The sequence below is a fragment of the Lampris incognitus genome, chromosome 4 (genome assembly GCF_029633865.1).
Source record: "Lampris incognitus isolate fLamInc1 chromosome 4, fLamInc1.hap2, whole genome shotgun sequence".
In the NCBI taxonomy this organism is placed as follows: domain Eukaryota; kingdom Metazoa; phylum Chordata; class Actinopteri; order Lampriformes; family Lampridae; genus Lampris; species Lampris incognitus.
This window is the reverse complement of record NC_079214.1, coordinates 74,793,476-75,081,833: the sequence shown is the minus strand read 5'-3', so window position 1 is coordinate 75,081,833 and position 288,358 is coordinate 74,793,476. Positions and strand designations below refer to the sequence as shown.

The following is a 288,358-nucleotide window of genomic DNA, read 5'->3' as shown; positions in this document are numbered from 1 at the left end:
TAGATTGCTGGAATCTGTCCCTCAGGAATGTCTTTTGCCAGTTTCAAAACTGGTGCATGATTTCGTATCTGAGCTGCCCTGAGCAGAGTTCTCCATGAGTCGACACTTTGTAGTGAAACCAGCTTATCTGTATCATCAGAACAGTGGATAATGCACTCCACCCGTGGGCGCTTTGGTATTGGGTAAAAACTTGCTTGTTCACCAGTGGCCATATTCAGTCAGTTTTCACCTGCCACATACAAACAAATACATGTAACTTAGGTGTATGAACACTACTAAAACAAAGTTTACTTTGCTTCACCAGCGTCATATTACCATTATTTATCTTACATAACCACAAATAGATACATTACCTAGTTGCTATGCAACAGCTGTATTTTGCCCACATGAGGCCGCTAAAATCAACACAAGATGAAAGTTCCTCGTAGCCACTTTAACTAATCATATTAACATATACATTAAAAGAACATGCTAACATTATGGGAAATTAGCTTACAATCTTCTCCAGAGTGAGACAAGAAGATAGATACCAGTTTCCTCTATATGTGTTTAGTAAAAAGCTATCTGGCTGCACGTTAGCCTAGCTTAGCACAATGAATGGAAGTACACAGTACTGGTTATCCTTGGTTGTTGGCCAACTAAGAACTGTTCCAGAGTTTAAGCTAGGCTAATCAGTACCAGGGGTGTTGAAATGCTATATTTGTAAAAATCTGGGCAAATACACAAATTAGAGGCACAGAAACAGGTTTCCTGAAAGAAAAATGAAATAGCTGCTCATTTGGAAAGGTTATCATGCATTATTTTACTAATGTTAGTGTACCAAATAAAATGGCACCAGTGAAGTTGTGTCACCTTGGGTGATATCGATATCTGGTCTGACCCATGGACTAACTGGCTTTGGTCTAGTTAGTTTCTTAGTAATAATGCCCTTCTAATTTAAGGTTCACAATCACCTCACACAATGAAATAGTATGGGTATATTATACATTTCCTGAATCTTTACAGTCCTGTGAGTATTCCAGTTTTTGTGTTTTGTGTCCCTGATATTCCTAGATGCCACAGGGCTAAAAGAAAGTATATAGTTTAGGCGAACATTGCAGAAAGATGTGTGTTATTGACGGGTTGAAGAGCTCAAGTGACCTCTATATTTGTGAGAAATATCCACAACAGGGCTTGAATGAAAGCTAAGAAGGTCCCCTTTAAAATGATACCAAAGACAATATTATAGAACATTGAAAAATGTCCTGACCATGAGGCTAAACCAGGATATGCACCAGCGTCTAAAATGCAATTTACTTTAGGGGGTGGTTAACTTCATGAGCTGATAACTGTGATACAGCTGCCACTCAGGAATGGTTATCATACCAAAATATCATCTACAGACATGGATCCTTTCAAAAATTATAAGTAAGTTTTGCCACCTTGAGTGTACCGAAATAGGAAATTTTGGGCTCTGGCCCATGGACTATATGGGATAAGAAGACTCCTAGGATACGAAAACAGCTCTTGCAGAGACCCAAGTCAGACGGAGGTATGGCGCTACCAGATTTTAGATTTTATTATTGGGCAGCTAATCTTAGGGTCATTCAGTTCTGGTTGCGAGGTGGAGAGATGTCCCCGTCCCCAATTTGGTTAAAGATGGAAGCTGCTTCGTCTGTACCGGCATCATTTTCTTCCCTCGCTCACTCCTCCATTACAGGCCCTTATTCCTCTTTCACCCAGAATGTGTGTGTCAAAACAACATTGAGGATCTGGAATCAATTTAGACGCCATTTTGGGTTTCAGACAACCTCTCTTTCTGCTCCGGTGGCCTCGAACCCTGCTTTTGCCCCATCTATGGTTGATAGTGCTTTCTCAATATGGTCTAGTCTTGGTATAAAAAGGTTTAAAGATCTCTACATTGACAATACATTTAGTACGTTTGAGCAACTAGCGGTTAAATTTGGTCTTCCCAGGCATCATTTTTTTAGATTTTTACAGATCCGGAGTTACGTCCGCAATTTGGATCCTCATTTCCCCACCCTTCCTGGTGAAACACAGTTTGACACCTTTCTTACCCCGCTTCCCACTCTGAAAGGTACCTTGTCAATAATTTATAGACAAATTTGTTCTTTAAGAATTGCCTCACTTAATGACATTAAACCCTCATGGGAGGAGGAACTGGGGGAGGGAATATCTGATGGGCTGTGGGAGAGGGCACTCGGAAGGGTACATACCTCTTCAGTCTGCGCTCGACATGGTCTCATTCAATGCAAAATCATTCATAGGGCTCATTGGACCAAAGCGAGACTAGCGAAAATTTACAAAGACATAAATCCTAACTGTGTGAGGTGTAACCAGTCTCCTGCTAATCATGTGCACATGTTTTGGTGTTGCTCATCTCTTGATGGTTTTTGGAAAGATATTTTTAGAACACTTTCAGAAGTATGTGACACACAGATCAAGCCAGACCCTTTTATTGCGCTATTTGGGGTGCCCTCGCCCACATTGCAACTGACCAATATTAATAAGGATTTTATTGCCTTTGTTACCCTGTTGGCGAGACGATTGGTTTTGCTTAGTTGGAAATCCTCTGTACCCCCTTCTCATGCTCTTTGGATTAAGTCTGTTTTAAATTGTATAAAGCTGGAAAAAAAGTAGGCACACACTCAAAGGGCTCTAAACAAATTCTGGGCAATGTGGACCCCCTTCTTTTCTTATGTTAAGCGACTTCATTTCCCTGTTATTCCAGAGTGATGTGTGTGTATATATATATATACATATTTTTTTCCTTTTTATTGATGTCCTTGTTGGATGGAGGTGGGGGCGTGGCAAGCTCCGGTGATGAAGGAGGCAGGGTGTATGTGTACATGATGTCTGTGAGGGACAGTGCTGGGTTGGCTGGCCTGCGGACAAGTGCATTGGAATATGTGTACTTGTATTTATTTATTTATTTATTTATTTTAATTATTTTAGTTAATTTGTTTTGATTTGATTTGATTTTTTTTTTAATTTTTTTTCTCCTTTGAGGGTGTGTTTTTATTCCTCATTGTATTCTGGTGTGTTAGTGTATTGTTGGATGTGTTTTGTGTTCATGCTGTACAACTTATGAGGACAACTATTTTGTAAATGTTGATTGTGCAGAAAATTCAATAAACAAAGTTATTAAAAAAAAACATTCTCAAAGCAAACATCGTATCTGTGGCGCTCTTTCGTGGCATGAAACCATACTGCTGCTCGCTAATAATCACCTCTCCTCTTAACCTAGCTTCTATTACTCTTTCCCAAATCTTCATGCTGTGGCTGATCAACTTTAGACCTCTGTAGTTACTACAGTTCTGCACATCGCACTTGTTCTTAAAAATCGGTACCAGTATGCTTCCTCTCCACTCCTCAGGCATCCTCTCACTTTCCAAGATTGTGTTAAACAATCTAGTTAAAAACCCCACTGCCATCTCTCCTACACATCTCCATGCCTCCACTGGTATGTCATCATGACCAACTGCCTTTTCACTCTTCATCCTCTTCATAGCTGCCCTCATTTCCTCCTTGCTAATCCACTGAACTTCCTGATTCACCATCTCTACATCATCCAACCTTCTCTCTCTCTCATTTTCTTCATTCATCAGCCCTTCAAAGTACTCCTTCCATCTTCTTAGCACACTCTCCTCGCTTGTTGGCACATTACCGTCTCTGTCCTTGATCGCCCTAACTTGCAGCACATCCTTCGCAGCTCGGTCCCTCTGTCTAGCCAATCAGTACAAGTCCTTTCGCCTTCCTTAGTGTCTAACCTGTCATACAACTCACCATACACCGTTTCCTTTGCCACCTCTCTCTTCACTTTACACTGCATCTCCTTGTACACCTGTCTAATTTCTTCATCTCTCTGACTAGCCCACTTCTTCTTTGCCAACCGCTTTCTCTGTATACTTTGCTGTACTTCCTCATTCCACCACCAAATCTCCATTTCTTCCTTCCTCTGTACTGATGACACACTGAGTACCTTCCTAGCTGTCTCCCTCACTATTTCTGCAGTGGTTGCCCAGCCATCTAGCAACTCTTCACTACCACCCAGTGCCTGTCTTAACTCCTGCCTGAACTCCACACAACAGTCTTCCTTCTTCAACTTCCACCATTTGATCTTCGGCTGTGTCTTCACTCGCTTCCTCTTCTTGGTCTCCAAAGTTATCCTACAGAGCACCATCCGATGCTGCCTAGCTACGTTCTCCCCTGTCACCACCTTGCAGTCTCCAATCCCTTTTAGATCACGCATTCTATATAAGACATAGTCCATCTGTGTGCACTTTCCTCCACTCTTGTATGTCACCCTGTATCCCTCCCTCTTCTTGAAATATGTATTCACCAAAGCCATTTCCATCGTTTTCGCAAAATTGACCACCATCTGTCCTTCCACATTTCTCTCCTTGACCCCATACCTTCCCATCACCTCCTCATCACCCCTGTTGCCTTCACCAACATGTCTATTGAAGTCCACTCCAATCACCACTCTCTCCTTCTTGGGTACCCTCTCCCTCTCACGTCGTCCAACTCACCCCAGAATTCTTCTTTCTCGTCCATCTCACACCCAACTTGCGGGGCATATGTGCTGATAACATTCAGCAATACACCTTCAATTTCCAGCTTCATACTCATCAATCTGTCTGGCACTCTCTTCACCTCCAGCACGCTCTTGACATACTCAAAAATCCGGTCAGTCATCAAAATACAGATGACTGACCAGATCTAAAAAGAGCAGTCCTTGCTTGTCTCAGTCTTTGCTTGACGAAGTCTTGGCTTGAAAAAGTCGTGCTTGCCTTTGTTCAGCATAGACCTGTTTGCCCTCGGCTTGTTTGCCTGATGCTTGGAAGCTGGTGCTTCCAAGTAACAGCAGTGACTTAAAGAACATTGATTGCTAAGTGTCTGCCAGGAGTGCAGGTCACACCCTGGCCACTTAACACCCAGTTAGCCAAAGAGCTAAAATGAAAGTAAGCCTATTGCCCAGAAATTGGTCACATATATAATACTCTTATCAAACCTCACACAAAACTTTTAAAACTGCAAACAACAAGTTACCAAGGAATATATTTATAAGCTAAAATTCAATTCAATTCAGTTTATTGTCATTAAAACAATGTGCAGGCACATGTTAAAAATTAAATGAGGGCTGTGGCTTCACCAAACAGTGCAAGACAGACGAGGACAAACACAGTATAAGATACACACACATGAAGACCAAAAGCTAAAAATAAGTTAAAAAAAAAGAGCAAAAGTACAAAATATTTAAAAATATCTGCAGACATTCAGTGGGTGGCCAGGTTCAGGTGGGCAACAGCTTGTGGAAAGAAGCTGTTTTTGAGCCTGGTAGTGCGGGCTCTGAGGCTCCTGTAGTGCCTCCCAGAACGCAGGAGGGAGAACAGTCCATGGTTGGGGTGAGTGGGATCTCTGCTGATGCTCAGACCCCTTCGAAGGCAGCGTTTGTGATAAATGTCTTTTATGGCTGGGAGCTGGGTACCGGTAATATGCTGGGCCGCCTTGACGACCCGCTGCAGAGGTTTCTGGTCTACTGAGGTGCAGTTGCCATACCACACTGAGATGCAGCTGGTCTGTATGCTCTCTATGGTGCAGGGGTAGAAGTTGGTGAGAATTTTGGGGGATAGATGGGCACTCCTCAGCATCCTCAGGAAATGAGGGCATTGTTTGGCCTTTTTCACAAGGGCCTGGGTGTTTAATGTCCACGAAAGGTCCTCGCTGATGTGGACTCCAAGGGATTTAAAGCTGGAAACATGCTCCACTTCCACCCCATTGATGTGTATGGGGGAGTGACTGCAGCTTCTAGACCTCCTGAAGTCCACAATCAGCTCCTTCGTCTTCTGCACATTGAGGACAAGATTGTTGGTAGAACACCATGATGTGAGGTGCTGAATCTTGTCCCTGTAGGCCGTCCCGTCATTCAGTACGTTTACATGACACTTGAAAAATCGAATTATTGCATTAGTCCAACTAAAACCGGACTTTTAAAATGCATGTAAACATGTTAGCTCGACTGAAATCGAAGTTGTAATAGTCGGACTAACACACCCAGATAATGCGACTGGAAGTCGATTTACTTCTGCATGTATACACCTTAGTCAGACTGGAGCTGGTCGAGGCGACTTGCGCACGCGCTAACTTTCCGCACGCCAAGTCTGAACCGGAAGTCGAACAACGTAAACAGAAGAAGAGGGGGACACAAGAAGAGGAAGCCAGTAACTGCAAACATGGCGAAAACATCAAGAGCTCATATTTGGACGGATGAAGAGACGGAGTATATGCTTACTCAGTTACTCTGCGTGTGTGACATAATAGGTCAACTGGTAATGGCCCAATACAAACAAGCTGAAAGAGTGCATATCGCCACCTATCGTAGCGGAGCCCACATGACTCCCTTAGTAAATCGATTTCCCTCCCGCGCATGTATACTGGGACCAAAGTCAGTAGTAGGACCAATGAACTAATCGAGCTATAACCATAGCTCAACTAAACTGTGCATGTAAACGTACTGATTGTTAGTAATACGGCCAATGACTGTGATGTCATCTGCAAACTCAACTATAACATTTGAAGGGTGAGTTGGCAAGCAGTCGTGGGTAAAGAGGGAGAAAAGGAGGGGGCTCAGAACACAGCCTTGAGGGGCACCTGTGCTGAGGGTCAGGGTGGAGGAGGTGTGGTCACCTAACCTAATAGACTGAGGTCTGTTGGTCAGGAAGTCCAGGGTCCAGTTACAGAGGGAGGGGTTGAGGCCAAGGGAGAGGAGTTTTGTGGTTAGTTTGGCAGGGATGATAGTGTTGAAGTCGGAGCTATAATCTATAAACAGCATCCGGATGTATGTGTTGTTAAGTTCAAGTTGGGTCAGAGCAAAGTGCAGGGCAGTGGCAATGGTATCCTCAGTAGACCTTTTGGGATGGTAGGCGAACTGATGTGGGACGAATGTGGGGGGGATAATGTTTTTGATGTGAGCCAGAACCAGTATCTCAAAGCACTTCATGGCAATGGGGGTGAGTGCTATGGGTCGGTAGTCATTCAGACATGTGGATGTTGGTTTCTTGGAGACAGGAATGATAGAGGTGGTCTTAAAGCATGTCGGGACTATGGATTGGGACAGTGAGAGGTTAAATATAGTTGTGAAGACCTCAGCCAGCTGGTCAGCACATTCCCGGAGGACCCAACCCGGTATGCCGTCCGGTCCGGCAGCCTTCCGTGTGCTCACTCTGTGCGGTGATTCTCTGACCTCTGCAATCGATAGCGTGAGCACCTGGTTTTCTGGGTGGCTGGGGATTTTTGTGGCTGGGTCAGTATTGTCCTTGTCGAAGCTGGCATAGAAATTATTTAGCTTGTCTGGCAGGGAGGCATCATGGACAGTGGGAACACTATTGGAGATTTTGTAGTCTGTGATAGACTGAATGCCTTGCCACATTCGCCGGGGATCGGAGTTATTGTGAAAGTGGTCCTCTATTCGTGGGGAATATTTATGTTTGGCTGTTTTGATGCCCATTTGCGCTGTAGGCCTCACAGTTACCTGCCTTGAACACTGCATCCCGAACTTTCAGCAGCTGCCGGACCTCACTGGTCATCCTGGGTTTCTGGTTTGGAAAGGTGCAGGTTGATTTTTTTGTTGCGACACTCTCAGTGCAAAAGTTAATGTAGACTAGTATGGCAGATGTCTGTTCATTAATGTCTATATGGGAGCCATGGGTAGCTGAATGTGCAAAAATACTCCAGTCTGTGTTGTCCAAACAGTCTTGGAGTTCAGAGACTGCTCCTTCTGGCTAGACAGTGATTGTCTTTACTGCTGGCTTGATCCGTTTTATTAGGGGTTTGTAGGTTGGGACCAGGAACAGGCTGAGGTGGTCAGAATGCCCCAGGTGGGGACAGGGAGTAGCTTTGTATGAGTCCTGAATGTTTGTATAGAGATGGTCCAGGGTGCTTTGTCCCCTAGTGGGGCAGGAGACATGCTGATGGAATTTGGGCAATACAGCCCTGAGGTTAGCCTGATTAAAATCACCACCTATGATTAAAGCATTGTCCGGGTGTTTGGTCTGTTGTCTGCTGATGGCACATCGTAGCCGCTTAAGTGCTATCTTAGCATTAGCATGTGAGGGGATGTATACAGCGGCGATGGTAGTGGCCGTTAGCTCCCTTGGCAGGTAAAAAGGCCTGCACTTAATCATAAGGAGCTCGAGATCAGCAGAGCAATGCCTTTCAACGATCTTTATATTGTTGCACCAAGAGTTATTGACATAAATAATCACACCTCCTCCGCGGATCTTGCCGGAGTCCGCTGACCTGTCGGCACGGAAGGCTGTGCGGCCCGCTAGCTCGACTGCCGAGTCAGCTATGTTGCTGTTCAGCCAAGTCGTTTCCCCCTCTTTTGCTTACGTTGCCAACGGGGGCAGCGTTTCCACTGCGAGACCGGTGAGCGGATAATATCGATGGGGAAATTGTCCGTGATGGTGGAGGGAAGTGAGCAATCCGTTCTGAGGTTTAAGAGTTCCTGACGGCTGTAGAAGAGCGTATGACCTACACTTATAAATAAACTTAAAGCTAACATATAAATAAGAAAGAAAACACAACACTGCAAAGAAAACACAACAGCCGCAATAGCCGCTGCGTCCAGCGTGCCGCCGTCTAGGAGAAAATGACAACTAAGTCAAAACAGCTAGGCAACAAAAAATATTTAAGGACACACTAGGTGAAAAACAGCTACAGCTAAAATAAGACAGCTACGCTAGAATAGGATCCCACTTGTTCCCACTAGGAATCAGCAGCAGATCTATAGAGAAAAGGACTAATACTCATGGAACTGGAATAAGACTAATAGCAACTTGTTAAGCAAGAAAGATACTTACTCTATTCTAGATGAACCAGCAATTCAGAATCACTCCAGATGTTAAAATGCTCGTTGTCTCGTCTCGTCTTCGCACTAGCTAGTAGGAGGGGCAAGTAAGTGAACGAGTTAATGAGACGAATTGTCACTCACGACTCAGTAAAAATTAGTCGTTCGTTTTGAACAATCCGTTCACGACTCACACATCACTAGCATTTATGTACCAAAATCTATTAGAAAGCCTTATCAGAAGAGTGGAGGTTGTTATAGCAGCGGGGGACTCCATATTCTTGTCTACGGTTTTGCAATGAGGTGTTCAACAAGCACATATGGCATACAGGTGTGATGTTTGTGTGTCCACATGCTTTTGGCCATGTAATGTAAACATACTGTAACGTGCATGGATACGACGACACGCTGGCCGCTGGCTCGCGGGTCTGACCCTTTAGTCAAGCGGTTAGCGATGTCTCCTACTGTAGTGATATAACGCCATGTATATCCACTGGAACTACACTAGGTGTTATGTACTACCCGGACTGTTATTATGGTTACACCACTACCATGTATGGTTATTACGTCTGCCTACTGAGCCACGATTAAACCTGAGTTCTATAACCCGGTGTGGTCATTGATCCTCAACCAATACTACCCCAAGTATTATTTCATGGTGGCAGCGGTAAAGTACTCTCTATGAAGAATGAAGATAGACTGATAAAATTGTCCGTGGATAATTTCTGTCATCATTCAAGCAAGAGTGCGCCGGAGCTGAGCTAGCCGCAAAGCTAACTAGCTAGCTAGTAACAGGAGACGTCATGGCATCGCATCTACCGACGATGAATTGGTCCGACCCGGACCTGGGTGAGGCAATTTCACTGTATAAACAGAAAATGACTCTGTATTTAGAAGATGAAGAAATAAATGGCGCAGCTAAACAAGTTAGAAAAATATGTCGTGGAATCGGAGATGAATGATTAAAAAGACTGAACGCCAGTGGTCTCACTGACGATGAAAAGAAAAAGCCTGCCAAACTATGGGACTTCTTTGAAAAACAGCTAAAGTTGAACGTAAATTTCAGAATCCATAGACTGCAACTGATGCAACACAGACAGAAACCAGATGAGAATATTGATGATTTTGTGACCAGAGCCAGAACACTAGCACAGAAATGTCAGTTTTCAGACGAAGAGCTTAACGAGCGTATGATTGAGCTTATTATTGCGAGCACTCCCCATGATGCCCTGAGGAATGATCTATACAGCAAACCAAAAGGATATTCCTTAGCAGATGTTCTGGCCGAGGGACGAAAATATGAAGCCCTGACAGCAGGCAATGAACAGTTAGACAAACTTAGCCTGTCACACAATGAGAGAATCCATGCTGTGGACAGGGACCGCATATGTCGTAACTGTGGGAGAAGCCACAAACCACTTCGATGTCCTGCATATGATGATGAATGCAATGCGTGTGGTGCAAAAGGTCACTGGGAGCGGTGCTGCAGGAAGGCCAAACGAGAGTGCCAGGAACACTCCAGCCAGAGCAGGAGCGGGGGAAGTAAGTCCCACACACCACAAGACAAACAGCACAAGCGCAAAATCTATATAGACAAAAAGCAACGGAGCAGGACTCGCATACATGCTGTAGAGAGTAGCAGTGAAACAGACAGTGAGAACGAAAGTACTTACCAGAAACAGTTCCACTCCATAACTATTAGTGAAAAGTGCATGCATAGCATAGACAGCAAGCCGGCCAGAGAGGAGGCGTACACAGTCCTGAAGGTGACACCACCTAACCTACCTGGTCGTGGATACACACTACGTCTGAAGATAGACACAGGTGCGTCAGGCAACACACTCCCATTGCCTACCTTCAAGCAGATGTATGGTGAAAATGCATGCACCCAGAAACGACTGAAAAAAACCAACTGGAGGCTATCTGCATACAGTGGTCACGCCATCCCCTGCCTAAGCACCATTGACATTCCATGCCAGTACAAAGAATCCAAATGGATCAATGCAAAGTTCTATGTTGTAGACGTACCAGGGCCAGCCATAGTTGGGCTGCCAACATGTGAACTGTTAAACCTAGTGACTGTCAATGTAGATGCAGTGACCGAGAAAGGACATGCAAACCAGAAAAAAGTCAACACAAGACAGACAAAACCCAAAATGACCATATCTAACAGTGCATACCTAAAGAGAGCATACCCAGACCAGTTTGACAAAATTGGCAACTTCAGTGGAAAGGCCAAGCTCTTCCTGAAAAAGGATGCTGAACCATTCATAGACCCACCACGTAAGTGCAGCATTCACATCAAAGACAAACTGAAAGATGAACTGAATAACCTAGTCGAACAAGATGTGTTAAGAAAAGTAGAACAGCACACAGACTGGTGCTCAAGTCTGGCATACAGCACAAAGAAAGACGGTTCCCTTCGCATATGCTTAGACCCTCAAAAGCTTAATGCCAGCCTTAGGAGATGCCCACATTAGATTCCTACTGTGGAGGAACTGAACCCGAAGTTTGCAAATGCAAAAATATTCAGCAAACTTGACGCAAAAGCTGGATATTGGTCAATACACCTAGAGGAAGAGTCACAACTGCTAACCACATTCCGAACTCCATTTGGTAGATACTGCTGGAAACGTTTGCCATTTGGTCTCAGTGTCTCTCAAGATCTCTTCCAGGCAAAGATGGACCAAATCCTGGAGGGGCTCGACGGTGTCGTCAGCATAGCCGATGATATCGCAGTCTACGGAGCAAGCGAAGAGGAGCATGACAGAAACCTGACCAACCTGATGGAGAGAGCAGCCAAGACAGGTATTGTGTTCAACAGTGACAAGTGCACAATCAAACAGACAAGCATCTCATTCTTTGGCAACCTGTACACAGACAAAGGTATCAAACCTGACCCAGCCAAAATCAGGGACATCCAGAAAATGCCGACACCCCAGAACAAATATGAACTGAGCAGATTCTTGGGGATGCTGACCTACCTGTCACCCTACATCCCAAAGTTCGCAGACAAAGCACACACACTGAGGGTGCTGCTGAAAAGTGACGTGCCTTGGACATGGGACACTGACCACCAAAAGAGCTTTGAGGACCTGAAATCAGTTATCAACGAACATGACTGCCTGAAGTACTATGATCCAAGCACACCTCTGACACTTGAGGTCGATGCATCACAGAAAGGACTGGGCGTGGCATTAGTGCAGAACAAAAGACCCATAGCTTTTGGCTCAAAGACACTGGACGACTGCCAATCCAGGTACAGCAACATAGAGCGAGAAATGCTGGCCATAGTCTATGGAATGCAGCGATACCATACCTACCTGTATGGGAAGTCATTCATTGTAGTTACAGACCACAAACCCCTCGTTACCATATAAACAAAGCCACTGCATGCCGCCCCGCCACGGCTTCAGCGAATGCTGATAAAAACACAATGTAGCCCGTGGAATTAGATACCACACAGGACACAATTACTTCCGGGGTTCTTGTAGCTTTAATTTTATTGTTTGAACCTTCGAATGCAGATCGTTTTACTGAGTGCATACATTCCTGTGTCTTTCGAGCAAACAGCTCATAAATGTTCACAGATGTGGCAAGTTTAACAGAAAAGATTTTAAAAAAAGGGAAATAATAAATACAAAATACGGTGCAAAATACGGCAGTGGACTATGTACGTTAAACAGGGTTTAACAAAGACATGTGGAACTTCCTGAAGATCGCGCAACTTCTCACTCTGTCAGTTACCTTTAAACAGAATTAAAATGCATATAAAACCTTTACATCCCAAATACAATGGCATGGTGTGGCTTTATTCATGCCAACATTACCTTGTCATGCCTGCAATGGCGAACAGCGGTCGACGGCTCGCGCCCAAAATCACCGAACATCAACTCCAGTAGCGTCTAAATCAAACCATCTTGTCAAATTACCGACATACAATATTGTTTGGAATAATGTTACAGGTATATTTCACAAGATATTTACCCTTACTTACTACGGAGTCAGAGCACTGTCACGCCGCAATCTTCAGGCGCTCCACACAAGAAAAAAAGAAAGAATACCCAAGATGCACTTGGATAACTTGCACGGAGTTACAATAAAAGTCCGCCACTGCCACTTACTGGTCAAAACATGCAATGACAACCAAAACTATAAAAATACACTCACAATCTGCCTCACAATTTAAATACATCAAATGACATTTTACATGGCTTGACAGTGTAACAATTACATATATTAACAGTTAAACTATACTAAATTTAAGTGGAAAATCATTTAACATATTTAACAGATTTACCACCCGGCTACATACTCCCCTGCAAATATAGTCAACGTCCTCGGTGACTACGAAACATGAACTGACTCAAATACTCCCTGCAAGGCCTTTTCAAAGAGAGCAGCACCCAGGCTTGTCAAAACCTTAGAGACCATGTCTGTGCTGACTGAGACTGCATTACAGGCTGACTTTGGCAGATGAAATGGGTTTGAATGAGATCCAGCCATTTCCCGCTTGCTTTTCCTAATGGCAGGTTTAGGTGCATAGGTTCTACGTCCTGCTCCACCAGCATCATCTGTTAGTGCGGGCCTGTCCCTGTTTTCAATAATGGGCAAGTCACTGTCGCTAACGTCTGGATGCACATCATTAACACATTCTGTTTCTGTGCCACAATTTCTCATATCTGAATAACCTTCCTCAGGTCCTTCACCGTCACTCTCATCTGTGGGTGCTGTCACAGGTAAACTAACACTTTCTGCTGCAAGAGGCAGGTTAGGTACTTGCACAAGCCGGCGAGGGATGACTTCCTCAACAATAACAAAATCAGCCTCAGGTGACTCAGGCTCATCCTCAGCTACAGGCTGTGTAGTGGTCTGTAACCTAGATCTAGTTCTTGGTTTGGGAACTGGTTTCGCACAAGGTCGCAACTCTGACCTATGAACTCTTTTAATGGGACCTCCCTCAAAAGGTTCAACAGTGTGTGTGGTACCCTGGATGTCAACTACCTTGTAGACTGTTGAGGTCCATGTGTCCTGAATCTTATGTCTACCTGGGGGTCTGTGACGTAGGAAAACCAACTGACCAATGTCCACAGGAGGACAATACACCTTCTCATTTTGCAGTGAGATCCTCTCAGCTGCCTTCTGCTCTGAGTACTCTCTGGCTCTCTCATGTGCCTGCCGGAGTCTCTCCAGATGAACAGACAACCAATCCTGTTTCCTGTCTGACACACACTCGCGCCCTAATAAAGCATCTACTGGGAGATGTGGCTGTACCCCGAAAAGCAAATAATAAGGCGAGTACCCTGTGGTGGAATGAGGAGTGACATTATAGGCATATACTACTTCAGACAGATGCTCTGGCCAACGCTTTTTTTTCTCTGGTGGGAGTGTCCTTAACAAGTCATGGAGTGTGCGATTGTATCTTTCACACTGACCGTTTCCCTGTGGCCTGTAGGGAGTTGTCCGTGTCTTTTTAACCCCATAGAGTTTGCACAGCTCTGCTATAATTTCACTCTCGAAATTTCGACCTTGGTCTGAGTGCAGTCTCTCTGGGACCCCATATTTCATGAACCACTCCCTGAACAAAACTTTAGCCGTAGTGTCAGCCCTCTGGTCTTTGGTAGCATACGCTTGTGTGAACTTTGTAAACACATCGGTCACAACAAGGACATTTTCACGGCCATCTGAAGCTGCCTCCAACACTGTAAAATCAACAGCCACCACTTCTAGAGGTCGGGAGGCCAGGAATGCCTGAACTGGAGCATGGATTTTTGGCTGAGGCATCTTGGTCAAAATGCACCGCTCGCAGTTTTTAACCCAGCTTTCCACATCCTCGCATAGCCCTACCCAAAAACACCTCCCTCTTAGCAAGTTTACAGTGCGCTCTATGCCCTGATGTCCCATGTTGTTATGTACATTTTCTAGAACTTGGTCCCTCAAACAACTAGGCATGAGTAACTGCCACACTTCTCCATGACGTGGGTCTGTGATAACCCTGTACAACAACCCTTCTCGTTGTTGTATGCATCTCCATTGTTTCAACAATCTTTTCACTTGACTAGACAGGGCTGCTCTCTCTCTGGGACATGGCCTTCTCCCCCGATCCCAAAATGCCCTAAACTCTTTTAGGGTGGGGTCACCGGCCTGAAAACCTACCAGCTCCTCTCTGGTATAACCTGGCAGTGTGGGGGTGTTGCCCTGTTTAGTACCTGTCTCACCAGACCTCGACTCCCCAGCACGGATCTGTCTCACTTTGTAACACTCCAGACCTCTAGAGACAAGACCAGGATCCAGAACTGTTCCTCGCTCAATCAGGTTACACACAGTGATACAGTCGTCAAAATCCGAGTCAGGGTCTGTTTCAGGCTCCCCTGCAAACTCCTGCCTAGAGAGAGCATCTGCGGCGGCATTACTGCAACCAGGACGGTACTTAACCTCGAAATCAAAAACAGACAGTTGCGCTACCCACCTCTGCTCTATAGCACCTAACTTGGCTGTCTTGAGGTGGCAGAGGGGATTGTTATCAGTCAGGACAACAAACTTTGAACCAAGCAAGTAACCCCTGAATTTTTCAGCAACTGCCCATTTTAAGGCAAGCAACTCCAACTTCATGCTACTATAATTTCGGTCATTCTTCTCAGCCTGGCGTAGTCTGCGGCTAGCATATGCTAGGACACGTCTGGTGTCACCTTGCTGCTGACACAATACAGCGCCTAATCCATGCTGACTAGCATCTGTCTCAACTACAAATGGTTGTGTGAAATCGGCAAAACCCAAAATGGGAGCAGAGGTAAGTTTTTCCTTTAACTGCTCAAAGGAAGAGTCACACTCTGGTGTCCACATATTACAAAACTGGTGACCTACTTTCCCTGTTTTTTTCACACCTGAACATTTGTTGACTAGGTCATGCAGTGGCCCGGCAATCTGTGAGAAGCCTCGAATGAACCTCCTGTAGTAACTACAGAAACCCAAGAACGACTGCAGCTCTTTGGCAGTGGTTGGGACCTTCCAGTTCTTAACAGCAGAGACCTTGGAGGGGTCAGTTCCTATACCTTCTGCTGACACCTGATGACCCAAAAACTTTACTGACTGTTGTAGAAAAGCACACTTCTGCAACTTCACCTTAAGGCCCGTCTCTGCCAGTCTCTTAAACACAGTCTCAAGTCTCTCCAAATGCTGCTCAAATGTCTCTGAAAAAACCAAGATGTCATCTAGGTAGACCAGGAGTATCTGAAAAATGAGATCATTCATAGTAACTTGCATAAGTCTCTGAAATGTAGCTGGACCGTTACAAACACCAAAAGGCATTCTCAAGTACTCATACAGACCAAACGGTGTAGTAAATGCAGTCTTAGTCCGATCTCTCTCATGCATAGCTACCTGGTGGTATCCGCTCGCCAGATCTATGGTCGAAAAGAACTTTGCCCCTCTCAGCGCATCAAAACTCTCATCAATTCTCGGGAGCGGGAATGCATCACGTCTTGTCTTTGAGTTGAGTTTCCTGTAATCGACACATAGCCTCAGACTACCATCTGCCTTTCTCACTAGTACTATGGGCGAAGCATAAGCACTAGAGCTTTCTTGAATGACCCCTTTTTTAAGCAGCTTGCCAATATGTTCCCTGACTTCACTGTATTGTGTGGGTGGGATTCGTCTGTAATGGCTGTGTTACAGGTATGTCATCTGTCAGATGGATCTCATGTTGTACTTTGTCAGTGTGGCCTAGATCTTCATCTTCTGTTGCAAACACAAAAGAGTACTTCTCCAGTAACAAAGTCAGCTGTGCTTGCTGTTCTGGGCTACCACAAAAATTGAGCTTGCCGAGAATTTCCTGCACATCTGTCGGTGTTTCGGGGTGTTCACTGATACTCACTTGTTCAGTGTCTGCTGAGATTCTCTGGAACTGTACCTCACAAAGCTCATCACTTTTCACACAGTCTACCTGAGTCAAAACCCCTAGCCTAGTCCGTGGCCCTAGCCAGATATCTTCATCAGACATGTTCATGACTCGGACTGGAAAAATGTGATTGCCCGATGAAACCAAAGTAGGCACAACAACCAAACCTCCAGGAACGGGGACACCCACAGACTCCAGCAACAAAAAAGAACCATCCTCACTCACGGTCCTGAGTCCCCTAGCCATAACTGTAGCAGCAGATGAAGCAGGTATATGGACTACATCCTTACCAGCTACCCTAGCGAAAGAGAGTCTGTCTGTTGCATGTACTGCATGAAGATGATTAAAAGCCTCTCTCCAGTTTGAGTCAAACCTCTCCTGCAGTGTGGTGTCAAACTCAGTGTGTACTAGCTCTCTGCATTTTTTGACAATGTTCATCCCTATTAGACCTGGAACAGAGGAAGAGTGTTCAGAATCTTTAACTATCAGAAAACCTCGCTCTGGGATAGTCAGACCCATGGCTTCTACATCAAGCTCCACATAGCCCATATAGGGTATGTCTAATCCATTAGCTGCAGTGATCTTTAACCACTCAAATGCCGGGTGAATGTCTTCACCTTTCACTGACAGGTGTTCCCTGAAAAAACTCTCAGAAAGTGTACTGACCTGGCTACCAGTGTCAAGTAAGCAGGACACTGTAACACCTCGTAGTTTCACCTCAACAGTTTTACATTCTCCGACTGCACGCTCTAAGATCCTGCTTCTGTCTGGAGTCTCTTTTGGTGAGCCAGCTTCCTCCCCTCGAGTTGTGTGGCTCATGACAACTGAGGGTGCGAGTTTTCCTGCACTACATAAGAACTAGGTGTTGCGTCCCCTTGACCCCCTCTGGCCTGTGAGCATTTTCTTGCAATGTGACCTATGCCTCTACACTTGAAACAGATAGGCTGACCATCTGGTGTGAACTTTGGCTGGGGTCTAGGTCGTGGCTTGGGCTCTAGGAATGTCTGTTGAGTGCTGCGCTTACTCAGTTCACCTACAGCAAAGGCTAGATCAGCGAGTGTTTTGCCTAACTCTGCTAGCTGTTTTTCCTGATGGGCTACTGCTCTCCGAACATCATTTAATGCAATACCTTGGTCATTGTTTGTTTTAATAATAGAGCACTGGGTTTCCGGAACCTCTGATGTAACTTGGTTGCTCTTTATGACCCCGGGACGATGAGACCTGCTGTCCTCCATCTCCCACAGGAGGGCCTCGTTCCTCACATCTATAAGACTGCTCTCTGGTTTGTCCCTAACCATTTTCCTGAGTTCACGCCTGAGTGCTGCTTCTCTTAAACCCTCAATAAACCGGTCTCTGAGCACAGTTTTCTCATTAGGTATTACATCTGAGGACTGTTTCACTACAGAGCTCAAAATCTGGGATAGTGCATGGGAGTAGTCACGGAGGTCTTCTCCATCAGTTTGGTTACGGTTGTAAAAGGTCTGCAAAAGCTGTGTGGGACTGCGCTTTTCCCCAAATGCATTGCTCAGGTAAGAGTATAAATCACTGGGCCCCACTGACTGACCCCTCATGCATAGTCGCACCTCTTCCAATGCAGGGCCACGCAATAGAGATAGTATATAGTCACATTGTTCTTCTGTTGTTTGCTCTCTGTATCTTAAAACCCTTTCAACCTCTTCAATAAACTCTTCGACAGATCTCCTGTCTGTACCACACTCCCCACTAAATGCTTGGATCTGGCGTTCTCTTGGAACGTAGATGTATGAACGTGTGGGTGCACTGTTATCACTTGCTCTCTGAGCCCTTGCTTCACCCTTTAACCTGGTGAGCTCATCTCACAGTCTGGCGAGCTCTTGCATGGTGGTCTGCATTTCTTTTGTAGCACCTTCACCTATACCTGTTATGCCAACTGAGGTGTGGCCATTATCATTACGTGAACTCCCTTCATCACCAGAATCACTAGACATAATGATATATTAATCTTTACTCAGTCCAGTATAAATGAGGATATTTCGTTCAAAACCTGGTTCAAGGATACTACAAGGACAGTCTTTAACTTGGAGCCTTGCTGGATCTTGGTCTTTGTAGCTGAAGTTAGCGCTGGAGTCCTCTACGCTGGTACGGCTGAGTCGTGTGAAACAGGAAGCACCAGAACCTCTTAGATGCCCTCACGTCGTCTCTCGCTGGTCACCACCTCCACAGCAGGATGGTTTCAGACTCAACACCAACGGACGTCACCAGCAATCTTCACCACTGCCGTATTTTTTTTTTAAGTAAAAATAAGCCACTCTGTTGCCAATTTAAAAAAAATGTTTTAGCTACACCCCACTCCTGGTACCAAAATTATGTAGCCCGTGGAATTAGATACCACACAGGACACAATTACTTCCGGGGTTCTTGTAGCTTTAATTTTATTGTTTGAACCTTCGAATGCAGATCGTTTTACTGAGTGCATACATTCCTGTGTCTTTCGAGCAAACAGCTCATAAATGTTCACAGATGTGGCAAGTTTAACAGAAAAGATTTTAAAAAAAGGGAAATAATAAATACAAAATACGGTGCAAAATACGGCAGTGGACTATGTACGTTAAACAGGGTTTAACAAAGACATGTGGAACTTCCTGAAGATCGCGCAACTTCTCACTCTGTCAGTTACCTTTAAACAGAATTAAAATGCATATAAAACCTTTACATCCCAAATACAATGGCATGGTGTGGCTTTATTCACGCCAACATTACCTTGTCATGCCTGCAATGGCGAACAGCGGTCGACGGCTCGCGCCCAAAATCACCGAACATCAACTCCAGTAGCGTCTAAATCAAACCATCTTGTCAAATTACCGACATACAATATTGTTTGGAATAATGTTACAGGTATATTTCACAAGATATTTACCCTTACTTACTACGGAGTCAGAGCACTGTCACGCCGCAATCTTCAGGGGCTCCACACAAGAAAAAAAAGAAAGAATACCCAAGATGCACTTGGATAACTTGCACGGAGTTACAATAAAAGTCCGCCACTGCCACTTACTGGTCAAAACATGCAATGACAACCAAAACTATAAAAATACACTCACAATCTGCCTCACAACTTAAATACATCAAATGACATTTTACATGGCTTGACAGTGTAACAATTACATATATCAACAGTTAAACTATACTAAATTTAAGTGGAAAATCATTTAACATATTTAACAGATTTACCACCCGGCTACAACAAGGATACAACTACGAGGTCACGTATCGACCAGGAAACCAGATGGTCCTGGCAGACACACTCAGCCGACTACCCAACCCTGAGAACAACAGCAACATCGAGCTGGACGAGCGCATTGACGGAATAGAGGCAGAAGTCGAGGATCCAGAGATGCTCACTGTTGCAATGATAAACTTCTCTCCCGAGAAACAGGACGCACTCCGCACGGAAACCACCAGCGACCCCAGACGCAATGCACTGAAAGAGCTGATCCACCAGGGATGGCCAGACAACATCAAAGCTCTACCAAGACAGCTACGTGAGTGCTGGTCATTCAGAGATGAGCTCGCAGTTGAAGCAGGAGTCATATTCAAAGGCAGACAGGTGCTCATCCCAGACTCCATGACTGATTCTATACTCGAACAGCTGCATGTAGGACACCAGGGCATCGAAAAGACACGGCGACTGGCGAGAGAAAGTGTCTACTGGCTCAGCATGAACGATGACATCGAAAGAGTCTGCAGGTCATGTAGCGTATGCGTGGAACATCAGGATGCAAATCCAAAGCAACCTCTCAACCCACACAACACACCGTCAAAACCATGGCAATCCCTAGCTTCTGATCTATTCGAGATCGATGGACATCAGTATTTACTGATTGTGGACAGATATTCTAAGTTCCCTCTAGTGGATGAAATGCCCATGCCTGTGTCCAGCCGGGCAGTTGCACAAAAAATGGAAATGTACATGTCTCTTTTTGGAAGGCCTGACTAGATACTTACAGATAATGGACCCCAGTACACAGGGCACGCGTTCCAGAAATTCACGGCTGACTGGGGAATCAGGCACGTGACAAGCTCACCCCACTATCCAAAAAGCAATGGATTCATTGAGAGGCATGTGCGACACATCAAATCCATTGTGAAGAAAACCATGAGACAAGGAGGTAACATACAAGTGGCCTTACTACAGGTCAGAGCAACACCCATCGACAATAAACTACAATCACCAGCAGAACTAATCTTCGGAAGGCCGGTCGCCACCCTGCTGCCGAGTCGAGGGGACCCAGGCAAGGAGGAAAACCGACTCCACCTGGAGCAGAGAACAGCAAACATGAAGGAACATCATGACCGCAGCAGCGGCAGAGAACTACCTCCACTCGGTCCCGGACAGCACGTATCTGTCCTAAACAAGGAAAAAGGGACTTGGTATCCAGCCACCGTCGTACAAAAGTGCGATGAGCCAAGGAGCTACATTGTGCAAACATCAAATGGGAACAAACTCAGACGTGGCAGGAGCCACCTGCGGGAAATTCACCACCCCCATGCACTGAGGAGCGCAAGAACCCGCTTCACAGAACCTCAACTGGACACTCATGCAGCTGGAACTTCTTCCAGCCAAACCTGTGAAACACACAAGACAGTACGCACAAGATATGGAAGAGCTGTTTCCAAACCAGCTCACTACAAGGACTATGAGTAGAGACAATCACACACAAAAGGAGGGCTCTGAATATGTTTATTGTTTTTTGAGATGGACAATTCTGTGTGTTGTCTAAAAAAAAAAAAAAAAGAGAAGGCAACCTCTGTGTAATGAAAAAATTGAAAACTAAACAGGGGGGATGTAGTGATATAACGCCATGTATATCCACTGGAACTACACTAGGTGTTATGTACTACCCGGACTGTTATTATGGTTACACTACTACCATGTATGGTTATTACGTCTGCCTACTGAGCCACGATTAAACCTGAGTTCTATAACCCGGTGTGGTCACTGATCCTCGACCAATACTACCCCAAGTATTACTTCACCTACGGTGCGGGCGATACGGGTTGCTTCCCGGCCGCGGCAGTTCCTGTGGTTGCGTTGTCCCCCGAATTCGCTACATTGGTGTCAGAAGTGGGATGGAGCGACCGTAAGGCCATCGGAAGCGTAAAGGAGCTGATATGCTTCCCGAAGGAGGGGAGTAGTGTAATATGCATGGATAAGAAAACTCGCGGATCTAACCCTTTAGTCGAGCGGTTAGCGATGTCTCCTGCGGTACGGGCGATACGGGTTCGCTTCCCGGCCGCGGCAGTTCCCGTGGTTGCGTTGCCCCCCGAATTCGCTACAATACACTATATGAACGTGCGATCCCTCAAAAATAAAATGGATGAACTTTTGTCATTAACACAAACCGGCAGAGACTACTGAGACTGCTCAGCCTTCTGCTTCACCGAGACATGGCTGGATCAATCGGTCCCTGATCAAGCAGTAACACCCCCCCCCCCCGTTTCATTCTCTTCAGAGCCGACAGGTCAGTCAAACTATCTCACAAGTCAAAAGGCGGAGGTATTTGTCTCATGGTCAATCAGCGCTGGTGTAACTACACAACAATTCTTCGTCGCTACTGCTCTTATGATATTGAATTCATCAGTTTGAAATGCAGACCATATTATCTTCCCAGAGAAGTCGCTTCAATTATATTAGTTGGTGTGTACATTCCACCACAAGCTAATGCTAACTCGGCCATTAGCGAACTCTCGTAACACATTTACCATGTTGAAAACTCCAACCCTGATACGTCTGTCATCGTGTTGGGTGATTTCAACCATACGAATCTTTCCCTCGAACTACTTAACTACGAGCAACAAGTCACTTGCCATAGCGGAGAAAACAAAACATTGGATCACTGCTGCATCTTAATTTCAAATGCTTACCGTGCATTCTCGAGGGCTCTACTGGGGAAGTCCGACCACGCTGTGTTACTCTAATCCCAAAATATAGACAAAAGCTTAAATCCATAAAGAAAACATGAAAATCTGTCAGGTCTTGGTCCATGGTTGCCGTTGAAACGCTTCGAGTGTGTTTTGAATGCACTAATTGGGATATATTTAGTGCAGCTTGCAACTCCATGGATGAACTCCCTGACACAGTGACGTCATATATCAAGTTCTGCGAGGAAATGTGCATCCCTACCGAAACCGTGACATTTTACGGCAATAAAAAACCTTGGTTCTCTAAAGAATTACACCTCCTACACAAAGAAAAGTCCAGATACGCAACGAAACTTGAACAACAATTCTCTTCCAGTAACTCCAGAGCAATATGGGAGAGAAAAAAAACTTAAGGAAATGACAGATTACAAAAAAAACCCTGCTCCCCTCCAGATAATGACCATAACCTCCCAACTAAATTAAATACGTTTTATGCAAGGTTTGAAAAACCTATTCCACCAGCCATCCCCCCTACTCCTTCTCCAATGCCACCATTCTGCATCCAGGAGGATGAGGTGAGAGCAACATTCAAAAAGCTGAACATTAGGAAAGCAGCAGGGCCAGACGGCATCAGTCCTGCTTTGTTGAGCCACTGTGCAGCACAATTGGCCCCAATATTTCCACCATATTTAACACCTCTTTAAGTCAATGTACAGTCCCACAGTGCTTCAAACTCTCTACCATCATTCCTGTGCCAAAGACCTCAAAGATCAACTGCCTCAATGACTTCAGACCAGTTGCCCTAACTTCTGTGGTCGTGAAAGTATTTGAGCGCATCATTTTGTCACATTTGAAATCTTGCACCTCCCCAATGATGGACGCATATCAATTTGCCTATCAAGCCAACCGGTTTGTTGAAGATGCAGTTAGCATAGCCCTGCACCATGCCCTGCAACACCTGGAATCACCAAACACCTACACACGCATCCTGTTCATAGACTTTAGTTCCGCCTTCAATTCCATCAACGCACTCAAACTCTTTACCATACTCTTGGCTATGAACATTGACCAAGCCATATGCCACTGGATTCGGAGCTTCCTGTGGAACAGGCCACAGAGGGGGAAGGTTAATAACCTAACCTCACACCCTCTTACCCTCAGTACAGGCACTCAAGGCTGTGTTCTCTCCCCCTGGCTCTTCTCACTTTACACCCACCCACCTCACATCCACAGACAATTCTGTTAAAATAATAAAATACGCAGATGACACAACCAATAATGAAACCCAGTACCGCACTGAAGTAGACCAAGCTGTCACTTGGTGCGCAAACAACAATCTTCTGCTTAATACAGCCAGAACCCAAGAACTCATTATTGACTTCCAACGCATGCCGAATCCTAAAACACCCATACAAGTGAACGGAGACCCCATCACCGCCACCGACTCTTTTAAATTCCTTGGAGCATACATCAGCAATAACCTGAAGTGGAAAACTAACACTGAACACATCATTGCAAAAGCTCAACGACTATTACTTTCTTAGGCAGCTTAAAAAATACCGGATCAATCATCAACTTCTTGTTCTGTTTTACTCAGCCATTATCGAGTCCATCATAACATCTTCTATTACAATATGGCACAGCGGCACGGGCAGTCAAACACGGAAAAAACTGCAGTGGATTGTCAACAAGGCATCCAAAATCATAGGCAACCCACTCCCTTCAGTTGAATCTCTACATACCAACCGGACTGTAAAGCGAGCAGGGAAGATCACCTCTGACCCCTCACATCCTGCTCATCACCTCTACCAGCTCCTTCCCTCAGGGAGGTGCTACAGGTCACCGTCAACTACAACTAAACGCTTCGCAAAGTTTTTTTTCCCCTAGCCATCAGGACTCCGAATGCCTCCCTGTAGTCCCATCCTCACACGACATTGGTATAAACACCACCATTCACCTGTTATGCCTGATATGTTTATTTCTGATACTGTGTAACTGTATTGTTCGTGATAATATGGGAGTGTCTGTTGTTGTCTATGTGTGTATTGTGCTGCAGAGTGTAAAGTGTACCAAAAACAAATTCCACCGGCCTTGGTCATGTGGCTAATAAAATAATCTATCTATCTATGTGTATGTAACGATAGTCTATGACCAGCAAGTCAATCACTTGTAGGTGAAAGAATTTTGTCTGACTGCAGTACTCCTTTATGCAATCAGGGGCTAGGGGTTGGTGTTTGAACCACTAGCGTGCTCTCATTGTGAAGAAAGAAAAACATAAATAACAGACAACAGAAGGGAAAATGATAAATCTACCGCACCACAATTTGGGCTCACAGGCCCAGCTGGTCAACAGGGGCACAACAATGTTTATTAAAACAAAAACGTAAAAATACCAGCTGAAACCATTTAAAAAGAATTTAAAAAGACTAAAAACAAACATGGAACGTCTCTTTAGTGAGAACACAGCGGGGCTATCCCGGCAGCTTTCAGCCCTCTCCCTGGTTTGAGGCGTGAAGCCAATTTATCTGTTCTGAGTTAATTAGCATAATTCAGGCCTGTTGGTCAAAACCCCACCCTATAAACCTATGATTTAATGCAACTGTGCCCATCACATCATCTCATGCCCACGTGTGTGGGCATGACATTGGTTTACCACCTGTCAGTCCATTCGTGAAGGATGCCTGATGGAACAGGCTTGGGTGTATACATATTTTTGTGTGCAGTATTTGGAAAAATGGTATATGTTGTTTGACAGTTCTTGTGAAAACAATGAAAATGTTCATTTTGTTTGCAAAATTATCAAAAATTCACGTTTTAATTGATTTGAGAGTACTAACTTTAGTTTGGAAAAATGTTTCAAATCAAATGAGAACATAAACAAAACAAAAGCATATCAATCATATAAAGCAGTAGGACTTAACGTGTTTCTACACAAATTTAATGACTTAATATCATGGAAGTTGTGACATGGTCTAATAGATACATTTCATCAGAAAAAAAGTGTGTGTGTGTATATACACACATATATATATATCACAAGATAACCAGCAATCTTAAAGATGGGGAACTTTATGGCAGTTAAAATCAGGAAGCAATTCTTCTGCTGAGGTTTTGCCTATTGGATCTTAAAAGTAGTCCTTTATTCTGCTTGCTGTGATGGTTCAAGATTAAGACATCATGTTAACTTGCATACACTGAACACGAGAATTAAACTGTTCTTTGAGTGCGGAGCTTCCCTAATCCAGATTTTGTGTGTATTCATGAGAAAATTTTAAACCATTAAAGTAATGAAATTAATATTGAGATTAATATCAGAGGGTTTTTTTTATCTCCAGGTAACGTTTCTTAAAGCGCCGGAAGGGGGGGGGGATACTTTTCTAACAGCAAACAGTAGACAAATACAAAATTAATGTAATTACATTTAGCAGTTTGTCTGGACAAAACACCACAATTTCCTGGCATTAATGGGTTGTTTTAAGGTGTTTTATACAAATTTAAGACGTCAGCAAACTGTATTAAGGGAAATCTACAATCAAATCAGCTTACTGACGACATTAAAAATTTACAAATTTATAATCCCTTGTATGTCTGTGGTTAGGTAAGCCAAATAAGAAAGAGAAAGGGAAATATCCCTCATGTAGAGGGTAAATCTATTTGAGTTGCTCAAACGTTCTTGCCTGGATAATTTCATCTGGTAAAACTAGCCACTTTAATCTCTAGAACCATCATGACTCACAACCCATAATGTGAAGGAAGAGCTCTAATAAGGAACATAATGTGAAGGAAGAACTCTAGTAAGGAACATAATGTGAAGGAAGAGCTCTAGTAAGGAACAGCTGGAGTTTATTGCCAGGCCTGGGCTTCAACACTCTGAAGCTCTTCTCTACTTTCCCAGATACAGAGGGTGAGGAGATAACCTAGTATGCTCTACCATGGCAAACAAATAAAACATTCAGTATCATCATGAACAAAATGTTGTGTTAACTTCCTGAATTCAAGAGACAGCGATCACTAGTGCACACTTTTAAAATCCCACCCTTATGTATGTGCTAACAGGTACATGCATTCTCAGATTTCAAAGCTTTTTCCAAGATTTTCCTCTTCCACTCCTCGTAGTCCTGTGCAATTATCTTTTCCTCCCCCTTCTCTTTCTTAGGAGACGAAGGGAAATTCTCTTCTGAAAAAAAAAATACAAAAACTATATTTCACAAGACAAACTTCGCACACACTTTAAAGGCAAAATAGTTACAGTTTCTATTAGGGCATAGCAATAATATTGTTTATCATCTTTCAACAGTATTGCATTGGGAGAAAAGTTGGAAATTGTCATATTGTGATACATATTTATCTTCTCTCAATTAGTGTTTGTGAGAATATATCAACCTAAGATTCCATATGAAATAAAGTCTGAAATATTTTAGGGATTTAAAGAATAGATTTGGTATGATATTATACATTTCACTTGAAAAGATAGGCTTGTTTAATGCCAAAGTTCACCAATATTACTGATGTAAACCAACATTTTACAGCCTCAGAAAACACACACGAGCACACACAAGCACACACACACGAGCACACACACACACAAGCACACACACACACACACACAAACATATATATATATAAAGATAGATGTAGAGGAAAAAAAAACTTTAAATGCTTTTCAGTACAAGCTTGTTTCGTGCGTCACACACTCATCATCAGCCATTGTGGTTAAACAACAAAGAAATACACACAGCCAATAAATACTACGTTGTTCCGCACCACGCCCCCAGTTACGGTGCACAGCAACCAATGGGAGGATAGAAAACATTTGAAAAATAATATCACAAACATTACAACCAATGGGGGAGGGACTGGGGCTCGTTTTGAAAAAACAAGGACTTAAAGGGCCGGGGCACTGTTGAAAAAGCATACATTTAAAATATAACAAAATAACATCCAATGGGGTACTTTACGTATATAATATAGTGCAGTGGTGCTGGAGGACAGTTGGAAGAGCAGACAGTTAAAATATAAAAATATAACATCTAATAAATGTCACATGTATATCATCTAATGGTAATAAAGACACTGGTTTACTTGTAATTGCAAAGAAGATATTTTTTCTGTGTCTACAGTTGGTGGCCAGTTCATTTCTACTGTTGAAAGTATACATATCAGGCTTGCAAAGAATAAAATATTTCTCTGCCAAGCATGGGTTACATCTTTTGCTGTTAATTGAGTATGCATTGCTCTTAGTAAGGATTTTCCATGAGATAGAGTAACTAATGTTCTTGTCTACCAATGACCAAATGTGGCGGCTTAAGGCCGCTGCATTTCTTGAATACTCATTCCTGAAGTTACTCATATGGTGTTAAACCTAACTTTAAAAGGCCCTTCTGTTAGTCCAATGTAAGTGTCCACTCTGCAGTTGTTTTCTCTTGTCACTGATGCCTGGTAGATGACTCCCTCTGGCTAACAGAGGGCCCTTTTTAAATTAGGTTTAACGCCCATATGAGTAGCTTCAGGAATGAGCATTCAAGAAATGCAACGGCCTTAAGCCGCCACATTTTTTAACCCAGTCCCTGAGGATGCACAAGCCAGTGCATTCGTACTGCCAGTCCTAAGCCCGGATAAAGTGGGGGGGGGGGTGCGTCAGGAAGGGCATTTGGCATAAAATCTTTGCCAAATCCCAAATGCGGATCATAAATAAATTTCCATACCGGATCGGTCGAGGCCCAGTTTACCGACGACCACCACCAGTACTGTTGACCTGGTGCCGGTGGAAACCATACTACTGTTGGGTGAAGGAGAGGGGGAAGGCATGTCTAGAGGCAGCGAGAAAGGAGGAGGGTAAGGAGTGTGGAAGTGAGAGTCGGAACTTTGAATGTTGGCACTATCACTAGTAAAGGGAGAGAGCTAGCTGAGATGATGGAATGAAGAAAGGTAGGTATACTGTGTGTGCAAGACACCAGGTGGAAGGGGAGTAAGGCCAGGAGCATCGAAGGTGGGTTCAAACTCTTCTACCATGGTGCAACCGGGAGGAGAAATGGGGTAGGGGGAATTCTGAAGGAAGAGTATGTCAAGAGTGTGTTGGAGGTGAAGAGAGTGCCAGACAGAGTGATGAGTATGAAGCTGGAAATCGAAGGTTTATTGATGAATGTTATCAGCGCATATACCCTGCAAGTTAGGTGTGAGATGGAAGAGAAAGAATAATTCTGGAGTGAGTTGGATGATGTGGTGGAGAGTGTGCCCAAGGAGGGGAGAGTGGTGATTGGAGCGGACTTCAATGGGCATGTTGGTGAAGGGAACAGAGGTGATGAGGAGGTGGTGGGTAGGTATGGTGTCAAGGACTGAAATGTGGAAGGACAGATGGTGGTGGATTTTGCGAAAGGATGGAAATGGCTGTGGTAAATACATATTTCAAGAAGAGGGAGGAACACAGGGTGATGTACAAGAGTGGAGGAAAGTGCACACAGGTGGACTATATCTTATGTAGGAGGTGCGATCTGAAAGGGATTGGAGACTGCAAGGTGGTGACAGGGGAGAACGTAGCTAGGCAGCATTGGATGGTAGTCTGTAGGATGACTTTGGACACCAAGAAGAGGAAGGGAGTGAGGCAGAGCCAAAGATCAAATGGTGGAAGTTGAAGAAGGGAGACTGTTGTGTGGAGTTCAGGGAGGAGTTAAGACAGGCGCTGGGTAGTAGTGAAGAGTTTCCGGATGGCTGGGCAACCACTGCAGGAATAGTGAGGGAGACAGCTAGGAAGGTACTTGGTGTGTCATCAGGACAGAGGGAGGAGGACAAGGAGACTTGGTGGTGGAATGAGGAAGTATAGTAAAGTATACGGAGGAAGAGGCTGGCAAAGAAGAAGTGGGATAGTCAGAGAGATGAAGAAAGTAGACGGGCGTACAAGGAGATGCAGTGTAAAGTGAAGAGAAAGGTGGCAAAGGCAAAGGAAAAGGCGTATGGTGAGTTGCATGAGAGGTTAGAAAATAAGGAAGGAGAAAAGGACTTGTACCGATTGGCTAAACAGAGGGACGGAGTTGGGAAAGATGTGCAGGTTAGGGCGATCAAGGATAGAGATGCAAATGTGCGAGGAGAGTGTGCTGAGAAGGTGAAAAAAGTACTTTGAGGGGCTGAGAATGAAGAAAATGAGAGCGAGGGAGAAGGTTGGATGATGTGGGGATAGTGAATCAGGAAGTGCAGTGGATTAGCAAGGAGGAAGTGAGGGCAGCTATGAAGAGAATGAAGAGTGGAAAGGCAGTTGGTTCAGATGACATACCTGTGGATGCATGGAGGTGTTTAGGAGAGATCGCAGTGGAGTTTTTAACTAGACTGTTTAACAAATCTTGGAAGGTGAGAGGATGCCTGAGGAGTGGAGAAGTATACTGGTGCCGACTTTCAAGAACAAGGGGGATGTGCAGAACTGTAGCAACCACAGATGTATAAAGTTGTTCAGCCACAGCATGAAGATATGGGAAAGAGTAATAAAAGCTTGGTTAAGAGGAGAGGTGATGATTAGCGAGCAGCAGTATGGTTTCATGCCAGGTAAGAGCACTACGAATGTGATGTTTGCTTTGAGTATGTTGATGAAGAAGTATAGAGACGGTCAGAAGGAGTTACACTGTGTCTTTGTGGATTAAGAGAAAGCATAGGACAGGGTGCCAAGAGAGGAGGTGTGGTATTGTATGAGGAAGTCGGGAGCTGCAGAGAAACATGTAGGCATAGTGCAGGATATGTATGAGAGACATCTGAAAATGGTGAGGTGTGCAGTTGGAATGACAGTTCAAGGTGGAGGTAGGATTACATCGAGGATTGGCTCTGAGCCCTTTCTTGTTTGCAATGGTGATGGACAGGTTGACGGACGAGATCAGGCAGGAGTCTCCATGGACGATGATGTTTGTGGATGACATTGTGATCTGTAGTGAGAGTAGGGTGCAGGTTGAGTAGAGCCTGGAGAGGTGGAGGTATGCACTGGAGAGAAGAGTCAGTAGGAGCAAGACGGAATACCTATGCGTGAATGAAAGGGAGGACAGTGGAATGGTGAGGATGCAAGGAGTAGAGGTGACGAAGGTATATGAGTTAAATACTTGGGGTCAACTGTCCAAAGTAAAGGGGAATGCAGAAGTGAGGTTAAGAAGAGAGTGCAGGCAGGGTGGAGTGGATGGAGAAGAGTGTCAGGGGTGAGTTGTGACAGAAGACACTGTCTCCAAATATAACATAGCTGGTCTCACAACCATTACATGATGGTTGTGAGACCAGCTATGTCATATTTGGGGACAGTGGCACTGTTGAAACGACAGGAGGTGGAACTGGAGGTGGCAGAGTTGAAGATGCTAAGATTTTCACTGGGAGTGATGAAGAAGGATCGGATTAGGAACAATTATATTAGAGGCACAGCTCAAATCGGATTGTTTGGAGACAAAGCAAGAGAGGCAAGATTGAGATGATTTGGACATGTGTGGAGGAGAGATGCTGGGTATATTGGGAGAAGGATGCTGAATATGGAGCTGCCAGGGAAAAGAGGAAGGCCAAAGAAGAGGTTTATGGATGTGGTGAGGGAGGACATGCAGGTGGCTGGTGTGACAGAGGAAGATGCAGAGGACAGGAAGAAATGGAAACGGATGATCCGCTGTGGCGAACCCTAACTGGAGCAGCTGAAAGTAGTAGCAGTACTAGTATTTACAATTGAGAATACTTTAGAAATAAGCATTTTAAATCTTTGAACATGAACAACATACTTTGTGAGTCAAAATGTATTTACAGGTACCCACAAATTCATTTGCACCCGTTTGTAATGCCAGCGGGTAATCCATGTTCTGTATCCATGTAATGATATAATAATAATGATAATAATTCATTCATTCGCCATCAGCTGCTTCTCCGGGGTTGGGTCGCGGTGGCAGCAAGCTAAGTAGGGCACTCCAGACATCCCTTTCCCCAGCAACACCCTCCAGCTCCTCCTGGGGGATCCCAAGGTGTTCCCAGGCCAGATTGGACATGTAGTCCCTCCAGCGAGTTCTGGGTCTACCCCGGGGTCTCCTCCCAGTTGGCTGTGCCTGGTAAACCTCCAAAGGAAGGCGCCCAGGAGGCATCCTAATCAGATACCCAAAGCACCTCAACTGGCTCCTTTTGATGCGAAGGAGCAGAGGCTCCACTCTAAGCTCCCTCCGGATGTATGAGCTCCTCACCCTATCTCTAAGGCTGAACCCAGACACCCTACAGATGGAGGAAACTCATTTCAGCCACTTGTATCCGCAATCTCACCCTTTCGATTATAATATTAACAATAGTAATAATAATCCATGTTAAATCCATTTATCTTACACTTCTCTTACTTGATGTGGATTCAAAAGCTACGTTTTTACAGTCAAAACCACTTAAGTCTAACTCTGGTAACTGCAGTACCCTAACAACTTGAAGTTGTTGTTTTTTAATCCCGAAAAAACTTGTGCAATTTTATACCAATCCAGTGTCAGATTTTTCAGGAACCCTCTCAACTACATCAATCCCATTGGTCAAAACTCTATTTCAATACTGTTCAACTCAAATTAGCCAAAGTTGACAATTCATCACAAGGACTGTAACTAATTCAGGGTAGACATCCGTCTGAGGAAATAAATTTATTTTAAGCCAATAAAAGTAAGAGCATATTCAAATATGTCTGGAAAATTGACCAACCTAGAAGTAAGAGAGCTTTGATAAGTCAGTGTAGAAGAACTCAATAGACAGCTGTGGGGTAGTTATGTGGGGGAAAAGGGGGAGAAAAAAAAGAGAATGCCTAAAAAATAAATAAAAACTAAGGACAGATGCCATAGTTTACACTATAAAAGGCATCTTGCACAAGTGGGAGCAAGATAGGTGGCTGTCATGTCATGTGTGCATAGATGCCATCCAAAACTCTGCCAAACAGAAGCTGAAAGTGTGAACGTGGAATGTGGTGCTGGAAAAACATTCCGACAGAGGACTAGGTCTATGTTACAGACCTGGAGAAGATCAGGCACATGGCAGGAAGGATGAAGAGAAAAAATGTTTCACTGATATTGACTGGACAATTCTTCCTGTTGCTATTTCCAATGTAAAGAGCAGAGACAGAGGAAAGACCAGTGACTGTCCCACAGTCAGGGGGTGTCAGAGCTGATGGGATGTGCAGCTCCCATCAGCCATCAGTTCAGGCTGTGTACTGATGGGATGTGCAACTCCCATCAGCCATCAGTACAGGCTGTGTACTGAGCATCACAGCAGCTCTCACCTACACACCACAGGCACTGGGAGTGGGTTATGGGATAAAAAGGCTGCGTGGGCTACTCCAAGGATTTTTCACCTTGCAGTCATCTGAAAAACTTTCTAACAGGCCCACACAGTAAAAAAAATAAAAGAAATAAAAGCAACACATTAAGAATACAAAGTAATCTACGTGAAAATACAGGCTCAACCATGACACATGGGCATGGACAGACAGTTGGTATCACACATAACATTTTCTAAAATAACAGTATATTCAATTAATAAACCATAATACAAAGATGTTTAATCTTATTTTTTAAATTCAAAGTAAAGAACACTAAAAAAAACAAACCTTTCAACAACCTCTGTTAATCCAGGTTCTGTGAGGTCAATGTTTTTCTACCCTTGTAGGAGTGACTTAAGCAGGTCTGACTGCAAGTAAAAAAAGTGTTCACTTGGTCTACAGGACAGGTGGTCTACAGGACAGGTGGTCTATGGGACAGGTGGTCTAGGGGACAGGTGGTCTATGGGACAGGTCGTCTACAGGACAGGTGTGTATTTTGCTCATCATATCATGAGTGACAGGTTAAAACTCACCTTCGTCTGCTTCTTCATCACATTCTGTTTCCTGTTTCTGTCTTTTGTGGATAGTTTTGAGCTGCGCTGCAAGTGAAGTGTTCTCTTCTGTATCAGAGAAGACAAGAAATATAATATGACTTAAGTCAAGTAGGTTTTAAACTACTAAAATGATGGAATAAGCAAGCTAGTCTTATTAAATCAGTCTCCTAAACTATCAACCATTAACTTTGGTGGTCAATAGTTATAACTGAACCATTCAAGTTGATGGAGTATTCCATGTTGCACTGATTGGAGTACTTTGATTGGCGAGGGAAGGCTTCAGTAATTATCGTCACAAAACAGGCAGGACTTCAATGAAAACCATTTATAAAGAACAATCAATAAAGAAAATCGACTAATACTAATCAACACTAATGATCTAATTAATATTGATCAGGCACAATCAATGACGAGCAGCAATGCACAAAGGGTGATGAGGCAGTGAGGCTGTGCAAATACTGTGTGTGTGTTTAGCTAAGTGTGTGTGTGTGCACTGAAAGGGGGGTGCACATGGGAGTGTGTGTGTGTGTGCGTGTGCATGCGGCAACTGCACATCAGTAGACCGGAAAGCTCTGCAGCCGGTCGTCTAGGCGGCCCAGCATATCACCGGTACCCAGCTCCCAGCCATAAAACAGATTTATCACAAACGCTGCCTTTGAAGGGGACTCAGCATCAGCAGAGATCCCACCCACCCCAGCCATGGACTGTTCTCCCCCCTGCACTCTGGGAGGCGCTACATGAGCCTCAGAGCCCACACTACCAGGCTCAAAAAACAGCTTCTTTCCCTAAGCTGTTGCCCCCCTGAACCTGGCTACCCACTGAATGTCTGTGGCTATTTTTAAATATTTTGTACTCGTGCTCTTTTTTAACTTATTTTTTAGCTTTTGGTCTTCATCTGTGTATATCTTATACTGTGTTTGTCTATGTCTGTCTTGCACTTCTTGCACTATTTGGGGAAGCTACAGCCCTGCACATTGTTTTTAATGAAAATAAATTGAATTGAATTGAATATGTGCGTGTGCTACCGCACAACGGAGAGAGATGTGTTTGTGGGTGGGGAAGTGTGTGCGCGCCAGAAGGGGGAGGTGTTGTATGAAATCGCGAAGACGATTTGGCGCAAAATGATAAGAGTGTGACAAGATTGAGGCAAACAAAGTAAGCAACAGGAGAAGAGAAAGAATCCTGCACGTGCTCAATCTACCGAAGTAGTTTTGCAAACAGGAAACAAAAATGACAGTAGTGTAACGACCACGGCCGAATAGACTCGCTAGCCCTTGGCCAACTGGTCGGACCCTTTAGTCGACTGGTTAACGTAGTTGCCCGTGGTGCAGGAGACACGGGTTTGCGTTCCAGCTGCGGCGGTTCCCGGGCTGCCCCCCCAAATTCGCTGACACCAATGTAGCGAATTCGGGGGCAAGTGGGATGGTGAGGGGGAAAGTGGGATGGTGAGACCGTGAGGCTATCAGAAGTGTGTGTGCCCAGAGGCGTGAGGGAGCTGGAGCTGATATGGGGGGGGGGGGTAGTGTAACGTGCACGGTTAAATAGACTCACTAGCCTTTGGCTAACAGGGTCGTATTTAGTCAACTGGTTAACATTGTCGCCCGTGGTGCGGGAGACCCAGGTTCGCATCCTGGCTGTGGCGGTTCCCAGCTGCCCCCTGAATTCGCTACAGTTGCAAATGAAAAGTAGACGGTCCATCTTGCTAACTATGAGGATCAGTGCGCAACTGAAGAGCCAATGATTTCAACCCATACTACTTTTCCCAAGTAACAAGCAAAGATTTTAAACAAAAAACATTTAAAAGAAAAAACTAAAACTAACTATCAGCCTTGGCAAAACTTCCTACATGAATCACAGTGTGTATCTAGAGCACGGGTAACTTCTGCGTGTCTTGCAGGAAAACTTAACCAGTTATAACAGCTAATTGGCAGATTAACAAGACTAGGTTATCTTCCAGTAAAACCATGGCCAGCGGTAATGTGAAGACACATGAACCGTTGTTCTTTGTCCTCCTTGTTCTTCTGCAGAAAGGGATTGCTTTATGCTTGTGGTGTGCATGGCCATGGCGAGAGAGGGCAAATTCCTTCCTCTTACCATTGGTTTTTATTGGTGGCTGGCATCCGAAATGGTGCGTTACCGCCACCTACTGAAATATAAGAACTTCACAGTACTAATTATTTACATTGTAGACCCAACGTGATCCCATCCAAGACATTGTCTATTTTATAACCCATACCCAGTCTATGGTGATGCAAATCCTTCCCGCAGTGTAACATCTAGATCTTCTCCAGATATGTCCACAACATTCAAGTATCTCCTGGCAGCGTCCAACACCATCTTTCTGACTTTCCCTGTACTTCAGCAGAAGAATTTATGACCATGGCAATAAACGCCAAAAATATTTTCTTGTCCGTGCAGATATTCTGGTCAGCTCTGTTCCTCTTCTGCTTCAGTTGTTTTTGCACTCCCACCATCTTGTCATGTCTCACCACTGTCTTAGTAGCTTCGGCGTATGACAATCCCATTTCTGCTCTCATCATATTCACTTTTTTTTCCTTATTTTTTTTTTGGACTCTGCTGACCCTGTATCATGATTTCTCTTGCAGTGCAGGCACTTTCACTGTTCCTTCTCAACATTACACTCCTCCCTTTGCAGTTATCCTTCCCACATCTCCACATCTTCCGACTCCCCTACAAACTGCAGCAACATGTCCATATTCTTGACAACAAAAACTTCTGAGAGAAACTCTTTCATATGGCCTCACCCTGTAACACACATACTCATGGTACGCTCTTTCCGGCAGTTTCCATTCAAAATTCAAACACACAGAATTGCTGTCCTCTTTCTTGGATTCTAGTCATTCTTCTTGCTTCACACATACACCTGCAACATCCCAAAATGACTCAGCCTCTACTCAGCGTGGCACACCACTTATCTCCCCCTTCATCCTTGCTTTTGATCTGAGTGTTACGCAAGTCACACAGCAACAATCAAATACATCAATCTTAAGGGCTCTATCTCTCTGACGCTTTGAGAGACAATAAATGATAACCACCTCACTTCTAGTTATCCTGATCGATTGTACATCTCCAAGTTTTCGCCCTACAACCTTTCCGACTGCATGTGGGTCCTTGAAAATCCTGTTTTCTCTTGCCACGGCGATATTCCCAACAAGATACGTCTCTGCTCTCAATGACTGACAGAATCACTTGAGGAATTTGATGTATTCTTCTTCCTTTTCTTTTTCTTTTCTAACCCTCTTCTGTACTCATTTTCATTTCCGATTTCATTCTCCGACCCCAATGCCATTTCCCAGAGAGGGCGAATTTGAAAATTGGTGCGGTTTCATGGGCGAAATTGCATCACTGGATACAGTATCTCTGTAACCAATAATACTACACTGTGAGGTGAGACGGTGGGTGGAGATTAACTGTGAGGTTGAGCAGGGAGTTATGGGTATTGTAGTCCACGGGCAGTGCTGGTCCCTGCAGAGGATAAGTGGACCCGAATCATGCCAGGTACCAGAATCACAGTGAGCCGAAACATCCAACCCTCCATACCATCAGCCAACCAGCTTTTCATCAACAGACTTGGAGTAAAATATCTCATGCTTAATGCAGAACTGGTACTGTTGTGTTATAGTGATTGTTTGATTGTTTTTCAGAGACGTTTATCAAAGTTCTTCCTGTTTCTCATCGCAATCTTTCTCCCAAGTTATAGTGCGTATGCATCAGTTTTATAGCCGTTATACTTGAGTTGCTAATTGCGACTAACAGATATTGTGGTTGGGCGGTTAGCTGAATGCTGTAGATATCCACTACTTGTGATTGAACTCTAATCATGTGGGTCATAGTATACTGATAAATATCCATTATCCGAAAGGCTTATCCTGCTCTCAGGGTCACGGGGATGCTGGAGCTTATCCCAGCAGTCACTGGGCAGCAGACAGGAAGACACGGGCCATCACACAGGGCGTGTGCATGCAGGCACGCGCACGCACGCGCGCACGCACACACTCATACCAAGGGGCAATTTAGTATGACCAATTCACCTGACCTACATGTCTTTGGACTGTGGGAGGAAATAGCAGCACCTGAAGGAAACCCACGCAGACATGGGGAGAACATACAAACTCCACACAGAGGACAACCAGGGATGACCCCCAAGGTTGGACTACCCTGGGGCTTGAACCTAGAACCTTCTTGCTGTGAGGTGACCGCGCTAACCACTGTGCAACCGTTGTGCCCATACAAATTGTCCCTCAGGGATCATAAAGATATTATAGCGAATTCGGGGGGCAACAGGGAACCGCCGCAGCTGAAAGGCGAACCCGGATCTCCCACACCACGGGCAATAACGTTAACCAGTTGACTATAGGGTCCGACACCTGAAGGATCAGACCCTTTAAATAAAAATCATCTGTCTCAAATTCTTGAAGTTTTGCAATTCAGTCATTTATTAATTCCTGATTTATCTGATTCATTCAGCCACCAACACGTGGACCCACCACACGCTGTGATGAGCACTGGGGTAGGGTGAAATGCAGGTCGGGCAGCAGGCAAAGGCGGGGACCAGGCGTGCCAACTTCCGGCATCGCAGATTGGTCCTCAAGACGTGGAATGTCACCTCTCTGGCAGGGAAAGAGCCTGAGCTGGTGCAGAAGGTGGAGCAGTACAAACTAGATATAGTTGGGCTTACTTCCACACATAGCATGGGCTCTGGTACCAAATTCCTGGAGAGTGGCTGGACTCAGGAATCAGAAACACTTGATTTGTCATTTCACTTCATGCACTTGCGTATGTGAAACGAAATGCCATTTCCCCAGCCCACAGCAGTACAACACAAAGACAAAAACACATCCAAAAACTACTAGAACACACATATCCACACTAACACATATATCCAAACTAAACAAAAAAAAATCAACGTCCAAGGGATATACAACACTCTTCAACTTAACCAGAGTTGGCCAAGGTGACAGGCGCCGGTTGGGCGTGGGGATACTCAAAGTCCCTGGTTGAGCACTGCTGTGTTGGAGTTCTCCCTGGGGAATGAGAGGGTTGCCTCTATACGACTGCGAGTCGCTGGGGGAAAGGCTCTGACTGTTGTGTGTGGTTATGCACCGAATAGCAGTTGGGACTATCTGGCATTCTTGGAGTCTCTGGGTGGTGTCCTGGATAGGGTTTCGCCTGGGGACTCTATAGTTCTGCTGGGGGACTTCAACGCTCAAGTCGGCAACGATGGAGAAACCTGGAGGGGTGTGATTGGGAGGAACGGCATCCCCAATCGGAACCCGAGTAGTGCCTTGCTATAGACTCCTTTATGACCTACGTCACGCATAGTAGGTACGACCGTACTTCCGCCATTTTTTGCTGCCAAAACGCACGCGCATACTAAATCACGTGATCTCTTTTTACCAACTGTAAAAGGGTCTATAAAACGAGTGGACTGGACCGAAGAAATCATTAAAAATGCATGCTTATGTGGCGCCCATTTTATATTGGGTAAGTTAATTCTGTTTTTGTTAACTTAAAATTGTGATGCTTAAACTGAACGTTAGACCCTTTTATGACCTATGTCACGCATAGTATGTGCGCGCATTTTGGCAGCAAAATCACGTGATCATCATTTACCAAACTGTAAAAGGGTCTATTGGACTTCTGTGTGAGTCATGGATTGGCCATAACAAACACCATGTTTGAACATAAGGTGGTTCATAAGTGTACTTGGTACCAGAACACCTTAGGCCGAAAATCGATGGTAGACTTTATGGTCATATCATCAGATCTGTGGCCGTATATTTTGGACACTTGAATGAAGAGAGGAGCAGAGCTGTCAACTGCTCACCACCTGGTGGTGAATTGGATCAGATGGCGGGGAAGGCTGCCGGGCAGACCTGGCAAACCCAAACATGTAGTGAGGGTGAACTGGGAACGTCTGGCGGGCGCCCCTGTCCATGAGGTCTTCAACTCCCACTTCCGGATGAAGTTCTTGTGTATCCTGAGGGAGGCTTGGGACATGGTGTCTGAGTGGGCCATGTTTAAACCCTCTATTGCAGATGCAGCAGGCAGGAGCTGTGGTCATGAGGTCATTGGTGCCTGCCAAGATGGCAACCTAAAAACCCGCTGGCGGTGAGGGAAGCTGTCAGGCTGAAGAAGGCCTTTTGGGCTTGGCTGGCCCAGGGGTCTCCTGAAGCAGCAGACAGGTACCGGGAGGCCAGAAGGGCTGCGGCTTCGGCGGTCATGAAAGCAAAAAATTCAGATGTGGGAGGAGTTCGGCGAGGCTATGGAGGACTTTCGGTTGGCCTTACGGAGGTTCTGGCAAACCATCCAGCGACTCAGGAAGGGGAAGTAGGGCTTGACTCAGGCTGTGTTCAGCCGGGGAGGGGAACTGCTGACCTGGTTTGGGATGTTGTCGGGCGGTAGAAAGAACACTTTGAGGAGCTCCTGAACCCAGATAACATGTCCTCAGTGAAGGAGGTAGAGTCTGAAGACTCTGAGGAAGCCCCACCCATATCCCTGGCAGAGGTCTCTGAGGTAGTTAAGAAGCTCCTTGGTGGCTGTCTTGGCTGACACGCCTCATCAGTGTCAAGTGGAGGTCAGGGACACTACCTGTGGAGCGGCAGACTGGGTTGGTGGTTCCCATATTTAAAAAAGGGGACCGGAGAGTGTGCTCCAATTATCAGGGCATCACACTGCTCAGCCTCCCTGGGAAAGTCTACTCTCGGATGCTGGAAAGGAGGCTCCGACCGATTGTCGAACCTCGGATCCAGGAGGAACAATGCGGACTCCGTCCTGGCCGTGGAACAATGATCCAACTCTTTACCCTTACAGAAGTGCTGAGGAGTGGGCAGGAACAGGCAGCGCTGGTCCCTGCAGAGGATAAGTGGACCCGAATCATGCCAGGTGCTGGAATCACACTGAGCCGAAACATCGATACCGCCATACCATGGGAGTTTGCCCAGCCAGTCTACATGTGTTTTGTGGACTTGGAGAAGGCTTACGTGATGCTGGTCGTGTGGCTTGGGTCCTGGGTTGTTCTGGTGGCATCTGGACAGTGCTTGGCATCTTGCGCATCATATTCTTCATAAACTATATAATTTTATTATAATTCTGTTATCCTCTTTCAATGTTGTATTCTGTAAATTGTGTAAACACAACATCATTGCACATTGTCCATCCAGGGATATAGATCCCCCTCTGTTGCTCTCCCTGAGTTTTCTTACAATTTTCTTCTCCCTGTTAAAAGGTTTTTTTTTTAAGGGAGTTTTCCCTTATCCGATGTGAGGGTCTCAGGACAGGATGTTGTGTTGCTGTAAAGCCCACTGAGGCAAATTTTTAATTTGTGATATTGGGTAATACAAATAGAATTGACTTGACTTATGACCGTGTATCCCAGGGCACACTGTGGGGCATACTGTGGGAGTATGGGGTACTGGGGTAGATCCAGGAGGAACAATGCGGATTCCATCCTGGCCGTGGAACAACGGACCAACTCTTTACCCTTGCAGAAGTGCTGAGGGGGCCATGGGAGTTTGCCCAGCCAGTCTACATGTGTTTTGTGGACTTGGAGAAGGCTTACGACCGTGTACCCCAGGGCACTCTATGGGGGGGGTACAATGGGAGTATGGGGTACCGTGGCAGTTGCTACAAGCCATCCAGTCCTCGTATAACCAAAGTGAGAGCTGTGTCCGCATTCTCAGCACAAAGTCAAACACATTTTTGGTGGGTGTCAGAACCCACCAAGGTTGTCCCTTGTCTCCGATTCTGTTTGTGATATTCATGGACAGGATCTCAAGGTGAGGTGTGTGTCTGTTTTGGGAACCTCAGAAGTGCATCTCTGCTCTTCGCATCTGTTCTGCTCTTTGCAGATGATGTGGTTTTGTTGGCTTCATCAGAATGCGACCTCCAACACGCACTGGGGGGGTTTGCAGCAGTGTGGAAATGGTTGGGATGAGAGTCAGCACCTCCAAGTCTGAGGCCATGGTTCTCTACCTGAAAATGGTGGATTGCTCCCTCTGGTTTGGGGATGAGTTGTTGCCTCAAGATTAGATTAGATTAGATTAGATTGTTTTATTAGCCACACGACCAAGGCTGGTGGAATTTGGTTTTTGGTACACATTAAACTCTGCAGCACAATACATACATGGACAACAACAGACACTCCACATATTATCATGAACAATACAGTTACACAATAGCAAAAACAAACATATTATGCACAACAATTAGTGGAATGATAGTATGCATGCCAATGGTGTGTGAGAAAGGGACTACAGGGAGGAATTCAGAGTCCCGACAGCTAGGGGGGAAAAAACTGTTTGTGAAGCATTTAGTCTTAGTGGACAGTGAACTGTACTGCCTCACTGAGGGAAGGAGCTGGAAGAGGTGATGAGCGGGTTGTGAGGAGTCGGAAATTATTTTCTTTGCTCACTTTACAGTCAAGAGAAGGAGTTCACGTATCTCGGGGTTTTGTTCACGAGTGAGGTAGGATGGATTTGTTCAAGAGTGAGGGTAGGATTGACAGGCGAGTTGGTGCAGCATCAGCAGCAATGCGGACATTGTACCAGATTTTTGTGGTGAAGAGGGAGCTGAGCCAGAAGGCAAAGCTCTCAATTTACCAGTCAATCTTTGTTCCAACCCTCACCTATGGTCATGAGCTTTGAGTAGTGACCGAAACGGTGAGATCGGCTCAGCCTTAGCGATAGGGTGAGGAGCTCGGACATCTGGAGGGAGCTTGGACTAGAGCTGCTGCTCCTTCATGTCGAAAGGAGCCAGTTGAGGGGCTTCGGGCATCTGATTAGGCTACCTCTGGGTGCCTTCCTTTGGAGGTTTTCCAGGCACGTCCAACTGGGAGGAGACCCTGGGGTAGACCCAGAACTCGCTGGAGGGACTACATGTCCAATCTGGCCTGGGAACGTCGTGGGGCCCCCCAGGAGGAGCTTGAGGGCGTTACCGGGGAGAAGGACGTCTGGAGTGCCCTACTTAGTTTTCTGCCACCGCGACCCGACCCCGGAGAAGCGGCTGAAAATGAGATGATTCATCTATTCCAGCCACTCAATTGCTTTATCCCTTTATTGTACTAATTTTATATAATTTTCCTCATTTTGTATTTTTATTTCTTTGATTTATTTCATTAAGTAATTTAGCCATAGTTACATGTAGTTTTACACATATTTTTCGTTATTTAAATACATTATTTATTTTGATATAGGGAAAACACTCATGTATTGGTGTGTGGCTGGTCTTAATTTAGAACAGAAGTAATCCCTGATAAAGTGAATTTGTGCCCCATCAAATTATTTGACTGATCTTTAAAGGCCTGTATGGGATGTAAAAAAACAAATCATAGCAATTAGTTGTCTTACTTCAGATTAATGTTTTCAATTAGATTTAGCAACCCAATACGTTATAAAAACATTGCGTTACTTTTATTGTTTGATTCGAAGATACAGGATGCACTGGGACACATCATCAGTGATGTTTCCTGAGGTCCTTGGGTGTTTTGGGTCTTTCAACATCATACACCCTTGCTCAGGCGACTCAGCCAGGGTTGATTATTTATTATAATTATAATTTTCCTGTTGAACAGAGCTATGCCATAGAAAATGACTCATCCACAGGGCTATTGAGATAAATATCACTCCCACCCACTGATGTAGTAGCAATAGTATAGCTAATGTTATACTACAAATTCTGACCCACTTACTGTAAATAATCTGTCCAAGCATCTGGAGTTGGGCACACAGACGCTCAAAGATGGCCTTCTTGGCTCCAGACAATACAGAAAGTTTCTTGTCAACTCTGATGTTCAGGCACCTGAATGCAGGCAAAGTGGAGAGAATAGGTTCAATTATCTAATATATGTGGCTTAATTTTCAGCATTTCCCCTGAGGCAATGCCAGGGCAAGGCATCTATGACATAACAGTGCACACCGTGTCTATCAGTGACAATGAAGTTGCTGAAACACCTTCCTGACAGCACACGTAGCGTTGGGGAGCCTACCACCCTGCTCAAAACACATCCAAGCTGCTTGTTGAAGCAGTAAGTAGTAGATAAAATATTTTCATATTTCTGTGATTAATCAAATTCAATTTTTCCTTGTAAATTCAATTATTCTTGTTTTTTTACATGTTTTTTTTTAATCCATTTGCAACAAAGTTGAATCTAAAGAGGCTTTCACATCAACATAATTTGGGTGGGTGGATGGGTAGGTTCAGAACAGAATGTTTTTATCAATTTTGAACAGGCTGGTGATCCAAAAACTCAAAGCAAAATGACAATGTCTGTTGGAACATTGCTGAAAGTCATTTTGTCCATTTTAACCCAAAGAGCTTGCAAACTCTGCACAAAATAATGTAGGTGTGAATCGCATCATATGGTTTAAAACAAACTCAGTTATTGTGTGTATTGCTAATAGTTTACTGAACTTGAAATTTTAGCCCAAGTACTCTACTTACTTGCACGCAGAAATGAGAGCAGCTGTAGTGAAGAGGGGTTTAGACAGACCCAGATCTTGTTTCTGAGCAACAGGCAGGCTCTTTCCATACCTGAAAGGGAGAACTGTTCAAACCATAATATAACCAGACCATCTAGCATTTTATTTTCTTTACATTAGGTTCAATTATGAGAACCAGAGATTACATTTTCATTACATATTTACAGCACGGCGTTTGCAGTGGACAACATGGTTGAACAAGCAGTCTGATAATGAGATTGTAGATGGAGATCACAGCACCATGGCTGAATTCCAATGTGTGCACTCACAGCCTCATGGACACTGAGGCATGTTCCTGTTGAGTCGACGAGGGTACAGGGATGTCCCAGTCAAAAAACAGCAAGTGCATGAGGGCTTCGATGAGGACTTTCTACACCTACATACAGCCTTTCTCTGAGCTTGCACTTCTGCAGGCATTTCTGAGGGACTAGCTGACAATTCGGCGGCACAGTGGCGCCGTGGTTAGCATAGTCATCTCACAACAAGAAGATTCTGGGTTCGAGCCCTGGGGTCGTCCAACCTTGGGGGTTGTCCCAGGTTGTCCTCTGTGTGGAGTTTGCATGTTCTCCCCATGTCTGAGTGGGTTTCCTACATTAAATGCACTTATTGTAAGTCGCTTTTGGATAAAAGCGTTGGCTAATTGACTGTAATGTAATGTTTCCTCTGGGGGCTGCGGTTTCCTCCCACAGTCCAAATACATGTAGGTCAGGTGACTTGGCCGTACTAAATTGTCCCTAGTTATGAGTGTTTGTGTGTTTGTGTGTGTGTGTGTATGTCGGCCCTGTGATGGCCTGGCGGCCTGTCCAGGGTGTCTCCCTGCCTGCTGCCCAATGACTGCTGGAATAGGCTCCAGCATCCCCGCGACCCTGACAGCAGGATAAGTGGTTTGGATAATGGATGGATGGATGGATGGATAGCTGACAATTCCTAGTGAAACTGGTGACGTTTGAAAGCCGACTGTCCTGCCCTCCCAAAGCTGTAAACAAACCAATCATGGATGTGGCAGGGAAGACGTTTATCTGCAAATGTACACATCTGGCTAACTCTCTACATCTAGTGATATAGTTCTGTACATTCATTTGTATTTTCAGTCAAACATTTGCATAAGATTTCCATATCTGACAAGGCATTCCTGGCATTTGATAGCTTACCTTTTTATATTTTAAACACAGGGAGTGATCAACAAACTAAGCAGTACATCAAACTGCAGTTGAAATAAAAAAGCAAAAAAAAAAACCAATTAATACTCCTAAATCAGCTATTGGCAAATACATCCTGCATTTTCTGCATAGCAAAGCATAATCTCACAAGGGGCTGTCCCATTTGTCCTTTTAAACCATTTCAAACCTTCATGACCTCTTGCATTCATGCACTACACTTATATGTTACTATTGTCTGCTCCAAAGTGGTCAACTAAGTCTGAGGGGCTCAGTCCTCAGCCCACTGGGCCACTGGAGGTAGGCCAGTGATTATAAGGAAATAGGCCAGTGATTTCTAAGGAAACAGGCCAGTGATTATAAGGAAACAGGCCAGTGATTATAAGGGAACAGGCCAGTGATTTATAAGGAAACAGGCCAGGGATTATAACAATTGAGATGGTCAACTGTCTCAGGGCTTAGAAGTGATCTCATGTCTCTTCTCCTTCATGTTCAACTTCCCTTCATCGCTGAAGTGAACGAAGAGCCAGTCGGTTCAGTTTATTTCATACAACATTTACATTCAAAGATCATGCATTTCTATATTGCCATTGCAAACAATATAGTTTTAAATGTAGCATGTGTAAGGTAAAGCTTGTTAAACTCCAGGTCCCCGTCCAGTGTTAGTTCTCACCTCTCCAGTATTTGTGCTGCTAGTTGGGTGGCATCTGTACAGCCATACTGGACCGCCAGCTCCCTCAGGCCAGGCTGACACTCAAGGCCCAACAAGCACTCCATGGTCTTGAGGTTACTCTGATACTGCTTTCTCTTCATACCAGACAATTTAATTATGTATTCCTGGAGAAAATGCACACAGCATTGTCAAGTATATGGGGATCTTTTTTTTTAATCCTTTTGCAAGTTAGCATTACAATGGAGACTGGATATGTAATATTCATTTTCCTATCTGCAATAACTTTTGAAAGGAATATGAACCCAAGAAGATGAAGAGGAGACTTAATTTGTCTTACAGCAACACACGGGAACACACACAGGCATGCAGGTTGTGGTTTTCAAGTGTTTACAAGACAAGTGTGTCAACACTGAGTTTGATTAAGACGGCAGAACAACTTCTCGTGAGCTTGTAGACCTGAATTCAGAGTGACGGGCCACACCCTGGCCAATAAGTAAATGGTGTGGGTAGCCAACAAGCCAGGATATTGGCAAAAGAGCACTTACTTTGTCCAAAGGTAGCTTCATGGATGTTGCTGCCAACTCGAGGCACATCACCGCTTTGCCTGTGGCGGTGATGCTCCCAAGTGCGAAGCATCTCACGTGGAACAAGCGCACATATTCCTCCGCCTGCCTGCGGTGCAGAGAAGCGCTTTGTTATGGACTGCTAGAAAAATGTGGAAAATAAAGGCATACATCTGTTGACATAGTGTTTGTTAATTCTTACTGTAATCATAATAAAATGCCATGAAAATGCAGTTGTTTGACTGGTCACATGTGAAGTGCTTCATGTCCCTGGACTAGAAAAGTGCTGTACGAAGGCGCTCATTTCATTTCAAACTATATGTACATATATTTAATTTCAAACCATATGTAAATATATATCATTTTAAAAACGTTACATCTTTACAGGGAGAACTTGAGTGTGAAAGCATCGTGTGTACTGAGAAAAACGTGGTGTATTGGACATTTTAAATTTAATTTTTTGAGTAAAATGTCTATGTTTCCTGCCGGTGAGAAAAGTGTTAAGGTTAGTGTTTTTGTGTGTGTGAGCCCAGAATGTGTTGAATGTATAACATCTTGTATGTGAGTGGTAGTGTGTGCGGTTTTTACGTATCGAAAGATAAATTGTATATGGGTGCATTTTTTTCTGTACTATAACTGCGTCTGTGAGAGTACTTGAACTTGGGGTCCTAATTACGTATTGTGATTCTTGGTTAAATAATGAAGGGGACTTTCAATTAATACCGCAAGTAAAGATACAATCTTTACTTTTAAAGAACTCAGGGTGAAGCTTACTTCTAGGAAAGGAAGTTTTGCCGGACCAGTATGTCGTTGTAACTGTGAGGTAAAATGTGCACAGAGTAAACTAGCACGAATCATACTGCCTTGAAAACTGCCAGATTACACCGTCAGAGTTGTACTCTGGGCCACAACTGAAAGGTTTGACGACACAAAATATTTAAATCATAGTAACAGCTGGAAAGTGTTTTTACACTTGCCAGAGTACACGCTGAAAGAAAAACCGTAGGCATAATACCGCATAACTTCAATATCTGTACTCTGGTTATGACTCGTGCTTGTTATTTAATCTAAGCGTTGATTAATTTTACCTTAATTAACATACTGAAAATATACTTGTTCGTTGTTAACTTGCGGGCACGCTAAGTGAAGTAAGTATTGGAGTGGTTTACTCAACGAGGTATTAGAGTACAGATTGATTTACAAACTCACCTGATAATCTTTGCAGACGTTATTCCCATTTTTGAAGCCAGTTTGGAAAACATTTCCCTTTCCATCTTTGGTCAGTGGCGCGTTCACAGTTATGGAGGACTTCGCGGCAAAACCTCAACTTCCCATATGACGTAGCACCATAGTCTCGCGATACCAGACAATCGGCGATCTCCGCCTACCAATGACAAGTGACTTCTAAAGGCAAGATAGTGCTACAGCGGCGGGGAGATTGACCGCCAACAGCCCTTTTTTAATGTAGCAATTTCAAATTTACAAACAACATGGCAATAACCTTTTTATATTAGAACAATAGGACCGGGTACATACAAAAGAAAGATAAAAAACGAGAGGTTGAAGGAGGTTGAAATAGCATTAATATAAAATACATTAAAAAAATAACAGGGCTCTGGCTTTTGTAAATTATATTCTTCTACTAGAAGAACCCCCGCTACAATGTAGCGGTTTGGTTATCCACCCGTCTAAATCTCCCTCCTCTTCATCCTGCCAGCTAACCGCTGTCCCCCTGCCCTTAACCCCCCCCCCACTCCAACTCCCTCCCCCCAAATGCTCAGAATCATCTGAAATGCTGAGAAAAGTGGTTTTTAGCCATTTTTAGAAAATGCATATTTTGCATAATTATGCAAATTATTATAATTATTTTAATTTTCTGCTATTTTTCTGGTCCTCTCTGGAACAATACCTACCACCTCCAAAAAAAATTAGGATCATAAGTGCATTTTTGCAAAAAAGCATATTTTGCATAATGCCAAAACATTTCTGTCCCAGAATTTTTTTTTATATAGGTGAAAAAATCAAAGATGCTCAGAATCATCTGAAATGCCGAGAAAAGTGGTTTTTAGCAGTTTTTAGAAAAATTCATATTTTGCATATTTATGCATAATTATGCATAATTTTAATTTTCTGCTATTTTTTATAGGTGCCCCTGATCATCCCCAATAACCTCAAAAAGAATCAAGGCCCCAAGTGCTTTAGTTTGGCCGTTTATAGACTCTCACACAGACACACACCACACACCAGACACACATTGTGAAAATACAGGAGTAGATACTAAAAAGTGTCACTGCATTTTTATTTTTCATGATTTTAAGGGCATTTGTATAAGCAAGAAACTCTTTGTGAAATACACAAAAGTTGGGTTTCACTTTCATATATTTTGATTTGTGTATATAAAATTTCCCAAAAATAAGAATGCTGTTGACCAAATAGTCATCTTTGCTATTGTCCATGACGAGTCCATAAACAATGTCCTTCAGAGAAAAGTTTTCCATTTGAAAAACCTTGGCTAAAGTCAGTCGTGTACATCAAGCCACAGAGTTTCATCATGCATACATTGGAAAAATAAATGATCAGTCGTTTCAGTATCATTACATTATATTACATTACAGTCATTCAGCCGACGACTTACAATAAGAGCATTTAACGCAGGAAATTAGTAGAGCTATACTAGTCATCAGAGGTCATAAGTGCATCTTCTCTCTAAACACGCATCTAAGAGCAAAACCGGTGCTAAAGTAAAAGAGCAAGAAAGAGATTTTTCTCTTTTTTTAAAATGAGTGAATACAATAACTGCTAAGAGCAAGTAACAGGGTAGTAGTTCTTGACGAGGTGAGTTTTCAACCAGCGCCGAAAGATGGGCAGCGACTCCGCTGTCCTGACATCAGTGGGGAGTTCATTCCACCACTGTGGGGACAGGACAGAAAATAGCCGTGACCGGATCGATCGGCAGCAGGGGCTTCTGAGCGACGGGGCAACCAGGCGTCCCGAGGAAGAAAAGCGAAGTGGTTGGGCGGGGGTGTAGGGCTTGAACATGGCCTGGAGATAGGAAGGAGCTGTTCCTTTCACTGCCCTGTAGAGTCTTAAACTGAATGCAAGCAGCTACTGGGAGCCAGTGTAGGGACATGAGAAGGGCAGTTGTGTGGGAGAACTTAGGGCGGTTGAACACCAGACTGCTGTGCCCCCACGCCCATGCCAGTCACAGTCACGTTCCCAGTCCCACTCAGCACGTCACCATTGAGGTTGGGCCGGGCGTCTCCTTCGACAGCTAGTGTTGGCAATTTCCATCAGGCCAGCTGTACCCAATTACCATCTGGACATCGCTCTATTTAAGGCTGCTGAAGACAGACGTCCGACGCTTGAACGTTGACAACTGTCCGGTCAGTCTAGTCTGCTGAAGAGCCTCTCGCATTTCCTAGAATTAACCAGTTTCTCTAAGTTTGCTTCATTTCTTGTCAGTGCCAATCTACCCTGCTGTCTCCTCGGTTCTCTTCCAGGCTCCCTCCATTCCAAACCCAGTGTCTCCTAGCTCCACCTATGCTCCCATCCTCGCTACCTCAAGGCTCCTCGCCTCCATCTCACCCCCAACCTCTCCAGGACCCCAACACCTCTTCAGGACCCTTACCCCCTCTCCCTGCACCCCTGCTACTCTGGACTCCCTCTCTCCAACTTGGACGGATTCCCTCCAATGCCCACGACCCCGGACCCCTACTCGGACATTCTCCCAGGACTTCGATTCGGCAAGGTTCGCACGCACATTTACAATGCTCACTCCATTTACATTACGCACCACACTTTGCTTTACGCACGTTAGACACTAGCTCTCCACACACCCACGTAGCATAGCACATGCCCCATTTACATTCTGCCCAGGCACCCACACACTACACACTAGCATAGGTTTAGTTAGGTATAGATAGGGACTTATTTATTAATAAACCCTTATATTTGTTCCCTTGTCTCTGAGTCTCTGCCTCTGGGGTACCCGGCACATTTGGCTGTTCCGAAACGGTTGGGCTGCCTAACACAGACAAGCTGCAGCTTTCTGAACAAGCTCCAGAGGTCTGATGATGCCGGGGTGCCAGCAAGGAAGGAGTTGCTGTAGTCCAGCCGGGAGATGACCAGAGCCTGGATGAGCACCTGTGCCATCTCGTCGGTGAGGAATGGGCGAATTCTCCTGATGTTATAGAGGAGAAATATGCAGGAGCGAGCAACCGATGTAACGTTTGCAGCAAACAACAGTTGGTCGTCCAGGATCACACCCAGATTCCTCGCAGTCCGAGTTGGCGTCACCACGGTGTTGTCAGTGGTGATGGCCAGGTCTCGATGCGGGCAACCTTTCCCCGGGAGGAACATCAGCTCTGTCTTGTCCAGATTGAGCTTCAGGTGGTGTGTCGCCATCCACCCCAAGATGTCAGTAAAGCACGCAGCGATGCGTGTCTCTACTTGTGTGTCAGATGGAGGGAAGGACAAGATCAGCTGGGTGTCATCGGCATAACAATGGTAAGAGAAGTCATGCAAACAAATAACAGAACCCAGGGATGTCGTGTACAGGGAGAAAAGGAGAGGACCCAGAACCGAACCTTGTGGAACGCCTGTAGTCCATCTGCAAGGCTCCGACACAGATCCCCTCCATGTCACCAGGTAGGAATGACCCATCAGGTAGGATGCAAACATTGAGAATGCAGAGCCTGTGACACCTAGCCCCTCGAGGGTAGAGAGGATGATCTGGTGGTTCAACGCAGCTGACAGGTCCAGGAGTATCAGGGTAGGAGAGAGAGTTTGCTCTCGCAGAGTGCAGCGATTCTGTCACTGCAAGGAGGGCCATCTCTGTCGAGTGACCCGCCTTGAACCCAGACTGGTTGGGGTCCAGGAGGTTGTTCTGGTGGAGGTACAAAGAAAGTTGGTTAAAGACAGCACGTTCGAGAGTTTTGGGTAGAAAAGGTAGGAGGGAAACCGGTCTGTAGTTTTTGACGTCAGAGGGGTTAAGTGATGGTTTCTTGAGAAGGGGAGTGACTCTAACAGTCTTGAAGGCAGATGGAAACCATCGTGCCTGGAGGGAGGTATTGATGAGGTGGGTTAGAAAGGAAAGGAGTTCAAGTGCTATAGACTGAAGAAGAAGGGAGGGGACCGGGTCGAGGAGCATGTGGTAGGGCGACTGGATGTAATAAGATTGAGGACCTCGTCGGGGGAGAGGGGAGTGAGTTGTGATAGGGTGGGACGTGGAGAGCTGAGGGAGGGTGCAGAGGGTGGGCTAGTGCAAGGAGCGCTAACTGGGTGGTGAGAAAAGAAGGATCTGATGTCGTTTACATTCTTGTCAAAGAAGTTAGCAAAGTCATCAGGGCGAAGGGAGGAAGTAGAAGGAGGAGGTGGGGGTTGAAGAAGTGTAGAGAAGGTTTCAAAGAGTTTGTTAGGATTAGAGGCAGAGGATAGGATTTTAGAGCGATATAAGGCAGCTTTAGCAGCAGAAAGGGAGGAGGAGAAAGTGGAAAGAAGAGATTGGAAGTTGAGAAGGTCCTCTGGGAGTTTGCCTTTTCTCCATTTGCGCCCTGCCACTCTTAGGCTCCGTCTGTCAGTACATACTGACTCGGACAGCCAAGGGGCAGGTGGGCGTGCAGGCCTGGGGGTGAGGGGACAGAGAATGTCCAGCAAAGAGGAGAGGGTAGAGAGAAGAAGATCAGTACCAGTGTCAGGTGGTAGGAGAGAGAAACATTCAGGTGTAGGGAGGATAGAGGTAACAGAGGAAGAAAGATCAGTGGCAGAGAGAGAGCTGAGGTGTCTATGGGTGGAAACCATGTGGGTACGGGGAGGGGCTGAGGGGGGAGAAGAGAGGGAGAGAGAGTAGGACATGAAATAGTGGGCAGAGAGCTGGAGGGCAGTAACAGAGAGATTGGAAATAGGACATTTTCTAGTAAAGATAAGGTCCGGCTGGTTGCTGGTCTTGTGGGTAGGAGGAGAGGGTGAGAGGTGAAGGTCAAAGGAGGAGAGGAAAGAGAGAAGAGGATATAGCTTGTCAGTGTGGATGTTGAAGTCACCGAGAAGTATAAGTGCAGCTTCATCAATAGGGAAGTGCGAGACAAGTGTGTCAAGCTCCTCCAGAAACTCACCAAGGGGGCCTGGTGGGCAGTACACAACCACAATGGTGAGTTTGACTGGATAAGAGACAGTAACAGCTTGAAATTAAAAAGAGGGCAGAGAAAATTGTGGAATTTTGAACAAGAGTATTTCCATTTCGGGGATATTAGCAGGCCAGTACCACCACCTCGCCTCTCAGCTCTGGGAGTGTGAGAAAAAGAGTACACATCTGACAGACCTGTGGGTGTGGCAGTGTTTTCTGGCGTGATCCAGGTCTCAGTTAGAGCAAGAAAGTTGAGGGAGAGCAAGGATGCGTAGCCTGAGATAAACTCAGCTTTTGGCACCGCAGACTGGCAATTCCAGAGCCCTCCCATCACCACTCGCTCACCGTGAGTAGAGAGAGTCAGATAGTTTAGATTGGTAGGGTCACAGCGCCTAGGAGTGTGTCATCACAAAATACACAATTATTGGTTTCAGTAATGAAGAGAGGAGAAGAGCTGTCAACTGATCACCACCTGGTGGTGAGTTGGATCAGATGGCGGGGAAGCAAACCCAAACGTGTAGTGAGAGTGAACTGGGAACTTCTGGCGGAAGCCCCATGAGGTCTTCAACTCCCACCTCTGGAAGACGTTCTCGTGTATCCTGAGGGAGGCTGGGGACATCCGGAGTGTGAGTTGGCCATGTTCAAAGCCTCTATTGCAGATGCGGCAGATAGGAGCTGTGGTCATAAGGTCATTGGTGCCTGTCGAGGTGGCAACCTAAGAACCCGCTGCTGGACACCGGCGGTGAGGGAAGCCGTCAGGCTGAAGAAGGAGGCCTTTCGGGCTTGGTTTGAACAGGGGTCTCCTGAAGCACCAGACAGCTGCTTAGAGGTCAGAAGGGCTGCTACTTCGAGAGCCGAGGAAGCAAAAACTCGGGTGTGGGAGGAGTTTGGCGAGGCTTTGGAGGAGGACTTTTAGTTGGCCTCAAGGAAGTTCTGGTAAACCATCCGGTGACTCAGAAAGGGGAAGCAGGGCTTGACTCAGGCTGTGTTCAGCCGGGGAGGGGAAGAGTTGACCTGGTTTGGGTATGTTGTCAGACGGTGGTAGAACATTTTGCGGAACTCCTGAACCCGGCTGACACATCCTCAGTGGAGGAGGTAGAGGCTGAAGACTGTGAGAAAGCCCCACCCATATCCCTGGCAGAGGTCTCTCGGGTAGTTAGGAAGCTCCTCAGTGGCAAGGCACTGGGTGTGGATGAGATTCGCCCTGAGATACTGAAGGCTCTGGACATTGTTAGGCTGACATGCCTCTTCGGTGTCACATGGAAGTCGGGGACAGCATCATAGTCTGCAGTGGCAGACTATGGTGTATGGTGGTTCCCATATTTAAAAAAGGGGGCGGGGGGTGTGCTCCAATTATCGGGGCATCACGTTGCTCAGCCTCCCTGGGGAAGTCTACTCTAGGATGCTGGGAAGGAGGCTCGGATCCAGGAGGAATAATGTCGATTCCATCCTGGCTGTGGAACAACGGACCAACTCTTTAACCTTGCGGAAGTGCTGAGGGAGGCATAGGAGTTTGACCAGCCAGTCTACATGTGTTTTGGTGGATATTGAGAAGGCTTACAACCGTCTACCTCGGGGCACTGTCTGTGAATGTTCTCATTCATCCAGGTCATGGTTATCCAAAGGAGTTGAATCAAGTGCAACTGGACTTGGTATATATCCATGAAGACGTTTCGCCTCTCATCCAAGAGGCTTCCTCAGTTCGTGCCTTTCTGACTAGACCAAGCTAGTCTGACTGGCTGGTGATGAGACTCAGAATTTATACTCTAGGAGTCGTTGTCAGAGCTATTGATATGCGTGGCTCTTTGTGATCCGATGTTTACCAACGTCCGTCGCTAACAGAGCCATAGATATGAGTGGCTCTTTTGTGTACCGATGTTATGGCCGCGCCCGTCGTTATAGGAGCTATTGATATGCGTGACTCTCCTGTACTCCGATGTCCAGCCGCCATCGGAGCTATGACCGACTGTTGTTCTTGGAGTCTGGGCTTCTTGAGTCTCCTAGGTAGAGATGAAATGACGGCGTTGTAAGTGGGAGATAGGTGGTGTCGCAGACTTCCTCTTCTGTTGAGGGATGGTTTTTCCAGTTTCGCATATGGCTTCCTTCACCCCTCTTTCAAACCATCTATCTTCTCTGTCCAAAATGTGTACGTTGCTGTCCTCGAAGGAGTGTGTCTTCTCCTTTAGGTGTAGATAGACTGCTGAGTCTTGTCCTGAGGAGTTTGGCCTTCTGTGTTGGGCCATCCGTTTGTGTAGTGGTTGTTTGATTTCTCCTATGTATAGGTCAGTGCAATCCTCATTGCATTGTACGGCATACACCAGATTGCTTTTCCGGGTGTGTGGTACACGGTCTTTGGGATGAACCAGTCTTTGTCGGAGTGTGTTGCTAGGTTTAAGTATACCGGGATGCGGTGTTTGTTGAAAATGCTCCTGAGTTTCTTGGAGACCCCAGAAACATACAGGATGACTGTGCTATTCCTTCTGTTCCTTTTCTCCTCGTCGCTCACCTGGTTAGTCTTTTTGGAACGTGTTGCAGTTTTCACAAAGGTCCAACTGGGGTAGCCGCAGGTTTTTAAAGCTCCCCTCAGGTGTTTGTGTTCTTCTCGTTGGGCCTGAGTGCTGCTGGGCACATTGTCAGTTCTGTGTTGCAAAGTTCTGATGATGCTCCGTTTGTGTTCCAGCGGGTGGTGTGAGTCGAAAGGTAGATATTGGTCTGTGTGTGTAGGTTTCCTGTAAACCCCAATGTGAAGGCTCCTGTCTTCCCCAATGTGGACGTCACAGTCCAAGAAGGGCAAACTGTTGTTCTTTACGTCTTCCCTTGTGAACTTAATGTTCTTGTCCACTGAGTTGATGTGTTAGGTAAACGCTTGCACCTCTTGTGTTTGGATTTTGACCCATGTGTCGTCCACATATCTGAACCAGTGGCTCGGAGGTGTTCCTCTGAAGGAGTTCAGGGCCCTGTGTTCTACCTCTTCCATATATAAGTTGGCCACAATGGGCGATACTGGTGAGCCCATTGCACAGCCATGTTTCTGTCTGTAAAACTGGCCCCTGAATTGGAAATATGTAGTGTTCAGGCAAAGGTCCAGTAGTTGGCAAATCTTGTCTGGGCTGAGGTTGGTCCTATTGTGGAGAGTGTCGTCCCATAGCAAACGTTGCCTCACAGTTTCCAAAGCCTCCATGGTTGGGATGCATGTGAATAACGAGGTCACATCGTAGGATACCATGGTTTCATCTGGTTCCAGTTTTACGCCTTGGACCTTGTCCACCAAGTCAATGGAGTTTTGGAAATGGTGAGGTGTTTCACACACTAAAGGGGTCAAGATGTTGGCTATATGTTTGGCAATGTTGTACGTGACTGAGTTTGTGCTGCTGACGATGAGCCTGAGGGGAGTTCCATCTTTGTGGATCTTAGGGACACTCGGGGCACTCTGTACTGCGGGAGTATGGGGTACCGGGACAGTTGCTACAAGCCATCTGGTCTTTGTATAACCCAATTTAGAGCTTTGTCCGTCTTCTTGGCACAAAGTCAAACACGTTTTCGGTGGGTGTTGGGCTTCGCCAAGGTTGACCCTTGTCTCCGATTCTGTTTGTGATATTCATGGACAGGATCTCAAGGCGCAGCCAACGTGAGGACTGTGTCCGTTTTGGGAACCTCAAAATTGCATCTCGGCTCTTAGCAGACAATGTGTTTTGGTTTTTTTTTATGAAAAAAATTCTGATTTTTCTCTTTTTCTCCCAATTTAGTGACCAATCGATCCCTATTTTAGTTCAAACACCCACCCTCGTACTGCATGCGTTCGCCAACTGCATCTCTCCGGCCGGCAGTCTCGAAGGAGACGCCTCCCCACTTTCGTGACAAGAACCATTGCTTTTTCCGACACATACAGAGACGCATTTATGTGAAGAACACAAGCCGACTCCGCCCCCCTCCCGAAGACAGCGTTGCCAATTATTGCTGTTTCATTGTGTCCGGCCATAGTCGGATCTGACGAGACCGGGGCGCGAACCCCAGTCCCCAGTGGGCAACTGCATTGACACAAAGCCGATGCTTAGACCGCTATACCACTGCAGACCCCGTGTACCCTCTGTCTATCACGATTTAGCTCCCGTGTTTAGCAAAGACAGTGCACTTTCACTTCCCCCTCACCGTCCCTATGACTGCGCCATAGACCTCCTTCCCCGAGGCCGCCCTTCCCACTGGTCGGTTGTATAACCTCTCGGTCCCGGAGAAGGAGTCTATGCACAATTATATCACAGAGTCCCTGGCCTCAGGAATCATAAGGCCCTCATCGTCTCCAGTTGCAGCGGGCTTCTTTTTTTGTGGCAAAGAAGGATGGCAGCCTTAGGCCCTGTATTGATTATCATCAGTTAAATGACACCATGGTTAAAAATAAATATCCACTTCCCCTTATGAGTTCCGCTTTCGAGCCACTCACTCACACCACGGTGTTCACTAAATTAGACCTACGCAGTGCGTACCATTTGGTGCGTATTTGGGAGGGTGACAAATGGAAGACAGCCTTCAACACGCACCTAGGACATTTCGAGTACCTCGTCATGCCCTTTGGCCTCAACGCTGGTCAACGATGTGTTGCGGGACATGCTTAACATGTTTGTGGTGGTATACCTGGACGACATCGTCATGTTCTCCAGGACAGAGGAGGAGCCCCACCAGCACATCCGCCTGGTCCTCCATGGCTGCTGGAGAAAAGGCTGTTCATGAAGGCCGAAAAGTGCGTGTTCCACTCTGCCTCCATGGAATTTCTCGGCCACATTGTGGAGAAGGGACACACGCGCACCCCAGGAAGATCTGAGCAGTGGGCGCGATCTACCAACAGGATGCAACTCCGGCGCTTCCTCGGGTTCGCCACTTTTTATCGGCGCTTCATTAGGGGGTTTAGCCGAGTGGTCGCCCCTCTCACTCTTGAAGGGACTGTTTACGATGGCTCTGGTGCTCACTCACCCTGACCCATCCAAGCAGTTCACTGTGAAGGTGGATGCGTCGAACATGGGCATCGGAGCTGTCCTCTCCCAGCGGTTGGAGGATGACCAGAGAGTCCACCCGTGCGCCTTCCTCTCCCAGCATTTCAGCCCAGCAGAGAGGAATTATGACATCGGCAACAGGGAGTTGCTGGCAGTCCATGCCGCCCTGGAGGAGTGGAGACACTGGTTGGAGGGAGCAAAGCAGCAGTTCGTTGTGTTGTCAGACCACAAGAATCTGACCTACATGTGAATGGCGAAGAGACTTAATCCCCAGCAGGTGCGCTGGGCTCTCTTTTTCAGCCAGTTCGTCTTCACCCTCACCTACCACCTAGGTTCCAAGAATGTCAGGGCAGAGGCCCTCTCCCATCTGTTTCCAGAGGGGTCCCCTGACGCACCGGACACCCCTGACAACATCCTTCCCAGCCCGGGTGGTGGGTGCCGTCACCTGGGGTATCGAATCAGTGATGAGAAGAGCTCAGCGCGCCCAGCCCGACCCAGGCAATGGACCCCGGCATAGCCTATTTGTGCCGTCCCGTCTGGTCCCAGGTGTTGGAGTGGGGGCACTCCAGCCGGTTCGTCTGTCATCCTGGCGTCCACCGAATGGTGGCCGTCATCCTCAGGCGCTTCTGGTGGCTCACTATGGAGGTGGACACGAAAGAGTTCGTGGCCACCTGCCCCACCTGTGCACGCAGTAAGGCTACCCATCGCCCTTCGGTGGGTCTCCTGCGCCCCCCACCCTGTCCCCAGTTGACCTTGGTCACACATTGCCTTGGACTCCGTGACTGGCCTCCTCTGTAACACCGTGTGTTTGGACCCAATTGCAGAGACGAGGCAGAGGCAGTTGTTAAGTATTAAGTCACTTTACTGAACTCTGGAAAACATACAATAACCAAACACCACTGCCAAACAGGGCAGACAAAAATGCAAACACGAATTAACATAAAATATTAAACTTGGGAAACACTCGCTCACACAGAGGAGGCAGGCGAGGGTTCAGGAGACAGGTGAGGGTTCAAGAGACACGGGCATCCGCAGACCGATGCTAAGCTTTTCCAAGACTCGACAGCGTATGTCTGCAAAGCACCCGGTCAAATAGTCCCCAGCACAGGTGCACCTAATCACAGGCCAATCAAGGGCAGGTGCCACTCATACTGGCCGACAGGGAGATGTCACACCTGTTGGCTGCTGACCCTCTGGCCAGTGGTCGTGTCATCCTCGTGTCCCAAGGTAATGATACTATCTTGGCCATTGTTGACCGGTTCTCTAAGGCTGTCCATTTTGTCGCTCTTCCCAAGCTCCCCTCTGCGGCTGAGATGGTGGACCTCCTCATCTCCGATGTTATCCGTCTCCGTGGGATCCCTCAGGACATTGTCTCCGACCATGGTCCCTAGTTCACTTCAAAGGTCTGGCAGGCCATCTGTAAGGAGATTGGGGCCACGGTCACTCTCTCCTCCGGATACCACCCTCAGACCAATGGGCAGGCGGAGCGGGCCAACCAAGCCCTGGAGGTGGCCTTGTGTTGCGTCACCACCAGCAACCCAGTCTCCTGGAGTGAGCACCTACCCTGGATGGAGTATTCCCTGAACACCATGGAGAGTTCTTCTATCGGTTTGTCTCCCTTTGAGTACTCCCTCAGTTACCAACCCCCTCTGTTTCCCTGTCAGGACTTGCAGGTGGCGGTCCTGTCCACCAGGGCCCATCATCGCCGGTGCTGTCGCATCTGGAAGACTACTATGTTGCGGGCCACAGAGTGATCCCGGCATGGCGCCAACTGGTGGAGAGTGCCAGCCCTAGCCTATCATCCTGGCCAGAGGGTGTGGCTACTGGCACAGGACCTCCCCCTCCCCACACTCTCCCGGAAGCTGGCCCCTTGCTACTTCAGTCCCTACACCATTGACCGCATCATCAACCCCTCCGCGGTACATCTCCTCCTCCCTGCCTCACTTAAGATCCATCCTGTGTTTCATGTCTCTCACCTCAAACCGGTAGCCTCCAGCCCCCTGTCTCCCCCTGTCCAAGCTCCTCCGCCTCCCAGGATCCTCGACGGTGGCGATTTGTTCTGGGATGTCAACCGACTGTTTGCCGTTCGCTGCCAGGGCCGGGGTTACCAATACCTGGTGGACTGGGTTGGTTACGGGCCCGAGAACCACAGCTGGGTGCCCCGATCCTACCTGGCCGACCTCGCACTCCGTAAGGAGTTCTATCGGGCCCACCCCAACGCCTTTGGAGAGTCGCCCGGTGTGTCCCGTAGGAGAGAGAGAGGGGGGGGTCCTGTTGTGGTTTCACCCCCCAGAGCTGCCTCCCCGGCAAGTTCGAGCCACTCCCCCAGCTCGGACGCGCCGAAAACATCCGAGCGCTCGGTTTGCGCTCTGAGGAGATGAGCGCTGCGTTGCACCAGCTGTTTGCTATCATCCATCAGGCACACCTGCGGCAATCAGGCAGCCCTCTACAACAAGACTCCCAGAACGCCTCGCTGTGCATCGACGTACTGAACTCTGCGGTAAAGCTCTGACAAACTCATTCCAGCGATTTCCTGTTAACATTTTTTCTCGTGCCTATTCCCACACCGTTGTTTTGTTTCTCAGTGTCTTACTCCTTTGTTCCCGTTTTTTGTTTGTTTGTTTTTTTTTTGTCTCGCTGTTTTTGTTTCCCTCAAGACCCTCCCTCCGCGACTTTCACGGCTCCCCGCGTCTCCCTCACTCCTCGTCCCCAGCGACAATCACGTTTCCACGGACCCCCTCCAGCGATCTCCCTCCGCGTCTCTCTCCCTGGACCCCTCCCTTCGGACTTAACTTCCTGGATCTCAGATCCGGACTTCCTCGGACAACCCCTCGCTCTACGGATTCGGACTTTGGTAGCCAGGCGCACGCACATCGTCACAACAACCCCCACCTGAGATTCCTCTGTTATCATTCCGGAGGCAGTGTTGTTTATTTTCCTGCATTAAAATTGCCTTCGGGTTTTCTCGGTGCTCTGTGTCTGTCTGTCCTTTGGGTTTCGCTACACTGGTCTCTGGTCTTCATTCGTGATACGTAACAGGAGGTACTACATACTACATATCCAATCTGGCCTGGGAACGCCTTGGGATCCCCCAGGAGGAGCTGGAGGACGTTGCTGGGGCGAGGGACGTCCGGAGTGCCCTACTTAGCTTGCTGCCACCGCGCACTGACCCCGGAGAAGCGGCTGATGATGAGATGAGATAAGATGAAGATGAGATGAGGTGAGATTAGATGAAATGTTCTTCACTTTTAGTTGAAGTATGTGTTGGACAAAAATAAGCCATCAGGAAAGCTTTGTGAAGCAAATCTGCCTCACACGAGAAGCCTTTTGGAGCCTTTGTTTAAACCAGCGCAAGGAATCTAATGCGAGTGTGTTTAATGTCTTAGTTTACTGCACAACACAGAAAATTCCAGATAATGAATGTTACACATGGCAGCTTTAACTGTGTAGTCAACTGTTTTCTTCAATTAATTTCAAATTGGAAATGGCTTGCCTCAAGATTGTGGAAGAAGCCGCACGAAGAAATATAATTTGCACCTGGTCTTCAACCAAATCAAAACCGCACATGTCACCACGCTGTACATATCCCTCCACTGGCTCCCAGTTGCTGTCCGCACCAAATTCAAAACCTTGATGCTCGCTTACATAACAGCAACTAAAATGACTCCCGCCTACCTGAACTCCCTCATTCAGGTCTACACTCAGTCCTGCTCACCACGTTCTGCCAATGAAAGGTGCCTGGCACTTCCGCCACAACGGGGCCCTAAGTCAATAGCCAGACTCTGCTATTCCGTAGGTCGCTGGTAGTGGAACGAGTTACCAAACTTCATTCGATCCGCTGATTCCCTGTTCATCTTTAAGAAGAAGCTAAAGACCAAGCTCTTTCAAGAACACGTCCAAACCTGATGGGATTAATATATACAGTGCATCCGGAAAGTATTCACACCCCTTCACTTGCCCCACATTTTGTTATGTTACAGCCTTATTCCAAAATGGATTAAATTCCTTTTTTTTCTCTCATCGATCTACACACAATACCCCATAATGACAAAGTGAAAAAGGTTTTGTAGAAATGTTTGCCAATTTATTAAAAATAAAAAACTGAAATATTGCATGTACATAAGTATTCACACCCTTTGCTATGACACTCAAAATTGAGCTCAGGTTCATCCTGTTTCCACTGATCATCCTTTAGATGTTTCTACATCTTGATTGGAGTCCACCTCTAGTAAATTCAATTGATTGGACATGATTTGGAAAGGCACACACCTGTCTATATAAGGTCCCACTGTTGACAGTGCATGTCAGAGCAAAAACCAAGCCATGAAGTCAAAGGAATTGTCTGTGGACCTCCGAGACAGGATTGTATCGAGGCACAGATCTGGGGAAGGGTACAAAAAATGTCTACAGCTTTGAAGATCCCGAAGAGCACAGTGGTCTCCATCATTCGTAAATGGAAGAAGATTGGGTCCACCAGGACTCCTCCTAGAGCTGGCCGCCCAGCCAAACTGAGCAATCGGGGGAGAAGGGCCTTGGTCAGGGAGGTGACCAAGAACCCAATGGTCACTCTGACAGAGCTCCAGCGTTCCTATGTGGAGATGGGAGAACCTTCCAGAAAGACAACCATCTCTGCAGCACTCCACCAATCAGGTCTTTATGGTAGAGTGGCCAGACGGAAGCCTCTGCTCAGTAAAAGGCACATGACAGCCCGCTTGGAGTTTGCCAGAAAGCACCTAAAGGACTCTCGGACCATGAGAAACAAGATTCTCTGGTCTGATGAAACCAAGATTGAACTCTTTAGCCTGAATGCCAAACGTCACGTCCGGAGGAAACCAAGTACCTTGCTAATACCATCCCTACAGTGAAGTATGGTGGTGGGGAAAGATGAATGGAGTAAAGTACAGCGAGATCCTTGATGAAAACCTGCTCCAGAGCGCTCAGGACCTCAGACTGGGGCGAAGGTTTACCATTCAACACAACAACGACCCTAAGCACACAGCCAAGACAACAAAGGAGTGGCTTCGGGACAAGTCTGTGAATGTCCTTGAGTGGCCCAGCCAGAGCCCAGACTTGAACCCCATTGAACATCTCTGGAAAGATCTGAAAATAGCTGTGCAGTGACGCTCCCCATCTAACCTTACAGAGCTCGAGAGGATCTGCAGAGAAGAATGAGAGAAATACCCCAAATATAGGTGTGCCAAGCTTGTAGCTTCATACCCAAGAAGACTTGAGGCTGTAATCACTGCCAAGGGTGCCTCAACCAAGTACTGAGTAAAGGGTGTGAATACTTATGTACATGCAATATTTCAGTTTTTTATTTTTAATACATTTGCAAAAATTTCTACAAAACCTTTTTCGCTTTGTCATTATGGGGTATTGTTATGGCGACAGGCATGGACGCAAGTCCATGAATACTGGGATGGCATCCAGCACTTTACCTGTGCCCCCGTCCATAGGGTTAGTGGTTGTGTCAGGAAGGGCATCCGACGTAAAATTTTGCCAGATCATTATGTGGATTGACAAGACCACCATCGGTGTTGTGCCCTCACAGGGTACCGATGGAAACTGTCGACTCTGCTGTGGCGACCCCTGGGAAACAGGGAACAAGCCGAAAGAAGAAGAATTATGGGGTATTGTATGTAGATTGGTGAGGGGAAAAAAGTAATTTAATCCATTTTGGAATAAGGCTGTAACATAACAAAATGTGGGGAAAGTGAAGCGGCGTGGATACTTTCCGGATGCACTGTATATTGTAACGTGCATGGATAAGTATACACATTGGTCCTTGACTAACGGGTCGGACCCTTTAGTCGAGCAGTTAGCGTTGACTTCCGCGGTGCGGGCGATACGGGATCGCGTCCCGGCCGCGGCAGTTCCTGTGGTTGCCCCCCGAATTCGCTACTATATACACTACCGTTCAAAAGTTTGGGATCACCCAAACAATTTTGTGTTTTCCATGAAAAGTCACACTTATTCACCACCATATGTTGTGAAATGAATAGAAAATAGAGTCAAGACATTGACAAGGTTAGAAATAATGATTTGTATTTGAAATAAGATTTTTTTTACATCAAACTTTGCTTTCGTCAAAGAATCCTCCATTTGCAGCAATTACAGCATTGCAGACCTTTGGCATTCTAGCTGTTAATTTGTTGAGGTAATCTGGAGAAATTGCACCCCACGCTTCCAGAAGCAGCTCCCACAAGTTGGATTGGTTGGATGGGCACTTCTTTGAGCAGATTGAGTTTCTGGAGCATCACATTTGTGGGGTCAATTAAACGCTCAAAATGGCCAGAAAAAGAGAACTTTCATCTGAAACTCGACAGTCTATTCTTGTTCTTAGAAATGAAGGCTATTCCATGCGAGAAATTGCTAAGAAATTGAAGATTTCCTACACCGGTGTGTACTACTCCCTTCAGAGGACAGCACAAACAGGCTCTAACCAGAGTAGAAAAAGAAGTGGGAGGCCGCGTTGCACAACTGAGCAAGAAGATAAGTACATTAGAGTCTCTAGTTTGAGAAACAGACGCCTCACAGGTCCCCAACTGGCATCTTCATTAAATAGTACCTGTTAGAGCCTGTTTGTGCTGTCCTCTGAAGGGAGTAGTACACACCGGTGTAGGAAATCTTCAATTTCTTAGCAATTTCTCGCATGGAATAGCCTTCATTTCTAAGAACAAGAATAGACTGTCGAGTTTCAGATGAAAGTTCTCTTTTTCTGGCCATTTTGAGCGTTTAATTGACCCCACAAATGTGATGCTCCAGAAACTCAAGCTGCTCAAAGAAGTGCCCATCCAACCAATCCAACTTGTGGGAGCTGCTTCTGGAAGCGTGGGGTGCAATTTCTCCAGATTACCTCAACAAATTAACAGCTAGAATGCCAAAGGTCTGCAATGCTGTAATTGCTGCAAATGGAGGATTCTTTGACGAAAGCAAAGTTTGATGTAAAAAAAATCTTATTTCAAATACAAATCATTATTTCTAACCTTGTCAATGTCTTGACTCTATTTTCTATTCATTTCACAACATATGGTGGTGAATAAGTGTGACTTTTCATGGAAAACACGAAATTGTTTGGGTGATCCCAAACTTTTGAACGGTAGTGTATATATATATATATATATATATCATAGGGCGGCGCAGTGGGTCGCCTCACAGCAAGAAGGTCCTGGGGAGACACCGGGCAACCGTCCGATGGCGTTGGGGTGGGCCCGATAGAACTCCTCCAGGAGTGCGGGGTCGGCCAGGTAGGACCGGGGAACCAAGCTGCGGTCCTCGGGCCCATAGCCAACCCAGTCCACCAGGTATTGGTACCCACGCCCCCGGCGGCATACGGCGAGCAGCAGGTCGACATCTCAGACCATGTCGCCACCGTCGAGGACCCTGGGGGGTGGAGGAGCTTGGACAGGGGGAGACAGGTGGCTGGAGGCTACCGGTTTGAGGTGAGAGACATGGAAAACGGGATGGATCTTGAGTGAGGTAGGGAGATGGAGATGCACCGCCGAAGGGTTGACGATGCGGTCTATGGTGTAGGGATCGCCATAGCGGGGAGCCAGCTTCCAGTTGAGGGTAGGGAGGGGCAGGTCCCGGGCCAGGAGCCATACCCTCTGGCCAGGTCGATAGGCTGGGGCCGGCACTCTCTGCCGGTTGGCGCTGCGCCAGGCCCGCTCTGTAGCTCGCAACATAGTGGCCCGGGCGGTCTTCCAAACGCGCCGACATCGGCGGAGATGGGCCCTCATGGATGGGACTGCCTCCTCCAACTCCTGACGGGGGAACAGAGGGGGTTGATAACCAAGAGAACACTCGAAGGTAGACAAACTGGTAGCCGAACTCTCCATGGAGTTGAGCGAGTACTCCACCCAGGGCAGGTACTTGCTCCAGGAGGTGGGGTTGCTAGTGGTAACGCAACGCAAAGCCGCCTCCAGGGCTTGATTGGCCCGCTCTGCCTGCCCATTGGTCTGGGGGTGATACCCGGAGGAGAGGCTGACCGTGGCCCCAATCCCCTTACAGAAGGCCTGCCACACCTTAGAAGTGAACTGGGGACCACGGTCAGAGACAATGTCCAGGGGAATCCCATGGGGTCGGACGACATGGGAGACAAGAGGGTCCGCCGTCTCGGCTGCAGAGGGGAGTTTGGTGAGGGCAACAAAGTGGACGGCCTCGGAAAACTGGTCGACAATGGTCAGAATGGTGTCATTGCCTTGGGACACGGGGAGGCCAGTTACAAAGTCCAAGGCAATGTGGGACAAAGGTCGGCCGGGGGCAGGAAGAGGGCGCAGGAGACCTGCTGGAGGGCGATGGAGAGCCTTGCTGCGGGCGCAGGTGGTGCAGGCAGCCACAAACTCCCTGGTGTCTGCCTCCATGGTGGGCCACCAGAAACCCCTGCAGATGAAGGCCGCCGTTCGGTAGACACCGGGGTGGCAGGCAAAACGGCTGGTGTGGCCCCACTCCAGCACCTGGGGCCGGACAGAGAGAGGCACAAATAGCCAGTTCCGGGGTCCATTGCCTGGGTCGGGCTGCGCGCACTGGGCCCTTCTCACCACCGATTCGATGGCCCAGGTGACGACACCCACCACCCGGGCCGGGGGAAGGATGGTGTCCACTCCCCTAGGGCGGCGTGGACAGCCAGCAACTCCCTGTTGCCAATGTCGTAGTTCTTCTCCACAGGACTGAAACGCCGGGAAAGAAGGCGCACGGGTGGATCTTCTGGTCCTCCTCCGACCGCTGGGAGAGGACGGCTCTGATGCCCGCGTCCGATACATCCACCTCCACGATGAACTGCCTGGATGGGTCTGGGTGGGCGAGCACCGGAGCCGTTGTGAACAGCCTCTTCAGGGCCGAGAAGGCAGCCTCCGCCTCCGAGGTCCAGGAGAAGGGGCAGAGGGTGGAGGTGAGTGCAGTGAGGGGGGCGGCCACATGGCTGAACCCCCTGATGAAGCGCCGGTAGAAATTTGCAAACCCCAGGAAGCGCTGGAGTTGCGTCCTGTTGGTGGGTCGTGCCCACTCCTCCACCGCTCGGTTCTTCCTGGGGTCGGTGTGGACGAGCCCCTTCTCCACGATGTGGCCAAGGAACTCCACGGAGGTGGAGTGGAACACACACTTCTCGGCCTTCACGAAGAGCCTGTTCTCCAGCAGCCGTTGGAGGACCAGGCGGACATGCTGGTGGTGTTCCTCCTCAGTCCTGGAGAACACGAGGATGTCATCCAGGTACACCACCGCGAACGTGTTCAGCATGTCCTGGAGCACGTCATTGACCAACGCCTGGAAGACGGCCGGGGCGTTGGTGAGGCTGAAGGGCATAATGAGGTACGCGAAATGCCCTACGTGGGTGTTGAAGGCCGTCTTCCATTCATCCCCTTCCCGGATGTGCACCAGGTGGTACGTGCTGTGCAGGTCCAGCTTGGTGAACACTGTGGCGTGAGTGAGTGGCTCGAACGTGGAACTCATAAGGGGGAGTGGATATTTATATCAACCGTGATGTCATTTAACAGTTGATAGTCTATGCAAGGCCTCAGGCTGCCCTCCTTCTTTGCCACAAAAAAGAAGCCCGCTGCCACCGGGGAAGACGAGGGCCTTATGATTCCTGAGGCCAGGGACTCTGTGATGTAATTGCGCATAGACTCCTTCTCCGGGATGGAGAGGTTATACAACCGACCGGTGGGAAGGGCGGCCCCGGGAAGGAGATCTATGGCGCAATCATAGGGACAGTGAGGGGGGAGGGAAAGTGCACTGTCCTTACTAAATACAGGGGCTAAATCGTGATAAATGGGAGGAACACAAGTGAGATCCATGGGAGGAGGCACGGGTTTGAGGCCGCTGGATGGGGAGTGGGCGGAGCGAAGGCAGTTGGCATGACACGCAACGCTCCAACCCAAAATCCGCCCAGTAGACCAAGAGATGTGGGGATCGTGCTGTTCCAACCATGGTCTTCCAAACACCAGGGGCGCTGTGGGGGCGTGCAAAACCAAAAAACGCATAGTTTCCACGTGATTACCCGAAATTGTGAGGGTGAGGGAAGCAGTGCTGTGTGTAATCTTACCAAGTGAACGACCATCTAGTGCTTGGGCTGTGAGGGGTGTGTCTAGGGGGACGAGTCGAACGCCGGCCTGCCGGGCCAGCGAAATGTCCATCAAACACTCGTCCGCCCCTGAATCCAGGAGTGCACCAATAGAGAGTGAGTCGTTACCCCAGGTGAGAGTGACAGGAGACAGCTGGTTGTGCTCCTTCTTGGGCTGGGGCTGAGGAAGGGTCGTCAGGCTCACTAGGACACCCCTCACTAGTGAGCCGGGTCTTTTGGGCGAGTCAGGCAGGCCTTGATGTAGTGGCCCGACCTCCCGCAACAGAGGCAGAGGTGGTCACACATCCTCTGCTCCCTAACCTCCAGCGGGAGCCGTGACCGACCCAACTGCATGGGCTCCTCCTCCGGCCTGGATCCAGAAGCCACCCAGGGTTGTGAAGGGGAGTGTTAGGGCGCAGAGAGCCCGCGGGACGCTGACCCAGGGAAGACACCGGTAGAACGGACGGGGGTTGGTCTATGGGAGGGCCCAGGGCACGGCGGCGTGTTCCTGGTGCTGCTCCCGCAGCCGTTCGTCCATCAGGAGGGTGAGGGTGACGAGCTTGTTGAAGGAGGCAGGGCGGTCCCGAACGATGAGGTCTTTGATGGGCTCACTCAGCCCCCTCCTGTACGCGCTCTTGAGCGCAGTGTCATCCCACTCGCTGTCTGCCGCGAGTATCCTCACCTCCAAGGTATAATCTGCCACCGACCTGGCTCCCTGCTGGATGGAATGGAGGCGGCTGGCAGCGTCCTGCCCATCAGCTGGGTGGTCGAACACCAGACGGAACTTGCGGCGGAAGGCACCATAGTCCAAGGCGAGCCGCTTGGTATGGCCAACTGCCGCTATGGCCCAGCTGAGGGCTTTGCCGGTGAGGAGGGACATAACAAGGGCTACCTTAGTCTCTCCTGTCCTACACCTGGCTGGCTGGTGTTTGAACAGGAGCTCACACTGACCAAGGAAACCCCTGCACAGCTCGAACTCCCCACTGAAGGCCTTGGGGCAGGGAAGGTTAGGCTCGAACCGGGGGTCCAGTGGGAGTTGACTCGGAGGAGGAGGAACGTCGGGACCAGGAACGGGGAATCCGGAGGCCGAGCTGGGGGCAGGGACATCCTGGAGACTGCTGTTGTGAGTGCAGCGATCTGCACGGAGAGGGCGTCTAACGCGCTCGTCGCGTTCTGGGAGCCGGACTGAAGATCACTGATCTCTCCGGTGACCTGGGTGAAGGCAGTAGTAAGCTCTGAGTGGAGAGAGGCAAGTTGGCTGCTGTGACTTCTTACTACTGCCTCTAGGGGGATGGGGCTCTGGGGCTTAGGGGTCGGGGGTGTCACAGGGACCGTCTGCCCCTTGGATTTGCCTGGGTCCATAATGGCTCCGACGTTCTGTTATGCTCACGCACCAGAACCCGACCCGTGTGGCGAAACCCAAGGCAGACAGACACAGGATGACAGTTCAAAATCCAAAAGGGCGGTTTTATTAGGGGAGGGGAATAACAAGGAAGGGAGATAACAAATGCTACCACTAAATAATAAATGGAATAGAGTGGGGGAATGTATGGTGCAAAAACGTTCTGTTAGTGGGGCGTGTGAATAAACTATGTGTGGTGTCAAGTGTTTTGCATATATAACTATGTGTGAGTGTTTTTAGCCTATGTGTGGTGCGGTATGTAAATGACAAGGAGGTGTTCAATAATGTGTGTGCACCTGGCAAGCAAGTCCAGTCCGTGATCCAAAGGAAGCCCGGGTCCGAGACGCAGGAGGTCAAGTCCGAAAAGAGGGGTCCAGGTAGAAGGACACGGGGGGAGACCGCTGGAGAGGTCCGGGGAAAAACGTGAAGGTCGCTGGGGACGAGGGAGATGCGGAGAGCCTTGGAAGTCGCGGAGGGAGTTTTGGGAGGAAAAAGAGAGTCACGAATATTAGACACTGGGGAATAAACGGAATTGCAAGAGGGCAAGGAACGCTGGAGGGCTTGTCAGAGCTTTCCCGCAGGGTTCAGTACGTCGAAGCACGGAGTGGTGTTCTGGGAGACTTCTTGTAGAGGGCTGCCTGATTGCCGCAGGTGTGCCTGATGGGTGATGGCAAACACCTGGTGCAGTGCAGCGCTCGTCTCCTCAGAGCGCGAGCCAAGCGCTCGGATGTTTCCGGCACGTCCGAGCTGGGGGAGTGGCTTGAACGTGCCGGGGAGGCAGCTCGGGGCGGTGTAACCACAACATAGGTGCCATGATTTCACATCAGTTTCCAGACAACAGTGAGAAACCTATAGCCTACGTGTCTAGGACACCCACTAAAAAAGAAGTCAACTATTCTCAGATAGAGAAAGAAGCACTTAGTATCATCTTTGGGGTGACCAAGTTGAATGACTATCTGTATTGATGAACGTTTACTCTGCTTACAGACCACAAACCACTCCTAAAGATACTAGGGCCCAAGACTGGAGTGCTTACATTGGCAGCAGCTAGGCTGCGGAGGTGGTCATTAATTGACCTTTTGCAAAGTACCACCCCAGAACGGTGCTTGTCCAATCCTACCTTAGCAATGGTCCGTCAAGCTTTCAAACACACAACAAAATGCTGAAATGGTGTGCCTATGGGATCTGACAAATCGGATACTAGATATCTGAAAAGTTTGAAGGGGGTGTCAGCAATGTCAGCAATAGATTTCGCAGTATAGCAGACCCCATGGCCAGCTTAATCCATCCAAAATCCACAAAAATACCTGTCTGCTCCAAGCTAAGCTTGCTACTAGCTATTATTGATAGCTAATACAGCTAACGTGTTATTACTGTTACTTTTACCCACACAATGCACTGATTTCTTCCTTCATGTTTTGGTGTTTTCCGGCTACTTCCTGGATAGTTCTGAAATACTTGACGGGCATAGCAACAGTAACTACTTTGCGAAAGGTAAATTATAACAGCATATTACAAGCCATCCTTACAACATGCAAATGCGGATGCATTATCGCGTTTATCACTACAGGCTCAAGAGGCAGACTCAGATTATAGTTCTGTGTTTAGGGTCTCCTTCTTGGATAAAGTGCCAGTGTCCTCACAAGAGATTGCAAAACAGACAAAGACTGATGCAGTACTACAGCGAGTGAAGCACCTCACATTGAATGGTTGGCCAAAGCATTTGAGTGAAGATGAGCTAAGGCCATACTTCATAAGAAACACTGAACTGACTGTTGAATCTGACTGTTTGATGTGGGGTTTTCCGGGTAATCATACCAGAGGTGTTAAGACCACAGATGTTACATGAATTGTGTGAAAAGCACCAGGGAATGGTAAAGATGAAGGCATTAGCCCGTACTCACTTTTGGTGGCCAAACCTTGATTCTGACATAGAGTTACTGGTAAACAGTTGCCAGACATGCCAGTTAAACAGACACCAACCTGCCACAGCTCCTGTTCACAATTGGAGCTGGCCTAACCGTCCTTGGCAGAGGATACACAGATTATGCTCAGAAGGGAAATTTCAACTTCCTAGTGGTCACTGTTCACGTTGGCCAGAAGTAGCTTTGATGAGTAGCACTACATCTGAAAAGAACATGGACGTTTTGAGGGGATACTTTGCCTCTTGGGGTCTTCCAGACCAACTTGTGTCTGATAATGGACCAAAATTTGTATCTGCTGAGTTTGAAACATTCCTAAAAAACAATGGGGTGAAACACATTAAGAGTTCTCCTTACCACCCAGCTTCTAATGGGGCTGCAGAGCATTTGGTGCAGAACCTGAAAACAGCTCTTGAAAAGGGAAAGAGTAGCAATATGACGTTGCAGCACGGCATACACAATTTCCTATTCTGTTATAGGAGTACACCACAGTCTACTACAGGGAAAACACCTGCAGAATTGTTACTCAGACGTCAATTCAAAACCAGGTTGTTTCTCACCAAACCTAATTTCGCAGAGTCCATGCAACAGATAGGACAGTCAACAGTCCAAGCCAGCAGATAAGTTGGCACAAGTCAGACACTTCCTACCAAAACAGAAGGTGTTAGTTCAAAACCACAGCGTCGGGGAAGGTGTTAAGTGGGTGCCTGGGTGCATCGTAAAGGCACTTGGTCCTGTCACATATCTTGTGAAAATGTATGGAAAGGTGTACAAGAGACATGTCAATCAAATGATCAATACTGAGATTGAGAACTGTAATGTGTCAGATGGATCTGATGATGATCTGAGGGTTGTTCCAAATGTATCACATGCATGTGTAGCAATGCCTGTAAACGTTCCAGAATCCACTGAGAGGGTTGTGCAGCAAGGATCCAGTGATACTGCTTCCTCCTTAGTTGCAGAGGGTGTCCAGAGGCTGTAGCGGCATGTGAAGCCGCCTGATAGATTAAATCTGTGAGAACCCAGTTGTTCTTACAACAATGTAATGTTGAAAAGATGTAAAATAAATAAATAAAAATGAAATGTTGTTGTACTGTAAATGCACTGGGTTCAGATTTCAGGGGAGGAGTGTAGTGTATGGAGATACACTATACACTTGAGCTCCAACTTCCAAGGATGCGGTAGTGTTAGCAGCTTGGAGCAGGCAGCAGGGTGAAGCTGATCACTATCTGCTCTGTGTTGAGTGTCCTTTTATAACCTTTGTAGATTTTTATTTTTCAATTCAACAGAGGGGTTATTGTGTTGTGTTTTCATTGATATTGACAAGATATCCATTGCAGGTTGTGTTGGTAGCTGAGAGACAGATATTTTATCTCGACTCTCTTCACCCTGATGGTTTTGGAGATGAGGCCTACAGAACCATATTTAGGTTCAGATTAAAGATAATTCACTGGCCTTGTTCTACGGCCAAGCCTGCTCTCTGGGTACGAGTTCAACAGGGAGCCTTTGTTCTCATGCTACATAACTGATTATTCAATTCCACATATAATTGTGTTTTGTGTTTTCTCTTGCTTACCAGACACATTGTAGCCTTCATTGACCCGGGATCCTGGACTGAGAAATCAGGAACAGAGCTTTAAGTAATCTTAACTGGGGCATCCGGGTGGCATGGCAGTCTATTCCGTTGCCTCCCAACACGGCGATCGCTGGTTCGAATCCCCGTGCTGCCTCCGGCTTGGCCGGGCGTCCCTACAGACACAATTGGCCGTGTCTGCGGGTGGGAAGCTGGATGTGGGTATTTCAAATCAATTTTATTTGTATAGCCCAATATCACAAATTACAAATTTGCCGCAGTGAGCTTAACAGCAACACAACATCCTGTCCTTAGACCCTCTCATCGGATAAGGAACAACTTCCTAAAAAAAACCTTTGACAGGGAGAAAAAATAGGAAGAAACCTCAGGGAGAGCAACAGAGGAGGATCTCTCTCCCAAGATGGACAGCGTGCAATGGATATTGTGTTTACAAAATTGACAGACTACAACATTGAAAGAGGATAACACAATTATATTGGACTTATAAAATTTATGAAGAATATGATGCACAGGATGCCAAGCAGTGTCCAGATGCCACCAGAACAGCCCAGGACCCAAGCCACGTGACCAGCATCATCATGTAAAAAAAAAGAAAAATAAACAAATTATGTGGATTTATAACATTTATTTAGAAAGAAAATGCGATGAGGGGAATGCTAGCTGGTATGTGTCCTGCTCGCTGAACTAGCGCCTCCTCTGGTCGGTCTGGGAGTCTATTCGAGGGGGAGGGAGAACTGGGGGCAGCACCGTGTATAGAGAGAGTCTGGCCATCTTTTGATCTTTGCAACACGCGCTGTTATTGGCTGAGAGCTTGTCGCGTGCTCGACGGGCGCCATGTTGCCTACCAACGTCTGGCTCTGTCATCATAACATGTCAATGATTTTTCCTGCGTTTTCGGCCAATTTCTCACCGATTTGTATCAGTTGAAGGAGAAATGATGTGTTGTGCAGCTTGGGGCTGTTCTCTTGGATTGAGTGACAGGCCTGAGGCTGAGCCGAGGCAGTGTGTGGGTAGTGTTGAGATTAACTAGACAAGAGCCCTGATACAGAACTGACGCTGCACTGGCGAAACCTCGAAACAGGTAGGCCCAATATTTCTCAAGTGTCCCTGATATTTTTGCTCATTACCATTCACTAGTAGCCTACTGAACGTTGCAAAACATGTAATACTGGTACTGATCACCAGTTTACCCACCACACCAGTAGTGTAGTGGGTAAAAACTAACGTCTCTGGAGTAAATTCTTTGGGTTGAACTCTACATGTGTGCAGCAGAGGCCCCTGCTCAGTGCCTGTGACTGTGTTATGACCGCTGGTGGGTTTCTTCCTGATCTCATCACCTCCATCATGGACTGACAAAGTGAAACACGTTATTACCATAGCCCCTGCTCCTGGTCTGGTGTTAAACCACCTACTCTAACTACTGGTATGCAGTGATAAAAAATTTCTGGTTCTCTGAAACTGGGATTGAAATGATGGAAAATCCATAATTTCTGGAACCCTGAGTACTGCTACTGAATGATATAAAATACACAAAGTGCCTCTCAAAATTGTTCACGCAGTGGTGTGGCCTTAAAAGGCCAAACCCCTTTCTCAGTAGCTTCAATACGTTGTTCAATATGTTTAATCTAATACATTCTTGTTTCCTCTAAGTTGAGGTCAAAGTCCAGTAATAAAAACGAACAGAGTGTGAAGTAATACTTGGTTCACAGAACCTCAACGGGACACTCATGCAGCTGGAACTTCTTCCAGCCAAACCTGTGAAACACACAAGACAGTACGCACAAGATATGGAAGAGCTGTTTTTCAAAGAAGTCCCATAGTTTGGCGGGCTTTTTCTTTTCATCATCGGTGAGACCACTGGCGTTCAGTCTTTTTAATCCTTCATCTCTGATTCCACGACATATTTTCCTAGCTTGTTTAGCTGCGCCATTTATTTCTTCATCTTCTAAATACAGAGTCATATTCTGTTTATACAGTGAAATTGCCTCACCCAGGTCCGGGTCGGACCAATTCATCGTCGGTAGATGCGATGCCATGACGTCTCCTGTTGCTAGCTAGCTAGTTAGCTTTGCGGCTAGCTCAGCTCCGGCGCACTCTTGCTTGAATGATGACAGAAATTATCCACGGACAATTTTATCAGTCTATCTTCATTCTTCATAGAGAGTACTTTACCGCTACCACCATGAAGTAATACTTGGGGTAGTATTGGTCGAGGATCAATGACCACACCGGGTTATAGAACTCAGGTTTAATCGTGGCTCAGTAGGCAGACGTAATAATCATACATGGCGTTATATCACTACAGAGTGATCCATTCATGGTACATTACACCCACAAAACAGGGTAAGCTGTGAGCCTCATTTTACCATGTGACCAATTAACAAGGTGACAGACACAATAGTCATGTTAAATTCTTATTTAACAGTAGTCAAAAGTGAGGCAACTTTCACTCAGTTATCTCATTAAGCTGGTCACATGACATAACAACTCATTAAGCTGGTCACGTGACATAACAAGGCTCATAGCTTACCCTATAGTATATGGAGTGCTTCAATTGTCCTCCTGATTTCTATTACTGCACTTGACCTGTAACCGTGATCTTCCTTCCACAGTCCAAACACACGTGTGGTGATTAGGGCTGGGTATTGTGGCCAATTTCCTAAATCGATTCGATTTCGATTCATAAGGCTCTATATCGATTAATCACGATTCGATTCGATTCAATCTGCTCTTAAATAATGAAAATGGCTCAACTCTGTGTTACCAAATACAAATGTACTTTATTTTTTCTCTTCACCATAAACAACAAGTTTTAAGTGCAAACTTGTAAATTGGACAGTTTAAACTTGAACTGTAAACAAAACTGTCTTAAGTCTCAAAAGTGCAATTTTGAATTAGAAAGGAATTGCAAGTGAAAGTGTACTTGAACTGCAACATTCCATCACTGCAAATTGCATTAAGGCATTGTTTCTTTAAATGCAAAAATAATATGAATGGTAACAAAACTAAAAGTAAACTTAAACTGTCTCAAGTCAAGGCCTGTTACTGTGACAAAAGTTGCGATGGCCTCTGTTATCTTTATGGCCCGCGGAGACTCGGCTGGTAATGTTAGTGAGTCCCTCAGTTTCTTTTGTTTTGCCCCGGACGGCTTGTCGTCGGAAGCTAACGTTAGCGTAGTGCGATACCTTGTCAAGTGGTTCCTGAGGTTTGTAGTATTTCTACAATAACTGACCTCCGCTTGGCAGATCTTGCAAACCACTTTGGTTTTATCCAGCTCTTTGTCGTTTGTTGTTTTAAATCCGAAATGGTTCCAGACGTCAGACTTCAGTTGGGACGCCGGCTTGCTGAGCGGAGTTTTACCTGCGTCGGCCATTTCGTATATGGGCGCTCGTGCGCTTGAACGTCAACCTGACGTAACCGCGCCGCTGCTTCATCACGCACGAGACTACTGGGGGGGGGGGAATCGATCTCATGCCCTGTGAATCGATATTGCACAATTTAAATGAAATCGATCCAAAATCGATTGAATCGATTTTTTACCCAGCCCTAGTGGTGATAGCTGTTGTAGGGTAATGTTATGCAGCCAACAGCTCCCCCTGGGGGCACTGATTGATGTATACTTGCCCTGTGTAACATGCCTCAGTTGCGTTATGGGCACAGCCGGTGAATACATGTTACTAAGCGACACAGCCCGACTCTGTCTGTTATTTATATGCACCTACACTTGCAACATGGTGTCAGAAGCTGTATTGGAACCCAACGTGAGCCTTACGTTGCCTGTTGCTTGAACAGTGTGCGTTTATTTTTTTACGAAGCGTAGCTAGAAGTTTCAGTTAGTGTAACCAGGTTAAAATTAATGTTTTTATTTTATTTTGTTTGAGTATGAAATATCACCAAATCCTGTCTGTGTGCTGTTATTTGTGTTTACTACATTTTATTTTATGTCATTATTTACTTTTATGTATGTTTTCCAACGACCGTCATATACGTGTACTGTCGCTTTAAGAGAGAGGTCTTGTGGGTACACGGAAGAGGGAACGCGGGAGAGGCCATTTTTGTTTTGTGGGAGGAGTCTCAAGCAGCAATCGAGCCGAGCCACACGTGTTTCTTACCGTGGGACAGTTTTGCTGGTTGAGGAGAACGTAACCTTGAGTATCCCTGTAAGAAGATACTGCAAGCTGTGGGATAAAATACTTGTTTATCCTTTCTTACATCGGAGTCCCGTGGACGGTTTCTACTTCTAACGCGCACGAGTGGAGTCCGGGCAGTGGTTGAACTTCGACCCCCACGTCCGTAAGAAACACCGCTCCCGCTGGAGGACTGGACGGTTGTCGAAGGGTTTGAAACCAAAATAAATGGCAAGGTGGGCCAAATAGAGTCCTGTGTGTCCCCGCTCCTTCCTTGATCATGATGATGATGATGATGATGATGAGAGACTGAGGGCCCCCACAACATCTGGGACCCCACCGAAAATAGAACACAACGCAGAGCTGATGATGGAAGTGACGGGCGTGCAGCAGGCTGACCAGCAAAGAACAGCATAGGACTGCCCCCGTTACATTGGTGCCGTGACCCTCCTGGATTCTGAGAGTGACATCAGTTGCTCGCCGCGGGAGGCTGCTGTCGTCATCAAGCCCCAGACGTCCTCAGGTATTTCTATAGACTGTACACTCATGTTACAGTGGACTGGAGTTGAGCTGTGTGGACACTGGACAGTCATAGCTGTGGTTACCATGGACTGGGCTTGTGAACAGGACATTTGTATATACTGAAGGAAGAAAAACACACGAAAAAAAAGGAAAAAAAGGTTAATGTTGATGTGATTGAAGGACTCGTGTGAATAATCTATTGATCTAAACTACTGGATATGTGCATATGTGATTAATCTTTTGGTGAATTTGTTGATTGTGTGTGATTGTTTCAATCTCTTAGTGATTTCTAGATTCAATTATTTAAATGAATTGAGCTTTTCACTTTTTTATTTTATCTGAGTGTTAGAGGTAGGAACATGGCAGAGGGTGGTTCGTACGTAGGTGGGGGTAACATTGCTGATCAGGATCTTTTGGATCGCCAGTGTGCTATGGAGAGGGGGTACCAGTTAGATGTGGGTGGGGGTTTACGGCTAGGTGTAGGTAGGAGTTTCGGGCAGCTCTTAGAGGGCGGGGAACCAGACACCAGAGCACCAGGACCTAGAGACCCGACCACATTTGGCACTCCTCAGTTCACCTCCACACGCTACGTAGAACGGGCCAGGCCAGGTATCAGCGAAGGGGCTGTGCTGGGTAACAGCGAGCAGCCAGTGGGTGAGTTAGCCATGCTCATTACTCGGTTAGCAGAGAAGATAGGAGAGTCAATCACTGCTAAGCTGCAGGAAACACAAATGCTTAGAAACACACACACAGACAGTGCTAGGTCTGCTGAACAGTGTTCGGAGACAGTGCCTAGTGTTAGAGTAGTAATGCAGACAGACGCTAGGGAGCCTCCTATTTTCAGGGGCGACAGCTCTGATAAGTTTACAGTTCATGAGTGGGAGAGCCTTATGACTTTGTATTTGAGGAAGCGAGCCATTCCAGTTAGTGAGCAGTCACATGAGATTCTAGCTAAGCTTATGGGGAAAGCAAGGGACGTGGTGAGGATAAAGCTGCGCAACACATCTGTCGACCACATAGCGAACCCCCACATTATTTTTGATGTACTGAAGCAACACTTTAGTGACTTCACATACTCGAGCATGCCCCTGGCGGACTATTACAGTACGCTGCCCAAGCCAGGTGAGGACGCTATGGAGTATTGGATTAGGCTTAATAAGACAGTGGAGGTGGCTGACGAATGCTTGAAGCGGCAAGGCCGTAGTATTGAAGAGCCAAGCCATGAGGTAAGCATGATGTTTATCAAACACTGTCCAGATCAGTCTCTTGCCAATGTTTTTAAGTTCAAGTCCGCAGGGAAATGGTCTGCTAGCGAGATCCAAGAGAGGCTTGATGAGCACATGCTGGAGAGGAAGTACCGTGTTGCTGCAGGTGGACAACGTGAAGCAGGCGCGGTAAAGCGTAGGTTCCATTCACAGGTTCATGTCCCTGTAGTCGACGTGGCTCCTGACTTGAACACGACCGTGCCGGTGGTGCCATCTCCCGTCCCGGCTCATGCGTCATCTACATCATTTTGTGCAAGGTGTCCTACACCGTCTCCCGCACCTGTCTTTGGCGGTGATGACTATATGAGGAGTTTGGTGAGCTTGCTAGACCGTTTGGTCACAATGCAGACTCAGGTTCCAGTTAGCGCTGCGGTCCAGACACCGACGCGGACTCAACCGCCAGCTAGCGCCGCAGGGCGGGTGCCAGACGCACCACAGAGGTTGTGCAGGGTTTGTAAGTCTCCGGATCACTCCACATTTTCCCACTGCAGCCGGGAGAACCGATGTATAAACTGTTTGTCTCCTGGTCATTGGAAGAGGGACTGTCCTCACCCTCAGCCGCCCAACCAGCTCCGTTCTCAGCCTGGTGGAAGAGCTGGTCGTCAGTCTCGTCCGTTAAACTACTAAACCCACACCTAGAGAGGGATGGTGTGGGTAATGTAGATGTATCCCTCACTGATGTCTCCGACCTGGCTCACTTGTATGAAGACAAGTGTGCCAAAGCACCTCAGGGTTCGCGTATGGTCATTCAGGCGACACAGAGGATTCAGGCTTTCAGTGACTTGTTCTATGCTCCTGTTCTTATCAACCAGAGTGTGCAGCTTAATGGCATGTTGGATACTGGCTCTATGTCATGCAGTATCAGTGAAAATGCAGTAGAGAAGCTCCGCTCTGGGGGTGTTTTACCTGAGAAGCAGCAGCCTGAAGAGAACATTGTCTTGATTGGCTGCGGTGGTCTGGAGACTAGGCCTGATGGTTTTTATGACCTCAACATGCAGCTTTATGGTGTTTCCTTTGTCATACCCACTCTGGTCGTGCCCGGTCAGCATGATGATCTGATAGTCGGCACAAACGTCATTAAACATGTGGCCCATGTACTCAAGAGTGGTACTGAGTACTGGGACATCGCGTCCAGACAGGAACATCCGTCTAGTCCTGACGTTGAACAGTTCTTGTCCATGTTCACGAATGTAGAGCGCTGGAGGGGTGGTGCAGTTCCTGAGAAGATAGGTACTGTTAAGCTCACCCAGGCCGTGACACTCTTACCGAGGCACGAGCACTTAGTCTGGGGCAGACTTCCTGCTAAGGTGCCTATGTCAGCTGGAAGCACTGTTGTTGTGGAGCCGACAGACTCCAAGGCCATGCCACGCAGTGTCCTCGTAGGTCGACTTGTCACACCGCTCTGGGGTGATAGGTGGGTACCCATGACTGTTGTCAATCCATCTGACAAAGCCATCACACTGAAAAGGAACTGCAAGTTGGCTGATGTGTTTCCATGCTTGGCGATTGAGGACTTTAATGTTTTCCAGGGACTGCAATCAGTTGCAGGGAGGCATGAGTCCAACGCCACAGATAGTGCCTGTCCCCCCGTCCAGCCGGCTAGGAGTTTGTCAGAGCTCGGACTCAGTGACATTGACCTCAGCTCCTGTCAGGTTAGTGAGGCATGCAAGTCCCAGCTCACTCAGCTGCTCACCGAGTACCATGACATCTTCTCCAGGGACTCTCTGGACTGTGGCGAGGTCACAGGATACACACATCGCATCCATCTGGTGGATGAGCGCCCCTTTCGCTTGCCCTACAGGAGGGTTCCCCCAGCCCACTATCAGAAGTTGAGACAGGTTCTCACTGATATGGAGGAGAAAGGGATTATCCGGAAGTCCTCGAGCGCATACGCTTCACCGCTGGTTATGGTATGGAAGAAGGATGGCGGGCTTCGGATCTGCACTGATTTCAGATGGCTGAATGCTCGGACCTTGAAAGACGCTCATCCCTTGCCACACCAGTCGGACTGTCTTGCCGCGCTGGGTGGTAACTGCCTCTTTAGTACGATGGACCTCACCTCTGGCTTCTTCAACATCCCAATGCATGAAGATGACAAGAAGTACACTGCTTTCACGACTCCCCTTGGATTGCATGAATACAATCGCATGCCACAGGGCCTTTGTAATAGCCCTGCAGCCTTCATGAGAATGATGATTGGGATCTTTGGGGATCTGAACTTCACGAAGCTTTTGTGCTATCTTGATGATCTTCTTGTCTTCGCGCCGTCAGAGGTTGAGGCTCTGTCGAGGCTCCGCACTGTGTTTCAGAGGTTGAGGGAGAACAACTTGAAACTGGCTCCGAAGAAGTGTCATCTGCTGCAGAAGCGGGTGCGGTTTTTGGGCCACGTGGTTGATGGCGGAGGTGTGTCTGTCGATCCCTCCAAAGTAGAGGTCATCTCCAACATGACAGTGCAGGATCTCATGGAAGGTGATGGGTGCACGCCTTCTGTTCGTAGGATCAAATCTTTCCTTGGTATGGTATTTTACTACCAGCATTTCCTCCCGAACTGCTCCTCCGTGGCTAAGCCCCTGTTCGCCCTTACAGCTGGACAAAAGAGGAGGGGGAGGTCGGCTAAGGATAAGAAGCCCCATGGCAGCTTCCGTAAGCTTACCTCCGCAGACTGGACGGTGGAATGTGGGGAAGCATTTGATCTGTCGAAGACGATGTTACTGGAGTGTGTGGTGCTTGCCCATCCAGACTTTGAGGTGCCTTTCATTTTGTCGGTCGATGCGTCTTTGGACGGACTCGGCGCGGTGCTGTCTCAAGTGCCCCGAGGAGAGTCCAAGGCCAGACCTGTTGGTTTTGCAAGCAAGTCCCTCAGTGCCTCACAGCGGAAGTATCCAGCTCATAGACTGGAGTTCATGGCGCTGAAGTGGAGTGTTTGTGAAAAGTTCAGCCACTGGCTGAAGGGTCAAAGCTTCACCGTTTGGACAGATAATAATCCGCTGACTTATCTCCTAACGAAGCCGAAGCTTGACGCGTGTGAGATCCGCTGGGTGTCTAAGTTGGCGTCTTACACCTTCGATCTCAAACACCTGCCAGGGAAGAAAAACGTGGTGGCGGATGCATTGAGTCGCGACCCTTTTTCCAAGCCCGTCAGTCAGAGGCTACTTAGGGAGCCCTACCCGGCCCTTGTTCAGGAAGCCGACGGGGTTGAGGGGGACTCTGTGCAGGATGTTTTCAGACTCAGTTGCCAGTCCCAAACACTGAGTAGTGCGCGATCTGGGTTTGCTTGTGATGCAGCTGAGGTCAGGGCTTTTTGTCAAGCCAAATGTGACTGGCCTGATGCATCAGTATTCACAGCACTCAGTTTGGTCCAGCACGTTCAGCATCTGTCGGGTGGTCAGGATACACTGCCAATGTTATCCACCGAGGAGCTCAGGTTGAGTCAGGAGCAGGACCCCTGCATCTCCAAGGTGTTGCCCTTTGTCGCTGTTCGGAAGCGGCCATCGAGGCGTGAGAGGCATGGTGCTGACCAGAAGGTCCTCAGGCTGCTGAAACAGTGGGAGAAGTTGGAAGTCAATGATGGTGTCTTGTACAGGGTGACAAAGGACCCAGTGTCCAAGCAGAGGAGGTCTCAGTATGTTTTACCTCTGAGTCTGAAAGACAAGGCACTGTCTGGCATCCACGATCACGCTGGTCATCAGGGCCAGGACCGTACTCTCTCTCTTGCAAGGCAGCGTTTTTATTGGCCTGACATGGAGAGGGATATCAGAGCATATGTCAGATGCTGTCGGAGATGTGTGTTTGGGAAGACCCCAGAGCCAGCTGCTTGCGCGCCCCTGGAGAGCATTAAAACTTCCGCACCGATGCAGCTTGTGTGTATGGATTTCTGGTCCGCTGAGGACAGTAAGCAGTGGTCAGTCGATGTCTTAGTGGTTACTGACCACTTCACTAAGCTTGCTCACGCGTTCCCCTGCACCAATCAGACAGCGAAGCAGGTCGCCAAGAAACTCTGGGATCATGTATTCTGTGTTTACGGGTTTCCGGAAAGAATACATTCTGACCAGGGCACAAACTTTGAGAGCAACCTGATTGCAGAGCTTCTCAAGTTGGCGGGTGTAGCGAAGTCCCACACGACGGCCTACCATCCTATGGGTAATGGCGGGACAGAGCGGTTTAATCGCACGATGGGGAATATGCTCCGTTCCCTTCCGCTTCAGCAGAAGCAACAGTGGCCTCAGCAGATCCATTCTCTCACGCTCGCGTACAATGCCACTGTTCACGAGACCACGGGTTATGCACCTTTCTTCCTGATGTATGGGCGTGTCCCAAGACTGCAGGTGGATGTTATGTTCAGGCAGGTTTTGCATGATCCTCACGTTGTTGACTATGACTCTTATGCTCAGTCTCTGCTTTCCTGTCTAAGGAGTGCAATGGAGATCGCTCAGAAGCACTCCACGGCTGAGCAGCAGCATCAGGTGCGACAGTACAACAGACATGCCAAGGGCACTGTCCTGTCTGTCGGGGATCGTGTTTTGGTTGCGAACCAGAGTGAGCAAGGGAAGAGAAAGTTGGCTGACAAATGGGAGAATGGAGTGTACACGGTTGTCGGTGTCAACCCCAATATCCACGTCTACAAGATTCAGGATGCAGAGGGGCACACCAGAGTGGTGCACAGGAACCGTTTGTTGGAGGTCAACTTCTTGCCCCTTCCTGAGTTAGATCAGGGTGAGGAGTCCAGTACAACCAGTCAGTTGCTTGACTGCGCAGAGTCCGATGAGGAGGACAGTGCAGATAGCCTGACGGTCTCAGGGGATGCAGTGGGGCTAGCAGTCTCATCACTTGGAGACTCGCCTAGATCTGAGTGGGCAGAAGCGGAAGAGTTCATTCCGTCTAGTCTGGTAGTCAGTCCTGTGGGGGCCACTGCTCAGACTCCACCCAACACACACGCACCACACAACACACATGCACCACACATAGAGGCATCACACTCACTCGATGTTGGTGTTATATCTCACACTGATTCGCACACAGAAGCACCACACTCACTCGATACAGATGTTGCAGCTCGCACTGTCTCACGCACACAAGTAGAGAGCGATGGTCGGGTTAGGACACGCACAGGGAGGGTGGTGAGGTCAGTGAACAGGTTAATAGAATCTATGGCTCAGATGCCATTTCTACGGAGTGTGAGGGTTTGAACTTTGATGGAGGTTGGAGTCATTCAAACTAGTTTAATGTGAGTTATTAGGTGTCTATCAGACAGGGTTGTTTTGGGCCAAGTGCATGGTGTGGCGTATCAGGCGTCACATTGATCTAGGGGAATACTGAGACTTGATCAACCTCATTATTTTCTGAACCTCGTAACCAAGGTAGCTCCTAAGTTGACTGGAGGACTAGGTCCTTCTTTTCACTTGTGCCAGTAGTCAGTGATGGGCTTTTCCTTTCCTCTTTCTCTTTTTATCCTGCTGTCAGGATGTTGGTGAATTTCAGGAGGGGTGAATGTAACCAGGTTAAAATTAATGTTTTTATTTTATTTTGTTTGAGTATGAAATATCACCAAATCCTGTCTGTGTGCTGTTATTTGTGTTTACTACATTTTATTTTATGTCATTATTTACTTTTATGTATGTTTTCCAACGACCGTCATATACGTGTACTGTCGCTTTAAGAGAGAGGTCTTGTGGGTACACGGAAGAGGGAACGCGGGAGAGGCCATTTTTGTTTTGTGGGAGGAGTCTCAAGCAGCAATCGAGCCGAGCCACACGTGTTTCTTACCGTGGGACAGTTTTGCTGGTTGAGGAGAACGTAACCTTGAGTATCCCTGTAAGAAGATACTGCAAGCTGTGGGATAAAATACTTGTTTATCCTTTCTTACATCGGAGTCCCGTGGACGGTTTCTACTTCTAACGCACACGAGTGGAGTCCGGGCAGTGGTTGAACTTCGACCCCCACGTCCGTAAGAAACACCGCTCCCGCTGGAGGACTGGACGGTTGTCGAAGGGTTTGAAACCAAAATAAATGGCAAGGTGGGCCAAATAGAGTCCTGTGTGTCCCCGCTCCTTCCTTGATCATGATGATGATGATGATGATGAGAGACTGAGGGCCCCCACAACATCTGGGACCCCACCGAAAATAGAACACAACGCAGAGCTGATGATGGAAGTGACGGGCGTGCAGCAGGCTGACCAGCAAAGAACAGCATAGGACTGCCCCCGTTACATTAGCCTGCTAGCATTAGCATCGAGCCAAGACGATGGCTTCCAATATTCCGCCGCCGGAGCCCATGAAGATGACTGGGGATCTTCACAGCAACTGGGCTAGCTTTCGATCAGAGTTTGAGGATTATTTGCTTGCGACGAGGATCGACAAGGCAGAGAAGCCGGTGCAAGCCGACGCTCCGGAGGCTAATGGGGAAGGAATGCCTCCATGTTTACGTGCACAACCTGGGACTCACAGCGGAAGAGCAGAAAGACGCCGGAGCGATACTCGACAAACTGGGGAAATACTTCACACCTACCAAAAACGTCATCTTTGAGAGGTATGTTTTTGGCAACCTTAAACAAGAGGAAGGAGAACCTGTGGATGATTTTGTCACGAGACTGAGAGAAAAGGCTGCCACATGTGAATATGGAGCTATAAGAGACGAGCTTATAAGGGACAGGCTTGTTCTTGGAACAACTGATGAGGGCGCCAGACGACGCATGCTAAGAGAAAAGGAGCTTAAGTTGGAGGGAGCTATTGACATTTGCCGTGCAGCGGAGGTGTTGGACAATAAGTTAAAATTCATGTCACTTAGCAGCTCTGTGACTGCGGAGAGCATCAATGTAGCACATGGACAGCGAACAGGACGGAGACCTACCAGCAGGCCATCCGAGCCCACCAACACATCTGCACAGCCACAGAGAGGCACAGGTGAATGCAAGTACTGTGGCACACCGCACAGATGGGGGCGAGACCTGTGCCCCGCATTTGGAAAGTCATGTCGCTTGTGTGGCACTGCTAATCACTTTGCCAAAGTATGCATGAAAAGAGGCCAGCAAGCACGTCAGTTGAACGCTGTGGATGACCCGCCGCTAGGGGACCCGGAGGACAGCGACTGCGATGAGAGGGATGTGTACACGGCTGAGAGCGTGGGGGCTGTGAACACTCAAAGGAAAAAGTGGTTTGTAAACCTGCCACTGCACAGAGGGGTCCAGAGGTGCCAGCTTGACTCTGGAGCCACCTGCAACGTGATGAGCTTGAAAGACAAGATGAGACTGGCGCCTAGAGTGCCTCTTCAGAAAAGTCTCACCAGGCTGAGACTCTACAACAGTGAGTGGATGAGCTCAATGGGCGTGTACAGCACACAGTGTGTCATCAGGGGCAAGACGCACAGACTGGACTTTGAGGTTGTGCGCACCAGCCAGAAGCCCTTGCTTTCAGGGGAGACATGCGAGAGACTTGGCTTGATACGCTTCACCATTCCCAAAGAGCTGAATAAAGTGGAGCACTGCAAGACAGGTGAGCTAACCAAAGGCTGTCTCATTAACACTTACAATGACGTGTTCACCAGCCCAGTCGAGTCACTGCTGGGTGATGTTCACTTCGAGTTGGATAGCGCTGTGGCCCCTGTCCAGTGCGCACCAAGAAATGTCCCGGTGGCCCTCAAGGCAGCTGTTAAGGCGCAGCTGGACCAATATGAAAAGGATGGACACTTAACCACAGTCACTCAGCCCACAGACTGGATTAGCAATCTGGTCATAGTGAAGAAGCCAGACAAATTGAGGCTTTGCATCGACCCCAAGCCACTTAACCGAGCCCTGAAAAGGTCCCATTACCTCATGCCCACTTTAGATGACGGACTGTACAAGCTGCCTAAGGCACGTATCTTCACCCTGGTGGATGCGCGCGACGCATTCTTGCAGTGTCGCCTTGATGAGGAGAGCAGCCTGATGACAACGTTCTGGACACCGTGGGGTAGAAAGCGATGGCTGAAGCTCCCTTTTGGCGTGTCAGTCACACCAGAGCTGTACCAGAGGAAACAACATGAGCTGCTGGCCGGTTTGAAAGGAATCGAGCCCATAGCCAATGACATCCTCATAGTCGGCTGTGGGGACACGGAGGAGGAGGCCGTTCGCAACCACGATGCAAACCTCATTGCTCTGATGGACATATACAGGGAAGTGAAGCTGAGGCTCAGCATAAAAAAGCTACAGTTTCGTGTGAGGGAGGTCCGCTTCCACGGCCACATACTGTCGGTGGAGGGCCTCAAAGCTGATCCTGAGAAGGTCAGGGTAGTCCTGGACATGCCAAACCCCACGGATGCAAAAGGCATTCAGTGGTGTGTCAGCTTCGTTAACTATTTATCGAGGTTCATGCCCCGCTTGTCAGAGGTGTGTGAACCGCTGAGAAGGTTGCTGGACAAAGGTGTGCTATGGCACTGGTTGCCCAAACATGATGCTGCTATGTGTAACCAGGTTAAAATTAATGTTTTTATTTTATTTTGTTTGAGTATGAAATATCACCAAATCCTGTCTGTGTGCTGTTATTTGTGTTTACTACATTTTATTTTATGTCATTATTTACTTTTATGTGTTTTACAACGACCGTCATATACGTGTACTGTCGTTTTAAGAGAGAGGTCTTATGGGTACACGGAAGGCGGAACGCAGGAGAGGCCATTTTTGTTCTGTGGGAGGAGTCTCAAGCAGCAATCGAGCCGAGCCACGCGTGTTTCTTACCGTGGGACAGTTTTGCGGGTTGAGGAGAACGTAACCTTGAGTATCCCTGTAAGAAGATACTGCAAGCTGTGGGATAAAATACTTGTTTATCCTTTCTTACATCGGAGTCCCGTGGACGGTTTCTACTTCTAACGCACACGAGTGGAGTCCGGGCAGTGGTTGAACTTCGACCCCCACGTCCGTAAGAAACACCGCTCCCGCTGGAGGACTGGACGGTTGTCGAAGGGTTTGAAACCAAAATAAATGGCAAGGTGAGCCAAATAGAGTCCTGTGTGTCCCCCCTCCTTCCTTGATTATGATGATGATGATGATGATGAGAGACTGAGGGCCCCCCATAACACCTGGGACCCCACCGAAAATAGAACACAACGCAGAGCTGATGATGGAAGTGACGGGCGTGCAGCAGGCTGACCAGCAGAGAACAGCATAGGACTGCCCCCGTTACATTGGTGCCGTGACCCTCCTGGATTCTGAGAGTGACATCAGTTGCTCGCCGCGGGAGGCTGCTGTCGTCATCAAGCCCCAGACGTCCTCAGGTATTTCTATAGACTGTACACTCATGTTACAGTGGACTGGAGTTGAGCTGTGTGGACACTGAACAGTCATAGCTGTGGTTACCATGGACTGGGCTTGTGAACAGGACATTTGTATATACTGAAGGAAGAAAAACACACGAAAAAAAAAGGTTAATGTTGATGTGATTGAAGGACTCGTGTGAATAATCTATTGATCTAAACTACTGGATATGTGCATATGTGATTAATCTATTGGTGAATTTGTTGATTGTGTGTGATTGTTTCAATCTCTTAGTGATTTCTAGATTCAATTATTTAAATGAATTGAGCTTTTCACTTTTTTATTTTATTTTTTATTTTATCTGAGTGTTAGAGGTAGGAACATGGCAGAGGGTGGTTCGTACGTAGGTGGGGGTAACATTGCTGATCAGGATCTTTTGGATCGCCAGTGTGCTATGGAGAGGGGGTACCAGTTAGATGTGGGTGGGGGTTTACGGCTAGGTGTAGGTAGGAGTTTCGGGCAGCTCTTAGAGGGCGGGGAACCAGACACCAGAGCACCAGGACCTAGAGACCCGACCACATTTGGCACTCCTCAGTTCACCTCCACACGCTACGTAGAATGGGCCAGGCCAGTTATCTGCGAAGGGGCTGTGCTGGGTAACAGCGAGCAGCCAGTGGGTGAGTTAGCCATGCTCATTACTCGGTTAGCAGAGAAGATAGGAGAGTCAATCACTGCTAAGCTGCAGGAAACACAAATGCTTAGAAACACACACACAGACAGTGCTAGGTCTGCTGAACCGTGTTCGGAGACAGCTCCTAGTGTTAGAGTAGTAATGCAGACAGACGCTAGGGAGCCTCCTATTTTCAGGGGCGATAGCTCTGATAAGTTTACAGTTCATGAGTGGGAGAGCCTTATGACTTTGTATTTGAGGAAGCGAGCCATTCCAGTTAGTGAGCAGTCACATGAGATTCTAGCTAAGCTTATGGGGAAAGCAGGGGACGTGGTGAGGATAAAGCTGCGCAACACATCTGTCGACCACATAGCGAACCCCCACATTATTTTTGATGTACTGAAGCAACACTTTAGTGACTTCACATACTCGAGCATGCCCCTGGCGGACTTTTACAGTACGCTGCCCAAGCCAGGTGAGGACGCTATGGAGTATTGGATTAGGCTTAATAAGACAGTGGAGGTGGCTGACGAATGCTTGAAGTGGCAGGGCCGTAGTATTGAAGAGCCAAGCCACGAGGTAAGCATGATGTTTATCAAACACTGTCCAGATCAGTCTCTTGCCAATGTTTTTAAGTTCAAGTCCGCAGGGAAATGGTCTGCTAGCGAGATCCAGGAGAGCCTTGATGAGCACATGCTGGAGAGGAAGTCCCGTGTTGCTGCAGGTGGACAACGTGAAGCAGGCGCGGTAGAGCATAGGTTCCATTCACAGGTTCATGTCCCTGTAGTCGACATGGCTCCCGACTTGAACACGACCGTGCCGGTGGTGCTATCTCCCGTCCCGGCTCATGCGTCATCTCCTATACCATTTTGTGCAAGGTCTCCTACACCGTCTCCTGCACCTGTCTCTGGCGGTGATGATTATATGAGGAGTTTGGTGAGCTTGCTAGACCGTTTGGTCAAAATGCAGACTCAGGTTCCAGTTAGCGCTGCAGTCCGGACACCGACGCAGACTCAACCGCCAGCTAGCGCCGCAGGGCAGGTGTCAGACGCACCGCAGAGGTTGTGCAGGGTTTGTAAGTCTCCGGATCACTCCACATTTTCCCACTGCAGCCGGGAGAACCGATGTATAAACTGTTTGTCTCCTGGTCATTGGAAGAGGGACTGTCCTCACCCTCAGCCGCCCAACCAGCTCCGTTCTCAGCCTGGTGGAAGAGCTGGTCGTCAGTCTCGTCCGTTAAACTACTAAACCCACACCTAGAGAGGGATGGTGTGGGTAATGTAGATGTATCCCTCACTGATGTCTCCGACCTGGCTCACTTGTATGAAGACAAGTGTGCCAAAGCACCTCAGGGTTCGCGTATGGTCATTCAGGCGACACAGAGGATTCAGGCTTTCAGTGACTTGTTCTATGCTCCTGTTCTTATCAACCAGAGTGTGCAGCTTAATGGCATGTTGGATACTGGCTCTATGTCATGCAGTATCAGTGAAAATGCAGTAGAGAAGCTCCGCTCTGGGGGTGTTTTACCTGAGAAGCAGCAGCCTGAAGAGAACATTGTCTTGATTGGCTGCGGTGGTCTGGAGACTAGGCCTGATGGTTTTTATGACCTCAACATGCAGCTTTATGGTGTTTCCTTTGTCATACCCACTCTGGTCGTGCCCGGTCAGCATGATGATCTGATAGTCGGCACAAACGTCATTAAACATGTGGCCCATGTACTCAAGAGTGGTACTGAGTACTGGGACATCGCGTCCAGACAGGAACATCCGTCTAGTCCTGACGTTGAACAGTTCTTGTCCATGTTCACGAATGTAGAGCGCTGGAGGGGTGGTGCAGTTCCTGAGAAGATAGGTACTGTTAAGCTCACCCAGGCCGTGACACTCTTACCGAGGCACGAGCACTTAGTCTGGGGCAGACTTCCTGCTAAGGTGCCTATGTCAGCTGGAAGCACTGTTGTTGTGGAGCCGACAGACTCCAAGGCCATGCCACGCAGTGTCCTCGTAGGTCGACTTGTCACACCGCTCTGGGGTGATAGGTGGGTACCCATGACTGTTGTCAATCCATCTGACAAAGCCATCACACTGAAAAGGAACTGCAAGTTGGCTGATGTGTTTCCATGCTTGGCGATTGAGGACTTTAATGTTTTCCAGGGACTGCAATCAGTTGCAGGGAGGCATGAGTCCAACGCCACAGATAGTGCCTGTCCCCCTGTCCAGCCGGCTAGGAGTTTGTCAGAGCTCGGACTCAGTGACATTGACCTCAGCTCCTGTCAGGTTAGTGAGGCATGCAAGTCCCAGCTCACTCAGCTGCTCACCGAGTACCATGACATCTTCTCCAGGGACTCTCTGGACTGTGGCGAGGTCACAGGATACACACATCGCATCCATCTGGTGGATGAGCGCCCCTTTCGCTTGCCCTACAGGAGGGTTCCCCCAGCCCACTATCAGAAGTTGAGACAGGTTCTCACTGATATGGAGGAGAAAGGGATTATCCGGAAGTCCTCGAGCGCATACGCTTCACCGCTGGTTATGGTATGGAAGAAGGATGGCGGGCTTCGGATCTGCACTGATTTCAGATGGCTGAATGCTCGGACCTTGAAAGACGCTCATCCCTTGCCACACCAGTCGGACTGTCTTGCCGCGCTGGGTGGTAACTGCCTCTTTAGTACGATGGACCTCACCTCTGGCTTCTTCAACATCCCAATGCATGAAGATGACAAGAAGTACACTGCTTTCACGACTCCCCTTGGGTTGCATGAATACAATCGCATGCCACAGGGCCTTTGTAATAGCCCTGCAGCCTTCATGAGAATGATGATTGGGATCTTTGGGGATCTGAACTTCACGAAGCTTTTGTGCTATCTTGATGATCTTCTTGTCTTCGCGCCGTCAGAGGTTGAGGCTCTGTCGAGGCTCCGCACTGTGTTTCAGAGGTTGAGGGAGAACAACTTGAAACTGGCTCCGAAGAAGTGTCATCTGCTGCAGAAGCGGGTGCGGTTTTTGGGCCACGTGGTTGATGGCGGAGGTGTGTCTGTCGATCCCTCCAAAGTAGAGGTCATCTCCAACATGACAGTGCAGGATCTCATGGAAGGTGATGGGTGCACGCCTTCTGTTCGTAGGATCAAATCTTTCCTTGGTATGGTATTTTACTACCAGCATTTCCTCCCGAACTGCTCCTCCGTGGCTAAGCCCCTGTTCGCCCTTACAGCTGGACAAAAGAGGAGGGGGAGGTCGGCTAAGGATAAGAAGCCCCATGGCAGCTTCCGTAAGCTTACCTCCGCAGACTGGACGGTGGAATGTGGGGAAGCATTTGATCTGTTGAAGACGATGTTACTGGAGTGTGTGGTGCTTGCCCATCCAGACTTTGAGGTGCCTTTCATTTTGTCGGTCGATGCGTCTTTGGACGGACTCGGCGCGGTGCTGTCTCAAGTGCCCCGAGGAGAGTCCAAGGCCAGACCTGTTGGTTTTGCAAGCAAGTCCCTCAGTGCCTCACAGCGGAAGTATCCAGCTCATAGACTGGAGTTCATGGCGCTGAAGTGGAGTGTTTGTGAAAAGTTCAGCCACTGGCTGAAGGGTCAAAGCTTCACCGTTTGGACAGATAATAATCCGCTGACTTATCTCCTAACGAAGCCGAAGCTTGACGCGTGTGAGATCCGCTGGGTGTCTAAGTTGGCGTCTTACACCTTCGATCTCAAACACCTGCCAGGGAAGAAAAACGTGGTGGCGGATGCATTGAGTCGCGACCCTTTTTCCAAGCCCGTCAGTCAGAGGCTACTTAGGGAGCCCTACCCGGCCCTTGTTCAGGAAGCCGACGGGGTTGAGGGGGACTCTGTGCAGGATGTTTTCAGACTCAGTTGCCAGTCCCAAACACTGAGTAGTGCGCGATCTGGGTTTGCTTGTGATGCAGCTGAGGTCAGGGCTTTTTGTCAAGCCAAATGTGACTGGCCTGATGCATCAGTATTCACAGCACTCAGTTTGGTCCAGCACGTTCAGCATCTGTCGGGTGGTCAGGATACACTGCCAATGTTATCCACCGAGGAGCTCAGGTTGAGTCAGGAGCAGGACCCCTGCATCTCCAAGGTGTTGCCCTTTGTCGCTGTTCGGAAGCGGCCATCGAGGCGTGAGAGGCATGGTGCTGACCAGAAGGTCCTCAGGCTGCTGAAACAGTGGGAGAAGTTGGAAGTCAATGATGGTGTCTTGTACAGGGTGACAAAGGACCCAGTGTCCAAGCAGAGGAGGTCTCAGTATGTTTTACCTCTGAGTCTGAAAGACAAGGCACTGTCTGGCATCCACGATCACGCTGGTCATCAGGGCCAGGACCGTACTCTCTCTCTTGCAAGGCAGCGTTTTTATTGGCCTGACATGGAGAGGGATATCAGAGCATATGTCAGATGCTGTCGGAGATGTGTGTTTGGGAAGACCCCAGAGCCAGCTGCTTGCGCGCCCCTGGAGAGCATTAAAACCTCCGCACCGATGCAGCTTGTGTGTATGGATTTCTGGTCCGCTGAGGACAGTAAGCAGCGGTCGGTCGATGTCCTAGTGGTTACTGACCACTTCACTAAGCTTGCTCACGCATTCCCCTGCGCCAATCAGACAGCGAAGCAGGTCGCCAAGAAACTCTGGGATCATGTATTCTGTGTTTACGGGTTTCCGGAGAGAATACATTCTGACCAGGGCACAAACTTTGAGAGCAACCTGATTGCAGAGCTTCTCAGGTTGGCGGGTGTAGCGAAGTCCCACACGACGGCCTACCATCCTATGGGTAATGGCGGGACAGAGCGGTTTAATCGCACGATGGGGAACATGCTCCGTTCCCTTCCGCTTCAGCAGAAGCAACAGTGGCCTCAGCAGATCCATTCTCTCACGCTCGCGTACAATGCCACTGTTCACGAGACCACGGGTTACGCGCCTTTCTTCCTGATGTATGGGCGTGTCCCAAGACTGCCGGTGGATGTTATGTTCAGGCAGGTTTTGCATGACCCTCACGTTGTTGATTATGACTCTTATGCTCAGTCTCTGCTTTCCTGTCTAAGGAGTGCAATGGAGATCGCTCAGAAGCACTCCACGGCTGAGCAGCAGCATCAGGCGCGACAGTACAACAGACATGCCAAGGGCACTGTCCTGTCTGTCGGGGATCGTGTTTTGGTTGCGAACCAGAGTGAGCGAGGGAAGAGAAAGTTGGCTGACAAATGGGAGAACGGAGTGTACACGGTTGTCGGTGTCAACCCCAATATCCACGTCTACAAGATTCAGGATGCAGAGGGGCACACCAGGGTGGTGCACAGGAACCGTTTGTTGGAGGTCAACTTCTTGCCCCTCCCTGAGTTAGATCAGGGTGAGGAGTCCAGTACAACCAGTCAGTTGCTTGACTGCGCAGGGTCCAATGAGGAGGACAGTGCAGATGGCCTGACGGTCTCAGGGGATGCAGTGGGGCTAGCAGTCTCATCACTTGGAGACTCACCTAGATCTGAGTGGGCAGAAGCGGAAGAGTTCATTCCGTCTAGTCTGGTAGTCAGTCCTGTGGGGGCCACTGCTCAGTCTCCACCCAACACACACGCACCACACAACACACATGCACCACACATAGAGGCATCACACTCACTCGATGTAGGTGTTATATCTCACACTGATTCGCACACAGGGGCACCACCCTCACTCGATACAGATGTTGCAGCTCGCACTGTCTCACGCACACAAGTAGAGAGCGATGGTCGGGTTAGGACACGCACAGGGAGGGTGGTGAGGTCAGTGAACAGGTTAATAGAATCTATGGCTCAGATGCCATTTCTACGGAGTGTGAGGGTTTGAACTTTGATGGAGGTTGGAGTCATTCAAACTAGTTTAATGTGAGTTATTAGGTGTCTATCAGACAGGGTTGTTTTGGGCCAAGTGCATGGTGTGGCGTATCAGGCGTCACATTGATCTAAGGGAATTCTGAGACTTGATCAACCTCATTATTTTCTGGACCTCGTAACCGAGGTAGCTCCTAAGTTGACTGGAGGACTAGGTCCTTCTTTTCACTTGTGCCAGTAGTCAGTGATGGGCTTTTCCTTTCCTCTTTCTCTTTTTATCCTGCTGTCAGGATGTTGGTGAATTTCAGGAGGGGTGAATGTAACCAGGTTAAAATTAATGTTTTTATTTTATTTTGTTTGAGTATGAAATATCACCAAATCCTGTCTGTGTGCTGTTATTTGTGTTTACTACATTTTATTTTATGTCATTATTTACTTTTATGTGTTTTACAACGACCGTCATATACGTGTACTGTCGTTTTAAGAGAGAGGTCTTATGGGTACACGGAAGGCGGAACGCGGGAGAGGCCATTTTTGTTTTGTGGTAGGAGTCTCAAGCAGCAATCGAGCCGAGCCACGCGTGTTTCTTACCGTGGGACAGTTTTGCGGGTTGAGGAGAACGTAACCTTGAGTATCCCTGTAAGAAGATACTGCAAGCTGTGGGATAAAATACTTGTTTATCCTTTCTTACATCGGAGTCCCGTGGACGGTTTCTACTTCTAACGCACACGAGTGGAGTCCGGGCAGTGGTTGAACTTCGACCCCCACGTCCGTAAGAAACACCGCTCCCGCTGGAGGACTGGACGGTTGTCGAAGGGTTTGAAACCAAAATAAATGGCAAGGTGAGCCAAATAGAGTCCTGTGTGTCCCCCCTCCTTCCTTGATTATGATGATGATGATGATGATGAGAGACTGAGGGCCCCCCATAACACCTGGGACCCCACCGAAAATAGAACACAACGCAGAGCTGATGATGGAAGTGACGGGCGTGCAGCAGGCTGACCAGCAGAGAACAGCATAGGACTGCCCCCGTTACATATGAAAGAAATCAAAACGCTGGTCACGGCGGTGCCAGTACTACGTTACTATGATGTCAGCAAGCCAGTCACCATACAGAGCGACTCCAGTCAGACCGGTTTGGGCTGCTGCCTGCTTCAGGGGGGACAGCCGGTCGCGTTCGCCTCCCGCGCGCTGAACCAGACGGAGCAAAACTATGCACAGATTGAGAAGGAGTGCCTGAGCATCGTATTCGCTTGTCAACGCTTCCACTACTACCTATATGGGAGGGGTGATGTGACTGCAGAGACCGACCACCGCCCGCTGGTGTCAATCTTCACTAAGCCCCTTCTCAGTGCACCAAAGCACCTTCAAAGCATGCTCCTCACACTTCAGAACTACTGCCTCACGGTGATGTACAAGCCAGGCCCTGAAATGTACATAAGTGACACGCTCAGCAGAGCCACCACCCCGCCACAGAGAACGGACACTCAGTACAGACGTGAAATGGTCTGCAGCATGCAACAGGTGCAGTACGACACGGCAGCCATTCAGCAGGAAGACTATCTAAACGTCACCAGCCAACGCCTCACACAGATTCGAAAACACACAGAGGAGGATGTGTGTCTTCAAACACTCAAGTCGGTCGTGCTGGAGGGATGGCCAAAACACAAAGAGGAGAGCCCCATAGCCATCAGAGAATACTGGGCCATCAAAGATGAAATAAGCGCACAGGACGGTATGCTTTTTAGGAGCCAGCGTGTCATCATTCCGAAAGCTATGCGTCCTGAGATGCTGAAACGGATCCACTACAACCACGTGGGGGGTGAGGCTTGTTATAGACAGGCCCGGGATACTCTCTACTGGCCAAATATGGAAGGGTAAATCAAAGACTATGTGCAGGAGTGCTCAGTGTGTAACGAGTATGCACACGAGCAACAAAAATAGACTATGATGTCACACCCACTCCCCACACGTCCCTGGCAGCTGGTGAGCATGGACTTGTTCAGCTACGCAAGGCAGGACTTCCTGCTCATGGTGGATCACTATTCAGACTTCTGGGAGATTGATCTACTCCCAGACCTGTCGGCAGAAACGACCATCCGAAGGTGCAAGGCGCAGTTTGCACGGTACGGTATCCCTGACCGGGTCATTTCCGACTGCGGAGGTCAGTTTGATTGTGGAGAGTTTCGGGCGTTTGCGAGGGAGTGGGGCTTCGAACATGTCATGTCCTCCCCGAGACACCCAAAAGCTAACGGCAAAGCAGAGTCTGCAGTGAAGATTGTGAAAGGCCTATGCAGAAAAGCAGACCGGGCCGACGAAGACCCCTGGAAGGCTTTTCTACACTGGAGAAACACGCCCACTGAGGACATGCGCTGCAGCCCAGCACAACGGCTGATGTCACGGAGGCTTAGATCTCTTCTCCCTGTGGCCGACCAGCTACTAGCACCTCAGATCATCAATGGGGTCACAGACAAGCTGAGGGTGAAGCATCAGGCAGCGAAGCTGACATATGACAGAACTGCGAGGGATCTGCCAGAGCTAAACGTCGGCCAGCCTGTCAGGATGAAACCAATCCCGGGTGACAGGACAGGCCGATGGAGGAGAGGAGTATGCCTGCAGCAGGTGGGACCGCGGTCCTATCTCGTCAACGTGGAGGGAACCACGTACCGTCGCAACAGGGTTGATCTCCGACCAGCAGAGGTTGCCCCTCCACAGCCGTCAGCCCACACAGAACGGCCACCGGAGCAGCCTGTGGGCGCGTGTGCAGTTGAAGGGGGCCATGTGAGCGGGGGCAGCATGGAGGAAGTCGTCAGCAGCCCTGTAATGTCTCCAAGGTCATCAGCCCCGAGGTCGCCGCCATCTCCCCCACAGGCTGTGACCACACCATGCCGTGAGTTACAGGGCCGGGCCTTCTCCCGGAGCAGGAGGCAGATTAAGCCTCCAGAAAGACTTGACCTCTAGGTCATACACTGTATGTTCACTTCTAATGTTCTTATTCAGTGGTCTTGTGGATGTTCTGATGCTACCATTATGTCGTTATTGTTCTGCAGAGGTTTTGGTTGATATTGACTTGCTGTTCCTTCTTGAATGCACTATTTCCATTGCACCATTTAATATTGGGATATGAGCACTAATGTTCTAATGGCTAATACTATCCATTATATTATTTGGTATTGTATTCTATGAAAGGAAGGGAGATGTTGTAGGGTAATGTTATGCAGCCAACAGCTCCCCCTGGGGGCACTGATTGATGTATATGTAAGGTAGTAATGTAAATCCGCCACAGGGTGGCACTGTTACGCTGTATGTTCCCCTGGGAATGCCGCAAATGGCGATGTTTGTCCCTTTTGCAACACCGTACCCATAAGTCTTGTCCCGGGCGCGATATTATGAACCCTACATAGGCCTCGCCAAAATCCCGTTTCTGGCTTTGTCACGTGTGCGCCACCGTAGCAACGCGAAAATATGTTGTTATGGGGTTAGCGCTCATCAAGGAAACGCTGTACACCCACAATTTAACCTGTCTAAGTTATCCACAATCAACATTAACGTTTTTAACTCAATCTTTGCTTGCTCCACGTTTGAGCATAGGATACTGATCAGCTTTCTTAAATGTGAGAAAGTCTATTTATTAGATATATGTTCATTTTCAGACAACTAACGTTACTTACCTCCGTTCTGTTGTTGACAGCCAGCAGTCCAAAATTACAAAAGCAGCCAGCTGTCCAAAATTGCGAAAAATACAAAATTACAAAATTGAAGGTAGCTAACGTTAGCTTTGCTTCGCACCGAGTTGATAGTTGATTGTTTCCTTAGCAACGCAGCGGAAATCCGGCGTCCGTTCGCGAGATTTGGGACAGGGTACGGGATTTTGGCGAGGGCTATGTAGGGTTCATAATATCGCGTCCCGGGCAAAAGGCTACGTTGATCACTTTTTTGTTTGTTTCTTCTGCCGGAAGCTGTGAGTATGATGAGGCCAGCGGCCAGCTGATTGATGAGAGGTGAAGTGTAAGCGAGTGCCAGTAAAGTGTCCAGGTCTCAGCCACGATCCCAAGCCTCCGCCTCTTTCCTTTTCCACGCAAACATCATACTACAACAAACACAACGCAGAGTCCCAGGGCGTGTAGGGAGACGACGGCCGAACGCAAAGTGCGGGTTACATATACTTGCCCTGTGTAACATGCCTTAGTTGCGTTATGGGCACAGCCGGTGAATACATGTTACTAAGCGACACAGCCCGACTCTGTCTGTTATTTATATGCACCTACACTTGCAACAATAGCCGGCTAGCGTTATCTTTGGAAGCCCCGGTAGGGGGCACTAGTTACATGTTGCAAGGTGTTTTAGGAATAAAACCGGGGCTCGTTATTCGAGTGTTGGCTTATGATACTGTCTCCGTCTCCGTTATTCATTCACCTCTTTACATGGTATCAGAAGTGGTCAAGACTACTCCCTGCGCCTATAATCACCCAGTCACCGATAGAAGAGGTGCTTCTTTACAATCCACTCGGAGGTTTGTGTAATTTACAAGATTACAGATGTACACATCTGATGTTCGCATGGTAACGATAGCCTCATGAACGCAGCAAAGCTCGCTAAAGTTAGCCACGAGACGCTACTTACCTTACCTACAAACTGCCGGCGGAGACGTCAGAGAAAGACTCACCCGAAAGCTGTCATGGCAGACGATCAGTAGCAAGTCGGGCAGCAGGCATTTTTTCAGATCTCGCCTCCTTCTGAGTTTGACTTCTCCCGTCCTGAAGAGTGGCCGCTATGGCTCAGTAGATTCGAACGCTTCCGACATGCCTCAGGCTTGGATAAACAGTAACAAGAGAAGCAAGTCAATACTCTACTGCAGGGGTTTTCAAAGTATGAGGCGCGCCTCCCCTGGGCGGCGCCAGAGAGCTTCAGGGGAGGCGCAGCGTGAGAAAAAAAACGTGAAGAAAAAGTAACCGTAAACATCTAGCTAAATTTAGTTAACTTCAGCAATGCTTGGAGCAAAATGGATCGATTTTTAGCAATATTACCTACAGTGAGAAAGGAGACAGCGTCTGGGGCAAGCAGAAAACGGAGGAAGTATGACCATGGTTATTTAAAGTTTGGATTTTCATGGATTGGTCCTCATGACGCCCCACTGCCGCAGTGTGTTATCTGCAAAGAGGTGCTAGCTAACGACAGTATGAGACCATGTAAACTCCGGCGTCATATTGATACGAAACACCCAAGTTTGGTGACCAAGCCACAGGAGTTTTTTGATAGGAAGCTAAAGGAATTGCGGTCACAGAAGAAAGTCATTGACACATTTAGCACTGTAAATACCAAGGCAACCGAAGCATCATACCGAGTGGCATTGCGCATAGCTAAGGCAGGTAAACCCCACTTTAAAAAGACGTTTAAAATGTTTAAAAAGATGTTTAAAACGTTTAAAATTTTTTAAAAAGATGTTTAATGTGTTTAAAACGTTTAAAAGGAGGTTTAAAACATAAAGATAAAGATGTTTAAAAAATAAAAGATCATCTTCAAAGATATATCATTTATTGTTGAAACCCGTTTTTATACCTGAGTGGAACATACATTATAGCAACAACAATAATAGTAATAATAGCAATAATAATTGGGAGGGGGGCGCAGCTGTTTTTATGTTCTCTGAGGGGAGGCTGACTTTCCTACACTTTGAAAACCCCTGCTCTACAGAATACTATGGGGCCGGAAGCGGAGTCTATTGTCCGGTTCAGAGATATAACTGATGATCAACTCAAAGACTTTGACACAGTCAAAAACGAACTCACCAACCATTTTATCCCCAGACGAAATCTGATATTCGAGCGTGCCGGATTTCACAAAAGAGTGCAAGAGAGTGGCAAATCTGTTGACAGCTTCATAAAAGCACTGTATGAATTAATACAACATTGTGAATATGGCACCTTATGAGAAAAGCTCATTAGAGATAGACTGGTAGTCGGCCTCAGGGATCAGAAATTAACAGAAAAACTACAAATGGATGAAGAACTCACACTGGACACAGCAAAACGCATATGCCTCAGACATAAAGAAAACCCACAAAGACACAGTAATGCCTCTTTCAAGGTGAAACACACTTAGAGCAGTCAGTGGAGGCAGTTGCTATTAGGAAAAATACAACCAGACCCTCCACCAGCCAAATGTCCTGCCCCCCTTCTCCAGCAAGACCACAAATGCAACACAATAACTGCGGCTGGTGTGGCAGAAGTTCCCACAGTAGACAGGCATGTCCAGCTAAGGATGCCACTTGCAGGAACTGACAAAAGAGAGGGCATTTTGCAATTGTCTGTCAGTCTAATACGGCAGTGGCAGAAGTGTTACGAGAGGAAGACATGGAAATTGCGTTCCTTGGATCATTAGATGATGGTCAGGGGCAGCCATGGGTAACCCATATCAGCCTGTGTGGCTGCAGCGCGGAGTTCAAAATCGACACAGGGGCTGACATGACTGTGATTCCAGAATGCCTATACCATGACTTGCATGCAGCTCCCCTACTGGAAAAGACTAACAAAGTGCTCCAGGCACCAAGTCGTACCCCACTGGACATACGGGGGAGGTTTTCAGCCACCTTAATGACAGGTGAGATGTCCACACAGCAGAATGTATACGTCATCTGTAGCCTCAGAACGGCCTTACTTGGCCACCCCGCCATTTCAGCTCTAAGCCTGGTGACAAGAGCAGACCTAAACTCAGTCGACACTACCCCTTGCAGCCTAGAACAAGAAGTGAAACAATGCTTCCCCACCCTGTTTGAGGGTATTGACAGGCTCGAGGGCGATTATCACATAGCACTCAAACCAGATGCAACACCCTTCGCTCTCTCCACGCCCAGACGCGTTTCTCTCCCTCTCATGAGTGAAGGATGAACTAACCCGGATAGAAAAGTTGGGCATCATCTCATGAGTGGAAGAGCCCACTGCTTGGTGCGCAGGGATGGTGGTTGTGCCCTAGGTGGACGGCTGGGTGAGAATCTGCGTTGATCTCACCAAGTTAAATGAAAACGTCCGCCAGGAACTCCACATCCTCCCCTGTGTCGAATCCATGCTGGGCCAGCTGAAGGATGCTAAAATCTTCACAAAGCTCAACGCACAATCAGGATTTTGGCAAATTCCACTGTGGAATCTATGCTCCTGACGACTTTCATCACTCCATTTGGCCACTTCTGCTTCCGGAGATTGCATTTGGAATCAGTTCGGCCCTGGAGCACTTCCAACGGTGCATGTCCCGACTCCTAGAGGGTCTGGGTCTGGAAGGGGCTCTATGCCACATGGATGATGTCCTTGTATTTGGGGCTACACAGGCCCAACATGATACACGTCTCATGGCAGTGCTCGAGTGCCTCCATCAGTCAGGACTCACACTCAACACAAAATGTGAGTTCTCAAAGAGGCAGGTGAAGTTCCTGGGCCAGGTCATTGATGGAGAGGGCGTCAGAGCCCTCACCCACAGAGCCGAGAAACGTAACAGAAGTCAGACGTTTCATGAGCCTTGTGACACACCTGGGGAAATACCTCCCAAACCTTGTGGAAAAATCGAAGCCATTCAGGGACCTCCTGAACAAAGACACCTCCTGGTACTGGGGCCCACAACAGTGTCAAGCTTTTACGGATATAAAGAATGAGCTATTGACCTCACTTGGCCTAGCCTTGTATGACTCCAGTAACGAGACCAAGGTCTTGGCAGATGAGTCCTCTTGTCTGGGGGCGGTCCTCCTTCAATGGCGCCAAGACACAGACTGGCACCTCGTGGCGTACGTTTCACAGGCTCTCATGACCACAGAACAGCGCTATGCGCCGATTGAAAAGGAGGCTCTGGCTATTATGTGGGCATTTGAGCATTTCAAGGACTTCCTGCTTGGCATGACTTTTCAGGTTGAAACAGACCATAAACCCTCCTCGCCCTCCCAGGGACCAAACACCTCGATGAACTGTCACCCTGCATCCTGCGGTTTCGAATGAGACTCATGCAGTTCCATTTCTCCATCTCACACATGCCTGGAAAGAGCCTGGCCACAGCAGATGTGCTATCTAAAGCATCAGTGCATGCCATTCAGGCTCTGGAGGGCCCTGTAGAAGAGCAGCTCGTTGAGGGGTTTGTGCATTCTGTGATCTTCTCACTGCCTATCACAGAAAAGCGGCTCATCGACCTCAAACAGGCTCAACAGGCTGATGAGTTGCTCAGACAGGTGGCTCATTACTTGTCAAGGAAGGTTGTCCAGACGATGTCAAACAGTGCACTCAAGGCTTATTGGGCTGTCTCCGGTGACCTCACCATAGCCCAGGGCCTACTGCTTAAGGGCACCAGATTGGTTATTCCTGCTTCAATGCAGACGGACACACTGAACAAATTCTACACAGGCCACCAAGGCATCACCAAATGCAGAGAGAGGGCCAAGTGCTCTGTCTGGTTGCCAGGACTCAATAGACAGCTACAGGAGGCTGTGGAAAAGTGCCAAATATGCACCCAGAACAGACTGCAACCCCTTGAGCCACTCCTCCCTGGAAACACCCCTGACAGCCCCTGGCAAAAGGTCGGGGCTGACCTCTCATCTAGATGACTCCATTTACCTCGTCATGTTCGATTACTTCTCTTGGTTCATTGAGGTTGCCAAGCTGCAATCCACCACCTCATCGGCAGTTGTGGAACGCATTAAGTCATGGTTCGCATGCAACAGTGTTCCACTTACAGTGGTCACAGACAGTGGACCACAGTTCTCCTCTGACACCTTTCGTCTTTTCTCAAGGGCCTGGGACTTCACTCATGTGACCTCTAGCCCACTCTACCCACAAAGTAACGGCATGGCAGAGATGGCTGCTCAAACTGTGAAGCAACTCTTCAAGAAATCGTCTGACCCATACCTGGTACTCCTGGCCTAACACTCCACCCCCCTCGCCGGTGGATATAGCCCATCTGAACTCCTCCAAGGACGGCGACTATGCACACCAGTGCCTGCCCACCCTTCACTCCTCCTGCCAGGCTGGCCTGATCTCTCAGCCTTCAAGCGACAAGACCAGCAGTCAAAGCTGAAACAGAAAGCTCACTTTGATACTCGTCACAGAGCCAAACTGCTGCCAGCACTCAGCTCAGGTGACTGTGTCTGGGTTCGGGACTCTAAAGCAAAAGGTACTGTACAGCGAGAGGCTGACACAACACGGTCCTATTATGTTGAAGTGGGGTTCTGCATAGTGAGGAGAAACCGCTGGGATCTCACCGTCACTCAGCCAGACAGGGGTGGCTCCACTGATCCTGTCCTACCCAATCCAGTGGACGACCCGCTGCCTCCTACTCACAATGAGACAGCCTCACCCCCACCTGCCCTCCACTGGTACCTTGTGAGGGTGCGGGGTCCCCCGATACACCTACAAGACTTTGAGACTAATCTAGTTTAACATGGAGGCTACTCCCATGGGCAAAATAATCCCAGAGACCCTCTGATTCAGGGGCCCTGATAGCTAGTGTGTTTATTTAAAAAAAATAGAAAATAAAAAAGACTACATATGTTTAGTTGTACACCCTGTTGGTTCATGTTAAAAATTAAAGTAGCCTATGTTTAGTTGTAGCCTACATCCTGACACGTTATGTTTTGTTTTGTTGTTTAAAAAGAAGGGAGCTGTGGCGATAGCTGGCTAGCGTTATCTTTGGAAGCCCCGGTAGGGGGCACTAGTTACATGTTGCAAGGTGTTTTAGGGATAAACCCGGGGCTCGTTATTCGAGTATTCGCCTGTGATACTGTCTTCGTCTCCGTTATTCATTCACCTCTTAACAACATGTAGGTCGGTCAGGTGAGTCGGCCATACTAAATTGCCCCTAGGTGTGAATGTGTGTCGGCCCTGTGACGGCCTGTCCAGGGTGTCTCGCCGCCTGCCGCCCAATGACTGCTGGGATAGGCTCCAGCATCCCCGCGACCCCGAGAGCAGGATAAGCGGTTTGGATATTGGATGGATGCCGAATTACTATTATAGAATAATGGTACTGCAGGTATAAACATTATTACCCAGGGGGCAAAACCCCATTTTTGGGGGAAAACGCAGGTCGGATGCTGTAAAAGGTTGTTCACCAGAAATCATATCTAGGACCTTCAGGGATCACAACCTGGGTGGACAACCCGAAAAATAAGTTGCAGGAAAGCTACAGGGAGCGTCCAAAGTTGCCCACCCTGCCTGAACACAACCATTTGAGGTAGATAGGGTTAAAATTTTAACCAATATATATCTTCATGAAAATCACAGTGTTGATTACTCACATTGAGACAAACAAAAAATGTATTGGAAGTTTTATGAAAAATGTTTTTTTTTTACCAGAGTAAATGACGCATATATAATTAAGTATGCACTAATTTGCATAAACACCACATAACTGGTGAACATGGTTTTACGGACTTGTTGTAAAGGGTTGTCTACCAGAAATCCTGTCTAGGACCTTCAAGGATCACAACTTGGATGGACAACTTGAAAAACAAGTTGCTGGACAGCTACAGGGAGGGTCCATATACCCCCCCCCCCCACACACATACAGAAACATACAATAAACTGTCTGGGTCATATAGCAGAATTATCTTTGTTATTGAATATATATTTAAGACTTCACAGCAAAAATAAAATGGTATCTCCCAAGTTCTACATTGTTAAATCATGTTCCCATTAAGGCCACTAGGTGGAACTGTGCATTGTTTATCTCCCTGAAGTGAGATCACAAGGCCACTAGATGGAGCTGTGTCTGGTTTATCTGCCTGAAGTGGGATTAGTTTCAGCAATGGAATTTTGTTCATGTGGAATATTTGCTGCCATCAAAATGGGTAAATATGTTTAAATTATTATTTTTGAATCATCTATTGTAGGGGTTACTTTAACATAAAGGTTTCCTTCCAATGCTAATTTAAGTTGATTTGATTTGGTTTACAGATATCCCTCCAAAAAGATAATGGTTTTGTGAGCTAGCCAGCTAGCTAGCTACCCATCACTGAAACTGTAAGATAAATATTTTAAATAGTTTCCCAATCATTTGTATACCTGGTTATCATTTTGTACTGAGTATTATATGCTTGTATTTTTGTATGCAGTGTTGACAGTGCTTGTGTGCCTATATGGACCAATGCCATGCCACCCTGCACAATCGAGTAGGCTAAGCATGAAATAAGAAGTGAGTACATTGACAGACTGCTCTAGGCTACATATACAAATATCTTAATATGTTAATTTACTGTTTAATTTTTTTAAAACAAGTTTCCTATTTTAATAATTGTCTTCCCTATTGACCAGGCAGACTAATAATCTGTTTGTATGTTTTTGTCTGTAGCAAGATGACCAGCCAGCCAAAGGCAGAGATTTCTGTGACACTTAAGCATGAACCCTGTAAGAAGAGCCGTGAAGACAACACCACTGACTACAAAAAGTGTGTGCTATGTCAAAAAGACTCTGCAAAAGACCTGTACTGTATTAGTTCACAATCAATCTCAAAGTTTACAAAGGCCATGAATGCTAGACAAGATGAGGTATTCCAAAGACTGCACCATGTGTCTAGAGAAGAATAATGGTTTGAAGAGAGTACACCGAAGTGGCACCCAAAATGTCGGAATTTGCACTTAAATGAGAAGAGCTACCAATATGCTGAGAAGCGACGTCTTGGTGATGTGAATGTAACAACTGAAGATTTGACCAGCTCAGGATGTAGCACAGCACAACACAGTATCAGGTTCACGAGACAAAACACAGAAAAATTTGAAGCCAAAAAGAAATGTGTCATCTGCAATATACAATGGATGAAGCACCGAGAGCCAAACTGTAAGGTCTCAACAAAAAACAATAAAAGGGCCATTGAGATGAAAGCAAAAAAGCTGGGCAGATATGACATATTGCTCAGACTGACAGGGCCGGGTCATGACATGGTTGCCAATGATATAGCCTACCACAAATCATGCATGAACAGCTTCAAGGCTCAGCGTGTTAATTCTGGAAAGAAAAGGGTAAATCTTTATGCTGTTGCATTCTCCCACCTTGTGGAAGAGCTGGAAGTTCATTTTTTCCATGACCAGTCAGGATTCCTTGGGAAATCACTATGTGACCAGTACAGAGAAACTGCAGATCAGTACGAACCACGTTTACTGAAATTGAAGCTGCAACAACACTATGGACAACGTGTTTCAATACTTGACCAGAGTTGTGGTTCAGGATTCATATGTGGATCTGATGTACCCCTCAGTGATGCCCTAAAGAAGCTGAGGCAACTAGAAGCAAATAATGAGGAAGGCGAGAAATATAATGCAATGTGGCAAGCTGCAAAAATTATTCGAGTCGATTGCGGAAAATGCAAAAGGGAAAGCTTTGAGAAGGACTCAACTGAGATATCCCTCAGATCTGCTAACGAGATGGTTCCTGACTCACTCTTCAACTTTACAGCCATGCTACTAAATGACAAGATACAGAACCCCAGTGTTGATGGAAGAGTCATTGTTGATCAACCAACATCAGAAAAAGCCATTATTATGTCACAGTATATCCTCCAGTATATCTCTGGGATACCAACACCTTTGGGCATAGCCTCTACCTACCACTTATTCAACCAGACACGTAGTAAATCATTAATAATGATGAACAACAGATTGGGGCTTGGGATCAGTTATGAGCGTCTGCAGCATCAGCTGACAGCACAAAGTGAGAAGGTAATGCAGCAGGTTGAAACGGATGGTGTTTATGTCCCTGAGACCATGACAAAAAACAGTGAGTTTCCCCATGTATTTGCTATTGATAATCTGGACTGGCAAAAGAAGACACTGGAGGGTGGGAGTTTTAATGCCACCAGTGCAATAATAATCGAAAACCAAAACATTGTGAAAGGCCAGGAGGGTGCCAGGCTCCCCACATCTAGCACTAACAGAAGAAAAATCCTCTCTGATATCACTTTACAACCTGCTCCCATGTGTCACATATTAGCTAAAGACAGGCAGAGGTCCAGGTCACTTGAGCATAATGAAAAGCAAGAAAGTCTGGAGACTTCCTCAGATGGCACAGCTGAAGACCTGTTGCTTATGTGGCGCATAGCAAGAATGGTTACAACTTCAGAACTGTTAAATCCTCCGCAAGATACAGAGGTAGGACTGCCTGGCTTTTCTGCATTCTGTGCAGAGCTCCACCCACAAAGACCGGCCAGCATCATTGGCTATTTTCCTCTCATCCCAGCATCTCCAACTGATCCTGCTGTTCTGAAAGAAGAGATGAAATGGCTGGTCAAGACATCTCATGCATTGGGAGACAAATATACAATTATTATTGGAGATCAAGCTACATATGAACTGGCAGTTGCCATCAGAGACAAACACAGAGAAGAGTTTTGCAATGCGGTGTTGCTGCTGGGGGGCTTTCACCAAGCTTATAACTACATGAAGGCTGTTTGCAAGATCATCAGGGATGCAGGTGCAGAAGATATCCTTGTAGCAGCTGGCCTGTGTCAGGAAGGGACTACCAAGAAGATGTTTGGAGAAAAGGCTGACTACTACCAAACAATGCATGCCCTCAGGATCCTCAGTGAGGCCATGTGGCGCCTGTACTGGCAAGCATTTGAGGCATGGTCAGCAGAGAGAGAATCACAACACTGGCAGTCACAAGTCGAAAATGTTGTGAAGGTGTTGTTTGAAAAAGGCACCACAGGTCCTGAGAAGCTGGAGATCATCCAAATGTCAAGTCCACAGTTATCTATCCTACGAGAAGAGATGTCACTTTTCCAGGAATCTCTTGAGGATCAACCAACTGCAGTTTTTTGGTCAAGCTTTCTTGAGATGTCAGACATTCTCCACAGGTTCATCTATTACCAGCGAGAAGGCAACTGGGAAGGACATCTCTGTGAGTCAGCACAGATGCTACCTTATCTCACTGCAGCTGGTCACTACAAATATGGGCAGCAGTCTTTGCCTTTGTATTTGTCTGAGATGAAGAAACTGCCAGAGACAGCTCCAGAGGCACACAAAGCTTTGATCGCAGGTGCATTTGTAGGGAGGAGAGTAAATGGAAACCACAACGGTGTCTCTCCTGACATGATTCTAGAGCAGACGTACAACGCAAATGCCAAAGAGGCCAGTGGTCTGGATGGTATTACCCTCAACCCTGCCGCCAGGAGGAAGTAGATCTACACAAAACCACTGATTGCAGCCGTTTCTGCAGAGCTCAAATCTATGCTGCACCTCCATACCTCAAGCCCACACCATGAATCTGGCAAGAGTCATGTCAACAAGGATGCAGAGATGGTAGTCAAGGTCACAGCAGCAGTAGAGACCAACCCATTCACAACAGCCACATCATCCCTGATCAATATATCTACTGGTGAGTGTGCAGATGCTATAGTCAAGGACAACCTGTTAAGTGTAAAAGAAATTGGTTTGAAGGCACTGTCTGAGTCACTTACCAGTCATCATAAAAAGACAAGTGTTGTTAAGCTTAACACTTTCCACACACAACACGTGAAACCAAAGAAGTCTGGGGGGAAAACCTGCACCACTGGCAAGAGCAATGACGTTACTGCCCTTCTGCATATGACACAAATCATTGCTAGTGGTGGAGAACTCGACATCGTTGACTTTGTAGGCAACCACGAGTACGGTGACCTTCCCCCATCCCTCTTCAAGGAAGATGGCAGTATGAGAACTGGCACCAAGTCCAGCCTTGTAAAGGCCCTGAAAGAGGAGACCAAAGTAACCATCAATGCTGATCTACCCCAAAACATCCTCAAGACAGCAGTACTTGTAGATGCTATGTCTGCCATAAGACACTGGTCTTTTCACAAAGATGAACGATTTGGAGCAATCACTGACAGATACAAACACCTGCTGCTGACTGATGTGCCTCGTGGTACTGAAATAATACACTTCTGTTGTGACAGATACAGTGGAACCAGTATCAAGTCAGCTGAGCAACAACAGAGATATGCTCGATCCAAACCAGCCAAAGTGTATGAAATCAGTGAGCAGTACACAGCTCCAGATCCACATGAGTTTTTTGCTGTGTCTGCTAACAAAGCAAACTTGCTGAGTTTTCTCTGTGAAAGATGGTGTGAGGAGGAGCAACTGGGGAATGATCTTAACCCTACTCATCTCTACCTGGGCAGTGGATTCAAGGAAGAGACAAAGAGTGTGGTGCTCTCCGCAGGGTCTGTGATGGATGTTCCTGCTCTGGAATCAACACAGCAGGAGGCTGACACTAGGATAATCCTCCACACACTCTACACTGTCCAGAATGAGGGAGTTGAAAGAGTTGTCATACATGCTAATGACACTGATATCATTACAACATGTCTGTACTATGGTGCAACACACTTGAGTGAGCTACCAGAGATGTGGGTTAGAACAGGTCAGAATGCATACCTGCCTATACATGAGATGGTTGTAGCTCTGGGACCTTCACCGTGTCGTGCCATGCCATTCATCCACAGTCTGAGTGGTAGAGACACAACTAGCTATCCATATTTCACTGGGAAGAAGGTATGGTTCAAGAGCAGCATAAGTCGTGACATCCCTGCACTTGAAGACTTTGGTGAGAACCCAAGCGATACCATAACCGATGACCTTCTCAATCAAGCGCGGGACCTCACCATATCAGTGTACACATCCACAGCTGATCAGTTTGAGGGGGCCGATCTGGGCAAATTGAGAGTGTACAAGTTTTTGAACAAGTCAACTCTATTAAAGCTTCTACCCCCAACAGAAGATGCATTTATGCTACACCTGAAAAGGGCTGCGCTGGCAACTATCATTGACAAGAATGCACATATCGCCAAGCCAGAAATTCCCCCATGCACTGAATTTGGTTGGTCTCTGGTTGATGGACATGCAGTTCCTTGTCCGGCAACAAAGCCAGCCTGGCCTGTCTCAATGAAAACGACAATCTCATGTGCATGTGTCAAGGGTTATCAGAAGAACTGTTCATGTGCAAGGAAGGCAGTTCCGTGCTACATCGGGTGCCGTTGCCAAGGACTGGCGAGCAAATGCAGCAGAATACATACTGCTAGAGTTGAGAGCAGTGATAGCAGCTGTGACTCAGAAAGCGAGTGAGAAAACATGGGCAAAGTTCTATAAAAGATTTCTTTAAAAAGTCCTGCTTTTCAAATTCTGGGCTAACTTTTTGTGTTCAGCATATTGTGTTCAAAGTATAAATTATTTTGTTTGTTTCATGTGTATACTAAAGCATATACCCATCTCATTGTTGTCCTTTAAGGTCCTAGATATGATTTATTTATTTATTTTAAATAATTTGTTATAGTTTTGGCACAGATAATTATTATGTGTTCAGTAAGTATATTGTGTTCAATGTATAAAATAAGAAATAAATCTGACATTATTTACAGTGACAGGAATTTTGTTTGTTTCGTGATTAATTTAAGGTATAGGCCCATCTCATGTTTCTACTGGGAACAAATCAAGGTATAAGATCAGAGCATATTTTCTAATTTCCATAAGCTGTCTCAATGTGTCTTTACTGTGAACTCTTACAGAGATATTCATTCACAAGGAGGATTGTGCAATATGACCCAACCAGCTTAAATGCCTGTTTTCGTATGGGGGGGGGGCATGTTTGGGCACTCCCTGTAGCATTTCGGCAACTTGTTTTCCAGGTTGTCCACCCAGGTTGTGATCCCTGAAGGTTCAAGATATGATTTCTGCTAGACAACCCTTTACAACATGTTTTATTCATTCACAAGAAGGATTATGCAATATGACCCAACCAGTTTAAATGACTGTTTTCGTATGGGGGAGGGGCATGTTTGGGCCCTCCCTGTAGCATTTCAGCAACTTGTTTTCCAGGTTGTCCACCCAGGTTGTGATCCCTGAAGGTCCTAGATATGATTTCTGCTAGACAACTCTTTACAACATGTCTGTAAAACCATGTCCTCCGGCTATGTGATATTTATGCAAATTAGCACATACTTAATTATATATGCGTCATTTACTCTGGTAAAAAACATTTTTGAAAAAACTTCCAATACATTTTTTGTTCGTCTCAATGTGAGTAATCAACACTGTGATTTTCATGCAGATATCGATTGGTTAAAATTTTAACCGTATCTACCCCTATTGGTTAATGTTCATAGGCCCGGTGGGCAACTTTGGACGCTTCCTATAGCTTTCCTGCAACTTGTTTTCCGGGTTGTCCACCCAGGTTGTGATCCATGTAGATCCTAGATATGATTTCTGGAGAACAACCTTTTACAGCAGTTTGCCCCCTGGGTATATGGGTAAACGCATTTTAAGAAAGTTTTTGTGGACGACACAACGTTATTTTTAAAGGGTGAAAGACACATTTTCAGTGCTGGATTCCATTAATCACTTCTCAGCAGGTGTGAAATTAAACACTGACAAATGTGATATACTTTCTGTGGAGATATGACACCAGTGTATTTGTATGACTCTGTGTTACTGTGTACTATCATTTTGTTTACAGTCAGTGATGACTTTGTTTGTCCACAAGTGGGCGGTGTTGCGCTTGCATGCGCGGATTGATTACGTCACTGAGACGCTGTTCATTTTTCTTTCTTCCCAAAACGACCGAATAAACGGAGGCTGCATTTTTTCCCTCCAGCAGAAGTTCGGTAGTCAGTACGATTCTTTATAACGGTTTAATAATCCACTTCATCTGCACAGAGATAGATATAAAGTATTAGTCTAGTCTTCTAACAGGTTATGGGCCCAGATAACGTTGGATTATTTAGTAGTTTGATAAAAGAAGTACACGAAGTGTGATAACCTCGGATGGCGGGATGCGCGCAGGTTAGCACGGAGTAGCAAGTTAGCAAGTGTGAAGCTAGTTAGCATCGGGAGAGCCTATCGGGAAGCTAACGGAACGCTAAGCTAAGCTAACGCTACCTAGGGAGATGGAGCGGAAGAAGAGCAGGTGGCCCACATTCAACGGACAGGCCGATGAGTATGAACTGTGGGAAGAGCGAATGCTCTGTTGCATGCATGGTGTGGGGCTGAAAACCACCATTCTTACCGAGCCTGTGGGACCTTTGACAGCGGAAGAGCAGGCCCTAGACGAGGAGCGGAACGCGGACGCCTACTGTGCATGGGCGCCTTTATTGGACAACACAAGCTTGGGACTGATTTTCAGAGAAACGAAGAACAAAGGTAGAGAGAGTCTACGGGTGTTGCGGGAACATTACATTGGTACGGGCAGACCCCGGATTGTCACTCTGTATATAACATTGACTGGGCTAAAGAAAGCTGATAATGAGACGATAACCGAATACATTATCCGAGCTGAACAAATCATTACGGCTCTCAAAGGGGCGGGAGAAGCACCGAGTGAGGGACTAATGATTGCCATGGTGATAAGGGGGTTACCCGAGAGATATAAGCCATTCACTCTAATGGTGACACATGGCGACAGTGAGTTGACATTGGGACAATTTAAGGCCAAATTGATAAACTGTGAGGCTGCTGAAGATGTAGCTAATGCTACAGCATCGGATGAGACGTCCGAGAGGGTGATGAAGGCCCACGCAGCACCTAAGAAAAAGCCAGTGAAACGCTGTGAGGGAGATGATGAACAAACGGTGTGCTGGCGATGCGGTGACAAAGGCCATCGGAAAACGGACTGTTCACGCAGCGTGTGGTGCAGCTTCTGCCGGGTCAAGGGTCACACGGACAAAGTGTGCAAGAAGAAGGACTGCGCTGATGGAGCCAGGTGTGCACGCGAGCAAGGTGGCGGCGGCGGTGGTGGTCACAGAGCAGGTCGAGGTCAGGGACCGGGGAATGCTGCGGAAGAAGAGAACTACATCTTCAGAGTGCAGGCTGGAGAGACCAGCTCAGCAGGACCAGGACGACGGCAACAGTTCAAACTAGGATTGATTGTGGACTGTGGGGCTTCTTCCCACATAGTCAATGATAAGAAGAAGTTCAAGAGCTTTGACAGCTTGTTCGAGCCAGAGAAACACCGCATGGAGCTGGCGGACAGTAAGCGCACCTTTGGTGTGGCGCAAGGCAGGGGAGATGTTACGGTATGTCTGCTCGACAGTGATGGGCGACGGTGTAGAGTGACACTGCGGAATGCACTATATATTCCATCGTACCCCCAAGAGCTCTTCTCTGCGAAGTCTGTGACAGCACACGGAGCCAGTGTGTTCTTCGAAGAGGGCAGAGATGCCCTGATGTTACCGGATGGTACCAGGTTTGACATTTTTGTACAGGGGAAAATTTACTATTTGCAAACTGAATGTGTTGTTGAAAAGTACCATGTGAGCCATGATATAGAAACTTGGCATGAGAGAATGGGCCACTGCAACTATGACGATATCATAAAGCTACAGGATATCACTGACGGTGTGCATATAAAGGGTAAAGTGTGTAAACCTGACAAAGAGTGTGCAGTATGCATAGAAGGGAAGTTTACCCAGAACAGGAACAGGAAACCTACAGACAAAGCCAAGACACCACTGGAGTTGGTAAACACTGATTTAGCCGGTCCTGTGGCAAACGAGTCCATTAATGGTTTCAGGTACATGCAATCATTTACAGATGTGTGCACAGGGGCAGTGCGTGTTTATTTCTTAAAAACAATAAGTGACACAGTGCAAGCGACAGAGAAATTTCTGGCAGATGTAGCTCCCTATGGGACAGTGAAATGCATAAGGTCGGATAATGGAACTGAGTTTACAGGCAAGGAGTTTCAAACCCTGTTGAGACGGAACAAAATAAGACATGAGACGTCCTGCCCATAGTCTCCCCATCAAAAATGCGTTGCAGAGAGAGAAGGACGCACACTATTCGAGATGGCAGGGTGTATGCTAATAGATAGTGGTCTACCAAAGAGCCTCTGGCATTATGCTGTACAGGAGGCAGCCCACACCAGAAACAGATGCTTCAACAAGCACACGGGCACTACGCCATACACAGCAATGACAGGAAAAAAGTGCAACATGGCTAGAATGCAAAAGTTCGGGACAGAATGCTATGCTTACCAGCAGGACAAGGGAAAGTTAGATTCTAGATGTGAGAGGGGGCGTTTTGTAGGACACGACAAGAACAGCCCGGCCTACCTAGTCTACTACCCTGACCAAGAGAAAGTACAGAAACACAGACTAGTTAAGTTTGTACACAAGGCAACTAGTGAAAATGAGACTCAGACACCAGGTCTGCACCCAGAAGACTGGGTAAGAGAGAGAAAGTCTGTTGAGACAGCTGCAACTCAGCCTAGAGTACAGAAAAATGTACAGACTGACGGTACACAGTCAGCACCCGAGGATGATGACGAGGAGCACCCGAGGGTGACGTCACAAGCCTCAGCCAGTGGGAGGTACCCCCAAAGGGAACGCAACCCTCCGAGATACCTGATTGACTATAGTCAGGGCGACAGTGATGACAGCTCACTCACTACTATCTGCATACAGGGCAGTGTGCGGTGTACCTCTGACCTTTAAAGAGGCCATGGAATCGCCAGAGTCAGAAAAGTGGTGCAGGGCAATGGACGAGGAAATGGAGTCTCTAAGAGACAACAAAACATTCACCCTTACGAAATTGCCAGAGGGCAAGAAAACAGTGGGAGGAAGGTGGGTGTATGCGATAAAGACAGATATAGACGGACACGACTAGGGATGCCCCCCGAAACCCGGTTCTAAACGGTAACCGGTTCTAAATTAGTAAAAACCGGAGCATTTTTAAGATCCGACATTTTCGGTTCTGCTGTCGGTAGTCGGTAGGTACTCGAGAAATCATGGAGTGAGATTTATATTGTTGCAATTGTGTTTTTCGAGGAATTTAAACGTCGCGAACATAATCTTGTTTGCCGTTTTCTCCATCTCTCTGTCTCTCTCTCTTACTGCGCGAGGGGCGGGGCTGTGCTGTGCTCCACACACTCGCTGACACACGCGCAGACAGCTCTGCTCAAGCGCTCATCATGGCGGAGAGAACTAAACGTTCAAAAGTTTGGGTATATTTTTCAAAAGTCGATGACAACAACGCTCGTTGCCACAAGTGCAACAAATCATTTGCCAGTAAGGGTGGCAATACAAGCAATCTGTCGAAACATCTTTTGTCGAAACATGGTATTAATCTGCAGAAATGCGGCGTTTTCCACTGCTTTGCTCGTAGTGTTCCATCCACATCCACTGCAGGTAAGCCGTATGAGCCATAGATACGGAGTTAGCTAGGCTAATAACAAATTATTACGAATAAGCCAATAAATAAAATATAATTGCTTAGCTAATTGTTTAGCTACAAATATATAAGCCATAGATACGGAGTTAGCTAGGCTAATAGCCGGGGACACTATAAGTCAGGAGAGATCACGACTCCTGCCGGAGAAGGCAGATATGTTGATTTTTCTGCAGAAGAACTGTTAGGATAATGTTCTAGGTTCTTGTTTGTTTGAACTTCCGTTAGTCCTTTGCTATAAAAAAATATTTTTAATATATATATTTTTTTCTTTATATTTATCTACTTTTATTTTTTATCTTATTTGTTCTTGTTGAATGTTGATTATAAAGTCTATAATTCAGACACATTTAAAACATTGCTGCTGCTGTTGCTGCTGAATAAATAATATTTGTTTATATTTATATAAAGTTATATAATAGAATAATAAAGCAATGTCGATTCTGTTCTTAATTAAGTGTCTTTTTTCTTGCATAAAAGAACCTAGAAGAGTATCGATAAAGTACCAAACCGATAAGCAATACCGATAAGAGTAGTAGTATCGATAAAATCCTAACGATACCCATCCCTAGACACGACAAGTACAAGGCTAGAGTTGTAGCAAAGGGATATAGCCAGAGAGCTGGGGTGGATTATGGGGAGACATTTTCGCCGACAGCCAACCTAACAAGTGTTCGAGTGCTTCTACAGAAGGCAGCTCAGTATGACTTGATTTTACACCAGATGGATGTAAAGACGGCCTATCTTCATGCCCCCATACACTATGACATATACATGGAACAACCTGAGGGTTATATTGAGAAGGGAGAAAAACTAGTGTGTAAACTAGAGAATTCAATCTACGGCCTCAAGCAGTCTGGCCGCAATTGGAACTCACTGTTACACGAGTGTTTGACAGGTGATGGTTTTACACAAAACCAATCAGACCATTGTGTGTACTCCAAGGTAAAACTGAAGACATTTGCTAACGCAATGTTTGGTGTGTGAAATGTGAGTGGTATGGGTTACACCAAGTTTCTTTTCATTTTGTTCTATGAATATGAAAAGGTATACAGTAAGCACATGATTCATAAGTGGGAGTGTTGAGATATGACACCAGTGTATTTGTATGACTCTGTGTTACTGTGTACTATTATTTTGTTTACAGTCAGTGATGACTTTGTTTGTCCACAAGTAGGCGGTGTTGCGCTTGCATGCGCGGATTGATTACGTCACTGAGACGCTGTTCATTTTTCTTTCTTCCCAAAACGACCGAATGAACGGGGGCTGCATTTTTTCTCCAGCAGAAGTTCGGTAGTCAGTACGATTCTTTATAACGGTTTAATAATCCACTTCATCTGCACAGAGATAGACATAAAGTATTATTCTAGTCTTCTAACACTTTCCTTATACGACCAACGGCGAGCTCAATTTGCAACGTAAATGTTAAAGCGGAAGTCAAATACTTGGGTATGACTGTCACCAGGAATAAAGAAATAAGGGAGAAAGAAAACGTTCGTCAAAATATTGATAAATGTATCACAGAAAGGTGAATCAGTTCATCTGGACACAACGTTTATTGACAGAAACGTGTCATCACTCAACTAAGTGATGTCTCAACTGACTGCAGGTGTCCCCACCCTTATGAACAATACGGCGACCCAAACCAACGACCAGTTTCATATGCAAATACTGGCGTGAACATTAATGGCGCCATTAAGTAAATAGGCGCATACAGTAATATTCTGCCGCAGAGTAGAAAGTAGTAGCATGATTTTGTTTGTTTGTTAAACAGTAAAACTTGATTCAGCGCCACCGCAGCTCGGCTGCTCAGCCTCTGGGCAGCTGTTGTGGTATTGGGGTGGCGTGATGGCCTACGGGTACAGGCCAGTAGCCTAAAGCTCGCTCGCTGGTTCGATCCCTGGCACCGACAGAAGGGTATATTCAGCTGAAAACTGGACCCTGCGCAGATCTCCTCCGAGGAAACCCTCGTGTAGAAAACACCGTGTATAGATAAGTGGAATATGCGCAATTTCAGTTGGCTTCTGTGGGAAATAATTTGTTTAAGTTGCATGGATAAGTGGACAAGTTGGTCCTTGACTAACGGGTCGGACCCTTTAGTCGACTGGTTAAAGTTGTCGCTTGCGGAGTGTGAAATACGGGTTCGCGTCCCGGCTGTTGCGACTGTCTCCCAGACCCCCCCCCCCCCAATTCGCTACAGTATTTATCCCTTATCCGAACCGCTTATCCTGCTCTCAGGGTCGCTGGAGCCTATCGCAGCAGTCACTGGGTGGCAGGCGGGGAGACACCCTGGACAGGTCGCCAGACTATATCACACAGGGCCACACAAACACACACACATTCGGGACAATTTAGTATGGCCGATTCACCTGATTTACATGTCTTTGGATTGTGGGAGGAAACTGGAGCCCCCGGAGGAAACCCACACAGACACGAGAACATGCAAACTCCACACAGAGGACGACCCCCCCCCCCAAGGTTGGACTACCCCGAGGCTCGAACCCAGGTCCTTCTTGCTGTGAGGCGACCGCGCTAACCTGCGCCCTTGCTTAAGCATTTACAATTATTAAGTTCATCTTTATACGAGGTTCATAATCAACAAAATTTAGATATATCATGTATGTGCTTACCTGTGTAGAATGTATGATTATTACAAATCAAATGCAGCTATTTTTATCTTACATGTGTTGCAACTGGAAATGGTGTCTCAAGGCAGGGCAAGTGTAGTGCAATTTTATGTCACTAGAGGGCCACATCAACGGAAAATAATGGTACCAAGAAGTACAGTATAGTGCAATTAAGGGCACAAATAAAAATATAAAGGGTTATAAATTCGGGGTGATTCTATTTATAACTAAGGAGTTAATGGAGTATAAAGTTGGGGTGAATCTATTTTCGAGAATCAAAGGTGTGGTCAAAGGTTAAGCCCCCCAACAGGTGGGACTAAGTCGTGGCATCAAGGTGCGTGCATCAGGAAGTCCGGTCAGTTGCTCCATGGACCAGCTCGGGATATTGTTGTAGGTGGTGATATTGGCTTTTGTGGGAAATAAATATTGTTGCACTCATTGAGTGTTACTAACAATAAACATATTTACATCAGACTAGAAGGTATTGGACATTGATTATTGGATTAATTGATTGACTCTGAAGAACAGTGTTGAGAAGAAATTCTGCCACATCTTCTCTCTCCCAGTTTGTTGTTCAAGCTGCTCACGTCAAGTCTCTGCAACTCACAGCTGATCGACAGTAAGTACGGTGCATAATGTGGGCTGAACATGGGGCATGTTTGTGGAAGAGCGTGTGATGTCACACGACCTTACTTAACGTCTGCTTAGCCGTTCAGCTGCCTCGGTTGATTTTGTTGGCTTGCACATCAGAATAATGACCCACATGTGAATTCAGTCAATTAATTGTCTGAAACTAAAGCAAAAACAGTTTACTATGTAAACAATGTAAAACCTGGAGAAATGTAATGTTAACTACGGCTAAAAGTTCAGTTTTCTGACTTCCCTTTGTAAATAGTAAAACAGTTAACTGGAAAACGATAAACGAAAAACTGACACCAAGTCACTTCATCACCCTTTACTGGGGAAATGTAATTAACGGATTATACCCGTGTTGTTCCTCTTAAACGTCCGTCTGTAAAATGGAACAAGACGAGTTGATTGTACTTCCGTTTGACCGTACTTCCGGTTTAGCTGCAGTTTCGCTGCGTTTCAGCTGAACCGGAGCTGCTTTTGCTAAGTGACACAGCAACAGCCCCATAGGGTTAGTTTGAGTTTATTTATGCAAACAACATTGACAGTAGATATTCTGTGTTCTTCCTTTCTGATTTACAAGTAGGTTATTCATAAAATATGTGGAAGCGGTCAGGATCCTGGGAGGCAATGAGGGAAATACGTTTTAGTTGCAGCCCCAAACAAATGAGTCGATGCAGTATTAAGATTAGCATCACTGAATAATTCAATCACATACACACACACACACACACACACACACACACACACACACACACACACATATTAGTCGCTCAGTTAGGCAGCACACTACCGTCAAAACAATCCAAATGAAACTCTGCCTAACATCTCCAAACGTAAAGTTCAGGTTTATTCTGCTGCCTCACCATCACAGACTGGAATAATGGTTCAATATTTAGCAGGCAGTGGCTTACAAAGATCAACAAAGCAATGATAATTTTACATATCGGAACCAAGAATTAGAGCTGTTTATCAACAACCTTGCACTTTTGTTCACATGAAGAGAGTGACCTGGAAGTGGTGTGATGGTGCTCTGAGGTGCTAAAGCACTGCCGTGCTAAAGCACCGCCGTGCTCCACCTTCTGGGGGGGGGGGGCTGTGTAGGCAACTTGAGCTGCACAAAGTAATGCTGGTTACAGTTCTGCCACAGTTATACTTCTCCTAAGGCAGCCACAAGGACAGAATATTTACTTTTCAACGAGAAAGTTTCTGGCAATGAACAACAGAGGACAATCCCTTTAAAGCTCTAGTGGCGAGTGTGTAACCACCAAATGATCAACATAAACACTAATCTTTTCATGTGTAGGGAGTTTAACAATAAACAGATTGCAGACTAAATTAAGCTGTGGACAGTAAACACATCACTATGGAGATGGTGTCATTTTTCCAGTGACAGATGATGGTGTTCATCTGTTGTCTAAGAAACACAGCATGGAGACTCCCTCTAGATAACTGCTCAAGTATAAAGAAACCAAACAAAAGATCTGAGAAGTGCAAGGTGGAGATAACTGCAGCCTTCGTGACATACAAGGTTTCTTATAATGCAACACTGAAAACTCATCTGGACCGAGAGGTCATGGAATGGTCCTGAAAGGCCGGGAAGGGAGGAAATTAGATTAGAAAAAATGTTAGCAGGGGTTCAATCTAGGAGGAGGGGGTTCAACAGCTAGCAGATTAGATGAACACTTCAGAGAGCAGGGGAGATAGCGCTTCTCATCATTTGGGTGTGGTTGACATAACTTTTGATTTTTAAACCCTGCCCTGCTAGATGGTTTACTGAGGGAGGGTAAGTATGTAAACAACCATCCACAAATGCCTCCTCTCTCTAAATGACGAGGCCCTCGTACGCGGGGCCTTCCGACTCAGGAGACTCTCTCTGTAAGCGCAGGTGCTCTAAAGTGTTGTGGAAATGCTTGTTGATCTGCTCCGTTTCTTCAGTGGCCTCCAGGTTAGGCAGGTCCTCCCTGATCTTCTGGATCAGCTGGTTGAGCACCTGCACGGTCACCTGTTGACAGGAGCAGAAGAACATTAGCATGGATTTTATCCTTTACATGGGATTTTTAGTTGGTTTTTAAGCCCAAGTGCAAACAATTACTTCTAAATTAAGTTCATGGTTTGTCACAATGAAAGATGGAGACAGTCAGCTGCAGCAGCTGATTCAAATAAACATGAACATGAAGAGTCTTAAAGTATATACAAGTAATTACAAAGTGCTTATTAAACCACACCACATACATTTACTACCAACCCAGACTTATATCAAGGATTTATATGAATTAAGTATAAAGTTAACCTTAACACACTTATAAGCAAGTATTTAACAAGTTCCAACTTTAACTTGTGAAATACTTAGAACAAGTCAACATTCAGAAGGGTTAATCACAGTTTAAGCTAAGGCTTTAACGAGGTTTAACGAGGCTTACTAATTAATACAACTGGTGTTGTCAGTGAAACAGGGATCGCTATGCTCACTGAGCTTTGACAGACTGAAGAGATGAGGTGCTACAACTGCTTCATGGGCCCGGCACACAGTAGTCACTTTGTGTGCATGGAAGCTGCTTAGTGATGGAATGAGGCCTTCCTAGATAGATTCATACATTATGTAAGGAAATATGTAGGTAATGTATACAACCCTGTTGAATTACTTTGTTAACTACAACAGTGCAGTCCCACATTTAGGGATATGAAGCTTTCATTCCATGTTTCCCTCAGAAATCAGTAAAGTTAGAATCTTTGACTCAAATGGAAATGAAAGGGATGACAGGGTCCCCCTGGTACCACAACACAAAACACAGGATCGCAACCTGCTGCTGCTGCTACTACTACTACTACTACTACTGTCAGCTGCTCCCGTTAGGGGGCGCCACAGTGGATCATCTGTTTCCTTCTCCTCCTGTCCTCTGCATCTTCCTCTGTCACACCAGCCACCTGCATATCCTCCCTCACCACATCCATAAACCTTCCTCTTCTCCTCTTCCCTGGTAGCTCAGCATCCTTCTCCCAGTATACCCAGCATCTCTCCTCCACACATGTCCAAACCCTCTCAATCTTGCAGCCAGGACTGCAACCTGCTATCCTTCCCAGACTGATAGACAGATTTCTTAACAGAAAGACTTTTTATTTTGTATTCAAAAAATATTTCACACGTGTCAAAGGTCTTATTCAAAATGTTGAGTAGACATGTTGTGTTTTTAATATGGCTGGAAGGTAAAATACCTTGAAATGCCAATCTCCAACCCGTTCTCACCAGGTGGGCTGAGAGTGCCTGGGTCGGTCTTCTGCTCCACCCACTAGTTAAAAGGTGTTCTAAGCTACTTCCACATATGCTACAAGTGGATCGACAGTATTCTGACACATTAGCACTTAACTGACCTGTTCATGTGCATATATGAGGGGCAAATGAGGGTCAGAAAAGTATGCTGAGCAAAAATATAAATGCATCACTTGATTATTTCAAAGATTTTATAAAAATGAAACTCTTAAATGGAAAAATATCCGCTGAAAGTGATATATTATGCACTTATCTATTGATCTGATATTTTGGCTACAAATACACCTTGGTTGATCGCAGATACCCTACAACACAGAAGGTGAGGTCATGGAACATAATTACAAGTCAGTATCTGGCGTGACCACCATTTAACGCACTCATATGGTGCAAAATATCTCCTTCACATTGACAGGAAATAGTACATGCTGGTCCAGAACATCCAAGCATGCTGAATGGGCTACATGTGTGGTGAGTATGCATGGAAGACTTGGGACATTTTCAGCTGCCAGATCGCTGGACGATGAAGATTTTGCTTCCTGAACACTTTTGGGTATATTTTTATGGATTTTGGGCAGCTGATCATGAAAATCATATTAAAATGGTCCTATCACATAACGTTTTGTAGATATAACCTATTTTTGTGAATTTCTATCATATTTTAAATCTACGAGTGTATTACCCACAGCGCAAGCTGTTTTGGTCAGTCCAAGCCTGCCTGGGCATGCACTCAGGGCAGGTGCTATAGAGATGTAAAAATTAAAAATTGTTGCTCAGTCTTGCAACATGTGGCAATCCATCATCATGCTGAAACATGAGGTAATGGTGGCAGATGAGTGGCAAAACAATGGGTCTCAGGATCTCATCCTGGTATCTCTATGCTTTCAAATCACCATTGATGAGAAGCACCCATGTTCTTTGTCCATATGATATGCCTGCCCATACCAAAACACCACTGGCCCCATCACTCGCTTTTTTGACAACATTGGGATCGGATCAGTAAACTGCTGACCCTCACGGCACCATACATGCTGCCTTTCATCTGCCCAATACAACAGAAACCAGAATTCATGGCTGAAGAGGACCCTTCTCCAGCATGCCAGCGGCCATCGCTGGTGAGTGTTTGCCCACCTGTAACATCTGGGGTGCCATACAGAATTCAGGGGTAGACCACCGTAAAGACGTGGTCTAGCGGACATTCCTACAATCAGCATGGCAAATGTACAATCTCCCGTCATCCCCCCCCTTTTTTTCCCCCCTCCAATTGTATCTGGCCCATACCCCACTCTCCTGAGCTGTCCCGGTTGCTGCTCCACCCCTTCTGCCAATCCGGGAAGGGCTGCAGACTACCACATCTCCTCCGATACATGTGGAGTCGCCAGCGGCTCCTTTTCACCTGACAGTGAGGAGTTTCATGCGGGTGGGAGATCACGCTACTGCCCCCAGTTCTCCCCCCTGAACTGGCGCCATGACCGACCAAAGGAGGCGCTAGTACAGCAACCAGGACACATACCCACATCCGGCTTCCCACCCACAGACACAGCCAATTGTGTCTGTAGGGACGCCTGACCAAGCCGGAGGTAACACGGGGATTCAAACCGGCGATCCCCATGTTGGTAGGCAATGGAATAGACCGCCACACCACCCGGACGCCCGATCTCCCAATATTTGTGGCATCTATGGCATGATGTTATTCAGTAAAAACTGCACATTTTAGAGTGTTCTTTTATACTGCACAGCATAAACACGTGCATGATGAGCATGCTGCTTAACCAGCATGTTAATGTCCTACCTAATATTGTGTTTAATGTAAATGGGCTCAGTGCCGTTCGGCCTTGGCTTTGTTGTGCTGGTAGTTTGTAATAACAGAGAATTACTTATATACCGTGGCAGAACTGAAAGTAAGAGAGTGCAGGGAGTGCAGGGAAAAGGGTGAGGTATAGCACATTTGATGAGAAGAATTATAATAAAGATGCTTGTATAGAGAATATTAGGGAGCAATACATAATTCCAAAAGCCTGTAATATTGGGAGGGGTTGCTCATCATTTCTTACCGAGTCATTTTCCCTCTCATAGAAGCAGATGTATCTGTTGAGGATCTCAATGAACAGCTGGACCTGCAACGCGGGATCCATGCACTGATTGGCGATCTTCAGGGCTTTCTTTAGACATTCCATAACCCGCTTACCGTCACGGATCTGAAGACAGTTCAGAAAACTCACATTTAAAAATGTGGAAACATATTTGTTTGTACTAAACTGATTTGTCATTAAAATAACCTAAAGTGACTACTAGCTTCATTTGGACATACTGGCTCATTATAGTCCTAATTATAGTTCCAACTACAGTCCCAATTACAGTAATACTTCCAGTCCTACTTCCAGTCCCAATTACAGTCCTATATACAGTCCTAATTAGAGTCCTACTTAGTTCTAATTACAGTCCTACTTACAGTTCTAATTACAATCCTAATTAGTCCTACTTACAGCCCTAACTACAGTCCTATTTACAGTCCTACTTACAACCCTAACTGCAGTCCTAATTACAGTCCTACTTACAGTCCTAACTACAGTTCCAATAACAGTCCTAACTACAGTCCTACTTAAGGTCCTAACTACAGTCCTAAGTACAGCACCCCAGGCACAGCTGACGACACAAGAACATTTACATACTGAAAACAGACAAGTAATTTTTGCGAGTACTCAACAAAGAGACTTAAATGAGTACTCTGCTGTTCCCCTGTACAATGCAGTAACCTATATGTTCTGTTCACATGTACATTACACTGCTCTTCAGTTTATCAGATTCAGCACAACTTTAACTCTGAACAGACATTCCCACACACATTTTTTCTACATGAAAAACAGTCAAAATTAATATCAGTCATGTCCTGCATAAACACAAAGCTGATAAACTGGTGCAAGTGAACAAATACCTATTTATATTATATTTGTTCCCTCTCGCTAGTTTCTCAGCATCAGACTGTTGTTGATATAGAAACACATGTCTAGTCATGCTTCAAGTGGTAGGAGGAAGGTTTACCTTGCCTGCATACAAATATGCCTCTGGCAAATACTGTGCTATTCTTTTTTTCTACTATCGGTCTTTCGGTCGTGATGTCACCATGCCCCTGATCCTTGGAAGATGGTGCCTGGCATCACGTTGCCCTTGGAAACGGCCCAAGTCCGAAAGACCGATTAAACTCGAGAATGGGTTACACTTTTTTTCTTTCCCTTCTTGGAAGAGAAATGAAGGAAAGAACATAGAGGACTTAACCAAGAGGCGCAGGATGGCCTGGGTTGCAGCAGTGAGACGCAATTGATCACGTTCAAATACATTTCGGTGGCAATGTTAGTGTGTTCTTTGCATTTTCACAAAGGTAAGTTTTCCTTTCTCTCTCACACACATAACGTTAGCTAATGTTACGTAGCTAACGGTACCGTACAGTCTCACAGGCACAGAACTGTTAAACTGGTTGTCTAACTGCGTTACACGGATGATGATAATGTTGGCTAACGTTGTACTTGGATACGATTTGAGTTAGCAATGATCGCTATGATACGAACGATTAATGATCCATAGCATTAACGTTAGCTAGGTAACGTTTATGCAAACATTAACAATGCCTCTGATCCTTGGAAGATGGCGCCCGGCGTCACGTTGCCCTTGGAAACGACCCAAGTCCGAAAGACCAATAGGGGGAATAAGAATGAGCCTTTTTCATTATTTCTTTTTTTGGCTTTTTTCCCCTTTTTCGCCGAACCGTCCTGGTCACTGCTCCACCACCTCTGCTGATCTGGGGAGGGCTGCAGACTACCACATGCCTCCTCCAATACATGTGGAGTCGCCAGCCACTTCTTTTTTCCTGACAGTGAGGAGTTTCACCAGGGGGGCGTAGCGCGTAGAAGGATCACGCTATTCCCCCCACTTCCCCTTCCCCCCTGAACAGGTGCGCCGGACCGACCAGAGGAGGTGCTGGTGCGGCGACCAGGACACGTACCGACATCTGGCTTCCCACCCGCAGACACGACCAATTGTGTCTGTAGGGACGCCCGACCAAGCCGGAGGTAACACGGGGATTCGAACCGGCAATCCCCATGGTGGTAGGTAATAGAAAAGACCGCCACACCACCCGGACGCCCCATTGCACTTTATTGCCTCTTATTTCACCTGTATATATTCCACTCTTGTGCATATATCCAAACATTGTTGTGTTGTAGTGTTGTTATTCTATGCTAAGTACACAGAGAGCCACGAAACCGGAGTCAAAGTTCATGTATGTCCTACATGCCCATAAACATGATTCTGATAAGCCAAAAAAAAAAAAAAAGATTCTGCAGTTATTATGGCGTTTAAACATCATCACAAGATCATGATTCATAGCTGAATCATTTTTTCTGCCTTCCTGCATGAGGACTAGACCACTCTTGCCAAATTCTTCACAACTGAGAACAGTAACGGATAAAGGTATAAGAACACAACATTATTCATTTACAAACGGAAAGAAAAGTTTGTTAAATTTTGATTATGCTGTGTTCAAGCTGTTTAGACATGACAAGTTAAATGTGAATTGTGATTTCAGTCCGCCTCTGAGCTCTGTTTGTTTTAAGCACAATCACAGAGCTCAAGCTGACAGTCCACACTCATCTCCATCTGGACAAACACGTGATCAGTCTGGGACAAAGACCCTAATCATAACACCTTTTTTTCTTAAAAACACTGACTCTGACTCGTTCTTAACATGGAATAAAATCATATACACACCTCCTCGCCATTCTTGTCTGTGCTGCGGCCAGACCAGAACAGATGAGCACAGATGCTGACAGCACGGCACTGGTCAGGCTTCTTCAGCAGCTTGGGGGCAGCAAGGGCACACTGTGTCCTCAGAGGCTCGTGGTTCTCCTCGCTGAAGCAGTGCATGCGCTCAAACGTACCGATGATGAGCGTGATGGCTGCCAGCTGCGACTTGGAGTCACTTATTTCATCCTCATACAGAGAGAAGGCCTGGTGGGGTGACCGTCGGTAGGCAGGAAGGGATGGTGTGTGAAGAACGAGGGGAGAGAGAGGCAACAGTAAGAGGAAGCTTAGATGCCACAGACATGAAGGTTTTGGAGACTGACAGTCACATGAAGTACTTGAAACACAAACAGATTTAAAAGTAGTTGTGCAGGGGTCGATTTTAAGGAGCACCTCTAGTTGCATACGGGGCAACAAGGAGCTACTTTTGAGGTCCCGTAAGAGTTAAGGTGGTCCTAAGAGTTAAGGTTGTCCCACACTGAACCAAGCCATACCACCACAGTGAGGGCGACTTGTGTTGTCATGTAATCCAGCGACACAGTAAGTCAGTACATGATAACTGAAAAGAAGTAAACAACCATGAGCACCAGCTGAATGACACTACTCACATGATCAGACTGGAATACCATGTGGGACTTGTTCACAAATCAAAAATACTTCTATACGTTAATTCAGATACTTACACATGCTGAACTTGAAAAAAAAGCACAGATCACATTTATATTTTTTTTAAAAAGTCCCCTCTTTTTCTCCCCAATTGTACTTGGCCAATTACCCCACTCTTCCGAGCCATCCTGGTCTCTGCTCTACCCCCTCTGCTGATCCAGGGAGGGCTGCAGACTACCACATGCCTCCTCCGATACATGTGGAGTCACCAGCCACTTCTTTTAACCTGACAGTGAGGAATTCCACCAAGGGGACGTAGCATGTGGGAGGATCACGCTATTCCCCCCAGTTCCCCCTCCCCCCAAAGAGGCGCCCTGATCAAACAGAGGAGGCGCTAGTGCAATGACCAGGACACATACCCACATCTGGCTTCCCACCCGCAGACACAGCCAATTGTGTCTGTAGGGATGCCCAACCAAGCCGGAGGTAACACGGAGATTCAAACCGGCGATCCCCTTGTTGGTAGGCAATGGAATAGACTGCTAAGCTACCCGGATGCCCACATTTAGCATACATTTTTAACAGAAAGCCCCATGTTTCAATTCAATGCCCCATGTTTCACTGAGAACATTTACTGGATTTGGGCCACAAGTTTAGCTAGCTTGTCATTTTTGGGATAGGCTGAATTTATTTCCAAGTTCACCATGTTTATTTAAGCAGTAATCAAAGCTCGAGCGGTCATGTGACATGTGAGCAAAGGAAAACCCTGGTGACAGGCGAAGTTCAGGTGACTCGACCATCGATAATCAACAACTTACAGCTTAAAAGCTGAGCAAACATGCAGCTGCAGCTGCTGTGTAGGACACCAAGCACAAATGTTCTGCTGACAAATGAAGCGTTCACACAAGTTTTGAATAACTCACAGATCTGATACTGAATATGTTCGCCAATACTACTTTGTGTCAACAGCTTGTTTTTAGTGTTCCGAAGGATGCCGTAGGGGTTCCATGTTGGTTGCCCCAAGGAAATTCCAGTTGTCAGAGACAACCGTAAATGTCAATCCATGTTGTGTCCTTCTCTACGCCCAACACACAGAGCACACAGACTTATACAAAGTAAATATACAAATCCACAACATAAAACTAGTGGCAACTGTTATGCAGTCAGTTCTACTATATATTCTCACAGGCAGCAGCTCCTACTGAATTAAAGAGCTGAGTGTGTGGAATATAACTGAACCCATCGAGTGAGCACCATCTCTCACGTATGGTTTGGTCACATCACGCTGATGACACTTTAAGATGAAGCATCCAGGAAGCACCTACCTCTATAACCACTTTGCACAAAGTCATCTGAGCTACAAAATGCAAACTTAAGCCTGCAATACTACCACCAATCTCTTACCTAACACCTATGTATCATTTACTACTATATTACTACACATGGACCGCCAAATGCATTTCCAATTGGCAGCAGAGCATTGTAATGCATTACAATCACAGTACTGAAATGCATTACAATCACAGGCTGCCAGACAGCTCAGGGCCAACACATTCACATCTCGGGACGATTTAGTACAGCCGATTCACCTGACCTACATGTCTTTGGACTGTGGGAGGAAATCCGGAGCACCCGGAGGAAACCCACACAGACATGGGGAGAACATGCAAACTCCACACAAAGGACGACCTGGGACGACCCCCATGGTCGGACAACCCTGGGGCTCGAACCCAGGACCTTCTTGCTGTGAGGCAACCATGCTAACCACTGTGCCACTTGTTGTTTGTATTGTTATTTGTTAACACCATTTTCCAAAGGTTTGGTGTGTTTTATGCATGTTTGAAATCCTGAGTGATTTGGTTGAAAGAGGTCCTATCTATGCAATTGTTTGACATCAGCTTGTGACAATTTTTTCTTATCATGGATAAATTATAGAACTACATAAATGCTCATTGTAATAGGCTCTGAATCCGAGACAACGCCCGAGAAAGCACTGTGAAACAGCAGCGCAGAAACAGCACCAACAAATTCAAGATCAGAGATCTATATTTATAAGATTTATATTTATTTATAATTTCTTTATTGTCATTTCTCAGTACTCGCATATGTTGAAATTAATTTTGTCCTCTGCATTTAACCCTCCCTATACATCAGGAGCAGTGGGCGAGGCCAACTCCCATTCCAGATTCTGTCAGCTATTAGCCTAAATCTATAACGTTTTACAAGCTGAACCCAACAAAGGTCAAACACAGATACAAAACACGCTTATTTCTGTTATAACAATAATACTTTTAATGAGATAGCCGTGACAAATTATTATCAGGCCTTTTTAGGCCAATAATTGCCTTAGCCCCAGATGTTCCCACATGGCTCCTTATGTTTTAACTATTCAGATCAGTTGCAACTCTTTTCCAAGCAAAGTTAAGTGCACATTTTTATCATGTGTAACATTACTGTTTAAACGGCGGATAAAAGCAGCTAGATAATAGCAACTGGAAAACAGACATGAGCTAAGCTAAGTTTGCTAACTAGTATAGTCTCGGTTTTTACACCGTATAAGAATAGTCTACTTCTTACAGCATTCAGGTGATTTATCATGTTTGTTGTGCCACCGTGGTAGGCTAGTTTCATTGCATATTTGCCACATTGCCTCGTCATCGCTGAATTTAAACCAGGGGTGGGCAATCTTATTCAGAAAGTGCCGGTGTGGGTGCAGGTCTTTGTTCCAACCAAGCAGTTACACACCTGTGTCTCCTAATCAAGTTCCACAGCAAAGACTCTACTGTAATGAATGAGCCTTGCAGGTATTACAATGAGAAACAATTTGATGGACTAGTTAGAACTCTCCCATCAGAATCTCACCTTTACCCGTAGCCTCTCAAAAAATTACCACCACCTTTCTCATTTTTTAACATCCTTGAATAATAACTTCTTGATTATTGCATTACCAGAAACATGGCTTTCTGAAGACACAGAAAGTCTATATGAGCTCCCCCAGTATAACTTAGTTCATTCTACCAGAGATAAGAAAGCTGGAGGTGGGTTAGTAATTTACATCCGAAGGGACTGTAATTACATAGAGAGCAGACTTGTCACTTCCTTCAGAGGGGGAGGATATAGAATCCATCTCCATCGAAATAACCTTGCCCAGCAATGGCAAAAAAAATCATCGTTGGCTGTGTCTGTTGACCACCAGATACTGACATTGACAACTTTAATGACAGTATGGCAAATACACTGGACCAAATAAGCAAAGAAGGCAAAATGCGTTTTACCCTCAGTGATGATAATATCAATCTCTTTAAAAGTGAAACACACTCATCAACTCAGGACTTCCTAAATAATTGATATGCAAACTATTTTTGTCCTATTATCCATAAACCCACGAGAGTGATTGACAAATCTGACACATTAATAGATAATATTAACAAATTTATTGAATAAAGTGCGTCAATCGGTTATACTGTATACTGATATCTCAGACCATTTCCCAAACTTCCAATTTACCTTGAGAGAAGATAAAAAGAAAAAACAATCTGATCGCAAAGTAACTTCTCGGAAGTTTAACGAAATAAAATATGACCAGTTTAAAAAATCTACTTGATGGTGTATCGTGGGAGAATGTGTACACTCAGACTGATGCAGACTGTGCCTACCAAGCCTTTATTCAATCCTTTCTGTTTTCAATAAATGTCTTCCCTTAGTCACAGCAAAAAAAACCCACAAGCCAGGACTCACGGTTCACCCCTGGGTTGCAGAAGTACTCAAGGAAAGAAAAAAAAAAACAGACTATATAAAAAATTCCTATCAAATCCTACACCCTCGAACCAAATGAAGTACAAATTATATAAAAATAAATTTAATCCCCTCCTTAACAATAGCTAAAAAAAAACAAAACACTTCAGCGAAAAATTCAAGGAGTCTTCTAGTAATATCAAAGAAACTTGGTCAACTGTAAACCAGCTACTAAACAAAAAGAAACCTTTGTTAAAAACTCCATCTTACTTCTGTGATGGAGGGAAAAGCATTACTGATTCCTATGAGATTGCATGTAAGTTTAACGAATTTTTTGTAAATGTGGGTGTCTCTCTTGGGAGAAAAATTACAAGCCCAGGTGGAAGTCCCCGAGATTATATTGATGGTTGTTTCTCTTCATGTAATACCTTTGATCGTCCTGATTTCAATGAGGTACTAAGCATCATTGACAAGCTGAAACCATCAGCAGCAGACATGATGAAGTTAGAACTACCATTGTGAAAGAGGTAAAATCCTTGATCACTGATCCATTAACGTTTATTTTTTCGATCTCTTTAGAAACTGGTGTTGTCCCCAGTGACCTTAAGGTTGCAAAAGTCATCCCCATTCTCAAATCCGACGACCAAAGCTCTTTTACTAACTACCGCCCAATTTCAATATTACCCTGTTTTTCAAAAATTCTTGAAAAACTAGTCTAAAAGAATCCTCCAACATACGAATTCAAATAAAATACTATACAACCATCAATATGGCTTCCACAAAAAGCACTCTGCATACATGGCTCTGTTAGAACTTATTGACAAAATCTCCACTGCGTTAGATAAAAACGAGTATGCGATAGGAGTCTTCCTAGACCTCTCGAAAGCTTTTGACACTGTGAACCATGATATATTACTATCAAAATTGTCTAGATATGGTTTTCAAGAAAATGTCTTCAACTGGATAAAAAAATATGTGATTGACAGACAACAATTTGTCTCTGTTAAAAACTGAGTCTAATAGAGCCATACTGTCTAGTGGAGTGGCTCAAGGATCGATTCTTGGTCCATTATTATTTTTGATTTATATCAATAATTTTGCTGCTGTATCAAGTTCCATTTTCTCCATTTTATTTGCAGAAGACACAAATCTTGTACTTTCCCACAAACATTTTAAAACCCTCATTGATGAGGCTAACCTGGGTCTCCTCACCTTTTCCAGATGGTTCCAGCAGAACAAACTATCACTAAAAAAAAAAAAAAAATCATAATATTTTCAGGAAGAAAAATATAACACAGATGAAGCCAACCTCTTTATCAAGGGTAGCAAAATCAACAGAGTTCCTTCTGCTCGCTTCTTGGGCTTAATAGTTGATGAAAAATGTTGTTGGAAAGAACAAATTGATTTTGTGACCAAAAAGGTGTCAAAGTCTATGGGAATTATTAGGAAAAATCAGTCCATTTCTCAGTAGATCCTGGTTGTTAACTTTATACTATGGCCTAGTATATGCTTACCTTACTTACTGCAATGTTGTATGGGCCAGTACCTACCCCACATATCTACATAAACTCCATATAATTCAAAAACGGTTCGTTAGAACAGCTACAAGTTCAAAGCCCTGTCCTCACCTCTGTTCTCTAAACTTAAAATATTAACTATATTTGATATTAACATCCTGCTAACACGTATCTTCATTTACGAGGTGAAATATCAAGGCTACATTCTACCAGACCACTTCCAACAACATTTTTGCAAAAATTCAAATTTTCATTCTTATTCAATGAGACAGGCAAACCATTTGCATGTTCCCCATTGTCACACCACCAGAGGGCAGTATTCTATGAAATACAGGCGTTTTATTGGGGAATGCGTATTCACATCTAATAGGCTACTCACCCTCCCTACCGATCTTTAAAAGGACATTAAAAGAAAAACTGTGTGCTCAGTTGGCTAATAAGATGCTAGGCATATGCATTGCAACTACTTTTATTTTGTCCGTGTGTTTGTTTTCTTAATTTTTATTTCTTTATTATGTTTTTTTTTGTGTGCGTCATTAAAATTTGCTATGGTGAGGCTTCATTATAAGCCCACCTCGGGTTTCTTAACTCACCAGCACATCCTTTTTTTTCTCACTTTCCTTGTGAAAGATGTATTTATTTACTTGATTATTGTATTTTTGTGCAAACCAATAAAATCAAAATCAAATCAAATTAAATGGTTGATTAGTGAGATCAGGTATGTAACTGCTTGGTTGGAACAAAAACCTGCACCCACAATTTTACCCTTTCTGGATAAAATTGCCCACTCCTGGTTTAAAGTATCGCCACACAGCTGAGATCTTTGCCATTTTGCTTTCCCTTTAACGGTCAAGGTGAACTGAAGCATGACGTCACGGCTGTGAGTGACAGGGATGTCAGACCCTGCAGCTGAGACAGTATTCCACATTTTAACAGTGCAATTAAATGTATTCATAAAGTACAAGAATGGGCTGATAAATGTATTTTGCAGTTCACCTTTATTGATAGCATAAATTTAGCACAAAAAAAGAAAGAAAAGAAAAAGAAAAGAATATTCGAATCCCTAAATTGAAAACAAATACCTACTCAACAAACGAATATCCGAATACGAATACTTGGGTATTCGGGTCCAGACTTACAAATGTCAGCTTATACTTTTGGGCTGCTCAACTATAAACTACTGAAACCAGGATTACCAATGACCCTACAAATGTCCGTTATCCACTCTTGTTACTGTGCACTTAGCAGCTGGTACACACCCACTTCTGTGACTCCTCATCCATGCCACAGGAAAATGGGAGACGTTATTTGTTCAGGGGCTGGAAAATCCTAAAGTGTTGTGTGTGCAAAAAACTGTGTTCAATTCTCGTCATTTGTGCGTAATGTGACTGCAGCTGCATGCTGTGTGAAATATGGGATTAATTGTTGTTAGTGATAACCACGTTGTTGCTAGCTTGCTGTTGATGTTAGCTCTACTGAAAGCTGTAGCGTTAATCGTATGCATAGCAGTCGGACTGTGAACGTGATGTGTAAATGGGACTTGTAACTGTTGTGTGTATGTTCTATTAAGTGAAGTGTTTGTTTACTAGTGCTGCATGGTTCCCGTGAAGTTACTGTAGCATGTTAGACTGTTTATTAATATTGTGTGGTAGCTTCTAGACTTTTCTACTGCAATGCATCTGTGCATATGTAGTTGATGTTTAATACCAGGGAGATTGAGATTCCTTATTTTGTACGTTCTCTCTTTTGTGTTAACAGTTGGATATGCACACATGGGTGAGTGAATCTGTGATCATGTGCATATTTGTTGGTACATGTATGCATTTCTGTGTGTGTACACAATATTCCACAATGTTTATTATTTTTATTTCAGAACCACATTATTGCATTTTGGAAACTACTAGTGTGTGTTTGGAAGTACTGCATGTGGTGAAGAAGCTCAACTACAACGTTCTGAACTTCAATTCCATCTTTGTCTCTTGCTGGACACCCTGCAGTGTGTCTCAACCCTGTACTCAGCAGTAGTTAGAATGGGTGAGGGCTACATTAGCCAACCGTTTACACAGGGGAGAGCTTCAAAAAGGCTAACCGTATTTTTCAATGAAGGAGTTATTATTCAAAATATGTCTGTGAGATCTTGTAAATATCTGGACTAAAAACATAGCTCCGGTCTGGAGAAAAATAGAAAAAAGCATAAACTTCCTAATTCTGCTTTGTTGCTAAAAGTGATCAAATCAATGTATAACTTCCCCCCATATACTACATTGTCTTAAAAAAATGGCCCAGAAATGGCTTTATTTACATACACCATCTAATTGAATCCATCCATCCATCATGCAAACCGCTTCTCCTGCTCTCAGGGTCGCAGGAATGCTGGAGCCTATCCTAGCAGTCCCTGGGCGGCAGGTGGGGAGACACCAGGGTGTCACATAATCTTAAATCCTATGCCCTGATTAAGGAGGAGTTCTGCCTCCCAGAAATGGACTTTTAACACACTGCAGATTCTTCTGTGCTTGTCAAGATTTAAAATCTTAGATCAGGAAATACGAGATTAATTATCTTGTTTTAAAAGTTATTTATACTAGTTTCTATCTTTGAATTCATTAGTCAGGAAATCTTACAATTGAGTAATTTATTGTTAAAACAAGCTACATTAGCTAGAGTAGTCATTTGTACCATTGTCTTTCACAAAAAATAACTTGTTTCAAGATTCAGTGACACAAACTCAAGTTAAATTGCTTGATTTAGGAATGACACAAGGCTTTATATATATATATATATATATATATATATATATATATATATATATATATATATACAGTGGCTTGCAAAAGTATTCATACCCCTTGAACTTTTCCACATTTTGTCACGTTACGACCACAAACATAAATATATTTTATTGCAATTTTATGTGAAAGACCAACACAAAGTGGCACACAATTGTGAAGTACAAAGAAAAGTATACATGATTTAAAAAAATTTTTACAAATAAAAAACTGAAAAGTGCGGTGTGCAAAAGTTATTCAGCCCTCTTTTCTCCGAGTGCAACCAATTGCCTTCAGAAGTTGCGTGATGATTGCTGAATGATCGAATGTTGACCCAATGACTAAATAGAGTCAACCTGTGTGTAATCTAATCTCAGTACAAATACAGCTGTTCTGTGACGGCCTCAGAGGTTTGTTAAGAGAATATTGGGGAGCAAACAGCATCATGAAGTCCAAGGAACAAACCAGACAGGTCAGGGATAAAGTTGTGGAGAAGTTTAAAGCAGGGTTAGGCTATAAAAAGATTTCCCAAGCTTTGAACATCTCACGGAGCACTGTTCAATCCATCATCCGGAAATGGAAAGAATATGGCACAACTGCAAACCTACCAAGACACGGCCGTCCACCTAAACTTACAGGCCGAACAAGGAGAGCACTGATCAGAGATGCAGCCAAGAGGCCCATGGTGACTCTCGACGAACTGCAGAGATCCACAGCTGAGGTGGGGGAATCTGTCCACAGGACAACTGTTGGTCGTGCACTGCACAAATCTGGCCTTTATGGAAGAGTGGCAAGAAGAAAGCCATCGTTAAAAGAAAACCATACAAAGTCCCGTTTGCAGTTTGCCAGAAGCCATGTGAGGGACACAGCAAATATGTGGAAGAAGGTGCTCTGGTCAGATGAGACCAAAATTGAACTTTTTGGCCTAAATGCAAAACGCTATGTGTGGCGGAAAACTAACACTGCACATCACTCTGAACACACCATCCCCACTGTCAAACATGGTGGTGGCAGCATCATGCTCTGAGGGTGCTTCTCTTCAGCAGGGACAGGGAAGATGGTCAGAGTTGATGGGAAGATGGATGGAGCCAAATACAGGGCAATCTTGGAAGAAAACCTGTTGGAGTCTGCAAAAGACTTGAGACTGGGGCGGAGGTTCACCTTCCAGCAGGACAACGACCCTAAACATAAAGCCAGGGCTACAATGGAATGGTTTAAAACAAAACATATTCATGTGTTAGAATGGCCCAGTTAAAGTCCAGACCTAAATCCAATTGAGAATCTGTGGCAAGATCTGAAACCTGCCGTTCACAAACGCTCTCCATCTAATCTGACTGAGCTTGAGCTGTTTTGCAAAGAAGAATGGGCAAAAATTTCAGTCTCTAAATGTGCAAAGCTGGTAGAGACATACCCCAAAAGACTTGCAGCTGTAATTGCAGCAAAAGGCGGTTCCACAAAGTATTGACTCAGGGGGGCTGAATACTTTTGCCCACCGCACTTTTCAGTTTTTTATTTGTAAAATTTTTTTTAAATCATGTATAATTTTCTTTGTACTTTACAATTGTGTGCCACTTTGTGTTGGTCTTTCACATAAAATTCCAACAAATATATTTATGTTTGTGGTCGAAATATAACAAAATGTGGAAAAGTTCAAGGGGTATGAATACTTTTGCAAGCCACTGTATATACAGTGCATCTGGAAAGTATTCACACCCCTTCACTTTCCCCACATTTTGTTATGTTACAGCCTTATTCTAAAATGGATTAAATTCATTTTTTTTCTCATCAATCTACGCACAATACCCCATAATGACAAAGTGAAAAAGGTTTTGTAGAAATTTTTGCAAATCTATTAAAAATAAAAAACTGAAATATTGCATCTACATAAGTATTCACACCCTTTGCTATGACACTTAAAATTGAGCTCAGGTTCATCCTGTTTCCACTGATCATCCTTGAGATGTTTCTACATCTTGATTGGAGTCCACCTCTAGTAAATTAAATTGATTGGACATGATTTGGAAAGGCACACACCTGTCTATATAAGGTCCCACTGTTGACAGTGCATGTCAGAGCAGAAACCAAGCCATGAAGTCAAAGAAATTGTCTGTGGACCTCCGAGACAGGATAGTATCGAGGCACAGATCTGGGGAAGGGTACAAAAAAAAATTCTACAGCTTTGAAGGTCCCGAAGAGCACAGTGGTCTCCATCATTCGTAAATGGAAGAAGTTTGGATCCACCAGGACTCTTCCTAGAGCTGGCCGCCCAGCCAAACTGAGCAATCGGGGGAGAAGGACCTTGGTCAGGGAGGTGACCAAGAACCCGATGGTCACTCTGACAGAGCTCCAGCGTTCCTCTGTGGAGATGGGAGAACCTTCCAGAAGGACAACCATCTCTGCAGAACACCACCAATCAGGCCTTTATGGTGGAGTGGCCAGACGGAAGCCTCTGCTCAGTAAAAAACACATGACAGCCCGCTTGGCGTTTGCCAGAAAGCACCTAATGGACTCTCAGACCATGAGAAACAAGGTTCTCTGGTCTGATGAAACCAAGATTGAACTCTTTGGCCTGAATGCCAAACGTCACGTCTGGAGGAAACCAGGCACCTCTCATCACCTTGCTAATACCATCCCTACAGTGAAGCATGGTGGTGGCAGCATCATGCTGTGGGGATGTTTTTCAGCGGCAGGAACTGGGAGACTAGTCAGGATCGAGGGAAAGATGAATGGAGCAAAGTACAGAGAGATCCTTGATGAAAACCTGCTCCAGAGCGCTCAGGACCTCAGACTGGGGTGAAGGTTCACCTTTCAACACGACAACGACCCTAAGCACACAGCCAAGACAACGAAGGAGGGGCTTCGGGACAAGTCTGTGAATGTCCTTGAGTGGCCCAGCCAGAGTCCAGACTTGAACCCCATTGAACATCTCTGGAAAGACCTGAAAATAGCTGTGCAGCGACGCTCTCAATCTAACCTTACAGAGCTCGAGAGGATCTGCAGAGAAGAATGGGAGAAATACCCCAAATATAGGTGTGCCAAGCTTGTAGCTTCATACCCAAGAAGACCTGAGGCTGTAATTGCTGCCAAGGGTGCCTCAACCAAGTACTGAGTAAAGGGTGTGAATACTTATGTACATGCAATATTTCAGTTTTTTATTTTTAATACATTTGCAAAAATTTCTACAAAACCTTTTTCACTTTGTCATTATGGGGTATTGTGTGTTGATTGATGAGAAAAAAAAAGGAATTTAATCCATTTTGGAATAAGGCTGTAACATAACAAAATGTGGGGAAAGTGAAGGGGTGTGAATACTTTCCGGATGCACTGTATATACATTTTTATTCAATGGCCCAACATTCTTCACTTATCACAAAATTAAAATACACTTTGATTTTCACTGCTCAAACTTCGAAAGAGTTGTCCATACATGTTGACAGAAATTTCACTTGTCCTGGTTGTGATTTCAGTGAAATCAAGTTTCCTGTTTTAAGATGTATGCTCTGGGATTAAGGACTAGTTTTAAATTTGGCCCTACATATTTCAAGATGAGCCAACTTGTTTCAAGTAACGGAATAATCATACTCCACTGGTATTAAGTAGTTTCCACTTAAATTAGTGATTTGATTTCTTGTTCCTTTTTTCAGTGTGCTAAAATAATGAATGCAAAAAAATGAGTTAATTATTTGCTTCATTTGCACCTTTTTCAACTCCAAGAATTTGGTAGTAATCTTTACAGCTCTAGATTTTTTTTTGTGACAGCATCCAGCTGTTCTGACGTGTATGGTTTAGCGTTGGCTGTGTCTGGGGCACCCTCCCCTGATGCGGTGGTGTAGCAGTCTAAGCGTCGGCTTTGTGTCAATGCAGTTGTCCACTGGGGACCGGGGTTTGCGCCTTGGTCTCATCAGATCCGACTATGGCCGGATTCAATGAAGCAGCAATAACTGGCAGTTGGCGAACGCATACAGTACGAGGGTGGGTGTTTGAACTTGAATAGGGAGCAATTTGCCACTAAATTGAGAGAAAAAGGGAAAAATCAGAAAAGAAAAAAAAAAAATTTGCTAATATTCAGTGTATTTCTCTTATTACTGTGCTGTAGCAAGTCTGATCTTAAGTAATTTGATCTAAAAACCAGCATTTTCTTCTTATTTCAAGCCTTTGAACACTATCCGAGCCTACTACTGCCAATCCAGGGAGGGCTGCAGACAACCACATGCCCCCTCTCCAATACATGTGGAGTCGGCAGCCGCTTCTTTTCACCTGACAGTGAGGAGTTTCACCAGGGGGACGTAGCGCTTGGGAGGATCATGCTAGCCCCCCCAGTTCCCCTTCCCGCCAAACAGCAGCCCCAAACCGACCAGAGGAGGCGCTAGTGCAGTGACTAAAGGTTACATAACCACATCCTGCCTCCCACCCGCAGACACGACCAATTGTGTCTGTAGGGGAGCCTGACCAAGCCGGAGGGAACACGGGGATTCGAACTGGTGATCCCCATGTTGGTAGGCAACAGAATAGACCGCTATGCTACCCGGATGCCCTGTAATCTCTCATTTCTATCGAATGATTTTATTTGTACATCAAAGGAAAGTCGGAAAAAGAACTGCAGCAATATCTTCTTTGAAACGTGGGAGGAAATCTGCAAGGAGCCACATCTGGTTACCTGCTCCAACAACTTGAGACTCAAATGGAAACTTATAGACAGATATTCTATAACACCAGACATAACAGGAAGATTGGCTCATCCTACTCCAGCAGTCGCTGGAGGAATTGTGGAGAAACAAGCTCAAATTGTGAATATTTTGGTCATGTAAGAAATTGAAAAAAAATACTGAGATGATATCTATCAAGCCCTCACTATTATTTCATAAATACAATCCCTCAGGACCATTCAATAACACTACTGGGTGTTATTCCCACAGAACTTGCAAAGGCAGATGTCAGTCCTATCTTTCTTTTTGCTCCTCACAGGAGCAAACAAGGGGATTACAATATGGTTGAAACCCACTGCTCCAATTTATGATTCTTGGAAACCATGTTTGTGGGAAATAATCCTTAATTTGGGGTTGTAAAAGCAAAAAATCTATCAAAAGATGAAGCCCTGCAATGTCCAAAATGAGAAACCAACACCTTTTTTTCCTCTTTCTTGCACATAAATATGATCAATATAAAATCTTATGCATTATGTCTTTCATGCATTTCTGTGTACCCCGTCTGACTGTACTTTCACTATGAGGTATTTGAATAAAAAAAACAAAACAAATAAAAAAAGAAGAGCCCCTTACAAATTTCAAAATTTCTTGCACCTTAATTCACTTGGGTGGACTGACATCAAGCTGACGTTCTATTTCTCCAGTTGGCAGAATATCTGTTGGTTATCAGAAGATTGTCATCAAGACGGTGCTGCAGATGGCTACCTCAGTTCTGCGCTCTCTTGTACTTTTTCTGTTTTTGTTTATTTGTTTAGTTTCCAGCGCCCACTCACTGATCACATACAGTAGGGAAGAATGTTTAAGCCTCCAAATGTCCACTGTACAAACTGGACAGACTTTTTTATCGATTTTAACTGAAAGTTTTAACGAAAGTCTTGTCAAACTTTTGGCTGGGGCAGCTCTGTGTGGGCTCCAGCGGAGATCCTGATGAGGTAAGCGAGCTGGTGCACTTGTTAAACTGCGACAATGAGGATTCTGAACCACTCTCCTGTCAATTCACATGGCGAATGTCCGCTCTCTGGCCTACTCCTATACGGAAAAAACTCGGACTTTTCCAGATCTGCCGCTGTGTGCCTCACTGAAACCTGGCTTAGTGCACATATACCAGAGAGTACACTTCATTTGCCACAGTTCCAATTCCTCTGAGCGGACCGCAAAACAGAGCTATTAGGAAAGAAACAGGTGGTGGCATATGCTTCTACGTAAATGAAGTTTGGTGTACGGATGTCGCAGTGCTGAAGAAATCATGCAGCCCTCACTTAGAAAACCTTTTCATTGACTGTAAACCATTTTATTCACCGCGGGAATTTTAATCATTTATTCTGGTAAGTGTCTATATCCCACCCCAGGCTTGTGTTAAAGAGGCGTTAAAACATCTGGCTGGCTGATGAAATTACAAAACACGGAGTGCAAACATCCAGACTCCCTTCTCATTATCCTTGGGGATTTCAACAGAGAAAATCTCATCCACGTACTGCCAAAATACAGATAGCTTGTTAAATGCCCCACCAGGTGAAAAAAAACTGGATCGTCGCCACACAATATTAAAGGACGCCTATCTCTGTCCCCCGTGCTACCCTGAGACTCTCTGATCACCGTCTGATTCATGTTACCCCAACCTACAGGCAGAAACTAAAATCTGCAAAGCCTGTGGTTAAAACTGTGAGAAAATGGACCAATGAGTCAAAACTTGAGCTCCAGGCCTGCCTCGACTGCACTGACTGGATTGTTTTTGATGCTGCATCTACAGATCTGGACGAACTTACTGACACTGTCACACCTTACATCAGCTTTTGTGAGGACGTGTGTGCCCACCAAAACTTTCTGTACCTTCAACAACAATAATTTATTACTTTATTTTATTATGATTATTATTATATTATTTATTATTGTATTGCTGCTTTTATGCTGTGTCTGAAATAAAGATCATTATTATTATTATTATTATTATTATTATTATAATAAGGTCTGGTTCACAGCAAAACTCCGGCAGCTTCGTCAGGCCAAAGAAAAAGCCTACAGGGGTGGAGATGGGATCCGGTACAACCAAGCGAGAAGTACACTCACAAAGGAGATGAGAGTGGCAAAAGGTGCTCCTCTGAAAAGATGAAAAACAGGTTTTCTGCCAACAACCCATCATCAGTCTGGAGAGGTTTGAAAGACATTACCAACTACAGGAGACCCCCCCCTCACACACACACACACACACTGCAGGGAATCATCAACTGGCTGACGGTCTAAATGGGTTTTACTGCAGGTTTGATAAGTGCACTTTCACACCCCTCAACTCTCTAGCCACAACACACAACCGACTCCACTCCCTGCCAGCCCCTCTCCCCTCCCCACCAAACCCCCACCCGCACTCAGGATCTGTTTTGAGGACATGCAGCAGCTCTTCCAGAGACAGAAGACCAGGCACCGGGCCCGGATGGCTTGTCACCCTGCTGTCTGAATGTTTGTGCTGACCAGCTGGCCCCCATTGTCACACTGATCTTCAACAGATCACTGGAGCTGTGTGGAGTTCCTTCTTGCTTCAAGAGCTCCACTATCATCCCGGTCCCCAAGAAACACTGTATCACAGGATTAAATGAACACAGGCCCATTGCCCTAATGTCTGTGGTCATGAAATTCTTCGAGACTGGTGTTGGCCAAACTGAAGGAAATCACAGGCCCCCTCTTGACCCCCTGCAGTTTGTCTACCAAGTAAACAGATCAGTGGAAGATGCAGTCAACATGGGGTTGCACTACATCTTCCAACACCTCAACTCCCCAGAGACACATGCAAGGGTCCTTCTTTGTGGACTTCAGCTCAGCATTCAACACCATCGTCCCAGATATCCTCCACTCTAAACTCATCCAGCTCACTGTACCAGCCCCCATCTGTAAGTGGTTTAAAAACTTCCTGACAGACAGGAAGCAGCAGGTGAGGATGGGAGGTAGAAAAAAAAAATCACATCCAGCACCGGGACAATCGGCACTGGCACCGCCAAGGATGTGTTCTCCCCTCTATTCTTCTCCCTCTACACAAATCACTGCACCTCAGGTGACCCATCTGTTAAATTCCTGAAGTTTGTGGATGACACAACCATCATTGGCCTTATCCGGGATGTTGACAAGTCTGCATACAGACGGGAGGTTGAACAGCTGGTCTTCTGGTGCGGAACAACCTGGAGTTGAACACACTCAAAAGAGTGGAGATGACAGTGGACTTCAGGAGGAGCCCCCAACACTGCCCCCCTCACCATACTCAACAGCACGGTATCTGCAGTGAAAACCTATCGCTCTCTAGGTTCCACAATCTCCCAGGGCCTACTGTGGGCATCCAACATAGACACAATCATCAAAAAGGCCCAGCAGAGGATGTACTTTCTCAGGATGTTCAACCTGCATCAGGAACTGCAGATTCAGTTCTATACTACAATAATCCAGTCTGTCCTCTGCACATCCATCACTGTCTGGTTTGGATCGGCCACCAAAGAGGACAGGGACAGACTACAATGGACAGTTAAGTCTGGAGAGAAAATCATTGGCGCCAACCTGCCCTCTATTCAGGCCTTATACATCTCCAGAGTCAGGAAACGGGCAGGCAACATCACTGCAGACCCATTACACTATGGTCACAACCTGTTCCGACTACTCCCTTCCGGTAGGCGCTATAGAGCACTGTACGCCAAAACAACCAGATATAAAAACAGTTTCTTTCCACAGGCTGTCACTCAAATTAACGCTTAACACTGTCAAGTAAATCTAACCATTTTGTATATACTATACTGTACAGTACATTATATGTATACTGGTACGCTCTGTTATGTCCATCTACCTCAGGCATATATGCAAGTAACTTGCTAACATCTATTTCAGCTTCTCTGATATATTCTCTGCACTGTGGCACTTTCATCTCATCTCATCATCAGCCGCTTCTCCGGAGTCAGGTCACGGTGACAGAAAACTAAGTAGGGCACTGCAGATGTCCCTCTCCCCAGCAACGCCCTTCAGCTCCTCCTGGGATATTCCAATGCGTTCCCAGGCCAGATTGGACATGTATTCCATCCAGCGAGTTTTGGGTCTACCCCAGGGTCTCCTCCTAGTTGGATTTGCCCGGAAAATCCCCAGAGGAGGGTGACCAGGAGCCATCCTAATCAGATGCCAAAACCATCTCAATTGGCTCTTTTCAACGCGAAGGAGCAGTGGCTCTACTCTGAGCTCCCTCCGGATGTCCAAGCTCCTCACCCTATCTCTAAGTCTGCTCCCAGACACCCCACGGAGGAAACTCATTTCAGCCGCTTGTAGCTGCAATCTCACCCTTTCAGTCACTACACAAAGCTCATGACCATAGGTGAGGGTTGGAACGAAGATTGACTGGTAAATTGAGAGCCTTGCCTTCTGGCTCAGCTCCCTCTTCACCACAATGGTCCGGTACAACGTCCACATTACTGTTGATGCTGCACGAATCTGCCTGTCAATCTCCCACTACATCCTACCCTCACTTGTGAACAAGACCCTGAGATACTTGAACTCCTTCACTTGAGGCAACAACTCATCCCCAACCCGGATGGAGCAATCCACCATTACCTGGTAGAGAACCATGTCCTCAAACTTGGAGGTGCTGACTCTCATCCAGGCCATTTCACACTCAGCTGCACTCACTCTGTCCAGTATGCGCTGGAGGTCGCATTCTGATGAAGACGACAAAACCACATCATCTGCGAAGAGCAGCAACACAATTCTGAGGTTCCCAAAATGTACACACTCCTCACCTTGGCTGTACCTTGAGATCCTGTCTATGAATATCACAAACAGAATTGGAAACAAGAGACAACCTTGGCAGAGTCTGACACCCACCGAAAACGTGTTTGACTTTATGCCGAGAATATGGATGCAGCTCTCACTTTGGTTATACAAGGACCATTGCACTTTATTGTCTCTTATTTTGCCTGTATATAGCCAAATCTTGTGTATATATCTGAAGATTGTTGCGTTGTTATTCTGTGTTCACTGTAAGAGCCACGAAACTGGAGTCAAATTCCATGTGTGTGCAAATCCACATGACCAATAAACCTGACTCCGATTACCTAGCCATCTCACTTTATGTGTGAAACCGATTAATCCTCATGTCACATTGTTTTCCTAAACTTTTATATTTGTTTCACACTGCCTTAGCTAAATGTAACATATTGTTAGTCTTACTGTTGTATTCATTCTGTTGAGAAACTTTTTTTTCCTGCCAATTTCTGTACCCAAACAAAATTAATAATCATGTATAGCATGGTGGCCCAGTGGGCCTGTTGGCTGGGAGCTATACCAAAACCTGCAGGTTACCTCACTATTTTCTGTCTTGTCTATGTTTTTTAATATTTGATTTCTTTGATTTGGTGGGGACCTGTAGGCTGGGAGCTAAGCCGATGCCTGAAGGAAACCTCACAATTTTCTGTCTTGTCCTTCTGTGTATAAATATTTGATTTCTTTGATTTGGTGAAGGGCCTGTGGACTGGAAACTATGCTAAAATCCTACAGGTTACCTCATTATTTTCTGTCTTGTCCATCTGTGTTTTAATGTTTATTTTTTATTCTCTTTTATTCTGGTGGGTCGGTGTGTTTGAGATATTTCCATAAGTGCACTGGCTACCTTATGTGTACTTCCCATACTGATTGTGTGTTGTATTTTGCTTGGTTTTTTTTCTATGAAATAAAAGGGGAAAAAAACACTGTTGCCTCACAGCAAGAAGGTCCTGGGTTCAAATCCCAGGCCGTATTCAGGTCCTTGTGTGGAGTTTGCATGTTCTCCCCGTGTCTGCGTGGGTTTCTGCTGGGTGCTCCAGTTTCCTCCCACCATTAAAGGCATGTATGTTATGGTTAATACTCCTGTTTGGGCCCCTGACCAAGGCATGGTTAAAAGAACTGGAGCTGGTCCACAGGCGCTGTACTGCAGCTGCCCGCTGATCCTATACAACATGATGGGTTAAATGCAGAGGATATATTTTGTTGTATGCTTGCTTGCATACAGTGTATTTCTTTTTCTTCCTTTGTTGATACTATGTAGATTGATTGATGCTTGCTTTTGCTACTGCTAGCAGTTAGCTTGGCTTTTAGCTGTCAACTGCTAATACATCTGCTGCAGTGCTATGGCTTGAGCTGTGTTGTCCTCTCTGATAGGAGCTACAGCACTCTTCTTTGATTACACTAGATGTTACTGACACTCCATTCCCTCATCCATTGCCTCACTGACAAATGAGCAAGAAAAATGTAGAAGGCCAGATGGTGGTGGATTTTGCAAAAAGGATGGAAATGGTTGCGGTAAATACATATTTCAAGAAGTGGGAGGAGCACAGGGTGATATATAAGAGTGGAGTAATGTGCACACAGATGGACTGTATTTTATGCAGGAGGCGTGATCTGAAAGGGATTGGAGACTGCAAAGTGGTCCCAGGGGAGAATGTAGCTAGACAACATTGGATGGTGGTCTGTAGGATGACTTTAGAGACCAAGAAGAGGAAGAGAGTGAAGGCAGAGCCAAGGATCATATTGTGGAAGTTGAGGAAGGAAGGCTGTTGTGTGGAGTTCAGGGAGGAGTTAAGACAGGCACTGGGTGGTAGTGAAGAGTTGCTGGATGGCTGGGCAACCACTGCAGAAATAGTGAGGGAAACAGCTAGGTAGGTACTTGGTGTGTCATCTGGACAGAGGAAGGAAGGAAGACAAGGACACTTAGTGGTGGAATGAGGAAGTACACCCAAGTATAAAGAGGGAGAGGTTGGCAAAGAGGGAGTGGGATAGTCAGACGGATGAAAAAAGTAGACAGGAATACAAGTAGATGCAGCATAAAGCAAAGAGAGGCAGTGAAAGCAAAAGAAAAAGCATATGGCGAGTTGTATGAGAGGTTGGACTCTACAGAAGGAGAAAAGGACTTGTAATGATTGGCTAGACAGAGGGACTGAGCTGGGAAGGATGTGCAGCAGGTTAGTGTGATGAAAGATAGGGATGGAAATGTGCGGACAAGCGAGAGGAGTGTGTTGAGAAGGTGGAAGGATAACTATGAGGGGCTGATGATGAAGAAAATGAAAGGGAGAGAAGGTTGGATCGTGTAGGGATAGTGAATCAGCAAGTTTGATAGCAAGGAGGAAGTGAAGGCAGCTACGAAGAGGGTAAAGAGTGGAAAGGCAGCTGACACAGACGACATACCTGTGGAGAAGTGGAGATGTTTAGGAGAGATGGCAGTGGCGTTTTTAACTAGATTGTTTAACACAATTGTGGAAAGTGAGAGGATGCCTGAGGAGTGGAGAAGAAGCATACTGGTACCGGTTTTCAAGAATAAGGGTGATGTGCAGAACTGTAGCAACTACAGAGGTATAAAGTTGATCAGCCACAGCATGAAGATATGGGAATGAGTAATAGAAGCTAGGTTAAGAGGAGAGGTCATGATTAGCGAGCACTAGTGTTGTTTCATGCCATGAAAGAGCACCACAGATGTGATGTTTGCTTTGAGAATTTTGATTGAGAAGTATAGAGAAGGTCAGACGGAGTTACATTGTGTCTGTGGATTTAGAGAAAGCATATGACAGGGTGCGAAGAGAGTGGGTATGGTATTGTATGAGGAAGTCGGGAGTTGCAGAGAAGTATGTAAGAGTGGTGCAGAATACATATGAGGGCAGTGTGACAGTGGTGAGGGATGCGGCTGGAATGACAGATGGGTTCAAGGTGGAGGTGGGATTACATCAAGGATCGGCTCTGAGCCTTTTCTTGTTTGTAATGGTGATGGACAGGTTGACAGACGACATCAGGCAGGAGTATCCATGGACTATGATGTTCGCAGATCAAATTGTGATCTGTAGCGAGAGTAGGCTGCAGGTTGAGGAGAGGTGGCGGTGTGCACAGAATAGAAGAGGAATGAAAGTCAGTTGAAGCAACATGGAAAACGTGCATGAAAGAGGGAGCACAGCGGAATAGTGAGGATGCAAGGGGTAGAGGTGTTGAAGGTGTATGAGTTTAAATACTTGGGGTCAACTTTTCAAAGTAACGAGGAGCGCAGAAGAGAGGTGAAGAAGAGAGTGCAGGCAGGGTGGAGTGGGTGGAGAAGAGTGTCAAGAGTGATATGTGACAGAAGGTTACCAGCATGTATTAAAGGGAAGGTTTACAAGGTAGTGAGACCAGCTATGTTATATGGTTTGGAGACAGTGGCACTAATGAAAAGACAGGAGGTGGAGCTAGAGGTGGCAGAGTTGAAGATGCTAAGATTTTCACTGGGAGTGATGAAGAAGGACAGGATTAGGAACGTTTATATTAGAGGGACAGCTCAGGTTGGACGGTTTGGAGACAAAGCAAGAGAGGCAAGACTGAGATGGTTTGGACATGTGTGGAGGAGAGATGCTGGGTATATTGAGAGAAGGATGCTGAATATGGAGCTGCCAGGGAAGAGGAAAAGAGGAAGGCCCAAGAGGAGGTTTATGGATGTGGTGAGGGAGGACATGCAGGTGGCTGGTGTGACAGAGGAAGATGCAGAGGACAAGAAGAAATGGAAACGGATGATCCACTGTAATAGACACCTAACAGCAGCAGCTGAAAGTAGTAGTTGTAGATTCCATATTACCTTGCTTTGAGTATAATCTTTGGTTGTACATTATTACTCTTTTACTCTTTCCTGTGGCGTTGTTCCTCATTTGAGTCAAAGGCCTAAGGATAGGGGGTGTTGTTTATTGTGCTGACCGTAAAGCCCTTCAGGACTATCTCAGGACTACTTGGGATTCTGGGCTTTACAAATAAACTTGACTTGACTAACAGTCAGCAAATCATGGCTTTTCAATACTAACATGCCCATAGCAACAGAGTGAGCATGTCATTGAGAAGTTGAGGCTGGTTGAAAATAGTAAAATCTATTCGACACTTTTTGTGAAGGAAAAATCACATATCATATTGACTTCTTAGATGCCTGGGATGTCTTGGAAGATAATTTAAGAAGAGTGCAGGTGCTCCTTAAAAGCAAGTGGTGCACTACTGTTTTATTGTAGATTCTTTAGCATGCATTAACACATGCAAAGATTTCTTCCAAAAAGCCATCCAATGATACGCATGATGAGTGCATTCCACAGCTTTACCCATTCAGGTTCGCTAAATTTGAGCAAACCCTAAGAAACCAGGCAGAAAGCTACTCTGAATATTTGATGCAACATAACAGAAGGGATATGCATGAACATATCAATAATTAAATGATGTCAGACAGTCCCCTTAATCCGAAGGGGACAATAAGGGGGTTGGTAATTTCAAAAGGGGAATGCTTCTTTTTATCATTGACGGGGGACAAAAGCCCCTTGCATCCTCAAATCGACCCCTGGCTCCAAGTAACTGAAATTCTATTAGTCATTACCTGTGACATGAACTCATAGGCCACCGTTTCATGGTTTTCAAAGATGATTTCACCTGCAGCCAGCGCCCCCTGCAGGAAGAGTCTGAGAGGAAGCTCAGCTAGCTCAGCCTTGATGAGAGCACTGATGGTCTGACGAGCAAAGGAAAATATCTTCTGACATTTTTTCTCCCACTTGTCATCCTGATGAACATTGGTTGAGAGAGAAAGAAACAAGAATTCGGAATTAGCAGTATGTAGTGCTGAGAAGAAAGGCATTATGTATGTGTGTGCTTGCGTGTGTGTACCGAAATGGAATTCTCCTTATATCTGAAGGCCAGATGATAAGCTGCAAATACCAGCGGAGGCAGTGTATACCGGATCCTTTGGTTTCCCCCAGCTCCAAAATGCTTTCGGGCTGTGTTCAGAATCTGACAGCAGAGCAAGATAGAGTTTAAGATACAATCCTCAAGATTTAATGCAAACAAATACATACTTTACATTGCTGATGTAGCTAAATCTGTATGTGTGATACGATAGCGTTTTATATCTTCACTGTAGCAGCCAATTACAAATGAATAAAGAAGGTAGAGGGTTAAACAAAAGTCACTATGGCTTTAAAAAAAGGGCATTTGACCTTCTCAACTATTAATCTTTCATTAAGGAGTGAAAGTAAACCTTTAAATTTGACAAACACTAATTTTGTATGTTATGATAAAAAATATCTCATGTGAACATTTTAAATATGACAACATTTTACGCCATCTCGCTCGACCTCAACATCAAATAGCAGCATACATGTTTTTTAATTTACTTAAGTTTTTGAATGTCACAGAGTGCTTTACTAAGCAAACAACCAAAGACTATCAAAATAAAAATGGAGTATGGATAGAATGGAGGAGAGTTCCAAACCAGGTACTGTTGGTCAGGGTCTTCTGAATGCAGAAGGTGAATGAACCGGCCCACCAGGCTCTGCTCTTCAGCAAAATCCTCTGGGTCAGGGTCCTCAGCTGGCTGGTCTGGCTGGTCCTGGATGAGCGTTGACACCAGGTTTAGAATGGCATCCACCTTGAGGAACAATGAAAGGAGAGGAGGGAAGCGGATTTGATGCTGCAATACCAATAGTCATTTTTAAACAGGATAAAAAGACAACATTATGCCCCATCTTAGCATACAGCTGGGGTGCCCAACCAGTCGATCGCGATCGACCAGTCGATTGCAGACTGATTGCCAGTCGATTGCGAGATGATTTTGAAGAACTGAGTTAGATTTTGAAAAAAAAAAAAAATCGGTAGTCCCTTGTGTTCACATCTTGATTGACATCGAATCTGACCAACCATGAAGAGGCAAGGTCAGCACTGGTCCTGTATTAGTCAGATTCAACATCAATCAAGATATTATTGGTCTCTCACTCGCGAGCTCTGACGTAACTTAGCGTCAAAGTGGAGAGACGAGAGCCGCGGCTAACGGTAACAAGACCGACTTCTCTTTAACTTTATTGTGTGTGTTCAGCGACAAACAACAAAAGTGGCAGAAGCCAAAGATCGAAACCTTATCATTTCCACAGTGAATGGGAGGAAGCTTATTTTTTCGCTTACTCAAACGCAAAATCCATCTGTCTGATCTGCGCCGCGATTCTGTAACCCAACCAGCTACAAAGAACTGGTAAGCATCCAGACTTTTGTGTGCTTTTAGGTCAGCACCTGTGTGTGGGGACACTCCGTTGGTAACATAGTGGTACAGATCGTGTGGATTGAACTCGGGCAGACTGGACGGTTTTGCTAGATCCGTGAACACATTGGTAGGAAGAAGGTACGGGTCGGTAGCTAACCCTGCTATCGCTAGCTTCTCCACGTATCGCTTTGTGCCGTCCTACAAGGTGACTCACTTCACAGGGCAACTCCACAACATTACTCTGACTATTGGTAGCCATCACTTAAATTTAAACTATAATAGCTACTCATCCGTCGCAATATTTTGTTTGTTTTTGTTGTTCGCTTTTGAATTTCCCGGTCTATCACTTCCCGCCGTCCGTCATGGCGTTCATATTCCCCACGAGTGGGACGTGACGTCACGTGCAAAGGGTCAATACCGAAGAAGGGTCATTGGGAGCGCCATTTTAAAACGGTGCCCAAAAGCCGTGATACAGATTTCCCAGTGAAAACAGCTCTACTAACCAGAAAACTGCAGGCGTTGAAGTCTCAGCTAGCAACGCAGCAGTCCATTTTTACGAGACCCAGCGCCGAGTGTGAGGCTGCAACGACAGCGTCGCATCGCGTCAGTCATGTTCTTGCTAAACTGGAAAAGGCGTTTGCTGTGGCTGCGGCTGCACTCTTCGGTGACTTCAAGAATAAAACGGACATTGTGAATGCCATTAAAGACGTTCAACTACCCCGGAATACTGTTACACGGCGCTGTGAGGAAATGGCCAGGAGTCTTCATGAGCAACTGAAGAAGGACGTTGAGGCATGCGAGTGTTTTCCCCTCCAGTTCGACGAGTCAACCAATATGGCGGATGTGGCGCAGTTCTGCATTTTCATTAGAATGGCCTCTGACGACATTATGAGCGCAGAAGAAGAGCTGCTCACTATTTTTCCACTTAAAGGACAGACTAGAGGCAAAGATATTTTTCAAGGATCCATGGAATTCGTTAACCAGAATAAACTGGCCCCTTTTAAACCCATCTGCATTACAACTGATGGCGCACCTGCTATGGTAGGCCGTACTAATGGGTTCGTTGGATTGTGCAAGCAAAGTGATTCTTTCCCCGACTTCCTTAATTATCATTGCATAATTCACCATTAAGCACTGTGTGGGAAGATCTTAAACATGAAAGAAGTCATGGGTATTGCTATGAAGATTGAGTTCTCGGCAGAACACACACATCTGTTGCTGCATACGGATGTAAAATGGCTGAGCAGAGGCACATTTTGTGGAGAGATTCAGTGAGTTGTTGCTTGAAATCAGAGATTTTCTCAAGCTCACTAAATATACACAGCTAGAGAACAACAAGTGGCTTTTGGATTTGGCATTCCTAACCGATCTCACCAGCATGTTGAATGAGCTGAATTTAGAACTACAGGGACGGGATAAATGCGTAATAAACATGATCAGCTCAGTGAACGCGTTTAAAAGCAAGCTCCGACTGCTGTCAAGTAGGCTGCAATGCAGTGACCTGCGAAACTGCTCACATGCAGGCAGAACTTAAACGTCAGGGTAACGACACAGCACAGCTTGGTAATGCACATTATGAGGAGCAAGTTCAGAGCATCTTGTCAGAGATTGATAGGCGCTTTACTGACTTTGCATCCATTGGACCTGTTGCCAGCTGTGTTTTCCATTTGGAAGTATTGATGTGGATGACATTGCCTCCAAAGTGGCATCACTGTTTCATATGGACAGCCCTGCTGTGGAGAATGAGATCCTCACACTTCAAACTGACATTGAGATTAAATCCAGGGCAACACAAGGGGTGAAGGGAGCGTTCTGGGAGCTACTGCTGCAGGACAAGTACCCCGTCCTCAGGAGATCTGCCATGAACTTCGTAGCACTTTTTGGATCAACCTACCTGTGTGAATCTGCTTTTTCTCACATGAAGATCATCAAGTTGGAAGTACAGATCCACAATGACAGATGACTGCCTTCTGGCCTGCCTAAGGCTACCTGGCCAGAATATTGAGTAATGGACAGAAACAAATATCCCCTGCTCAATTAGAAGGGATTGCTAAAGCACCCAAGCCTCAAACAGTCAGACAAATGATGACATTTCTGGGCATGACAGGCTACAGCTCAGACTGGATAAATTACTATACTGCTATTACAGGCCCGTTGCGCAGTAGGATTAAGGCTGAAGGAACTGAAAAGTTAAATGCTCCCCTAACATGGACACCAGATGGGGAAACAGCGTTTGTAACTTTGAAACAACTGTTACAGCAGGCACCGGCATTAGCACTTCCGGATTATGAAAAACCATTTCACCTGTATGTTTCCCACAGGCAAAATCATGCAACAGCTATTCTTATGCAGCACACAGGGGTGGGAAACAAAAAACAACCTGTAGCATATTAATCCACTGCATTATCACCAGTGGAACAGGGACTGCCACCCTGTTATCAGGGTCTGGCTGAAACTTACCTGGTGTATGAAAAAGCATCGACTATCAGTTTGGGATATGAAGTGCAAATACATACTCATCACAAATTGGCAAATTTGATTGAGAAAGGCAAATTTGTACTTACTACCCAAAGACTGAAGACCTATTACAACCTGCTCCAGTACCCAGATGTGAAAATTAAACATTGTGAGACGGTCAACCCAGCTGATTCAATCCCGCTACCAACAGACGGGATACCGCACGACTGTGACGCAGAAGTGAACATGTTTTCAAAGCTACGTGCAGATTTGCAAGCCGAACCTATAGAGGATGCTGATTTGTGCTACTTTGTAGATGGCTCCTGTTATAGGGACAATGATGGGTTAAGGCAGGATATGCGTTAATCCAGATGGATGAAACCGAGTGTCCAGTCACAGTCAAAGCAGAACAATGTGCGCAACCTTGCTCTGCCCAATTGGCGGAGCTAATAGCCTTAACTGAATGTCTGTTGGCAGAAAATAAGTCAGTTATGATTTATACAGACTCTGCTTATGCACATGGCATGTGTCATCTGTTCGGATCAATATGGAAATCAAGAGGGTTCAAGAAGACTGATGGTTCACCCATACAGCATCACGAGCAAGTCATAGCACTGATAGAGGTGATGATGCAGCCAAAACAAATAGCAATTATAAAATGCAAAGCGCACAAAAAAGACAAATCTAAGGAAACAATTGGAAACAATGCTGCACACGAGGCCGCCAAAAGGGCTGCAACCTCATCAGTCATAGCACAATTAGCATTAACAGCAGAAATAACGACAGAAATCACAGAAAAGGATATTGCTGATATCCAAGCAGCGGCATCAGATGTGGAGCGGTTGCTATGGCAACAAAGGGGGGCTTCCCAAGACTCACAGGGCATATGGAGAAATCATGAAGGTCTCCTGGTTGCAAAAGTTGACCTACTCTCCCTAGTGATTTTGGATGCGCATGGTATTGACCATTGTGCAAGGGGGGAGGTACTAAGAAAAACAGCACAAATGGGATTCTGGTCACCAAAATTACAAACACAGACAGATGCAGTACTAGGACGATGCAAAATCTGCATAAAAACAATGTTAGGAAAGGCATAACTACCGTAATTGGACACATCCCTATTCCGGAGGGACCATTCAAACACATCACAATGGATTTCGTAGACATGATAAAGCCGATTCAAGGAAAAAGATACATGCTGGTAGAGGAAGATCGATTCAGTCGATGGGTAGAAGCCACTCCAGCCAAACATCAGAGTGCTGACACGGTCATAAAATTCTTATGTAGAGAAGTAATCCCTAGATTTGGGATACCATCTTTGATAAGCTCAGACAACGGTAAGGCCTTTGTAGAAAAAACTATTAAAGGAATGTATCAGAAGTTAGGGATAAAACAAAGGCTAGGATGTATTTACCACCCTCAATCACAAGAGATGGTAGAAAGGGTGAATGGAACAATAAAAGCCAAGCTAAACAAGATATGTGCTGATACTAAACTGAACTGGGTAGATGTATTACCGCTTGCTTTAATGGCATATAGGTCCCAGACTAACCGCAAAATGCAACTAACCCTGCATGAAATGTTAACGGGCCGGTCCATGCCTACACTGCTGTACAGATGCATGCAAAAGGGACCTAACTTGGGGTATTGGAAAATTGAATAAAATTGTATGTGAAGCAACTGTCTAATGTCCATCGAGTTATCGATCAACAGGAAAAGAGTAAGGAGAAGGAGTGGTTTACAGACCAGGTCCCAGACCAGATCCAGCCAGGCGACTACATCTACGTGAGGGTCCTCAGGAGGAAGTGGAACACCCCGAGATGAGAAGGATGATATTGAGTGGACAACTGTACAATAAGACAACTGTAGAATAGGACTCAGTTTCTCAAAACACGTCAGTGACGGGGTGAAAGACCCGGCTGACCGGCATTATGGAAAATATATCACTCAACACTGGGATTGGACCTGTTAAACGACAACTCCCACAAACTAGCTATTGTGAAGATGAAATGTTATGTTATTGTGCAGACCTCTCCCCTTGCTTTCTGACATCCACAAGCAGGTTAAAGCAGTCTTTCCCCAGCAAGCATCCAGACCACTACATGACTTGAGGCCAGGGGACTGGATAGTGGTGAAGGACCTAAGAAGAAAGGATTGGAAGCAACAGAGGTGGACCGGGCCATTCCAGATCTTATTGGCAACAGAAACAGCAGAGATAGATGACAGCACAACAATGCCCGACACATAAGGGGAACTGATCTGTCCCCCGTTTTGTAACTGGTGCACAGGGAAGGGTGAGAGACTGCACTAGGCGCTCTCGTTTCCCTGAGCTCAAGAAACCGGACAAAAATTAGGGTGACAGTGATGTTACCCTACTGTAAGTGAGAATGGCGCCCCCAGTAGACTGGATTCTGCCCTGTCATAACAAGGATGAGTGTTTATAAAAAATGAAAAAAAAAAGTTAGTGTATGATATACTGTATGAAAGAAAGATTATCATGGCTGATCATAGGTAGAGATTCTAGCAGTGCTCAAAGCACTTTAAAAAATTAGTAAGGAATAATAAGAACAAAAAATTAGAATGTTAAGAGTCAAGTTGGAAGAAAAAGAAAGTAAGTAAAGGAAGGACATAGAGAGGTTTTGAAGCAAGGTTGAGGCCTTGTAGGCCTCAAAGGGGGGAAATATATGGTAGTATGCAAGGGCACATGTGGGTATCTGTTATTTCATGTGACTAGAGTGACAAACAAGTGTGGCAAGAAGCACAAGGCCATATAACCAGGACATAACATCAGTAGAAGATACATTTGTTTATGCCCAAAAGTATGATAAGTGACATTCCATCATGTAAGTGTCACCCTTATTACACAGAAAACAGTAGCAGCAGTAGTAGTAGCATATCAAGACAACCATTAGACTGTCAAAGGGGGAGGACTGAAGACATCCTAACGTCATCCTTACATTAATAGATAGGCCGATTAACAGCAGGACATTGACTGACGCAAGTAGATTGTTCACTAGATTTGTAAATGGTGTAAAGACAGGGAGGCTTTTGTCTGATTTTCAGTCACTCTGCAGACCTGACTCAGACTTTGTTGATTCGTCAATAAAAGTCTTATTTTGAAGGATCCTCGTCTCATTGAGTTTTTTTGCAAGTTCTCTGTATCACTGGCCACCACACTTGTGCCTGTTAGCGCTCTAAGACTGACTGAATAGGAAGTTGACTTATTGATGGGGCTATCTACTGTGTTTTGCTATGTTTATTCTCAACTAAATATTTGCTGTATTTGTGGCCACCTATATGAAATCCTGTCCATAACTTGTTATGTGATTATAATGTATGATTGATCAAATCTGATTATGATCACTAACTATAATGACACGTCTGTTGATCCCTGACCTGTGTACTATGTGATGTTTTTGATGTACTGCCCCACCCAGCTGTTGGGGCAGACTTTTGTAATTGGTTGTACATTGGCTGCATTTAACCTGGCTTTGCAGTGTACTGAACATACTCTGACGAAGGCGATAACAGCCGAAACATGTCAGCCTGACCAAAATAAAAACGGTGAAGATGGATTGATATCTTTTAGATGCTCTATTTTATTTCAGTCTTGTGTGCCACCTCAGACTTTTTGCGGTATTTTTAAAAAAAAATAAATGTAAATATTTGAAAACTGCACAGCTGTGTGTGTGCGTGCGCGTGTGCAGACTAACCTGCTCCTGCGCCACAATAGTGGTATTGTAGTCTAGTGTGTTGCTCAGCACATAGCAGCTCATACTTTTGCGTGACTCGTAGTCAAAGTACTCAAAGAGCGGTGGGAAGTGCTTAAGCTGCAGCACTGTGAGGATGTTGTTGTAGGTGTCCACCGGAATCTTCAGCAGTCTGGTGAGCTCTTTTGACACTGCACTGCTTGTTGCAATACTGGAGAAGGAGAGAGGAAGGAAGGAGAGGGAGAAAACAAAGGGAAATTGGAAGGAAAATTAGAATACATGAGAAATAACAGGGTCAGGAAATAACAGTTCGTTCTGCATGTTATCGATACTCAACACATACTAGATGTTGCCACAGATGTCTGCCTCAAGTTGTTGCTCTCTTCTACTTCGTACTTGTTACTGCCATTTCTGGTGGTCCAAACAGGATCACTTCTATGAAAGAAGAGCTTCTGAACATCAGAGACTCTAATCCAGGGGTGGGCAATCTTATCCAGAAAGGGCCAGTGTGGGTGAAGGTTTTTGTTCCAACCAAGCAGTTACACACCTGTGTCTCCTAATCAAGTTCCTCAGAAAAGACCCTACTGGTTGATTACTGGGATCAGGTGTGTAACTGCTTGGTTGTAACAAAATCCTTCACCCACACTGGCCCTTTCTCGATTGCCCACCCCTGAAACGCTATTGTTTTTGTTTTGATTCTTCTTCTGCCCTAAAAGTATCTGTAGGTTAAACAGTGAGAGCTACAATTACCAATACCGGCAGATGTGTTCAATATTCCACCCAATACTCGGGAAAAAATAATAACACCAACTGACCGGATCAGGGATGGGCAACATGATCCAGAAAAGGCCGGTGTGGGTGCAGGTCTTTGCTCCAACCAAGCAGTTACACACCTGAGTCTACAAATCAAGGTCCTTAGCAAAGACTATTGGTTGACTAATAGAATCAGGTGCGTAACTGCTTGGTTGGAACAAAGACCTGCACCCAAACAGGCCCTTTCTGGATCATGTTGCCCATCCCTACCACAGATGATGCTATATTAGTCCATTTCATTATGGCCCATAACCTCCAAACTCTAAGCCATAAAAACAAATGATTTTTTTCCTAGATTCCTTGAGTCAACACAAATCTATATGTCTATATGGGCCATGTCCATTTCCATCTCACAAGATTTTCCACCATTTTTAATTTTTTCCAAAACTGTTTTTTGCTATTCCTCCTTCAAATTTAGTACAATCTTCACCCAAGTTTGGTAAATGGCCATACTGGACTGTCTTTATGCATGCTCAATAATCCAGGTAGGAAAATCAGAGAAGGTTGAATCAGGTCATCCGATTACAACTTTTACTGATAGATAAGTTTCATCACTCATCTAAGTGACCTCTTCAGTCAGACTGAAGAGGATGGTAGGCAGTAATGAACATCACATTCAGAACACTATAGATTTTGTGGATAAGTCAAGGGACATCATTATGGAGACGAATAAAAAAAAAAGGTCTCTTATGATGTTATGTTGTTCTCCCCATGCGTTCCTGCTGCTGAAGCAGTGGAGGTCCTCCATATGAAATTACAGGATGACCCCTCCCTTAGCAATAGGACCACCCTTAACACTGACCAAGTGTGTCTTCTCCTGAAGCGGTGTCTTCAGTCCACGCACTTTACATACAGGGGGCAGTAATATAGGCAGAAACATGAGTGCAATATGGGTTCCCCAGTTTCATCTATAGCTGCCAATGTGTATGTGGAAGAAGTGGAGGCAATGAGGTGTTTAGAAGAGATGGCAGCGGAGTTTTAAACTACATTTTTTAACACAATCTTGGAAAGTGAGGGGATGCCTGAGGAGTGGACAAGAAGCATAATGATACCGATTTTCAAGAATAAGGGCGATGTGCAGAGCTGTAGCAACTACAGAGGTATAAAATTGATCAGACACAACATGAAGATATGGGAAAGAGTAATAGAAGCTAGGTTAAGAGAAGAGGTGACAATCAGCGAGCAACAGTATGATTTCATGCCACGAAAGAGCACTACAGATGCGATGTTTGCTTTGAGAATGTTGATTGAGAAGTGTAGAGAAGGTCAGGAGTTACATTGTGTCTTTGTAGATTTAGAGAAAGCATATGACAGGGTGCCAAGAGAGGAGGTGTGGTATGGTATGAGGAAGTCGAGAGTTGCAGTGAAGTATGTAGGAGTGGTGCAGGATATGTAGAGGGAAGTGTGACAATGGTGAGGTGTGCAGTTGGAATGACAGATGAGTTCAAGGTGGGATTACATCAAGGATCGGTTCTGGGCCCTTTCTTGTTTGCAATGGTGATGGACAGATTGACGGACGAGATCAGGCAGGTGTCTACGTAGACTATGATGTTCACAGATGACATTATGATCTGTAGTGAGAGTAGGGAGCAGGTTGAGGAGAATCTGGAGAAGTGGAGGTATGCACTGGAGAGAAGAGGAATGAAAGACAGTAGGAGCATGACTGAATACATATGTGTGAACGAGACAGGACAGAGGAATGGTGAGGATGCAAAGAATAGAGGTGATGAATGTGGATGATTTTTTTTTTCCTTTGATAACTCTATTGATCCCGTAGGGAAATTATGCTCTGCATTTAAACCATCCTAGCTGTGTAGCTAGAAACAGTGGGCAGGCGCCATGCAGCACCCAGGGACCAACTCCAGTTCGTCTTGCCATGCCTCGGTCAAAGGCACAGACAGGAGTACTAACCCTAACTAATATGTGTCTTTTTTGAATGAGTTCAAATACTTGGGGTCAACTGTTCAAAGTAACGGGGAGTGCAGAAGAGAGGTGAAGAAGAGAGTGCAGGCAGGGTGGAGTGGGTGGAGAAGAGTGTCAGGAGTGATTTGCGACAGAAGGGTACAAGCAAGAGTTAAAGTGAAGGTTTACAAGATGGTTGTGAAACCAGCTATGTTGTATAGTTTGGAGGCAGTGGCACTGATGAAAAGACAGGAGGCGGAGCTGGAGGTGGCAGAGTTGAAGATGCTAAGATTTTCATTGGGAGTGATGAAGAAGGACAGGATTAGGAACGAGTATATTATAGGGGCAGCTCAGGTTGAACGGTTTGGAGACAAAGCAAGACAGACAAGATTGAGATGGTTTGGACATGTGTGGAGGAGAGATGCTGGGTATATTGGGAGAAGGATGCTGAATATGGAGCTGCCAGGGAAGAGGAAGGCCAAAGAGGAGATTTATGGATGTGGTGAGAGAGGACATGTGGGTGGCTGGCGTGACAGAGGAGGATGCAGAGAACAGGAAGAGATGGAAACAGATGATCAGCTGTGGCGACCCCTAACGAGAGCAGCCAAAGGTATTAGTAGTAGAAGGACTATACAAGTAAAATTGACTTGAGTTTCACATTTGTTAAAATCTAATTTTCTTGAATAATCTACGCCAATGGCGTAGCAGACGTCATGGTACCTTTGGCAAATACAATAAATCAGAAATTTAAAAAAAAAAAGAAAAAAAAATTAAGCCCCAGCAGGGTCGATGTGTCCGACTTGAATGTGTCCAAGTACATCAATATTCAGTGAAAATAAGTTGTTTTAGTGTTGCATAGATATTTAAAGTGCTTTAACAGGAACAAATGAACCAATCTCAAGGAATGTATTGGCTACTTGTACACGGCAGAGAGAGACTGCGATTCATTATTGAACCAGTAAAAGAAAGTACGTTTAAAATGTCTGGAAAACTGATGACCTACAAATTAGAGGCCTTATTTCAGTCCGTGCAGAGTATGAAATCAAGAGTCAGCTGTGTGGTACAGTTATATGGAAAACTCAGAAAGGCAAAATTATAAATGAATAAATAAATACAACAATACTGTTAAAGAAGCCAAAGTCTGCGATATAAAGACATCTTACACAAGCAGGGAATAAGACAGAAGACACTCCATCTTATTCACTGCTCATGTCATGTGTGAATGAACGATATGTGTAAATCTTACAGACAGAAATTATATGTGTGAACAGGAAAAACCACCACTGGTGCCAGAAAAAAACACTCATCTATCTTGCAGAATATATGTTGCAGAGCAGCTAAACTCAGTTAGTTAGCACATGGGAGTGTTGACCTGTTTTCCTGAGAAACCAGACAGATGCCAGACAGTGCAAACACTTAGGGCCGGTTTCACAGACAAGGCTTAAGCCTAGTCCCAGACTAAAATGTCTGTTTGAGTTGTCTTAACTCAAAGTGACTTGCACAGACACATCTTAAAATAGTCCTAGATTTAGCCTGTTCTGGATTAAACTAAACTGACTGCGAGAAGGAGGATCATATGTTACTCTAGGACTAAATTGAAGCTTAAATTAATCCTTCAAAGAGGCAGGTTTAATTTCTGTTTAGCAGTTTGTGAGGGAGCATGGACTACTTGGAATATCTAAATGAAGACCAACATGCAATACAGAGGCCAGCCAGATGAGTACTTGTAGATAGAAGTAATCCATTAAATTACTTCGATGAAATAACTTTTCAAGACCACTTTCGTATGTATAAAGAAAATGCACTGGAGATCATATCTTTGCTTGATCCTAGACTTTCCTCTGTCTCAAAGAGGAAGGCCGTTACCTAGTTCTCTCCAAGTTCTGATCACTTTGAGATTTCTGGCTTCTGGAATATTTCATCGTGAAACTGGTGATTTATGTGGTGCCAGTGAAGCAACTGTGTGTAGAATAGTTCATAAAGTCTGTAGGGCCATTTGTGAACTGAGGAATATTTACATTGTTTCCTGATGCTCCTGGCCAAGCCAACTATAAAGTGCAATTCTATGAATATGGGCACTTCCTAGGAGTGATTGGCTGTATAGATGGATGTCATGTTCCCATCAAGTGTCCATCAACTCCTGATGCTGAGTACAGGAACCGCAAGAACTGGTTTTCCATCAATGTTCAGGGTGTATGCACTCCTAATTTAGAGTTTTCTAACATTCTTGCCCGTTGGAAAGGTGCAACTCACAATTCAAGGATTTTTCTCAACTCTTCATTGTGTGCTCAGTTTCAGAGAGGACAACATAGTGGACTACTCCTTGGTGACAGTGGATATGGTCAGAGTAACTTTTTATTCACCCCATACATAAATCCCACAACAGCTGAGCAGCAAAGATACAACAGAGCTCATAACCGCACTAGAGGGCTGGTCGAGCGTATGTTTGGAGTTTGGAGTATGGAAAAATCGATTCCAGTGTTTACACAATACACTTCGTTTTGAGCCAAGAAGACGCTGCAAGGTGATAATTGCTACAGCTGTGCTCCACAACTACCTGAGGCAGCATTGCTGTCCTGATCCTCCAATGGTAGACCAGGATCAAACAGATGTGCCCATGGCTGAGGCAGGGAATGACCAAAGAGGACTTGCATACAGAGCTGCTTTCACATTGCAGCACTTCAGCTAGATGAGATGCATTTAAATATAGAATGTATTCATTATGGCCTATTTTTGCTTGGATAATGTTTTTCTGTACATGGAGTGCAGCAAATTAAATGAGTGACTAAACCAAAGCTGGTTTAAAATGTAGTTTGTGGTGATTAAAATACTAAAACTCATGAATATGCAAATGACAAAACATTTATTTATTTTTACATATATTGTTCATCATGACTGGCAATCACAATTGTCTCATTACTGTATCTGTTTTGGATAGCTCTCTCTTCCAACTTCATATCTAATTAAACCTGTAGAATTATCATTTTCATTTCATGTTCATCCTTCAGATATTTCATTTTATGCTCATGAAATTGTCTGGCTAACTTTTCATGCATGGTCATCTTTTTTGTTCTCTGTTGAGAGGTGGCAGCAGCATCTTCTCTTAAAGATGTTATAGTAGATGTAGAGGGCCCACACTCACTGGACACTGCAGGCTCTTCCACACTGCTCAGATTCCTTTCCTCTGGAAAAACAACACTGTTAGAAGCACAAATAAACTCATATGGTCCATAGAATGGAAGAAGAATAAAGATTGACACAGTCAGTGTAATACATTTACTAAAGGAAGTAACCAATTTACTTTCTTTGGTATATTTACCATTTGTGCTCAGTTCTTCATCTGAACTATCCAAATGGTCATCGTCTGGTATACCATCCAGAGGTTGCTGGGGTTCAATAATTTCAGACAGCAAGTCACTCAATTCATCAGCCTTGTCTTTTTTTGGTGGTCCACCACCAGTATTAAATCTCTCTCTTCTGGTCTTTGCAGTTTTTCTTTTTAAAGCCAGTTTAATGTTCTTCCACAGAGTCTAAAGGCAGATATCATTCAATATTAGTAATGTCAAAAATATGAATATGATAAATGTGGAATACTGATAATAATGTAGATTTCTCACCTGAAGTTGTTGTACTGTTCTTGTGGTTACATTTTCATTTGCATTGAAATCAATGCACATTGCGGCCCAAGCATTCTTTTTCTTTTGCTCAGTAGCAGTAGTATGGTTTTTACTTTCAATAACTGGATGGTTTGATAAAATTTGTTTTAGTAGCGTTTTTTCATACTCACTAAAGTTTTTTGAACGAATTATTTTTGTCTCTGCCATTGTTATGTCTCAGGATTCATACCATTAAATTGGGTTTTCGATTCCACTCCAGGTTTTTATGAGCCCAATGAGACGAACAGCATATGCTCATACTTAACCTGATGAGGTTTAACCCAGGTGCTCTCATTTAGACTTACTTATCTTACTCCAGGACTCCACAGTCTTCGACTAACTAAACCAAATTTAAGATACGTTCATGGAGGCTACTTAAATGTCCTAGTTTAACTAGTATGGATTAAGGACTGATCCTGGAATGATTTAAGCCTTATCTGTGAAACCGGCCCATAAAGAAATATCATCTGACCTTTTTGACTAGAAATACTAAGCTTAGTAGTGTAGAAAGTATGAAGTTCATGTTAAAAATTGAATGTGTTATTTCAGGGGATTGGGAGAGAGAAAATTCATATCATACAGTACAAAATAATAAAATTATCAAAAATCATAACACAACAAAGCAGTTACATAGATCCTAACTTCCTCATCTAGATTCTAGTCTTAAAAGGACAGATTTTGTATTCATGTCAACTGATAAGACCAAGAAGAGGAAGGGCGTGAAAGCAAAGCCAAAGATCTAATGGTGGAAGTTGAAGAAGGAAGACTGTTGTGTGGAGTTCAGGAATGAGTTAAGACAGGCACTGGGTGGTAGTGAAGAGTTGCCGGATGGCTGGGCAACCACTGCAGAAATATTGAGGGAGACCGCTAGGAAGGTACTTGGCGTGTCATTAGGACAGAGGAAAGAAGACAAGGAGACTTGGTGGTGGGATGAGGAAGTACAGCAAAGTATACAGAGAAAGAGGTTGGCAAAGAAGAGATAGGATAGTAAGAGAGATGAAGAAAGTAGACAGGAGCATAACGAGATGCAGCGTAAAGCGAAAAGAGAGGTGGTGAAAGCAAAGGAAAAGGCATATGGTGTGTTATATGTGAGGTTAGACTCTAAGGAAGGAGAAAGGAATTGTACCGATTGGCTAGACAGAGGGACTGAGCTGAGGGATGTGCAGCAGGTTAGGGCGATCAAGGACCGAGATGGAAATGTACTGACAAGCGAGAAGAGTGTGCTGAGAAGGTGGAAGAAGTACTTTGAGAGGCTGATGGATGAAGAAAATGAGAGAGAGAGAAGGTTGGATGATGTATGGATAGTGAATCAGGAAGTTCAGTGGATTAGCAAGGAGGAAGTGAGGGCAGCTATGAAGAGGGTGAAGAGTTGAAAGGCAGTTGGTGCTGATGATATACCTGTGGAGGTATGGGGATGTTTAGGAGAGATGGCAGTGGAGTTTTTAACTAGACTGTTTAACACAATCTTGGAAAGTGAGAGGATGCCTGAGGAGTGAAGAAGAAGCATACTGGTACCGATTTTCAAGAACAAGGGCGATGTGCAGAACTGTACCAACTACAGAGGTATAAAGTTGATCAGCCAAAGCATCAAGATAAGGGAAAGAGTAATACAAGCTAGGTTAAGAGGAGAGGTGACGATTAGCAAGCAACAGTATGGTTTCATGCCACAAACAGCACTACAGATGTGATGTTTGCTTTGAGAATGTTGATTGAGAAGTTTACAGAAGGCCAGAAGGAGTTACATTTTTTCTTTGTGGATTTAGAGAAAGCATACAGGTGCCGAGAGAGGAGGTGTGGTATTGTTTGAGGAAGTCGGGAGTTGCAGAGAAGTATGTAGGAGGGGTACGGTATATGTATGAGGGAAGTGTGACAGTGGTGAGGTGTGCAGTTGGAATGACAGATGGGTTCAAGGTGGAGGTGGGATTACATCAAAGATTGGCTCTGAGCCCTTTCTTGTTTTCAATGGTGATGGGACAGGTTGACAGACGAGATCAGGCAGGAGTCTCCGTGGACTATGATGTTTGCGGATGACATTGTGATCTGTAGCAAGAGTAGGGTGCAGGTTGAGGAGAGTCTGGAGAGGTGGAGGTATGCACTGGAGAGAAGAGGAATGAAAGTCAGTAGGAGCAAGATGGAATACCTATGCGTGAATGAGAGGGAGGACAGTGGAATGGTTAGAATGCAAGGAGTAGAGGTGACGAAGGTGTATGAGTTTAAATATTTGGGATCAACTGTCCAAAGTAACGGGGAGTGCAGAAGAGAGGTGAAGAAGAGTGTCAGGAGTTATTTGTGACAGAGGGGTACCAGCAAGAGTTAGAGGAAAGGTTGGTTGTGGGACCAGCTATGTTATATGGTTTGGAGACAGTGGTACTGACAAAAAGACAGGAGGCGGAGCCGGAGGTGGCAGAGTTGAAGATGCTAAGATTTTCATCGGGAGTGACGAGGGAGAACAGGATTAGGAACGAGTATATTAGAGGGACAGCTCAGGGTGGATGGTTTGGAGACAAAGCAAGAGAGGCAAGACTGAGAGGGCTTGGACATGTAGAGGAGAGATGCTGGGTATATTGGGAGAAGGATGCTGAATATGGAGCTGCAAGGGAAGAGGAAAAGAGGAAGATCAAAGATGAGGTTAATGTATGTGGTGAGAGAGGACATGCAGGTGGCTGGTGTGACAAAGGAAGATGCAGAGGACAGGAAGAGATGGAGACGGATGACCTGCTGTGCCGACCCCTAATGGGAACAGCCGAAAGTAGTAGTAGCAGATTTATGTCAACTGGCAGATTATATTTTCAAATAGAAATTACACTATATTTCAATAGACAAAAAAACTAAAACATCCATTTATTCACATCACAATCACATTTTTTTTTTGCATGTAAACTTTGTCCATCTAGTCCTAAAATGTAATGTAAACAGCATATATTTTGGGACTTACTGTTCCAGGTTAAGCTTGTTGAAGATATCCACAGTGCTCTCCAGGACTTTATCAACATAGTCCACGCGGTCAGGGTAACACTTCATGGCCAGGTTAATGAGAGACACCTGGAGAGAGACTACATCCTCTGATGGCATGTCCTGGCGAGACTGGAAGCAAGAAGGGACACAGGCGACCACAAAGAAGACCACAAATAGAAGTCATCAGCATGTAAACACCAATGTTGGTTATCAGGGTTTAGAAGCAGTCACAATACCTCAGCAGATGTGGTTTATTCAGAGCTCAAAATTATGTTGTCACTTGATATGACCCAGATCATTTATATGATAATTTAATATTAAGCCACTAAAGTGTTTTTAAAAAGTTTCACACCTTTTGATATGTGCAGCTGTCTGTTAGAAGTGCATTTATATCACAATAGCAGACCCCTTACTGCGAAAAAACTTCCTTGCAGATCAACTGCTGTTTGTAGGTGTAATGACAGTTTATACTCCATGGAAAAGCATCATCAATGACCAAGTTAATCAGTTAGTCATAATGTGAAAAAGCCACACGACTCTTGCCTACAGATAGTGGCTTCAGAAAGTTTTCACGTCTCATTGTTTATTTCTTGTTCTGCTGTGTTATAAAGTACAAGCAAAATATATTTGAACACAACTTTTTTCTGTTCAATTCAAATTCTATTCGCTTTGGGTGTCTAGAAAAGCGCTCTATAAACATGATTATTATTATTATTTCTGCAATAAAAATTTGGAGAGAATACCTTCAGAAAATGTGTATCAGGATGATCTGATGGACAATGACACATTTTCTGAGGTTTTCGCTAAGTCAGAAAATGTTTTTTTTTATTCGAGCCAGAGTACACTAATGAAGAACTGTAGGATCTGCAGAAAGATACTGGGCAGCAGCAGAAACATAGGCTGGCATCCAGTAACCTACAGCCTACTGGGAGGATGTGTTGGCAACTTGAGTGAATAGTAAATGGTGGTGTTCATGTAAAACTTGGTCACCATGCTGCAATGTGTTTGACCACAGACAGCTCTGGTCGCTCAGAGTAGCACAAACAGAATTATTAGTATTTAAGCTCAAGAAAGCTTTGCTCCACATATGAATTCAGGTGCAGTGTTTGATCATAAACAGCAATTGTGCTACTACTACTTCGTTCGGCTGCTCCCGTTAGGGGTCGCTACAGCGCATCATCTGTTTCCATTTCTTCCTGTCCTCTGCATCTTCCTCTGTCACGCCAGCCACCTGCATGTCCTCTCTCACCACAAACATAAACCTCCTCTTTGGTCTTTCTCTTTTCCTCTTCCCTGGCAGCTCCACATTCAACATCCTTCTTCCAATATACCCAGCATCTCTCCTCCACACATGTCCAAACCATCTCAATACTGCCTCTCTTGCTTTGTCTCCGAACCGTCCAACCTGAGCTGTCCCTCTAATATACTCATTCCTAATCCTGTCCTTCTTCATCACTCCTAATGAAAATCTTATCATCTTCAACTCTGCCACTTCCAGCTCCACCTCCTGTCTTTTCATCAGTGCCACTTTCTCCAAACCATACAACATAGCTGGTCTCACTACCATCTTGTAAACCTTCCCTGTAACTCTTGCTGGTACCCTTCTGTCGCAATTCACTCCTGACACTCCTCTCCACCCACTCCACCCTGCCTTCACTCTCTTCTTCACCGCTCTTCCGCACTCATCATTTTAAACAGTTGACACCAAGTATTTAAATTCATATGCCTTCATCACCTCTACTCCTTGCATCCTCACAATTCCACTGTCCTCCCTCTAATTCACGCATAAGTATTCCATCTTGCTCCTACTGACTTTCATTCCTCTTCTCTCCAGGCTCTCCTTAACCTGCAGCCTACTCTCGCTACAGATCATAATGTCATGCGCAAACATAATAGTCCACGGAGACTCCTGCCTGATCTCGTCCGTCACAACCTGTCCATCACCACTGCAAACAAGAAAGGGCTCAGAGCCGACCCATCTGTCATTCCAACTGCACACCTCACCATTGTCACACTTCCCTCATACATATCCTGCACCACTGCTCCATACTGCTCTGCAACTCCTGACTTCCTCATACAATACCACACCTCCTCTCTCGGCACCCTGCCATATGCTTTGTCTAAATCCACAAAGACACAATGTAACTCCTTCTGGCCTTCTCTATACTTTTCCATCAACATTCTCAAAGCAAACATCACATCTGTAGTGCTCTTTTATGGCATGAAAACATACTGCTGATCGTCACCTCTCCTTTTAAATTAGCTTCTATTACTCTTTCCCATATCTTCATGCTGTGGCTGATCAACTTTATACCTCTGTAGTTACTACAGTTCTGCACATCACCCTTGTTCTTGAAAATCGGTACCAGTATGCTTCTTCTCCACTCCTCAGGCATCCTCTCACTTTCCAAGATGGTATTAAACAATCTAGTTAAACAAAACCCACTGCCATCTCTCCTAAACACCTCCACGCCTCCACAGGTACGTCATTAGGACCAACCCCCTTTCCACTCTTCATCCCCTTCATAGCTGCCCTCACTTCCTCCTTGCTAATCAACCATACTTCCTGACTCACTATCCCCACGTGCGTTGTGCCTGTCAAATAAACAATAAACTAAATAAACTAAATATGATCCAACCTTCTCTCTCATTTTCTTCATTCATCAGCCCCTCAAAGTACTCCTTTCCCCATCTCAGCACACTCTCCTCGCTTGTCAGCACATTTCCATCTCTATCTTTCATCGCCCTAACTTGCTGCAGATCCTTCCCAGCTTGGTCCCTCTGTCTAGCCAATTAGTACACATAATTTTCTCCTTCCTTAGTGTCTAACCTCTCATATAACTCACCATATGCCTTTTCCTTTGCCACCTCTCTTCACTTTATGCTGCATCTCCTTGTACTCCTGTCTACTTTCTTCATCTCTCCGACTATCCCACTTCTTCTTTGCCAACCTCTTCCTCTGTACACTTTGCTGTACGTCCTCATTCCACCAACAAGTCTCCTTGTCTTCCTTCCTCTGTCCTGATGACACACCAAGTACCTTCCTCGCTGTCTCCCTCACTATTTCTGCAGTGGTTGTCCAGCCATCTGTAACTCTTCACTACCACCCAGTGCCTGTCTTAACTCCTCTCTGAACTCCACACAACAGTCTTCCTTCTTCAAATTCCACCATTTGATATTTGGCTCTGCCTTCACTCGCTTCCTCTTCTTGGTCTCCAAAGTCATCCTACAGACCACCATCCGATGCTGCCTAGCTACGTCCTCCAGTCACCACCTTACAGTCTCCAATCCCTTTCAGATCACGCCTTCTACATAAGATATAGTCCACCTGTGTGCACTTTTCTCCACTCTTGTATGTCACCCTGTGTTCCTCCCACTTCTTGAAATATTTATTCACCACAGCCATTTCCATCCTTTTAGCAAAATTCACCATCTGTCCTTCCACATGATGGTCGTGGAAGCTATTAACAGCAATTGTGCATTTACGGTAAACAAAATGTTGGACTACAGCTACTGCTGAAGTAAACAATGGTATAATATTACACTAAAACATGACTTGTTTTTCTACTTAATAAAGGTAGACTGTAGTTTATTGTAGCTTCTTTTTGAGATGCAAATGTTTTTAGTTTCCTAAATATAAACACTGCATTGAAAATGTGATCGCTAGGTGATGGTGCAGACCATATGTGTGTGTCCAGCCAGTGCTTGCCTACAAAACGCAACAAGGGGTTTGCAGAAAGACACACAATGATCAAAATAGAAAGAGAACTGACTTTTCTACATAAATACTGGTTTTACTGTAAATGGTGTTTTATCAGATTACAACAACATTGAAAACGACTGCAACTTCACATCACCAGTGTGAATTTGTCACTAACATCCAGGTAACACAATCCCCAACATCAAGCATGGCGGTAGCAGCATCATGCTATGGAGGTGCTTTTCAGAAAGAGGGAAAACAAAGCATGTTGCCATCAAGGGCTACATGCATTGAGACAAATACAACAAGAGATCTTTAATATTCTGGAATGGGCCAGACTTTAAATCCCATTCAAAGTCTGTGTTATGGCCAAAATCGTTTATCAGAAGATACTATATCATTTTATAACATGGTCAGTATGGTTACTTTCATAAAGTAATATATGACTCATTATGACCCCCATGAGTAACTGATTACTTATTACTCCCTGATGGGTGTCGTTGCACCCATCTCACATCACAGCTAGCACGGGTTCATTTGCAGTAGCTGAATTTCCCTAAGGGGATCAATACAGGAAACTTGATCTAATCTCAGTATTATTTTGCTTCATGGATGTTTCAAATGTACTGTGTTCATGAAGAAGGAAAAAAAAAGTCAGGATTTTGATGAGTAACAGGAATAAAAGGTAGAACAAGTTCAGGGGGATGGATACTTCCTGAAGCCACTGTAAGCTTGAGCCTGCTGAACTCATGGGTTCTTGTTGATGTTTTGAAAGACCTTAGTACATATCCCCATTTCCACTCACCTCATGGAAATACAATGTAAGAATTCAGGGTGTTGAGTTGTACGCTTTTCCCCTTAAAATGTTTTTTCTCTCTCTTCTCTGTTTGGTTGCTTCAGGTTTGTTGGTGGGGTGGTGTGATACCAAACAACTATAATACTGTGTTTGCAGAGAAGGACGAAAACACGAGTGACAAAATGACAATGCAAACTACCTGAATAACAGTCGCCACTTGCTGAGAGAAGATGTCGAAAAGTTTAATTTCAGACGGGATGCCAGGACCATCTTCTCGGTGAGCAAACAGGGCTAATCTGAAGCAGAGAGCACAAGAGAGCACTGAATGCAACCTGACATAGTGGCCTTACTCATCACCTTTGATTATATATGCTACTGAACAGCCATCTTTTATCCCTTTATTTGTATGCTGAGCCAATATTTCTGCTGCTTTCAATATCACACATATACACACACACACACACACACACACATATATATATATATATTCTTTTTTGTTTTTTCCCCCCTCTTTTTCTGGTAACTGTTGATCAGTCCTGCAATTCGGCTTGGAAGAATTTTAGCCCATTCCTCCGTACCAAACAGCTTCAACTCTGGGACGTTAGTGGTTTTCCTCAAATGAACTGCTTGCTTCAGTTCCTTCCACAACATTTCGATTGGATTAAGGTCAGGACTTTGACTTGGCCATTCCAAAATATTAACTTTATTCTTCTTTAACCATTCTTTGGTAGAACGACTTGTGTGCTTAGGATTGTTGTCTTGCTGCATGACCCACGTTCTCTTGAGGTTCAGTTCACGGACAGATGCCCTGACATTTTCCTTAAGAATTCGCTGATATAATTCAGAATTAGTTGTTCCACCAATGATGGCAAGCTGTCCTGGCCCAGATGCAGCAAAACAGGCCCAAACCATGATACTACCACCACGTTTCACAGATGGGATAAGGTTCTTATGCTGGAATGCAGTATTTTCCTTTCTCCAAACATAACGCTTCTCATTTAAACCAAAAAACTCTATTTTGGTCTCATCCGTCCACAAAACATTTTCTCAATAGCCTTCTGGCTTGTCCAAGTGATCTTTGGCAAACTGCAAACAGGCAGCAATGTTCTTTTTGGAGAGCAGTGGCTTTCTCCTTGCAACCCTGCCATGCACACCATTGTCGTTCAGTGTTCTCCTAATGTTGGACTCATCAACATCAACATTAGCCAATGTGAGAGAGGCCTTTAGTTGCTTAGAAGTTACCCTGGGTTCCTTTGTGACCTGGCCGACTATTACACGCCTTACTCTTGGAGTGATCTTTGATGGTCGACCACACCTGGGGAGGGTAACAATGGTCTAGAATTTCCTCCATTTGTACACAATCTGTCTGACTGTCGATTGTTGGAGTCCAAACTCTTTAGAGATGGTTTTCTAACCTTTTCCAGCCGGATGAGCATCAACAATGCTTTTGCTGAGGTCCTCAGAAATCTCCTTTCTTTGTGCCATGATACACTTCCACAAACATGCGTTGTAAAGATCAGACTCTGACAGATCCCTCTTCTTTAAATAAAACAGGGTGCCTACTCACACCTGATTACCACCCCATTGATTTAAAACACCTGACTCTAATTTCACCTTCAAATTAACTGCTAATCATAGAGGTTCACATACCTTTGCCACTCACAGATATGTAAAATTGGATCATTTTCCTCAATAAATAAATGACCAAGTATATTTTTGTTGCATTTGTTTAATTGGATTCTCTTTATCTACTTTTAGGACTTGTGTGAAAATCTGATGATGTTTTAGGTCATATTTATGCAGGAATATAGAACATTCTAAAGGCTTCACAAACTTTCAAGCACCACTATATCTAGCCAACACAATTTGGCCTATGTAATGGTTGCTTAGATCCTTACACCTGCTAATTTTTTCTGCTTCCAACACATCAACTTTAAGAACTGACTGTTCACTTGCTGTCTAACATATCCCACCTCTTGACAGGTGCCATTGTAATGAAATAATCAATGTTATTCACTTACCTGTCAGTGGTTTTAATGTTTTAGCTAATCGGTTTAAGTCACAACAGAAATGTATTCCTCAAACAATTATGTTATGCGCAAGAATAACAAGCTTAACGATCGGATTTAAAGTCCCCATGAAATAAAAAGATATTTAAATTTTTTTACATCACATCTTGCGCTGATCATCACCTACACACCAGTATCTAGCCCGACAATGAAAAAAAGTCATTTTGTAGGTATTCCAAATGATATTTTAGAGTTTGTCATATTGTTTTTCAATGATAATAAAACGCTGATGACCGATCCTGCACTCAGGGGTGTATACTAATTGTGCATCCAATGAATCGCTTACTCAAATTTTAATGCCCCTTCCCCGTGACTCTAAATCCTGCCAGTTACCAACCAGCGCACTGGACCTACAAGCTAGCTAGCTAGCAATAATGGGTCATCGTTGTGTTTTTCGTTGCGCTAACTTCCGCAACCCCCCAGTGCGCTGCCTCGGCTAGGGAGAGCCAGAAGAAGGGCCCAGCACGCATCCAGAGTGGCTGCTGCACACAGCCGTACCAAGTCCCCTCCACTGGCCCGCCTTCGGGCACAATGTCGAACACCATCTGACAGGGCCCCCCTCTGTCTGTGGCGCATTCAGCACTATTGGCTACTGTAAACACCAGACAATATCCGTGACAAGTCCCTCCCTAGCTTTGTTTTTACAGGGAACACATACCTACGCAGAATCAAATAGCACTCTGCGAGCCGTTTCATGGGGTCGTTAAGAGCCACTCTCAGTGGTTGGTCACCTGCACCCTGCATTTTTGTATCAAGCCATTTCTAAGTGAAATATAATGTGAATAAAAACTCAAAATACCACACCTGAGTTTCTAATTATTATTTTTTTTACTTTCTTCCTACCCTTTTTTTTTCTTTAAAAAGAAGACGTAATTAAGGGGATAACAGGCGACGGAAACAATTTTTTTTACATTTCTTCATCTACAAGCAATACTTGGCACCACTTTCTTGCTTTTTTTTGTTAATTGTTTTGATGACTGTTATATATGTTGGCCAATTAAACACCTGGACGCTACCTAAGCTACTAATAGGGCTCAACAGTAACATTTGTTATAGGAGCAAAAGTGCCACTATTTTCCCTAATCTAGGAGAACAGAAAGACATTTAGGAGTAGATTTACAATATCAAAAACATTTATCAATTATGTTAATTAATTAACTTTGCTACTTTGTTTTTCTGAGAGTTCTTCCTGCATGTGTCCGATATTCCAATCATTTCTGCATCTCTTATTGTGATCTTAAGTTAATAGCAATGCATTTATTCTTATGTAAGAAATGGTGGTGACAGACCCTAGTCTACATCTTACTGCTGTCCGCAGAAGCTTGGACTGGAAACTGGGCTGTGGAAGCTGCAGCGGTGCATTACAACCCCTCTTCTTGCATACCATATTGTTAAGCAAAATAAAAGTACACATTTCACCTTTTCCACATAAAACAATCAAGTTTGATTAATTTCCAATGATAATCACTGGTATTTTTCTAAACGTCTCTGCTTTCACATCGCAAGTTTGACGGGTTGTAAATTAACACGATTTTCAGTCAAACCACACAAATAAGGCACATTACAATCCTTCGTCTGCATTCTAAATTTTTTTTAGCAAAAAAAAGTACACATTTCACCATCTGAACATGAAGCGATCAATTTTGATTAGTATCCAATAAGTATAAGTAGCACATAAATGGCCACTCTCATTTGTACTGTTGATCATGCCAGCAGTAGCATTTTATTTTCTAATGTTTTATTTAAGAATATTGTATACATGTATTGTTGTGCACTGATAGTGGGCAAGAGTGATACAGACCAAGAAGACCACTTGCTTCCTCTTCTTGGGAGACCAAGAAGAGGAAGAAAGTGAAGACACAGCCGAAGATCAAATGGTGGAAGTTGAAGAAGGAAGACTGTTGTGTGGAGTTCAGGCAGGAGTTTAGACAGACACTGGGTGGTAGTGAAGAGTTGCCAGATGACTGGGCAACCACAGCAGAAATAGTGAGGGAGACAGCTTGGAAAGTACTTGGTGTGTCATCAGGACAGAGGAAGGAAGACAAGGAGACTTGGTGGTGGAATGAGGAAGTACAGCAAAGTATACAGAGGAAGAGATTGGCAAAGAAGAAGTGGGATAGTCAGAGAGATGAAGAAAGTAGACAGGAGTACAAGGAGATGCAGCGTAAAGCGAAGAGAGAGGTGGCAAAGGCAAAAGAAAGGCGTATGGAGAGTTGTATGAAAGGTTAGAAACTAAGAAAGGAGAAAAGAACTTGTACTGATTGGCTAGACAGAGGGACCGAGCTGCGAAGGATGTGCAGCAAGTTAGGGCAATAAAGGATAGATATGGAAATGTGCTGACAAGCGAGGAGAGTGTGTTGAGAAGGTGGAAGGAGTACTTTGAGGGGCTGATGAATGAAAAAAATGAGAGAATAGAAGGTTGGATGATGTAGGGATAGTGAATCAGGAAGTTCAGTGGATTAGCAAGGAGGAAGAGAGGGCAGCTATGAAGAGGATGAAGAGTGGAAAGGCAGTTGGTTCTGATGACATACCTGTGGAGCCACGGATATGTTTAGGACAGATGGCAGTGGGGTTTTTAACTAGATTGTTTAACACAATCTTGGAAAGTGAGAGGATGCCTGAGGAGTGGAGAAGAAGCATACTGGTACCGATTTTCAAGAACAATGGCGATGTGCAGAACTGTAGCAACTACAGAGGTATAAAGTTGATCATCCAAAGGAGTTGAATCAAGTGCAACTGGACTTGGTATATATCCGTGAAGACGTTTCGCCTCTCATCCAAGAGGCTTCCTCAGTTCGTGCCTTTCTGACTAGACCAAGCTAGTCTGACTGGCTGGTGATGAGACTCAGTATTTATCCTCTAGGAGTCGTCATCAGAGCTATTGATATGTGTGGCTCTTTGTGATCCGATGTTTACCAACGCCCGTCGCTAACAGATTCATAGATATGAGTGGCTCTTTTGTGTACCAATGTTTGGCCGCGCCCGTTGTTATCGGAGCTATTGATATGCGTGGCTCTCCTGTGCTCCGATGTCCAGCCACGCCCGTCGCCATCTGAGCTATTGATTTGCATTTGTTTAGCAGCGACGGACATTGGGGGTGTTGGTTTCGACTTCATTCTTCAGTGGTCATGAGAGTCGTTGGAGCCGTTGGAGCCGTTAGTGACCGACTGTTGTTCTTGGAGGCTAGGCTTCTTGAGTCTCCTGGGTAGAGATGAAAGGACGGCATTTTAAGTGGGAGATAGGTGGCGTCGCAGACCTCCTTCTCTGTTGAGGGATGGTTTTTCCAGTTTCGCATAGATGGCTTCCTTCGCCCCTCTTTCAAACCATCTATCTTCTCTGTCCAAAATGTGTACATTGCTGTCCTCGAAGGAGTGTGTCTTCTCCTTTAGGTGTAGATAGACTGCTTAGTATTGTCCTGAGGAGTTTGGCCTTCTGTGTTGGGCCATCCGTTTGTGTAGTGGTTGTTTGGTTTCACCTATGTATAGGTCAGTGCAATCCTCATTGCATTGTACAGCATACACCAGATTGCTTTTCCGGGTGTGTGGTACACGGTCTTTGGGATGAACCAGTCTTTTTGGAGTGTGTTGCTGGGTTTGAAGTATACCGGGATGTGGTGTTTGTTGAAAATTCTCCTGAGTTTCTCAGAGACCCCAGAAACATACGAAACATCTCCTCGTCGCTCACCTGGTTGGTCTTTTTGGAATGTGTTGCAGTTTTCACAAAGGTCTAACTGGGGTAGCCGCAGGTTTTTAAAGCTCCCCTCAGGTGTTTGTGTTCTTCTCGTTGGCCCTGAGTGCTGCTGGGCACATTGTCAGCTCTGTGTTGCAAAGTTCTGATGACTCTCAGTTTGTGTTCCAGCAGGTGATGTGAGTCGAAAAGTAGATATTGGTCTGTGTGTGTAGGTTTCCTGTAAACCCCAATGTGGAGGCTCCTGTCTTCCCCAATGTGGACGTCACAGTCCAAGAAAGGCAAACTGTTGTTCTTTACGTCTTCCCTTGTGAACTTAATGTTCTTGTCCACTGAGTTGATGTGTTTGGTAAACGCTTGTACCTCTTGTGTTTGGATTTTGACCCATGTGTCATCCACATATCTGAACCAGTGGCTCGGAGGTGTTCCTCTGAAGGAGTTCAGGGCGCTGTGTTTCAATAGCTCCGATGGCGACGGGTGCAGCTGGACATCGGAGTACAGGAGAGCCACGCATATCAATAGCTCCGATAACGACGGGCGCGGCCAAACATTGGTACACAAAAGAGCCACTCATATCTATGGCTCTGTTAGCGACAGACATTGGTAAACATCGGATCACAAAGAGCCACGCATATCAATAGCTCTGACGACGACACCTAGAGGATAAATACTGAGTCTCATCACCAGCCAGTCAGACTAGCTTGGTCTAGTCAGAAAGGCACGAACTGAGGAAGCCTCTTGGATGAGAGGCGAAACGTCTTCATGTATATATACCAAGTCCAGTTGCACTTGATTCAACTCCTTTGGATAACCATGACCAGGATGAATGAGAACATTCACAGATATAAAGTTGATCAGCCACAGCAAGATGCTTTGGGAAAGAGTAATAGAAGCTAGGTTAAGAGGAGAGGTGACGATTAGCAAGCAGCAGTATGGTTTCATGCCGCGAAAGAGCACTACAGATGCAATGTTTGCTTTGAGAATGTTGATTGAGAAGTATAGAGAAGGCCAGAAAGAGTTGCATTGTGTCTTTGTAGACTTAGAGAAAGCATACGACAGAGTGCCGAGAGAGGAGGTGTGGTATTGTATGAGGAGGTCGGGAGTTGCAGAGAAGTATGTAGGAGTGGTGCAGGATATGTATGAGGGAAGTGTGACAATGGTGAGGTTCGCGGTTGGAATTACAGATGGGTTCAAGGTGGAGGTGGGATTACATTAAGGATCGGCTCTGAGCCCTTTCTTGTTTGCGATGGTGACGGACAGGTTGACAGACAAGATCAGGCAGGAGTCTCCATGGACGATGATGTTCGCGGATGACATTGTGATCTGTAGCGAGAGTAGAGCGCAGGTTGAGGAGAGCCTGGAGAGGTGGAGGTATGCACTGGAGAGAAGAGGAATGAAAGTCAGTAGGAGCAAGACGGAATACCTATGCATGAATGAGAGGGAGGACAGTGGAATGGTCAGGATGCAAGGAGTGGAGGTGACAAAGGCATATGAGTTTAAATACTTGGGGTCAACTGTCCAAAGTAACGGGGGGTGCAGAAGAGAGGTGAAGAAGAGAGTGCAGGCAGGGTGGAGTGGGTGGAGAAGAGTGTCAGGAGTGATTTGCGACAGAAGGGTACCAGCAAGAGTTACAGGGAAGGTTTACAAGATGTTTGTGAGACCAGCTATGTTATATGGTTTGGAGACAGTGGCACTGACGAAAAGACAGGAGGAGGAGCTGGAGGTGGCAGAGTTGAAGATGCTAAGATTTTCACTGGGAGTAACGAAGAAGGACAGGATTAGGAACGATTATACAAACCTCAATTCCAATTAAGTTGGGACATTGTGTAAAACATGAATAAAAACAGAATACAATGATTTGCAAATCCTTTTAGACCTATATTCAATTGAATACACTACAAAGACAAGATATTTAATGTTCAAACTGATAAACTTTATTGTTCTTTGCAAATATTCACTCATTTTGAATTTGATGCCTGCAACACGTTCCAAAAAAGCTGGGACAGGGGCATGTTTACCACTGTGTTACATCACCTTTCCTTTTAACAACACTAAATTAGCGTTTGGGAACTGAGGACACCAACTGATGAAGCTTTGTAGGTGGAATTCTTTCCCATTCTTGCTTGATGTATGACTTCAGTTGCTCAACAGTCCGGGGTCTCCGTTGTCGTATTTTGCACTTCATAATGTGCCACACATTTTCCAATGGGAGACAGGTCTGTACTGCAGGCAGGCCAGTCTATTACCTGCACTCTTTTACTACGAAGCCACGCTGTTGTAACACGTGCAGAATGTGGCTCGGCATTGTCTTGCTGAAATAAGCAGGGACATCCCTGAAAAAGACGTCGCTTGGATGGCAGCATATGTTACTCCAAAACCTGTATCAGCATTTCAGCATTAATGGTGCCTTCACGGATGGGTACTAACACACCCCCATACCATCACAGATGCTGGGTTTTGAACTTTGTGCTGATAACAATCTGGATGGTCCTTTTCCTCTTTAGCCCGGAGGACATGACGTCCATGATTTCCAAAAACAATTTGAAATGTGGACTCGTCAGACCACAGCACACTTTTCCACTTCGCGTCCGTCCATTTCGGGCCCAGAGAAGCTCGGGCCCAGAGAAGCCGGCGGCGTTTCTGGGTGTTGTTGATATATGGTTGGCTATATGGTTGCCATATGGCTTGTTGATATATCGCTTTGCATGGTAGAGTTTTAACTTGCACTTGTAGATGTAGCGACGAACTGTGTTAACTGACAATGGTTTTCTGAAGTGTTCCTGAGCCCACGTGGTAATATCCTTTACAGAATGATGTCGGTTTTTAATGCAGTGCCACCTGAGGGATCGAAGGTCATGGGCATTCAATGTTGGTTTTCGGCCTTGTCGCTTACGTATGGATTCTCTGAATCTTTTGATGATATTATGGACTGTAGATGATGAAATCCCTAAATTCCTTGCAATTGCACATTGAGAAATGTTGTTCTTGGACTATTTGTTCACGCAGTTGTTCACAAAGTGGTGAACCTCGCCCCATCCTTGCTTGTGAATGACTTGAGCCTTTCGGGGATGCTCCTTTTATACCCAATCATGACACTCACCTGTTTCTAATTAACCTGCTCACCTGTTGAATGTTCCAAACAGGTGTTTTTTGAGCATTCTTCAACTTTGCAAGTCTTTTGTTGCTCCTGTCCCAGCTTCTTTGGAACGTGTTGCAGGCATCAAATTCAAAATGAGTGAATTTTTGCAAAGAACAATAAAGTTTATCAGTTTGAACATTAAATATCTTGTCTTTGTAGTGTATTCAATTGAATATAGGTCTAAAAGGATTTGCAAATCATTGTATTCTGTTTTTATTCATGTTTTACACAATGTCCCAACTTCATTGGAATTGGGGTTTGTATTACAGGGACCGCTCAAGTTGGACGGTTTAGAGACAAAGCAAGAGAGGCAAGATTGAGATGGCTTGGACATGTGTGGAGGAGAGATGCTGGGTATATTGGGAGAAGGATGCTGAATATGGAGCTGCCAGGAAAGAGGAAAAGAGGAAGGCCAAAGAGGAAGTTTATGGATGTGGTGAGGGAAGACTTGCAGATGGCTGGTGTGACAGAGGAAGACGCAGAAGACAGGAAGAAATGGAAACGGATGATCCGCTGTGACGACCCCTAACTGGAGCAGCTGAAAGTAGTAGTAGTGATACACATTATATCCAAGCTGTACACTCCTTTGCATTGATGACCTATGGACAGTAGACATAAACCTTGCTGTTTGCGTTGTATTTGAATTGTTTGCATCTGGTCACTCTAAGGCAGGGGTCAGGAACCTTTTTGACTGGGAGAGCCATAAAAGCCAAATATTTCTAAATGTATTTCATTGAGAGCCATATAGTATTTTTAAAGTATAATGAATTAAATATGTCTTACTTTTAATGCGACTTCTGGTGCTGCATGGTTTTGCTGATGGCCTTGTAGTCTGGTTCATACGTGGTGAGGCTGAGCTTCATGCAGGCGTTGAGGCTTCCATCAGTTAAACGTGAGCGTAGGTTGGTCTTAATGTTCCTCATATGCGAGAATGACTGCTCACATGCATATGTAGAGCCAAACATGGTCAATACGGCAATACTCACACGCTGCATTGTGTGGTATGTCACAGGAAGCTCGTTCCAAGTTTTAAGAATCAGCTGGTCTTCAGGTTGAAGATTTTTCATTTCCGTCCACTTGTGTTCCCTCGCCAGCTCTGCTCGCTGTCGCGCAAGACTTTCCAACTCTCCATTAAGTGACTTGAACTTACTCATCCACATGTCTGATGCCTTCAGGTCAGCAACTTCCAGCTCAAAGTCTCCGATAGAGACCCCGGGGATGCATGTCAGGTCGATTTTGTCCACTGCACACTCATGTGGATGAGTGATGAACTTGAAAAGACCAGTGCGCGCACGAAATTCTCCAAAACGTGCTTTGAATGACTGCAGGAGATTGGACGTAAAGCCAGCTAGCTGCTGGAGATCCAGATGTTGAGTGGAGTCACTTGCTAAGCATGCATCTCTAAATTGTTGCAGTCTTTCAAAGTGCAGAAGACGACCTGTTTCAATGTCCCTGAGAAAGACTTCCAGCTTGCTTTCAAATGCAAACACTGCTTGTTGAAGGGATGAGATTGTATTTCCAATACCTTGCATTTTCACATTGAGCTGGTTCAGATGGCCAGTTATGTCCACGAGATAGTGAAACTGCAGGAGCCAGTCAGTGTTGTCTAGCTCAGGATGCTTGACGCCTTTCATTTCAAGAAAAGTCCGGATTTCACTCAGGCAAGCTGCAAAACGGCTGAGCACCTTCCCCCTTGACAACCAACGCACGTTGCTGTGTAAAAGCAGACCGGGATAATGATTCCCAACTTCTTCTAACAGAGCTTTAAACTGGCGATCATTTAAAGCTCGGGCAACAATAAAGTTGACCACTCGAATGACCAGCGACATCACCTCACCAAGCTCCTGGCCACACGTCTGAGCGCAAAGCGCCTCCTGGTGCAGGATGCCATGAAAACTTAGGATGGCTCTCTTTTCATGTTCACGGAGAAGCGCTACAAATCCTTTGTTCTTCCCCAACATACAGGGTGCACCATCAGTACAGACAGAAATAAGTTTATCCATCGGTAGTTTTTTTTCTTTAGCAAACTCCATGAAAGACGTGAATAAGTCCTCTCCTCTTGTTGTCCCTTTCATTGGCAAAACAGCCAAGCTTTCCTCACGCAGTGTGTCACCTGCAGCATACCTGGCAATGATACTGCACTGAGATAGATGGCTAACGTCTGTTGACTCATCTAACGTGAGAGAAAAGTATGTCCCGGCGTTTATGTCCTTAATTTGTGTTTCCTCGACCTGATTTGCCATCATGATGCTACGATCGTGCACAGTTCTTGCTGACAGGGGCATGTCTTTTATTCGTTTGATTATCTTGTCTTTATTTGGGAAGTCATCAAACAGTTCATTGGCCACATCAAGCATGAATGTTTTGGCATACTCGCCATCTGTGAATGACTTTCCATTCCTTACTATTGCCAAAGCCCCCGCAAAGCTAGCGGAATTCCCGTCACCTTGCTTGGTCCACACACGTAGTTGCTGCTGACTCGTCTACACTCTCCGCTGTAGCTCCTCGCATGCCCTTTTCCTGCCGTCCCCCGCTGGAGATTTCCATGCAAATGAAGCATGGTGCGTATCGAAGTGCCGCTTTATATTTGACCGTTTCATCGATGCAATTTTATCATTGCATATTAGACATACCGCAGATCCTGCTCTCTCCACAAATGCAAAGTCCTCTGTGCACGCAGCCTGGAATGCACGGTAATCATCGTCTTTTTTTCCTTTCGCCATCTTTTCCGTTACAAGGGTTGAAGCGGATAAACTAGTTGGCTATCTGAAAAAAATTGATTTCTTCACCTTTACAATGACCCGGACATGCTCGCGAGCCATTGGTTCCCGACCCGACCCACGGGTGACCCGTGACCCGTGAAATTTATCTTCAAAACTAATTTCTGTTCACTTTAAAATGACACAGTATTATTAAGAAATATCACAAGTATTTTAAAATCAGTTCCAAACTGATTTTTTTTTTCAACTCAAAATTGTCTGGGAGCCATATGCCGTCACCGGAAGAGCCATATATGGCTCGCGAGCCATAGGTTCCCGACCGCTGCTCTAAGGGCATGTTGTTGATCCTTTCATTTCCGTCCTGTTCTTTCTTCATTTCCATCTCACCAAAGCAAAACATTTTTTTATGTAACCTTCTTTTACTTTGTGTTTTACATAGTTCAACCTAACTTTTCCTCCCTGCAGTTCTGCTCATATTCAAAAGACTCAAATTTACAAGCTCTTTTTGGACTGATGCTAGTTTGAACCGAAGCTAGTTTGCACCGATGCTAGATTGAACCGAAGCTAGTTTGAACCCATGCTAGTTTGAACCCATGCTAGTTTGAACTGATGCTAGTTTAAAATAACGTTAATCATTGTTTGAAATTTCGACCTGCATATAAGCTCATGTTTGATTTTTCTCGATCGCACATCTTTGTTTTTGGGCGAAAAAATGTGACTAAAACTCACACCATCTAGGCGTGACTGCTAGGCAACTTATTTTAAGAAGCAAACTAAATGACCTTTATTGCTGACTGTCGTGTTCCTCGAAATGTTGTTACAGAAAACAACTCCACTCGAACAGTTATCATAAATAATTAATTTGTGTTAATTCTGAAATTAAGAAAAAATAATTTGAGCTAATTACCAATAGCCTTTTATCACCTTGCCTAGTGCCCTATATTATATTTATAGTAACCAACCTCATCTTCAAAGTTTATTGAACTAAATAAAGGTAAGAATGGGAATTGTGAAAAAGTTTTCAAATGGACAATAAGTTCCCAGTCATGTGCTTTATAAATAAAGGTATACATATAAAATGAAAAGCATTTGTTTAAAATGATAGTGGCGTTAACGGTACCTGTCAATCAGGGCAATGATGATGTTTTTGACATTGACGTGCTGGTGCAGTTCAGCGCAGGAACGCAGAAATGGGTTGAGAGTCTGAAGGTGGAACTCATCTGGAAATACCTGAAAACCAAAGAGAATATAACAAATTAGAGCTTGTGTGCATGTTGATGGAACCAATACTCCATAAAGTGGAAAATGTGCAAATACTTGATATTGAAAAAAAATTCTAGCTCCAAAGCCATTAAGTTGTTTTTTTTTAAAGTGTGATCAAGTTACTTAGCGAGATAGCATGATAAAGTCTCAATAATTTGTAAATCACACAACAATACTACTACTACTAGGGCTGCACAATATTAGGAAAACATGCGATATGCGATAACGTTGTTGAATATTGCGATGACGATATGACTCGCAATGAATATAAAAATATTGAAGTATACAGTTTTAATGTCTTTCTGCTTTAGGTTTGCTGCTAACACAGACCCCAGACAATGAACAGCCTATGCACACTGAATAAAAAAATGAAATGCATTATTTCCAACATGGTTTTATTGAAAAAAAATGCATCTGGCTACAGCCGCTATTATTGACAATGAACAAATACTACCAACTTGGTTGCATGGTAATCAGTTTCTTCATCACTGTAACACAACATCTAGGTCTATTTAAAGCAGCTAGTAGGAGTTTATATTATAAATGATTACGTAACTAATGTTAGAATTTTTACTTGACTGATTGATTGATCGGTTGACTATATTTAGTTGTTACTGAGGCGGAATCAGCCAGCTGACACTACCGCTTTTATTCAATCTATTCAAGAAGGGGGCACGAAAGTCCACACAAACTGCATATACAACCATTTCTCGCAGTTCAAGCAGTCTTTTGCAATACGTATATCGCCGCACGCATGGTGATATCGCGATGAAGGTAAATTTTTGATATATTGTGCAGCCCTAACTACTACTACTACTAATTTCGGCTGCTCCCATTAGGGGTCGCCACAGCGCATCATCAGTTTCCATCTTCTCTTCCTGTCCTCTGCATCTTCCTCTGTCACACCAGCCACCTGCATGTCTTCCCTCACCACATCCATAAACCTCCTCTTTGGTCTTCCTCTTTTCCTCTTCCCTGGCAGCTCCATATTCAGCATCCTTCTCCCAATATACCCAGCATCTTTCCTCCACACATGTCCAAACCATCTCAATCTTGTCTCTCTTGCTTTGTCTCCAAACCGTCCAACTTGAGTAGTCCCTCTAACATACTCGTTCCTAATCCTGCCCTTCTTTGTCACTCCCAATGAAAATCTTATCAGCTTCAACTCTGCCACCTCCAGCTCCGCCTCCTGTCTTTTCATCAGTGCCACTGTCTCCAAACCATATAACATAGCTGGTCCCACAACCATCTTGTTAACCTTCCCTTTAACTCTTGCCCTTCTGTCACAAATCACTCCTGACATTCTTCTCCACCCACTCCACCCTGCCTGCACTCTCTTCTACACCTGTCCTCTGCATTCCCCATTACTTTGGACAGTTTACCCCAAGTATTTAAACTCATACAGCTTCGTCACCTCTACTCCTTGCATCCTCACCATTCCACTGTCCTCCCTCTCATTCATGCATATATATATATATATATATATTCCATCTTGCTCCTACTGACTTTCATTCCTCTTCTCTCCAGTGCATACCTCCACCTCTCCAGGCTCTCCTCAACCTGCGCTCTACTCTCGCTACAGATTACAATATCATCCGCAAACATCATAGTCCATGGAGACTCCCGCCTGATCTTGTCCGTCAACCTGGTCATCACCATTGCAAACAAGAAAGGGCTCAGAGCCGATCCTTGATGTAATCCCACCTCCACCTTGAACCCATCTGTCATTCCAACTGCACACCAACATAACATAATTCCATCATAACAATAATTGAATGTTATTTAGGGGAGGAATAACAGAAACCGTAATAATAATGAAAAGTATCAACATTGGTAACGTGGTACTAGCTGTGGTATCGGAATGAAACACCGATTTCTGGTAATGCCCATCCCTTGAGAACAAGGCTCTGCGTTTAACTCAACAAGTTTTAGAACGGTAAGTTAGCTAGTTTAAATAAGGTTGTGACCCTAATAGTCCCACTGCTAGCATTCATATCTAGCAAAGCAGCGCACTTCAGTGCTATAGTATTACCAAGGCTCAGCATTTTCGGTTTTTACCGATTTTCACCGAAAAATACCCAGATTTTTAAACTGATTTTCACCTGGATTTTATGTTTCCATTGATCCAAAAGGTGTTCCTTTTCGTGTGAGGTTATGTAACAGTGTCCTCTTGTGGCGAAATTCGGAGTGCTGAACCGCTTTGAAAATTAAAAACTGAAAACACTGAGCCTTGAGTATTACTTAACAATATCTTCTTTTGGCCCTGTGATGGACTGGCGGCCTGTACAGGGTGTCTCCCCGCCTGCCGCCCAATGGCTGCTGGGACAGGCTCCAGCATCCTGCGACCCTGAGAGCAGGATAAGCGGCTTGGACAATGGATGAATGATTGAAATGTTCTTTTGGGCATTTTTGTTGCTTATTTTCCAAGAATTTCTTCTTAAGCTTCTCTCTCATAACATGGGCTTTCCCGTGGAACATGTCAGAACATGGAAATGGAGACAGAAGATGTGTGCTGTAAAGAAGTGATACCAGAGTGTATGTTGTGTTAATGAGTAGGATTTTTGAATAAATGTTTCCAATCGGTTTGCTTGATCTATTGCAGTGTTACTCTTTACGCGGATCGCGAGCCACATGCAGCTCATGAGACTTTGTTTTGCGCCTCATATAGATCCACTGATAACAATAAGAACATAGCTTAACTTACTTCTGTAGGTTCCGTTTGTGTCCTGTTTTAGCACATTGAAATGAAATATCCAGCAGATGGAAGCATACTGAAGATACATCAAAGAACGCAGGCTACATAACAGTGTGGGATCATGGGTAGCCTATGTGTGTAGCTTTGTATTTGCGAAACATTTTTTTCATGTTGGTAATGCTTATGTATAATTGCATATGTACATGCATACATAAGATGGGTTCCACTCCCAGCCTTACAAACTCACAAACAAGTATTATATATTTTAATAATGCGATGTAAGTATTGAGAATAAAAAGAAATGTAAGGATGGAAAACATGGTACTATATTTTTTTTCAAACATAAACAGAGATGGTAAATATCTTGAGAGTGATGATAAAAAAACACCCGCGTTATAGTGCATCCGGGAAGTATTCACACCCCTTCACTTTCCCCACATTTTGTTATGTTACAGCCTTATTCCAAAATTGATTAAATTCCTTTTATTTCTCATCAATCTACACACAATACCCCATAATGACAAAGTGAAAAAGGTTTTGTAGAAATTTTAGCAAATCTATTAAAAATAAAAAACTGAAATATTGCATGTACATAAGTATTCACACCCTTTGCTATGACACTCAAAATTGAGCTCAGGTTCATCCTGTTTCCGCTGACCATCCTTGAGATGTTTCTACATCTTGATTGGAGTCCACCTGTAGTAAATGCAATTGATCGGACATGATCTGGAAAGGCACACACCTGTCTATATAAGGTCCCACTGTTGACAGTGCATGTCAGAGCAGAAACCAAGCCATGAAGTCAAAGGAATTGTCTGTGGACCTCCGAGACAGGATTGTATCGAGGCACAGATCTGGGGAAGTGTACAAAAAAATTCTACAGCTTTGAAGGTCCCGAAGAGCACAGTGGTCTCCATCATTCGTAAATGGAACAAGTGTGGATCCACCAGGACTCTTACTAGAGCTGGCCGCCCAGCCAAACTGAGCAATTGGGGGAGAAGGGCCTTGGTCAGGGAGGTGACCAAGAACCCGATGGTCACTCTGATGGGAGAACCTTCCAGAAGGATAACCATCTCTGCAGCACTCCACCAATCAGGCCTTTATGGTAGAGTGGCCAGACGGAAGCCTCTGCTCAGTAAAACGCACATGACAGCCCGCTTGGAGTTTGCCAGAAAGCACCTAAAGGACTCTCAGACCATGAGAAACAAGATTCTCTGGTCTGATGAAACCAAGATTGAACTCTTTGGCCTGAATGCCAAACGTCACGTCTGGAGGAAACCAGGCACCTCTCATCACCTTGCTAATACCATCCCTACAGTGAAGCATGGTGGTGGCAGCATCATGCTGTGGGGATGTTTTCCAGCGGCAGGAACTGGGAGACTAGCCAGGATCGAGGGAAAGATGAATGGAGCAAAGTACAGAGAGATCCTTGATGTAAACCTGCTCCAGAGTGCTCAGGACCTCAGACTGGGGCGAAGGTTTACCATTCAACACAACAACGACCCTAAGCACACAGCCAAGACAACGAAGGAGTGGCTTCGGGGCAAGTCTGTGAATGTCCTTGAGTGGCCCAGCCAGAGCCCAGACTTGAACCCCATTGAACATCTCTGGAAAGACCTGAAAATAGCTGTGCAGCGACACACCCCATCTAACCTTATAGAGCTCAAGAGTATCTGCAGAGAAGAATGGGAGAAATACCCCAAATATAGGTGTGCCAAGCTTGTAGCTTCATACTCAAGAAGACTTGAGGCTGTAATCGCTGCCAGGGGTGCCTCAACCAAGTACTGAGTAAAGGGTGTGAATACTTATGTACATGCAATATTTCAGTTTTTTATTTTTAATAAATTTGCTAACATTTCTACAAAACCTTTTTTGTTGTCATTATGGGGTATTGTGTGTAGATTGATGGAAAAAAAAAGGAATTTAATCCATTTTGGAATAAAGCTGTAACATAACAAAATGTGGGGAAAGTGAAGGGGTGTGAATACTTTCCGGATGCACTGTATATCTGCAATCTCTGTGGCTCTTTGAGGAATGGTCTTACTCATAAGTTGGCTCTCCAAAGAAAATTAGTGAGTACCACTGATCTATTATCTTGCTTTTATTAAATATGTTATTATTTTACATCTGCTAAATACAGGGTTCATACACTCTTTCATCAATGACTTTTCCACGACTTCTCCACAACGTTTAACTGAGTTTTCATGACCAAAAAACAAAAAAAGAAGAAGAAGAAAAGACGTCATTGTTCACTGAAAATTATTTATTGTACCACCAAGTAAAATTAAGTCTGCATTTCAAACATGTGGTGCCTCTCTAAAACAAATATCTGCAGTGTATTTCCTTGTATTCACTTTTAACAAAATAAATACACAACACTTATATCTAACATAAAATTAAACAATTCTCCCACAAACTAGAGATGAAATATGTGTCACTCAATAGTGTGAAATAAACCCAGCCACTGAGGATGCACAAGCCAGTGCATCCTTAGTGCCGGTCCCGAGCCCGGACAAATGGGGAGGGTTGCGTCAGGAAGGGCATCCGGCGTAAAATCTTTGCCAAATCAAATGTGCGGATCATAAATAAGACTTACATACCGGATCGGTTGAGGCCCGGGTTACCAACGACCGACACCGGTACTGTTAACCAGCAGGGTGTTGGTGGAAACTATGCTACTGTTGGGCGAAGGAGAAGGGGAGGAGGAAAGCATGTCCAGAGGCAGCTAGAGAGGAGGAAGGGTAGGCATGTGGAGGTGAGAGTTGGAACTTTGAATGTTGGCACTATGACTGGTAAAGGGAGAGAGCTGGCTGACATGATGGAAAGAAGAAAGGTAGGCATACTGTGTGTGCAAGAGACCAGGTGGAAGGGGAGTAAGGCCAGGAGTATCGGAGGTGGGTTCAAACTCTTCTACCATGGTGTGAATGGGAGGAGTAATGGGGTAGGGGTAATTCTGAAGGAAGAGTATGTCAAGAGCGTGCTGGAGGTGAAGAGAGTGTCAGACAGAGTGATGAGTATGAAGCTGGAAATTGAAGGTTTATTGCTGAATGTTATCAGCGCATATGCCCCGCAAGTTGGGTGTGAGATGGATGAAAAAGAAGAATTCTGGAGTGAGTTGGACGACATGGTGGAGAGGGTACCCAAGGAGGAGAGAGTGGTGATTGGAGCGGACTTCAATGGACATGTTGGTGAAGGGAACAGAGGTGATGAGGAGGTGAAGGGAAGGTATGGAGTCAAGAAGAGAAATGTGGAAGGACAGATGGTGGTCAATTTTGCGAAAAGGATGGAAATGGCTGTGGTGAATACATATTTCAAGAAGAGGGAGGAACACAGGGTGACGTACAAGAGTGGAGGCAAGTGCACACAGGTGGACTATATCTTATGTAGAAGGCGCCATCTAAAAGGGATTGGAGACTGCAAGGTGGTGACAGGGGAGAACGTAGCTAGGCAGCATCAGATGGTGGTCTGTAGGATGACTTTGGAGACCAAGAAGAGGAAGCGAGTGAAGACACAGCCGAAGATCAAATGGTGGAAGTTGAAGAAGGAAGACTGTTGTGTGGAGTTCAGGCAGGAGTTAAGACAGGCACTGGGTGGTAGTGAAGAGTTGCCAGATGGCTGGAAAACCACTGCAGAAATAGTGAGGGAGACAGCTAGGAAGGTACTTGGTGTGTCATCAGGACAGAGGAAAGAAGACAAGGAGACTTGGTGGTGGAATGAGGAAGTACAGCAAATTATACAGAGGAAAAGGTTGGCAAAGAAGAAGTGGGATAGTAAGAGAGATGAAGAAAGTAGACAGGAGTACAAGGAGATGCAGCGTAAAGCAAAGAGAGAGGTGGCAAGGGCAAAGGAAAAGGAAAAGGCGTATGGTGAGTTGTATGACAGATTAGACACTAAGGAAGGAGAAAAGGACTTGTACCGATTGGCTAGACAGAGGGACCAAGCTGCAAAGGATGTGCAGCAAGTTAGGGCGATCAAGGATAGAGATGGAAATGTGCTGACAAGCGAGGAGAGTGTGCTAAGAAGGTGGAAGGAATACTTTGAGGGGCTGATGAACGAAGAAAATGAGAGAGAGAGAAGGTTGGATGATGTACGGATAGTGAATCAGGAAGTTCAGCGGATTAGCAAGGAGGAAGTGAGGGCAGCTATGAAGAGGATGAAGAGTGGAAAGGCAGTTGGTCCTGATGACATACCTGTGGAGGCATGGAGATGTTTAGGAGAGATGGCAGTGGAGTTTTTAACTAGATTGTTTAACACAATCCTGGAAAGTGAGAGGATGCCTGAGGAGTGGAGAAGAAGCATACTGGTACCGATTTTCAAGAACAAGGGCGATGTGCAGAACTGTAACAACTACAGAGGTATAAAGTTGATCAGCCACAGCATGAAGATTTGGGAAAGAGTAATAGAAGCTAGGTTAAGAGGAGAGGTGACGATCAGCGAGCAGCAGTATGGTTTCATGCCACGAAAGAGCACCACAGATGCGATGTTTGCTTTGAGAATGTTGATTGAGAAGTATAGAGAAGGCCAGAAAAAGTTGCATTGTGTCTTTGTAGATTTAGAGAAAGCTTATGACAGAGTGCCGAGAGAGGAGGTGTGGTATTGTATGAGGAAGTCAGGAGTTGCAGAGAAGTATGTAGGAGTGGTGCAGGATACGTATGAGGGAAGTGTGACAATGGTGAGGTGTGCGGTTGGAATGACAGATGGGTTCAAGGTGGAGGTGGGATTACATCAAGGATCGGCTCTGAGCCCTTTCTTGTTTGCAATGGTGATGGACAGGTTGACGGACAAGATCAGGCAGGAGTCTCCATGGACGATGATGTTCGCGGATGACATTGTGATCTGTAGCGAGAGTAGGGTGCAGGTTGAGGAGAGCCTGGAGAGGTGGAGGTATGCACTGGAGAGAAGAGGAATGAAAGTCAGTAGGAGCAAGACGGAATACCTATGCGTGAATGAGAGAGAGGACAGTGGAATGGTGAGGATGCAAGGAGTAGAGGTGACAAAGGCATTTGAGTTTAAATACTTGGGGTCAACTGTCCAAAGTAACGGGGAGTGTAGTAGAGAGGTGAAAAAGAGAGTGCAGGCAGGTTGGAGTGGGTGGAGAAGTGTGATTTGCGACAGAAGGGTATCAGCAAGAGTTAAAGGGAAAGTTTACAAGATGGTTGTGAGACCAGCTATGTTATATGGTTTGGAGACAGTGGCACTGATGAAAAGACAGGAGGCGGAGCTGGAGGTGGCAGAGTTGAAGATGCTAAGATTTTCACTGGGAGTAACGAAGAAGGACAGGATTAGGAACGATTATATTAGAGGGACCGCTCAGGTTGGACGGTTTGGAGACAAAGCAAGAGAGGCAAGATTGAGATGGCTTGGACATGTGTGGAGGAGAGATGCTGAGTATATTGGGAGAAGGATGCTGAATATGGAGCTGCCAGGGAAGAGGAGAAGAGGAAGGCCAAAGAGGAGGTTTATGGATGTGGTGAGGGAAGACATGCAGGTGGCTGGTGTGACAGAGGAAGACGCAGAAGACAGGAAGAAATGGAAACGGATAATCCGCTGTGGCGACCCCTAACGGGAGCAGCCAAAACTAGTAGTAGTCAATAGTGTGAAATAAATTGTAAACAGTTTCACAGCAAATATAAACATAAGTAATAAAACCCACACTAAATAAATCTCTCTTGCAATGCTGTTGAAGATCATCACTTTTGGGATGAACAGAGGATCCTTGGAACTATTCTTCATGGCCTCAAAAGACTTAACCTTAGGATCCGGTAGACCACCCATCCGCACCATCTCCACATAGGTTGTCACATGGGGCCAAAGCTTCAAAGCTTGGTCACACACACCAACATTTTCAAGCCAACTGTGTCTGCAGAACTTGAGCATCACAGTGCTGCATCCAGTGGCAGCAACAAAGTCCTCATGACGAGTGGGACAATCACATCAAAGCCAGTATAGGCTCAAGAGTGTATACTCAATGTCCCAACCGGTAGCTTTGCATCCCTCTCTGAAAGCATTGTGCACGATATGCAAACCGCAAGATCCAATATTGAGAAGCGATTTGTCCACCTGCTTCTGCATATCTTTCTGTATTAGTTCAGATGCTTTCCAGTTCACGTTTGGTCCGTCCATCGACAGCTGGATGAAAATATGAACTCGTCTCAGACAGCATTTTGCTTATCTTTTCGACGATATCAACTGCAGTGGAATGTCCCAAAAATGTTGAGCCAATGTATATTTAGTCTTAACCTGTGCTCCTTCCTACAGCCTCACATGTAAATCCATTTGTTTAGACTGCAAATGGTGGTTTAGGCTCTCGTCAAATAGCACTACATATGCCGTTTCTGGGACACTTCTGCCAGCGAGCCTCTTAAAATACGGAGCAAGCCCAAATGTGCAGACTTATGCACACTTTCTCACCGCAGGCAAATCGTGCTGCAATCTGGCTGTCAGGGAACATGGCTGCGAAAAGACGGCACATGTCCTTGGATGACTTGAATTAGTGCGAATTCATGATTTTTAATGCCCACATAATCGCCGCTTTGAGGACTTCATTTTTTGTTGAAATGTCCAAAGTTGTCCGTTTCTTCCTTGCTGAAGCTGCAGTAGCGTCATTGGATGTATTTGATATACCAGCGTTCATAAACTCACCAATGGGAATTGCGGTGCTAGCAGTAGCGGCAGCTGTCTCGTGCTTTTTCCCCTTCATGTCGCTAATAAGCGCAGCCTCGCCCATATTCGAAATAGCCAATGTTTTACAGCTCACCTTACATTTAGCATGTTTTAGGTCAGTGTCTTTTGCCAGCCACAATTGGTACTTATCCTTATAAAGCCACGTATTATTCTAGCTGCACTTCCCTGGCATGTTGGCACCGTAGCGCACTGGAGGGCTAGTAGGCAGGCCTGTAATCACAGACTGATATAACTTCTCACACACCACTGAAATACTGGGACAGTTATGTAGTAATTTAGTTTACTTTTTATGCTTGGATTAATTAGTAATTACATTTGATGCATATATAGCTATATTTCCATGACTTTTCCAAAAGTTAAAAAAAAAAATATATATATTCCATAACTTTTCCAGGGCATGGAAATTGCATTTTAGATTTCCATGACTTTTGCAGGTTTTTCATAAGTATACGAATCCTGTAAATACATATTTACAAGGCTAGTCTAGTGAAAGATAATGAAGCTAAACTCAGAATCTGCAAATAAGTCTAGCCGCTGAGACCTTCTGACACTTAGTCTTACCTCATGTTATAGTAGATTAGTAAGAGTCATACAGTAGCTTCAGAAAGTATTCAAACCCCATCACTTTTTGCACACTTTGTGTTGTATTTCATTTTAAATGGATAAAATCATAATTTTTGCTCATCAATCTATACTCAATGATAATGAAAAAGTGCAAAGGTCTTTAGAAATTTTTGCAGATTTGTGTAAAATCAAACTGAAATTTAGTTTACAGTAGATATAAAAGGTCTACACTCCCCTGATAAAATTGTGTTTTTGTGATCGATAAAACTGAAACCAAGGTAAAATATGTCAAAACGTTTTCCACTTTTTTGAAATTGGAACCTATAAAGATAAAGTGAAAAATCAGAAATATTTTATGGCAAAAAAAAAAAGAAAGAAAGAAAGAAAAAAGAGACACAAAACACACAATAACCTGGCTGCATAAGTGTGCACACCCTTTTATAACTGGGGATGTGGCTGTGTTCAGAATTAACCAATCACATTTAATCTCGTGTTAAACAGTAGTGTACACTTGCCATCAATTAAATTGACTCTGTTTAACCCAAAATTAAGTTCAGCTGTTCTTGTAGGATTTTCCTGACATCTTTTTAGTTGCATTCAAATTCCATGGTCCACAAAGAGCTTACAAAGCCTGAGTGGAATCTTACTGCTGAAAGGTTATCGATCAGGAGAGTGGTATAAAAGAACGTCAAAGGCATTAGATATACCACTGAACACAGTGAAGACAATCATCAACAAGTGGAGAAAATATGGCACAACAGCGACATTACTGAGAGCATGACATCTCTTTAAAATTGATAAGACAAGACAAGGAGAAAACTGGTCAGGGAGGCAATCAAGAGGCCGATGGCAATATTAACGGAGATGCAGGAATTTCTGGTAAGTAGTGGTTACTTCCTACATGTGACAACAATTTCCCATATTCTGGGATAGGGTGCCATAATGGAAGTCTTTTCGCATGAAAAAAAACAAACCCAAATCTGGCTGAAATTCGCAAAAAGATACATCCAGTCTCCCAAAACCATGCAGAAAAATGTGTTATATGGTCTGATGACACCAAGGTTGAACTTTTTGGTCATAGTTCCAAAAGGCATATTTGGTGCAAAAACAACACAGCACCAGAAAGAACACAATACCCACGGTGAAGCACGGGGGTGGCAGCATCATGCTTTGGGACTGCTTTTCTTCAGCCAGAACTCAACGTGAAGGGAATAGCTCCAAATACTAGTCGATTTTGGCGCAAAACCTTCAGGCATCTGCTACAAAGCTGCAAAAGAGGACTTGCACCTTTCAGCACAACAATAACCCAAAGCATAAATCCAAATCAACAAAGAATGGCTTTGCCAAAGGAAGATAAATGATTTGGAACTGCCCAGCCAGAGCAAAGATCTGAATCCAGTTGAAAATCTGTTGGGAACCTGTGGAGATGCCCTTGCAATTTGACAGATTTATAATATTTTTGCAAGAAGAGTGGGAAAATATTGCCAAGTCAATATGTGCCAAGCTATTAGACTCTTGCCCAACAAGACTGATTGCTCTAATAAAATCAAAAGGTGCTTCGATAAAGCATTAGTTGAGGGGTGCGAACACTTATGCCAACAGGTTATCGTAAGATTTGTATTTATCTTTTTTTTCTGTTGGTGCTCTGTTTCCAATGCAGTTTTATTGCCAGTTGACTGTGTTCTTTGGTGAAAGCATATCCTTTGGCGCCATCTCCTGGTGACTAGTGATTCACAGCAACATGTTCGCGAATCTGTCCTTGTTTAATGACGCCATCAGTAGGAGTCTGCTATTGTTTCACAACAGAAAAAACATACCGCTCTTCTGTGTTTTACAATTTCTTCAACTTTAAGCCAGTCTTTGAAGGCGTTGTTGGTATGTATTGTAAATCGTAAAGTTTATTTCTGTTAACTCTGAGTATTCAGGGTGTATGTGATCTCAATGTTTATTTAGCATGAACCTTTTGTAAAAGAGCTGACTTGCATTTTGGCTAACAAATTATGTACAGACTATATTATCTTTCCTGACAGTCAAATTGTTTGTGGCTGTCAATTGTTTCATTGTATGCATTGTATGTTTTTTCTCGGTTTTACCCTACTCCATCTGGCTTCAGTAAAGAGTAATCTTTAGCTCTCTTGTCAGTGTGGTCATTTTGGAGAGGAGTTTAATCTGAGTCCAGCAAGGCGCTGGAGATAGAGGACAGGACAGTAAAACTACATGCTTTTGCGGGCCAGCCTTTGCATGTGAAGAATTGAACAGCATGGCGTAGCCAACCATTCTGTAGAAGCAAGCTCAACTGGAATTATGTCTACAACTAAGCACACAGTCCACGCTCAACACCACGATGTCAAAGAAAAAGTCTACCTTAGGATCAGTGAGAACCAGATCGAACATATCTCGCTCATCTAGACAGTCTAAAAGTTCATCAGACAGTAAACCAGCTGCCGCTCAGGGACGAGCAGCGGCTGAGGCAGCTTTGGTTGAAGCAGCATTTGCTAAAAACGAGATGGAGCTGAAGTTACAGCAAGCAGAGCTAGAGGCTTTAACACAGTTACAAAAGAACACGCCTGGAAGTATCACTGGATAGTGTATGTATTGAGAAAAGAGCTGCAGAAGCTAGAGCAGAGGTCTTAGAGGCAGTTGTGAGCCAAGACTATGATGAGATTCTTGGCAAATTAGATGTTCCAGCAGATGACCCGGAAATACGCACAAGGGAATGCATAGAAGAGGGTCACTCCATCCATCCATCCATCCATCCATTATCTAAACCGCTTATCCTGCTCTCAGGGTTGCGGGGATGCTGGAGCCTATTCCAGCAGTCATTGGGCAGCAGGCGAGGAGACACCCTGGACAGGCCACCACAGGGCCCGCCTGTGGTAAGACAGATGGTGATTTACTTGGACTTACCTACCTAGACACGCCTCGCGGTATTAACCCTGTGGTGCAAAGCTGCCATTCTATCTGCAGGAAAAATAGCTTACACTAGGTTGTAAGTACAAAGAACATAGGGTTCCCTATCCTCCATTCAGCTTCTTTGTGAACTTTGTGTGTCAGTAGGCGAGGATGTGAAATGAGCCTAGCTTCACACTGGCAGTGTTCAATAATGAGCCGCCTACTCATAACAAGCAAATGTTTAAATCTGATTGTCCAAGGGCTGTTGCCATTTTCAAGACGGGGGCCTCTCCGAACACTTCACCCATCCCTCGTAATACCTCACCCATGTCAACTGACACCCCATCTTTAAAGGGGAGCTATTATGCCATATTAACAATTTAATATGTCTTTGGGGTCCCCAAAACATGTCTTTGAGTATTTTTGCTGAAAATACCACTCAAATTAAGCATTCTAGCATGATTCTATACCCCTCTGTTGACCTCCTGTTCAGATTACTCGGATTGAGCATATGCTAATTTGATGCAAATGAGCTGCTGCACCCCACGCTCTACTCCGTGATGTCATTCCCAGGTGAGAACAAGATGTAAACAGAACCTCTTCAATCCACTCCACCGAGTTGACTGATACTTGAGGATCTTCTTTGAGTGTGAAAAATAACATATCAATCATTGTGTATATAGCCATTCACAGTTTCACTGCACGGGCCGTGTGTACGTACACTTGCATGGCTGAATCTTTGACATGAGCACATGCTACTGGCAGCATCAACCAGGTAGCCTCATGTCGCCGAAACCTGGCTGAAGGGACTGGGCTGGGCAGACCCAAGAACCGCAACCCCGTTGGTGGTGGGGTGTACGGACAGGTAGGTGACGGACCCCGTGGCCGGGTTCGGTAAACATTGGTCGGGAGTTCGGCCCTTGCTTTGAGGAGAAAAAAAACCCCCCGGAGGTTTCTTTTTTTTTTTTTGACGCGTTCGCTTCAGCATGCGAGGATTTTGAGAAAATGTCTTCTGGGAAGCGTCGCTAAGTACACACCGAGCTCTTGGGACCAGGGGAGGGGCAGCGACCCTCACGGCGGGAGCCATGGAAGAACAACTGAGCCAAACGGTCCGGCTGAGCCCCGCTGCAAGAGCTGACGAGTGGAGCAATGGAGAGGAGTAGGCGCTAGACTCCCTCCCACTCGGCACTCTACTCGCTGCAAAAAAAAAAGTTCCGCAAGACCAGAGGAACCGACCACCCAAACGCCGGCAAAGCCAGCCGGTGGAGGCCCTCCGAAAGCGTGTTAAGTTAAGTTAGCCCATTCATCAGGACACAAAGACACAAAGCGAGTCCGGGTATGGTGTAGGCAGCCCGGCCAGAGAAAGCACCCGTGGTCCAGCTGACACATTTCCTGGCTCTCACACTGAAAACCTGCTGAAACCCTTCACACACTAACAGTGTTTTGCCAACTTTAGTGGGAACGTTGTCATCGAAAATAAACTTTATCCACTCAGCTCTTCTGCCCTCTGAGGTTGGGAGCCGATGTAGCGATTTGTGCGGGTTATTACAGCCAAGAACAGCGCATTTTCCGTGCAAAGACATTATGCTAACTAGCGGTACCTGCAAAAAATGTCGCGCTATATAGCCATGTAAGGCAGGTGGGTGGAGATATTCAACTGAAGGCGGGATTATTATAATGATTTTCCTTCCGTGACATACAGGGCGGAAGGATATTTGAACGGCTTGCTGGGTCTGAATTTTTTTTCAAAAGTTTTCAATTTGGCTGCCCACAACAAAATGACTGGGTAGTTTTACTTCAACGTTTGTATGTTAGTAGGCCCATCAGAGACTCAAATGTATATGCAAAAACACTGAAAAAGTGAGTTTTGCATAATAGCTCTCCTTTAAGTAAGGCCAAACCCCATCCGTTATCAAAATGCCATTGGCTTACATGAAAGCCCATTGAGGAAAGGCACTCTTAAAAAACATGGAATTTGCTACAAGTGCTGCAGAGCCGTACACCTAGCAAAGAACTCTGAAGAACACATCAGCTGCACAGAGTGTTGAAGCAAGACACACGTCAAAGCACTACACCCTGGATCTACCCCGTAGTCCATCAGCTCAGAAGCCCCTTCACCAAAGAATGGTGGGGAGGGGGATGGTGATCAAAAGGAGGCTGCTGTTCCCACCACATGTACTGAGGTCTGTGGAGAGGACATCTCCGAACGCTCTTATTCAAAAATATGCCTTGTGAGGGTGTATCCAGCAAGTCGCCCCGATGCTGCAGTCCAAATGTATGCAATATGAGATGACCAAAGTAATAGATCCCTCACACGTAGAGTTTTTCCATTCTATTCAACATTTCAGGGAGCCCCTCACCATACTCTCTGAAGACAAGTGCAGGAACATTGGAAACAGAGTTCAGACAGGCACGTGGCTTTGTGGTGAAGCCCACTGATGGCAGTAGTACGCTCTCACTGCCATCACTGGTTAAATGTAAAGACATTCCTAACAATACTTCAGAAATACCAAAACCAGAAGAGGCATTGAACCACATCCGCTTTAAATATCTCACAAAGCACATCCCCAAACTTGATCCACAAGCCCCTATCATGCTCTTACTAGGCAGAGACACAATTAGAGCTCATAAAGTCTGAAGACAGGTGAATGGCATGCACACAATGCACCCTATGCCCAGAAAGTGGATCTGGGCTGGGTGGTTGTAGGTGATGTGTGCATCGGAGACATTCACAAACCAGCCCTGGTCAGCGCTCACTGCACCAGTATACTGATAAATGGAGAACCCTCTCTCTTTCAGCCAAGGAGAGATATTGCAACGAGCCTCCCTCACTTCGCCTCTTACACAAAGACTGCCTTGTTAATGAAATACAGAACACTTTGGCCTGTGATGTGTTTCAGACAACAAAGGATGACGACACAGAGGCTCCTTCAATAGAGGATATGCAGTTCCCGTACATTATGCAAACAGCTGGGTGGCTCCTTTCAGAGCCTTTCATAGCTCGACAGCCACGGCTCCCTGACAACCGCACACAGGCATTTGAACGCCTCTACTCACTGCAATGATCTTTCAGGAGGAAACCGGAAATGAAAGAACAGTTCATCATGTTTATGGAAAAGCTCTTACAGAGTAGACATGCTAAAGAAGCTCCCACACTAAAACCTGAAGAGGAACATTGGTGCTTACCCTGCTTTAGGGTCTAACACCCCAAGAAACCCTCTCAAATAAGAGTCATCTTTGACGTCAGTGCTCAACATAAAGGCCTATCTCTGAACCAAGTACCTCTAACTGGGCCAGACCTCAACAACAACCTGATAGGAGTCATTCAGTTCTGGAAAGAGTAGACTGCCTTCACTGTAGACATACAGCAAATGTTTCCGTTTCATGGTCCGGCCTGAAGATCGTAACTTCCATCGATTTATTTGGTTCAAAGATAATAACCCTGAGAAAGAGTGTGTGGAATTTCGCATGAATGTCATGTCTTTGGATATAGCCCTTCCCCAGCGGTTGCTATTTACAGCCTCAGACGTGCAGCTCAAGAAGTTCAGAGCGATTATGGGGGAGATGCAAGACAGTTTGCTGTCCACGACTTGTATGGACGATGGGCTGAAATCCCTTCCCACGGCAGATGCAGTTATCAGTCTACTTAAAAGGACTCAAGCCATGTTGGCTTGTTCTAACCTCAGGCTGCATAAGCTGGCTTATAACAGCAAAGAGGTCATAGAGGCCTTCACCTGTGAAGATCGCGCCACAGACTTAAGGACCTGGATCTTGCTGTCGATAACTTAGCGGTGCAGTGCAGCCTGAGGTTAGAACAAGCCAACATGGCTTGAGAATCTGGGACTCAGATTCAGACTGTTTCACATACCACATCTAGGATGAGAGAAAGCCATTCACTCGACAAGGCGTCTTCTCAACAGTGAACAGTCAACCTCTTGGTTTTTCTCCCTTGTGACTATCCATGGAAAGGCACTTCTTTGAGAATTCACCACAGACTCTTCTAATTGGGACGCTCCACTGTCCACAGAAAAAGAGACGTTATGGGACAGCTGGAGAGATTCTCTTCTGGAGTTACAGAACCTACGAATCCCTAGGCCTTACACGTACGCGTCATCATCTGCAGCCAAGCTAACAGAACTCTGTGTTTTCTCTGATGCTCCAGAAAGGAAAATAGCTGCGGTTGCTTATTTGAAGACTTGGTGATGCAGATGAAAAATGCTACACAGGATTGGGCTCAAGCAAAGCTAGACTTGCTCCATGCCAAGAACACACATTACCCCAATTGGAGCTTTGTGCGGCACTTATGGCAGTAAATCTGGCTGAAGTCATCATCTCTGACATAGACATTATATTTGATACATCCAGCTTCTACACAGACAGTAAGATTGTGCTTGGGTACATCTACAATGAGAAAAAGAGGTTTTAGTATATGTGAACAACCGACCACAAGTGCCTGCATCTACCGACCCTTCATTCTCACACCTACTTCACTGCTGAACCAGAAAGTAGGCCCTTGTCTCACCCCAGCTGGAGAATATGGAGAAAAAGACTTACTCAGACAGCAGTGGTGCAGAGGTCTAACACATTCTAGGACAGGTGGTGCAAACAGTATTTGTCAACACTGCAACCCCGCAGGAAGTGGCTATCCGACCCGCCTAGCACTAAACAACAAGGAAGTGTGTTGCTTCTCAAGGACAGTCAATGCAAAAGAAATTAATGACCTGTAGGCATTATCACTGATGTGTACCCCAAAAGAGATGGGTGCACAAAGTGCAAGTGAAAGTCACCAGAAAGGCAGGCAAAAGTTAGTGCTCAGACCTGTAAATAAGGTAGTCTTACCCATTCCCCCAGATGACTAAAATGTTAAGTATTTTGAGTATGTAATTTGAAAAGGTGAAACCTTCTGGGTATCAGATGGGGAGTGTTCTGTTTCCAATGCAGTTTTATTGCCAGTTGATTGTGTTCTTTAGTGGAAACATATCCTTTGGTGCCATCTCCTGGCAACTAGTAATTCATAGCAACACGTTTGCGAATCTGTCCTTATTTAATGGCGTCATCAGTAGGAGTATGCGATTGTTTTTCAATGGAAAAAACATACTGCTCTTCTCTGTGCTTTACAATTTATTCAACTTTAAGCCGGTCTTTGAAGCATTGTCGGTATATAATATAAATCGCAAAGTTTATTTCTGTTAACAAAGAGTATTCGGGGTGTATGTGAACTCAACGTTTAATTAGCATGAACTTTTTGTAAAGAAAGAGCTGACTTGCATTTTGGCTAACAAGTTATGTACGGATCTTATTTTCTTTCCTCACAGTCAAATTGTTTGTGGCTGTTAATTGTTTCATTGTATGCATTGTATGTTTGTTTCTCAGTTTTACCCTACTCCATCTGGATTCAGTAAAGAGAGTCATCTTGAGCCCTCTTGTCAGCGTGGTCATTTTGGAGAAGAGTTTAATCTGACTGTTGACTCCAACAAAGCGCTGGAGGTAGGGGACAGGATAATTTGATTGTTTTTCACTTTATTTTTATAGGGTGCGATTTTTTTTTTTTAAAGTGGAAAAGTTCTGATATAATTTATTTTGGTTTCAAAACTTGCCATTTTAACGATTGAGTGTATACTTTCTACATCCACTGTATATAAGTAATCAAACCCTTAATTCAGTACACTATAGAAGCCCTTTAAAATGCTAGAACGACCAAAGATGGTTTCGGATTTTCAAAGTGTAACAACGTTGTGAAAAAAAAAATTTTGTTAGGAAAAAAAAAAACAAAACCCAGCCACTGACGATGCACAAGCCAGTGCATTCTTAGTGCCGGTCCCAAGCCCGGATAAATGGGGTGGGTTGCGTCAGGAAGGGCATCCGGCGTAAAATCTTTGCCAAATCAAATATGCGGATCATAAAATAGATTTCCATACCGGATCGGTCGAGGCCTGGGTTACCAACGACTGCCACAGGTACTGTTGGCCAGCAGGGTGTCGGTGGAAACTATGCTACTGTTGGGTGAAGGAGATGGAGAGGGGGAAGGCATGTCCAGAGGCATCGGGAGAGGATGAAGGGTAGGAGTGTGGAGGTGAGAGTCGGAACTTTGAATGTTGGCACAATGACTGGTAAAGGGAGAGAGCTGGCTGATATGATGGAGAGAAGAAAGGTAGATATACTGTGTGTGCAAGAGACCAGGTGGAATGGAAGTAAGGCCAGGAGCATCAGAGGTAAGCTTAAACTCTTCTACCATAGTGCAAATGAGAGGAGAAATGGGGTAGGGGTAATTCTGATGGAAGAGTATGTCAAGAGTGTGTTAGAGGTGAAGGCAGTGTTGGACAGAGTGATGAGTATGAAGCTGGAAATTGAAAGTGTATTGATGAATGTTAGCAGCACATATGCCCGCAAGTTGGGTGTGAGATAGAAGAGAAAGAAGAATTCTGGAGTGAGTTGGGTGGAAAGTGCACCCAAGGAGGAGAGAGTGGTGATTGGAGTAGACTTCAATGGGCATGTTGGTGAAAGGAACAGAGGTGATGAGGAGGTGATGGGTAGGTATGGTGTCAAGGAGAGAAATGTGGAAGGACATATTGTGGTGGATTTTGCAAAAAGGGTGGAAATGGCTGTGGTGAATACATATTTCAAGCAGAGGGAGGAACACGGTGATGTACAAGAGTGGAGGAAAGTGCACACAGGTGGACTATATCTTATGTAGGAGGCACGATCTGAAAGGGATTGGAGACTGCAAGGTGGTGACAGGGGAGAACATAGCTAGGCAGCATCGGATGGTGGTCTGTAGGATAACTTTGGAGATCAAGAAGAGGAAGAGAGTGAAGGCAGAGTCAAGGATAAAATGGTGGAAGTTGATGAAGGAAGACTGTTGTGTGGAGTTCAGGCAGGAGTTAAGACTGGCACTGGGTGGTAGTGAAGAGTTGCCGAGTGGCTGGGCAACCACTGCAGAAATAGTGAGGGAGACACCTAGGAAGGTACTTGGTGTGTCATTTGGACAGAGGAAGGAAAAACGAGGAGACTTGTTGGTGGAATGAGGAAGTACAGCAAAGTATACAGAGGAAGAGATTGGCAAAGAAGAAGTGGGATAGTCAGAGAGATGACGAAAGTAAACAGGAGCACAAGGCGATGCAGCGTAAAGTGAAGAGAGAGGTGGCGAAAGTAAAGGAAAAGGCGTATGGTGACTTGTATGAGAGGTTAGACGCTGAGGAAGGAGAAAAGGACTTGTACCGATTGGCTAGACAGAGGGACCGAGCTGCGAAGGATGTGCAGCAAGTTAGGGCGATCAAGGATAGATATGGAAATGTGCTGACAAGCGAGGAGTGTGTTGAGAAGGTGGAAAGAGTACTTTGAGGGGTTGATGAATGAAGAAAATGAAGAGAGAGAGAGAGAGAGAGAGAGAGAGAGAGAGAGAGAGAGAGAGAGAGAGAGAGAGAGAGAGAGAGAGAGAGAGAGAGAGAGAGAGAGAGAGAGAGAGAGAGAGAGAGAAGGTTGGATGAAGTGGGGATAGTGAATCAGGAAGTGTGGTAGATTAGCAAGGAAGAAGTGAGGGCAGCTATGAGGAGGATGAAGAGTTGAAAGACAGTTGGTCCTGATTACATACCAGTGGAGGCATGGAGATGTTTAGGAGAGATGGCAGTGGAGTTTTTAACTAGATCGTTTAACACAATCTTGGAAAGTGAGAGGATGCCTGAGGAGTGGAGAAGAAGCATACTGGTACCGATTTTCAAGAATAAGGGTGATGTGCAGAACTGTACCAACTACAGAGGTATAAAGTTGATCAGCCACAGCATGAAGATACGGGAAAGAGTAATAGAAGCTAGGTTAAGAGGAGAGGTGATGATCAGTGAGCAGCAGTATGGTTTCATGCCAAAAAAACACTACAGATGTGATGTTTGCTTTGAGAATGTTGATGGAGAAGTACAAAGAAGGTCAGGAGTTACATTGTCTCTTTGTAGATTTAGAGAAAGCATATGACAGGGTGCTGAGAGAGGAGGTGTGGTATTGTATGAGGAAGTCAGGAGTTGCAGTGAAGTATGTAGGAGTGGTGCAGGATATGTAGAGGGAAGTGTGACAATGGTGAGGTGTGCGGTTGGAATGACAGATGGGTTCAAGATGGAGGTGGGATTATATCAAGGATCGGCTCTGAGCCCTTTCTTGTTTGCAATGGTGATGGACAGTTTGACGGACAACATCAGGCAGGAGTCTCCGTGGACTATGATGTTTGTGGATGTCATTGTGATCTATGGCGAGAGTAGGGTGCAGGTTGAGGAGAGCCTGGAGAGGTGGAGGTAAATGAAAGTCAGTAGGAGCAAGACCTATGCGTGAATGAGAGAGAGGACAGTGGAATGATGAAGATGAAGAGTAGAGGTGAAGAAGGCGTATAAGTTTAAATACTTGGGGTCAACTGTCTAAAGTAACAGGGAGTACAGAAGAGAGGTGAAGAAGAGAGTGAAGGCAGGGTGGAGTGGGTGGAGAAGAGTGTCAAGATTGATTTGTGATTGGTTGTGAGACCAGCTATGTTATATGGTTTAGAGACAAAGGCACTGACGAAGACAGGAGGTGGAGCTGGCAGAGTTGAAGATACTAATATTTTCACTGGGAGTGACGAAGGAGGACAGGATTAGGAAAGAGTATATTCAGAGGGACAGCTCAGGTTGGATGGTTTGGAGACAAAGCAAGAGAGGCAAGATTGAGATGGTTTTGACATGTGTGGAGGAGAGATGCTGGGTATATTGGGAGAAGGATGCTGAATATGGAGCTGCCAGGGAAGAGGAAAAGAGGAAGGCCAAAGAGGAGGTTTATGGATGAGGTGAGGGAGGACATGCAGGTGGCTGGTGTGACAGGAAGAAATGGAAATGGTTGATCTGCTGTGGCAACCCCTAACGGAAGCAGCTGAAAGTAGTAGTGGGTTATGGGTTATTGAGTATAGACCAGAGGTGGGCAATCTTATCCAGAAAGGGCCAGTGTGGGTGAAGGTTTTTGTTCCAGCCAAGCAGTTACACACCTGATCCCACCAATCAACCAGTAGAGTCTTTGCTGAGGAACTTGATCAGGAGACACAGGTGTGTAATTGCTTGGTTGGAACAAAAACATTCACCCACACTGGCCTTTTCTGGATAAGACTGCCCACCCCTGGTATAGACTGATGGGCAACAGTGGCAATTTTATCCACTTAAAATCAAATCTACAAAATCTATGAAAATTGTGCTTCTTGTGGAGTCCACTGGTATCAACTTTGTCATATACCTCATTCTTACATGCCCATGCTCAATTTATGGTGTTTGTAGTGTTGACGCATTTTTTTTTTTGCATGCAGTACAAACATAATGTTGACCTTTAAAAAATATATATCTGCCTATTACAGCATTTTTGTGGTCCCTAAAGAGGCACATTATATGAGCATATGCATGAGTGATTGAATCTTCATGAATGTCCTTTGAATACGTTAACTTTTCTGGAAGATGATCTCACTGTAAAATCCTTACACATCATGCCAATGATGGAAATGCCAAAACTACACATCATGCCAAAATGATTTGCTCACCAGGCCCATGGTTTTAGAGCCATAATTTAGTCTTGTGACATGGCTGCAACATGCATTGCATATACGTATGGACTTTGTGATATACACAGGCTTGGAATTTGTTATATTCAAATTCAAACCATTGCCTACAGACATAGTCCACGCCTAGCAGCCTGTAGAACTAAATTTTTCTCTTGTTGCACCACTACACATTACAATGCTTCTGTCAATTCTGCATTTTCTCACATCTACTGGCGAAGTAATGAACTTGTCATTTCACACACATACTTGTCAATTACACATTAAAGGCAAGGAAGACTAGCAAAACACAATTGAACATGTTCCAGAATTGTGACATGGAAAAGCATAATACTCTTTGGCTATAGGAAAAAACGGTGAGGAAACACAGATTGTTGAAGAGCAGCTGTTAATGAAATTTCTAGGAGTTGACGGCAAGGCTAAAATCACTACCAACACCAAGACAATTGCAATTTTCTGTAAACTGCCCACTTTTTTGATAGTGTACAGCACTTTAGTCAGTATTGGTCAGTATGTATCGTTGTCAAACACTTTATCCACTTTTTTTTTGATACTGCATAGCACTTTAGTCAGTGTTTGTCATTTTAAAACGTGCTCTATAAATAAACTTGACAAAACAATAAGACTCAAGAAATGATGATGGTTTGGACCACAGGTTTAAAATGGCTGTGTCTGTGACGCCCACAATATGTGTGGTCACATGTAATGTATGTTGTTATGTTGTTTATTTATTTTCTTTAGTTATATCATTATTATATTAATAATATGCTTATTATTCCACTGTGAGCCATTATGGCAATAATACTCCCTTTGCTATAATACAGGGACTGGTAAGGTTTCAGCCTCGCCAGGAGGTGGCAGTGTGGTGCTTTTGTTCCCCCCCAAGGACTGACGGACCTTCACGGTTTCCTTACAATGCTGAGGAACGCTGAACCAGGAAACACTGCATTGCCTAATTATTTCTTTTTATCCTGTTTAACAGGTTTGTAACGGTTCAAGTTGATATATCTATTATACATATGTTGATTTACCCTTGTGTGAATATTACCAGATCGATTTCGTAAGAGCTAACGTGAATATGGCTATTAGCTAGCTCGCGGTGGGAGATCCAGATATTTTATATAGCCTCGATTCCAGTACATTTCCCCTTTTGATTTATACGGTTTTATTATTCTTTATTTGTGTATACTATTGCATTGAGTTGTGTAAGGAAAACGGTTTAGCTAATCTGAAGCTCAGACGTTCATATAGCCTATCTATGCTATGGATGCTAGTTAATGTTGGCTAGAAAAAGCGCTCGGGTGATTTTACATTGGTTTTAGGTCACACGGGGACCGATGACAGTTCAGTCACTAGATGACTATATAGTAGGCTAGTTAATGCCTGATGCTTACGTTACTCATTTGTAAAGATAATGAATGAACCTGCTACTACATGTAATATGCTTGATTAATGATTTATTGAAATAAAGAGGACATATTCAACAAAATATGATGAATACTAATAAACAATGTTGAGGAACGCTGAACCAGGAAACACTGCATTGCCTAATTACTTCTTTTTATCCTGTTTAACAGGAATACTTCTGTATACATGTTCTCAAGCCAGAGAAGTGTAACATGTCATCTAGCTGTTCTCAAGCTAATGAATACCTGAATGATGCACTCCATGAGATACTCCTGTGCCAAAGAGTCCCTGCAGTTCACAACCTGTTCCAGCACACCTGGAAGCACAATCTGGGATGTGTACACACAGTTAAATAACATTAAGAACAGGAAATTGCTCATAAGATTTTTCACACACTTCATTTTCATCTAAATATGTTTTAGGTGTACAAATTTTTAGGTCAAGGTTATGGGATACGTCAGGCCAAAATGGAGATCTCAAAACACACATGGATACATGTAATACACATTAAAGTAGGTTCTCATAACGCGTTTTAGAAAGAGAAGGATCACAAAAGTAAAAACATCAATTAATAATAATAATAATAATAATAATGTGCTCAAACACATTATTCAAACTCTAGTATTCATGTCATCATAACTATCCTTTAACACACAAAAGACCAGCTAGGGTCTAAGTGCCTGTAATGCACGAATAGTAATCTTTTTTTTTTAATCAGAAATTAGCCAATAAAATAATAAAATACTTAAATCATATTTGCATAAAATACTTTTTACAAATATTTTGAACATTAGTAGCAGAAAACCAACCAACACACACACACACACACACCTGTTTATACTTCTCCACATTGACTCCCTCAAGTTGACTGAGACGAACCAGGTTGGTTCCCACCAGGATCCTTAGCTCTTGCCTCTCCTTCTCCCTCTTTTCCCGGTCACGGCTGTGGCCCTGATGCTGCATGCGCACCCAAAGCTTGTTCATCTCAGCAAAATTCAGCAGAACAAAGTCGATGGAGTCATTGATGTCACCAGTTATCTCCTCTGATCCTCTGTGGGGCATCATCAGAAAGGCCATCAGGTAAGAAAATCAATAATGTGATATTGTCATACATAGAAACATGTTAACCTGCCTTAAGAAGCATTTTTACCGCAGAGTATCTAGGTATTACATTACATGTCAAGGCTCATTGTAAGGTTTACTTAATTAAGAACCATTAAAGCTGAACCAAGAGTTCAATTTTTAATGCTATTGTCTCCTTTCTTGTCAGAATGATAGAATTAGTCATGTTGTGATTTATTTGTCCATTTGATACAACAGAATTTTTTTTTTTTGCCCTCAACATGATGTTGGCTGAGAGCAGCACAGTAGAAGACGCAAATCTCACAGAAGCTGGCAGTTTTAACTTTGCTACAGGTGGGAGCAGGCATTAAAGATTTTTTTTTTTTAAAAACAAAAACGAAACAAAAAACTACGGGTCCTGGGATTTAGCTAGCGCTAACCACAAGCGTGTCGTCAGCGAATGAAGTTGAAAAGAAAATCAAAGTAAGTCAACAGTCAAGTAAAGTCAAGTCAATTTTATTTGTATAGCCCAATATCACAAATTACAAATTTGTCTCAAGGGGCTTTACAAGCAACACAACATCCTGTCCTTAGATCCTAAAAAAACAAAAAAGCAAAGCAGGGCAAGCCTGCCATTTAGAAAAATGTCTAAGTTGTTACTGACAACAAAGATGGAAATGAACAGGACTTTCTTGCAACAAATGTGCAAAAGTATTGACTGCAACGGGCACAAGTCTGGCACTTCTGGGATAAGGTGAAATCAGCGTTACCACTCTTTTTCATAAATCATTTCCCACGACTTTTAGAACATTTCCAGTTGTTTTACCTAACAATCCAGGGCAGCACTTGCCCACAAACGGTCATATAATTTACCGGTAGGCCTGGTATTGACACATTTAACCCCGGTTTTATTCCTCCTTTTTAATGATGTAGGGTTCATGATGAAGTGTCTCACGTTCATTACAGGTGACTGCTATACCCATTACTGCTACTGCTAATTGTACAATAAGGTCATCTGGCCTCCTCTTGTTGTTAGATGTGACTTGCACTGGTATGTTTTTGTTTTGATTTTTTACTTACAAGCTCTCCTCAACAAACACACATCAACATGTTCTGTGTTACACTTACTTGAATTGTGGCAGTTACAATACTCACCCCAAACACTAGCTTATACTCCAGGTCCCTCATATGAACTTCAAACTTGGAAAAAAATTGACTATGTTCTACCTCTGCAACAATTTCAAAATGCAATAAAGTAACATCACACCATAATGTACACTGTAAGCTGTGTGTTATTGTCAAAGCATTGTTTAACAGGTGGTATTGTAATGGGTTGTAGTATGCACCCCTATAGCTGTATTGATGTTGATGCATAAAATCTCAATTTCAGTTCAAGTTAAATTTACTTTTGTCAAACAACCACTGACACACAACAACAACAACAACACAACTCAAAGAGTTAGAATTTAACTGGTAAGCTTTACTGAAATTAAAGTGCTTCATACAGCAGAAATTTTCATATTTCTAGAATTTAAAGACAATTATAAAATAATAAAATAATCTAAACCTTGAGAAAACAAGCTGTTAGATAGGTGCATCTGAAATACTTGTAGTCTTGACGTCAACAGCAAGAGCCATTAGAATGGCCTGACTAACAGCAGAGCTGGGCAGCTAAATCCCAGAGCTAAATAGAGATTGAAACAAAATGAAAGTCCAACTTAAAATAGCCTGAATGTCAGAATGAGGTTGAAGAAGAAAAAAAAAGAAGAATTTCAAAACACAACATAAACTACTGAAAAGACGTCTGGCGTAGCTCTAGGAACAATGTTGGGGTTGGATTACCTCTGCCTTTGAAGTCTTGCTTTAAGGTCTGACAAAGTTGCATCCAGAACAGTCACTTGTTGTTTGTTTTTTTTGTCATACTTTTGCGGTAAGCATTAGACTTTGTGAGCAATGTGAAGTCGTGCTTTCTTTCAGCCTTCTCTGCCATTACATCCACCTCTTGTTGCATTGCTTCGATGCTGGCTATTATTTTCTGTCTCTTGGTGGCCACTTTTGTGATTTCGGAGCCGAGCTCTTTCCTTTTCTTCTCATTTGCAGATTCTTCTTTCTTCCCTTTTTCATCCTCCAGGTACTGAAAATATCACATTCTGGCTTTTTTTGCAATGCTGCATGAGAGTTCTTGGTAGTACTCCTTCCAATGAGCCACCAGTCACATAATCTTTGATCAGGCGTAGTGATGTCAGAGTACTCTCTTTCAGGTTTCCAACCATCATGTCCTTGTTAACCAACAATCATCTTTCAACTGCTGCTCGCCCATGTGACAGTGTGAATAGGCCTTTCAGTAGCTTCCAAGGAGTTGCATACTCTGCTTTACCATTTGCAAATCTTCCTAGAAATGTATCTACTTGGCAGGAGCCACTTCTGTAGACAAACTCCTGGAATTCTTCTTGGTGGTTTTGAACCACCTCAGTCAGGAAAATGTTGTACTCACCGAGGATTTGGTCACAGTCCTGTGCAGTATGCCATTTGGCATTCAGAAGCAGCTGTAGGAGCTTTTCAAACTTGGTTATGGCACCATTCTCTTCACTGATCGTGGTGACTGGATCAAGGGAGCTCATGTGTCTTACAGCAGCATATTTCAGTCCCGCAGTTTCTTTATGGTTGCAGAGAGGGAGGCAACACATTCTTTATTGAACTGTTGGCCCAGCAGCGGATTTTCATGGAGCTTCTCTGAGGCTTTGTTCAGAGCTTGTTTGGTGGCAAAGCCCATGTCAACCTCTTTTAGTGGCACATGCAGTGCTTTGTCAAGTACATCATTTTTGAGCAATTGGAGGGGTGTCTTGATATTCATGAGAACCTCCGTCTTCATGAAACATGAAAGCAAGCTCCTCAGAATGGATTGAAGCTCTTTTGCCAAAAAAGGCATCATAAGGTCATCACTTTGAAAAGCTTCAAGATATGGTTTGAGCTGCCTTGCCACTTACGAAAAAAAAACTGTAGCTTGGCTTCAAAAAAGGGGGCCCGAGCAGCCTCTCTGAGCACGACATATGATGCTGACACTGGCACCTTGCTCTTTGGGAGTTTCTTGTAGCTGTCAACAAATCTTTGAACAGATGGCCAAATCTCGATGGCCCGCTCTGCCACTGTCAAGACCTCCACCCACCTGTGGACACAGAATTTGAGGGGGAAGGTTGACACTATGGTGATTTCAATGAAGTCATCCCACCTGGCTGGTGTATCATGAAGCTGCCAAAGGGCTCTTAGCAATTCACCTATCTTTCATCCAGTCTCCTTCTCACCTGTTGAAAACTCCCATACACAGTACATAGACCAGAGCTTCCTAGGTTTATTAACCCTCTAGCATTTGGGTCCTCCTTGCTCCTGTCCTCCTCAAATAACCCCAGAAACCTGAAGTTCACACTTGGGCCATCCTTGGGTATTTGTAAGAGTTTGTTCAGATCCAGTGGAGATAGAGAATTCTTCATTTTCATTACCAGCTTTTCTGCTTGGGTTTGTCCCATAAACTGAGAGTCCAGGTAATGGACAACCACCTTCTCTTCACTCTCACTCCAGTATTGGACCACTACATCCATCTGCTCGGTCTGTAGGACTTTAAGAGATTCGTCAAAAGAGATGACAAAGCAGTCTGATTTTCTCATGTCATACACCTGCACACATGCACACACACTCGCATGCACAAACACAGTGCAATATAGCTGTCTGCCCTTCGGCACCCTCTCTACATGGACACTATGCATAAAGCCCACACCACCCTTTAAATAACTGTTTATTCATTCATTCATTCATTCATCATGAGCCGTTTCTCCGGGGTCGAGTCGCGGTGGTAGCAAGCTAAATAGGGCACTCCAGATGTCCCTCTCTCCAGCAACGCCCTCCAGCTCCTCCTGGGGGATTCCAAGGTGTTCCCAGGCCAGATTGGACATGTAGTCCTTCCAGCGAGTTCTGGGTCTAACCCGGGGTCTCCTCCCAGTTGGCCTCTCCTCCCAGTTGGCCGTACCTGGTAAACCTCCAAACGAAGGCGCCCAGGAGGCATCCTAATCAGATGCCCGAGCCATCTCAACTGGCTCCTTTTGATGCGAAGGAGCAGCAGCTCTACTCCAAGCTCCCTCCGGATGTCCGAGCTCCTCACCCTATCTCTAAGGCTGAGCCCAGACACCCTACGGGGGAAACTCGTTTCAGCTGCTTGTATCCGCGATCTCACCCTGTTGGTCACTACCCAAAGCTCATGACTATAGGTGAGGATTGGAACAAACATCGACTGATAAATTGCAAGCTTGGCCTTCCTGCTCAGCTCCTTCTTCACCACAATGGTCCAGTACAATGTCCACATTACTGCTGATGCTGCACCAATCTGCCTGTCAATCTCCCGCTCCATCCTACCCTTACTCGTGAACAAGACCCGGAGATACTTTAACTCCTTCACTTGAGGCATCAACTCATCCCCAACCCGGAGAGAGCAATCCACCATTTTCCGGGAGAGAACCATGGCCTCACACTTGGATGTGCTGACTCTCATCCCAGCCATTTCACACTCAGCTGCAAACCGCACCAGTGTGCGCCGGAGGTCGCGTTCTGATGAAGCCAACAAAACCACATCATCTGCGAAGAGCAGAGATGCAATTCTGAGGTTCCCAAAACGGACACACTCCTCACCTTGGCTGCGCCTTGAGATCCTGTCCATGAATATCACAAACCGAAACGGAGACAAGGGACAACCTTGGTGGAGTCCGACACCCACCAAAAAAACATGTTTGACTTTGTGCCGAGAATGCGGACACAGCTCTCACTTTGGTTATACAAGGACCGGATTGAGAACTGTTTAGTATACTGTAAATAACCTCCCTGTAAATAAATATCCAGTAAATAACTATTTACCCTGTATATAAGGATGAAGTGAAGGAAGTTATGAAGAGGATGAAGAGTGGAAAAACAGTTGATCCAGATGACATACTGATGACATAGGCATGGGGATGTTTAGGAGAGATGGCAGTGCAGTTTTAACTAGATCGTTTGATACAATCTTGGAAAGAGAGGATTTCTGAGAAGTGGAGGGGAAAGTATACTGGTACTGATTTTCAAGAATAAGGGTGATATGCAAAACTGTAATAACTACAGAGGTATGAAGTTGATCAGCCACAATATGAAGTCATAGGAAAGAGTAGTGGAAGCTAGGTTAAGAACAGAGGTGACAATTAGTGAACAGCAGTATGGTTTCATGCCAGGAAAGTGTAATATAGATGCTAAGTGTGCTTTGAGAGTATTGATGAAGTACAGAGATGGTCAGAAGGAGTTAGTGTGTCTTTGTGGATTTAGAGAAAGCAAATGACAGGGTGCTGTGAAACAAGGTGTGGTATTGTATGAGGAAGTCAGGAGCTGCAGTATGTAAGAGAGGTGCAGGATATTTATGAGAGCGTTGTGACCATGGTGAGGTAGGAATGATGGATGGGTTCAAGGTGGAGGTGAAATTATTTCAGTGATCGGCTCTGAGCCCTTTCTTGTTTACAATGGGGACAGGCAGGTTGATGGATGAGCTGAGGTGGGAGTCTCCGTAGAATATGACATTTACAAATGTCATTGTGATCTGTAATGAGTAGGGAGCAGATGAAGGTGAGCCTGGAGAGTTGGAGCTTCAACCCTCTGGCTGATGGCTTGATGAAGAATCAAGAATTCTGAGGTAATCTTCCGTCTTCACTGTTCCATCCGCTTTCTGCAATGCTCCAGTTCAAGTGGCAGCAAAACAGCCCCAGAGCATGATACCACCACCACCACGCTTGACAGTGTATAATGCTTTTGGGGTTGAATGCCTCACCTTTTCTCTTCCAAACATACTTATGGTCATTGTGGCCAAAAGTTCAATCTTTGTTTCATCTGACCACAAAACTTTGATCCAGAAGGCCTTTTCTTTGTCCATGTGATTGCTATACCACTTTCCTGGTATAGCAAAACAATAAAAATGCTCAATCTGTGCATGCAATAACCCATTCAGGGATACATGACACATTCAGAGATAAATCTTAGCTAACCAGAATAGCCTCAGACTTTGGAACCAGTTCTGAATTTATAAGAACCAGATATTCATAGCTAACTTCTTACTGAATCCTGAAACGCAGTTTGTCACATGCACAAAACGAACACATTCCACACTAAAATAAAAACGTCCATAGAGGTCTTCAGGTCAGGGAATGGTTTTGTGGAGCTGATTAACCTACAGTCCCACAAAACATTATTTTTTAGCATGAATCCCCTTATCTTATGTTAGTAGCATCTGAACAACTTTTCTCTGCCCACAAAAACTACTCTTTATAAAGAATGTTAGCAAAGGGGAAGCAAGTGAACAAAAGTAATCCTGCTAGCAGTTTAGTCACTTTGACAATAGCTCACATGCTAGAACACGTGTGGCCCTGTCAGTCAACTTAAAAGGAGGCCTTCAACTTTTGGGACTTAACTGAACATAATCTAGGCCATGGTATTGGACGATAGGCAGTAGACACACTTGCTCGAATCCAATGTCACATCTGTCCTCGAGACCCATGAATTTGTCACATCTTGTCAGAGTGACACAGAGAACTAATAACAGGTCAACAACATGATGACCAGTAAGCAAATAAAATGGAGGACAGCATGGTGGCTAATAGCTATGTAAAGCCAATATTGTGTCAAAGCTAGGCTAGCTAATCTGGGTAAGTGAGGTTCAGCTTTAAAGTTTTCAACCACCTGGCCCCAAAATGGTTGGAATGTTGGCTGTCTTCCATCATCACTAGAGACTTTCTTATTTGATTCAAGAAAAGTCTAAAAGCTTTCTTTTCCTGGGTCTACTATGCTTGGAGACCTACCCGGTCTCTAAACTAATTTGTAAGTTGAAAGCTCTACTTGTACTTCCATCACTGTTGGTGATCTACATACTGTGCAAAAACACTTGGTTATAACGTTCTGTGGTTGTCTCTACAGGACCACAGTTCAGTAACATATATTAGGCAGCTCCTAACACAAATTGTAAGTCCTCTCCCTGCAGGTTTAATTAATACAGCTGTGCACACCTGCTGGACTGATTGGGCTGAACTGAGAACGGGATATAAGTTGGCTTGGATTTTCCTTGTTTTCTCCTTTATTTACCAAATTTGCAAGTTGTGAATAAGAAAAGTAAAGCAAAACACAAACAACATCTTGTTCCTAATTCTGCACAACAACACTATTTGCACTTGTCATGAAACACACTCTTGGCTATTTTATTATGAGTATTAAGTGCTCTATAATATATTTGGGATGACACACAAACATCTAATTGCTGTTAGTCGCTTTGAACTATGTGCTAAATGGGAAAATGTAAAAGTTTGCACCTTGAATCCCCTGGCTGATTTGTTGTTGCATAATGTCTCATGTTAAAATTTTATGTTTCTAATCCATTTTATCTTTTGATCAATCTCCTCATCTGATTTACGGATAATATCAACCTAACACTGATTAACAGTATTTCATTATTACATCATTTTCATACTCTGTCTGCTCTCCATCATCAGGGAGGATGTTGCGAGTGCACTGTAGCAGGTAGTTCCTGAGGAAGAGGCCCCGCAGTGGGTGCTGGACACCACGGCACATTTCAACCAAGTCCTTCAGGATGTCCTTACGGGACTGAGGGAAGGAACGCACGTACACTACACCCACTGTTATCAGCAGGTAGCTGAGCAGAAGGGAAAAGCAAAGGAAAGAGAGGAATTTAAACAAGATTTATTGCATATTATAGATCTCAAGTAACATAACAGGGTTGATTTAAGGATTCACACTAAAAGAGAACTTTAAGCAGTACAAAAATCTAATCTAGTCACAAGAGATCATGTTAACATTCACCTTTCAGTTACCGTTCAATTTCAACAATCCCTATTATGAAAGCAATGTTGTACACAAAAATGTGAGACATAACGGGCAAAAAATTATGTATAGCTGTTTGGTTAAAAATTTTTTACTTACAGTCTAGGGATGATGTTGCCTGCATACTGGACCAGCTCATAGAGATCAGCAACCTTGCGTCCCTTGGCAAACTCATCAGTCAGATAGACTTCTAGGTAGTGGAGCTCATCAGAGATGGCCATATCTGAATTTGCGTTAAGGAGGAACACTAACTGATCACACAGCTGACAATTCTAAATTGCTATAATCTGGTTAGTGTTTAAATAAATCCTTTCTGATCTCATCATCAGCCGCTTCTCCGGGGTCAGGTTGTAGTGGCAGCAAGCTAAGTAGGGCCCTCCAGACATCCCTCTCCCCAGCAACACCCTTCAACTCCTCCTGGGGGATCCCAAGGCGTTCCCAGGAAAGATTGGACATGTAGTCCCTCCAGCAAGTTCTGGGTCTACCCCAGGGTCTCCTCCCAGTTGGACGTGCCTGGAAAACCTCCAAAGGAAGGTGCCCAAAGAAGCATCCTAATCAGATGCCTGAACCACCTCAACTGGCTCCTTTTGACTTATTGAGGATGCCATTGCCATTGCCCTGCACTTTGCTCTGACCCACCTTGAACTTAACAACACATACATCCAGATGCTGTTTATAGATTATAGCTCTGCCTTCAACACTATCATCCCCGCAAAACTCCTCTCCCTTGGCCTCAACCCCTCCCTCTGTAACTGGACCCTGGACTTCCTGACAAACAGACCTCAGTCTGTTAGGTTAGGGGACCACACCTCCTCCACCCTGACCTTCAGCACAGGTGCCCCTCAAGGCTGTGTCTGAGCCCCCTCCTTTTCTCCCTCTTTACCCATGACTGCCTGCCAACTCACCCTTCAAATGTTATAGTTAAGTTTGCAGATGACACCACAGTCACTGGCCGTATTACCAACAATGATGAGACGGACTACAGGGATGAGATTCAGCACCTCACATCATGGTGTACTACCAACAATCTTGTCCTCAATGTGCAGAAGACGAAGGAGCTGATTGTGGACTTCGGGAAGTCTAAAAGCTGCAGCCACTCCCCCATATGCATTAATGGGGTGGAGTATGTTTCCAGCTTTAAATTCCTTGGAGTCCACATCAGCAAAGAACTTTCCTGGACATTAAACACCCAGGCCCTTGTGAAAAAGGCCCAACAATGCCTGCATTTCCTGAGGAGGCTGAGGAGCGCCCGTCTAGCCCCCAAAATTCTCACCAACTTCTACCACTGCACCATAGAGAGCATCCTGACCAGCTGCATCTCAGTGTGGTACGGCAACTGCACCTCAGTAGACCAGAAAGCTCTGCAGCGTTCGTCAAGGCGGCCCAGGATATCACCGGTACCCAGCTCCCAGCCACAAAAGACATTTATCACGAACGCTGCCTTCGAAGGGGTCTCAACATCAGCAGAGATCCCACCCATCCCAACCATGGACTGTTCTCCCCCCTGCGCTCTGGGAGGCGCTACAGGAGCCTCAGAGCCCGCACTACCAGGCTCAAAAACAGCTTCTTTCCACAAGCTGTTGCCCATCTGAACCTGGCTACCCACTGAATGTCTGTAGATATTTTTAAATATTTTGTACTCTTGCTCTTTTTTAACTTATTTTTAGCTTTTGGTCTTCATATGTGTATATCTTATACTGTGTTTGCTGTGTTTGTCTGTGTCTGTCTTGCACTGTTTGGTGAAGCCACAGCCTTCATTTCATTTTTAACATGTACCTGCACATTGTTTTTAATGACAATAAATTAGTCCTCCTCCACAGCATCGCCGAATTCCTCCCACATCTGAGTTCTTGCTTCCGCAACTGCCAAAGCCCTTCTGGCCTCCTGGTACCTGTCTGCTGCTTCAGGAGACCCCTGGGCCAACCAAGCCCGAAAGGCCTCCTTCTTCAGCCTGACGGCTTCCCTCACCGCTGGTGTCCACCAGTGGGTTCTTAGGCTGCCACCTCGACAGGAACTGATGACCGTATGACCACAGCTCCTACCTGCCACATCTGCAATAGAGGCTTTGAACATGGCCCACTCAGACTCCATGTCCCCAGCCTCCCTCGAGATACACAAGAACTTCTTCCGGAGGTGGGATTTGAAGACCTCATGGACAGGGGCCTCCATCAGACATTCCCAGTTGCCCATCACTACATGTCTGGGTTTGCCAGGTCTGTCTGGCAGCATTCCTTGATCCAACTCACCAGGTGGTGATCAGTTGACAGCTCTGCTCCTCTCTTCACCCGCTTAATAAAAGAAAGTTAATTATTTATATCCTTTTGGTTGGTGTAATATACTATGCTGTTACCCAAACATAGCATTTCTTGTCAATGTAAATTAAAAAAGAATTTAGGCCGACCAGGATGATACAACAAATTGAAGAAAAAAAAATGGCTGCAGTAAATGCACCTAAACATACTTAGATTGTTTTCCCTCACAGGCTATATTTTCCTACGTGAAAGACCCTCATGTGAGGATACAGAGTTCATAGTAGCTCTTTGGAGACAGCATGGATGTCCTCAGCTCACCCAGCATATTGGAGGCATGCTTCAGAGCATCCATTAGCTTGTTCTTGTCCTGCAGACAATAAATAGGATCGGGTTAAGGACACATGAATATGGCACAAAATAATTAGAACTGACTATATATAAATCTAAGGTAAGACAAGTAAGTCCTGCACATATGAAATTTTCATTCACTTTACTGATGACATGTAATGGGAATGGTAATACTGTGACAATACTGTAGTTTTGACAATGTCTGATCTGAATCAAGAACTATTGTATATACAAAGAATTACAGGTTTAGGATTTAAATTAGAAAAAAAAATTGGAAAAATTAGAACATTTACACTAACTTACTAGGCATCGTTTCATTTGGAAGGACTGGACCTTGACAGCCTGTACTGCTTCATCAAGAAGCTTCTCCTGCTCATCCTGTGGTGACTGCTGGGTAGTAGGCTGAAAGACAGTTCCCACAAGCTCAGCAGAAACAATGCACAAACCTTACTCTGATCACTTTTGCTTGAGTAGATCAGATGTAACTTGCACCAAATGATTATCGTCAACATATCACTAGAGCTGAATATTGAGTAGCAGTTCTGACTTAGAACTGGCTGCAAAATTCCATTAAACTGATATTCGTTAAAGCTCCTGCAGAGGCGTTCATGCCTCTATAGGACCATAAGTGACAAGATTAGATGTGGGTTAGCTATATGATTCCAAATTCTTGCCACAGCTTCAGACTCCTCATGAAATCTGATGAAATGATTTATGGCACACAGATGGGATACAGAGCCACAATTAAGCCACTTATCGAATCTTAAAATTAGTTTCAGATGCACTCACAAACTAGTGACATGCTGGCGCATTAGAAGTGTGAAGGCAATTTGTCTATCATATAATCATACACGATGTTTGCTTACTTTTAACCTTTGACCATGTATTACCAATACCATGTTTAGCTTCATACTATATTGCTTGGATAGATGTAGCAAAACAAAGGTAGTGTTATAAAGTGCCTTCTCCATGTCAGCTAATAAAGGCCTAGCGTTAACCATTAGCTGATAGCAGACAAATGTATGAGAAACTCACTTGAGTCTAACAAAATCTGAACAAACAGCTCTGGCGAATTATGAGCTGGAAGATAAGGACAAGAGGAGACCTGACCTATAAACTCTTTGAGCAAGTCCTGTTTTCCATTAGGGCCCAGACACATGAAAACGACTAGCTGCGATGAAGGCCAACTGTTGCGTTGCCTCATGTCACCTGCCGTCTGGGCCAAAAAGTAGCACTTCAACACATCGCAAAGACTGCAGCTGACGGCCAAGTAGCATGTACATTCTGCACTGACTCGCTACGCTGAACAGCCAATCGGAGTGATCTCTCTCACCAACAAGCTCTGCCGATTCAACATGCTGAATTGGCCGAAAAGCTGCCAACAGGGGTCCAACAGGGGTCCGACTAGTGCTGACGGTGCAGGACACATCACAAAAACTAGGGTCACAGACACTCACCGACGGCCCGACATTGGCCGACTGTCGGCCTGGTGTGTCAAGGCACTTAGAATGACAGTCCAGCAATAAAGATGAGTTACTCCCTCCAAACAGGATTAGAGAGAAACCCTAGGTACATACCATTGTGATTGTAACAGTAAGCATGTTTGGGCTGCAAGGTATCAAGGGAGTGCGCTCTGAGGTCGGGGTACACACTGAAGTAGCTATGCTTTGTGCATCGTTTCATGAGCATATTACAGAGTGACAATACTCTTAAGAGACTTTTGTCTTGCTCATTTATTGTCAGAGTGGAATTAAATGATTGACATGCCAGTATGTCTTAAAGAATTTACACCAACTGCCAGAACCTGTGATGACCTGGCGGCCTGTCCAGGGTGACTCTCCACCTGCCGCCCAGTGACTTTTGGGATAGACTCCAGCATCCCCGTGACCCTGAGAGCAGGATAAGTAGTTTGGATAATGGGTGGAATGGATGGTTGCCAGAACCTGCTGCCCTATAGTCTTCCATAACCATGACATGGTGTCAAGATTTCTTTTTTTTAACTTGAAGCACATTTTTATACAAAGACAACCAACAGGAAATTAACATTGAATAGAATGCTTGATGTTCTAATATAACAATACAACACAATCAACTTTATTAATCCCACTAGGGCAATTTGTTTGGAGCAGTTTGTTGTCCACAAAACACCGCCAAGTCAATTTTATTTGTATAGCGCATTATCACAAATTACAAATTTGCCTCAGTGGGCTTTATAGCAACACAACATCCTGTCTTTAGTAGGTGAAATGTGGCACCTACTGAGATTTAATTTTAACCCATGTGTCGTCCACATATCTGAACCAATGGCTAGGTGGTGTCCGTGGATAGGACATCAGAGCCTCTTTTCCACATCCCCCATATACAAGTTGGCAATTACAGAGGAAAATGGGAGTCCATAACACATCCATGTTTCTGCCTATAGTACTGCCCCCTGTATGTGAAGTACACGGACTGAGGACACAGCTTCAGGAGCAGACACACTTGGTCAGTGTTCAGGATGATTATAAGGTTGGAGATATATGTAGTCAGCCTAGACCGACGAAGCCACCCAGATGAGATGAAATGCCTCTCCCACTAAACGCCGTGTGCAGATGAACCGCTAACATGAACAGTAACATGGAAACAAATAACCCAAACAACAAATAATAAAACTCCAGGGAGCTAAATGTGCTCAGTACGACACTGAACGTGACCAGCAACAAAATACATAGTGTGCCGTCCACCTCTCTCATTGAGTACTTGTGCCAAGACGTGTTGTGCTAGTGATGCAGCAGTGTAATTCATTATTTTCCTTAATAAATACGCCGTTTCTTTTGTGTCCTTTGTTTCTAGTTTTTTTTTATGGGTTTCTGTTTTCTCATCAAAGATGTCAATTTGAGTTCTTAGTTTAAATGTAATTCTCTCCATTGTGAATATCTTTTACACTAAGTCAAACTCATTTATGGATGGTGTGTCTTTCCTAAGCCATTTTCTCGTGAAGGCTTTTTTATAAGTCACCAACAACACCCTTAACAAGTATTTATTACTTTTTGCACAGTGGCGCTCTTCCAGATCACCAAGAAACATGGTTTTAAAAATTAAAATTGATTTTCATCTTAAAAACTGCCTTCAAGACACTGTGGACATTTCTCCAAAATGGAGTCACAGAGGGACAACTCCAGAAAATGGAGTTGTTCCTCTGTCTGTGGGGACAACTACATTTTCTGGAGTGGTTTGCAAATGTTCTTCCACAGGATCTCCAGCAAACAGTCTGATTTTAGCAGTTAGGCTTTTGCGTTGGAGTAGAGAAGAATCGAGTCACATTCTTCCAGCTGAATTCTCTCCAGGGGGGAGAGCTTGTCATTAACCATTGCTGTCTGCAGATCCTGTTCCAATCTTCAAGTGTTATTGTGAAATTACCCTCTGCTTCACATCTTGCTTTAATATTCAGGGTATGATCTCCTTTTACATTTTGAAGGGCAGAATTTAGATATTCTTTTGGTAAGTAGCATCTTTATGAGCTTTTGAAAAATGTCAAGGATTTCCTTTCCCATTATGGTGTCATCTTTTGGAAATGTCTTGCCAATAAAATGTCTGATTTGTAAGTATGTAAAGTGATCCTGATTTTGCAGGCTAAAATTGTCCTTAAGGTCATGGAAGCTCAAAACCATACCTTGATTTAAGAGTGTGCAGTATGCGGTTAAGGCCATTTCCAGTCCAGCTTCTAAACCTTGTGTCATATGTACTGGACATAAAGTTCGGATCATAGGCAAACCATTTGAAAATTTCAGTCCTGCCCTTCAATTGGTGCCTTTTAATTATTTCAGTCCATATCTTTAAGGAACTAGTTATCCAAGGATTATTGGGGTCTGAAAGACGACTTTCACGAGGGATCCGCAACTAATGCGTTAACTGGTAGTCCCTTACCCATTGAACTTTCTACCTCTTTCCATCTTGATCTATAGCTAGGTTTACACAAACCCACTAGTGGCCGAATCTGAGCTGCTCTATAATAATCCCTCAGGCATGGAAGAGCTAATCCACCTCTCTCCTTTGATAATTGTAGAGTTTTATATCTTACTCTTGGTTTTTCCCAGCCCAAATAAACCTAGAGATCATTTTATCCCACTCCAAGAAATACTGTTCTGGTATTTCAATAGGTACCAAATGGAATAAATATAAACATCTTAGTAAGATATTCATCTTTACTGAATCTATACGTGAACTGATATTTAGGTAAGGAATTAAATTCCATCTATTAATATCATTTATAATTTCCTTTTTTAGAGGACCGAAATTAATTTCTCCTAATTTGGATAAGTCTATAGGCAAAAAAAAATTCCCAAGTATTTAAAAAAATGTTTTTATCCCCAACCATTTGATAACTAGAACAAAGATACTGAGGGGGGGGTTATAGTTAAATTAAGGACCTGGGTTTTTTGCTCATTTAGTTTATAGCCTTAATATGACCCATATTCATCCAGCACTGACATTAGCACAGGTAGAGAGTCTGTTGGAATTGAGAGATACACAAGAATATCGTCCACAAATAAGGCCAGTTTTTGTTCCCCTGCTGCCATTTTTATACCTTTAATCATGTTGTTCTGTCTAAACCATTGTTCCAGTGGTTCGGGAAAAAAAACAGCGAATAGAAGCGAACTTAATGAGCAGCCCTGTGCTGTGGATCTCTCGAATAGAAAAGAATACCTAAGCTCGCTATTGATTTTTAGTTTGGCTGATGGCCTGCTATACAGGGCTTCTAATGTCTTAATAATTACTTGGTTAAACCCAATCTTCCCCATAACCTTAAATAGGAATTTCCATCTAACAGAATCAAAAGCCTTTACGGCATCTAAACTTATCATCATAGTCTGTATTTTATTTAGGTTTATATGTCTAACAATTTGTAAAGATCTTCTAACGTTATTGTGAGTCTGATGTGTCAGAACGAATGTTTGGTCCATATTAATAATTCGGGTACATTTTTTTCAAGTCTATTGGTGATGATTGAGGTAAACAATTTGTAATCAAGGTTTAGTACACTAATTGGTCTGTAGTTTGCACAATCTAATTTATCTTTCCCTTCCTTAGGTATGACTGAGATAATCGCCTCTTTCCATGAAGCTGGAATTTCCCTTTTGTTAGAGCCCAGTTGAATGTTCTTAGTAGAATAGGTGTCAGAGAATAGGTTTCATACTCTTGCACTACTCCAAAGTGAATCCGTCCTTGCCCCGGCATTCGTTAACTTTCAATCTGGCTATAGCTGAGTAAATTTCTTTTGTTATCTGTGAAATTTGTGCTTTATTTTGATCTTCTGTAAGGGTTGGCAAATTTAATGATTTGTGTAGTGCCTCCATTTTCTGGTCATTATCAACCGGAGGTTGTGAATATAATTTTTAGTAATATTCCTTAAAACAATCTTGAGATCTTTGTTTGGTGAGTGCCCTTAGTTTTGGGGTCCTTTATCTTATATATCATGTTATCTGCCTGTTGTTTTTGAAGTTTGCAGGCCAGTAATTTTATATATTTGCTGCCACCATCATAGTACTTTTGTTTAGTAAATATAATTTTATTTTGGATTTCTTGTGCATCTCTCTCTCTCTATATATATATCTTCAATCTGGTTTCTTTTTCTCATTAATTCTACTTTAATTTTGGGATCTATTGAGTTCTTATGTAGTGACTCTAGGTTTTTCAGTTCAACCTGAAGGGTGTTGAGTTTTTCTGCTCGTTTCTTAAGAAAGGATGTTAACGCAATCATCTTCCCTCTCATTACTGCTTTACAGGTATCCCAGAGCACAGGCAGAGACATCTCTCCATTATAGTTATATTCTAAATACTCTGATACTTCCTTTGCAAACTGTTCAATCCTATGTTTATTCAACATGCTAGAATTAAATCCCCCATGTCTAAGCTTCCTTTGTATGTGCTGTTGTTAAGGACAGATACACTGGGCAGTGATTGGAGAGGTCCACTGTTCCAATATGAAATTTTTGCACCCTGCTGCTATCCGTTCCAAATAATAAGAAATAATCGATTTTAGAGTATGTTGACTGCGGGGGTGAAAAGAATGTATAGTCTCTAAATGATGGATTCAGGTGTCTCCAACCATCAATTAGTCCTATTTCTGATATTATTGAGTTTATTTTCTTTGTCATTTTTTGGGGTTGAAATATTCTTGTTCCGGCTGAGTCGAGGTGAGGATTAAGAGTGGTATTAAAATCACCACCACATACAAGAGTCCCTTGTGCTTCTATGGCAATTCTATCCAGTATTTTTATATAAAAATCTGACTCTGAGCTGGGGGGGAATATATACATCATAGAAAGTAAACAGAATCCCATCAAGTTTTTCCTTTATCAGTACGAATCTGCCTTCTCTTTCCTTGTTAGTAGATATACGTATGTTCATATATCACTCTTCCAGAGATCAAAATAACTATCCCTCTTGTATATTTTGATCCATTTGAGGAAGAAAATACATATTTAAAGCCTTGTCTTTGAGTTTTTCATGTTCTAGCCCTGTCATGTGGGTTTCCTGCAAGAATGCAATATCGGTTTTCTCTTTTTAATTTTGTAAGAATTTTGGTCTGTTTGACTGGGCTGAGGAGCACATTAACATTTAGAGAAATTACATTAACCACGTGGTGCCTATACTCAAAGTTTTAGTTTTGTGTGCTATATTGTATAAGGTAATATCCTCCACAGATGCAGATTTCTTACATCGAGAAAAAAATAAAAACAGATCCCCCCTACTTTTAACACAAAACAATAACACACACACTCAAGAACATCATAACAACTAAAGAAACTTCCCAGAAAAAAAAGAGACCCTCATCCCTCAAGTCCCTGTTGGAAGATGGAGGATAATTTCCCCCCCAAATGGGTGGCCCTCCCTAGCGGTGGAATGACGGACCTGCATGTACATTCCATATCTCCTGGATAAATCCAACATACATCCTAATGCTAACCTGCTCAATCGGTAGTTTCAGTATTTGCAAATGTTCTTATTTTATATTGCACTTAGCGGGCACCTATCCAAAGGGGGAAAAAAGGAGAGAATGAGCACAAGTCTGGCACCTCTGGGTTGAGGTGACATACCTGCTCTGTTCTCTCCAGTCACAGTAAGCTGTCTTTCAAAGATAAGGCTCTTCTCCCTGCACACAGTATTAAGATATAACCCAGAAATGTGTCACACTTTGCTGTAGACATTTGGCTGCATGACTTCGTCGCCGGGAAGGCTTTGTTGACATAGTTAAAGACGTTGTTAATGTAGTCACTAAATATGGCAAATTTGATGTAAAAGCTGTTTGACCTCATCCAACCACTGCATCCAGACATGTGGAGGGGAGACCTCAGGCACTGCAGGCGTCAGTGGTAACGGAGATAAAGCCCATCACGGAAACATATGGATGTGCCATCACAACAGCTATATGGACTGAGGATTACCACAAAACATCCTCCAGCACCATCCATTACACAAACAACCATTACAGTCTCGTGATGGTATGTCAAAACCAGGAAAGAACACCAGGAACCTGCTGTTCGGGAAACTCCGTGTGTTTGGAACAGATGTGTCACTGCTAGTTGGCCGTGTTGTGTTTGTCACTGACCGTGGAGCCAACATACTTGCTGCCCTCATTTATTTATTTTTTCCATCCATCCATCATCCAAACCGCTTATCCTGCTCTCAGGGTCGCGGGGATGCTAGAGCCTATCCCAGCAGTCAATGGGCAGCAGGCGGGGAGACACCCTGGACAGGCCGCTAGTCCATCACAGGGCCAACACACACACACACACACACACACACACACACACACACACACACACACACACACACACACACACACACACACACACACACACACACACACACACATTTATGCTGCGTTCGATTATAACTCGGAGGTCGGAAATTCCTAGTTCCCACTAGGAAAAATCAAATGAAACGGCACGAGTTCAGAGTTCCTAGTCGCGAACTCGGGTTTCTTTTCTCGAGCCCCAGTTCACGACACGGAGTTATATGACGTCACATCAACATGGCTGCCCAGTGTCAATGGTAAAATAATATTAATCTTTATCAACCTTTACAAGATTGTATGCTTTTAAAAACACCTTTAAGTTTGATGTTCAGCATGGTATGCTTTTAGATCAATAAAGATACCCTATACAATAGTTGGTTAAACATATAAGATTAAATATTAGTTGTTATTAGCGGTTTTAAAAGGTTAATCTATCGCCAATCACAAGGTCACTAACTTGAAAATGCTCATTGGCAATGATAACGAGAAGAAAACTCTGAACCATGATGATATAAAAAAGTATTTGATTCCAGCCTATTGTTGACGAAAATATGACAACATTGCTAGCGAGCTGTCTTGAAATCCACTCTGGACTTCTTCCATATGAATGAAATATCTCTGCAGCTTCTGGTGCTCAGCATTGCGGGTGTCCATGATTTTTCCCGCCTGGTAGCTCGAACGCAAGGATGTCGGTAATGACGTGTTCCCAACTTACGACCTCCCATCTCCAGGCATAAACGAATGCGGCATTAGCACGGCTGATTCGCCTGACCTACATGTCTTTGGACTGTGGGAGGAATCGGAGCACCTGGGGTACCGGACCTGTTTGCACCAGGCCTCCTGCCACAAATTTGCAGTGATTTCGTCATCATCCTCATCATATTGATTATCTGGTAAATATTAAGACATCAGAAGTTAGCCTAAACATTTTGCCCAAGATTATGATTCAAAATATAATTATGAGTGTTAATCAGATCATTATTAAATATACTGTTCATCTCATCTCATCTTCAGCCACTTCTCTGGGGTCGGCTCGTGGTGGCAACAAGCTAAGTAGGGCACTCCAGATGCCCCTCTCCCCAGCAATGCCCTCCAGCTCCTCCTGGGGGATCCCAAGGCATTCCCAGGCCAGATTGGACATGTAGTCCCTCCAGCGAATTCTGAGTCTACCACGGGGTCTCCTCCCAGTTGCAAAGCAGTCGATTTGTTTTTGGTTGCATTTAATGGTGCAATATGTTTGATACACATCAAAATGTCATGCATGAATGCAGAGGAGAACAGAATAGAGGAGCGTTACTCCTTATCAATCCATTAAAAGACACAGGGAAACGTAAAACAACCTCAGCAACACAAACCATATAGGTTCTATCATAATAAGTCAAATAATTACAGTTTAATTTTGCCCTAGAATAGGTGTACTGATTGCACTGGAAGATCTGTAATTATTGCACGAGTATCAATGTAATTATGCACTAGTATCAACGCAATTATTGCTCTAGTATCAATGTAATTATGCAATAATATAAATGTAATTATTGCACTAGAATCAATGTAATTATGCACTAGAACATAATTTTGCTCCGCTATTACCGACAGGTATGCATCCCTTTGTTAATAGTACACAGTAAAATAATGGGTTTTCCCTGTGGGATGGGAGAAGACACAAAATCCACGGAATTCTAATGTGCGGGCCTGAATGGTCAGAATGTTGGCAGGGAGCGGGTGGGAGTGGACAAGCACACTGCGGGAGTGTAACACGCACATTGCGGGTGCGGGCGGTAATAGTCAGAAATCCAGCAGGAGTGGGCGGGAGCGGGATTAAGAAAACAGTCCCGCACAGGGCACCAGTTGGCAGAGGCTTTTGTATTACAATTGGATGAATCCACGGACGAGTCAAACAACATTCAGCTTTTGGCGTTTGTGCGGTTTGTCGGCCAAAATGAAATGCAGGAGGAATTTTTGTGTTGTAAGCAGCTGCCTGAACGCACAGCAAATTTCCAAAGTGATCGATGGTTTTTTCAGAGAAAATGACGTACCCTGGGCAAATTGTGTTGCGATGTGCACTGATGGTGCAAGAGCCAAGGCTGGTTTAAAAAGTGGACTAATAGCACTTGTCAAAGGTGTGGTTCCCCAAGTGACGTGGATGCAATGCATGCAACATACTCTCTCATTGCCAAAAAAATTAGTGCTGAATTGTCAGACGTCATGGACTCTGTCGTGAAAGCTGTCAATGTTGTCAAGAAGAGTGCTTTGCAAACGCGTCTCTTTTCCTCTCTCTGTGTTGCTGTGGGAGAAGAACACACTACGCTACTTTACCATTCAGGGGTTTGATGGCTTTCGCGTGGAGCAGTGCTGTCACGCGTGTTCGAGTTACGTACGTCTATTCAGGAGTTTTTAACTTTGCCAAAACTGCGCAGAGCTGGCTGCAAATTTCAGTGAGGCTGTCTGGGTTACTAAACTTGCATATCTTACAGATGTTTACTCTGAGCTGAACAGACTCAACAGTTCTTTGCAAGGCTGCAGTACACATGCCATCCAGCTGTATGGCAGAATGGAAGGCTTTCTGAAGAAATCACAAGATGGAGGGAGTGAGACGGGGGGGGCACTTTTTCCATGTCTCCATCAGTGGATGAGTTGGGAGATTCTGCAGTGCTCTCGCCTCATGCAACACGCGCAATTGTTGCACACTTGGAGGCACTCGAGGGTCAATTTGGAAAATAGTTTTGTGAGGCTGACTCCTGGTGCAGGGAGAAGACATGGATACAATTTCTATTCAAAGACCATGCAGCAGATGGCTCAAACTGGACAGTGACAGAGGAGGATCAGCTCATCGAACTATCCACTGACAGTACCTACAGAAACATGTATGAGACAAGACCACTCATCCAGGCCTGGACCTCTTGCCAGAAACCCTTCCCACAATTGACAGCAAGAGCAATGAGGAGCCTTTTACCTTTTGCAACGACATATATCTTTGTGAGAGTGGATTTTCCTCCCTTACCTACCTGCAAAGCAAGTACAGGTCAAGACTGCAGCCTGAGGCTGATATGGCCTCTGCCTGACAACTTCTACCTGCCCTAGAACAGACCAGCTGTGTGACCCTCACTAGGGTCACACCTCTCACTAAGGTAGGAGCTGTGCCATCCACACATACAGTTAATGCTTCATGGTATCTATCCCATTAAAACTGTGAAATTGTAAATGTAAAAAATGTCAATATAGAATTAAAACATGTTCTGTAAAGCACCCCTGTTACAGATAATGTATATAGCTCTGTTTACATATACATATGTGTATGGGAATATAGGTTTATATATATAACATTTGTGTTTTTTTATCTTCTACCTATTCAGCTCACTTCTGTACAAGTAATGTAAGTCAATATGCATTCTTGATCTTCCTAAATAAAAGAAGAATTACAAAAAAACATGTTCTATAAATATAACGTTGTTAAAAGAAACACTCAACGGTAGGGAAAGTGCTCAACAAATAAGGAGCAAAAAAACCCAAAAGACAGCTGATGATTGCTTATGGCATGAAACAGGTTCGTACTGCCCCATGAAGAATTTACTTCACTCACTGGATTGTTCTATAAATATATGAATCTGTCAATAATTATAATTTTAATGGCTTAGCATTGTATACATCATTACAGCGTACTTTTATACATGGCACTATAGGCCGCCCTACCTACACATTATTGTTGTCACGGTTTAATAAGCAACACAATTTTATACGGTATGTAATAGGGGGTCCCTCCGCCATGTCTCTTATCAGCCAAGGGGTCCTTGGCCTGAAAAACGTTGAAGACCTCTGCAATGGATTGCAAGTTCGACACATTCAAGGTCAAGTCGAATGAAAAGAAAGGTGTTTTTAACCATTATTTCACTGATCACTCATCACTGAAGGACCGAGTGAAACAAGTACATCCATGATTATCTTTTTGGCCTTCCCCAAAGTAATGTTCCTCCTCCAACTGACAACTGAAATGCCTGTTACTTATTCATATTTACTGACTTGTAAAAAATGTCAGCTGAGTCAGATTCTGACGCCAATGTTCGTACAATGACCTTTTTATATAATAGCAGATTTTTGACAGTGATTCCATTGTGGCCCAAACTGAGTCAAGGCTCTAAACCAGTTATTTTAAGACACTGGGTCAGGACCCACAGGTGGGTCGCAGGGATTTTATTTGGGTCACCAAATAAATTGACAGAATTTCTTCCATAGTCTTTTAAGATTTATATCTGCAGTACACCATTGAGCCACATGAGCATTTGTATTTCAACCACAGTCAGTTTCTGCCAGAAACAAACTGAACGCTGTACCCGATGCATTGTGCCGTCCTCTTGTATGCCAGACTGGAATGCAATGCTAAAAAGCACGCAGGCCCACCTAACACATTACCATCTTGTAAATAAAATTAATATGCACTATTAGATATTAGGAGTAGGCCTATAAAGATAATATTCAAAGTAAGTAAACAGCACATAATGGGCCAATGACTGTATGCATGCCCAATAATCCAGGTAAGGAAGATGAATCAGTTCGTCTGGCCACAAACGTATATTGAGAGAAACATTTCATCACTCATTTCAATGACCTCTTCAGTCTCAACTGACTGCAGGTATCCCCACCCTTGTAAACAATACAGTGGCATAACGACCAAAACAATGATCGTTTTCATATGCAAATTGCCGTGACCATTAACTAGCGTTACAATGGCCATGTGTACTATTCATAGAGGATTGGGGAACAGTTGCAATCACAGCGTTGTAAGATTTTAAGATAGAATTATACACAGGGAGGGCGTGTGGGTGGGGTGGAGGTCCATTCCGTTGCCTACCAACATGGGGATCGCCAGTTCGAATCGTTACCTCCAGCTTGGTCAAGTGTTCCTACAGACACAATTGGCCCTGTCTGCAGGTGGGAAGCCGGATGTGGGTATGTGTCTTGACTGGGAGGAATAGCGTGATCCTCCTACACGCTACGTCCCCCAGGTGAAACTCCTCACTGTCAGGTGAAAAGAAGCAGCTAGTGACTCCACGTGTCGGAGGAGGCATGTGGTAGTCCGCAGCCCTCCCCAGATCAGCAGAGGGGGTGGCGCAGTGACTGGGATGGCTCGGAAGAGTGGGGTAATTGGCCAGATACAATTGGGGAGAAAAAAGGGGAAAAACATTAAAAAAGAAAAAGAATTATACCCAGAGGAAGCTACACCTAGTCTCTATGGGTTACCTAAGATACATAAACATAATGTGCCATTACGGCCTATTGTTTATATGATTAACTCAGTGACCTACGTATAACATCTCTAAGTTTCTGGCATCTCTTCTTAACCCGTTGACAGGCAGTAATGACCATCACATTCAGAACACTGGATGTTGTGGATCAAGTGAGGGACATCGTTATGGAGAGGATGAAACAATGGTCTCTTATGATGTTAAGTCTCTTTACGTGTGTTCCTGTTGATGAAGCAGTGGAGGTAGTCTGTATGAAATTACAAAATGCCCTCACCCTTAGCAATAGGACCACCCTTAACGCTGACCAAGTGTTTGCTCCAGAAGTTGTGTCTTCAGTCCACGTACTTCACATACAGAGGGCAGTACTATAGGCAGAGGCATGGGTGTACTATGGGTTCCCCAGTCTCACCTGTAGTGGCCAACTTGCATATGGAGGAAGTGGAAAAGAGGCTCTGATGTCCTAACCAGGGATACCACCTAGCCATTGGTTCAGATTTGTGGACAACACCTGGGTTAAAATTGAACCTCAGGATGTACCACATTAACTCTGTGGACAACCACATCAAGTTCACCAGGGTGGATGTGAAAAACGACAGGTTAGCCTTCTTACACGGTGAAATTACAATTGGTGATGGGGGACATTTGATTGTTGATGTTTATAGTAAACCAACACATATTGATCAGTACATAAGGTTTGACTCTCATCATTCACTGGAGCACAAAGTAGGAGTCATCAGGACACTGGACCAACGAGCTGACAACGTCCCCACTGACACAGCGGCTGGGGAAGGGGAGAAATCCCACATTAAACAGGCCCTGGTTAAGTGTGGTTATCCTAACTGGGCGTTTGTCAAAGCCAGGAAGACGCCCAAACAGTGCACCAGACGATCTAAGAGGAGAAGGACAACAGCTGTCTAAGTGTAAACCAGTGGGATTCCGTATGTGGCAGGAGTTTCTCAACAGTTGAGATGCGCATTTTCCAAACACCACGTCTCAGTTGCTTTCAAACCCCAAAACACACATTGCCAGAAGTTGCACCAGAAATTAGTCCACCCCAAGGATCGGGTCCCCAGCACAAACAAAGCAAAAAAAGTGTACGCTGTTAAGTGCCAGGAGGATTGCCATAACTTGTACATTGGGGAAACCAAACAGATGCTAGCCAAGAGGATGGCACAACAGAGGAGAGCTAACACATCAGGCCAGTAGCCACTCTTTCGGGGATGAGGATGTGCACATCCTTGATAGGGAGGAATGCTGGTTTGAATGGGGAGTCAAAGACGCCATCTTTGTGAAGCAGGAACGGCCATCCCTGAACTGCAACTATTTCCCAATTCTCTGTGAATAAGTACACATGGCTGCTGAAACTCTAGTTAATGGTCATGGCAGTTTGCATATGAATCAGAATCATATTTATTGGCCATGTAGGTTTACACATAAATGGAATGACTCCATTTTCATGGCTCTCTCAGTGTACTTAACATAAAATAACAACACTACAACACAACAATCTTCACATATATACACAAGTATTGACTTATACAGGTGAAATAAGAGGTGATAAAGTGCAATGCTGCAGAGAACATATCAGAGATGCTGAAATAGATGTTAGCAGGTTACTTACATACATGCCTGAGGTAGATGGACATGACAGTGTACCAGTATATGTACACTATAAAGTACAGTATATACAACATGTACAGTACAGTATATACAACATGGTTGGATTTATTTGACAGTTAAGTGTTCATTTGAATGACAGCCCACAGAAAGAAACTTTTTACATCAGGTTGTTTTAGGGGGAAAGGGGTCTGAAAGTGGGGAGGAGTTGGAACAGGTTGTGACCAGGGTGTGATGGGTCTGCAATGATGTTGCCTGCCCATTTCCTGAGTCTGGAGGTATATAAGTCCTGAATGGAGGGCAGGTTGACACTAATGATTTTCTCTGCAAACTTAACAGTCCATTGTAATAATAATAATAACAAAAAATAAACTTATATAGCGCTTTTCTAACACTCAAAGTGGATTTACAATAAACGGGGTGAAACAAGAGGGAGAAGCGGCAGCCACACACGACGCCAGCAGTACTCTCCGACTTAGACAGATACAAAAGGGGAAGAAAAATATTGTAGTCTGTCCCTGTCCTGTTTGGTGGCCGAACCAGACCAGACGGTGATGGATGTGCAGAGGACAGACTGGATTACTGCAGAGTAGAACTGAATCAATAGTTCCTGAGGCAGGTTGAATTTGAAACCAATTGTTGGTTTCGGTCATTATACCACTGTATTGTTTATAAGGGTGGGGAGGTCATGTAGATGAGTGATTAAAAATGTCTCTTAATAAACGTGTCCACACGAACTGATTTAACTTTCTGTGATGGGCCAATGAGATGTGACGTAAAATAGACCTGATGTGGTTAACAAACTGATTGTTGACCATTCAAATTGACCAACTGTTTGATAACAATAGCCGCACTTAAACACAAGCCTACTTGTTCTGATAATAGACAGAGCTTTTACATAAAAAACTTTCAACAAGAAGCATGTTTTTGATAGTACTGAATGTTCGTACTGTTTTGATAACTTACTTATAACTTATGTATAATATTGAAACTAATATGAAAGGCTAGCATAGCATTGTTTTACTGAGGAAAAGGAAAAAAATCGAGAGCCTGTTAACTCCACCTAAATGCATTTATTTGGTCTCATTTACAAAGTATTTATCGTTTTCCTGATGAGAGGAAATAAAATGATAGCCGGTTCACTCCGCCTAAATGCATTAATTCTGTCTCCTTTATAAAGTATCTAACATGTGTATATGTTTTCAATAACGTGCATAAAACGAAGCTGTGATTTATCAAATTATTATTATTTTAATGTCTTCGCAATAGCTGGTTTCCCTAGTCAAAATAATACAAGGTGATGCGGGGATGACAGTAAAAATGGTCAGGAACGTTCATTTCAACTCATTCTCACGATTCATAGATAAGGCCTATTGTGAATTATGAAAAGCACTTTGGGCCAGGCTTAAAACAGAATCACGGATGACTGAAGCAAATAATCAATGATCGGTTTCAATCAACGAAAATATAATCGACTTTGTGCATAACTGTAGTCCACTGACTTCCGGTTTCTACTGCAGTGGTCACACCAGTTTCCTGTTTGTTGGCGTGCGTTATTGACAATGGCATATTTTTCGCGACGCCTGCAAGATTTACCATGGATAAATGTCAACGACATGCACAGAATTGTCGACACACTTTCACCTGCACCTACCAGCAAACGAGTGAAAAGTTTCAGTTAGTACATATCAAGTTATGTCCACAACGATGAGGAAGAGTCCGGGCGGACGGACCCTCATAATGCGACACGAATCAAAAACCAAATTAAGTTTCATTAAATTTTAAAGAGAATTTGATAGATCTCAGTACTATCCGACGTCGCTCAATAATTGTACGGCACGACACATTTGCCACACTTCCTGAAGGCAGTCCTGACATGCGTCTGTGCTGTCAGACGCCACGTTAAACAGAACACTTTTTTTATATATAATTTAAAGAATAGTTTGCCCCGCGATGAATACGCGTCAGCTCGCGTCAATCTCGAAACGTTTTATCGAAAACAAAAGTTCAGGTTAGCTAGTACCGTCTAGCTATCCGGGGCAGCTTGTGCAGACGAACAGATGTCAAGCCAACATGACTACTCAATTGGTACTTCAGAAGCCTACACGCATGGGTATCATCGTTATTATACTACTAAGTCTTGAAGGAGATAAACTGTTTCCAAACTAAGCAACATTTCCCACTTAGCAATCAAACGTTTGCTGAGGACGTACTAGCTACTCGATGGCTAACGTTACTTCGGGGCTTTAGGCCGTGGCACCACCCACAAATGTATTAAAAGTCTTATTTATATTCGGGGGGAGAGACTTTATTACTTGAGAGCATAACAAAGTTTACAAGAGGCAACGAAATACAAATCTGTATGGAACATATCGTGCCATTGCATTACTTACCATGATAATCAAACGTGTATCAGGAGGGAAGACTGAACAGCCTCTAGTAGCTTCACTGTCATGTGATAAATGTCTGCTTCCAGCGATGCAGCTGCTTATACCCAAGGTGAGAACAAGCAGGTTTCTGTTCCAAGGAAGATTGAGAAATTGCAACTTCTTACTGACTAATTTGTTTATTCTTCAAGGCAGCCTTACACAGTGACTATTAAAAAATATTTACTTTTAGTTACAGTTCGCCGTTCCCTTGACTGTGCAGGTCAAATTGTCTGTCGTCGTCGGCTTCTTCCTTTCTTCTTCTTCTTCTTCTTTCTGTTTCGTCTTCTGCTTCTTCTTCTGCTTCTTCTTTGGCCTAATAGACGCTACAGTAGCATATTACTGGCCTCTACTGTTTGGTATTGATGTTCCTTTTGACATTTATTTATGTTTTGTTACATAGTCCATCCGTTTCTTCATTTTAGTCCAGTTATCCAGGTTGAAGAAAGTGTCCAGAGTAAAAAAACAGTTTCTCCAGCTGCTCCCGGGTCTTTGAACAGCTTCATCCTTCGAAGTGAGTAATTATTCCACTAGATGAGAACGTGTCTCTGAGCCTCCACGCTACATTTTTTTTAATTATTTAACAATTTCAAATGTACAAACATGGCAATAACATTTCCAAATTAGAACAATAGGACCAGGTACATACAAAGGAAAGATAGGGGAAATTTAAAAAATAAAATAAAATAAAACAGAAGAGAGGTTGAAATAACATCAATATAAAATACATTTAAAAAAATAACCTAGGGCTTTTTGTAAATTATATTCTTCTATTATACTAAGAAGTTTCACTGCATTTTTATTTTTCATGACTTTAAGGGCCTTTGTGTAAGCAAGAAACTTTGTGAAATACACAAAAGTTGGGTTTCACTTTCATATAAACGTAGCACAAAAAGTAAGGAAATGTGTGTTTGGTAGATTATTTCTTTGTTGTAACAATCCTTCTTGGCAGTAAATCTTATATCAGGCACCTGATTGTCAGCACCTGGGGAACCAGAAGCTCAAAACAAGAGTCAATAGCAACAGCAAAATAAGCTGTTTGGCATTGGCAGAAAAGATTTGGCAAATTTTTCATGGGCGCAACCCACATACTCAGCTCTGCTGCTCATCCCACAAATGCATGTTCCTTACAAATGTGGCACCATTTAAAAGGGAAATAAACAGGCTTTCCAACGGTATAAGATTTATTGCCAAGAAGCATTGTTACAACAAAGAAATAATCCACCAAACACAAATTTCCTTATTTTTTGTGCTAAGTATATTTTGATTTGTGTATATGAAATTTCCCAAAAATAAGAATGTTTTTGACCAAAAATTCATCTTTGCTATTGTCCATGACAAGTCCATAAACAATGTCCTTCAGAGAAAAGCTTTCCAGTTGAAAAACCCCTGGGTAAAGCCAGTCTTGTACATCAAGCCATAAACTTTCAGCATACATACATTGGAAAAATAAATGATCAGTCGTTTCAGTATCTTCACAAAATACACAATTATTGGTTTCAATTGCAAATCGCTGTCGTAACAATTCACTTGCTGGATACACTCCATTCAAAAATTTAAAATGGAGATACTTTGCTTTGGCATTTATGGGGAATTTAAGATATTTACTTCGAAAGATTGTGAATAGTTATTTGCAAGTAGACTTGTGGTAAGTCACATTTAAGTAAAAATTATATACCTCCAAATTTCTTGAATATTTCTCTGGGAAAATGGTACTACCAAACGTTATTGGTGTTGTTGTGTAGTTGGTTCAGTATCACACATCAACACACGAAGCAGAGGAACAGGGGAGTATGTACTTTACTTAGCACTTTTTCCATCTACACATGCGTAACTCACAGTACCTGGAACATGTAAACCATAGTAGTGCCACCTAGCGGTCTCCAACGTAAATAGCATTAACAGAACACAACGCATCACTATGTATGTATATGGACACAACATCTTCCCCTTTTGAACAAAGAATACTTCTAGTACCTTAGATTAGAACTGACAGTATTACACTCTGAATAATGTATGTAACCCAATAACATCATCCACTTTTTACATTTTCTTTTCCCTCCCCACATTAGTCAGCAGTATTTTTTTCCACTTTCCCTACTACTACTACTACTACTACTTTCGGCTGCTCCCGTTAGGGGTCGCCACAGCGGATCATCCGTTTCCATTTCTTCCTGTCTTCTGCGTCTTCCTCTGTCACACCAGCCACCTGCATGTCTTCCCTCCCCACATCCATAAACCTCCTCTTTGGCCTTCCTCTTCTCCTCTTCCCTGGCAGCTCCATATCCATCATCCTTTTTTCCACTTTCCCATGACAAAGTATTTGGTCCAGCTAGGTGGATTTCTAATTCTGGTAAACCTGAGCCGGTTATCAGAGTCAGGTGGTTTATCAGTCTGTGGTTAGTACAGTCCATTGCTCTGTCAGAGTCAGTATCCGGGATCAACTCTGGCAGTGCAGATAAGCGTGAGATGTTCCAGATCCTTCCATCATCCAGCAAGTACGTGTCTGGTCCTTTCTTTGTCACAACAGTCCTTGGTTTGGTGAACTTCAGTTCTCCTTTCTTTACTTTCCATGGCTTCCTAATCCGTACTTTGTCACCGGACTGGAAGTCAATTGATTTAGCGTCTCTGTGAGCATCTGTGTATTCTTTCGTCTTCACTTGTTTTTGCTTCACTCTTTCATGCACAGCGTGTCCATCTTTTGGAGGTACAGGCATCTCCATCACCTGTAGCTTTGTTCTCATTCGTCGACCATGGAGCAGTTCTGAAGTGGATACTCCAGTCGTAGAACGAGGTGTTGCTCTGTAATCTATCAGGTAAATTCTCAGGAATGATTTCCAGGGTTCTCTTTGGATTGATGCGGTCTGTATGCAGTCTTTAGGCTTCTGTTGAATCACTCAACTTCTCCATTGGCTCTTGGATAATAAACTGAAGATCTCAGGTGTCTGATTTCCCTCTTTTTGAGAAAGTCCGAGAACCTAAAGGAGAGGAATTGAGGTCCATTATCATTGACCAGTTCTTTTGGATTCCCTTCTTGAGAGAAAACAGTGGTCAGGAACTGGATGACAGTAGCTGTGTCAGCACGAGGAGCAAAGGCTACTTCAGGCCATTTACTATAGTAGTCTACCAGTGTTATGGCATATCTGCAATCAGTAGGTGCTATCTCAAATGGACCTACGATATCCACGGAAACCTTTTTCCATGCAGCAACTGGTAGGGGAATGGTTTCGAGTGGAGCATCATGGGTTACAGTCGACTTATCATTCTGTCTGCAGGTTGTACAGCAATGTCTCTATCTGGGAGTTCATTTTGGGCCACCAATACAGTTCTCTGAGGCATTGTTTAGTGCGCACAATGCCTTGGTGGGTTTCATGAGCGATATTAATGAGTCTTTTCTGCAATGACTCAGGCACCAGCAACCGATGAGTACCTCTGACAATACAGTCATCCATGACTGCAAGCTCATGGCAGATCAGGAAGAATGGCTGTAAGTCAGGCTCAGATGCTTTGTTTCGTGAGGGCCAGTCCTTCTGTATCTGTGCACGGAGCTTTGTGAGCACTGGGCAGGCACAGCACTCAGAAGTCATCCACAGACACAGCACTCAGATCAGTGAGAATGGTTGCAACGGATTCCGCATTCTCTGCACATGCAGTGTCTGTCTTGGGAAGTGGGAGTCTAGATAGACAGTCAGCGACATAGTTCAAAGATCCAGTTCTGAATTCACCATCATAGTCAACTCCATCAGACGAGCAGACCATCTGGTTATCCGGAGACCAGCGCAGTTATTGCCTTTGGTAGTCAGGAGTGTTGTAAGTGCTTGATGATCGGTGCGTAACAGGAATTTCCTTCCCCAGAGCCATGTACGCCATTTCTCAGCAGACCAGACGCAGGCCAGCGCTTCCTTCTCAACAATGGAATATTTTCTCTCAGCATCCGACAGACTGCGAGATGCAAAAGCAACAATCTGTTCCTCACCAGTACTGTCCAGCTGAGTCAAGACGGCATCTAGCCCATAGTCTGAAGTGTCTGTAGAGACTATGGTAGGCTTGTTGAGGTCAAACAGCACTAGAGCAGGGCTATTCACGATCATCTTCTTGACTCGGTCAAATGCTGCTTGAGCTGCATCATTCCACTGGAATGAACTGTCCTTTCGCAGCAGAGCTCTCATAGGTTCAACAACAGTTGCGTAGTTGGGCACAAACTTGCTGTACCATGCACTCAGACCAAGAAATGAGCGCAGGGTTGCAGGATCAGTAGGGGGCGGGGCATTCAGGATGGCAGTGACATGAGAGTCATCTGGCTGCAGACCTTCTGTACTGATCTTTTGGCCAAGAAAGCTCAGAGTAGTTTGACAGAGCTGACATTTGTCAACATTGAGTTTCAGTCCCGCTTCACTGATTTTGTGCAGCACAGCACCGAGATTGGCCTCTTGTTCAGCTTCTGAGGATCCGTAGATGATTACATCATCGAGGTAACATTGCACCCCTTTGAGGCAACTGAGGATCGTTGTCATCATCTTCTGAAATGTAGCAGGGGCAGAACTCAGTCCATAAGGAACTCTGCAGTATTGGTACAGGCCTTCATGCGTAATGAAAGCCCTCTGAGCCCTCTGCTCTCTTCATGCAGCTTCAGTTGATGGTATGCAGATTTGAGATCCAGGGTAGAGAACATGACAGATCCACGCAGCTCAGACAGTATGTCCTCAATCAGTGGTAAGGGATGGCTGTCAACGACTACTGCTTTGTTAGGTTCCCTCAAATCGACACACATGCGTATGCCACCTGTCTTCTTCTTAGTGACTACAATTGGGGATACCCATTCAGATGCATCAACTTTCTCAATAATCCCATTTTCCTCCAGATTCTTGAGTTCATCGGAAACAGCATCATGGACTGAAAGCGGTAAGCGTCGAAGCTTTTGTTGTACCAGCTTCACTTCTGGTCGTACCTTCACTTTGGGTACAAAGTCCTTTGCACATCCAAACGCAGCTGAAGTCTCACTTTTCTGTTTGCTGGTAGTGGGCGGAGCTTCGGTTTGGTGGAGTGTCGCACAGACATTGGCAGTCTCAGGTATTAACTGTCCTCCTTTGATCTGTAGCTGGAGAGCAGTCACCAGGCCCATACCTAGTATAGGTGTCCCTGTTTTCACTATGTAAAAGTCTGTGGAGGCACTCTTGTAAGTAAGTAATGTCGGCTTTAAGACATCCAAGCACATTCAACTTCTCTCTGGAATACGTAACAGGCTGCATTCTAGGTTCACTTAGCTTACTTGAACCAAAATATTCACTGTAAATATTCTCAGGCAGTATAGAAACACCAGACCCTGTATCAACAAGTAATTCAATAGTGCATGCCTGTGCAGTAGTAGGTGCAGTAATAGTAGTAGTACACATTAGCTTAGCAGCTGTTTCAGAAGTAGAACTAACCGTTAAGACTGTAGTATCAGGCACAGTCACTTCATTAATAGACTTTTGGGAGGATTTGCACACTCTAGAAAAATGTCCCATCTTACCACATGTTTTACATTTGCAGTCCTTCGTTGGCTAGGTGGTCAGCTGAACCACAACGATAGCATGTGTGGGTTGCATCCGTTTTCTGAACGGTCTTGTATTTTGGCTTGCGCGCCTTCTTTTGCACTTGAACGGCGGCGACGTGCTTTGTGTCACCATCAGCAATGACTTTTGCATCAGCTATAGCAGCTTCAGTACGCCTAGCTACTTCCAAAGCTCTATCAAGTGTCAGGTCCTCCTCCATTAACAGTCTCTCACGTAAACGAGGATTATTTGTCTTCTCTACGATCTGATCACGCAGCACTTCAATTTCCAAATTGCCAAACTTACATCTCTTCACGAGCTCGCGCAGCGCTACCACATAGTGATCCGTTGACTCACCCACAGCTTGAGCTCGTTGCCTAAAGCGGTACCTCTCGGCGAAAACGTTCAGTTTCGGGGTGAAATACGCCTCCAAAGCCTGCACAGATCCATCGTAGGTATCATCCGTGAGCGGCAAGGGGCTTTAGATTCTTTGCCCCTCTGTTCCTAAGCAGTGAACTAGCAAGGCTCTCTGTCTCTCGGCAGGAAAGCCACTTCCCCCGATAGCAAGCAGGTAACTGTCCAACAACTTTTTCCACGCAGCAAATGTGGTTTTCAGTTCACCTGGGCACTCCAGGAACACGGCAGGAGATTGCAAGGAGAGCAAAGCCATCTCTTCGTCACTACTACTCTCGTCGCCACTTTGTTGTGTAGTTGGTTCAGTATCAGACGTCAACACACGAAGCAGAGGAACAGGGGAGCATGTACTTTACTTTAGCACTGTTTCCATCGACATGTTTTACTTCTTCTACTCCTTCTACACATGCGTAACTCACAGTACCTGGAACATAAGCCATAGTAGTGCCACCTAGCGGTCTCCAGCATAAATAGCATTAACAGAACACAATGCATCACTATGTATGTATATGGACACAACAGGTGTTCGGAAAAGATTTTAGCCAATTCATTTTCAAGGTTCCATTTATAAAATCAAAATCGATAGCTTGCTTGTATGCCTCCATCTTTAAAATCTTTGGTCATCTCTGCTTTTTTAACGTAGTGAATTTTCTTTTTACAAATATCAAATAATCAAAATTGACCTGACTGATCTTTTTAATAGCTCTATTTCTGGGGTGCCCAACCAGTCGATCGCGATCGACCGGTCGATTGCGGGCTGATTGCCAGTCGATCGCGAGATGATTTTGAAGAATTGAGTTAGATTTTGAAAAAAAAAAAAACGGCAGTCCCTTGTGTTCACATCTTGATTGACATCGAATCTGACCAACCATGAAGAGGCAAGGTCAGCACTGGTCCTGTATTAGTCAGATTCAACATCAATCAAGATATTATTGGTCTCTCACTCGCGAGCTCTGACGTAACTTAGCGTCGAAGTGGAGAGACGAGAGCCGCGGCTAACGGTAACAAGACCGACTTCTCTTTAACTTTATTGTGCGTGTTCAGCGACAAACAACAAAAGTGGCAGAAGCCAAAGATCGAAACCTTATCATTCCACAGTGAATGGGAGGAAGCTTATTTTTTCGTTTACTCAAACGCAAAATCCATCTGTCTGATCTGCGCCGCGATTCTGTAACCCAACCAGCTACAAAGAACTGGTAAGCATCCAGACTTTTGTGTGCTTTTAGGTCAGCACCTGTGTGTGGGGACACTCCATTGGAAACATAGTGGTACAGATCGTGTGGATTGAACTTGGGCAGACTGGATGGTTTTGCTAGATCCGTGATCACATCGGTAGGAAGAAGGTACGGGTCGGTAGCTAACCCTGCTGTCGCTAGCTTCTCCCCGTATCGCTCTTTGTGCCGTCCTACAAGGTGACTCACTTCACAGGGCAACTCCACAACATTACTCTGACTATTGGTAGCCATCACTTAAATTTAAACTATAATAGCTACTCATCCGTCGCAATATTTTGTTTGTTTTTGTTGTTCGCTTTTGAATTTCCCGGTCTATCACTTCCCGCCGTCCGTCATGGCGTTCATATTCCCCGCGAGTGGGACGTGACGTCACGTGTATTATGTAGCTGGCTAATAACACTATGGTGTAAACAATTTCACACACGATGCAGGGACCACAACGCACACACGGCTGTTCATTTCCATGCTTTACTAGGAACTCTTCTTCTATTGGTTACAACCCAGACAACAGCAATATAGAATACAGGTGCCACCTAGTGGTCACTCGTAGAATAGCCTCATCCATACATAACATCTCCTCCCAACTAAAATATGTTGTACATCAACAATGCAAAAATCACTTCCCGGAACAAAGATTAAGTGACAAAGGCGTAATGTTACTTCCCAAAAGTACATTCAAAACAATGTTATTTTCCGGTATACATTCAGACCCCGTATTTGTTTCCCAATATTTTTATACTCAAAAGTCTCAGTCTCCCTACCACATTATCAATGTGTTTACTCAGCAGAGTAACATGCAGGTGGTTTAGTATGTCTCACCGGATAGTGCGAGTGTCTAACAGTCTCCGCTATCTTAGTATAGGTCCAGCACCAGCTGGTTCACTGGAGTGAGGTGTCTCCGTGGGCTTGATAGCCACTGGAACTGGATTAGTGTTCTCATCAGTGTGAGATGCAGGGGTACCGAGGTGACGTGTAGTACCACCAGCACTACGTTGAGGTGACATAGGGAAGCTGGTAGGAAGGTGGACTGCAGAGCTGGCAGCGTCCGCGTGTGCCTGCTCTGTTCGAGTCAACATCTGATCCACATGGCGTTTCCACACACCCTGTGCTCCCACCTTGACCTCGTATGACACTGGTCCTGTCTGAGTCATTATAACTCCTTGTGTCCACTTTTCCTCCCCCTTCCGGTAATCACGAACAAGGACAGACTCACCGACTGCAAAGTGTCTGGCCTTGGAGTGTTGTTGACGGCGTTGCTGCTGTGAGTCTTGAGAGCGATGAACAACCCCAGCCACACTGGGTTTGAGAAAGTCCAGTCGCGTGCGTAGCATGCGCCTTGTGAACAGCATAGCCGGCGGTTCCTTTGTCGTGGCGTGCGGGGTGTTGCGATACGTCAACAGGAATGTGTCGAGCCGCTGTTGCACTGGTGCGGCGCCCCTGGAGGATTTGAGGGCGTGTTTGAAAGTCTGTACAAAGCGCTCAGCCAGGCCGTTCGTAGCAGGGTGATACGGCGCTGAGCGAATGTGCTTGACTCCATTGGCTTTCAGGAATGTGGCGAATTCCTCAGAACAGAACTGGGGTCCATTGTCGCTTATGAGAATGTGAGGAAGGCCGTGGCGACTGAAAAGGCCCCTCAGTACTGTGATGGTCTTGTTTGCTGTGGTGCTATCCATGATTTGCACCTCGGGCCTTTTAGAATGAGCATCTACTACCACAAGATACATGTGTCCTTAAATGGACCAGCAAAGTCCACGTGAATCCTTTCCCAAGGACTGGAAGGCCACATCCATGGATGTATAGGGGCAAGACTCGGTTCTTTCTGACTACGCTGGCATGAGTGGCAGGATTTGGCCTGGAGCTCGATCTGAGAGTCAATACCTGGCCACCAGACATACGACCGTGCCAAGCTTTTCATCCTCACTACCCCTGGGTGTGCTGTATGTAGCTCGTTGAGCACCCGGGGCCGTAGCTTGGGTGGCACTACCACTCGTGTGCCGCACATGAGGCATCCCTGTTGGGTTGTGAGGTCATTTTGACGAGTCAGGAAAACAGACAGTTCAGTATCTGTGTTGTTCGTGTTTGGACAATGTCCAGTAGTGACCATCTCTAGTACGCGAGACAGTGTAGGGTCAGATCTAGTGTTGTTTCGGGTATCAGTGGTACTGATTGGTAGTGTGTCTAACTGTGACATGTAAAACACATCTACGGTGTCTATCTTGTCATCGTGAGTGTCCGGAAGTGGCAACCTTGACAGTCCATCTGCATTAGTATGTGCTGAAGCCTTACGATACCCTATAGTGTAATCCTGCGCTGACAAGAGGAGCGCCCAGCGCTGCATGCGGGCTGCGGCCATCAACGGCGTACTCCTCACTGGACTGAGAATGGAGGTCAGCGGGCGATGGTCTGTGAGTAGAGTGAACTTGTTACCATAGAGATACTGGTGAAACTTACGTATGCCAAAGACTATCCCCAGCGCCTCTCGCTCAATCTGGGCGTAGTTCTGCTCTGCTTTGCTGAGTGTTCTTGACGCATAAGCAATAGGTTTCTCTACACCATCAGGCATGACGTGAGAGAGTACAGCCCCTACCCCATAGGGTGAAGCGTCACAGGCTAGACGGAGGGGCAGCTCAGGGTTGTAGTGGGTTAGCACCTTCTGAGATACCATGAGCTCTTTCACTTTTCGGAACGCTGCCTCACAAGCTGTAGTCCACTGCCATTTCTTCCCTTTGTGCAGCAGTGTGTTCAGTGGTTGCAGGATGGTTGCCAGGTCCGGGATGAAACGTCCATAGTAGTTTATCATTCCGAGCAGCGAGCATAGTTGGCTAACGTTGGTGGGTGCCGGTGCCTCCACAACAGCGCGTTCCTTCTCTGGCGACTTGTGGAGCCCGACAGCATCGATGATATGACCTATAGATACTCTACTGACTCCTGGAAAAACATGCACTTATCCTTTTTGACATGGAGACCATACTCCTCCAGTCTCGTGAGAACGTCGTCCAGGGCTTTCAGGTGGGTCTCTTCATCTGGCCCACTAACCAGAAGGTCATCGAGATAACAGTGCGTGAATGGCAATCCAACGAGCACTTGATCCATAGCCTTCTGGAACAATGCTGGTGCTGACGCAGTACCGAAGGGCAAGCGGTTGTAGCAGAAAAGTCCTTTTTGTGTGGAAATAGTCAGTAGCTTCCTCGACTCCTCCACTACTTCCATCTGTAGGTATGCGTTTGACAAGTCCAGTTTACTGAAGCGTTGACCTCCAGCTAGCGATGCAAAGAGATCCTCAATGCGTGGAATAGGATACTTGTCCACACAGAGTGCTTGGTTGTGGGTGACTTTGAAATCACCACCAAGTCTCACCGTGCCATCCTTCTTGTTGACAGGAACTACGGGTGTGGCCCAGTCACTATGCTCCACTGGTGAGATCACGCCAAGGTCAGTGAGGCGGGTCAGTTCAGCCTCTACTTTGGATCTCAGAGCATAGGGCACATTACGTGGTGGGCAGAATTTGGGTATGCTATCAGGTTTAAGAGTCACTCTCGCCTTAATGTCTTTCATTGAACCCATCCCATCCTCGTCGCCAATTTATATTATGTAGCTGGCTAATAACACTATGGTGTAAACAATTTCACACACGATGCAGGGACCACAACGCACACACGGCTGTTCATTTCCATGCTTTACTAGGAACTCTTCTTCTGTTGGTTACAACCCAGACAACAGCAATATAGAATACAGGTGCCACCTACTGGTCACTGGTAGAATAGCCTCATCCATACATAACAACGTGCAAAGGGTCAATACCGAAGAAGGGTCATTGGGAGCGCCATTTTAAAACGGTGCCCAAAAGCCGTGATACAGATTTCCCAGTGAAAACAGCTCTACCAACCAGAAAACTGCAGGAGTTGAAGTCTCAGCTAGCAACGCAGCAGTCCATTTTTACGAGACCCAGCGCCGAGGGTGAGGCTGCAACGACAGCGTCGCATCGCGTCAGTCATGTTCTTGCTAAACTGTGGAAGAGACGTTTGCTGTGGCTGCGGCTTCACTCTTCGGTGATTTCAAGAATAAAACGGACATTGTGAATGCCATTAAAGACGTTCAACTACCCCGGAATACTGTCACACGGCGCTGTGAGGAAATGGCCGGGAGTCTTCATGAGCAACCAAAGAAGGACGTTGAGGCATGTGAGTGTTTTCCCCTCCAGTTTGACGAGTCAACCAATATGGCGGATGTGGCGCAGTTCTGCATTTTCGTTAGAATGGCCTCTGACGACATTATGAGCGCAGAAGAAGAGCTTCTCACTATTTTGCCACTTAAAAGACAGACTAGAGGCAAAGATATTTTTCAAGGATCCATGGAATTCGTTAACCAGAATAAACTGGCCCCTTTTAAACTCATCTGCATTACAACTGATGGCGCACCTGCTATGGTAGGCCGTGCTAATGGGTTCGTTGGATTGTGCAAGCAAAGTGATTCTTTCCCCGACTTCCTTAATTGTCATTGCATAATTCACCATTAAGCGCTGTGTGGGAAGATCTTAAACATGAAAGAAGTAATGGATATTGCTATGAAGATTGAGTTCTCGGCAGAACACACACATCTGTTGCTGCATACGGATGTAAGGTGGCTGAGCAGAGGCACATTTTGTGGAGAGATTCAGTGAGTTGTTGCTTGAGATCAGAGATTTTCTCAAGCTCACCAAATATACACAGCTAGAGGACAACAAGTGGCTTTTGGATTTGGCATTCCTAACTGATCTCACCAGCATGTTGAATGAGCTGAATTTAGAACTACAGGGACGGGATAAATGCGTAATAAACATGATCAGCTCAGTGAACGCGTTTAAAAGCAAGCTCCGACTGCTGTCAAGTAGGCTGCAATGCAGTGACCTGCGAAACTGCTCACATGCAGGCAGAACTTAAACGTCAGGGTAACGACACAGCACAGCTTGGTAATGCACATTATGAGGAGCAAGTTCAGAGCATCTTGTCAGAGATTGATAGGCGCTTTACTGACTTTGCATCCGTTGGACCTGTTGCCAGCTGTCTGTGTTTTCCATTTGGAAGTATTGATGTGGATGACATTGCCTCCAAAGTGGCATCACTGTTTCACATGGACAGCCCTGCTGTGGAAAATGAGATCCTCACACTTCAAACTGACATTGAGATTAAATCCAGGGCAACACAAGGGGTGAAGGGAGCGTTCTGGGAGCTACTGCTGCAGGAAAAGTACCCCATCCTCAGGAGATGTGCCATGAACTTCGCAGCACTTTTTGGATCAACCTACCTGTGTGAATCTGCTTTTTCTCACATGAAGATCATCAAGTTGGAAGTACAGATCCACAATGACAGATGACTGCCTTCTGGCCTGCCTAAGGCTTGCAACCAGCTGCTACAACCCTGACTAGGAGAAACTATCCTCCTCCTCCCAGTGCCAACAGTCCCACTAAGGTAGAGAATGACATTTATTTCTGCTTTTTTAACAGAGAGCTATACAATGTAGTGGCTGTACTATTTTCTGTTTGTCGTGTGTATTGAATGGGTATTACAGTAATGTGGTTCCATATTTGGGCTGGTAGATCTCGGCTGGCTGACAAATGTAAAAGTAGATCTTGGTTCAAAAAAGGTTGGGCACCCCCGCTATAAGCAATCATCAGCTTATAGCATGAAACGGGCTTGTACTGTCTCATAGAGAGTTTACTTGACTAACTGGATTATGTTACTTCTTATTTGTTGAACACTATCCCTACCGTTGAGTGTTTCTTTTAACAAGTGTTTTATATATATATATATATATATATATATATATATATATATACACCGTTGAGTGTTTCTTTTAACAAGTGTCATATATATATATATATATATATATATACCGTTGAGTGTTTCTTTTAACAAGTGTTATATATATATATATATATATATATATATATATATATATATATATATATATATATCACTCCTACATATAGTCTACCCCGGGGTCTCCTCCCAGTTGGCCGTGCCAGGTAAACTTCCAAAGGAAGGCGCCCAGGAGGCATCCTAATCAGATGCCCGAACCATCTCAACTAGCTCCTTTCGATGCCAAAGAGCAGCGGCTCTACTCCAAGCTCCCTCCAGATGTCCGATCTCCTCACCCTATCTCTAAGGCTGAGCCCAGACACCCTACGGGGGAAACTCATTTCAGCTGCTTGTATCCGCGATCTTACCCTTTTGGTCACTACCCAAAGCTCATGACCATAGGTGAGGTTTGGAACGAAGATTGACTGGTAAATTGAGAGCTTTGCCTTCCGGCTCAGCTCCTTCTTCGCCACAATGGTTCGGTACAACGTCCACATTACTGCTGATGCTGCACCAATCCGCCTGTCAGTCTCCCGTGCTCCATCCTACCCTCACTCGTGAACAAGACCCCGAGATACTTGAACTCCTTCACTTGAGGCAACAACTCATCCCCATCCCGGAGGGGGCAATCCACCATTTTCCGGTAGAGAACCATGACCTCAGACTTGGAGGTGCTGATTCTCATCCCAGCCATTTCACACTCAGCTGTAAACTGCCCCAGTGTGCGCCGGAGGTCGCGTTCTGATGAAGACAGCAAAACCACATCATCTGCGAAGAGCAGAGATGCAATTCTGAGGTTCCCAAAACGGACACACTCCTCACCTTGGCTGCCCCTTGATATCCTGTCCATGAATATCACAAACCGAAACGGAGACAAGGGACAACCTTGGTGGAGTCCGACACCCACCAAAAAAACATGTTTGACTTTGTGCCGAGAATGCGGACACAGCTCTCACTTTGGTTATACAAGGACCAGATGGCTTGTAGCAACTGCCACGGTACCCCATACTCCCATTGTACCCCCCCACAGAGTGCCCTGGGGTACATGGTCGTAAGCCTTCTCCAAGTCCACAAAACACATTTAGACTGGCTGGGCAAACTCCCATGCCCCCCTCAGCACTTCTGCAAGGGTAAAGAGTCGGTCCGTTGTTCCACGGCCAGGACGGAATCTGCATTGTTCCTCCTGGATCTGAGGTTCAACAATCGGTCGGAGCCTCCTTTCGAGCACCCTAGAGTAGACTTTCCCAGGGAGGCTGAGCAACGTGATGCCCCGATAATTGGAGCACACCCTCCGGTCCCCCTTTTGAATATGGAGACCACCACCGCAGTCTGCCACTCCACAGGTACTGTCCTCGACCTCCATGCGACACTGAAGAGGCGTGTCAACCAAGACAGCGCAACAATGTCCAGAGCCTTCAGCATCTCAGGGCGTATCTCATCCACACCCGGCGCCTTGCCACCGAGGAGCTTTTTAACTACCTCAGAGACCTCTGCCAGGGATATGGGTGGGGCATCCCCTGAGTCTTCAGACTCTACCTCCTCCACTGAGGACGTGTTAGTCGGGTTCATGAGCTCCTCAAAGTGTTCTTTCCACCACTCGACAACATCCCCAGTCCGGGTCAACAGCTCCCCTCCCCGGCTGAATAAAGCCTGAGTCAAGCCCTGCTTCCCCTTCCTGAGTCGCCAGATGGTTTTCCAGAACTTCCTTGAGGCCAACCAAAAGTCCTCCTCCATAGCCTCACCGAACTCCTCCCACACCCGTGTTTTTGCTTTCACGGCCACCAAAGCAGCAGCCCTTTTGGCCTCCCAGTACCTGTCTGCTACTTCAGGAGACTCCTGGGTCAACCAAGCCCGAAAGGCCTCCTTCTTCAGCCTGACGGCTTCCCTCACCACCAGTGTCCACCAGCGGGTTCTTGGGTTGCCGCCTCAACAGGCATCGATAACTGTATAACCACAGCTCCTGCCTGCCGCATCTACAATAGTGGCTTTGAACATGGCACACTCAGACTCCATGTCCTCAGCCTCCCTCGGGATATAGGAGAACTTCTTCCGTAGGTGGGAGTTGAAGACCTTACAGGCACGGGCCTCTGCCAGACGTTCCCAGTTCACCCTCACTACACGCTTGGGTTTGCCAGGTCTATCTGGCAGCACTCCCCGCCATCTGATCCACCTCACCACCAGGTGGTGATCAGTTAGTTGACAGCTCTGCTCCTCTCTTCACCCGAGTGTCCAAAACATACGGCTGCAGATCTGATGATACGACAACAAAGTCTATCATCAATCTTCGGCCTAAGGTGTTCTGGTACCAAGTACACTTATGAACTACCTTATGTTCGAACATGGTGTTTGTTATTGCCAATCCATGACCCGCCCAGAAGTCCAATAACAAGGCACCACTCAGGTTCAGATCGGGGAGGCCGTTCCTTCCAATCATGCCCCTCCAGGTTTCTCCATCATTGCCCACGTGAGCATTGAAGTCCTCCAGCAGAACTATAGAATGCCGAGGCGGAGCCCTATCCAGGACACCACTCAGAGACTCCAAGAAGGCCGGATACTCCGAACTGCTATTCGGTGCATAAGCACACACAACAGTCAGAGCCTTTCCCCCAGCGACTCGCAGTCATATGGAGGCAACCCTCTCATTCCCCGGGGAGAATTCCAACACAGCGGCGCTCAACCAGGGACTTGTGAGTATCCCCACACCCGCCCAGCACCTGTCACCTTGGCCAACTCTGGAAAAGTAATAAGTAGAGCCCCTGTCCAGGTGTTTGGTACCAGAGCCCATGCTATGTGTGGAGGTGAGTCCAACTATATCTAGTTGGTACTGTTCCAGCACCAGCTCAAGCTCCTTCCCTGCCAGAGAGGTGACATTCCACGTCCCGAGGTGCAATCTGCGATGCTGGAAGTCAGCACGCCCTGGTCCCTGCCTTTGCCTGCCGCCCGGCCTGCATTCCACCCTACCCCAATGCTCATCCCCACGTGTGATGGGTCCACGGGGTGGTGGCTCCATGTTGTTTTTTCGGGCCAAGTCTGGGCAAAGTGCTGTAACTCTGCTGGTGTAAATTCATTGGGTTTTTTTGGGAATCGCTCTTAGTCTGGCCCCTCCCCTCGGACCAATTTGCCTCGGAAGACCCTACCAGGGGCTATTGCCCCTGACAACACAGCTCCCAGGGTCACCGCAACACAAACCCCTCCACCACGTTAAGGGGACGATTCTTGGAGGAGGAATTTATATATATACACTACCGTTCAAAAGTTTGGGATCACCCAAACAATTTCGTGTTTTCCATGAAAAGTCACACTTATTCACCACCATATGTTGTGAAATGAATAGAAAATAGAGTCAAGACATTGACAAGGTTAGAAATAATGATTTGTATTTGAAATAAGATTTTTTTTACATCAAACTTTGCTTTCGTCAAAGAATCCTCCATTTGCAGCAATTACAGCATTGCAGACCTTTGGCATTCTAGCTGTTAATTTGTTGAGGTAATCTGGAGAAATTGCACCCCACGCTTCCAGAAGCAGCTCCCACAAGTTGGATTGGTTGGATGGGCACTTCTTTGAGCAGATTGAGTTTCTGGAGCATCACATTTGTGGGGTCAATTAAACGCTCAAAATGGCCAGAAAAAGAGAACTTTCATCTGAAACTCGACAGCCTATTCTTGTTCTTAGAAATGAAGGCTATTCCATGCGAGAAATTGCTAAGAAATTGAAGATTTCCTACACCGGTGTGTACTACTCCCTTCAGAGGACAGCACAAACAGGCTCTAACCAGAGTAGAAAAAGAAGTGGGAGGCCGCGTTGCACAACTGAGCAAGAAGATAAGTACATTAGAGTCTCTAGTTTCAGAAACAGACGCCTCACAGGTCCCCAACTGGCATCTTCATTAAATAGTACCTGTTAGAGCCTGTTTGTGCTGTCCTCTGAAGGGAGTAGTACACACCGGTGTAGGAAATCTTCAATTTCTTAGCAATTTCTCGCATGGAATAGCCTTCATTTCTAATAACAAGAATAGACTGTCGAGTTTCAGATGAAAGTTCTCTTTTTCTGACCATTTTGAGCGTTTAATTGACCCCACAAATGTGATGCTCCAGAAACTCAATCTGCTCAAAGAAGTGCCCATCCAACCAATCCAACTTGTGGGAGCTGCTTCTGGAAGCGTGGGGTGCAATTTCTCCAGATTACCTCAACAAATTAACAGCTAGAATGCCAAAGGTCTGCAATGCTGTAATTGCTGCAAATGGAGGATTCTTTGACGAAAGCAAAGTTTGATGTAAAAAAAATCTTATTTCAAATACAAATCATTATTTCTAACCTTGTCAATGTCTTGACTCTATTTTCTATTCATTTCACAACATATGGTGGTGAATAAGTGTGACTTTTCATGGAAAACACAAAATTGTTTGGGTGATCCCAAACTTTTGAACGGTAGTGTATATATATATATATATATATATATATATATATATATATATATATATATATATATATATATATATCTCATCACCTTCTTGAAATAATGGCCTGAGTCATATTTTCAAGTTTTTCAAAAAACAGAATATTTTGTTTCAGTTTCAGTTTATTCTGTTTTTTGAAAAACTTGAAAATAGGACTTAGGCCATTATTTTAAGAAGGTGACTATCGCCTGCTCCCGTTAGGGGTCGCCACAGCGGATCATCCATTTCCAATTCTTTCTGTCTTCTGCGTCTTCCTCTGTCACACCAGCCACCTGCATCTCTTCGCTCTCCACATCCATAAACCTCCTCTTTGGCCTTCCTCTTTTCCTCTTTCCTGGCAGCTCCATATTACGTATCCTTCTCCCAATGTCCCTGCATCTCTCCTCTACACATGTCCAAGCCATCTCAATCTTGCCTCTCTTGCTTTGTCTCCAAACCGTCCAACTTGAGCTGTCCCTCTAATATACTCGTTCCTAATCCTGTCTTTCTTCATCACTACCAGTGAAAATCTTAGCATCTTCAACTCTGCCACCTCCAGCTCTGCCTCCTGTCTTTTCGTCAGTGCCACTGTCTCCAAACCATATAACATAGCTGGTCTCACAAACATCTTGTAAACCTTCCCTTCAACTCTTGCTGGTACCCTTCTGTCGCAAATCACTCCTGACACTCTTCTCCACCCACTCCACCCTGCCTTTACTCTCTTCTTCGCCTCTCTTCTGCACTCCCTGTTACTTTGGAAAGTTGACCCAAAGTATTTAAACTCATATGCCTTCGTCACCTCCGATCCTTGCATCCTAACCATGCCACTGTCCTCCTCTCATTCACGCATAGGTATTCCGTCTTGCTTCTACTGACTTTCATTCCTCTTCCCTCCACCTCTCCAGGCTCTCCTCAACCTGCACCCTATTCTTGCTACAGATCACAATGTCATCTGCGAACATCATCATCCAATGGAGAATCATGCCTGATCTTGTCTGTCAACCTCAAGGATCAGCCGATCCTTGATGTAATCCAACCTCCACCTTGAACCAATCTGTCATTCCAACCGCACACCTCACCATTGTCACACTTCCCTCATACATATGCTGCACCACTCCTACATAATTCTCTGCAACTCCCGACTTCCTCATACAATACCACACCTCCTCTCTCGGCACCCTGTCGTATGCTTTCTCTAAATCTACAAAGACACAATGCAACTCTTTCTGGCCTTCTCTATACTTCTCAATCAACATTCTCAAATTAAACATCGCATCTGTGGTGCTCTTTCGTGGCATGAAACCATACTGCTGCTTGCTAATCGTCACCTCTCCTCTTAATCTAGCTTCTATTACTCTTTCCCATGTCTTCATGCTGTGGCTGATCAACTTCATACCTCTGTAGTTGCTACTGTTGTGCACATCGCCCTTGTTCTTGAAAATCGGTACCAGTATGCTTCTTCTCCACTCCTCAGGCATCCTCTCACTTTCTAAGACTGTGTTAAACAATCTAGTTAAAAACCTCACTGCCATCTCTCCTAAACATCTCCATGCCTCCACAGGTATGTCATCAGGACCAACTGTCTTTCCACTCTTCATCCTCTTCATAGCTGCCCTCACTTCCTCCTTGCTAATCCACTGCCCTTCCTGATTCACTATCCCTTCATCATCCAACCTTCTCTCTCTCTCATTTTATTCATTCATCAGCCCCTCAAAGTACTCCTTCCACCTTCTCAGCACACTCTCCTCACTTGTCAGCACATTTCCATCTGTATCCTTGATCACCCTAACCTGCTGCACATCCTTCCCAGCTCGGTCCCCCTGTCTAGCCAATCGGTGTGTGTGTATATATATATATATATATATATATATATATATATATATATATATATATATATATATATATATATATATATATATATACGTAATACGTATATATGTATATTTTGTGGACCTTATGAGGCTTGGGAATTAAAGTTATTATACATGAAAATATTTTCTGGAAATGCACAAAGATAAGGTTATATTGGCAGAAAGTAAACGTAGGTGTAACCCAGGTCAAGATAACCCAAATAACCTACATATAATTACAGTTGAATCATAATAAATAAATAAATAATCATAATTATTCATTTTGCAAATAAATAGTAAACAGTAGATAAGTAATTCATGGTACCAATAAAATCATATTCATATTGTTGGTTCAGATTGATATTTCTTAAAACGCAGCGCGTGCAGTGCTGATTAGCCAATCAGCTGCCTTCCTCGAGAGGGAGGAAGTTCCAGAACTAGCGAGGTTTCAGAACGCCAGGCAAACGTTTGAGAGAAGCCACTAGAACGAGAGATAAAAGATTCTACTTTGAAGTAGCAGTGAGCTACAATTGTTTCTTTCATTATCCAAATTGAGTATTTTGTTGGTTTAATCATCCTCTGGACCCTGGGTTTTGTATTGTGTCCGAGTATCATCCAGGACGTGGTGAGTCAATTGCTAACTAGCCAAACTTTTCCGTTTTCAATGTCTGTGTGCATAGGGTAGTTAAATAGCTCAGTTTTATGTTGTAGATCATATTTTGTGTAAATATTATTGAGGAGCTACGTTTTTCTTTTGTAAACCGAATTCAGAATGTATTTTTCATTTGTGCAAACCGAACTGATAAGCTAGCTCCTTCCAGTTAGGCTGCAGCAGAATGGTGTATAAGCACAGAAATTAAACTGCGTCACGTTTTACCGGTTGGTAGATTGACTATGTCAATTGGTACTTTGTTGTTTTCTTTTGATTATTTTATTGAGAGATATGTAAACTAATGTCTTTGCATGTGTGATGTGCCTGTTATAATGCAGGCCAGGGTTTTTTTTTGATTAGGAAGATCGCGCCTGGTGTTTCATACCCCAAGCTGGAAACAAGATGGCGAGTCACCTATAGGAGACCTGCTGGATCAATGTGGTCTGTCTGCGGCTTCAGACAGCTCATTCCCAGGACAGTAGCCTACAGATTCGAGCACCTGGATTGTGGTAGGACTGAAATTTCCAGTTTGTTACTGCAAAACGCAGTTGAATTCAGTGGACCAACAACGGACTTTCCAAAAAGGATTGATTATAGCCATTGATTATTGATTTTGATTGTTGATCTGATATTGTATTGTTAATTGCTGTATCGGCTGAGTTTATTACTCATTCATACTGTTCATGGGGTAATGCAGTTGTGTGTTACTTTTGGCATTCTGATTTACTGGTTAAGTAACTTAGGTTAATGGAAATTAGAACCGAAACTTAAAGGCCTAATAGAACAAAATAGAACATAAAACAAATTAACATAATTTGTCAACTCAAACAAGAGATAACTTAAAATTGGAATTAAAAGGATCCTAAATTAGAACTAAAATATCTAAAATATCTGAAACTCAAAATAGTGGTTTAATAAGGGTTAAATCATAAAACAAGAGGTTTCAAGGAATTTATTCATTCTAATTGTGTAATTGTGTATGTTTCTCTTTCTATGTTTACAATTCTTTATATAAAAACAAGCTGGTAGTTCAAACTTTATTCCCTGGTCTGTGGTCTGCAATCATTTGATGCTAGTTATAAACTGCTCCTACGAACCTAGAACTGGTCCTAGTCAACTGTCAACATCTACAGTGCTACATAGGTATCTGTTATGCTTGCGCACCAGAACCCGACCCGTGTGGCGAAACCCAAGACAGACAGACACAGGATGACAGTTCAAAATCCACAAAGGGGGGTTTTATTGTGGGAGGGGAATGTATGGTGAAAAAACGTTCTGTTAGTGGGATGTGTGGATAAACTATGTGTGGTGTCCCGTGGTTTGCGTGTATAACTATGTGTGAGTGTTTTTAGCCTATGTGTGGTGCGGTATGTAAATGACCAGGAGGTGTTGAAATGTGCGTGCTCCTGGCAAGAAAGTCCAGTCCGTGATCAAAGAGGGGTTGTCCGAGAAAGTCCGGGTCCGAGATCCGGGAAGTCGCGGCCGAAAGGAGGGGTCCAGGTAGAGGGACAAGGGGGGAGATCGCAGGAGAGGTCCGGGGAGAAACGTGAAGGTCGCTGGGGACGAGGGAGATGCGGGGAGCCGTGGAAGTCGCGGAGGGAGGGTCTTGGGAGGAAACAGAGACACGAAGATAAGACACTGGGGAATAAACAGAATGCAAGGAACGCTGGAGGGCTTGTCAGAACTTTACCGCAGGGTTCAGTACGTCGAAGCACGGAGTGGTGTTCTGGGAGACTTCTTGTAGAGGGCTGCCTGATTGCCGCAGGTGCGCCTGATGGATGATGGCAGACACCTGGTGCAGTGCAGCGCTCGTCTCCTCAGAGCGCGAGCCGAGCGCTCGGATGTTTCCGGCACGTCCGAGCTGGGGGAGTGGCTTGAACGTGCCGGGGGGGCAGCTCGGGGCGGTGTAACGACAACAGTATCAACAATATTTTGGGATATGAAATCCCAAATACCTGCCCTGTGCTGTATCTTGGTAACATTGATGATGTTGTGATGAGAGAAGACCTCTATGACTAAAGTTTTACTTGCAGCAAGCAAGAAAGCCGTTACCCAAAATTGGCTTAATATTAACACTCCCAAACAGGAACAGTGGATGGAATTGTCCAAGATATTTTTGTTATGGAAAAGTGGGCATACATTTTGAGAGTCTAAGAGAATATTTTTTAAAAAGAACTCGGAAAATTGAACATTTATATGGGAAATGGCATTGACTAAATGAATGCCGGATTAAAACATTTGTGTGAATATTGAAATATTTCCAGACAACTATTTATTGTTATTTTTCTAAAAAATATTTTTACCTGTTTGTATATCTTACTGTTGTGGTGATACACAATTGAGGGTAGATTCACCAGGGGCTGCTGCTCCTTTAAGGCAGACGTTTGGAGTTCTGACGTAGGCACTGCTTAGAGTTTCCGGGGCGGAGCCATGTTTGCAGCAGCCTAGCGGTTAGCTGGTTGCCAGGAGAGATTGTGTTGTATCGGTGTCGTTTTGTGTGGCGAGTAAACGGAATTGACTCGACTCGATCTCTCCGTCTCCTCATTCCTGCACTCCCACATTGGTGACCCCGCACGTTGACAACGAACATGTCGACCCAAAGCGATGACGACACCGCTCCGGCTCCGAGTGATGTTAACGGTATGGCTCATGTTAGCGCTAGCATCTCAGCAGTGAGAGTGAAGTTGCCCGACTTTTGGCAGCACAGTCCCCGGCCATGGTTTCAGCACATTGAAGCCCAGTTCGAGCTGGGAGGAATAACGCGGGACGTTACGAGGTATTTCCATGTGGTGGCAGCGTTGGATGCCCAGAAGACGGCCCGAGCTATGGGGCTACTGGAAGCCCCCCCGGCTGTGGGAAAATACGGCGCACTCAAGGCTTCCTTTTGCAGCTCTTCGAGCTGTCGGAGATGGAGAAGGCGGGTCGCCTGTTGTCACTCAACGGACTCGGCGACAGCAAACCTTCTGAGCTGCTGGAGAAGATGTTGGCCGTTTTGGGCTCGGCGGACCCCTCCTTCATTTTCACCCATATTTTTCTACGGCAGCTCCCAGCGCCTGTGCGTACAGCGTTAGCCAGCGCCCCCCTCTCCTCCACCAAAGACTACTGCGCTCTGGGTGCGGAAGCGGGCAGGATTTTCCTCTCCAACCGGCAGCAGCTCGTACATGCGATGCTCCCCACCCAGACCTCGCCCCCGCCTCTGGAGGACGCAGCGGGCACCGCGGCTGCGGTGGCTATCCACCGCCAGCGTGACAGCGGGTTGTGTTATTACCACAACAGGTTTGGTGCCAGGGCCAAGCGGTGTTGCCCGCCATGCGGCTTCAGCGTCCAGGGAAACGCCAGGGCCGGCACTCAGTAGCAGCTATGAGCGCCTGCGAGAACAGCAGGCTGTTGTTTATCAAGGACGCCTTATCTGGCTGGCGGCTGCTGGTCGATTCGGGCGCTCAGCTGCCTGCATCGGCTGCGGACACCATGGCCGGCGGACAAGGCCCCCAATGGATGCCGTGAACGGCACGCCCATACGTACCTACGGCACCAGGTATGTGGAGGTGTGTTTCGGCGGGCGGCGTTTCGGCTGGGACTTCGTTATGGCCGCGGTGTCGGTTCCCCTCCTGGGCGCGGACTTCCTGTGCGCCTTCAGGCTGCTGGTGGATGTTACGAACTGTCGCTTCATCGATGCTGTCTCTTTCGCTACATACCCGTGCGTGCACACTGGGAGGTGCAGGGACGCTCGGCCTGTCAAACATGCTCGCCGCCGGAGATATGTATCAACGACTGCTCGCAGAGTTCCCTGACCTCACCACACCCACGTTCTTGTCAGCGGTGGCCAAGCACTGCGTGGAGCACCACAATGCCACTGACGGCCCCCTGGTCTACGCACGTGCTTGGCGCCTCGACTCTGCTAAGCTCGCGATCGCTAGGGAGGACTTTGCCACCATGGAACGCCTCGGCATCGTGCGCCGCTCAGACAGCCCGTGGGCCTCCCCCCTGCACATGGTTTCTAAGGCTGAAGGCAGTTGGCGCCCCTGCGGCGATTTGCGTCGCCTGAACAACGCCACAACCCCTGACCGGTACCCCGTCCCGCTCATACAGGACTTCTCCGCCCACCTGGCGGGCGCCACCATCTTTTCCAAAGTAGATTTGGTGCGGAACTACCACCAGGTACCGGTCCACCCTCGGGACGTGCCCAAGACAGCGGTCATCACGCCATTTGGACTCTTAGAGTTCCTGCGGATGCCCTTCGGTCTCAAGGGGGCAGCGCAGACGTTCCAGCAGCTGATGGACTCTGTGCTACGGGATATGCGGTTCTTGTTTGTTTACTTGGATGACATTCTCGTGGCCAGCGCATCCGCGGAGGAGCACCTGACGCAGCTCTGGCAGTTGTTCGAGCGGCTCAGTGCTCATGGACTCACAGTCAACCCAGCCAAGTGCCAGTTTGGCCTGTCGTCCATCGACTCCCTCGGCCACCGCATCTCCAGTTTTCCACGCCCCCGCTTTGTGAATTCCCTGCAGGAGTTCTTGGGCATGGTGAACTAGTAGGTTCATTCCCCACGCAGCTCACCACATGCGGCCCTTGTACGAGGCCCTGCGGGGCAAGGAAGCCAAGGGCGAGGTAGACTGGTCCCCAGGGATGAACGAAGCATTCGATGACGCCAAGGCTGCACTGGCCAATGCCGCTTTGCTGGCGCACCCGTCCCCACTGCCGCGATTGGCCTCACGACCGACGCCTCTGACTATGCGATCGGGGCGGTGTGCGAACAGTGGGTGAGCGGCGCCTGGCAGCCGCTCGCCTTCTTTGGCAAACAGCTTAAGGACAACGAGCGGAAGTACAGCACCTTCGACCGGGAGCTCCTGGGTCTCTTCCTTGCCTCCAGACACTTCAGGTTCCTGTTGGAAGGGCGCCGTTTCACTGCCTTCGTCGACCACCAGCTGCTGACATTTGCCATGGCCAAGACCTCCGAGCCGTGGTCCGGGCGCCAATAGCGTCAGCTCTCTGCCATCCCGGAGTTTACCACGGACATCCAGCACGTGGCTGGCAAGGACAACTTGGTTGCTGTCTGCCTCTCCCGGGCGGTGGCAGGGTCCGTTCACTTGGGACTCGATTACGCTGCCCTGGCTGCAGACCAAGCCGCTGACGCGGACATCCAGGCCTATCGGACGGCCGCTACGGGGCTGCGGTTGGAGGATGTGGTGTTTGACAGTGCCAACGCCACACTCCTCTGCGACGTTTCCACGGGCCAGTCCCGCCCCACGGTGCCCACCGGCTGGCGGCGCCGTGTTTTTGACATTATCTATGGCCTTTCCCATCCGGATGTGAAGGCGTCCACTAAGCTGGTGGGGGCCAAGTTCGTCTGGCCCGGCCTCAGGAAGGACGTCAAGGCCTGGGCTGACTCCTGCATGGCATGCCAGCGTTCGAAAGTACACCGTCATACCAAAGCCCCCTTGGCGACATTCCTGGTGCCCAAGAGGCGTTTTGACCATGTGAATGTGGACCTAGTGAGCCCCCTGCCCCCCTCCCACGGGTTCACTCACCTTCTCACCATGGTGGACAGGACCATCAGGTGGCCGGAAGCTGTTCCCCTGTCATCAACCATGTCTACTGAGGTCGCCCGGGTGTTCATCGGTTCCTGGGTGGCCCATTTTGGCACGCCGGCTGACCTCACCTCTGACAGGGGCCCGCAGTTCACGTCGGAGCTCTGGACGGCAGTCACGGAGGGGCTGGGGGTGAAGCTCCACTGCACCACAGCGCACAACCTGCAGGGCAACGGACTTTGTGAGCGGTTTCATCGGTCTATGAAGGCCGCTCTTCGTGCCAGCCTCACGGACAGCAACTGAGTTGATCGCCTCCCGTGGGTCATGTTCGGCCTTCGCTCTGCCCCAAGGATGACCTCCAGTCCTCGTCTGCCGAACTCGTTTACGGCCAGCCACTACGTGTCCCGGGTGAGTTTTCCCAGATGCTGTGGCCCCCTGGTCAGTAGCTTCTCATCGGGCTGTGGCCCGGGACAGTGCCAACTCTTTCGCTCCGATCCCTACATCTCACCACTGCCTCCCTCAGTCCTACGTCCCCAAGAATCTGCTGTCGGCCAGGTACGTCTTCATCCGCCATGACAGCCACCATACCCCCCTGCAGCCCCCATACGACGGGCCCTTCCGTGTCCTGGAAGTGGGGCCTAAGAACTTTCTGGTGGACACGGGGGCAAGCCGGCGCGGGTCTTGGTGGACCATCTCAAGCCTGCCCATTTGGACCTGGGTGGGCCGGTCAAACTGGCCCTTCCCTCGCGGCGTGGACGCCCCCCTTCTCCAGCCCCTGGCCCACTCTCGGCCCAAGCCCGGGCTCCAGTTCTGTCCCCTGCCCCCGCCCCCATACCCATTCAGCGCAGCTGTTTTGGCCGCCTGGTCCGCCCCCCAAGACGTTGACTGTTTCACTGAGGACTGTTCGCCTGTTGGCTGTTTGTGTTTCACTGAGTACTTTTGTGTTACATTACTGTTTTGCATTTTTTCGTGATGGTGAATTCTGGGGGGGGGGGCCTGTGTGGTGATACACAATTGAGGGTAGATTCACCAGGGGCTGCTGCTCCTTTAAGGCAGACTTTCAGAGTGCTGACGTAGGCACTGCTTAGAGTTTCCGGGGTGTAGCCATATTTGCAGCAGCCTAGCGGTTAGCTGGTTGCCATGAGAGATTGTGCTGTATCGGTGTCATTTTGTGTGGCGAGTAAACGGAATTGACTCGACTCGATCTCTCCGTCTCCTCATTCCTGCACTCCCACAATGGCAGATTTAGCTAAGTAGGCCCCTCCCACATCCTTAGATATTTTTGAAGCAAGTTATTTGAAAACGGTACGAAATATAAACCAGCAAAAAGCCCGGGTTTCAGATGGTTCGAACGAACCTCCCCACACAGCAAAAGGTCCACAATTTCGGGCGTTTTTTTCAGGTTTTTTTAAGTCCTTTTTTTAAGTGTGTCCCCCTTTTAAATAACGATGTGTAATTCCAAACTAATCTAAAAAAATAATCTAAACAAAACTGAAGCCCTAACGTTGTTAAAAGTGCCACATTAGAGCAGTTTCTTCTGAGTGGACTAGCCCTACTTCCTTCCTCAATCAAACAGCGTCGAGACACGCATAGCTTACTGTAATAGATCCAGCTAGCCAGCTGGTGATGGCTAAAGTAAACCATCCTGAAATCAATCTCAAAATGGGTCGAAAGGAGCAAGATTGTCACGTATCGGGAAAGAACCCAAAAGCAGACGGGACAACCAGGTAAGGGAAGAATCCAATCTTTATTGAAGTGACCGATCTCGGGGGTAGAGCAGGAAGTGGCTCCGTGGCAGGTAGGCAGGCAGGCAGAAGTCCATGAATGGCGACGTTCCAGCGAAGACTGGTCCATAATGGAGGCCTTTTAAGGGTGAGGGCGATTGCTGGGGTGAAGGGGGGGTCAGCAGGTGTCAGCTGGTGTAGCAGGTGTCAGCTGGCGTAGCAGGTGTCAGCTGGTGTAGCAGGTGTCAAGGGCGATCGCTTTGATGTCAAGGGCGAGAGGCTGTGATAGTACCCCCCCCTCCGAGGGGCGCCACCGGGCGACCTACTAGGCCTGTCAGGGTGCGTCCTGTGGAAGTCCCAGATGAGGTTCGCGTCCAGGACAAGGCGACGAGGGACCCAACACCTCTCCTCCGGGCCATATCCCTCCCAGTCCACGAGATACTGCAGGCCGCGACCGCGGCGACGAGAGTCCAGGAGACGACAAACGGTGTAAGCCGGATGATCGTTGATCATATGAGGAGGTGGGGGCGGGGGGCCGGAGGAACTAGAGGGCTGGTAGAGACAGGTTTGAGGCAGGACACATGGAAGGAAGGGTGAACCCGGAGAGTGCGGGGCAGCTTCAGACGGACCACAGAGGGGTTAATGACTTTGACAATGGGAAAGGGACCAATATACCTGGGGGACAGCTTTTTAGCGTCCGATCTCAAGGGTAGATCCTTGGTAGAGAGCCATACCTGGTCACCGGGGGAGTAGTCCGGAGCAGGGGTGCGATGACGATCCGCCAAGCGCTGGTAACGGCCGGAGGCCCTGAGCAGTGCAGCATGGGCTCGCCGCCAGGTCCGACGGCACCGACGGACATGGGCCTGGACAGACGGAACCGGAATGTCTACCTCTTGAGAAGGAAAAAGGGGGGGCTGATAGCCGTAAAGGCATTGAAAAGGGGACAACCCAGTAGCAGACGATGGCAAGGTGTTATGGGCATATTCTACCCAGGGAAGTTGTGAGGACCAAGAGGATGGGTTGGCAGACACCAGACAGCGGAGGACAGTCTCCAATGCCTGGTTGGCCCTCTCGGCCTGGCCGTTGGTGTGAGGATGGAACCCCGATGACAGGCTGATGGTGGCACCGATGGCAGAGCAGAAAGCCTTCCAGACAGCAGAAGTGAACTGGGGGCCACGGTCAGACACTATATCACGGGGAAGACCGTGGACCCGGAAAACCTCCCTGGCCAGCAGATCCGCAGTCTGTCGGGCTGAAGGCAGTTTAGACAAGGGCAAAAAATGAGCAAATTTACTGAAGCGATCAACAACAGTCAGTACAACGATGTTACCGTCGGAGGCGGGCAGACTAGAGACGAAATCCAAGGACAGATGCGACCAGGGACGGTGTGGAACAGGCAGGGGGCGCAGCAGACCGGCACTGGCCCGAGTGGAGGGCTTATTCTGGGCACAAACAGGACAGGCAGAAACAAAAGATCCAGTATCCTCCATCATGGAAGGCCACCAGAACCGCCTGCGGAGGAAGGCTAGGGTACGGGTTCCTCCAGGATGGCAGGTAAGTTTGGAAGAGTGAGCCCACTGCAACACGCTAGATCTAACAGTGTCTGGAACAAACAAGCGCACGGGGGGACCGTTACCTGGGTCAGGCTGAGTCTGTTGTGCTGCCATGACCTCCCTTTCAATTTTCCAGGTGCCAGCTGCAGCCGCAACCACACAGGTAGAGGGAACGATGGTGTCAGGTTGGAGCTTGGGCTCAGACTCCTCCCCATGCACACGAGACAGAACATCGGGCTTGGCATTCCTGGAGCCAGGTCTGTACATCAAAGAAAAATTAAAACGACCAAAAAAGAGCGCCCACCTGGCTTGGCGCGCGGTGAGTCGCTTTGCTGACTGGATGAATTCCAGGTTCTTATGGTCAGTCCACACTATAAAAGGAAGCTCAGACCCCTCCAGAAAATGTCGCCATTCCTCCAGTGCCAATTTCACCGCCAGGAGCTCACGATTCCCCACATCATAGTTCCTTTCAGCTGGGGAGAGATGGCGAGACAGGAAGGCACAGGGTTGTGTCTTGCCATCCTCACTGGAGCGCTGAGAAAGGACCGCCCCCACCCCAATCTCAGAGGCGTCCACTTCTACAACGAACTGCTTGGTTGGGTCTGGCTGGATGAGGATAGGAGCTGTGGTGAAGCGGTGCTTGAGGGCTTGGAAAGCTGCCTCTGCTACAGGGGTCCACAGGAACGGTCTGGAGGTGGAGGTAAGAGCGGTTAGTGGGGCCGCAACACGGCTGTAGTTGCGGATGAACCGTCTGTAGAACGGCTGGTCGGGCTTGGCCACTCAAGAACCGCTCTGACCTTGGCGGGGTCCATTCTCACCTGCCCATCGGCCACGATGTAGCCCAGGAAGGTGACTGAAGGGGCATGGAATTCGCACTTCTCTGCTTTTACGAAAAGGCGGTTCTCCAGAAGCCGTTGAAGGACTTGGCGGACGTGCATGACATGCTCTGACAGGTCTCTGGAAAAAATCAGGATATCATCCAGGTAAACAAAAACGAAACGATCCAACATGTCACGTAGGACGTCATTGACCAGACTCTGGAAGACAGCTGGGGTATTAGTGAGACCAAACGGCATCACCAGATATTCAAAATGCCCCAGGGGGGTGTTGAAGGCAGTCTTCCATTCATCTCCGTCTCGAACCCGGACCAGGTGGTAAGCATTGCGGAAGTCTAGTTTAGTGAACACTGTGGTTCCCTGGAGAGAATCAAAAGCGGAAGTCATGAGGGGCAGAGGGTACTTATTCTTGACTGTGATGTTATTGAGGCCACTATAGTCAATACACAGTCGGAGGGTCTTGTCCTTCTTGGCCACAAAAAAGAACCCCGCACCAAGGGGTGATGATGTCGGGCGAATAAGACCAGCAGCCAAGGAGTCCTTGATGTACCTCTCCATGGACTCCCGCTCAGGCCTGGAGAGGCTATATAGGTGGCTGCTGGGGAGGGGAGCACCCGGCAGCAGGTCAATAGCGCAATCATAGGGGCGATGAGGAGGCAGGGAAAGAGCTTGCTGCTTGTTGAACACGGCTTGGAGGTCATGGTACTCTGGAGGCACCAGTGACAGGTCAGAGGTCTCAGAGCTTGACACCTGACAGGGGACAGACTGAGGCAGAGCAGACTGGAGGCATATGGCATGACAGACGGGACTCCAACTTGAAATTCTGGCCGATGACCAATCAATATGGGGACTATACTTAACCAGCCAGGGATGACCAAATATAATGGGAACAAAGGGAGAATTGATAACGAAAAAGCTTAACTCCTCTTGATGGTTTCCCGACAACAGGAGGCGCACAGGCTCGGTCTTAGAGGTTATCCGGGCCATGAGACGTCCATCCAGGGCATTAGCTTCAAGAGGCTGGTCCAGACTCACAGTGGCAAGACCTAGCTGCTTCACAACACTTGCATCCAAAAAGCTTTCATCAGCTCCAGAGTCAATTAAAGCCAAAAGTTTAGTGGACTGACCTTTAAAACTGATGGTAGCTTGCAACTGGGTACGTGGACGAGGAGACAGAGGGCAGACAGTTCAGCTCACGAAGATCCTCCCCCTCCCTCGTGAGCCTGCTAGTTTGACGGAACGGTGAGGGCAGGAGGCGAGAAAGTGACCAGGCTGACCACAATACAAGCAGCTGTTCTCGGTGATGTGGCGTTGACGCTCCTCCGGGTTGAGCCGGAAGCGGCCGAGTTGCATCGGCTCTGAAGCTGGGGAAGAGTCACGCCTCGGGCTTTCTCGGAGGACGGCAACCTCAGTCGAGCGAGTTCGGCCCCCAGAGTTTAGTCAAACAAACAACCGCTTGTCATCCCTGGCCCTCATCCACACACACTATGATATGGCAGTAGACCTGGATGAAGCTGTCAACACATTCTCCAAACTGCACCCAAGGAAATTAGAACTGACCAGTGTTCTCATTCCATAAGTGTCAAGACAAAGACATGGACTACAGGAGAGGAGAGAGAAACTGTCCAGAAGAGATAGACAGCAACATGAGAGGAGAGGAGGAAAGACATTAACAGACGTGGAACAGGAGAGGAGAGACAGTATTCCATAAGTGTCAAGACAAAGACATGGACAGCAACAAGAGAGGCATTGACAGAGTAGAAGAGAGACAAGTGGGGATGATGAGAGGAGATGAGAGACATCAACAGAGAATACAAGGAGAGGAGGAGCAAAATAGAGGGAGGACAGAGACAGACAAATACATGGACAGCAAAAAGACAGGACAGACATTGACAGAGCTCACAAAAAAAGCTAGAGGAGAGAGAGAGAGAGAGAGAGAGACCTTTAACCAAGCCTTTAATGTCCAATTCTTCAGTCACATCAAGATAACATTAACACAAATACTCATATACATAGTGGAAAAACACAACAATTGCCATACACAGTAAAAACAAAAGGATACAGACCTTCCCCTATTTTTCCTTTTTTCAGAAATTAAGAAGAAACACTTGGTCTTCCACTGTGCACAGCACATCCCCATGTCCCCACATAGAAATAAATCCTTCCAAGTTTGAACTAAGTTTGAAAAACATGAACTCAATTTTCAGCCGAGCAGCCACTAGACCCCTAAACATGAGCATGGCATCTGTGGACCCTGTGCCTTTAATTTTGTTCCGTCTGCTAAGCCAAATGCTAATTTTCGCCTGATCTATCAAAAAAATTAACCAAGGTGACACGTCTGCACTGTGCTGCCGTGTACCTCGGACCAAAGACAAACAGGCTGTCTGCAAGAACCTCTCCTAAACCTCTGAGCCACTGCTGCAGTACAGAGAAAAGAGAGCTCAACCTGGGACATCTGAGCCATACGTGCTGTAGGGATTCCTCATCATTACAGAAAGAGCAGTGACACCCTGCCCTAGGATCAATGTGTGTCACGTATCTGTTCGTAGCCACAGCCCCATGTACCACCTTCCACTGTAGATCGGCAGTGCATTTCTCTATGGGGGGGTTTGTACAGGGACCTCCAGCTGCCCCTGGGGGATGAGCCTGGTGCCAACACACTCAAATACCTCGACTCCTGCACGCCGGCTAGTGATGTTCTGTTGAGAACCTTTACAGCGACTGCATACAAGGCCTTCTGTGATGTACTTAAGAAGTCATGTGTTTTGAAGGATAGAATGGCCCCCTTCACTTCTTCCTGCTCCTCCACTGCTGCACAGACTGACAAAGATGGAAAAACTGGCCACATAGCTGGCTGATCCTCTCCACACTCCGCTCCTAGTGCCTCTCTGAAGAAGCCAGGAAGTGCACTGTTCACTTCCCCCGACAACCTCTCAGTCAAACGAAAAGATTTAAAGCCAGTCTCTTGGCTCAAAGTGCCAGCCGCCTTCCACTGTGCTCCTGATCTGAGACACACTAACTTCGTAAGTCCAGCTCATATGACGGATCTCTGTACACTTACGGAGCTGAGCATCCTGCAGTGTATCAGTGGGTTATGGAATAGTGGTTCCTCCCCTACACTGCCATAGAGCTGGGAGTAGTCTCTGTTAGTGCATAAGACCGTTCCCCAAGCGCAGAGGACAGATTGATAGAAGGGTGCTGTCGTGATATCCATGCCAGCCAGGTCCAGAAGGAACAAGTGCTTGTCGTAGTTCAGGCCCTCCGAAGCAACACAGGCGCTGTTTCACTCCAAAGACGCTGGTCACGGTATAAAAGGCGCTGCACAGTTTGAAGACGAAAAGCCATGATACGACTGCGGAGGTCAATCAGGCCCTGGCCTCCTTCTAGCACCGGTAGGAACAGTACAGCAGACTTGGTCCAGTGAAAGCCTCCCCAGAAGAAGTCCACCAGCATCTTCTGTACTTCCCGTATGAGCATGTCCGGAGGTTCTACAACTGTAAACCGGTGCCAGAACATCGAGGCAGTCAAGTTGTTAACAATCAAGACTCTCCCCCTATAGGACAACTGAGGCTGGATCCAAGTCCATCTGGACAATCGGGCACTGACCGTTTCAATTAAACCCTCCCAGTTTTTGCTCAGGAAGCGGTCACTGCCCAGAAAAGACACCTAGGCATTTTATTCCTTCTGTATTCCACTGCAGTCCCGCTGGTAATGTCGGCTTTTCTCTATTGTTCCACTCCCCCAGCAAGAGACCCTCAGATTTTGACCAATTGACTTTTGCAGAGGAAGCTTGTTCGTATAAGGCCAATTTCTACTTGAGAAATTGTACATCGTTTTGAGTTGTTATGAAAACCATGACCTTGTCAGAGTATGCTGATAAGCTAACTGCAGTGGTGATGTTCCCTGAAAAGATTAGTCCTGGGAGCCCCTGCCTGAGCTGAAACAAAAGCAGTTCAATGGCCAGGGAGCACAGCATTCCAGATAAGGGACAACCCTGTCTTATACCTCTCTTAACAGAGACAGGTCGGCTGAGTCCACCTCTTACCTTCAACAGAACAATGGCTCCGGAATACAACAACTTGATCCAGTTAATAAATTTATCCCCAAAACCAAAGCCTTGAAGTGTTTGAACAGATAGCAATGATCAATCCTGTCAAAAGCCTTCTCTTGATCTAAGGAAAGCAGGCCAACATCCAGCTCCTGGAGCTTAGATATGGCAATAATGTCACGTATAAAAAAAGATTATCCTTAATTGTACGCTCAGGAACACAGTACGTCTGGCTGTAATGTACAACCGTATCCATACACTGTTTGAGTCTATGTGAAAGACATTTTGCAATTATCTTTTAATCAGTACATAACAATGAAACTGGCCTCAAGTTTTTCAGTAGGTCAAGATCTCCCTTTTTTGGTAGCAGTGTCAGGACAGCCCTTCTACAACTCAAAGGTAGAGTTCCAGAGTTCAAACATTCTTTAAAAACATCGTGTAAGTCTCGTCCACTTAGAGTCCAGAACGTCTTGTTGAACTCTGAAGGAAGTCCATCAACTCCGGAGGCTTTGCCACAGCTGAGCTACTGAACCGCCGCAGACATCTCGTCAAAGGAGATGGGGGACTCCAGCGAAGTCACCTGTGTTTCACCCAGCTGAGGCAGTCCCTCCAGTATCTCCCCCACACAGTCAGAGTCACAGGTCTCCGCACTGAACAGGCTGCTGTAAAAGTCTATGGCCAACTTCCTCATCTCTGATGGATCAGTTGTTATTGCCCCACTGGGAAGTTTGAGATGCATCATCACATTGCTCTTTCTAAATTTTCTCTCGAGTTTAAAGAAAAAAGAAGTTGGAGCATCTATGTCTGATGGTGGCAATTCGGGTTCTGATTAAAGCACCCTTTGCTCTCTCATGTAGGAACCTAACTAAAGCCTTCCTCCTACTTTCCCAAAGTGCTGCTGTTGCCATCATGTCCAATAATTAATTCGTTTTCTAATATTCTAATTTCTCTCTCTAATTTGTCAAGTGTGGTGACCCACATCTATATAACGAGAGACATTCACCTGAGAGGACCGTGTACCTTTAAGGGAAGAGGCGAGGGGTCAGATAATGCACTTCCGCTTCCGGTACACAGTGCAGTGTCGTTGTCAAATGTATGACATGCTAAGTTGGAGCTAGTGAACTACCTCGACTACGTCTACTCTCACGTCTCCTGTCTCGTTGTTTTCTAACTCCACATTGATGACCCCGACGTGATCGAACTACTAATACGAGTATGTCTGACAACGAAGACGCCGGGAATAATGCTGCCGCGGTACCCGCTCCCGACGCTGGTGCTAACAACATGGCTATTGCTAACGCAGCATTTACGCCGCTACTGTGAAGCTACCCGACTTTTGGCAGCATAATCCACGGCCGTGGTTTCAACATGTGGAAGCCCAGTTCCAGCTGAGAGGGATAACGCAGGATGCAACGCAGTACTTCCACGTAGTGGCGGCGTTAGACGCATCGACAATGGCGCGAGCAATGACACTGTTGGAAGCTCCGCCAGCTGCTGGCAAGTACGATGCTATAAAGACATTCCTCCTGAAACTATTTGAACTGTCGGAGCTGGAGAAGGCAGACCGTTTACTGTCCCCGAATGGCCTCGGCGACGGCAAACCGTCTGAGTTAATGGAACAAATGCTGTCTGTGCTGGGATCGGCTGATCCGGCCTTTCTTTTCACACACATTTTTCTGAGGCAGCTCCCCGCACCTGTACGCACAGCACTGGCCAGTTCTCCTCTCGCCGCCTCCAAGGACTACCGTTCTCTGGCTGCTGAAGCAGACAGGGTTTTCCTGGCCAACCGGCAACAGTTTATGCATGCCCTGCTACCCCACAAGACCGCCCCACCACCACCTGTGTACGACTATATGGACACCGCGGCTGCGGTGACAGCCCGCCGCCAACCTGAAGACGGGCTCTGTTATTACCATGCCAAGTTTGGGGCAAAAGCAAAACAGTGTCGCAAACCCTGCAGTTACAGGGTTCAGGGAAACGCCAAGGCCGGCGCTCGTTAACGGCTATGGGCGCCGGCCGTGACTGCAAGCTGTTGTTCATCAGAGACTCCTTGTCGGGCCGGCGGCTGCTGGTTGACTCTGGCGCTCAACGCAGCATACTACCAGCACAAGCTGTGGACACGATGACCGACAGTCACGGCCCCCAGATGGACGCCGCCAACGGCACGTCCATTCGGACGTACGGTATCAGACATGTGGACGTGTGTTTTGGCGGCCGACGTTTCGGCTGGGACTTTGTGATGGCTGCTGTATCCACCCCGCTCCTAGGTGCGGATTTCCTCTGTGCTTTCAACCTGCTGGTGGATGTTAAAAACTGTCGCGTGATTGATGCCGTCTCTTTTGCGTCATATCCCTGCACGCTTGGGGGGGCTGGAGCGCTGTGCCTCGCTAACACACTCTCCACCGGGGATCCATACCAACGCCTGCTCGCAAATTTCCTCGAGCTCACCACACCCACCTTCTCCTTGGCGGTGGCCAAGCACGGCGTGGAACATCATATCACCACAGTGGGCCCCCCAGTTTACGCCCGGGCCCGACGCCTCGACTCGGCCAAGCTCGCAATAGCCAGGGAGGAGTTTTCGACTATGGAGCGCCTCGGCATTGTCCGCCGTTCTGACAGCCCGTGGGCTTCCCCTCTTCACATGGTTACTAAGGCCGACGGGGGTTGGCGCCCGTGCGGGGACTACCGTCGCCTAAACAATGCCACGACCCCCGACCGGTACCCCATACCGCACATACAAGATTTCTCTACCCACCTGGCGGGCGCTGCCATCTATTCCAAAATCGACTTAGTGCGGGGGTATCACCAAGTGCCGGTCCACCCACTGGATGTCCCAAAAACGGCTGTCATCACACCCTTTGGGCTCTTTGAGTTCTTACGTATGCCTTTCGGCCTTAAAGGGGCGGCGCAGACGTTTCAGCGCCTTATGGATTCTGTGCTCCGCGACATGCCATTTTTGTTTGTGTACTTAGACGACATCCTCGTGGCCAGCGCGTCGGCGGAGGAACACATGACGCACCTCAGACAGCTGTTCGACAGGCTCAGCAAACACGGCCTCATCATCAACCCAGCTAAGTATCAGTTCGGAGAGTCGTCCATCACCTTCCTCGGGCACCACATCACTCCACAGGGGGCCGTTCCCCTCCCTGCCAGGGTTGAGGCTGTCACCATGTTCCCCCGCCCCCGCACTGTACAGTCGCTGCAGGAATTCCTGGGCTTGGTGAACTTTTATAACCGTTTCCTGCCCCGTGCCGCCCACATCATGCGTCCCCTGTATGAGGCCCTGCGGGGTAAGAAGTCTAAGGACGAGCTGGACTGGTCTTCGGGGATGGACGAGGCTTTTGTGGCCGCCAAGACCGCGCTGGCCAACGCTGCGCTGCTAAGCCCACCCGTCGCCTGCCGCCCCCATAGCCCTTACAACGGATGCCTCCGACTACTCCGTGGGGGCCGTGTGTGAGCAGTGGGTGGGGGGGGGGGGGCTGGCAGCCGTTGGCGTTCTTCAGTAAACAACTCCGTGAGAGCGAGCGCAAATACAGCACCTTTGATAGGGAACTACTGGGTCTCTTCCTCGCAACCAGACACTTTAGGTTCCTATTGGAGGGCCGACAGTTCACCGCTTTCGTGGACCACAAACCGCTGACGTTCTGTATGGCCAAAACCTCAGAACCGTGGTCTGGGCGTCAGCAGCGCCATCTCGCGGCGGTTTCCGAGTTTACCACGGACATACAACACGTGTCGGGCAAGGATAACTTCGTCGCCGACTGCCTTTCACGGGCGGTTGTTAACGCCGTTCACTTGGGACTCGACTACGCCGCTATGGCAGCGGACCAAGCCAAGGACGCGACCGTTCAAGACTACCGGTCGACCCCTACGGCGCTACGGCTGGAGGACGTGACGTTCCTCTGTGACATCTCCACCGGTCAACCGCGCCCCCTGGTGCCTACTTCCTGGCGGCGCCGAGTTTTCGACACCGTCCACGGCCTTTCCCACCCGGGAGTGAAGGCCTCGACCAAGCTGGTGAGCGTCAAGTTCGTTTGGCCTGGGCTCCGTAAGGATGTTAGAGCCTGAGCCGGCTCGTGTGGCGTGCCAACGCGCCAAGGTGCACCGCCATACCAAGGCCCCTTTGGCGCCGTTTGTGGTTCCAGAGAGGCGGTTTGACCACGTCAATGTTGACCTGGTGGGTCCCCTGCCCCCCTCCCGTGGTTATACGTTCCTCCTCACTATTGTGGACAGGGCCACTAGGTGGCCAGAGGCTATTCCCTTGTCCTCCACGACGGCAGCAGAGGTAGCACGGGCGTTCATCGGCTGCTGGGTGGCCCGTTTCGGCACGCCTGGTGACATCACGAGCGACTGGGGCTCCCAGTTTACCTCGGAGCTCTGGACGGCGGTCGCTGAGCACCTGGGGGTGAAGATCCACCGCACTACGGCGTACAACCCGCAGAGCAACGGACTTTGTGAGCGGTTCCATCGGGACATGGAAGCCGCTCTGCGGGCAAGCCTCACTGGCTGCGACCGGATGGACCGGCTCCCGTGGGTCATGCTCGGCCTGCGTTCGGCCCCGAAGGAAGACCTCCAGACCTCCTCCGCTGAGCTGGTGTATGGCCAGCCCCTGCGGGTTCCGGGGGAGTTTCTTCTGGATGCTACGGCTCCCTGGTCGGCCGCCTCTCACCTCAGTGCGTCCCGGAGCGCTGCCGGTGCCTTCGCTCCCGTTCCGATGTCTCAACACTGCCTCCCCCAGTCCTACGTCCCCAAGGATCTGCCATCGGAGAGGTACGTCTTCATTAGGCACGACAGCCACCGGTCCCCGCTGCAGCCCCCATACGACGGGCCCTTCCGCGTCCTGGAGGCGGGGGATAAGAACTTTGTGGTGGACATGGGGGTCAGGCCGGAGCGGGTCGCTATAGACCGTCTCAAGCCCGCTCAGTTGGACATTGGGGAGCCAATGCAATTGGCCCTACCCCCGCGGCGGGGGCGCCCTCCTAGGTCGGCCCCGGCACCTGCCCCTTTTCCTGCTTCGGCCCCGCCTATGGCCTGGGTTTCGGCCCCATCTGTTTCCCCTCCTGTGAAGCGCAGCCGTTGACTCCCCGACTCGTCACCTGTTTTCCCCATGACTTTGCACTATGTCATTGACTGTTCTGTTGTAGAGTCTATTTTTATGTTCATGACTTGCACTTTTGCTGTTTTGCATTGTTTTGTGTAGGTGAATTCTCGGGGCGCCTGTGTGGTGACCCATATCTATATAACGAGAGACATTCACCTAAGAGGACGGTGTACCTTTAAGGGAAGAGGCGAGGGGTCAGATAATGCACTTCCGCTTCCGGTACACAGTGCAGTGTCGTTGTCGAATGTATGACATGCTAAGTTGGAGCTAGTAAACTACGTCTACTCTCACGTCTCCTGTCTCGTTGTTTTCTAACTCCACGCAAGACAGATTTTCTCCACACCGAGAGTGTGTTGTTTGTATTGCTGACATAAAATCCTAATTTGTGTTTTTCCTACCTCCCACCATCGAGCTAAGCTCTCAAAATATTTCTTCCTCAGCCTCCAATGACTCCAGAAGTCAGAGAAGAACTGACAGAAGGATTTATCATGTGTTAGTCGCACATCGAGGTGCAAATAGGAACAGTGTCGAAATTGAACTTGTAAGGAAAAATCTGCCACAACTAAATGGTGATCTGAAAATCCCACGGTGATATCGTGGACTTAATCAACCTGTTACTGTATGTTTGATTGAGGTAAATCCTGTCCAACCTGGCTGCCCTCACACTACCCTCGGCAGCTTTTACCCATGTGTACTGCCTAGCTGTTGGATTAAGTGTCCTCCAAACATCCGTAAGATCGTTTTTTGCGACCACAGTGGACAGAAAAGAAGCTGACGGTGGATGGGGTTCTTCTGAGTTTCTGTCAACTGTAGGTAGGGTGTGTAGTGCAATTCCAGTCTCCTCCTACCACTATGATTGAGCCACTATTGAATTGTTTAAGTTTATCCCTCCGTTTGCTAAACAATCTCAAGCGATCAGTGCCTGTACTATAAGCATACACATTTATAAACACAAAAGGTATTTCTCGGATTGTTGCCTGAACTACCTGGATCCTGCCCTGCTCCATTTCACATGTCAAAACATTTGTTAAAAGGAGGCGCTGCCAGAAAAGAACAGCTACACCTGCACTAAAGTTGGTACCATAGCTCAAAACAACCTGGCCTGTCCAACTCATTCCCCACTCTATCTAGTTGTCTACAGAGCTGTGTTTTTCCTGTAGGAAGAGCACATCTATTTTCTTAGCGCTACTCAGCTCAGCTACCACACCTCGCTTAACTCTATCCCGTCCTCCATTAATATTTAAACTCCCTACTCGCAAACTGTCCATTAAAAGAAGAGAGAAAGGAAGGATGAGACAGTGATACCTTTCCAAGAGAGAAAAAAAACCTTTTGTGTATCACCTATATTTCAGTTTTGAACATTTAAAGGAACCTTTCCTCGCCTTTCTTTCCTGAGTTTCATCAGAATCTTCTTTAGACGAAACCTCGTCTGTTTGCTAAGCTGTTCATATCCAGCCGTTTTTCTAATTTTCATAACAGAGTTAACAAACCTTTCCAAATCTGAGAAGACATCTGATACTTCCACAGACTGTCTGCCATATGTTTCGTCAAGGAAATCATTAATCTCCTTTAATGAGTATGACTGCTGATCACCTTGTGACACAACTGAGATAGGCTATCATCCTCTAACATGTCCTCATCTTCATTTCCAGCGTTTTCACAGTGTGACTCACCTGCAGGGACCTGACTCTCAGCCTCAGCTGGGTGACTGTCTCTCACTGGTTCTATCTATCCTCCGTCTCTGCATACATCCATGTCCTGTGCTTCAGTACCACTCAGATTACCGTCATTTACAGTTTTGCTGTCCTACTCAGTTGTTACATTTCCCTCCATACCAGGTTGGGGATCACCGGTTGCGGTATCTCCCGCCGCCTGCTGCGCTGTTTGCGGGCTACCGCCGTCAGGCTGTGGCTCGCCTGAACTGCTGCCCGCTGTGGGCTCCCTGTGTGGGCAGTGTCTGACTTTCTGTCTCTATGGAGGGATCCGACGACGACTTTATAATTCAGTGTCTTTATTTCAATGGTGACGGTTACAATCATACAGTAGCTAGCTCCACAGTAGTGACTCGTCTGAGGGCTAAACATAGACTGACGATTATGTGGTCCCCCTGCGTCCTCATGCGTCAGATGGACCAATCAGCTTGCAGCTAACTTAACAGCCAATAGGAGTGCTTGTATCACATCCTTATAGCCAAACGGGCTATTATATTCTAGAGCAGTGGTTCTCACCCTTTTTGGGGTCCTGGACCCCCTGCGCATTTTTGATCTACCCTGAGGACCCCTCCACCTGATCTTGGGGGAGGGGGGTTGCAATTTGATAGAAACAGTAGAAACTGCATTTTAAATTGCATTATAGCATTTATTCACTCTTTTGGGCAAAAATAAGAGCTTTCAGTTGTAACTTAGATATAGTTAACAAAACAGAATTCTTATGCAGTAACTTTCAGATATATGTAACAAAACAGAATTCTTATGCAGTAACTTTCAGATATATGTAACAGCAGAATTTTTATGCAGTAACTTTTAACAATGCAAACGGGAGCGAGATCTCTTATTAAAATACAATAAATTAAACTTGTGAAACAGATGTAATTAGAGAAAAAAGTCCTGTTACCCTTTATAGTTTAGGTAGATAAAGGTCTCAGTCACATATGAGTAAAATAATCCTATTTCTATAAATGTCATAGGATCTTTTTTTTAAAGATATTTTATTTTCACGGACCCCTTGCAATTACACCACGGACCACTAGGGGTCCGCGGACCCCCGGTTGAGAAACACTGTTCTAGAGAATATTACATCCCCCTTCTTAAGACATTGAAATCAAACATTAGACTCCCAACATTAGTAGCACATGTCCTATATCAAACATATGAACAATCCAGACAAAAGAAAACACATTTTATAGTAATCACTGATAGAGTCAATACTCTTAATAAAACAGGTAATATCATTCATTCAATATTACTGTATGCATATTAAACTACGGTAAGTAATCAAACACTTAAGAGGTAATACAAATCACAAGAACATTTACAATATATATATATTTTTTTAGATAAGGGCAGCGATCCGCCTACACCCTTGTACATTACAGGTCCAGAACCTCTCTGGGCTTCACTGCTCGTCCATACCTTGTCTGGTAGGGGACAGTCTCTGAGGCTGTCTCAGCCGCTGCATGTGAGACGTGTGGTGTGTTGTGAATTGTGAGTTGACCATATTTCTCGTCAGTGCCTGTGTTGGTGTGAGTGTCAGTGTGTGTTTTTTTATGTCTAGGAGGTGATGTCTGTACTCCTGTCCTTCAGCTGTGCGGACGTGGTAGGATCTGTTGGTATCCGCTGGCTGAATGACAACTGCTGGTTTCCAACAGCCATGCTCCTGGAGTCTGATGTGTTGTCCTTCGTGCAGCTGTGACATCGGGTTCGCTGACCTGTCGTAGTACCTTTTCTGTTGCAGCTGACGTTGGACTCTCCTGGCGTGCGTGTCTCTGTGACTGACGACCTTGGGCTGAAGCTGCTGGTGTGTGTTGGGTAGAATTGAGCGTAGACGACGACTCATGAGCAGCTGGGCTGGTGATCTGAGGCTGTCGACAGGTGTGTTCCGATACTCAAGCAGACTCAGGTAGGGGTCTCTCTGGTCAGCCTTGGCCTTTTCCATCAGCAACTTGGTGATCTGTACTGCCTTTTCGGCGAGGCCGTTGCTTTGGGGATAATGCGGACTGGTAGTCGTGTGGGTGAACTCCCAAGTCTTCGCGAAGGTCTCAAACTCCATACTTGAGTACTGAGGTCCATTATCCGAAATAACAGTCTCAGGTACGCCGTGTCAGGCGAAGGTTGCCTTCAGCTTGCGTATCACAGCTGAGGATGTTGTGCTGTGTAGCTTGTCGAGTTCGAAATATCTGCTGTAATAGTCCACTGTGACGATGTAATTGTCATGATTCCAGGTGAACAAGTCAGTAGCGACTACTTGCCATGGCCTGTCCGGGATCTTGTGGCTGATCATGGGCTCTTTAGTGTTTGACGGTCTGTAGGTGAGACAGGTGGGGCACTGTCCAACTATCTCCTCGATCTGCTTGTTCATAAAAGGGCCAGAACACTATGTCACGGGCTCTCTGCTTGCATTTCTCCATGCCCCTGTGTCCTGTGTGTATCCGGGATAACATCTCTGCGTGGAGCGAGGTAGGTATTGTGGCGGAGAGCTAAGACGAAGAAAAGGGCCGACAATGCCACCTGGGGAATTGCACCCCAGGAAATACTATCTCTCTTTAAAACCAGAATTAAGGACTTGAAGCTTAGCCAGGCAAACAAATTCGCTACTGAAAAAGGACAGAGACATGGTTCAAAAATATAAATACTTTGTTTAATTAATCAAAACAAGAAAGGACCGGAATTGGAGCTGCTAAGGAAATCAAGAAAAAAACAATTAAAACCAACATGAAGCCATTGAACCTTTATTACAAATAATTTGTAAAAATGATCTTTTAATACAATTAAAAAAATGTAAAAGAACTACCTTAAAATACCAAAAAAATGCCCAACCTACAGAAATAATGGTAACCAAACTAGAAAGCTAGGCTGAGGCCAACTGTGGAAGGCAGACTAACTGAGGAGTGCCCAGGGGTGCTACCAATACTCACCTTCAGTGCAGCACAGCAAACCTCACAGCAAACTGGTGAACTCGCCACACTTGTCCCAGTGCTCCTACTCACGCACACACACACACACATGCAGGGACCTCACCACAAGTGCCTTGCCTCCCACAAGATGACACTCAGACCGCTGAGGGGAATAACTGACAAAATAAGTCAAATAGGTCAACAACAAAAACCCAAACTAGAGAAGGGTCAACCCAGTTAGTAATCAAAAGAAACTAAGGCGAAACAGCAGTAGAACCACCTCCAGCAGGGAACCTCCAACTCATTCCCCACTCTATCTAGTTCTATCTAGGCATTATTAAGGGCTGAAAGACTTCTGGTTAGCTGGTTTAACTGCTCTTGCTGATTTCTGAGAATTTCCTTCAGTTCATTTAGCTCAGAACTGACTAAGGTATTACTTGTCTTGCTATAGCTGGCATGATCGCCCTGGACTATGTGCTGGAAACGAATTACAGAGGGGACAGAATGACTTCTACCTCTCCCACCCCCTGGCATCCCTTCTTGCTCCCACTTAATGGCCTCACTGCGGACATCTATCAATGTGGCGGTAGGGTGACCCCGGACAAATTGTTTAAGTTCCCTGCATAGGGAGCAGTCTAACACATGCTCGACAAACTGGTCTCTGAGTAACACATCTTTGTTTACAAGACCATTAGGAGCCTTTTTGACCACTTTATCCATTAGACCCATTAAAACATGAGAAAATTCTTGCAGCGTTTCCCCCTCCTGCTGCTTTCTGGAAAAGAAGTCTTCCTGCGAGGACACATATGATTTACTACACCCATACAGTTCTTGTAATATAACCAAAATTTTACCTGGATCTTCCCTTTCCTCCTGTGACTGGTACTTAATCTCTTCCCTTGCCTCTCCTTCTAAATGATCATACATGAAAAGTGCTTGCTCAGATGAGGATAAGTGTCGAGCCCGTATACAAGCCTGGACCTCTTCAATCCACTCAACAATGCTCAGGCCAGTCCTACCCCTGAACATTGGACACTTCCTGTCTCTGGGAAGATAAATCAGCCTCTCTGCTACTGGGACCTGGACTGAAGATGGCCCAGAGGCTGAAGCACTTGATGTGGTGGTGGACCCAGACTGGTTGGCTTCCCGTTCCTGCCGCATCCTTCGATTCTCAGCTTGCAACTGTGTGACCAAGTCTTTTAGCTGGGCAAGTTCCTCCTCCATGGTGGGACAACGAGCAGAAGAGTTCAGAGCACCGGCCGGCAATTCACGGATCCGTCCAGGACCCGCTGCTGTTTTACCCACACAAAACTCAATACAAGTGACTGAATAAACTAACTGGGTTGGAAGAAAAAAAATACTACACGTCTCTGCCTTATCAGTATCCTGCCGACAACGCCAAAATGTGGCGGAGGGCTAAGACGAAGAAAAGGGCCGACAACGCCACCTGGGGAATTGCACCCCAGGAAATACTATCTCTCTTTAAAACCAGAATTAAGGACTTGACGCTTAGCCAGGCAAACAGATTCGCTACTGAAAAAGGACAAAGACGTGGTTCAAAAATATAAATACTTTGTTTAATTAATCAAAACAAGAAAGGACTGGAATTGGAGCTGCTAAGGAAATCAAGAAAAAAACAATTAAAACCAACATGAAGCCATTGAATCTTTATTACAAATAATTTGTAAAAATGATCTTTTAATACAATTAAAAAAATGTAAAAGAACTACCTTAAAATACCAAAAAAATGCCCAACCTACAGAAATAATGGTAACCAAACTAGAAAGCTAGGCTGGGGCCAACTGTGGAAGGCAGACAAACGGAGGAGTGCCCAGGGGTGCTACCAATACTCACCTTCAGTGCAGCACAGCAAACCTCACAGCAAACTGGTGAACTCACCACACGTGTCCCAGTGCTCCTACTCTCACACACACACACACACACACACACACACACACACACACACACACACACACACACACACACACACACACACACACACACACATGCAGGGACCTCACTACAAGTGCCTAGCCTCCCACAAGATGACACTCAGACCGCTGAGGGGAATAACTGACAAAATAAGTCAAATAGGTCAACAACAAAAACCCAAACTAGAGAAGGGTCAACCCAGTTAGTAATCAAAAGAAACTAAGGCGAAACAGCAGTAGAACCACCTCCAGCAGGGAACCTTGACACCAGGAAACACTCCTGATAACCAGCACAACAGTGGCAGCAAACACTAGAGGTTCCACGCTAGAAGTTCAGGAACTGCAGCACCAACTACCAGACACCTGCCACAACGAGGAAGAGAGAAGGCAAAAAAAGGATTGCACATGTGGTCACAGGTGGCTTAGATAACCTGGCCCTGATGAGGAGATTGGCTGAGGGAGGAGTCAGGCCTGGAGCTGCATTCACAACCACTCAACCTACCAATGAAGCACTCCCCACCACAGTATGATGATTTTCTTGCCTTTAAACAAAATGTTATTCATCTCTGACAGTTCATCTCGGTGGTTCCAGTATTCTGCAACTCTCTGAGGGCATCTTCTCCTCTCCTCAGGCCATCCTTCTCTGATTGTCTCTCTCAGCATTGTGAGCTGTGTGTCTGCGGCAGTCGCAGCTCTGATCTCTGTCAGTTTCGTGTCACTGACCGGCAGGCCACTGTACTCTGTATGTACCTGCATGTCCATGCCTTCTCTGAAGCTGTCATCTTGCTCTGTGAGCGACTTGCGGGACAGCATGTCTGCCACGTGGATCTCCTTGCCTGGCACGATGGTGAAGTCATACCGCTGTAGCTGGAGGATCATCCGCTGTAGTCTCGGAGGCGCTGCTGCTAGTGGTTTTCTCATAATGGACTCAAGCGGTTTGTGGTCACTCTCCACGATGACATGACGACCATAAATGTATTGGTGAAAACGCTTGCATCCGAACAGAATAGCATATAGCTCTTTCTCTATTTGTGCGTAATTGACTTCACTGTCATTTAGCGATTTGGATGCATATCCGATGGGTTTTTCTTCCTGTAGCAGGACTGCACCTAGTCCGTACTTCGATGCGTCGACTTGTAGTCTGAGCTCTTTACAAGGGTCATAGTAGGCTAAGACTGGTCCTGGTTCGTGTGTGATCACTTCTTTCATCTTCCTGGAAGCTTCGTCATGCTGCGCATCCCATCTGAATTCACTTGACTCCTTCAGCAGGTGACGCATGGGTGCGTTGATGTCTGAGAGCATCGGGCAAACTTGGACAGATAGTTAACCATACCGAGGATTGTCTCCAACTCACCCCTGTCCTTGGGTGGCTCCATGTCTCTCACAGCTGCAATCTTGGCTGGGTCAGGCTTGACTCCATCCTTTGTGATGCGATGCCCAAAATAGCTGACCTCGGTGGCACAGATCGTGCTCTTCTCCGGGTTGAGTTTCAGTCCTCGCTCTCTGGAGCCCTGCAACATGGCTAGGAGGTTGCTGTCGTGCTCCTCCTTGCTCTTTCCATATACGAGGACATCATCCACTATGGCTGTGACTCTATGTAGACCTTCATAGGTCTCATCAACCTTCCGTTGAAACTCGTCCTGGGCGGAAATCAACCCAAAAGGTAGACGAAGGAAACGGTATCTTCCGAACACCGTGTTGAATGTTGTCAACTTGGACGACTCTTCTGCGAGTTTTATCGCCCAGTACCCTGAGCGAGCATCCATGACACTGAAATAGCAGGCCCCTGCCAGTTTGGAGGTGATGTCGTCGAGGGTAGGTAGAGGATAATGAGGTCGTTTCACAGCCTTGTTCAGGTCCTTCGGGTCGAGGCACACTCTGAGCTTTCCTGTGCGTGGCTTTTCTGCTGCCACCATTGAGTTGACCCATTCAGTCGGTTCGGTGACTTTCACAATAATTTGTTGCTTCTCCATGTTCTGTAGCTCCTCTTTGAGACGGTCGCGTAAGGCTACTGGAACGCGCCTCGGTGGGTGGACCACAGGTGTTACATTTGGGTCAACGTGGATTATGCATTCACCAGGAAATAGTCCTATTCCTTTGAAAACATCTGAGTACTCCTCAATGAGTGATACCTCGGGTGTGTTGGATACAGACAGTATGAGCTTGATCAGTCCAAAGTCTAGGCATGCTTTTAATCCTAGCACAGGTGGTGCCTGTGTGTCAACAACATAGAACTTCAACATTGACTGGGTGCCTTTGTACTGGCATTTCAGGTCACATTTACCTTGAACGACGAGCCGCTCACCACCATAGCCATATAGTGGGCGAGTGGAGGGCTGCAATGCACTCTGTATTCCCAGTCTTCTGAAAGCTTGTGTGGGAATGACATTAGCTGAGGACCCAGTGTCTACTTTAAAACTGGGTGTGTTTTTGTTTGGACCTACTTGCATATCCGCGAAAACTTGATCCATATTTTTACTGTCTTTACCTTGTGTCAATGCGTCGATGAACATTTCTTCATTGTCTGAGCATCTGTTAGACTCATTTTCCTCCACAGTGTGTACGCCTTCTCCTGGTCCCGGAGAGACACACTTTAGCGAAATGGTTCCATTTGCTGCAGCTGTTGCATTGCTTGCCTTTTGCTGGGCAGGTTTCGTTTCCACTGTGAGTCTTGTTCCCACAGTATTTGCATCTTTTACTGCGGTTGTTGTCTCTCGCTCTCCATGAGGCATTGTCTGATGCTGCGCGCCATTTCGTGTCGTCCTCGCGCCTTTTCCAATGCTTCTTCTTTGTTGCATTCCGACCGATTGCATGCACAGCCTGTTCGCGCGTGCCCGTGCTGGTGCTAGCAATGGTTTTGAGCTGTGCTTGTGATAGTTCATGAGACCTAGCAACGTCTATTGCTTTTTCCAATGTCAGCTCGGAACCGATGTTCAGTAGTTCTTCTCTCACTCTCGGTGAATGAACTCCGAAAACGATACAGTCTCCGATCTCCTCTTCACTCTCTATATAATTACAGTCCTTCAAAAGCAGTCTCAAATCAGTCACAAACTGTTCGAAAGGCTCGCTAGCTGCCTGTGCCCTTCCATGGAACTTATAGCGCGCGAAGATCACATTTGCTTTGGGTTTTACATACCGTTCAAAACGACCGTAGTATGTTTCCAACAACTTTCCTTCCGCTTCTGAGAGCGTCCATGTATTGTAAATGTCCCGTCCATTTTCTCCTACCCAAATCAGTAGGTAGCTGCATTTTTCTTCCTCCGATTTCCTCTTTAAAGGTCCAGAAAACATCAACTCGACGTGCAGTTGAAACTTGCGCCATGCTTCGGGCAGACTGCTAGCTTCCCAGTCCATGCGGGGTGCAGGAACTCCAGCGACGTCCATTATGACTTTTCTGTTTATTCTTTTTTCTCCTTTTCACGCTTTTACTCTGACACCATGTCTGACTTTCTGTCTCTATGGAGGGATCCGACGACGACTTTATAATTCAGTGTCGTTATTTCAATGGTGACGGTTACAATCATACAGTAGCTAGCTCCACAGTAGTGACTCGTCTGAGTGCTAAACATAGACTGACGATTATGTGGTCCCCCTGCGTCCTCATGCGTCAGATGGACCAATCAGCTTGCAGCTAACTTAACAGCCAATAGGAGTGCTTGTATCACATCCTTATAGCCAAACGGGCTATTATATTCTAGAGAATATTACAGACAGGATGGACGTTTGTGGCCGACATCGCCGCACTCAAAACATTTCATGCTGCCAGAACTTGCATACAAAATGTAGAAGCCGTGTTCGTATTTGACTTTAAATGACACTTGTAGATGTTCTGAGGGATCATTTAAATACACGAACGCTTGCCTCCGCAGGGAGTTAACATGCTGCTGTCTAGCGTCGTCACAACCCAGAGGTATTGTTCTGAACCCGCTAGCAAACTTTCCGAAACGACTCAGTTCTCCTTCAATGAGCTCGTTCGGGATAAACGGAGGTACGCCTGACACGGTAACACGTGTCGACGGCACAAACAGTGGCGAGACGGCTACAAACAAATCGTCAAGCACCAGGCCTCTCTCAACCAACAGGTGGACTGAACGCTCCTCTCGGAGAAAAGCCACCACGGCTTTATTCATCCGAGAGCCGTAGATGATGTTCTCATAGCCGACATGTTCTCATGCAGCCAGGAGAACCTGTTCCACAGTGTACCGCGAGTCGACCACGACTCTAACCCTGTGTCTGATAGACAGGGGAGGCGAGCCCTCACCAGGGGGAGGGACGCCATATTGCACACCACCAAACGCCGACCAGCTACTCCAGTCACTTTCCAACAAGCAACGACGAAGTAAAATTAAACTTCTCCCACCTTACCATGTAGAGAAGAAAAGAAAAGAAAAGTGAAAGCAGTAGACAACAAGTGAATTAAGCCAAAAAACACACTCAAGCTCATTCAACGCCCTGACTCACGCTGACGCACACAACCTTCCCGCATGCAGTGCAGAGACAGAGAGAATTTTGAATTTTTAAAAAACTCTTTATTTTACATAAAATAAAAAAAATCAACAGACACATTCCTTTCACAACATCAATGTAGTGAGCAGGTTTTGATATGTAATGAGCATTGTCAGTATGGACTTCTCCAAGACGAGATGATCAGAGACCGCCTTGTGGTAGGTACCAGAGACCATGAGAGACCATGGACTTGCAGAGAAGTTACAGCTAGATTCTGAGTTGACTCTCGTGGAAGCTGTCACACAAATCCACCAAAGTGAGGAAATTAAAAAACAACAGCCTGCATTGAGACAGAGTAGCACAGATGGCGCAGATGCAAACATGGACGCAGTTAGATTCAAGTTCAAACAGAAATACTCTCCACACGGAAAAAGTGGTTTTAAACCAAAGGAAAGAGTGCAAAATAATGCAAATACTAAATGTGGCAGATGTGGGAAGACACGTGAAAATTCATTCAATGCATGTCCCGCGCGCACTGCTGAGTGCAGGAAATGTAAGAAAAGGGGGCATTTTGCCGCTGTTTGTAAAAGGAAAATGAGAGTGGAAGAAATTAAGGAAAATGACTTGGATGAAAGCGTAGAGACATTGTTCCTGGGCACAGGGAATTGTACAAAATCCAACACATTCTGGCAGAAATCGGTTGTAGTGAATGGTCAGCAGATGACGTTCAAGTTGGACACGGCGCTGCAGTGACAGCTATCCCGGCACATTTGTATTCACAAAAGCGACATGGAAAGCTGCTACTGACAACCAAAAGACTGTGTGGACCAAGTAACTCTCCCATAGACGTGAAGGGACATGTTGCTGCGGATATTAGTCACGGTGGAATTGTAGCGAAGCAGCAGGTGTATGTTGTGCCAGGGTTAGTGACTCCTTTGCTTGGCTTACCAGCGATACAAGACCTCTGCCTGCTCAGCCCTGTGCAAGCTATCACAGCAGCTGAGGTAAGCTAAAAAGAACAATATCCCAGAGTTTTCACAGGCTTAGGTAAGCTAGAGAGAGAATACAAAATTAAATTAAAAGAAAATGCCACTCCCTTTGCCCTTGCTGTGCCACGCCGTGTGCCATTGCCCTTAAGGGGAAAAGTTCAAGAAGAGTTAAAAAGGATGGAGGAAATGGGCGTTATTTCTCCCATAGAGGAAGCTACAGAGTGGTGCTCAGGAATGGTCGTAGTACCAAAACCTAATGGAAAAATTAGAATATGTGTCGACCTAATGTAGCGGGTACAAATATTGACTGCACCTTTAAGACACATGAACGCGCACGAAGAAACGAAAGGAGCAAGAGAGAGAGAGAGTACGAGCAGCGTGGACATGGTGGATGAGCTCTACTGCTGTGCAAAATAGATTAATGTTAAAACCTTATCAAGTGGTCATATGCGGGGACACTTTGCCAAAGTGTCACCGCATATGAGTTTAAATACTTAGCAAGTATTTAAACTCATATGCCTTCGTCACCTCTACTCCTTGCATCCTCACCATACCACTGTCCTCCCTCTCATTCACGCCTAAGTATTCTGTCTTGCTCCTATTGACATTCCTCTTCTCTCATACCGCCACCTCTCCAGGCTCTCCTCAAGCTGCACCCTACTCTCACTACAGATCACAATGTCATCCGCAAACATCATAGTCCACGGAGACTCCTGCCTTGATAACTTCCTTAACCTTAATGTGACAAAAACTAAGGAACTTATTGATTTTAGGAGAAATAGTGATAAACCCAGAGCTGGCAGTATAAATGGCGAGGCTGTTCAAATTGTTGACACTTACGTGTAAGTACTTAGGAACCGTGTTCGACTCCCAACTCAAGTTCGATGTGAACACAGATTCGATTTTCGATTTGCAAGTGTGGACAACAAAGAATTTACTTACTGCGGAAGCTTAATAATGTCTGTAACACCAGCTTATGTATTTTCTACCAGTCATTTACTGAAAGTTTTTTAACTTTTTCCTTTATTTGTTGGTTTAATGAGTTGTCTGTGAAGGACAGGAATCCAGCAGAGAGACGTGTGCTCCCTCTGGGAGAAACGCGTGGCCCAGAAAGCAAAAGGAATTATTAGCCAATCTGACCACGTCCTGTCCAGTGAATTCACTGTAATGCCCTCAGGTTGGCGCTATAAAGCGCTCCCTAGGAAAACAAATCGCTATTCTAAGTCCTTGATTCCTTCTGCTGTCAGGCTGTTAAATGCTGAGTAGTCATTTTAAATAAATGCTTTATATTGTTTTAAACCACAATAGTTGCTTTATACCTTGTCTGTTTCTCACATGGCTTGTGGGCCTATACGTTCACCGAATGTTGTATTGGAATGTAACATGCAATGCATCTTAGGATGTTTCATTTATTTATTCTTTTAACTTATGTGGATTTTTATCTTTTGCCTGGTCATCGTGTGAGTCTGCATGCATGGCCACACGAGGGGGAC

The 288,358-nt window shown here is 45.5% G+C and overlaps 2 protein-coding genes and 1 pseudogene across 4 annotated transcripts; all 3 read right to left on the bottom strand.

Moving 5' to 3' along the window:
- Positions 1 to 24,917: 24,917 nt before the first annotated feature.
- Positions 24,918 to 47,689, bottom strand: orc6 (origin recognition complex, subunit 6). 3 transcript variants are annotated; one of them, XM_056278243.1, is made up of 7 exons: positions 47,581 to 47,689; positions 46,354 to 46,480; positions 45,809 to 45,972; positions 43,941 to 44,030; positions 43,189 to 43,298; positions 33,459 to 33,545; positions 24,918 to 26,826 (listed from the first exon to the last, which is right to left on the bottom strand). In XM_056278243.1, the coding sequence occupies exons 1-7, from the start codon at positions 47,643 to 47,645 to the stop codon at positions 26,699 to 26,701; spliced, it is 771 nt and encodes a 256-aa protein (XP_056134218.1). In that variant the 5' UTR covers positions 47,646 to 47,689; the 3' UTR covers positions 24,918 to 26,698. The 3 variants fall into 3 exon arrangements, with proteins under 3 accessions (XP_056134218.1, XP_056134219.1, XP_056134220.1); XM_056278244.1 differs by having other exon boundaries at positions 46,354 to 46,513; positions 47,581 to 47,660; XM_056278245.1 differs by having other exon boundaries at positions 46,354 to 46,510; positions 47,581 to 47,660.
- A 71,283-nt stretch (positions 47,690 to 118,972) lies between these two features.
- Positions 118,973 to 236,410, bottom strand: vps35 (VPS35 retromer complex component). Its single transcript, XM_056278242.1, has 18 exons — positions 236,323 to 236,410; positions 236,103 to 236,226; positions 219,376 to 219,474; positions 218,995 to 219,091; positions 216,572 to 216,695; positions 216,102 to 216,284; positions 208,352 to 208,571; positions 207,766 to 207,849; positions 183,583 to 183,692; positions 171,047 to 171,143; positions 166,332 to 166,480; positions 157,029 to 157,236; positions 150,097 to 150,252; positions 149,493 to 149,615; positions 149,209 to 149,388; positions 126,492 to 126,731; positions 123,782 to 123,925; positions 118,973 to 120,464 (listed from the first exon to the last, which is right to left on the bottom strand). Exons 2-18 carry the CDS (start codon positions 236,103 to 236,105, stop codon positions 120,285 to 120,287), a joined length of 2,397 nt encoding a protein of 798 aa, XP_056134217.1. The 5' UTR covers positions 236,106 to 236,226; positions 236,323 to 236,410; the 3' UTR covers positions 118,973 to 120,284.
- A 2,662-nt stretch (positions 236,411 to 239,072) lies between these two features.
- Positions 239,073 to 246,882, bottom strand: LOC130112135 (uncharacterized protein K02A2.6-like; annotated as a pseudogene).
- Between the last annotated feature and the right edge of the window lie 41,476 nt (positions 246,883 to 288,358).

What these genes read in the sequence shown, in the direction of transcription:
- orc6 (XM_056278243.1), bottom strand. Translation starts at nt 47,645, where the DNA reads ATGGAAAGGGAAATGTTTTCCAAACTGGCTTCAAAAATGGGAATAACG. An exon ending in GCTCTCATTTCTGCGTGCAA is followed by an intron (nt 43,299 to 43,940) that starts GTAAGTAGAGTA and finishes GCCTGCATTCAG; the next exon opens with GTGCCTGAACATCAGAGTTG. An exon ending in TGATGAAGAAGCAGACGAAG is followed by an intron (nt 26,827 to 33,458) that starts GTGAGTTTTAAC and finishes TTTTTTTTTCAG; the next exon opens with AAGAGAATTTCCCTTCGTCT.
- vps35 (XM_056278242.1), bottom strand. An exon ending in ACCCTGACCAACAGTACCTG is followed by an intron (nt 149,616 to 150,096) that starts GTTTGGAACTCT and finishes CTCTGCTGTCAG; the next exon opens with ATTCTGAACACAGCCCGAAA. An exon ending in ATGAGAGGGAAAATGACTCG is followed by an intron (nt 120,465 to 123,781) that starts GTAAGAAATGAT and finishes TCCTGTCAACAG; the next exon opens with GTGACCGTGCAGGTGCTCAA.